Source organism: Prenolepis imparis, unplaced genomic scaffold, assembly GCF_030444845.1.
Source record: "Prenolepis imparis isolate NDT839.2.m4 unplaced genomic scaffold, iyPreImpa1.0 SCAF_7, whole genome shotgun sequence".
Lineage (NCBI taxonomy): Eukaryota > Metazoa > Arthropoda > Insecta > Hymenoptera > Formicidae > Prenolepis > Prenolepis imparis.
The window spans coordinates 5,456,156-5,704,706 of NW_028141165.1; the positions used below are offsets into that span (position 1 = coordinate 5,456,156).

The 248,551-nt window shown below is 35.6% G+C and overlaps 22 protein-coding genes across 58 annotated transcripts in view; 12 read left to right on the top strand and 10 right to left on the bottom strand.

The window, feature by feature from the left end:
- Hnrnp-k (Heterogeneous nuclear ribonucleoprotein K) overlaps positions 1 to 33,308 on the top strand; it is a 93,000-nt gene extending 59,692 nt beyond the window's left edge. For all 7 annotated transcript variants that reach the window (XM_083042335.1, XM_083042333.1, XM_083042339.1 and 4 more), the window contains 5 exons: positions 26,732 to 26,860; positions 27,171 to 27,693; positions 27,958 to 28,112; positions 28,287 to 28,456; positions 29,900 to 33,308. In XM_083042335.1, coding sequence (XP_082898461.1) covers positions 26,732 to 26,860; positions 27,171 to 27,693; positions 27,958 to 28,112; positions 28,287 to 28,456; positions 29,900 to 29,927 — 1,005 coding nt within the window. In that variant the 3' untranslated portion in view covers positions 29,928 to 33,308. The remainder of the gene's footprint in view (positions 1 to 26,731; positions 26,861 to 27,170; positions 27,694 to 27,957; positions 28,113 to 28,286; positions 28,457 to 29,899) is intronic.
- On the bottom strand, positions 15,509 to 18,658 carry LOC145938601 (cytochrome b5). Its single transcript, XM_083042352.1, has 2 exons — positions 17,677 to 18,658; positions 15,509 to 16,334 (listed from the first exon to the last, which is right to left on the bottom strand). The coding sequence occupies exon 2, from the start codon at positions 16,285 to 16,287 to the stop codon at positions 15,892 to 15,894; it is 396 nt and encodes a 131-aa protein (XP_082898478.1). The 5' UTR covers positions 16,288 to 16,334; positions 17,677 to 18,658; the 3' UTR covers positions 15,509 to 15,891.
- On the bottom strand, positions 19,846 to 21,778 carry LOC145938597 (cytochrome b5). Of its 3 annotated transcripts, none has more exons than XM_083042345.1 (3): positions 21,624 to 21,778; positions 20,364 to 20,660; positions 19,846 to 20,014 (listed from the first exon to the last, which is right to left on the bottom strand). In XM_083042345.1, exons 2-3 carry the CDS (start codon positions 20,644 to 20,646, stop codon positions 19,887 to 19,889), a joined length of 411 nt encoding a protein of 136 aa, XP_082898471.1. In that variant the 5' UTR covers positions 20,647 to 20,660; positions 21,624 to 21,778; the 3' UTR covers positions 19,846 to 19,886. The 3 variants fall into 3 exon arrangements, with proteins under 3 accessions (XP_082898471.1, XP_082898472.1, XP_082898473.1); XM_083042346.1 differs by having other exon boundaries at positions 19,846 to 20,011; positions 21,624 to 21,775; XM_083042347.1 differs by lacking the exon at positions 21,624 to 21,778 and adding an exon at positions 20,838 to 20,969.
- A 35,032-nt stretch (positions 33,309 to 68,340) lies between the features above and the next one.
- On the top strand, positions 68,341 to 71,426 carry LOC145938171 (sodium channel protein Nach). Its single transcript, XM_083041604.1, has 12 exons — positions 68,341 to 68,437; positions 68,518 to 68,660; positions 68,764 to 68,951; positions 69,095 to 69,245; positions 69,383 to 69,528; positions 69,635 to 69,719; positions 69,789 to 70,052; positions 70,196 to 70,301; positions 70,489 to 70,545; positions 70,638 to 70,764; positions 70,895 to 71,001; positions 71,113 to 71,426. The coding sequence occupies exons 1-12, from the start codon at positions 68,389 to 68,391 to the stop codon at positions 71,424 to 71,426; spliced, it is 1,737 nt and encodes a 578-aa protein (XP_082897730.1). The 5' UTR covers positions 68,341 to 68,388.
- A 100-nt stretch (positions 71,427 to 71,526) lies between these two features.
- Positions 71,527 to 76,718, bottom strand: LOC145939051 (sex peptide receptor-related protein 2). Its single transcript, XM_083043102.1, has 10 exons — positions 75,595 to 76,718; positions 75,151 to 75,178; positions 74,974 to 75,032; positions 74,648 to 74,838; positions 74,343 to 74,545; positions 73,902 to 74,094; positions 73,619 to 73,780; positions 73,293 to 73,458; positions 72,062 to 72,210; positions 71,527 to 71,857 (listed from the first exon to the last, which is right to left on the bottom strand). The coding sequence occupies exons 4-10, from the start codon at positions 74,758 to 74,760 to the stop codon at positions 71,650 to 71,652; spliced, it is 1,194 nt and encodes a 397-aa protein (XP_082899228.1). The 5' UTR covers positions 74,761 to 74,838; positions 74,974 to 75,032; positions 75,151 to 75,178; positions 75,595 to 76,718; the 3' UTR covers positions 71,527 to 71,649.
- A 6,986-nt stretch (positions 76,719 to 83,704) lies between these two features.
- On the top strand, positions 83,705 to 104,376 carry LOC145939050 (uncharacterized). Of its 2 annotated transcripts, none has more exons than XM_083043100.1 (8): positions 83,705 to 84,461; positions 85,522 to 85,737; positions 85,992 to 86,223; positions 93,656 to 93,870; positions 96,824 to 96,987; positions 99,599 to 99,690; positions 100,461 to 100,653; positions 101,656 to 104,376. In XM_083043100.1, exons 1-8 carry the CDS (start codon positions 84,244 to 84,246, stop codon positions 101,889 to 101,891), a joined length of 1,566 nt encoding a protein of 521 aa, XP_082899226.1. In that variant the 5' UTR covers positions 83,705 to 84,243; the 3' UTR covers positions 101,892 to 104,376. The 2 variants fall into 2 exon arrangements, with proteins under 2 accessions (XP_082899226.1, XP_082899227.1); XM_083043101.1 differs by having other exon boundaries at positions 101,228 to 101,784.
- LOC145939057 (non-selective voltage-gated ion channel VDAC2-like) lies at positions 86,063 to 93,668 on the bottom strand. The gene is made up of 4 exons (XM_083043110.1): positions 92,179 to 93,668; positions 91,274 to 91,496; positions 89,026 to 89,235; positions 86,063 to 87,729 (listed from the first exon to the last, which is right to left on the bottom strand). The coding sequence occupies exons 1-4, from the start codon at positions 92,338 to 92,340 to the stop codon at positions 87,464 to 87,466; spliced, it is 861 nt and encodes a 286-aa protein (XP_082899236.1). The 5' UTR covers positions 92,341 to 93,668; the 3' UTR covers positions 86,063 to 87,463.
- A 537-nt stretch (positions 104,377 to 104,913) lies between the features above and the next one.
- LOC145939058 (mitochondrial pyruvate carrier 2) lies at positions 104,914 to 105,774 on the top strand. The gene is made up of 3 exons (XM_083043111.1): positions 104,914 to 105,357; positions 105,444 to 105,585; positions 105,651 to 105,774. The coding sequence occupies exons 1-3, from the start codon at positions 105,258 to 105,260 to the stop codon at positions 105,772 to 105,774; spliced, it is 366 nt and encodes a 121-aa protein (XP_082899237.1). The 5' UTR covers positions 104,914 to 105,257.
- Positions 105,775 to 105,845: 71 nt separating this feature from the next.
- Positions 105,846 to 108,609, bottom strand: LOC145939048 (peptidylprolyl isomerase domain and WD repeat-containing protein 1). 2 transcript variants are annotated; one of them, XM_083043097.1, is made up of 8 exons: positions 108,391 to 108,609; positions 108,044 to 108,146; positions 107,760 to 107,956; positions 107,479 to 107,672; positions 107,067 to 107,404; positions 106,791 to 106,980; positions 106,134 to 106,709; positions 105,846 to 106,029 (listed from the first exon to the last, which is right to left on the bottom strand). In XM_083043097.1, exons 1-8 carry the CDS (start codon positions 108,482 to 108,484, stop codon positions 105,886 to 105,888), a joined length of 1,836 nt encoding a protein of 611 aa, XP_082899223.1. In that variant the 5' UTR covers positions 108,485 to 108,609; the 3' UTR covers positions 105,846 to 105,885. The 2 variants fall into 2 exon arrangements, with proteins under 2 accessions (XP_082899223.1, XP_082899224.1); XM_083043098.1 differs by having other exon boundaries at positions 105,969 to 106,058.
- Positions 108,610 to 108,706: 97 nt separating this feature from the next.
- On the top strand, positions 108,707 to 109,610 carry LOC145939055 (cytochrome c oxidase subunit 6A2, mitochondrial). The gene is made up of 3 exons (XM_083043108.1): positions 108,707 to 108,866; positions 109,162 to 109,316; positions 109,419 to 109,610. The coding sequence occupies exons 1-3, from the start codon at positions 108,788 to 108,790 to the stop codon at positions 109,497 to 109,499; spliced, it is 315 nt and encodes a 104-aa protein (XP_082899234.1). The 5' UTR covers positions 108,707 to 108,787; the 3' UTR covers positions 109,500 to 109,610.
- Positions 109,611 to 109,998: 388 nt separating this feature from the next.
- On the bottom strand, positions 109,999 to 139,435 carry LOC145939043 (uncharacterized). 8 transcript variants are annotated; one of them, XM_083043086.1, is made up of 7 exons: positions 139,060 to 139,154; positions 138,553 to 138,677; positions 129,452 to 129,708; positions 125,153 to 125,274; positions 123,940 to 124,026; positions 118,117 to 120,139; positions 109,999 to 117,939 (listed from the first exon to the last, which is right to left on the bottom strand). In XM_083043086.1, the coding sequence occupies exons 3-7, from the start codon at positions 129,620 to 129,622 to the stop codon at positions 111,136 to 111,138; spliced, it is 9,207 nt and encodes a 3,068-aa protein (XP_082899212.1). In that variant the 5' UTR covers positions 129,623 to 129,708; positions 138,553 to 138,677; positions 139,060 to 139,154; the 3' UTR covers positions 109,999 to 111,135. The 8 variants fall into 8 exon arrangements, with proteins under 8 accessions (XP_082899212.1, XP_082899205.1, XP_082899204.1 ...); XM_083043079.1 differs by lacking the exon at positions 139,060 to 139,154 and adding an exon at positions 139,309 to 139,435 and having other exon boundaries at positions 109,999 to 120,139; XM_083043078.1 differs by having other exon boundaries at positions 109,999 to 120,139.
- LOC145939054 (uncharacterized) lies at positions 133,257 to 134,506 on the bottom strand. Of its 2 annotated transcripts, XM_083043107.1 has the most exons (3): positions 134,096 to 134,506; positions 133,640 to 133,997; positions 133,257 to 133,547 (listed from the first exon to the last, which is right to left on the bottom strand). In XM_083043107.1, the coding sequence occupies exons 1-2, from the start codon at positions 134,257 to 134,259 to the stop codon at positions 133,649 to 133,651; spliced, it is 513 nt and encodes a 170-aa protein (XP_082899233.1). In that variant the 5' UTR covers positions 134,260 to 134,506; the 3' UTR covers positions 133,257 to 133,547; positions 133,640 to 133,648. The 2 variants fall into 2 exon arrangements, with proteins under 2 accessions (XP_082899233.1, XP_082899232.1); XM_083043106.1 differs by having other exon boundaries at positions 133,257 to 133,997.
- A 211-nt stretch (positions 139,436 to 139,646) lies between the features above and the next one.
- On the top strand, positions 139,647 to 141,037 carry LOC145939052 (SREBP regulating gene protein). The gene is made up of 4 exons (XM_083043103.1): positions 139,647 to 139,787; positions 139,905 to 140,132; positions 140,212 to 140,409; positions 140,587 to 141,037. The coding sequence occupies exons 1-4, from the start codon at positions 139,674 to 139,676 to the stop codon at positions 140,977 to 140,979; spliced, it is 933 nt and encodes a 310-aa protein (XP_082899229.1). The 5' UTR covers positions 139,647 to 139,673; the 3' UTR covers positions 140,980 to 141,037.
- LOC145939053 (phytanoyl-CoA dioxygenase, peroxisomal-like) lies at positions 140,890 to 179,070 on the bottom strand. Of its 2 annotated transcripts, none has more exons than XM_083043104.1 (6): positions 178,833 to 179,070; positions 142,802 to 143,025; positions 141,792 to 142,028; positions 141,484 to 141,688; positions 141,238 to 141,399; positions 140,890 to 141,163 (listed from the first exon to the last, which is right to left on the bottom strand). In XM_083043104.1, exons 2-6 carry the CDS (start codon positions 142,945 to 142,947, stop codon positions 141,026 to 141,028), a joined length of 888 nt encoding a protein of 295 aa, XP_082899230.1. In that variant the 5' UTR covers positions 142,948 to 143,025; positions 178,833 to 179,070; the 3' UTR covers positions 140,890 to 141,025. The 2 variants fall into 2 exon arrangements, with proteins under 2 accessions (XP_082899230.1, XP_082899231.1); XM_083043105.1 differs by lacking the exon at positions 178,833 to 179,070 and adding an exon at positions 175,106 to 175,402.
- Positions 142,955 to 171,108, top strand: LOC145939046 (uncharacterized). Of its 2 annotated transcripts, XM_083043091.1 has the most exons (10): positions 142,955 to 144,673; positions 162,212 to 162,451; positions 163,172 to 163,368; positions 165,246 to 165,383; positions 165,922 to 166,228; positions 166,765 to 167,016; positions 167,500 to 167,731; positions 168,030 to 168,272; positions 168,879 to 169,150; positions 169,248 to 171,108. In XM_083043091.1, the coding sequence occupies exons 2-10, from the start codon at positions 162,350 to 162,352 to the stop codon at positions 169,527 to 169,529; spliced, it is 2,025 nt and encodes a 674-aa protein (XP_082899217.1). In that variant the 5' UTR covers positions 142,955 to 144,673; positions 162,212 to 162,349; the 3' UTR covers positions 169,530 to 171,108. The 2 variants fall into 2 exon arrangements, with proteins under 2 accessions (XP_082899217.1, XP_082899218.1); XM_083043092.1 differs by lacking the exon at positions 168,030 to 168,272.
- Positions 176,779 to 183,012, top strand: LOC145939047 (scoloptoxin SSD14). Of its 4 annotated transcripts, none has more exons than XM_083043094.1 (10): positions 176,779 to 177,814; positions 177,875 to 178,124; positions 179,730 to 179,954; positions 180,076 to 180,299; positions 180,429 to 180,621; positions 180,760 to 180,960; positions 181,030 to 181,279; positions 181,380 to 181,573; positions 181,660 to 181,900; positions 182,017 to 183,012. In XM_083043094.1, the coding sequence occupies exons 2-10, from the start codon at positions 177,949 to 177,951 to the stop codon at positions 182,278 to 182,280; spliced, it is 1,968 nt and encodes a 655-aa protein (XP_082899220.1). In that variant the 5' UTR covers positions 176,779 to 177,814; positions 177,875 to 177,948; the 3' UTR covers positions 182,281 to 183,012. The 4 variants fall into 4 exon arrangements, with proteins under 4 accessions (XP_082899220.1, XP_082899219.1, XP_082899222.1 ...); XM_083043093.1 differs by having other exon boundaries at positions 177,940 to 178,124; XM_083043096.1 differs by lacking the exon at positions 177,875 to 178,124.
- Positions 178,875 to 200,543, bottom strand: Mu2 (mutator 2). Of its 5 annotated transcripts, XR_014425780.1 has the most exons (11): positions 200,246 to 200,542; positions 199,904 to 200,009; positions 199,620 to 199,673; positions 198,758 to 198,868; positions 198,308 to 198,406; positions 194,875 to 194,973; positions 193,476 to 193,649; positions 189,203 to 193,406; positions 188,821 to 189,132; positions 188,430 to 188,709; positions 178,875 to 179,003 (listed from the first exon to the last, which is right to left on the bottom strand). XR_014425780.1 is itself a non-coding variant. In XM_083043087.1 (10 exons), exons 4-10 carry the CDS (start codon positions 198,854 to 198,856, stop codon positions 188,498 to 188,500), a joined length of 5,199 nt encoding a protein of 1,732 aa, XP_082899213.1. In that variant the 5' UTR covers positions 198,857 to 198,868; positions 199,620 to 199,673; positions 199,904 to 200,009; positions 200,246 to 200,542; the 3' UTR covers positions 188,097 to 188,497. The 5 variants fall into 5 exon arrangements, 4 of the variants coding, with proteins under 4 accessions (XP_082899213.1, XP_082899216.1, XP_082899215.1 ...); XM_083043087.1 differs by lacking the exon at positions 178,875 to 179,003 and having other exon boundaries at positions 188,097 to 188,709; XM_083043090.1 differs by lacking the exons at positions 178,875 to 179,003; positions 194,875 to 194,973 and having other exon boundaries at positions 188,097 to 188,709; positions 200,246 to 200,543.
- Positions 186,016 to 188,051, top strand: LOC145939056 (nuclear protein 1). The gene is made up of 2 exons (XM_083043109.1): positions 186,016 to 186,374; positions 187,170 to 188,051. Exon 1 carries the CDS (start codon positions 186,155 to 186,157, stop codon positions 186,362 to 186,364), a length of 210 nt encoding a protein of 69 aa, XP_082899235.1. The 5' UTR covers positions 186,016 to 186,154; the 3' UTR covers positions 186,365 to 186,374; positions 187,170 to 188,051.
- Positions 195,469 to 198,448, top strand: LOC145939049 (carboxylic ester hydrolase-like). Its single transcript, XM_083043099.1, has 8 exons — positions 195,469 to 195,720; positions 195,960 to 196,257; positions 196,455 to 196,652; positions 196,759 to 196,937; positions 197,030 to 197,195; positions 197,276 to 197,611; positions 197,731 to 197,857; positions 197,923 to 198,448. The coding sequence occupies exons 1-8, from the start codon at positions 195,523 to 195,525 to the stop codon at positions 198,122 to 198,124; spliced, it is 1,704 nt and encodes a 567-aa protein (XP_082899225.1). The 5' UTR covers positions 195,469 to 195,522; the 3' UTR covers positions 198,125 to 198,448.
- A 1,132-nt stretch (positions 200,544 to 201,675) lies between the features above and the next one.
- Mrg15 (mortality factor 4-like) lies at positions 201,676 to 204,977 on the top strand. 6 transcript variants are annotated; one of them, XM_083042668.1, is made up of 7 exons: positions 201,676 to 201,806; positions 202,466 to 202,555; positions 202,696 to 202,813; positions 203,164 to 203,472; positions 203,557 to 203,766; positions 203,871 to 204,040; positions 204,124 to 204,494. In XM_083042668.1, exons 2-7 carry the CDS (start codon positions 202,528 to 202,530, stop codon positions 204,294 to 204,296), a joined length of 1,008 nt encoding a protein of 335 aa, XP_082898794.1. In that variant the 5' UTR covers positions 201,676 to 201,806; positions 202,466 to 202,527; the 3' UTR covers positions 204,297 to 204,494. The 6 variants fall into 6 exon arrangements, with proteins under 6 accessions (XP_082898794.1, XP_082898793.1, XP_082898791.1 ...); XM_083042667.1 differs by having other exon boundaries at positions 201,683 to 201,818; XM_083042665.1 differs by having other exon boundaries at positions 201,683 to 201,818; positions 202,321 to 202,555; positions 204,124 to 204,493.
- On the top strand, positions 204,854 to 215,074 carry LOC145938852 (serine/threonine-protein phosphatase PP1-beta catalytic subunit). Of its 2 annotated transcripts, XM_083042661.1 has the most exons (6): positions 204,854 to 204,995; positions 206,002 to 206,073; positions 210,442 to 210,929; positions 211,045 to 211,143; positions 211,239 to 211,478; positions 211,627 to 215,074. In XM_083042661.1, exons 1-6 carry the CDS (start codon positions 204,944 to 204,946, stop codon positions 211,732 to 211,734), a joined length of 1,059 nt encoding a protein of 352 aa, XP_082898787.1. In that variant the 5' UTR covers positions 204,854 to 204,943; the 3' UTR covers positions 211,735 to 215,074. The 2 variants fall into 2 exon arrangements, with proteins under 2 accessions (XP_082898787.1, XP_082898788.1); XM_083042662.1 differs by lacking the exon at positions 206,002 to 206,073.
- A 457-nt stretch (positions 215,075 to 215,531) lies between these two features.
- Mf (myofilin) lies at positions 215,532 to 238,505 on the bottom strand. Of its 4 annotated transcripts, none has more exons than XR_014425746.1 (8): positions 238,348 to 238,505; positions 230,860 to 230,996; positions 230,264 to 230,420; positions 229,707 to 229,795; positions 222,295 to 222,438; positions 220,029 to 220,283; positions 217,343 to 217,458; positions 215,532 to 215,818 (listed from the first exon to the last, which is right to left on the bottom strand). XR_014425746.1 is itself a non-coding variant. In XM_083042669.1 (8 exons), the coding sequence occupies exons 2-7, from the start codon at positions 230,957 to 230,959 to the stop codon at positions 217,929 to 217,931; spliced, it is 828 nt and encodes a 275-aa protein (XP_082898795.1). In that variant the 5' UTR covers positions 230,960 to 230,996; positions 238,348 to 238,505; the 3' UTR covers positions 215,532 to 215,818; positions 217,919 to 217,928. The 4 variants fall into 4 exon arrangements, 3 of the variants coding, with proteins under 3 accessions (XP_082898795.1, XP_082898796.1, XP_082898798.1); XM_083042669.1 differs by lacking the exon at positions 217,343 to 217,458 and adding an exon at positions 217,919 to 218,011; XM_083042670.1 differs by lacking the exons at positions 217,343 to 217,458; positions 238,348 to 238,505 and adding exons at positions 217,919 to 218,011; positions 237,969 to 238,299.
- Between the last annotated feature and the right edge of the window lie 10,046 nt (positions 238,506 to 248,551).

The following is a 248,551-nucleotide window of genomic DNA, read 5'->3' on the forward strand; positions in this document are numbered from 1 at the left end:
CGTTGAGAGCTTTTATTTTATTAACAATTCACCGGCGATCGCGCAAGTTTCCACCTCCCTGAACGCAAACACCGTGATCGGTTTATAAACTTTAAAGCGCATATTGACTTATTAACGAAGTGAAAGAGAGAGAAGAGAGCTCGAAACTTTGAAGCGAGTTTGTTTATAATATATTTATCGGGCTCGCGCTTAGGTTTAATTATAGGCGCAGGAAAATTTCACATCTCGAAGCAAACATTTTTGCGACAACTTTGAGACACTATATAGATTAGGCTGTATTATGTAGATCGCCGAAAAGATCTTTGTTCTGAGGACGAAAGCAAGAAAACGGCGTGGCCCGATGGAACGACAATTAAGTTCCCTTTAATTAGTGATCTTTCTCCGACATCGTGGCCCCGATTTTACATAACGAGCTCTATACTCTCGGGTCCTCCTCAGAATCTTCTAGCGAAGGGCGAAGGCCTACCTGGCTGGCTGACTAGTTGGCCCGTTTTGAAATATGCAACGTGGCCAAGTGGCTTGTTACGTTTTCGCGTTGACGAAAGAGAAACAAAACCGAATGGAGCGACCGAGCTTTTGTCCCGTCTCGAATCGGTGAACGCTCGAGCCCGCGTCAAAGTAGCTGTGGACTTTGTGCAGCCTCTTTCTCATCTCTGTGTGCCATCTCGTCTCTCGCTCTTTCCCTTCCTCTCCAAACGATTCCGTCCATCGTTGTTCTTTCGTCCCGTGTCCGACGAAAAACCTCGTCGTCGACGTTCGTGTACTCGAGAGATCGATATCTGAAAAACGGTCATTTGATGGCGGCGGTTCCTTTTGCGGGAGATGGTTGTTATTTTAACGATGAGACCAAAACGCATTATCGCACGTAGAAATGATGAGCAAAATTAAACGTAACGCGAGAGAATTAACACATTTTACAAATTGTCGTATTTTTCAACATTTTAATTGGCTATGTTTTTCTGCAGCGAAATGCGTGCTAATTAATTAATCAATTATGAGGACCCGCGAGAATTTTTGTTTACCGGGCCATATTTCTCCTTCGCTATATGCCGTCGTTACCCGCTTGCGAAGCAAATTTAGCAAATTCCATATGACGCTTGTGTACATACTCGCGCAGCACGGAATAATGTTGTTTGGCAATTTGCTGAAAACTTATTCATAATTTCGTCAGCCTTAACATCCCTCCGGTGAAGAGCAGTCGAGATAATTAGTCTATTAGAGTTTAGTTAACTGCTGCGTCAGGTAATACATTTAAACGTATTGCTCGAGGGGCGGAGGAGAAGAAGAGTCGGAACAAGCGAGTTTCGAGGTGGCGCGTATAAAATGATAAAAATAAATTATGAGCTTTAATCAATCAGAGTGAGCTTTAATCAATTCGAAAGAAATTTTTATTTTTATTTTACGCGTTTATAATATCCCAAGTGCATCGCACAATAAGCTTTAAACTTAAACCAAAGAGAGTCCTGTGCTCTCGGATAAATCTACTCCCTTTTCGTTCAGTGATACGCGATTAATACGCAATGAATACGCGATTCGCATTTTAAAAAAAGCTTTCGTTGAATTTTATTATTAAAAAAAAAATTATGCGTGTAGGTGTGATGTGGATATTGAAAGGAGCGAAATCAAACGGGCCCTGTATCTCTATCCCCCTCGAAGGGGCGGAAAAGGGGTCGCGAAAGACGCGGTACCACCACTCGGCGACATCGCCGAATCGTTTTATTTCGATTCGCGGGGGCTGGCGAGGGATAACTTTATTGATTTCGAACGGGATTCCGGCGCCCTCTTTTTTTCTCTTTTTTTTCTTTTTTTTCTTTTTTTTCTTTTTTTTCTTTTTTTTTCTTTTTTTTTTCTTTTTTTTCTTTTTTTATCGCAGCATCGGGGATTCCGTTCCGCCGCCAGAAAACTCGCGGCTTTCCGCCGATCGAGCGAGGAGATGAAGATTCGAAACGGGATGTTTATTATTCCGCGCAAGTGCGACGCGCGCAATTGTCTCGAATTCTATTTTCCTCGTCCTCTCCTCCGTTCGAGCGGGGGGCGAAATGTTTTTCCCCTTCGTCGTCGGCTGGCCTTTGAAACAAGGAGAGAGGGGTAAAGGTTGTCAAAACGCGCGCGCAATTCCCAATCGGCTCGCAATTTTCTTGGCAAATTTGCCGACTGACCGTGATTCGCTCTATTTACCGCGCGGATTATTTCGCGGTCGATACGATTTGCCATTTTCCGCGGACAATGCGCGAATGAGGATTAACGAACGATCGGGATTCATCGACTGTTTTGAAGCGCGCACGAGGTTATCATTCCTAATTAACCCCTCGAGCTCGACAACACAAACTGATTAATCGCGTAGCAGTTCGATTGACAGTGTAACTCTAGGAATATTTATACTACGCAACATTTACAGACTAAAAAGTGCTTTGATTTGTGCGACTAAATTTTTTTTTTCGAGTGCATTTAAAAAATTTGCCGCATTTTTCGACGACTCTGTTCTCTGTTGATATGACACTCTCCTCTGTATTATTATATCGCGGAATTTTTCCACAGTCCACGTAAATAGAATGACTGATAGGTCTAGATATACTCGTTGATAACAACGTCCGAAGAATGTGAAAAGAATAGGAGATGCGAAAGGGAGAAATATATGCACGACATAAGTCATGGCAGTGACGTGAGACGCGATGCACTCGCGCATCCGAGTATGATGCGAACACGACGATGCACTATGAATTTTCAACAAGATTCGAGAAATACGTCGTAGCCGACATATGAGCGAATCATCGATTTGATCTATAGCCTTTTATTTATAGCGCGAATTTTTTTCTTAAATCGTAATTATAAAGACTGCGAGAATAAAATTTGTAAAATATTTAAAGAGTATATTAATCTTTTTAAAGAGTATTATCCCTTTTATATAGAGATTTTGGGTCTATAAAATCTATATATGTTGTTGCAATTAAAAAATGCTGTAAAAAAGAGAACGTGCGACAGAAACGTTTTGCATTGCGAAAAATTCAACAATATTTATCGGTGGAGATAAATTTAAATTCAGATATGAAAATTATTTTTAAATTTCTCAATACTTATTTTTATATAACAAAAATAATGATACAAAATAATATTAAAAATAATTTTGTGGCTGGCTTTTACTAGTCCTTTTCACGCCTGAATTTATATTTATATATCAGAACCTTTTCGATTTACTATTTTAGATAAATTAAATTTTGCAAGGCTCGTTCGGTCTTTTCGAACTCGACGAACACACCGTAGAATTCTTCGCATCCGAAATGAACGCGGTTCGATCAGCTGACCAAAAATATCGACAGCCACCATCAATGCCTCGCTTCGATTCGCGTTCGGGTATCGACAAATTGGATGGCGTTACGCAACGCGAAATTAACACGCGCTTGCGTCACGAGAGATATACGCGAAACGTGTTCCTCTTTTTCCAGAAAAAGACACGCGTAGAGAATATAGAGGCGAAATACAGACGTTGCGCCGTATTAAGCACGAGAAAGCCATATGTCCACTCGGTAGCTAATCATTAAGCGCTCACAATGTAGCTCATATCGTCGCGTGCTAACCACACGTGCGTGTCGTGTCCGGAAGGCGCAGCCTATAACCGTATGTGTGTGATCTACATACATATGTAGTGCCGGGTGCTGGAAATTGCATAGCTGCGCAATTGCCGCGCCGTAACTCATCTTCGTCTCTTGTCGATGCGTCATTCGAATCGCATTAATTCAACGAGGAATCTCGTTGGCAAGGCTATATCGGTTCCATTCGAGAAAAATCGTTCGCAACAGGTAATGCATCGCTAACGTTTCTCTTCGCGCAAAATAAACGTCTTGCGTCTTTTACAATTTTTATTGCGCTACATTTTATTGTATTTGATATTTGGTCGACTGACTCTCTCTCTCTGTCGCCGATAAATCGAATCGCGAAGAAGAAGGTTTCGTGTTGTTAATTCAGGTAGCCCAGGCGAGTCTCGTGCATTTAACGGACGAACAGGAGAGGGCGATGTACCGAGCTAACGGACAGGGGCGAGTAAAAAAAAGCTCTTCGAGCGAAGCTCGAAATTAATTCCGGGAAGGTACACCAGATAATTATGCACACGCGATGCCTTTATTATCCGCTGACGCCGTTTAGTCTACGGCGACGTGTTGTACGAAACAACGGTGGTACGAGAGGAAAAGAGAACGAAATGTGTATGTCTGTGTGTGTGTATTACATCGTAACTATGAAATTACGTGGCTTTCTTACGCACCTGATGTTTACACGACCCTTTTTATCTCGTAACAAACCCATTGTTTTTTACAACTTTGTATCAAAGAGCGAGGGAAACAAAAAATTAGCTCATATATGTGTATATGGATTAAATGGATATATATATATATATATATATATATATATATTATATATATTTTATATACAATATTCAAATGCATATGTAATATATGTATAATATATAAAAATATCTATAAAATATATATACTTATATATATATATATTAAATGGAAAATTATGACATAGTGCGCATCTTCTCCCCTCGTGACTGAACCCTGTCACACGAGTAAAATGGATTGATTAATGAATTCACACGCGTATTATATTTGCGGATCAATTTCCATCGTGCAATTATAGATAGATGTTATTATTGCAAACGAATAAGATTGATATTCGACGTAGGCAAATATACACGAGCGAAATAAATTTGCTAGGGTTTCTCTATAACAAATATATTCAGCGGGATACGCGACACGCACAATCGTTGGTGCAATGTTCGATTCTCTATGGCAAGAACCACCCGGTTTGGTGTTCCCTGCAAAATATTTGTGATTCAAACTCTCGATTAAACTGTACGATTAATTAAAATATCAAAATGTCTGATCGCACGCGATGCGATGTATCGGATACACTTCGTGTCGGATTCCCGATGACGTGCGGCAACCAAATATATCGCTATCCTCGCGAGAGGAAACGCTTATTTTATTTATTCCCCACGAATATCCTAAAACGCGCATTCTCTCAAAATCACCCGTCTCTACGGAAATAGTATCGGAGCAAATCATACATGAATAATCAATTGCGGAATTTACACGTTAAATATTACTATTAACGATTAGACTCTTGAAAAAAAAAACCCGTTTTTCTTTCGAGGAAAATTACATGTTCTTGATCACGAAGATATGACTCATTGAAGGTTGCAAAGAGGAAAGGCGGTTTCTAGCTGAGCTTTCTCTCTCTTTCTCCTCTTTCTTTCTCTCAGTCTTCTATTCTCCCGATTGTCGTTCTACCGTGCTAGGGCAACATGTGTTGCTATGGGTCCTTCTGGAAGGCCCGCGCTGCACGCAATCCCCGAACAGGTGCTGTCGAACCAGGTAACGGACGGTTCCGAGCAGCTGCCACGCCAGGTGTAGAGCCGCAGTCCCTAAGCTCGTCGTCGGTGACGCGGCAAACTCAGCGACTCTCCTTAGCCTTCCGTTTCCTCTTCGTATGTATCTCGAAAATGTTGCTGCAGCACATTGCGGCTGATTCGATATTTCACTTTCGAAGAAGTGCGCTCTCAGTGTCGCACCTTATACGTTACACTTGTCGTCGCGAGTTTGTTGCAACGCCAGTGAATGCGATACGAAAAAACGTGACGGAAACGTGTTACGGAATTATTTCAGGAGAGGAGGGATACGCGTTTTTCAAATAGATATAAATAAAATATAAATAAAAAATTACAACTATTCAGGTATGAAAAGGGCTAAAAATTTAAAAAAGGTACAAATAATTATCTTTAAATTTCTATATACTTATTTTGCTCAAAATAAATAGAGGAATTTAAAAATAATTTTTTCGTATCTAATATCTCTCTTACTAGTCATATCATATCAGAGTCTTCTCGATTTATTAATTTAAAAAATCACAGATGATAAATTATAAAAGAGATACAAATTTTATTAAAAGTTAAAAAAAAGAAACAGAGTAAAGACGGCACGATTAAGTTTAAATCTTCGAAATCCCCATTTAACTACCAAATATTCTGACGATTTGTAATCTGGTCTCGAGCAAGGGGTAAGTCCCAAGGGCGACTTAACGGGGCAGCATCGTGCGGCGGAAACGAGTGAAACCTCTTTGTGGTTGAATAAAGTCCGGGGTGGAGTCGCGACAGCGACCGAAATCATTCCAGGAGCGCATGACGGATCCGCGAACCCCGCCGACTTTTCAGTAGTCGTTCGTTCGCACGTTCGTGCGGTTCTCTTTGCTTCGTCCGGTTCGGTTAATTCCGGTAGGGAAGCACATTCTCTTGGTGCCCACGCTCCGAAGGATTTCTCGCGGAGTTCTTCTCTTACCGGGAGTTTCGCCGATCATGGGTACGTTAATTTTAATTGACAACGCTCGCGTATCATCAAGCCTTGTATATTTTATAGTAGATACTTCAAGTTTAATTTGTGATCTCTTTTATTCATTAAACCGGTTTTTTACGTAAATATAAATTTTTGATGTAAAATTGTTATGTTATTGTTATTTTTCTGTTATGAAGCATTTGAAAAGATTTAATTTAAAACTTTTCCCGGCGTCGTTATATAATTTTATATATAAAAGAACTACCATAATATCGCGAAAGAAGCTACTAAACAAAACTTTCAAACGTTAACCAGAGATGGATGAGCAGATATGCTAGTGCGTACAGGAAGAAAGCACGTTCATCTGTTTGTTCGCGTCAAGAATAGGCTATGCGGAAGCGGGTTGAAAAAGTGGAGTTTGCGCTGATTTATAAACTGTTTATTAAAAGCAACGAGAGACAGAGCGGGGTTGGGACGTCGAAACAAAGCGGAGCGAAGGATGCGTAAAAAAATGAAAGAGTCGAGGAGAAGAAGAGCTCCCTGTATTTGATTTAATCGCGTTGAAAAATACTGTGCGCATTGTGTGTCAGATACGCGTTTCCATTTTCGCTCTTCCAGAATGTGAACCCGAAACAACGTTGAATAATCTTCAATCTTCTCTCTTATTCTAGCTTAGGACACACAATCGATTAAATCTACAAAATTCTTGCGCATAATCTATTTAGTCTTCGAATTTCAATCATTTCAGCAACAATCAGTGCTCTAAATATCTCATTCGATGCTTATTTTACCGTCGGTTTATCGTATTGTCTCTATTGCCACGTGGTTGGATGTAAAGTGGACACGTGTGTAAATACTAACCCTTGGTGTTCTCTCTCTTCCCCCCTTCCCCCTCTTTCTTTCTCTCGATAAAGCGTTAAGAAAATGGATGAAATTGTTCCTTTAACGGCCACTTTATCGGACATTTCGATTCTATCGTTTAGACTCGTAAGGAGAAACGCTGAATAGCAGCCTATTCCCGGGATACCTATATCGATTCCGAAAGGGCTTTGGGATTCGATTCGTTTTTGATTCTAAAGTTTAATCTCATATAAAAATATCTATATATTTTAGGTTTACCTTAGCAGAGTTTTTCTCATTTAATTATTAATTTTAAACCGTTCGAAAAATTCTAGGAATTATAAATTAGAATATAAATCGTTTTAGGAAATTTTTTTTTAGCGATCTTTAATTTTTCAGCTGCGGTATACCGGAAATCGTAATAGGAAATAAACGTCGATAGAATTTTCTATATAATCGGAAATAAGCACTCGTATTTTATCGAAATTTATATTTTATCAACGTCACCGTCTCTAGGAACTGCGTAATTTTATCGAATATATCGATTAGAGAATTATTAAAAATCTGAAAAAAGGCACAAGATATCTTCTATTATATTGGAATTGCCAATGAAAATTTCGTGATATTTTCACGGCTGCTATTTCGTCGACATTGAGTTTGATCGACAATATATATATTCATCGATTTTTTAACATCAATAATTGTCGATTTATTACGATTTGAAGGCATAACTTTAATTATAAATTTCTACAAAATGGATGGGATATTTTTCAAGGACAAATTTATTATTTGCTTTTATCAGACGTAAAATGATAAAATTAATAAAAAAGACAACTGTCTTGTATAATGAAAAGTAATATTTATACCGAATACGAAAATATTTGACGAAAATATACTGTACACAAAACTGTATCGATGAACATTTATATATCGGTGGATATATTATCGTCAGTCTCTGTCGATGATTTCAACGTGATTCCTCGTTTTCACGTTTTCTCCACTTGCAGTGGAAAGAAGAATGAAGAAAAGGACAAATTTTTGAGGCTCGTGAAAACGGAGAAAATTGATCCGGAAGCTTTTATTATGTACACTTTCCACGTCTGTCGAGTGAAGCAAATTTCGGTGCTCCCCTTTCACTCTTTCTCTCGACAGCACGTCAGATTTTAATTTTAAATCGCGCCCCCGTCGAAAGAGGAATTTTGCAATGATTTCTCTTTTCTTCTCGCTTCAATCTACATTGGTATTCGTCTTAGAAAGCGTATTAAATGTCGAGAATCTTTTTTACGTTTCGAGTTTTGTTTTTCATCATTTTGTGTTGGCCATTTCGATAAAAAAATTATTTCTTGCGTTTTAACACCAATTTGATTTCATAATACTATTCTTTCTTTCTTCTGAATAACGATGATTAAAACTGTATCGCTGTTTTTCGAGAGGTGCGACGCGCGATTATCGAGTTACTCCCTTAATAAGATTCTCGTGCCTGACTTGGCGAGAGGAAGTGGGGATGGAGAAAAATAAGCGAACAGAGTGCTTGCGTGTCATTGCACCGTACTTTTCTTGGGCGGAAATTTATGCTGTTCGTGGAAAACGCACGGCGAAATAAAGGGCGTACGAGCAAAGAAAAAAAGAGAAAGAAAACACGGCGAAGAAAGAAGAAGAGAAAGAGAGGGAAAAATCTGATGGTAGGGGTGTCAGGGGGTGAAGGAGAGGAGAGGGGGCCCGAAAATAGAACCCGGCCACTTTGTCAGGGACAATATCGTACGTCTTAGCTCTCCACTCCGTAAAATAAACAGCTCTCCCACCTTTCTTCGCCCACTTCCCCGAGAAAGAAAATGTCCTTTTTTCGCCCTTCTTTCTCTCTTTTTCTCTCTCTCCGCTATTCCCGAACTACATTTTCATATATCGCGTCTGCCGCGTTACGAAAGCCGAATATCCTTGCGATACTTCCTCGATCCCGCGCCACTTTATTCTCGCAGTTCTCTTTCCCTCGCTCTTTTCTTCCACCAAAAACGTGTACCAACCTTCTGCTCACCCCGGGAATCTCGTACAGAGGTGATTCGCCCCCCGCGTGTATAGGTATATGTATGCGACACGCACACGTATCTTCAATGCGCACTCGTCGCGGATCCTAAGACTGTTTAAAAAGCTTTTAGCGATATTAGACTGCCCGCGAGAGGAGCTTTTCCGAGATGAACGGACGAACGGACTCGCCACGTGGCCGCGTCCTCTTTGATCATCGTCATGAGTGCGAACTGGACTCATCGCGAGACATTCAAGATAAATATAACGGGCATAAAGTAATTTAGGAACATCTCAATGTTTCAGAAACTCTGAAACGGATACTTTAATTTGTATTTTTTTTTCTTTCATATAGAAAAGAGAGGAAAAGATTATGAAATGCTTAAAAATAAGTACGCTGTATATACTTGTGAAAGCAAACTGCTGCTCTCTTTTTAATTAAATTAAGAAAGGTCGAGATAATATTCGAGGAAATTCGGACGTTTTACATAGTGCTAGAGTAATATGATACTTTTCGAAAATATGTAAATCTTAAAATGAAATATGAAAATGCTATCATCATATGAATAGAGTTATTTAAACGCAATTTTTGCACGTAAAGTTTGTATACACGAATATTGTTACTCAAGTTTTGTAGAATCATTTTTGATATTTTTCTTTACATTTCATTTGATTTTATTCACACATTCGTTCTAATATAAACAACAATATTATTCGTTCTAATATAAACAACAATATTATTTCACAATATTATCAACGTTGCTAAATTATAAAATAATAAAAGTTTGCGACTTCTTACATCTGTTGAAATGTTTCTAAATTTCTTATCTTACGTCAAAGTATGGAAAGCGATAAATTCTTCTCGATCTACCTACAATACGACCTGGAGTAAATTAAATCATTTCTGTCTATATTGGTAGAATTTTTAAACATCGGAGAGAGAAAATCTTGGAGAGAGAGAAAGTGGAAAACGCATCGATATTCCGATCGATCCTCTCGACAAAGTCGGTCTCGCAACCGCAAATGCTCTCGAAACACTTCCGTTTCCCTTCGTTTCCCTCCGCGTCGTCCGCGACGACGTCTGCAGTTCGTTAAAACACCCTCGAGAAACTGCGTACACAGCCGTCGCGATTGCTGCACCCATTATTCGACCTCTCGCCGCCCTCTCTTCTCCCCCCTAGCCACCTCCCCTGTTTCTCATCTTACCCTTACTAGTTCTAGACGAAAACTTTAAGTACTCCACCGCTTCTAACGGTCGTGCCTTAATTTTGCGCGGATCGATGTTTCGCCCGCATCACCCCGAGCGCTGACGCACCCCCTACCCCTCTTCCACCCCTTTCCTCGTGGTTCCCTCGTACGTGCTATTTTTCACGTGGGTTTCGTACGTCCTTTCGCGCATGTCTCGCTGCAACGGATTACGCTTCTGTAATCGTCGGTTCGATCAGAATACACCGGATATCGTGCGGTTCTCCAACAAGAGTTCCTCGATCGATCTGTAGTTCGTTTTTTGACGAAGATCAATCTTTTCTCGAGAGAGAAGAGGGGGAGGGCTCTTAAATAATATATACGAAAAGAAAAAAAGCACATTTTTATATACATGTATACATTTTTTATAATTATATAAAAGTATTGATTTCTTGTAGAAAATAAAATATACGAACGAAAAATAATATATAAAAAATAATTCAACATATAACTGCTTATATATTCTCTTGCTTAATTTGCTCTTCTCTCTTAAGACATATTGCATTATTCTTTTTAGCAAAATAGAAAAAATAATGCCATATGGTCCGGAAATATGCATTTTATGTTCGATATCGGAGAGAAACCCGGGGATTCTTACTCGAAAACTCTTCCGCGGAAAGGTAGCAATCCTTAGCGAAGATAGAGTCTCTGTGTTAAAATAAAAATGAAGCTTGAACAACAATATACCTTCTAGGGGAATACTACTGTATTCCCACCACCATCATCACCCGCCCAAGAACAATATTGCTAATTTTACGAAACAGGGAATTTCTCCGCGCGGCAAGAAGGAAATTTCGGAAGTTTTGCCGACGTTATAATATATATATATATATACCCCGGGCGATGAGAGACGCCCGATCCCGCTGTTTTCCACGTGTATTGTCTCGCTGCAGAGTTCCTTCGCAAACACACGGTTCTCGTAATCTGCCTGCGCGCCGACAATTTCGCTCGCAGCGATCCCAGCTTCATCCGTAAAGTCGACTCACTCGACTCCGCGTACATCCACGATTATATCCTGAGAAGAAAACTCGCGTGGAGAGAAACGACGAAGAGAGCGGCTTCGATCGATCGCGAGCAAATTTTTCCGAGACGAGAGAGGCCCGCGGGGTCTCGGGATATATCGGTAAATTTTCCACCGCCTCATTAATCTCGCGATACCGCGAACGCACCGCGCGCGAACAAACGATAGGCTCCCCGGCGTTTCGCACCCCCTCGTCTTTATTATTTATTCCTCCCCGGGCAATTAAGTTTTTATCGTATTCATCTTCCTCGCTATCGCGGACCCAGCGGCGGGTTCTCGCGTGCTTTCTTACGCGCATGTGAGATGTATGTACACGTACCGTATGTTGAACCGCAAAACTCTTCGCAAACAAGAAGAGAAAGAGAGAGAGAGAGAAAGAGAAAAACAATTTCAGAGCGCGGGGGTGTGCGCGCATAAATTCGCATGAAATATCGTCGTCCTCGAGAGCTCAACGGGATGACTGTGGAATCGTACATACGCGTATGTGTGTATATGCACACAGGGTTACTAGAATATTTATTACATCCCCTGGATAACGTTTTAAGACGATTCCGAGCGCGGTTGAGTACTTTGTTTCTCCTTCTTCCTTCTCTCTCTTTCTCCGTCCCATATGTATGCGTACGTGTGCGTGTGTATGTATACATACATATATGCACCTGTACCACCGACATTTCCTCAGTTTATTTTTCTCTTCGTCACCAACGAGGAAAGTAGCATCTTGTTACGATGCTCCGTTAAAGCGCTTTATCAAAGGGGGATTGAAAAAATTGCTGCTTTTCGAACCATATCGGAAGAAAGGGAGAGGAGAAGAGCGAGTGCAAGGGTGAAACACAGGGGAGGAGAACCAGGAAAATACCGAGAACTCGTTACGTCCATTTGAGAATTTTCCTCATTCTCCCTTTTGTTTGCTTTTCTTTTAGCGTTTCTTACTCCTCATTTCTCTGTTCCTTCCGCTATTGGCGGAACGATCAGATGACTCTCCAACCTCCGGTGTGTTCTCGCTCCTTTCTTTTTCGTCCAGCGGAGAGCATTTCGCGGTGCTCATTTATTCGCATCGACTGTCGACTTCCTGTCAATCTGCGCGACGACTTAACGATATCTCACGGAAACGGAGAGAAAGAAGGGGATTTTTTTTACCTTCCAAATCGCGAAATTCAGTTAAGTCACGTTTTACCGCGGTTAGGTATAGTTTCTTAAAGTGGCAAACACATTGGGTCCTTTGAAAAATTTACGCTCGTCGGGACACGCATCGAGTGTTTTCTCAAAGTTACGTTCGGAAAATGGAACGGTTCGAGAGCGGCGGAATCATGAATCCCTCTTTCAAAGGCCTCGTATCGAGTTTCCGCTTTCTCGTACAGAGAAAGAGAGAGAGAGCGAGATAGGTCGAGCCGGCGTCGAGAGGTCGGCAAATACAAAAAAATCGCATTTCCGCATCGACTTCTAAATGTAAACGATCCTTTACCCCGTCCAGAAGGGTGGAGGAAAAGGCGTACGAGCTATTTCCAATTGCCTGGATACATGAGTAAAAAAAAGCTGCGCGATCTATCAGTGTTTGATACTTCGTCAAGGATAGATGGGATACTTTGATTATTTAAATCGAATGCGATCCTACCTCGAGTCGCTTAATTAGAGCAGGATTGTTCTCTCGTCAGTGGGTTGCGTTGCTTATCCTTACGCTCTCATATCCAAAGTGCCGCAACGTCACGACCGAGATAACAAGACAATGCCAACGTCGCGGTTTTCACGTGATGACGTAGTGTTTTCCACGCGCGCGAAGCTTTTATCATGCGAAAAAAGTGTCACCCTTTCCGCAGCGTCAAAGGGTTCGCGGAGACAGATAAAAGGGAAGAGAAAAGGGAGAGAGAGACAGCGCGCGACAGAGTTAGAAGAGTCGAAGAACTCTCCGTGACCCAGAGAAGCCGGGGGTTGGGTGCATTTCAAAGTTTCCACCGGCGCGGCGCCGGAAATTGGTATAGAAAGCAGATGGCCGACGGTTGACAGGAAGGATATGCGGTTTTCCACACATGTCATCGCGGTAACTTTCCCCTTCCCGTTCACGCCTTTTACTCCCATGCGAGTTTCAGCGCACGCGACAAGTCGAACGTGGCGCGATAATGCGTCTTTCTGTCATTTGTCCGAAAAGCGATGGACCCGGACGGTGGTAGACGAGGTGTAAATCGTGCTTGATACATTCAGGAACAAATAGTCCGTTCAGCCCACAATAGTCGTCCCACATTAAAGATTTTTATTTAAACAGTATCTCTTATGTTCATGGTCCTTATAAAAAGAATTCAAGTATGAAAAATTGTCTTTAAATTTTTTTAAAATTATTTTGATCGTTTTGGGCCTTTCTTTGGATCCTTGACATGTCGATGGTCCAAAGAAAGGATTAAAATGTTTAAAATAACACAATTTTGTTAATATCTATAAGCATAGCCAAGCGGCTCTCATTAGCTTTTTTCGTACCTAAATTTGTATTTATATCAGAGCTCTTTTCAATTTATTATTTTATCTTATAAATAAAATGAATATTTCTCGGATATAATCTACGTGTAGGTAAATATCAAAATTACATGTTTCATAATACTGCAATTCGATAGAATGATGTTTGTCCCAACTCGCGGGAGTATCATTTAGTCTCGAATAGGGGATTCTATCGATCGTCTCGCGTTTTCCGCATTTTCCTCATTTTCAAATGTTGTGTTGTTAAAATCTTACGCTCCAGTTAACGCTTAGCTAACTCATGGTTTCTCTCCATTAATAGTTTTAACTTTTCCAATTAATTACCTATCGTTGTGTACGTGCGCACGCAATTTATTCATTCGTATCTTTCCTCGCGGATAATCAAATCGAAAAGCACATGTGCACTGGATTATAAAGATTCTAAATTATTTTTTAGCTGTTATTACGTATGGTTTTGTAACAATAAACAGCGGTGAACATTCGACGTAGAACAGCATATTGTGCCGAAAATTTATATGCTCCTGTTTAAACAAGAAATAGTGCCTGAGGTCCTATTCTGTAACTCGTATAACGACGATGTCGCTATCGTTAACGTGTCGTTACGCATATATTTTCATATGTCAAAATAGATGTGCAACGACACATTAACGATAGCGACATCGTCGACACGTGTTACAAAATAGGGCCTCTGGAAATTAGTAATGTGAGCAATATTTATCGTTAACAAATAAATACTAGGATATAAATAATGCAACATACGTAACAATCGCTAAAATGTTAAGGATGTTTATCATTATCAAATAAAATGCGAGATACACAGTGCGATATAAATAAAGCAACATATGCGTAAACGCATCCTATTATTCTATCTTATTTTTTTTGTTATATATGAAGATAAGAAACAATGACGATACATTTTAAGACGAAAACGATAATCTTATCTCGAAATCGTAGATAAGAAATCTTTTAAAAATTTTGAATTTGATCTATATACTGTGATACGAGTTATTAAATATTCTTTCAACATTCATTAAATAATCTTTTAGCGCAATTGTAGTTTATTGCAATCATTAATTCGATAAATGTTAAGATTTTACATATAATATCTAATAAAAAATGTATATGCATTTTTTATTAAAATTGATTTTTTTTCTAATGCTTGAAAATATTGAATTTGTAGTTTTATGAAAAATTCAAAATTAGATAGACTATTTTTAATTTTTATAAAATTTTTCAAAACATTTTTTGTGCATATCCAAGTTTTCTGATATTTATAATTATATACTTTGCTTTTTCTCAAGTTTCGAGAGTCGAAAGTTTTCCATAGACTTTAAAATTGTCGATACTTATTCTGCTTATCTTTTTTTCTCTCTCTCCCTTTATCATCGGTTTGTGTCGATGCTGCGATAAAAGTTGTTATATAACGACTGTTTCTTTAATTTGTCCAATTCGCATGCAAAATAAACTGTTTTCACTTAAAGAAATTTAATTGTGCAGTAGAAATCAATCCGATAAGACATCAGATAAAACTTGTTATGACTTGCAATTCATGCGCAATAAAATGCTTGATTCGATGTGATTAAAGTTATTCCAATTAATTGGTGAATTTGCTTTAATTTTAATTTTAATCTTCGATTGATTTACAAAAATCGATACATTTTTAGTAATTTAATTGACAAAATACCTTCATGTATAAATATTGCATGTTGTTTACATGCAATGGTAAATTAAGGCTAACTAATTAACAAAATTTTAAACATTAATCGCCTTGAGAAATGCAAATCTGCAAAACAAAAAACCTCTTCCTTCGAAACAAAATTAATTACTTAGAGACTTAGAGATACGCTGTCGGAAACATACATGGCATTAGACTGATGTGAGAATGTTCTTGCATTCTGTGCACAATTCGATAGTTCGTCACACAAATTACAGTACTCTCGCGTCGCGTACAATTACCCAATGAAGTCGATTGTTTAATTAAAAAACATAAAATACGATGGCCGCTCCGAGCGCGATTCCGGCTATGATGAGCAGGTAGAAAGGTAGGCCGGATCGAACGTATTTCTTTGCCTCTTCCGAGTTGTATTTCGCCACCCAGCCCTCCTTCGGCATTTGATTCGACTTGTCCGACTCGACGAGCACGCCGACTCGGTGCTTCTTCATCAGCTCTATAGCATCGTTCGAATGCCCGACATCGTCAAAATCCTCGGAGGCGTCTATGCCTCTGTGATCCAGCAGGACCTCCTCGCCGCCCGGATGCTCGTTGAGGAAGCTGTGAACGTTGTACACTTTGTCGTGCAGGATGAACAGCATAGTGTCCTTATCGGTGTTCTTCGCGACTTCGCTCCTCGTAAATTGCCTCTCATTCGCCATGTCTCGTTGAGGTTTCGTTCAATTTTTTTTTTCTTCGTACAGTCAGCCTAAAATAAAGAGCATTGTTAGGACTAATGGTTACATTGACATAAAAGATTGAAATATATATATTATATTATTTCTACTACGATTCTTTATATAGCATTTTTATTGGATCGTTCGATACAAGCAGCAAATGTCATTGACAGTAAGTTAAAGCGCAAATGTATAAATGCGTATATACACACATATCGGCAATGTACAATTTCCAGAAAAAGAATTGTAATGTTGCGTCAGTAGATTTAAGACTTACGTCAAAGGAGAATATAGAAAGATCTTCGTACGTCGCATATTGTATACATACAGGAATGTCATGTACGCGCTTCAACGTGTTTGTGAAAAATGAGGCGTCTGTTATAATCAAGTCGAGGTCAGTGGAGACTGATTACGTAACGAGTGTTAGAGAGTCCAGTAGTTATTCTTCAGCGGACCACATGTAGTAAGATAGTTTGGACCGATCTCGTGGATCATAATTTATGCTAATTAGAAGTTATGTTAATCATAAGCCTTTCTAAGTGACTCGGCAAATTATTTCAAGAACCTGATAATAATAAGCGAATACTCGTATGACACGCAATCTACACATCTCGCGATATTAACCAGATGGTAAAAATTGAATTATTTTCATTTCATTTTTATTTATTATTATTCCGGAATATTTGTTTGATCGCTATTTTCTCGAGTATCTTACGTTAAATGGATTTGGATTTATTAGTTGATAGATTGATTCTCTGAAATTTGCATACTCGGACGCTTTGAATAATTTTTTAGCACGCGAAGAAGTACAGGAAGACATTGAACCGAGATTTCCTCGAGAGAAAACTTCGAAAATTATATTTTTATTTTTCACTCTTCAAAAAAAACGAGATTAACATATAATTAATGAAAAATGACAGATCAATCATAATCAAAGTCGTTCGCGTACAGTTGAAATAATATTTTCCTCTTTCTCCGCGATATAATCAAACTTCGTCCGAACCAGGCATGATTAGATAAGTTCGTTTACTTCGGAACTCCATGTTTTCGCGACGAAATACCGATTCGTAATTTCAAACACGTCTCAAACGCAAACACTCGCCCTGCGAGTGGAGAGATCATCATCGACGGGAGAGAGAGAGAGAGAGAGAGAGAGAGAGAGAGAGAGAGAGATCTCCACCGAACAAACAAGATACGAATTCGCAAGAAGTGGATTCGGATCGATAAGATGCCTTTACATTTTTCCTCGAAACAAACGAACCGGTCGAGTCGAATTCGTCCTCCCTAGGGGAGAAAGGAACAGCTCTGAACGAATTCGTTCGCGTGACAGATAATCCAAAATTCGCGAATGTACTTCCACGTCTTCGAACATACCTCCGCTTGCTTCGTTCTCGCGGATAGGTCTCGCGGATAGGGGTCTTTTTAGAAGAGGCCTTTTGTGGATCAGCTGTTATCAAGGCCGTTATTGAGGATAAGACGCGGCCAATCGTTGATTTCCGTCGACGATGACGTCGCACCGCGAGCCTCTTTGCGGAACCGCACTCGCGTAAGCACTGCAGAATGCTTGTTGACCGTGTAGCTTTATGGTCCCCCTCTTCGTATATACGCCATGTCGTGTGTTAGATTTAGCCCCACTGTTCGCTGTTATCCGGCAGCGTTGCCAACCGTGTAATCATCATTCGTAGTTAGATCTTCAATCACGGTCAATGTTCCATGGGTTCAAGTTTACTGCGTAAAAGCATGCGAAACCGGTTCGCGAGAGAGAATGGTGCCGGAGAAATTGCGTAAAAATTAGAAAAAAATTTGTCACGTGTTTTTCTATCGTTTTTTCTTTCTCCTTTCTTCGTGACGAGACCCGATAATGAAATTTTGAATTGTTGCGTTGTATCAGAATTCTATTTCAAGAGGTTTTCGATATCAGATGGCACCAGTGGGATGCTTGCTGATTGTCTATATATATAGTACATATGTGTGTGTGTGTGTACATTTATATAGAAATGGTATTATAAAGTGCCATTCGATAAAACGCATCAAGTATCTATCACAAAATGCCTTCATTCTTCATACCGTGAATCCATTCTCGTGTTTGTACAATTAAACAGATTATTCGTTGACAAAGCAACTCCACCAAATTAAATTTATCGAATTAACGTATTTAGAAATGGCAGTGAATGTACATTTTATTCGTGTTAGCTTCAAAAGAGTAATTATACTTTATCACGTGTAGAGCTCTCACAAAGTAGGTCGAGAAAGGTATTCTCTGTTTCATCAGAAATTTCGCAACAGCAATCGGATCAGATGAAATTAATGAATGAAAATACATTTCTATTGTGTTAACTTGATGGACCATATGGTTAGTACGAAGATTGATAAATAAATTATTTCTTATATAATTGTGTAATTATCTCTAGCTCTTAATCATCCGTGATGACACATGGTCGCGATTAGAGCGAGCGAAACCTTTTGAAACTTGCATTGTAACTTGAAAGCACGCGTAATATGTAAGAATAATAGATTATACTTTCTTGATATTTTTTTATCAGATAGCTTGTATCATTCCTGTTCTGTGGACTCGCGTATTATGTAGCATGACGTTCGATTCATATGCAAAAACGTCTAGTCACGGTGACGCCGCGTATTTATCTGCGTGCATGTCGCAGAGAGATAAGCGCGATAGTCGAGTTGGTCGATCGACGAAGTGTGCATTCACCAGAGAAACACAACTTGACAATATATGTGGAAATATATATAGCGATATACAAATATCAATATTTATTAAGATTTTTCGTAGCAAATATTTCGAATCGAATAGCAGTGATTACGTTTATTATAATTAACAAAAGTTTTTTTTTTCTTTCACGCACACACGTATACATATTCGATATTTCATAATTTTTTGTTATCCGACAAAATGGCAATTTTTTTGTAGTATACAACAAATACTTGTTAATTGATGCACGGTGCATTTCAACATATTTTATAGATATGCTAATATTTTTTTCTAAAAATATTAGCATATCTATAAACTATATCTGATTCACAAAAAGGCGTGTATAATTTTAACATAAATTTTGCATTCGTAAGCTTGTGTCAGAACTAGAGGCCAAAATGAGAGGAGTTACATAAAATGTACCGATGTTTTGTTGAATCATTTCTTTGAATATACTTTTTCAGCGGCCACTTCGTTACAGATTACATTACAACGTATTTTAGTTACAGAAATAATAAAAGAGCTTTTTACTTTTATCTGCAAAATTATTATAAGCAAGTATATTTAGCCGATTTATATATGTATATTTCCTTAATTATCTTTTATCAAAGTGTTACAAAAATATTTACTTAACTTCGCAATAGATGCATATCTCCTTCAGTGCAAAGTTGAAAACAATTTTATATCACTAAAAGTAATAAATTACTTGAGAAACTTAACAACACAAACACAAATAGAAGAGACAAAGCTTCAAAAGCTTAACAAACTTATTCTCGACAGAACGAATTTCGTATAGCATTGCAATACGTAGAATTTTGCTAAAATTAAATATCTGTATTGCGCACATATATATATTCACGTGAAACACTTTAAATTACACAGTCTGATAGTAGAATATTATAGCATAAATTGCGATAGCAACGTAGACTAACAGCATAAGCGACATTAACTTTCCTTTCGTCTGGCGATCATCTTGGCCGTATCCCGTTGATTTTTTATCTGCTTAAAGAAGAAAATATTTCTTAAAGCATATTGACACTGAGTGAGAGAAGAACGATTTATGTCTATTGTTTCCACTAGGGCAGGAATAAAATTATTATAATAATTATCTTTGTAAATGATTATGGTATATTCTTATTTATCTCACTTTATCGTTTATCGTAATCACGTTAAAGTGTTTTTAATTTGAGGGAAGATATATATATATATATATATATGAATTTAAAAATAAAATTGCCAATAATAATCATCAAAGAACAAGAAAATCTGATATATTTTATCTGTATAAAACGCTGATATGGAATCTGTGGATTTTTGCTGAGATTAAAATTGCAATAAAGTAGAAAAGAACCTGTTATCGCATCTGCACTAGTTGTCTCTGATTGAACCGCGCTCCTCTGATTCGTTACTTCTCCAATTTTAAACTTATTCCGAAGTAGTTTCGCCTCTTCAGAATGACCGATGCTCTCGAAATGATCCGTTGCATCTTGCCCCGCTAACTCCAGCAGTATGTCCTCGCCGCCAGGATGTTCCGACAGGAACGACGTGATGTTGTAAACATTCTCGTCTATTATTATCCACAGATCCTGAGCGTTATTGTGCAGGGCAACTTCCTCGATCGTGTATTTATTCATTGTGGTTCGCGATGCTGAGGAGAAAGATCGTAAAAAAAAAAAGGAAAAATTATTTACTCGAAAAAGCTCGACGGTGAAATGTCTCTTTTGCGTTCTACTTTTCACTGTGTGTAATTTTTGCGCGATCTATTTTTCTTTCCCGACACAACAGTGGAATATATTTGATATAAAAGTTCATTTTTTCTCTTCACCTTGGAACAAACGCACGCGAGATCTATTTTCGAGATGTCGATCGGATCGGGATGGCACTTTGAAAGGGAAAACAGGTCGCGTATATCGGACAGAGATGAGTTCCTCGACCAGACCAGGTCGCGTCTTCGTCTCCTCGCGCGTTCACGGAGTCACTGATCCGGCCAGTGGCTTCATTTCCTTTCGCCTGTCGCGGATGTGATGTGTCGATGGCGAAAGACGGGTTTCTCGTACACGTATTTGAACGTCGCGCACTTACATTTCACGCTCGGTTCCGGTACGAACGGTGACTCGCCCGCGGCGAGTTCTCAGCGCATGTTTTTTGGCCTAAATAAAACCGCCAACGAAAGGAAAAAAAAAAAAAAAAAAAAAACGCGGACTCAGGCGATATCGAGCGGTCGTCGTGCCTTATATTTACTTTACAACTCTTATACCATCGTCCGTATTTCTAGGCCGACGTAAAGCGATTCGTTGTGTAACATTCCCGCTTTTTTTAATTAATATTCAATCGATCGATGATATTCGTTCGTTTCAGTTCGTGTATAACCGTCAAAAGTCTCTATCGACTATCGATCGTACCTATCTAGTTCGCAATGTCGAGGAATGTAAATTTTAATCTACTAATCTGGACGTCGGGCACGAACCTCGGGATCTATATTTGTCGAAATTTCAGAAAGCTTGGAACTCCACAAATACTTTGGCGATACGTTTCATTTAACTCGAGACCCGGAGTCCAAGTTTTTTATATGTACAAAGATCACACACAAGGAATTTGTATCGGAGCTTACCTGAAATTCTGAAAAAGAAATTTTGAAGGAGATGATTGTGTTGCGATATAATACACGTCTTCGTACGTCGAAATATACTCGTATAATTCTCTGCAGGCACTGTAATAGTAATAGAGCTAACCGACTGGCTCTCTTTCCCGACAAACTCTGCGTTATCGATGCGTAGATTTACATACATAAATTTTACGATCTCATGAAAATGTATCAGGCGATACATTCGTATTCAGTTTCAATAATGATATTGCAGAATACAGGCTCGCGATAGGTGAAAATGTCACGGTGGTATAATAATAATAATTAATGAATCTTGTGGAAATATTATTTTTGACTTATTTTTGACTTTATAATTGATAATTACCAAATTTTCCAATTCAACTTCACGCGTAAGTAGAAATTATACTTGAATTTAAAGAATTTAGAAGAATCCTAATTCATAGATAATAAAATAAAATAGATATCGATATAATATTCGAGATGGTTAACTCTCGTGTATGCTGCATGTACAGGGTGTATCAGACCACCCGTCCACCCCTTTTATTTTGCAAACGGCTCAAAATTATGAAAAACCGCGAAATACGTGTTTGATTATTTCGAGAGTCTACTCTTTTAAGGGGGTTTTGATGGTTGTCCCCCCAAGAAGGTACCCCAGGGGGACCCCAACTCAAAAATTTTAAATGGAATTATTCATATTGTAGTATATCGTTTGAAAAGGCTTAAAAAAAGAAAATTTTTGGCGCAAACCGGAGATTGATACGTTGACCTATTTAGAAGTTATTTAGAATCAAAGTTCAAAATAGGTCAATTTCAAAAAATTATTACTACCATTTGGAAAATCTTAAAAAAAAACGTTTGAGGTGTGAACGTGTTCGTCTTTTTAAGGCCCCTGGTACCTTGCCGACTATGTCGGAATCGTGACGAGAAAACACACGCTAAAAATTTTTAGATGCCATTTCTAAATAAAAACATATTTGCATAAAATAACACTTAAGATCTCTTTAATACACTTCTAAAAAACGCTGAAAACTATCCTTTTCCCTTTATAATCAATCAACAGCTGTAAAATGTAATATTACGAGGCCCAGTCCGTCTGGTCTTTGCACATGCGCAGTCATTCCACATGTCAAAATCTGATATCTCGATCATTTTACGGTTGTTGATTGACTGTCAAAAGAAAAGAATAGTTTTGGTCGTTTTTTAGAAGTGTATTAAAGAGATCTTACGTGTTATTTTATGCAAATATGTTTTTATTTAGAAATGGCATCTAAAACATCTCAACGTGTTATTTCTCGCTTCTGACGTCACGATTCCAATATGGCCGCGGTGAGCACCCAGGAGCTTTAAGTCTTTTCCATAAAAAAATTCAGATTTGACCTTGACGTTTTTTCAGTTCAAAAAATAAATTCAAACAACTTGTTAAATTCATGTCTTGCTTGGATTTCTTTTTCAAATTGAAAAAAAACCTTCACGATCAAATCTCAATTTTTTATGGAAAGGACTTAAACAGACGAATACATTTACATCTTAAACGTTTTTTTAGGATTTTCCAAAATGGTAGTAATGATTTTTTGAAATTGGCTTTTGTTGAACTTTGATCCGAAATAACTTCTGAACGAGTCAACGTATCAACTTCCGATTTGCGCCAAAAATTTTCTTTTTTTATGCCTTTTCAAACGATATACTACAATATGAATGATTCCATTTAAAATTTTTGAGTTGGGGTCCCCCTGGGGTACCTTCTTGGGAGGACAACCATCAAAACCCCCTTAAAAGAGTAGTCTCTCGAAATAATCAAATACGTATGTCGCGATTTTTCATAATTTTGAGCCGTTTCCAAATCAAAAGGAGTGGACTGATACACCCTGTATATATAGTTGACACAAATGTTGAAATTAGTATCGAGCGAAATTGTCAACGGGTTTAGCGTTTACATAAGTGCAGTTGGCGGCGCGGAACTTGCCGCAGCGATGGAAGTTTGTCGCATTGAATTGAATAGAGCGATTCATGTTTAGATTAGTTCATCACGCCGCTCGTAATACCGTGGAAGTTTGCAAACTCCAGACTTCTGCCACGGATGCCACTGCGGCGGAGGACTGTTAGGCAAGTGCGAATTTGGGCGCAGTGCAGCTTATTCTCACAAAGCCGTGTTCCCCCGTATGGTTATGCCGCCACTTCGAGGACTTTGAAGTCCTTTGGATCTGTTCGCGTCGAATTGCCCACAAGCCTATTAAGGCTATCTTAGTCTTCATTTTTTCGTTTCTATATAATAAAATTTTCTTTGTGTAAATGTGGGTATTATTATATTATTTGTATTAAAAATATATATATATATATATATATATTTAATAAAACACATATTTATACAAAATGCGCGAAATAGGAAAACTTTTATTAAATAAAAATAAAAGATAGTTTTATTCTTAATTAATTAAACTTAATTAAAGAAAATACGAGATAAGATGATTAGAGATATATAATCAAAGTTTTACGTGGCTGGGGTAGCATATTATTTCAAGTTCGCGACCTTGAAACTTCGGGTAATCATTAATTATCTTCGGCTCTTGAATATTCAAGAAAATCAACTCGCGGAGAAAGTCCCGCTATATCGTGGGAAGTTTCGAAAGTCCTGAAACTTTTGGAAAATTGAAAATCTATAGTCACGACGCGATCTCAGAACGATCGAGAGATCGTATCACGAAGAATTTCTCATCATCAATATATTTCGTGTACAACGTATCGTTCCCGATTTAACGTTCGTCCGAAAAATAATCTCTTTTCTCGTTCATACGAGGAAAGCAATCGCACACTCTCTCTCCCCGATGATGCAGCCTATGCTGCTATTTACGGCATGTTGCCTCTTTCAAAGGACGATCGATCTACGTTGTTCGTTTCAAGTTTCCGATATCGAATGTCAGAGGATGGAAGTCCGGGCCATCAGGCGAAGCAGAAGTTTCTTTCGAGAATCCTTCGGGACGCCTTGTGTTCGCAGGAGAAACGCGAGTCAACAAGCACTACAACGAGAAGCTTTCATCTTCGCCTTTTATTTTTCCCTTCACCTCCCTCGGAGTTTCGTCGATTAATTATCAAAGTCGCACTGCCGGTTCCTCCGCGATAAATCTCGCTTTGGCATTACGGTACATAAATAAGACGCTTTAGCTCCCTGTTTAAGCTCGAGAGATACGTTTCCGGCTAGCTAATAAAAACTTAATATCAATCATGTACTCGCGAATGGAAATAATGCAGAAGGAAATGGAATGCAAAAGTGATACTGTAAAAAATCGTCGAAAAATAATATATAATATAATATGCCGCGAAAATACAATATTCGATCAATTTACCAATTTGTTGAACGATCCTGTCGCGCCTGTGTAAGAATCTCTCTGTTTATTTCCATTTCCATCCGAGATTAATCCGACAGTTTCGGACGCGCACAGATATCTGAATTAATTAATTTGATTAAAATCATATTTAGCTCTCGCCGGAGGCGCGTGTATCGTGTAAACACTGGTGCTGCTCGATGTCGTTTATCAATTTTTTCCCTTCGAATCTCGGCAGATTTCGGGACGGAAAATTACGCGTGACGCTTTTTTTTTAATTTTATTTCTCTTGCGAGCATTTGAATTTCATTGACCGATTATAAGCACGTCCGAGTGTTTTTATAGTCTTTATAGTGTTTTTAGAGTTTTATTATAGTCGACCTTTATTTTCATTGAAATGAAGCGGATATATTGTCTTGCCTCTCTCTCTCTCGAAAAAAAAAAGAAAAAAACATGCAATTTCTTGCCTCGTGAAACTGAGACGATTAAACTGCCAGAGGTATAAATTGCATTTATTTTTTCCGCCCTCTTTCTTCCTCTACTTTTTTATACTTTATACATATACATGTATCCCTCTCTCGAGTCTATCACTTCGGGATTAACGTTGCATCCAGCCTCCTCCCCCTTCCCTGTTACCGGACGTCTGCATCGGAAACGTTTGAATGGACCTGTACGAGATTGGTAGGAGGGATTCAGGTAAGGGGAGGGAGGGAGAGGGAATTGCTTTGATCTGCGTAATTAAACGGCGTGATTTCTCCGCACAATACCGATGGTTGCCGGACATATACACACTTTGTGTACATACATACATGCGCACGGATTAGATCGTTATCTGTTTTGGATATTTCGCGTATACAGCTGTCGATATTATCGGCAATTTTTCGCTCTTTGCGTTATTCGCATCAAAGCAATCTCCGGATGTCCATCCTGTATATACATATGTATACATCGTCACTGTCTGTCGGTTTTCATTGTCCCCGCACTCGTATAAATGTACTTTGGCGTAACGCAACGTTTCATCACGTGCCTGTTATCTTTGGAAGTTTCGATTATTATTCTTTTTTTTTCTTTTGCCTCTTTGTTTTCACGGCGCGGAGAGACGACAAGTCGAAAGCTAGCCGGAGAAGGATTTGGGGGACCAACCGACGTGCTGCACTTAGCCGTCTCGACGTAGCGTGATCACAAGATCCGAGAAAGTGGTCTACTACGTTGGGTAGACTATGTTAAGCGACTATCAGCACGCGATCTGACCATTGTCGTCTCGAGGTATTACTTAAAAGTCTTCGCGACAAAAAGAACGGGGTGTAGATTAGCGTAGCGACCTAACGAAAACATTCGAGCATCGTTAGGTCGTTAACTAGGGGTGAAAGTTGTGAGAGAGAAAGAGACTCGAGAAAGTCGACAAACTCATGTGGTACTGACGTGTAATTAAAAAGAAAGAGCTTTTATTAAGTTTATCAGCTGATATGGGCGACATCAGCCGAGATTGCACAATCGATCAATAGACGAAAGAATCGACGAAAGTATGAAATCAAGTATAATCGTATGTAAAAGAATTCTTTGGTATATGCAAAAAAACGCGTTATCCGGAATAAGTACAAAACTTTCTTGTTAGTTGAAGAACCGTTATCTACTCGAATCCTTTCAACTTTCCGACTATGATGGAAGTTTTGGGTATCAATCCCCTCGATGCAAATCGATGCGCGAAAAGTTCTCCAAATTCTACCTATCCCGATCCTCGAGTGGCTGTCGTACAACGTCGTCTAACGCGCTCGAATATCTTTTGTGTTCCAGAAAACCGGAGCCAGGATCAAGATCTACTCCAACACCTGCCCCCGCAGCACGGATCGTCTCATCAGCATCTGCGGGAAACCCTCGACGTGCATCGAATGCATACGCGAATTGATCGCCACCATTAAGACCGTAAGTAGTATATATACCGCGCGAGATCATGACTTTCCTATAAATCGCTCGGTTACATCCGCTACATCCTGCACGTACGAATGCGATCCTTTTTGTTAAGCGCGGATGATTTGTTTCGTATCCTCCTACCACAGAGTATCTCGATATTCCTATCTTCGATATTCATCTATAATCTCCCAGATGATGTCAAGTATGAGATATATATAAAAAAAAGATTCTTCCAATCGTTTATGCAAAGCTTTCGCTCTATTTACGATACACCAGGTGTATCACCAGGTCAGAAGAGTAATATCGCGCCTTTATTTTCCAGTCACCGCTGAAGGGTGTGAACAACCCTTACGATCCGCACAACTTCGACGATTTCTATGCCGACGATTATGGCGGCTACGGCAACGCCGATGGTAATCAGGGCAAGGTCGGCGGATTTGGCGGACCTGGTGGTCGCGGTGGTGGCGGCAGCGGTGGCGGAGGAGGCGGCGGCGGCGCCGGGGGCGGCGGCGGCGGCGGGATGCCGCCGAGACGCGACAATCGCAGCAGCGGCCCCGGTGACATGAACCGCGGCTTCCCGCCGCCACAGAGAGGCGGCCCGCGCGGCGGAGGTGGCGGCGGCGGCAGCGGCGGAATGTCCGGCGGCCCACCGGATCGCGGTTACGGGGGTAATTCGCGTGTAGGCGGCGGTGGCGGAGGCGGCTACGACGGCGGCCGCGGAGGCGGTGGATACGGCGGCGGCGGCGGCGGCGGCGGTGGTGGCGGTGGCGGTGGTGGCGGTGGCGGCGGCGGCGGCGGAAACCGAGGCGGACCGCCACCCTACGGCGGCGGAAATTACAACAACGGTAAGGAGGAATTCTTTTATCGATGATCCATAGAAGCTTTGGCGACCGGATCTTGATTCTTTAACATTTCAATCGAGGAAGAAAAATCGCGTTTCTTTAATCGCGAGATAGAAAATATTAAAATATATCATTGGAGATTGATATGCGTTGAGATACGGATGACGAACGTTCCGTTAAATCGTCGTATGTCGTCGAAATTTATATTCGAGGATCCGCATACCCAGCGTGAAACACGAGTCCATTAATTTTTTCTTTTTGTCGCAGGTGATGGATGGGGAATACAAGGAGGCGCGCCTAATGGCCTAGGTGGCGGCGGTAACTTGGGGATGGGTGGCCCACCTATGGGTGGAAACAATCAGGGCAACCAGGGCAACATGAGCGGAAACAAGACCAGTACACAAGTCACCATTCCCAAAGACGTAAGTCGATTAATATTATTAATCTAATGCTTATCGTATTTTTATTTCTGTATTCTTGATGAAGATACAATGTTTAACAATAATCGTCGTATCTTAGATATTGAATTTTACTTGCTCTTAGACTATATGTTGAAGTGTGAGAGAGGCCTGATTTACAGAATTTCTTGTTTGCAGTTGGCCGGAGCCATAATTGGCAAAGGCGGTGCGCGGATCAGAAAAATCAGGTCCGACAGTGGTGCTGGAATAACTATAGACGAGCCACTGCCCGGCAGTAATGATCGTATCATCACTATTACCGGGATTTCCAGTCAGATACAAATGGCCCAGTACCTGCTGCAGCAGAGGTAATTATATTACAACGTATATTCTTATTATATACTAATGCTATATAAACGTAGGTATTCGCTTTTCATTTCATGTAACATTAAACGCTACCCTTATATTACATAACTTGGTAAAACTTGGAATCAAACACATTTACTATTAAATAGCGTCGCTAAATAAAAATGGGAAAGCATATTACGAAGCATCGATATTTATATAGCGTAACATATTTAAACATGTACCATTCTTTTAATTACATGATAAAAATTGTGCGATATAAAAGCTTGTGATACATGATATTGTAATAAATATTGTTCTGTGCCGCTATTTTGCTATGATTTTGCGGAACTTTGCATAAAATCTTTGATAATGATATAAAGAAAATATTGTTAAAATAAAATCGAAGAAAGGAGAAAGAATCCACGAATACATAATATACATACCTTGAATCTCGAGAGATGTAAACACGTGTTATCAGATAAAGTCAATTTACATGTATTATAAATAATCAGCCTGTGAATGATACACATCGTGGTATTCATACTCTTCGATTTTATATGGCGTATCCGATTATCGGAGTCGATTCTCCTCCGCCGTTCTCGCACGATTCTTCGTACTTCATCCGCTTATAACCGGCATCGGGTCATCTCACCTCACCTCCAGGAACTAACACAATCCGACTAACCAAACAAACGGAGGCGAATGTAACAAACTCGCAATGGTGAAGGAGGAATCGAGACGGAGAGAGACGAACGAAGAAAGGAAAGAACGACGCGCTAGAGAGTCTCTAGTTCAGCGTGAAGGAAAAATGGAGCCCCGTTGTATGGAAGACTAGTGATTTTGTTGTTCTACTTTCGATGTAACAAGGAATCACTAATCATCCTACAAAGGCGCTCACGAACGTCGCCTCCCCCAAGACCTGCTTTCGGAACTAACATCATCCCCGCTACGCTCCGTTTGCTCATCGATGCGCCGACTAATTTCGTTCAACTAAAAGTAGCCTTTTATAACAAATGCTTATATAATCATTTAATAATGGAGCCGTGAAGAAGTGATGTAACATTTTATTCATAATCGAATAACACACATAATCCATTTTTATTCTTGACATATACTAATATAATTAAAGCTTCGAGCGCTATCACTGCGTCATTATTCGCTATATATTTATAGCATCGTTCAGATATCATTAAATTAAGGCTTTTCATATCAATTGTCGTTTAATCTCAACTTGCGTAACGTCAGATGCTTGCATTCTTGTCATTTTGCATTTTCCCGTAATTTTTTATGAAATTACTTTTGAAAATAGCTCCTAAAAATTCTAGAAATTAATATATATCAGGGAAAAGAAATATATGCTACATATATATCATTCTAATTCCTTCATCTTTCCTCTATTTCAAATTCTAATCTACTCGTCGATCTTCGATTGAATGAAAATTTCGTTATTTTTTCTGTTTCAGCGTGCACGAGAATGCAGATCATTACTAAGCCATGGTTGCATTCGGGGGAGGGGGAGCCAAAGATACGTTTTTGTATTTTTTTTTTTTTTTTTTTTTTTAGAAATATTTCTTGGGTAAATATGTAAACACTGAGAAAGAGTGGAAACTGAAACAAGTACACACGTTGACATGCATCCACGGAAACAACTTCCGGCAAAGCTGCTACGCGCAGAAGGATGTGATAGAATTTTACACGCACCACACGTGAATCAATCACCCTCTCCCAGGAAGAGAAACGCTTAAATGGTCTATGCTAACGCGACCTTGATGCAGCGAGATACTGTTCTCAAGGATGGTAGCCGCCCATCGCAGCCTGCAAAGTAAATTTGATCTATGAATCGAGTACCGCTAACATTTTCGATGTCGGCCTTTTTTTAGTATAGAACTCTCTTATTTGTATCGTGTTCGAGGCACATACACATACACTGTCGATGTGACAGCGGGGGGGTTTCAAACTGGCGAGCAATCGCACCGTGTTCCCCGATGTTAGCATTCCCGAGAAAACGTATTTATCGCTTGAAAGAAATCCAAAGAATGATCCCTTCTCTCTACCGTAATAGCGCGAGCTGTTTTACGGCGAGACATCGTATATATATATCTCCCTCTTTTTCTCTCTTTTTTTTTTTAATTATCGTTAGATCTTGTTCCCTTTCATCCGACGGAATTAACGTTTCAATTTCGAACTATATAATAGTGTGTTAACGAATGATCGAGACGCTGGCGCGAGACAGCCAATTTGAAACCGTTTACGCGCGTAAGCGACTCCTGAACATCGAGACCTGACAACGCACACTTTTTTCTCATTACGTTTTCTTTCCAGCTTTTTGATAAATTCTTTACAAATTTTAATCCTATTGAAGTGTAAGAGTAAATGCGAAATAGAGTGAATGCGAGGGCAACAGTGTCGGGAGCGAGGAGGTCGCAGCGACGAAGAACGAGAGAGAAAGAGAGAGAAAATAAGATTTCACAACTAGGCAAATATATTTGCAAGAGAAAAGAAGCAAACAAAAAATATATCGCGAAAAGAAACTGTACATAAGACCCACTAACCATCCTTTCCCCTTAATTGCCGCATACACCGTTTCTCTGCTGTTGCATTATTATATATTATTATTATATAGTTACTATATATTGATTATTATTACCATACACGATTTATATTGATAAGGATATCTTTTACGTTATTATATCCCACCCTAAATCTGTACTAATCATACCTTTATCTATAGGGAACGCATAAGCGGCGTTCTTAGTGTTATAATTAGTAAGAGTAATTAGGTTTAAGGAAGAGACAAGTAAGTAAGAGTATATGGGGGGGGGGGCACCATCGGCGAAGAGGGAACCAAACGGTTTAGGGAACGATAAAATCGATAATATTGAATCTGCAACGAAGTCTGTTATGTATTAGTAATATATCTCGGTAAAAATGTATCATGTCCGATTTATTTTTTGATTTTCTGATGAAGCGTGCTTCTTTTCAGTTTGTTTCTCATTCGCCTCTATAGTTATTTTTCTATTATATATTGTACAGAAAACACTCCTCTTGCGCGAGAGAAACGTGAGATGTAGATTACCGAGACGAGTTCACACGACGCTGTTGCCGCAGCTAAAATCCTTTATCACGATCACACCCTCGTCGATGTGTGAAATCTTCGATTCGAGAAAAAAAACTTCACACAAAGATACGACGACTGCAGCAGTTTCAAAAGTAACACATACGCCGAATTCGACGTATAACATAATCTGTAAATATATACTTGTACCGTAGAAATGGCACTACTATCTTGTGAAAACGCAACTCTGCGCTCGAGCGATTGTATTTTTTAACAAGTATAGGCGGCCGTATAGGTAATTTTTTCTAAGTGCAATTAATTAAAAACAATTGTACCGAAAAAGCGTTATCTAGTGCAGCCGTTCGAGCGATCGTGATTGAAAGAACCGCCCCGAGGAATAGCAAATTTAATTCTCGCGCTAACGTTGGAGGGTTACGCGATTGTCATTGACGCATATACCGGACTGTACAACCCTTGACCTTGATAAAAAAAAAAAAAGAAGAAGCTGTGGTCAATATAACACTTAACGATCGCCGTTTCCAGTTGTCCCCGCTACCGATGGTCGACCCCGCGTTAATTCGTAATATTACCCTTTCCTCTCTCTCTCCAAACCCTGAATACGTTTAGGTCAGTAGTCCAGTCACTACCCCTTTCCCGATCTCCCTCTTTCCCCCCTTGCTTCCCTTCTCACCGGGGTACTTACAAAGGGCATTTTTAAGCGTCTTGTCCGCGTGGCAGAGTGTTCATTACAGATGACACCGATGACCCCCTAGACTCGTCATATGCGGATTTATACATGTAGCGGTTCGATCAAAGAGATATACGTTCGGGATAAGATGCCGTATCATGTATGGAATTATTTCATCGATGCGCCCTACTTTGCGTAAATCTGCGTGTGCGATAAGTCTTATATAGATTTAAAAATGTCCCATATTCTTCACAGCAAGATTGCGATCGACTGTTCACAGAAGAACTACTGCGACTTTTTGCAATGAGAATTTTTCATTTTATATATACATAATATTATATATATATATATAATTTTTTTTATATATAATATAGTTATTTTTTAGTTCGCACACTGCATCATTGTTCAAATTCGTATCCAGAATACGAAGAGAGATTTGATTTTTTTTCTCCTGATCTAATACGTTGTGTTACATTATGTGTATTTATTTTGTATCTTTTAAAGAGAATTAGATCGACAAATATTATTGAATTATTTCAACGTTAGAAAACATAGAAGAAAAAAAACGTTGATCTGTGAACAGTTTTGCGGAATCGCCTCGGTTCGCCAAAGTTTATACGGGAATCTTTTTTTTTTTTTTTCATTGAATTTAAAATTCGAACAGGCGTGCGCGACCCCTGCAAACGAGAGAAACTGAATCAAAATTGATCCCGCGTGAAAAAGCTTCGTCCGCGTGTATGCATTTTTCGTTTAACACACTTGTTAACTATAATCCGTTTCACACTATACGACGAGAGGCACGTAAGCACGCGTGTGTGTGTTTGTGCGTGTATGAATGACAATAGTATGAGAGAATGCGTGTATAGATGCCTGTTCGAGTGCATATGGAGGAAATATATTGATGCCAGATATATATAAACCGATTATTACAGAGAGAAAGAGATTCGGGCTTTTGGAAGGTAAAGATAACGTGCGAGCATCATGATCATAAGTGAGGGAGAGAGAGCGAGAGAGAGAAAGAGAGCGCTATACACTCGTTCGTATCACGATGTGTGTACTGTATAAGATATACAGTTTACAATTATTTGTAACGGATACTTTTTATTTGTCAAATAAAAGTTAGTACAAATGCGCTTTTTTTCCTTTTCACCCGATCGACCATCAAGTTAAGTGCTGTTCTTTCTGCGACCTAATATTCGATATTATAATGAAAGTATCTCTTTTCATTAATAGTTATAAATAAAATGCGTAGAAAAAGTGCTCTGTCAGATATACACATATTCAGAGCTAAATGTACGATGAATTTATCAAACTAGAACAACACAAGCGCGCGCTACGCGCGCGCCATTCTTCGGTTTTATGTTTATTAAAAAATAATATAAAATTTGTTTAAACTCGATTAATATTTTTTCATAGAAATCAACTGATTAAAGCGTTAATTTGGTAATTAAATTTTAAAATAATATGTTAAAATATTAAAATAGTAAAATGTTGTAAAATTGTAAATAATATGTTATAATATCTTATTCTCGGTTAATATTTTTTGATGGAAATCAGCTGATAACTTTCAAAAATATTAATCCAGTTTAAAGTATTATAACATATTTAAAACTAATATTATTATTTTTTTAAATTTTATTTTGAACAAACTGTCAAACTGCTAATTCTCGCGATAACAGCATCTCGATGCTACGAATATAACATACAACGCGAATCTTGACAGCCAATAAGCATCGCAGAAAAGCGACAACAATAAGCTTTGATATATGCGAGTATCGATTTTACATATCTTTTTTAGAAAAGAAAATAATTCAACCTTTTTGTCACGCAATTACTCTGCCATGAGCATAAAATATTAAATTCGAGTCAAAAATAATAAAATAATAACTCGCACTTTATATATCGTAATTTTATTATGCGCAAAGTAAGAATGTAGAGAAATTAAGTAGTACGAGTCAACAATTTCTCAGTACGCCTTTTCGTCGCGCAATCATTTAATCATTAACATAAAATTATAAATGCATGAATAGTGTATTGTTTGCAGATTATTTTGGTACCATAAGCATACCAGCGTAGTACCTTTTTAGTCTAATATACGTAAAATGAATCCGCGGCGTATGGGATCCGCGGCTTAAAAATTTTAATTTTCAGTATTTTAAAACGCGCCAAAAATTATTCGTTTACATATTTCAACAGCACATTGCCTGCACATTATGATGGTACCATCACCATACCAGCCTACAAACTTTTTGGTATTATATACGTAATATAATTGTGCGCCGTATGGGATCCGCGGCTTAAAAATTTTAATTTTCAGTATTTCAAAACGCGCTAAAAATTATTCGTTTACATATTTCAACAGTACATTGCCTGCACATTATGATGGTACCATCACCATACCAGCCTACAAACTTTTTGGTATAATATACGTAACATAATTGTGCGCCGTATGGGATCCGCGGCTTAAAAATTTTAATTTTCAGTATTTTAAAACGAGCCAAAAATTAATCGTATATAAGTTTCAATAGTGTATTGTTTGCAGATTATTTTGGTACCATAAGCATATCAGCGTACTACCTTTTTGATCTAATAAACGTAAAATGAATCCGTGTCGATTGGGGTCCGCGGTAAAAAAATTTAAATTTTCAATATTTTTAAACAAACCAAAAATTAATTTTTCATAAATTTTAACTGTACATTGTCTGCACATTATGTTGATACCATTAACATACCAGCCAACAAACTTTTTGATTTAATATACGTAATATAATTGTGCGCCGTATGGGATCCGCGGCTTAAAAATTTTGGTTTTCTATATTTTAAAACGAGCCAAAAATTAATCGGATATAAGTTTCAATAGTGTATTGTTTGCAGATTATTTTGGTACCATCAGCACACCAGCGTACTACCTTTTTGGTCTAATATACGTAAAATGAATCCGCGCCGTATGGGGTTCGCGGGTAAAAAATTTTAATTTTCAATATTTTAAAGCGAGCCAAAAATTAATCTTTCATATATTTCAACAGTACATTGCCTGCACCTCAAAAATTCATCGATTATACATTTTAATAGTACATTGATTACAGAATTATTTGGTATCAAGCAGACACCAGCGTACAAATTTTTTAATACGATAAACATAAAATAAGGATGCGTCGCATAGGGTCAGCGGCATAAATGTATTAATTTCTAATATTTTAAGACGAGCCAAAAATTCATCGATTATACATTTTAATAGTTCATTGATTACAGAATCTATTGGTACCAAGCAGACAAGAGCGTACAAACTTTTTCATTAGCTATACATAAATTAAGGATGCGTCGCATAGGGTCAGCGGCATAAATGTATAAATTTCTAATATTTTAAGACGAGCCAAAAATTCATCGATTATACATTTTAATAGTACATTGATTACAGAATCTTTTGGTACTATGCAGACACCAGCGTACAAATTTTTTAATACGATAAACATAAAATAAGGATGCGTCGCACAGGGTCCGCGTCAAAAAAGTATCGATTTCTAATATTTTAAGACGAGCCAAAAATTCATCGATTATACATTTTAATAGTACATTGATTACAGAATCTTTTGGTACCAAGCAGACAACAGCGTACAAACTTTTTCATTTGCTATACATAAATTAAGGATGCGTCGCATAGGGTCAGCGGCATAAATGTATTAATTTCTAATATTTTAAGACGAGCCAAAAATTCATCGATTATACATTTTAATTGTACATTGATTACAGAATCTTTTGGTACCATGCAGACACCAGCGTACAATTTTTTTAATACGATAAACATAAAATAAGGATGCGTCGCACAGGGTCCGCGTCAAAAAAGTATCGATTTCTAATATTTTAAGACGAGCCAAAAATTCATCGATTATACATTTTAATAGTACATTGATTACAGAATCTTTTGGTACCAAGCAGACAACAGCGTACAAACTTTTTCATTTCCTATACATAAATTAAGGATGCGTCGCACAGGGTCCGCGTCAAAAAAGTATCGATTTATAATATTTTAAGACGAGCCAAAAATTCATCGATTATACATTTTAATAGTACATTGATTACAGAATCTTTTGGTACTATGCAGACACCAGCGTACAAATTTTTTAATACGATAAACATAAAATAAGGATGCGTCGCACAGGGTCAGCGGTAAAAAAGTATCAATTTCTAATATTTTAAGACGAGCCAAAAATTCATCGATTATACATTTTAATACTACATTGATTACAGAATCATTTGGTACCAAACAGACACCAGCGTACAAATTTTTTAACTTGATATACATAAAATAAGATTGCGTCGCATAGGGTCAGCGGCATAAATGTATTAATTTCTAATATTTTAAGACGAGCCAAAAATTCATCGATTATACATTTTAATAGTACATGGATTACAGAATCTTTTGGTACCATGCAGACACCAGCGTACAAATTTTTTAAACGATAAACATAAAATAAATATGCGTCGCATAGGGTCAGCGGCATAAATGTATTAATTTCTAATATTTTAAGACGAGCCAAAAATTCATCGATTATACATTTTAATTGTACATTGATTACAGAATCTTTTGGTACCATGCAGACACCAGCGTACAATTTTTTTAATACGATAAACATAAAATAAGGATGCGTCGCACAGGGTCCGCGTCAAAAAAGTATCGATTTCTAATATTTTAAGACGAGCCAAAAATTCATCGATTATACATTTTAATAGTACATTGATTACAGAATCTTTTGGTACCAAGCAGACAACAGCGTACAAACTTTTTCATTTGCTATACATAAATTAAGGATGCGTCGCACAGGGTCCGCGTCAAAAAAGTATCGATTTATAATATTTTAAGACGAGCCAAAAATTCATCGATTATACATTTTAATAGTACATTGATTACAGAATCTTTTGGTACTATGCAGACACCAGCGTACAAATTTTTTAATACGATAAACATAAAATAAGGATGCGTCGCACAGGGTTCGCGTCAAAAAAGTATCGATTTCTAATATTTTAAGACGAGCCAAAAATTCATCGATTATACATTTTAATAGTACATTGATTACAGAATCTTTTGGTACCAAACAGACACCAGCGTACAAATTTTTTAATACGATAAACATAAAATAAGGATGCGTCGCACAGGGTCCGCGTCAAAAAAGTATCGATTTCTAATATTTTAAGACGAGCCAAAAATTCATCGATTATACATTTTAATAGTACATGGATTACAGAATCTTTTGGTACCATGCAGACACCAGCGTACAAATTTTTTCATTTGTTATACATAAATTAAGGATGCGTCGCATAGGCTCAGCGGCATAAATGTATTAATTTCTAATATTTTAAGAAGAGCCAAAAATTCATCGATTATACACTTTAATTGTACATTGATTACAGAATCTTTTGGTACCATGCAGACACCAGCGTACAATTTTTTTAATACGATAAACATAAAATAAGGATGCGTCGCACAGGGTCCGCGTCAAAAAAGTATCGATTTCTAATATTTTAAGACGAGCCAAAAATTCATCGATTATACATTTTAATAGTACATTGATTACAGAATCTTTTGGTACCAAGCAGACAACAGCGTACAAACTTTTTCATTTGCTATACATAAATTAAGGATGCGTCGCATAGGGTCAGCGGCATAAATGTATTAATTTCTAATATTTTAAGACGAGCCAAAAATTCATCGATTATACATTTTAATTGTACATTGATTACAGAATCTTTTGGTACCATGCAGACACCAGCGTACAATTTTTTTAATACGATAAACATAAAATAAGGATGCGTCGCACAGGGTCCGCGTCAAAAAAGTATCGATTTCTAATATTTTAAGACGAGCCAAAAATTCATCGATTATACATTTTAATAGTACATTGATTACAGAATATTTTGGTACCAAGCAGACAACAGCGTACAAACTTTTTCATTTGCTATACATAAATTAAGGATGCGTCGCATAGGGTCAGCGGCATAAATGTATTAATTTCTAATATTTTAAGACGAGCCAAAAATTCATCGATTATACATTTTAATTGTACATTGATTACAGAATCTTTTGGTACCATGCAGACACCAGCGTACAATTTTTTTAATACGATAAACATAAAATAAGGATGCGTCGCACAGGGTCCGCGTCAAAAATGTATCGATTTCTAATATTTTAAGACGAGCCAAAAATTCATCGATTATACATTTTAATAGTACATTGATTACAGAATCTTTTGGTACCAAGCAGACAACAGCGTACAAACTTTTTCATTTGCTATACATAAATTAAGGATGCGTCGCATAGGGTCAGCGGCATAAATGTATTAATTTCTAATATTTTAAGACGAGCCAAAAATTCATCGATTATACATTTTAATTGTACATTGATTACAGAATCTTTTGGTACCATGCAGACACCAGCGTACAATTTTTTTAATACGATAAACATAAAATAAGGATGCGTCGCACAGGGTCCGCGTCAAAAAAGTATCGATTTCTAATATTTTAAGACGAGCCAAAAATTCATCGATTATACATTTTAATAGTACATTGATTACAGAATCTTTTGGTACCAAACAGACACCAGCGTACAAATTTTTTAATACGATAAACATAAAATAAGGATGCGTCGCACAGGGTCAGCGGTAAAAAAGTATCGATTTCTAATATTTTAAGCCGAGCCAAAAATTCATCGATTATACATTTTAATGGTACATTGATTACAGAATCTTTTGGTACCATGCAGACACCAGCGTACAAGTTTTTTAATACGACAAACATAAAATAAGGATGCGTCACACAGGGTCAGCGGTAAAAAAGTATCAATTTCTACTATTTTAAGACGAGCCAAAAATTCATTGATTATACATTTTATTAGTACATTGATTACAGAATTATTTGGTACCAAGCAGACACCAGCGTACAAATTTTTTAACTTGATATACATAAAATAAAGTTGAGTCGCATAGGGTCAGCGGTAAAATAGTATCAATTTCTAATATTTTAAGACGAGCCAAAAATTCACCGATTATACATTTTAATACTACATTGATTACAGAATCATTTGGTACCAAACAGACACCAGCGTACAAATTTTTTAACTTGATATACATAAAATAAGATTGCGTCGCATAGGGTCAGCGGCATAAATGTATTAATTTCTAATATTTTAATAAGAGCCAAAAATTCATCGATTATACACTTTAATTGTACATTGATTACAGAATCTTTTGGTACCATGCAGACACCAGCGTACAATTTTTTTAATACGATAAACATAAAATAAGGATGCGTCGCACAGGGTCCGCGTCAAAAAAGTATCGATTTCTAATATTTTAAGACGAGCCAAAAATTCATCGATTATACATTTTAATAGTACATGGATTACAGAATCTTTTGGTACCATGCAGACACCAGCGTACAAATTTTTTAAACGATAAACATAAAATAAATATGCGTCGCACAGTGTGCGCGTCAAAAAAGTATCGATTTCTAATATTTTAAGACGAGCCAAAAATTCATCGATTATACATTTTAATAGTACATGGATTACAGAATCTTTTGGTACCATGCAGACACCAGCGTACAAATTTTTTCATTTGTTATACATAAATTAAGGATGCGTCGCATAGGCTCAGCGGCATAAATGTATTAATTTCTAATATTTTAAGAAGAGCCAAAAATTCATCGATTATACACTTTAATTGTACATTGATTACAGAATCTTTTGGTACCAAGCAGACAACAGCGTACAAACTTTTTCATTTGCTATACATAAATTAAGGATGCGTCGCACAGGGTCCGCGTCAAAAAAGTATCGATTTATAATATTTTAAGACGAGCCAAAAATTCATCGATTATACATTTTAATAGTACATGGATTACAGAATCTTTTGGTACCATGCAGACACCAGCGTACAAATTTTTTCATTTGTTATACATAAATTAAGGATGCGTCGCATAGGCTCAGCGGCATAAATGTATTAATTTCTAATATTTTAAGAAGAGCCAAAAATTCATCGATTATACACTTTAATTGTACATTGATTACAGAATCTTTTGGTACCATGCAGACACCAGCGTACAATTTTTTTAATACGATAAACATAAAATAAGGATGCGTCGCACAGGGTCCGCGTCAAAAAAGTATCGATTTCTAATATTTTAAGACGAGCCAAAAATTCATCGATTATACATTTTAATAGTACATTGATTACAGAATCTTTTGGTACCAAGCAGACAACAGCGTACAAACTTTTTCATTTGCTATACATAAATTAAGGATGCGTCGCATAGGGTCAGCGGCATAAATGTATTAATTTCTAATATTTTAAGACGAGCCAAAAATTCATCGATTATACATTTTAATAGTACATTGATTACAGAATCTTTTGGTACTATGCAGACACCAGCGTACAAATTTTTTAATACGATAAACATAAAATAAGGATGCGTCGCACAGGGTCCGCGTCAAAAAAGTATCGATTTCTAATATTTTAAGACGAGCCAAAAATTCATCGATTATACATTTTAATAGTACATTGATTACAGAATCTTTTGGTACCAAACAGACACCAGCGTACAAATTTTTTAATACGATAAACATAAAATAAGGATGCGTCGCACAGGGTCCGCGTCAAAAAAGTATCGATTTCTAATATTTTAAGACGAGCCAAAAATTCATCGATTATACATTTTAATAGTACATGGATTACAGAATCTTTTGGTACCATGCAGACACCAGCGTACAAATTTTTTCATTTGTTATACATAAATTAAGGATGCGTCGCATAGGCTCAGCAGCATAAATGTATTAATTTCTAATATTTTAAGAAGAGCCAAAAATTCATCGATTATACACTTTAATTGTACATTGATTACAGAATCTTTTGGTACCATGCAGACACCAGCGTACAATTTTTTTAATACGATAAACATAAAATAAGGATGCGTCGCACAGGGTCCGCGTCAAAAAAGTATCGATTTCTAATATTTTAAGACGAGCCAAAAATTCATCGATTATACATTTTAATAGTACATTGATTACAGAATCTTTTGGTACCAAGCAGACAACAGCGTACAAACTTTTTCATTTGCTATACATAAATTAAGGATGCGTCGCACAGGGTCCGCGTCAAAAAAGTATCGATTTATAATATTTTAAGACGAGCCAAAAATTCATCGATTATACATTTTAATAGTACATTGATTACAGAATCTTTTGGTACTATGCAGACACCAGCGTACAAATTTTTTAATACGATAAACATAAAATAAGGATGCGTCGCACAGGGTTCGCGTCAAAAAAGTATCGATTTCTAATATTTTAAGACGAGCCAAAAATTCATCGATTATACATTTTAATAGTACATTGATTACAGAATCTTTTGGTACCAAACAGACACCAGCGTACAAATTTTTTAATACGATAAACATAAAATAAGGATGCGTCGCACAGGGTCCGCGTCAAAAAAGTATCGATTTCTAATATTTTAAGACGAGCCAAAAATTCATCGATTATACATTTTAATAGTACATGGATTACAGAATCTTTTGGTACCATGCAGACACCAGCGTACAAATTTTTTCATTTGTTATACATAAATTAAGGATGCGTCGCATAGGCTCAGCGGCATAAATGTATTAATTTCTAATATTTTAAGAAGAGCCAAAAATTCATCGATTATACACTTTAATTGTACATTGATTACAGAATCTTTTGGTACCATGCAGACACCAGCGTACAATTTTTTTAATACGATAAACATAAAATAAGGATGCGTCGCACAGGGTCCGCGTCAAAAAAGTATCGATTTCTAATATTTTAAGACGAGCCAAAAATTCATCGATTATACATTTTAATAGTACATTGATTACAGAATCTTTTGGTACCAAGCAGACAACAGCGTACAAACTTTTTCATTTGCTATACATAAATTAAGGATGCGTCGCATAGGGTCAGCGGCATAAATGTATTAATTTCTAATATTTTAAGACGAGCCAAAAATTCATCGATTATACATTTTAATTGTACATTGATTACAGAATCTTTTGGTACCATGCAGACACCAGCGTACAATTTTTTTAATACGATAAACATAAAATAAGGATGCGTCGCACAGGGTCCGCGTCAAAAAAGTATCGATTTCTAATATTTTAAGACGAGCCAAAAATTCATCGATTATACATTTTAATAGTACATTGATTACAGAATATTTTGGTACCAAGCAGACAACAGCGTACAAACTTTTTCATTTGCTATACATAAATTAAGGATGCGTCGCATAGGGTCAGCGGCATAAATGTATTAATTTCTAATATTTTAAGACGAGCCAAAAATTCATCGATTATACATTTTAATTGTACATTGATTACAGAATCTTTTGGTACCATGCAGACACCAGCGTACAATTTTTTTAATACGATAAACATAAAATAAGGATGCGTCGCACAGGGTCCGCGTCAAAAATGTATCGATTTCTAATATTTTAAGACGAGCCAAAAATTCATCGATTATACATTTTAATAGTACATTGATTACAGAATCTTTTGGTACCAAGCAGACAACAGCGTACAAACTTTTTCATTTGCTATACATAAATTAAGGATGCGTCGCATAGGGTCAGCGGCATAAATGTATTAATTTCTAATATTTTAAGACGAGCCAAAAATTCATCGATTATACATTTTAATTGTACATTGATTACAGAATCTTTTGGTACCATGCAGACACCAGCGTACAATTTTTTTAATACGATAAACATAAAATAAGGATGCGTCGCACAGGGTCCGCGTCAAAAAAGTATCGATTTCTAATATTTTAAGACGAGCCAAAAATTCATCGATTATACATTTTAATAGTACATTGATTACAGAATCTTTTGGTACCAAACAGACACCAGCGTACAAATTTTTTAATACGATAAACATAAAATAAGGATGCGTCGCACAGGGTCAGCGGTAAAAAAGTATCGATTTCTAATATTTTAAGCCGAGCCAAAAATTCATCGATTATACATTTTAATGGTACATTGATTACAGAATCTTTTGGTACCATGCAGACACCAGCGTACAAGTTTTTTAATACGACAAACATAAAATAAGGATGCGTCACACAGGGTCAGCGGTAAAAAAGTATCAATTTCTACTATTTTAAGACGAGCCAAAAATTCATTGATTATACATTTTATTAGTACATTGATTACAGAATTATTTGGTACCAAGCAGACACCAGCGTACAAATTTTTTAACTTGATATACATAAAATAAAGTTGAGTCGCATAGGGTCAGCGGTAAAATAGTATCAATTTCTAATATTTTAAGACGAGCCAAAAATTCACCGATTATACATTTTAATACTACATTGATTACAGAATCATTTGGTACCAAACAGACACCAGCGTACAAATTTTTTAACTTGATATACATAAAATAAGATTGCGTCGCATAGGGTCAGCGGCATAAATGTATTAATTTCTAATATTTTAATAAGAGCCAAAAATTCATCGATTATACACTTTAATTGTACATTGATTACAGAATCTTTTGGTACCATGCAGACACCAGCGTACAATTTTTTTAATACGATAAACATAAAATAAGGATGCGTCGCACAGGGTCCGCGTCAAAAAAGTATCGATTTCTAATATTTTAAGACGAGCCAAAAATTCATCGATTATACATTTTAATAGTACATGGATTACAGAATCTTTTGGTACCATGCAGACACCAGCGTACAAATTTTTTAAACGATAAACATAAAATAAATATGCGTCGCACAGTGTGCGCGTCAAAAAAGTATCGATTTCTAATATTTTAAGACGAGCCAAAAATTCATCGATTATACATTTTAATAGTACATGGATTACAGAATCTTTTGGTACCATGCAGACACCAGCGTACAAATTTTTTCATTTGTTATACATAAATTAAGGATGCGTCGCATAGGCTCAGCGGCATAAATGTATTAATTTCTAATATTTTAAGAAGAGCCAAAAATTCATCGATTATACACTTTAATTGTACATTGATTACAGAATCTTTTGGTACCAAGCAGACAACAGCGTACAAACTTTTTCATTTGCTATACATAAATTAAGGATGCGTCGCACAGGGTCCGCGTCAAAAAAGTATCGATTTATAATATTTTAAGACGAGCCAAAAATTCATCGATTATACATTTTAATAGTACATGGATTACAGAATCTTTTGGTACCATGCAGACACCAGCGTACAAATTTTTTCATTTGTTATACATAAATTAAGGATGCGTCGCATAGGCTCAGCGGCATAAATGTATTAATTTCTAATATTTTAAGAAGAGCCAAAAATTCATCGATTATACACTTTAATTGTACATTGATTACAGAATCTTTTGGTACCATGCAGACACCAGCGTACAATTTTTTTAATACGATAAACATAAAATAAGGATGCGTCGCACAGGGTCCGCGTCAAAAAAGTATCGATTTCTAATATTTTAAGACGAGCCAAAAATTCATCGATTATACATTTTAATAGTACATTGATTACAGAATCTTTTGGTACCAAGCAGACAACAGCGTACAAACTTTTTCATTTGCTATACATAAATTAAGGATGCGTCGCATAGGGTCAGCGGCATAAATGTATTAATTTCTAATATTTTAAGACGAGCCAAAAATTCATCGATTATACATTTTAATAGTACATTGATTACAGAATCTTTTGGTACTATGCAGACACCAGCGTACAAATTTTTTAATACGATAAACATAAAATAAGGATGCGTCGCACAGGGTCCGCGTCAAAAAAGTATCGATTTCTAATATTTTAAGACGAGCCAAAAATTCATCGATTATACATTTTAATAGTACATTGATTACAGAATCTTTTGGTACCAAACAGACACCAGCGTACAAATTTTTTAATACGATAAACATAAAATAAGGATGCGTCGCACAGGGTCCGCGTCAAAAAAGTATCGATTTCTAATATTTTAAGACGAGCCAAAAATTCATCGATTATACATTTTAATAGTACATGGATTACAGAATCTTTTGGTACCATGCAGACACCAGCGTACAAATTTTTTCATTTGTTATACATAAATTAAGGATGCGTCGCATAGGCTCAGCAGCATAAATGTATTAATTTCTAATATTTTAAGAAGAGCCAAAAATTCATCGATTATACACTTTAATTGTACATTGATTACAGAATCTTTTGGTACCATGCAGACACCAGCGTACAATTTTTTTAATACGATAAACATAAAATAAGGATGCGTCGCACAGGGTCCGCGTCAAAAAAGTATCGATTTCTAATATTTTAAGACGAGCCAAAAATTCATCGATTATACATTTTAATAGTACATTGATTACAGAATCTTTTGGTACCAAGCAGACAACAGCGTACAAACTTTTTCATTTGCTATACATAAATTAAGGTTGCGTCGCATAGGGTCAGCGGCATAAATGTATTAATTTCTAATATTTTAAGACGAGCCAAAAATTCATCGATTATACATTTTAATTGTACATTGATTACAGAATCTTTTGGTACCATGCAGACACCAGCGTACAATTTTTTTAATACGATAAACATAAAATAAGGATGCGTCGCACAGGGTCCGCGTCAAAAATGTATCGATTTCTAATATTTTAAGACGAGCCAAAAATTCATCGATTATACATTTTAATAGTACATTGATTACAGAATCTTTTGGTACCAAGCAGACAACAGCGTACAAACTTTTTCATTTGCTATACATAAATTAAGGATGCGTCGCACAGGGTCCGCGTCAAAAAAGTATCGATTTATAATATTTTAAGACGAGCCAAAAATTCATCGATTATACATTTTAATAGTACATGGATTACAGAATCTTTTGGTACCATGCAGACACCAGCGTACAAATTTTTTCATTTGTTATACATAAATTAAGGATGCGTCGCATAGGCTCAGCGGCATAAATGTATTAATTTCTAATATTTTAAGAAGAGCCAAAAATTCATCGATTATACACTTTAATTGTACATTGATTACAGAATCTTTTGGTACCAAGCAGACAACAGCGTACAAACTTTTTCATTTGCTATACATAAATTAAGGATGCGTCGCACAGGGTCCGCGTCAAAAAAGTATCGATTTATAATATTTTAAGACGAGCCAAAAATTCATCGATTATACATTTTAATAGTACATGGATTACAGAATCTTTTGGTACCATGCAGACACCAGCGTACAAATTTTTTAAACGATAAACATAAAATAAATATGCGTCGCACAGTGTGCGCGTCAAAAAAGTATCGATTTCTAATATTTTAAGACGAGCCAAAAATTCATCGATTATACATTTTAATAGTACATGGATTACAGAATCTTTTGGTACCATGCAGACACCAGCGTACAAATTTTTTCATTTGTTATACATAAATTAAGGATGCGTCGCATAGGCTCAGCGGCATAAATGTATTAATTTCTAATATTTTAAGAAGAGCCAAAAATTCATCGATTATACACTTTAATTGTACATTGATTACAGAATCTTTTGGTACCATGCAGACACCAGCGTACAATTTTTTTAATACGATAAACATAAAATAAGGATGCGTCGCACAGGGTCCGCGTCAAAAATGTATCGATTTCTAATATTTTAAGACGAGCCAAAAATTCATCGATTATACATTTTAATAGTACATTGATTACAGAATCTTTTGGTACCATGCAGACACCAGCGTACAAATTTTTTTGTACGATAAACATAAAATAAATATGCGTCGCACAGGGTCCGCGTCAAAAAAGCATGGATTTCTAATATTTTAAGACGAGCCAAAAATTCATCGATTATACATATTAATAGTACATTGATTACAGAATCTTTTGGTACCAAGCAGACAACAGCGTACAAACTTTTTCATTTGCTATACATAAATTAAGGATGCGTCGCATAGGGTCAGCGGCATAAATGTATTAATTTCTAATATTTTAAGACGAGCCAAAAATTCATCGATTATACATTTTAATTGTACATTGATTACAGAATCTTTTGGTATCATGCAGACACCAGCGTACAATTTTTTTAACTTGATATACATAAAATAAGGTTGCGTCGCATAGGGTCAGCGGTAAAAAATTATCGATTTCTAATATTTTAAGACGAGCCAAAAATTCATCGATTATACATTTTAATAGTACATTGATTACAGAATCTTTTGGTACTATGCAGACACCAGCGTACAAATTTTTTAATACGATAAACATAAAATAAGGATGCGTCGCACAGGGTCCGCGTCAAAAAAGTATCGATTTCTAATATTTTAAGACGAGCCAAAAATTCATCGATTATACATTTTAATAGTACATTGATTACAGAATCTTTTGGTACCAAACAGACACCAGCGTACAAATTTTTTAATACGATAAACATAAAATAAGGATGCGTCGCACAGGGTCAGCGGTAAAAAAGTATCAATTTCTAATATTTTAAGACGAGCCAAAAATTCATCGATTATACATTTTAATAGTACATTGATTACAGAATCTTTTGGTACCAAGCAGACAACAGCGTACAAACTTTTTCATTTGCTATTCATAAATTAAGGATGCGTCGCATAGGGTCAGCGGCATAAATGTATTAATTTCTAATATTTTAAGACGAGCCAAAAATTCATCGATTATACATTTTAATTGTACATTGATTACAGAATCTTTTGGTACCATGCAGACACCAGCGTACAATTTTTTTAATACGATAAACATAAAATAAGGATGCGTCGCACAGGGTCCGCGTCAAAAAAGTATCGATTTCTAATATTTCAAGACGAGCCAAAAATTCATCGATTATACATTTTAATAGTACATTGATTACAGAATCTTCTGGTACCAAGCAGACACCAGCGTACAAATTTTTTAACTTGATATACATAAAATAAGGTTGCGTCGTATAGGGTCAGCGGTAAAAAAGTATGGATTTCTAATAATTTAACACGAGCCAAAAATTCATCGATTATACATTTTAATGGTACATTGATTACAGAATCTTTTGGTACCATGCAGACACCAGCGTACAAGTTTTTTAATACGATAAACATAAAATAAGGATGCGTCGCACAGGGTCCGCGTCAAAAAAGTATCGATTTCTAATATTTTAAGACGAGCCAAAAATTCATCGATTATACATTTTAATAGTACATTGATTACAGAATCTTTTGGTACCAAGCAGACAACAGCGTACAAACTTTTTCATTTGCTATATATAAATTAAGGATGCGTCGCATAGGGTCAGCGGCATAAATGTATTAATTTCTAATATTTTAAGACGAGCCAAAAATTCACCGATTATACATTTTAATACTACATTGATTACAGAATCTTTTGGTACCAAGCAGACAACAGCGTACAAACTTTTTCATTTGCTATACGTAAATTAAGGATGCGTCGCATAGGGTCAGCGGCATAAATGTATTAATTTCTAATATTTTAATAAGAGCCAAAAATTCATCGATTATACACTTTAATTGTACATTGATTACAGAATCTTTTGGTACCATGCAGACACCAGCGTACAATTTTTTTAATACGATAAACATAAAATAAGGATGCGTCGCACAGGGTCCGCGTCAAAAAAGTATCGATTTCTAATATTTTAAGACGAGCCAAAAATTCATCGATTATACATTTTAATAGTACATTGATTACAGAATCTTTTGGTACCAAGCAGACAACAGCGTACAAACTTTTTCATTTGCTATACATAAATTAATGATGTGTCGCATAGGGTCAGCGGCATAAATGTATTAATTTCTAATATTTTAAGACGAGCCAAAAATTCATCGATTATACATTTTAATAGTACATTGATTACAGAATCTTTTGGTACCAAGCAGACAACAGCGTACAAACTTTTTCATTTGCTATACATAAATTAAGGATGCGTCGCACAGGGTCCGCGTCAAAAAAGTATCGATTTATAATATTTTAAGACGAGCCAAAAATTCATCGATTATACATTTTAATAGTACATTGATTACAGAATCTTTTGGTACTATGCAGACACCAGCGTACAAATTTTTTAATACGATAAACATAAAATAAGAATGCGTCGCACAGGGTCCGCGTCAAAAAAGTATCGATTTCTAATATTTTAAGACGAGCCAAAAATTCATCGATTATACATTTTAATAGTACATTGATTACAGAATCTTTTGGTACCAAACAGACACCAGCGTACAAATTTTTTAATACGATAAACATAAAATAAGGATGCGTCGCACAGGGTCCGCGTCAAAAAAGTATCGATTTCTAATATTTTAAGACGAGCCAAAAATTCATCGATTATACATTTTAATAGTACATGGATTACAGAATCTTTTGGTACCATGCAGACACCAGCGTACAAATTTTTTCATTTGTTATACATAAATTAAGGATGCGTCGCATAGGCTCAGCGGCATAAATGTATTAATTTCTAATATTTTAAGAAGAGCCAAAAATTCATCGATTATACACTTTAATTGTACATTGATTACAGAATCTTTTGGTACCATGCAGACACCAGCGTACAATTTTTTTAATACGATAAACATAAAATAAGGATGCGTCGCACAGGGTCCGCGTCAAAAAAGTATCGATTTCTAATATTTTAAGACGAGCCAAAAATTCATCGATTATACATTTTAATAGTACATTGATTACAGAATCTTTTGGTACCATGCAGACAACAGCGTACAAACTTTTTCATTTGCTATACATAAATTAAGGTTGCGTCGCATAGGGTCAGCGGCATAAATGTATTAATTTCTAATATTTTAAGACGAGCCAAAAATTCATCGATTATACATTTTAATTGTACATTGATTACAGAATCTTTTGGTACCATGCAGACACCAGCGTACAATTTTTTTAATACGATAAACATAAAATAAGGATGCGTCGCACAGGGTCCGCGTCAAAAATGTATCGATTTCTAATATTTTAAGACGAGCCAAAAATTCATCGATTATACATTTTAATAGTACATTGATTACAGAATCTTTTGGTACCAAGCAGACAACAGCGTACAAACTTTTTCATTTGCTATACATAAATTAAGGATGCGTCGCACTGGGTCCGCGTCAAAAAAGTAACGATTTATAATATTTTAAGACGAGCCAAAAATTCATCGATTATACATTTTAATAGTACATGGATTACAGAATCTTTTGGTACCATGCAGACACCAGCGTACAAATTTTTTAAACGATAAACATAAAATAAATATGCGTCGCACAGTGTGCGCGTCAAAAAAGTATCGATTTCTAATATTTTAAGACGAGCCAAAAATTCATCGATTATACATTTTAATAGTACATGGATTACAGAATCTTTTGGTACCATGCAGACACCAGCGTACAAATTTTTTCATTTGTTATACATAAATTAAGGATGCGTCGCATAGGCTCAGCGGCATAAATGTATTAATTTCTAATATTTTAAGAAGAGCCAAAAATTCATCGATTATACACTTTAATTGTACATTGATTACAGAATCTTTTGGTACCAAGCAGACAACAGCGTACAAACTTTTTCATTTGCTATACATAAATTAAGGATGCGTCGCACAGGGTCCGCGTCAAAAAAGTATCGATTTATAATATTTTAAGACGAGCCAAAAATTCATCGATTATACATTTTAATAGTACATGGATTACAGAATCTTTTGGTACCATGCAGACACCAGCGTACAAATTTTTTAAACGATAAACATAAAATAAATATGCGTCGCACAGTGTGCGCGTCAAAAAAGTATCGATTTCTAATATTTTAAGACGAGCCAAAAATTCATCGATTATATATTTTAATAGTACATGGATTACAGAATCTTTTGGTACCATGCAGACACCAGCGTACAAATTTTTTCATTTGTTATACATAAATTAAGGATGCGTCGCATAGGCTCAGCGGCATAAATGTATTAATTTCTAATATTTTAAGAAGAGCCAAAAATTCATCTATTATACACTTTAATTGTACATTGATTACAGAATCTTTTGGTACCATGCAGACACCAGCGTACAATTTTTTTAATACGATAAACATAAAATAAGGATGCGTCGCACAGGGTCCGCGTCAAAAAAGTATCGATTTCTAATATTTTAAGACGAGCCAAAAATTCATCGATTATACATTTTAATAGTACATTGATTACAGAATCTTTTGGTACCAAGCAGACAACAGCGTACAAACTTTTTCATTTGCTATACATAAATTAAGGATGCGTCGCATAGGGTCAGCGGCATAAATGTATTAATTTCTAATATTTTAAGACGAGCCAAAAATTCATCGATTATACATTTTAATTGTACATTGATTACAGAATCTTTTGGTACCATGCAGACACCAGCGTACAATTTTTTTAATACGATAAACATAAAATAAGAATGCGTCGCACAGGGTCCGCGTCAAAAATGTATCGATTTCTAATATTTTAAGACGAGCCAAAAATTCATCGATTATACATTTTAATAGTACATTGATTACAGAATCTTTTGGTACCAAGCAGACAACAGCGTACAAACTTTTTCATTTGCTATACATAAATTAAGGATGCGTCGCATAGGGTCAGCGGCATAAATGTATTAATTTCTAATATTTTAAGACGAGCCAAAAATTCATCGATTATACATTTTAATTGTACATTGATTACAGAATCTTTTGGTACCATGCAGACACCAGCGTACAATTTTTTTAATACGATAAACATAAAATAAGGATGCGTCGCACAGGGTCCGCGTCAAAAAAGTATCGATTTCTAATATTTTAAGACGAGCCAAAAATTCATCGATTATACATTTTAATAGTACATTGATTACAGAATCTTTTGGTACCAAGCAGACAACAGCGTACAAACTTTTTCATTTGCTATACATAAATTAAGGATGCGTCGCATAGGGTCAGCGGCATAAATGTATTAATTTCTAATATTTTAAGACGAGCCAAAAATTCATCGATTATACATTTTAATTGTACATTGATTACAGAATCTTTTGGTACCATGCAGACACCAGCGTACAATTTTTTTAATACGATAAACATAAAATAAGGATGCGTCGCACAGGGTCCGCGTCAAAAAAGTATCGATTTCTAATATTTTAAGACGAGCCAAAAATTCATCGATTATACATTTTAATAGTACATTGATTACAGAATCTTTTGGTACCAAGCAGACAACAGCGTACAAACTTTTTCATTTGCTATACATAAATTAAGGATGCGTCGCATAGGGTCAGCGGCATAAATGTATTAATTTCTAATATTTTAAGACGAGCCAAAAATTCATCGATTATACATTTTAATTGTACATTGATTACAGAATCTTTTGGTACCAAGCAGACAACAGCGTACAAACTTTTTCATTTGCTATACATAAATTAAGGATGCGTCGCATAGGGTCAGCGGCATAAATGTATTAATTTCTAATATTTTAAGACGAGCCAAAAATTCATCGATTATACATTTTAATTGTACATTGATTACAGAATCTTTTGGTACCAAGCAGACAACAGCGTACAAACTTTTTCATTTGCTATACATAAATTAAGGATGCGTCGCACAGGGTCCGCGTCAAAAAAGTATCGATTTCTAATATTTTAAGACGAGCCAAAAATTCATCGATTATACATTTTAATATTACATTGATTACAGAATCTTTTGGTACCAAGCAGACAACAGCGTACAAACTTTTTCATTTGCTATACATAAATTAAGGATGCGTCGCATAGGGTCAGCGGCATAAATGTATTAATTTCTAATATTTTAAGACGAGCCAAAAATTCATCGATTATACATTTTAATTGTACATTGATTACAGAATCTTTTGGTACCATGCAGACACCAGCGTACAATTTTTTTAATACGATAAACATAAAATAAGGATGCGTCGCACAGGGTCCGCGTCAAAAAAGTATCGATTTCTAATATTTTAAGACGAGCCAAAAATTCATCGATTATACATTTTAATAGTACATTGATTACAGAATCTTTTGGTACCAAGCAGACAACAGCGTACAAACTTTTTCATTTGCTATACATAAATTAAGGATGCGTCGCATAGGGTCAGCGGCATAAATGTATTAATTTCTAATATTTTAAGACGAGCCAAAAATTCATCGATTATACATTTTAATTGTACATTGATTACAGAATCTTTTGGTACCATGCAGACACCAGCGCACAATTTTTTTAATACGATAAACATAAAATAAGGATGCGTCGCACAGGGTCCGCGTCAAAAAAGTATCGATTTCTAATATTTTAAGACGAGCCAAAAATTCATCGATTATACATTTTAATAGTACATTGATTACAGAATCTTTTGGTACCAAGCAGACAACAGCGTACAAACTTTTTCATTTGCTATACATAAATTAAGGATGCGTCGCATAGGGTTAGCGGCATAAATGTATTAATTTCTAATATTTCAAGACGAGCCAAAAATTCATCGATTATACATTTTAATAGTACATTGATTACAGAATCTTCTGGTACCAAGCAGACACCAGCGTACAAATTTTTTAACTTGATATACATAAAATAAGGTTGCGTCGCATAGGGTCAGCGGTAAAAAAGTATGGATTTCTAATATTTTAAGACGAGCCAAAAATTCATCGATTATACATATTAATAGTACATTGATTACAGAATCTTTTGGTACCAAGCAGACAACAGCGTACAAACTTTTTCATTTGCTATACATAAATTAAGGATGCGTCGCATAGGGTCAGCGGCATAAATGTATTAATTTCTAATATTTTAAGACGAGCCAAAAATTCATCGATTATACATTTTAATTGTACATTGATTACAGAATCTTTTGGTACCAAGCAGACAACAGCGTACAAACTTTTTCATTTGCTATACATAAATTAAGGATGCGTCGCATAGGGTCAGCGGCATAAATGTATTAATTTCTAATATTTTAAGACGAGCCAAAAATTCATCGATTATACATTTTAATTGTACATTGATTACAGAATCTTTTGGTACCAAGCAGACAACAGCGTACAAACTTTTTCATTTGCTATACATAAATTAAGGATGCGTCGCACAGGGTCCGCGTCAAAAAAGTATCGATTTATAATATTTTAAGACGAGCCAAAAATTCATCGATTATACATTTTAATAGTACATTGATTACAGAATCTTTTGGTACTATGCAGACACCAGCGTACAAATTTTTTAATACGATAAACATAAAATAAGGATGCGTCGCACAGGGTCCGCGTCAAAAAAGTATCGATTTCTAATATTTTAAGACGAGCCAAAAATTCATCGATTATACATTTTAATAGTACATTGATTACAGAATCTTTTGGTACCAAACAGACACCAGCGTACAAATTTTTTAATACGATAAACATAAAATAAGGATGCGTCGCACAGGGTCAGCGGTAAAAAAGTATCAATTTCTAATATTTTAAGACGAGCCAAAAATTCATCGATTATACATTTTAATACTACATTGATTACAGAATCATTTGGTACCAAACAGACACCAGCGTACAAATTTTTTAACTTGATATACATAAAATAAGATTGCGTCGCATAGGGTCAGCGGCATAAATGTATTAATTTCTAATATTTTAAGACGAGCCAAAAATTCATCGATTATACATTTTAATAGTACATGGATTACAGAATCTTTTGGTACCATGCAGACACCAGCGTACAAATTTTTTAATCGATAAACATAAAATAAATATGCGTCGCACAGTGTGCGCGTCAAAAAAGTATCGATTTCTAATATTTTAAAACGAGCCAAAAATTCATCGATTATACATTTTAATAGTACATGGATTACAGAATCTTTTGGTACCATGCAGACACCAGCGTACAAATTTTTTCATTTGTTATACATAAATTAAGGATGCGTCGCATAGGCTCAGCGGCATAAATGTATTAATTTCTAATATTTTAAGAAGAGCCAAAAATTCATCGATTATACACTTTAATTGTACATTGATTACAGAATCTTTTGGTACCATGCAGACACCAGCGTACAATTTTTTTAATACGATAAACATAAAATAAGGATGCGTCGCACAGGGTCCGCGTCAAAAAAGTATCGATTTCTAATATTTTAAGACGAGCCAAAAATTCATCGATTATACATTTTAATATTACATTGATTACAGAATCTTTTGGTACCAAGCAGACAACAGCGTACAAACTTTTTCATTTGCTATACATAAATTAAGGATGCGTCGCATAGGGTCAGCGGCATAAATGTATTAATTTCTAATATTTTAAGACGAGCCAAAAATTCATCGATTATACATTTTAATTGTACATTGATTACAGAATCTTTTGGTACCATGCAGACACCAGCGTACAATTTTTTTAATACGATAAACATAAAATAAGGATGCGTCGCACAGGGTCCGCGTCAAAAAAGTATCGATTTCTAATATTTTAAGACGAGCCAAAAATTCATCGATTATACATTTTAATAGTACATTGATTACAGAATCTTTTGGTACCAAGCAGACAACAGCGTACAAACTTTTTCATTTGCTATACATAAATTAAGGATGCGTCGCATAGGGTCAGCGGCATAAATGTATTAATTTCTAATATTTCAAGACGAGCCAAAAATTCATCGATTATACATTTTAATAGTACATTGATTACAGAATCTTCTGGTACCAAGCAGACACCAGCGTACAAATTTTTTAACTTGATATACATAAAATAAGGTTGCGTCGCATAGGGTCAGCGGTAAAAAAGTATGGATTTCTAATATTTTAAGACGAGCCAAAAATTCATCGATTATACATATTAATAGTACATTGATTACAGAATCTTTTGGTACCAAGCAGACAACAGCGTACAAACTTTTTCATTTGCTATACATAAATTATGGATGCGTCGCATAGGGTCAGCGGCATAAATGTATTAATTTCTAATATTTTAAGACGAGCCAAAAATTCATCGATTATACATTTTAATAATACATTGATTACAGAATCTTTTGGTACCATGCAGACACCAGCGTACAAATTTTTTAGTACGATAAACATAAAATAAATATGCGTCGCACAGGGTCCGCGTCAAAAAAGTATGGATTTCTAATATTTTAAGACGAGCCAAAAATTCATCGATTATACATATTAATAGTACATTGATTACAGAATCTTTTGGTACCAAGCAGACAACAGCGTACAAACTTTTTCATTTGCTATACATAAATTATGGATGCGTCGCATAGGGTCAGCGGCATAAATGTATTAATTTCTAATATTTTAAGACGAGCCAAAAATTCATCGATTATACATTTTAATAGTACATTGATTACAGAATCTTTTGGTACCAAGCAGACAACAGCGTACAAACTTTTTCATTTGCTATACATAAATTAAGGATGCGTCGCATAGGGTCAGCGGCATAAATGTATTAATTTCTAATATTTCAAGACGAGCCAAAAATTCATCGATTATACATTTTAATAGTACATTGATTACAGAATCTTCTGGTACCAAGCAGACACCAGCGTACAAATTTTTTAACTTGATATACATAAAATAAGGTTGCGTCGCATAGGGTCAGCGGTAAAAAAGTATGGATTTCTAATATTTTAAGACGAGCCAAAAATTCATCGATTATACATTTTAATGGTACATTGATTACAGAATCTTTTGGTACCATGCAGACACCAGCGTACAAGTTTTTTAATACGATAAACATAAAATAAGGATGCGTCGCACAGGGTCCGCGTCAAAAAAGTATCGATTTCTATTATTTTAAGACGAGCCAAAAATTCATCGATTATACATTTTAATACTACATTGATTACAGAATCTTTTGGTACCAAGCAGACAACAGCGTACAAACTTTTTCATTTGCTATACGTAAATTAAGGATGCGTCGCATAGGGTCAGCGGCATTAATGTATTAATTTCTAATATTTTAAGAAGAGCCAAAAATTCATCGATTATACACTTTAATTGTACATTGATTACAGAATCTTTTGGTACCATGCAGACACAAGCGTACAAGTTTTTTAATACGACAAACATAAAATAAGGATGCGTCACACAGGTTCCGCGTCAAAAAAGTATCGATTTCTAATATTTTAAGACGAGCCAAAAATTCATCGATTATACATTTTATTAGTACATTGATTACAGAATTATTTGGTACCAAGCAGACACCAGCGTACAAATTGTTTAACTTGATATACATAAAATAAGGTTGCGTCGCATAGGGTCAGCGGTAAAAAAGTATCAATTTCTAATATTTTAAGACGAGCCAAAAATTCACCGATTATACATTTTAATACTACATTGATTACAGAATCTTTTGGTACCAAGCAGACAACAGCGTACAAACTTTTTCATTTGCTATACATAAATTAAGGATGCGTCGCATAGGGTCAGCGGCATAAATGTATTAATTTCTAATATTTTAAGAAGAGCCAAAAATTCATCGATTATACACTTTAATTGTACATTGATTACAGAATCTTTCGGTACCATGCAGGCACCAGCGTACAAATTTTTTAGTACGATAAACATAAAATAAATATGCGTCGCACAGGGTCCGCGTCAAAAAAGTATCGATTTCTAATATTTTAAGACGAGCCAAAAATTCATCGATTATACATTTTAATAGTACATGGATTACAGAATCTTTTGGTACCATGCAGACACCAGCGTACAAATTTTTTCATTTGCTATACATAAATTAAGGATGCGTCGCATAGGGTCAGCGGCATAAATGTATTAATTTCTAATATTTTAAGAAGAGCCAAAAATTCATCGATTATACACTTCAATTGTACATTGATTACAGAATCTTTTGGTACCATGCAGACACCAGCGTACAATTTTTTTAATACGATAAACATAAAATAAGGATGCGTCGCACAGGGTCCGCGTCAAAAAAGTATCGATTTCTAATATTTTAAGACGAGCCAAAAATTCATCGATTATACATTTTAATAGTACATTGATTACAGAATCTTTTGGTACCAAGCAGACAACAGCGTACAAACTTTTTCATTTGCTATACATAAATTAAGGATGCGTCGCATAGGGTCAGCGGCATAAATGTATTAATTTCTAATATTTTAAGACGAGCCAAAAATTCATCGATTATACATTTTAATTGTACATTGATTACAGAATCTTTTGGTACCAAGCAGACAACAGCGTACAAACTTTTTCATTTGCTATACATAAATTAAGGATGCGTCGCATAGGGTCAGCGGCATAAATGTATTAATTTCTAATATTTTAAGACGAGCCAAAAATTCATCGATTATACATTTTAATATTACATTGATTACAGAATCTTTTGGTACCAAGCAGACAACAGCGTACAAACTTTTTCATTTGCTATACATAAATTAAGGATGCGTCGCATAGGGTCAGCGGCATAAATGTATTAATTTCTAATATTTTAAGACGAGCCAAAAATTCATCGATTATACATTTTAATTGTACATTGATTACAAAATCTTTTGGTACCATGCAGACACCAGCGTACAATTTTTTTAATACGATAAACATAAAATAAGGATGCGTCGCACAGGGTCCGCGTCAAAAAAGTATCGATTTCTAATATTTTAAGACGAGCCAAAAATTCATCGATTATACATTTTAATAGTACATTGATTACAGAATCTTTTGGTACCAAGCAGACAACTGCGTACAAACTTTTTCATTTGCTATACATAAATTAAGGATGCGTCGCATAGGGTCAGCGGCATAAATGTATTAATTTCTAATATTTTAAGACGAGCCAAAAATTCATCGATTATACATTTTAATTGTACATTGATTACAGAATCTTTTGGTACCATGCAGACACCAGCGTACAATTTTTTTAATACGATAAACATAAAATAAGGATGCGTCGCACAGGGTCCGCGTCAAAAAAGTATCGATTTCTAATATTTTAAGACGAGCCAAAAATTCATCGATTATACATTTTAATAGTACATTGATTACAGAATCTTTTGGTACCAAGCAGACAACAGCGTACAAACTTTTTCATTTGCTATACATAAATTAAGGATGCGTCGCATAGGGTCAGCGGCATAAATGTATTAATTTCTAATATTTCAAGACGAGCCAAAAATTCATCGATTATACATTTTAATAGTACATTGATTACAGAATCTTCTGGTACCAAGCAGACACCAGCGTACAAATTTTTTAACTTGATATACATAAAATAAGGTTGCGTCGCATAGGGTCAGCGGTAAAAAAGTATGGATTTCTAATATTTTAAGACGAGCCAAAAATTCATCGATTATACATTTTAATAATACATTGATTACAGAATCTTTTGGTACCATGCAGACACCAGCGTACAAATTTTTTAGTACGATAAACATAAAATAAATATGCGTCGCACAGGGTCCGCGTCAAAAAAGTATGGATTTCTAATATTTTAAGACGAGCCAAAAATTCATCGATTATACATATTAATAGTACATTGATTACAGAATCTTTTGGTACCAAGCAGACAACAGCGTACAAACTTTTTCATTTGCTATACATAAATTATGGATGCGTCGCATAGGGTCAGCGGCATAAATGTATTAATTTCTAATATTTTAAGACGAGCCAAAAATTCATCGATTATACATTTTAATAGTACATTGATTACAGAATCTTTTGGTACCAAGCAGACAACAGCGTACAAACTTTTTCATTTGCTATACATAAATTAAGGATGCGTCGCACAGGGTCCGCGTCAAAAAAGTATCGATTTATAATATTTTAAGACGAGCCAAAAATTCATCGATTATACATTTTAATAGTACATTGATTACAGAATCTTTTGGTACTATGCAGACACCAGCGTACAAATTTTTTAATACGATAAACATAAAATAAGGATGCGTCGCACAGGGTCCGCGTCAAAAAAGTATCGATTTCTAATATTTTAAGACGAGCCAAAAATTCATCGATTATACATTTTAATAGTACATTGATTACAGAATCTTTTGGTACCAAACAGACACCAGCGTACAAATTTTTTAATACGATAAACATAAAATAAGGATGCGTCGCACAGGGTCAGCGGTAAAAAAGTATCAATTTCTAATATTTTAAGACGAGCCAAAAATTCATCGATTATACATTTTAATACTACATTGATTACAGAATCATTTGGTACCAAACAGACACCAGCGTACAAATTTTTTAACTTGATATACATAAAATAAGATTGCGTCGCATAGGGTCAGCGGCATAAATGTATTAATTTCTAATATTTTAAGACGAGCCAAAAATTCATCGATTATACATTTTAATAGTACATGGATTACAGAATCTTTTGGTACCATGCAGACACCAGCGTACAAATTTTTTAATCGATAAACATAAAATAAATATGCGTCGCACAGGGTCCGCGTCAAAAAAGTATGGATTTCTAATATTTTAAGACGAGCCAAAAATTCATCGATTATACATATTAATAGTACATTGATTACAGAATCTTTTGGTACCAAGCAGACAACAGCGTACAAACTTTTTCATTTGCTATACATAAATTATGGATGCGTCGCATAGGGTCAGCGGCATAAATGTATTAATTTCTAATATTTTAAGACGAGCCAAAAATTCATCGATTATACATTTTAATAGTACATTGATTACAGAATCTTTTGGTACCAAGCAGACAACAGCGTACAAACTTTTTCATTTGCTATACATAAATTAAGGATGCGTCGCACAGGGTCCGCGTCAAAAAAGTATCGATTTATAATATTTTAAGACGAGCCAAAAATTCATCGATTATACATTTTAATAGTACATTGATTACAGAATCTTTTGGTACTATGCAGACACCAGCGTACAAATTTTTTAATACGATAAACATAAAATAAGGATGCGTCGCACAGGGTCCGCGTCAAAAAAGTATCGATTTCTAATATTTTAAGACGAGCCAAAAATTCATCGATTATACATTTTAATAGTACATTGATTACAGAATCTTTTGGTACCAAACAGACACCAGCGTACAAATTTTTTAATACGATAAACATAAAATAAGGATGCGTCGCACAGGGTCAGCGGTAAAAAAGTATCAATTTCTAATATTTTAAGACGAGCCAAAAATTCATCGATTATACATTTTAATACTACATTGATTACAGAATCATTTGGTACCAAACAGACACCAGCGTACAAATTTTTTAACTTGATATACATAAAATAAGATTGCGTCGCATAGGGTCAGCGGCATAAATGTATTAATTTCTAATATTTTAAGACGAGCCAAAAATTCATCGATTATACATTTTAATAGTACATGGATTACAGAATCTTTTGGTACCATGCAGACACCAGCGTACAAATTTTTTAATCGATAAACATAAAATAAATATGCGTCGCACAGTGTGCGCGTCAAAAAAGTATCGATTTCTAATATTTTAAGACGAGCCAAAAATTCATCGATTATACATTTTAATAGTACATGGATTACAGAATCTTTTGGTACCATGCAGACACCAGCGTACAAATTTTTTCATTTGTTATACATAAATTAAGGATGCGTCGCATAGGCTCAGCGGCATAAATGTATTAATTTCTAATATTTTAAGAAGAGCCAAAAATTCATCGATTATACACTTTAATTGTACATTGATTACAGAATCTTTTGGTACCATGCAGACACCAGCGTACAATTTTTTTAATACGATAAACATAAAATTATGATGCGTCGCACAGGGTCCGCGTCAAAAAAGTATCGATTTCTAATATTTTAAGACGAGCCAAAAATTCATCGATTATACATTTTAATATTACATTGATTACAGAATCTTTTGGTACCAAGCAGACAACAGCGTACAAACTTTTTCATTTGCTATACATAAATTAAGGATGCGTCGCATAGGGTCAGCGGCATAAATGTATTAATTTCTAATATTTTAAGACGAGCCAAAAATTCATCGATTATACATTTTAATTGTACATTGATTACAGAATCTTTTGGTACCATGCAGACACCAGCGTACAATTTTTTTAATACGATAAACATAAAATAAGGATGCGTCGCACAGGGTCCGCGTCAAAAAAGTATCGATTTCTAATATTTTAAGACGAGCCAAAAATTCATCGATTATACATTTTAATAGTACATTGATTACAGAATCTTTTGGTACCAAGCAGACAACAGCGTACAAACTTTTTCATTTGCTATACATAAATTAAGGATGCGTCGCATAGGGTCAGCGGCATAAATGTATTAATTTCTAATATTTCAAGACGAGCCAAAAATTCATCGATTATACATTTTAATAGTACATTGATTACAGAATCTTCTGGTACCAAGCAGACACCAGCGTACAAATTTTTTAACTTGATATACATAAAATAAGGTTGCGTCGCATAGGGTCAGCGGTAAAAAAGTATGGATTTCTAATATTTTAAGACGAGCCAAAAATTCATCGATTATACATATTAATAGTACATTGATTACAGAATCTTTTGGTACCAAGCAGACAACAGCGTACAAACTTTTTCATTTGCTATACATAAATTATGGATGCGTCGCATAGGGTCAGCGGCATAAATGTATTAATTTCTAATATTTTAAGACGAGCCAAAAATTCATCGATTATACATTTTAATAATACATTGATTACAGAATCTTTTGGTACCATGCAGACACCAGCGTACAAATTTTTTAGTACGATAAACATAAAATAAATATGCGTCGCACAGGGTCCGCGTCAAAAAAGTATGGATTTCTAATATTTTAAGACGAGCCAAAAATTCATCGATTATACATATTAATAGTACATTGATTACAGAATCTTTTGGTACCAAGCAGACAACAGCGTACAAACTTTTTCATTTGCTATACATAAATTATGGATGCGTCGCATAGGGTCAGCGGCATAAATGTATTAATTTCTAATATTTTAAGACGAGCCAAAAATTCATCGATTATACATTTTAATAGTACATTGATTACAGAATCTTTTGGTACCAAGCAGACAACAGCGTACAAACTTTTTCATTTGCTATACATAAATTAAGGATGCGTCGCATAGGGTCAGCGGCATAAATGTATTAATTTCTAATATTTCAAGACGAGCCAAAAATTCATCGATTATACATTTTAATAGTACATTGATTACAGAATCTTCTGGTACCAAGCAGACACCAGCGTACAAATTTTTTAACTTGATATACATAAAATAAGGTTGCGTCGCATAGGGTCAGCGGTAAAAAAGTATGGATTTCTAATATTTTAAGACGAGCCAAAAATTCATCGATTATACATTTTAATGGTACATTGATTACAGAATCTTTTGGTACCATGCAGACACCAGCGTACAAGTTTTTTAATACGATAAACATAAAATAAGGATGCGTCGCACAGGGTCCGCGTCAAAAAAGTATCGATTTCTATTATTTTAAGACGAGCCAAAAATTCATCGATTATACATTTTAATAGTACATTGATTACAGAATCTTTTGGTACCAAGCAGACAACAGCGTACAAACTTTTTCATTTGCTATATATAAATTAAGGATGCGTCGCATAGGGTCAGCGGCATAAATGTATTAATTTCTAATATTTTAAGACGAGCCAAAAATTCACCGATTATACATTTTAATACTACATTGATTACAGAATCTTTTGGTACCAAGCAGACAACAGCGTACAAACTTTTTCATTTGCTATACGTAAATTAAGGATGCGTCGCATAGGGTCAGCGGCATTAATGTATTAATTTCTAATATTTTAAGAAGAGCCAAAAATTCATCCATTATACACTTTAATTGTACATTGATTACAGAATCTTTTGGTACCATGCAGACACAAGCGTACAAGTTTTTTAATACGACAAACATAAAATAAGGATGCGTCACACAGGTTCCGCGTCAAAAAAGTATCGATTTCTAATATTTTAAGACGAGCCAAAAATTCATCGATTATACATTTTATTAGTACATTGATTACAGAATTATTTGGTACCAAGCAGACACCAGCGTACAAATTGTTTAACTTGATATACATAAAATAAGGTTGCGTCGCATAGGGTCAGCGGTAAAAAAGTATCAATTTCTAATATTTTAAGACGAGCCAAAAATTCACCGATTATACATTTTAATACTACATTGATTACAGAATCTTTTGGTACCAAGCAGACAACAGCGTACAAACTTTTTCATTTGCTATACATAAATTAAGGATGCGTCGCATAGGGTCAGCGGCATAAATGTATTAATTTCTAATATTTTAAGAAGAGCCAAAAATTCATCGATTATACACTTTAATTGTACATTGATTACAGAATCTTTCGGTACCATGCAGGCACCAGCGTACAAATTTTTTAGTACGATAAACATAAAATAAATATGCGTCGCACAGGGTCCGCGTCAAAAAAGTATGGATTTCTAATATTTTAAGACGAGCCAAAAATTCATCGATTATACATATTAATAGTACATTGATTACAGAATCTTTTGGTACCAAGCAGACAACAGCGTACAAACTTTTTCATTTGCTATACATAAATTATGGATGCGTCGCATAGGGTCAGCGGCATAAATGTATTAATTTCTAATATTTTAAGACGAGCCAAAAATTCATCGATTATACATTTTAATAATACATTGATTACAGAATCTTTTGGTACCATGCAGACACCAGCGTACAAATTTTTTAGTACGATAAACATAAAATAAATATGCGTCGCACAGGGTCCGCGTCAAAAAAGTATGGATTTCTAATATTTTAAGACGAGCCAAAAATTCATCGATTATACATATTAATAGTACATTGATTACAGAATCTTTTGGTACCAAGCAGACAACAGCGTACAAACTTTTTCATTTGCTATACATAAATTATGGATGCGTCGCATAGGGTCAGCGGCATAAATGTATTAATTTCTAATATTTTAAGACGAGCCAAAAATTCATCGATTATACATTTTAATTGTACATTGATTACAGAATCTTTTGGTACTATGCAGACACCAGCGTACAAATTTTTTAATACGATAAACATAAAATAAATATGAGTCGCACAGGGTCCGCGTCAAAAAAGTATTGATTTCTAATATTTTAAGACGAGCCAAAAATTCATCGATTATACATTTTAATAGTACATTGATTACAGAATCTTTTGGTACCATGCAGACACCAGCGTACAAATTTTTTAATACGATAAACATAAAATAAAGATGCGTCGCACAGGGTCCGCGTCAAAAAAGTATCGATTTCTAATATTTTAAGACGAGCCAAAATTTCATCGATTATACATTTTAATAGTACATTGATTACAGAATCATTTGGTGCCAAACAGACACCAGCGTACAAATGTTTTAACTTTATATACATAGTATAAGATTGCGTCGTATAGGGTCAACTGTAAAATAGTATCGATTTCTAATATTTTAAGGCGAACCAAAAATTCATCGTATATATATTTCAATAGTGTATTGTTTGCAGATTATCTTTGTACCATAAGCATACCACCGTACTATCTTTTTGGTCTAATATACGTTATATAAATCTGCGCCGTATGGGATTTGCGGCTTAAATATTTTAATTTTCGATATTTCAAAACGTGCAAAAAATTAATCTTATATACATTTTAACAGTACATTGTCTGCACATTATTACGAATTATGAGTGACTGCATGCATATATCGCGGTAATATATGTCGAAACTCATTTCTACTGCGCATTCGGAATTCGAATTATATCAAGATTATCGAAAAGTGTCGGACGAAATATATTTGTGACTCTAATTAAGAAAATAATTTTTGTTTTAAAAATTATATCTACGAAACCTTAATTGTAAATTTGTATTCATGTCTCACTTCTATTCTTAACTTAATAAATATACTACTTCTTAATTAAATAAATATATTAGAAAATATTAATATAGTAAGGTAATTAAATTTTAAAATAGTAATATGTTATAAAAATTAAAATAGCAATATATTGTAAATAATATGTTGTAATATCTTATCCTCGATTAATATTTTTGTTACAGAAATCAGCTAATTAAAACGTTAATTTGCTAATTAATTTTTAAAATAAGAATATGTTATAACATTTAAAATAATATGTTTTAAATAATGTAATATATAATTCCTTAAACTCGATTAATATTTATAACAGCTATCAGCTGATTTCTGTCAAAAAATATTAATCTAATATTAATCTACTATTAATCTTTTTGGTCTAATATACTTAAAATGAATCCGCGCCGTATGGGGTTCGCGGGTAAAAAGTTTTAATTTTTAATATTCTGCGTAACTATATACATATATCGCGGTAATAGATGTCGATACTCATTTCTACTGCGCATTCGCAATTCGAATTATATTAAGATTATCGAGAAGTGTCGGACGAAATATATTTATGACTCTAATTTAGGAAATATTTGTCCTTAAAAATTGCTACGGAACCTTAATTGTTAATTTGGATTTATGTCTCACTTCTATTTTTAATTTAATAAATATATTACTTTATAATTAAATGAATAAATTAAAAAATATTAATATAGCGAGCAAATTAAATTTTAAAATAATAATATGTTATAATAATTAAAATATATATCAATATGTTGTGAATAATATGTTGTAATATTTTATCCTCGATTAATATTTTTGTTACAGAAATCAGCTGATTAAAACGTAAAATTGCTAATTAATTCTTAAAATAAGAATATGTTATAACATTTAAAATAATAATATGTTTTAAATAATGTATTATAATTCTTTAAATTCGATTAATATTTATAACAGCTATCAGTTGATTTCTGTCAAAAAATATTAATCGCACAGATAAGGCATTATAACATATTATTTATAACATTATTATATTAAATTTTATAACATATTTTTATGTTAAAATTGAATTAGCAATGTAATGCTTTAATCATCTGATTTCTATCAAAAAATATTAACCAAGTTTAAACAAACTTTATATAAAAATATTAATTTTTTATTTAAAATCGAGGAATGGCGTAACGCGCGCTTTTGTTATTCTAATCTTTTTCTAAAAAAGACATTAAGTCGATTCTCGCAAGTATTTTTGCCTTTTTTCCGCCAAAATATTAATCAAGTTTAAAGTATAATAACATATTATTTAAAACATTATTTTATTTTATTTTTTGGACTAACTGTCAAACTGCTAATTGCTAACCCTCGCGATGACAGCCTTTCGATGCTACGAATATAACACACAACGCGAATGTCAAAAATATTAATCAAGCTTAAAGTATTATCACATATTATTTAAAACATATTATTATTTTATTTAATTTTATTTTAGACTAACTGTCAAACTGCTAACTGCTAACCCTCGCGATGACAGCCTTTCGATGCTACGAATATAACACACAACGCGAATGTCAAAAATATTAATTAAGCTTAAAGTATTATCACATATTATTTAAAACATATTATTATTTTATTTAATTTTATTTTAGACGAACTGTCAAACTGCTAACTGCTAACCCTCGCGATGACAGCCTTTCGATGCTACGAATATAACACACAACGCGAATGTCAAAAATATTAATTAAGCTTAAAGTATTATCACATATTATTTAAAACATTATTATTTTATTTTATTTTATTTTAGTCAAACTGCTAACTGTTAACCCTCGCGATGACAGTTTTTCGATGCTACGAATATAACACACAACGCGAATCGACAGAAAACCAATCAGCATTGCGGAAAAGAGGCAACAATACTTCGAGACTTTCGAGAATCGATTTAACATGCACTTTTTAGAAATGGATGCGTCTCGTATTTTTGAAAAAAAAATATAAGGACAACTTCTTCCAATTACTTATCCGAAAATTAGCAGAACGTATATATAATGAATCTTAAATTATATAACTATATTATATAACAATTGTTGAATATATTACTTCAGTATGATAAATGTCCGATCTTTACGAGTAATTTGTTTGAGTGAATGCTAAGATATTAACCATCACATGGGAATTTTAATATCATTCTGAATTTACTTAGGGATATTGGATAAGGAAAATTGAATATGAATATGACACGTAGCGATCGAAACGAAAATAAAGAATAGTTGAACAAAGAAATTACAAGCTCGCGTTCTCCTGCAACACATTCAGTCATTCGATGGATCTCTCTAGCATATACTAGCTTTTTTCCAGTTGTATCGGTTTTTCGTAAGCTTTTTACGCGATAGCTTCAATTTTTATTAGCGACATGAAGACACACTGGGATAAGAAAGCTAAATCAAAAAGTTCGAAACGTGGTGAGAGACGTGGCTAATTATAATTTACAAAGTTTCATTATCCTTTTTCTAATATATCATCGAATCGCGATATATTGCAGGACATCGCAAATGTTTGACGCACGCTATAAAGGGATACGTGAACAGATGGTTTTGCGTTTATTGCAAGAACACAAGTCTGCACGGCTTTCGTTATATAACAATGGACAGATCGACGATGATCGAGAGTGTCCTTTGGTCTGTGGTGAGAAACTTATATTATCTCTTGTGATCTCTGAAAGTCTGAAGCGAACACTTAAGGAAAGCGATGAAGAATGACTTACGGAAACGCTTTTCACTCTCGATAGGTCTGCGCATCGTCCATCATATTCTGCGCTATACTCATGCTACGTTTATGGAATAATTATTCTAACAATCCTATAGTAACGGTCATCCATACGACGAATCCGATATGGGAAGTGTCCTTTCCCGGTGTCACGATATGTAATAACAATAAAGTTTATCGTCCGCACGCCGACATTATCGCCAAAAAGTTGTAAGATAGCAATAAGATGCAATTTTTTTTTGTCTTTCTACGAAATCACGGTCAATTAACTTTAGATTAGCGGAGCTAAAGAAATCCGGTATCTACTTCATTTTACATTTACGCGAAACAATATATGTTGCGCGATTTGACAGATATATGAATGGATTCAGCATAGAGGAGAGCGATAAATTTTTCTTTTCCCTGATGAAGCTAATAAGACCCGATAAAATTTCGATTGACAATATAACTGCACAGCAAGTCCTCGATAATCTTGACACGACGGTCGAAAAGCTCATGAACCAGGTGAGCTTCTCGCTGAATAAGAAAATGATTATTTTATTATTAATTATAATTTTAATGAATTCACGTTTAACACACGACAATCTGGATAATATTATAAAAACCTTCAGAAATTAATAATATTGCTCATACACATACAGTTAATGCAGCCTTGCAGCGCATTACTGGTGAGATGCGCCTGGATCGGAAAGATTTACGATTGCAACAAGATCTTTAAAACAGTCAAATCCAAAGACGGTTTTTGCTGCGCCTTCAATTCCCACTACAATTTGAACGTCATGCACAAGTAATTAAAATTACAAAAATTAAATAAAGGCACAATGCTCGCGAATACTTTACTTTGAGATCAGAATCAGCTGTCAAATAATTATCTGTTGGTTCGGAAATTTCAGCATACTCCATGAAAAGATGCGCGATTTTAATTCCACCGATTTCAACATCACCTCCGCGGATCTGCCGGGTGTGCATAAGATTCTGGTAATTTGTCGTATTAATTTCGGGAGGTATCTTTAGAGAGTACCGTATACAATCTTCTGGTCTTTGTAGAAAGCACCGGGGAGCGGTCGCGATGTGGGACTTACGGTTGCCTTAAATGTCGAGGGTCACACGTACAAGGCTACCTCACGTCCTTACATAGGGGCCTCTGTTATGATACACGATCCGATCGATTTCCCCGACATTGGTGCACACATGGCATCCGTGTTACCTGGACACGTCTTGGCGATATCCGTCGCCGGTACTTCCGTCAAAAGCATGGAAAATTTGCGATATCTCACTATAGAGAAACGTCAGTGTTATTTCGACGAAGAGGTAAATAAACCGAGATCCGATTTGGTCCTATATCAAATACAAAATACAGGTCCTATATCAAATACAAAATATGCGTGACCCGATATTTATTTAAAATTTCACACGTTTATAACGAATAGCTGTGTGTATATGTATGTGCACAGATACCAGGTGAAACTCGTTACAGCTATCAATCTTGCATATCGGAATGCATAGCGAAAAATATACAGCGATTATGCGGCTGCTTGCCGTTTTACTATCCGGAGATACGTGAGTCTTTACACGCAAGATTATAAATATTTAAATATTAGATATATATTTTTGTTATATTAGTTATATATATTTTTTAAATTTAAATTTTATTTTTTTAATGTTACATTAATTAGAACAAAGTATTTTGCATTCAGATTCTTTAATGTAATAATTTAGAATATTATAATCTTCGATATGTTGACAGACAAAGGAATAAGGACATGTTATCTGCCCGATCTTGATTGCATTTTAAGCATTCGAAGTATGTAAAATTTTTAATCATATACATTGTATTTTATATATCGTAGTCAAGCAGTACATAAGATCAGTAGATAATTACCAGATGGTTTTCAGGATCAACAGATTATTGGAAGATAGGAAATTGCAAGCATTGCCTACCTCAATGCTCCGATATGATGTATCATACCGATGTAGAAAACATTAAGATGGACAATAATGTGGAATTCGAATCCGATATAACGTGAGTCTATTTATTTTTCCAATGACAAGAATATTAACTTTCTCTCTCTCTCCCTTTCTCTCAATCGTGATAAACAATTATTTGTATTATTTTTATTAAACGAAAAAAAATTTATTTCTACATCTTATAGACGTGGCTTGAATATAAACAATGTGTCCTTCATGCATGTATTTTTCGGTGATCTGTCGTACGTCGAATATCGTAGAGAGAGTATCATCCACTGGGATTCGCTTCTCGGTGAGTTGTGAATCTCGTAACAAAAGAAGTGATTTTTTAATCTAATTTTGATATAATTTAATTGGCTAAAAAAAAATTTATTTAAAAAAACGCACGCGTGATTTATTTCAGCATCCTTCGGCGGGATTTTTGGTCTCTGCCTGGGCGGTTCCGTGATAAGCGTAATAGAATTGATTTACCTCTTAGTCAGACAATTCTTCCAGAGACAGCCTCGTGAAAGACAAGAGCGATCGTGTACTAGTTTGCCGCCAGCATCGGAAATGTTTCTATCGATTCCCGCGGAGAGAAGAGAGATTCAGAAGCCACGAAGCCATAAGAAGTCGAACGACAAGCGTGTCTTCGTCACGTGGTATCAACCAGCTCTTCATCCACAAACTGAAACGATGAACTTTGGCGACGTATATCGCGATCCCATCGAGTTTTAAAAATCTTCCCTAACATATTCAAGTCAATTATCACGATTAAGGGCTAATCAATATTTCTCGGATAGGATAAAGAATGAACGTATGTCTGCGTTTGTGTGAATACAATTATAATATTTATTATTATTATCGAGCAAAATAATTATTATTTATTATACTTCAAGTGTGACGAGATTTGTAGACACGATTAGGAGCTCTCACTGTGTATGGCACATTTTACAATATACTATAATACAAATATTTCACACTTAATTTTGTCTTTCGCTTGTTGATTGAAATAAACTCTCCGTCTCCTCGCACAGTTTCTCTTTATAACGCGTTGCGGAAGTAGCATATGCTTCAAACGCACGAGGAAGCAAGGGCTCAGCAAGCAATAAAGCACGAAATTCGTCGAGCTCGCCAGCGCGTTTAGAAGAGTCGCCCACATACGAAATCTGCGAAAATATAACGTACGGGATGTATAAGTAAACCGACCAGAAAAAACCGGGATTTCCGGGAATGTTTATCGGAATACGCGATCGACGAGAAAAACATTGCCTCCGGTGCATGCGATATTTTATTGTTTTAACGATAAACGATAAACAATCGTACGATCGTTTTGCACAATGATGATAAACCTTCGATTGAAACTCACTCACCTTTCCATGAAGATCTCCTGGACTTTGAAGGGATCACCGCCGTAAAAGAGGGACATTGCGCTGCGACGTGATGCCAAATGAGTTGGCAGCTCGCCCACCAGGAACAGGAAGACAATGCCGATCAGCATAATCGTCAGCCGCGCTTGATCCTGGCAAATCGATGAGGCAAGTAATGAAACACAATTTTTTTTCACGAGACAAAATTTTTTGATATTATTTTATTTAAATAAAATATTATTTTTCAGTAAATATTATTTTATTTAAATAAAACTACTTTTCACGTGATTATTTTCAGTATAATTGTCAGCCGCGCTTGAGCCTGACGCAAATGGCAAACCGTTGAAATAAGTTAATAATAAAACGTAATTTTTTTTTCTCACAAGAAAAAAATTAATACTATTTTATTTAAATAGAACTACTTTTCACGCGATTATTTTCAGCAATTGTCAGCCGCCCTTGATCCTGACGCAAATGGTAAATGAGACAAGATAATAAAACACAATTTTTTTCTCACAAGAGAAACAAATTTTAATATACTATTTTATTTGAATAAAATATTTTTAAAAATATTATTTAATTTAAATTAAACTACTTTCTACGCGATTATTTTCAGTAGTCTGCATTCGAAATGTATTCACCAAATGAAGTAGAATACAATTCACGCGATCTTCATTGATACTAATATTTTAAGCAAATAGTTAATTATCTTGGTAGCGTAAATAGATTGAATTCGTTTGCATATATGATATAATAAATTATAATAAAAACATTATCTGCACCAAATAACGAGAAAGTTTTAATAATTGCTCTCACAAAAACACGATTCTACCATGTTGTACGATTTTCGTACAAACTTTTCCAATTACGCGCGACAATAATGACTTGCACGGGACTCTGTTTCTGGATACCACTTGGTTCCCCAATGAGTTTCATGCAAATCGCATCCTGAGACACTGCTTTAAACTGGAGAAATACGGACGTTCGTTTAGGAAAGCAGGAAGTATACGCTCGGAAGTAGGATAGATTTTCAAGTAGTCTCGAGCGAAGTCTTGTGATTTCAATTTCTAAAGTTTGGAACCCCGAGACACTCCCTTCGGACGAAGACGCCTTCTTAGCATAGGTCAAAACTAATTACAAAATTATCTCTCCACAGGAGTTTTTTTACCGTTTCCCCACGTGCGGATATAGTAAATATTTTTGCGAATTTTCGCAAAATGTTGTGTTTACGCACCCGCAGACGATTTCCTTCGCGTATGTTTTTGCGTTTCAGCAACAGCTCTCTCTGTTTGAGGGCCTTCTTCACGAAGTAGCACATGATGCCGTTCGCGACGAACAGGAATACGGCCGGTATCAAGCCGAATATTATAAACTGTAGCCAATTGTGGAGATTGAACCATCTGAAAGGACCGGATGCAATTTTGTCGACCGAAATTGAATTCGTGCGAAAAAATATATCGTCGCGCGCTACTTTTGAGAAGTAAAGAGGAAATTTTCAAACAAATCCACTTTTTTTTTAGATATGAGAATATTTTTTTCATGATATGGTTCTTTACTTACCGCGAGTGGAAAAATCTGGTCGTTATCAAATCGCCGCGACTGTTATACGTGTACATGAAGCAATACGGTATGTTGATGAAAATGGCAAAGCAGCTGGCGAATGTCATCAACTTGCGTGCAACTTGCTGGCGGCAGAACTTTGGCGGTTTGCATCTCGGCATGCTACGCGAAACAAACTTCTCGTTAGAGATTTCGACATACATAATTGAAAATACAGCTTTCTTTCATGTATAAGAGTCGTATAGTGAAAAAAAATAATTTGTATATTTTTATGGGTTTTTACCAACAAACTGTTATCAATCTGTCCACGCTCACGCCTAATGCAGCCCAGACTGTGATATTCGATGTAACGGAGCCGATAGGAAAGTGAACGAATGCGTCGAATTCCAGCCATCCTTTGTAACATCGAAAAATGCCCCGGGCTAGACCGGAAAAAAGGAGCAGGATACAAGTGACTAGATCCGAAGTTGCCAGCACTACAATGTAAAATAAAAAAAAATTAAAAATAAAAGGAAGAGAGAGAATGATATAAAATATTGAAAATATAATTATACGAGCAGCAAAAAAATACAATAAACATTTCCTTAGCTTTCTCCTCTTTATCGAAGCACGCAATTATCATCACGATTACGATCATTCTCTCGGAACGTGTAATAATAACGAGACGAGGGTGAAATTTAGCGCCGATTCCATGCGCACAGCTGATTTTGACGTTTCCACCGACCTGCTAAATACGTGTACGTCGACGCTTTTAAGTACGTCTTCGCCTTCAAGTGGACCGCGAGAATCAGCGAGTTTCCGATTATCCCGAATGCGGCAACTACGGGAATGATCACGGTGTATCCGATAATGCCCCAGATGCTCGGTTCGACCGTCCACAGTCCTTGATGTTGCGTGTGCTTGCTGGGGTATCTCAGAGATTTTGATCTGGAATCAATGTTGTTAGTGTGTCTGGATGGAGCGCATCGCTGATCACGCTCTACATCATATATAGCATTCTCTTTCTCTAGATCTCTCGCTTTCTCTCACCGTATGCATAGTACGGTCATATTGTACATCTCGGTGATGTTAAAATATGTGGGTCTCATCGCACCATTCGCCTCGTATTGGTGCATTCGCGACGAGAAGTCTTCTCGACCCATTTCCTTCGCCCGGAAAACTTTCGCAAAGGAAGAAGAACTCTACTCCATTCTCGTGGGATATCCGAGTGTTCTGCTAGGCTGGCGAAAAGCATGGCATTAGGCTCGATTTTTAGCTCCCGTGAGTCATTAGCTGAATCGAAGCCTGATGAACGTCGGAACCGGGATTATGAAGGGGTGGCTGAATCAGACTTAGTGAACTTACGGGAAACTTACCGATTAGCCCTCCGTCGAACAGCGAGACGATTCTTTCGCAAAATGCTTCTTGGGTGTGTCTACTCTCCAGTAAGTAAAAATATATTTTTTAATAATTTTTAATTTTAATAAGTACATACAATTATATAATCAATTTTTCATTGAGAAACAAATAACAATTGCAATTTATTTACTTACCACTTTACTGTGAATTAATTGTAGTCTTCTAAAAAAAACCAGACTTTTAAAACGAATTCCGAAAAGCGAGATATTCGCGAATGCAATCGTCGTCTCAAAATGTTATCGATGCTCGTGAAGCGAGAAATGTGAATAAAAGGTCACGTACTTCTAAAAACTCTCGCGTACGTGCAAAAGCTTTTAAACGTTTCAACAAACTATGCCTGTTATTCAATATTTCGTATATTATCTTTATTTATGAATTAGATGTGTATCACGGAAAAAAATATTAATTACCATGCCTAAATGTTAGCTCTAGTAATATTTTTAAATTATAATTTAGTAGAAAATTTCCTGTTAAATAATGGTAAGTAAAAATTTCAGGTGTAATGTAGGATGTAATATAGGTATACCTAAAATGTAACTACGGTAGCTAATATTTTTTTTCGTGTATATTTGTTCTACCAATTTTTTGAAGTGGAAAGTCATTGGCTTCCTTTAATAATGACCACACGCAATATTATATAATTTACTCTTTATATACGAATAACTGTGAAACGTTTAATAAATTTTTTAAAATAAAATATTGCACCACGCTTGGAAAACAAATCGATTGGCTCGTTTTGGTTGGGTAAAATTGAATTTTAACGCGCGTCGATGAGAGAGATTCGATCCGTCCTATCGAAGGATGTTCAAGAACGCTACGAGCTACGCGCCATCGAATATATCTACTGGATATCAATGAAATTCTGTGGCAATAAAAGTTTCTCTATATTGGGAGAGGGGTTTGCGCCCCGATAATCCCGCGATAATGGATACGCAAATAGTGGGTAGGTACGTGGAACGTGGTACACACATCCGTCTCGCGATCGATTGAGCATTCGCTGATAAGGTCGACCCGAGCGAAAAAAATCTCGGATGTGTGTGAATCCCTTGGAGTTTACTGGCATCTCGGCATGCGTTTATTGGGGCGGAGGATTGGCGGAGGATATATTTTCGCTCTCGGGACGGAAAACGCGGGCGGGTCATCGCGTCTTGTTGTTACACGTGGCAACCCTTGGGATTATTTAGCGTTTACTGTACACGCGCCGCATTGCAAAAAGCCTACTTACGCTATATACGGCTACACAACGGTCGGCTTTGATGTATCCATGGAAACAACCGCGATAACCATTATCGATCGTATATCGGCCACGACCACTTTCAGTCAGCCCTCGCGACATTAAATTAATGTTATCGAAAATTTAGGCCAGCAACGCTTTGCAACGCCTCCAAGTGCCGGGACCTGATTTTCGATCGAAAAACCGAAAATCAATCTGTCGTCGACTTTGTAAATCTTCCTTCCCGGCGCTAAATAGACATTTAAATATTATTAATTTCCACGCACACACACCCTATGAGCGAGAAAATTTAATACATTGTCAAACAAGTTGAGAGGATATAATATCTGGATATAACAAGTTTATAATATTCGAAATCTTAGGGGAGATATTTTCCGATAATTTTAATGATACGAGATATGAGAGTGTTTTTTAAATCTATTGTAATCGTTGATAATGATGATAAAGAAATTGCTATTGTATTATTTAGAGTTATTGTATATAAAATAAAGCAGGATTTAATATCTCTCTAATATATATAGAAAGAGAAGAGCAAATAATAAAATTAATATTATTAAATTTGACATTATTATTTTATTTAATTTATCTATATTTCAAATGAGCTCAACACAAAATTATTTAATGATCACATAAACTATGTTTATATTGCCACTGACATATAGATATTGAATTTATTATTTTTAATGATGTACATTTGTATTGTGTTTATTATAAATTATTTTTTACTACATTTTTAAACCTCATCATATTCATCATTTTATAAAAAGTAAGATTAGTTTGTTCACGAGGGACCAATCGTAAAGCAAATCTCTTCATTTTCGAAACACAAACAATATTATTTCACGTACGAATCTCCGTTTTTATAGAATCCTCTTATCGCAAATTCGTATATTTTTTTCCATACGTACGTTTTACTATATAAAATTACCGTATAATATTTGAATAATATAAATAAATTGAAATATGAATTGTGTATTCTTTAGATCACTGGACTTTATATCAAAATGGTATATACTTGAAACAGCGTTGTTCCATGGAACGAGATCTGAAATCTCGTAAATGCGGAAATAAATTTTTATTTCAGAAAAAAATAAAATATTCCTGAAAAGAGATAGTCGCGTGGTTACCTAAATGTTTCGAAAGAGGGAATTTTATGGAAATACAGAAATTTGAAAAATCTGATAAACGCAAATGGTCTATGAATATCAGGACCGAAGAAATTCTGTTCTCGATAAGTGGATCGCGCGTCCTTGGGGTTTTTGTCTGGGATTTTTTTGGAATTTACGGATACATCGCAAAACATCGGAAAACAGTAGCATTCTTCTAGTATCCAAAGAAACGAGAGATCCGGAAGAGATAACTGTGATTTTAGCGTGCGAGGAAGTTGCGAGACACACGTAACGCAGGTCGCAATGCAGTTTGATGCACGTGCCTTTACTTATTAATGCATTTAATTAGAAGTTCATGTTTAGCTTTCCGCGGCTCGTTTGTGCGACGACAAGAGTCGCTTCTCCTGTTTTCCCCACGTGGCATCGTACGATGTTTAACTCCTCTGCTACTATACTATCATGGACACGGACGCACACAGGAATTCCACTTTCGCGACGGTTCGCAATTTCAATGGCCACTCGAGAGTCTACGTTCGCCTCGTCAATCACGCTTAATGATGTCTGGAATTTATTGCGAAGCAACGTTGGTGAAGCGCGCAAAGTCGGTTTCAAATTCGTGTATACGAAATTCTGATATACTGATATACTGAGTTGCGTCGTAAGTTGCATAAAATGACACGTATACGTGTTGTGCTTTTACAAAGAACGAAGGTAATTTTAATAGAGAGAATTATAAGAGTTTCTGTGTGTGTGGATATTAAAATCATTATTTTTTATTTGTAAAAGTAAATGTTTATTCTGTACGTTTTTCGATCCTAATACTTTCGGCCTTCAGCCTCTGTCAAATACAAACGAACGAATAATATGAGTCATGAATAATAATAATAACTTAGATTTCACATATGATAATACGTAATTAATCGGAAAGATGCATGATTTATATGATTAATCATACAATTAATGCATCTTTCCGAGGTAATTTTCCTCTGGAGAATACGTTGCACTTAGGAATTGATTTATTAATAAAATTGTTTCCGATTCGACGTATAGAATTATGTATTATGGAGAACAAGTTCCGCAAATGAAGACTTTAATTCCGCGGCTGTATTATTTATTTGTAAATCTTCGACACGAGGCGAGAATTATCCCAGATTGCGTATAAGAACGCGCATGTCAGCGGATATATATATATAACAATTTAGAATCCTATTCAAATCCTTTCACCACGCGTTTTAAATGTTGAATTCATTGAGGGAGGCCGAGGAGCGAACGTAGTGAATTTTTTATTGTTCGTTTACAAATAATGCGTGGGCGTGTAACAGCGTCATTTAGCTTCGCTGTGTGTTTTATCGCCTCTATATTTCTTCTTTTATCTTTTTTTTTACTATATTATCTTTTTTTTCACATTTTATACGTGGGCATCAGTTCAGCTTTCGTCGCGTCATCCGTGATGAAATATCTGAAAAACTTCCTCGGAATTTTCATATAATGAGAAATGTGAATATTTTTTTCGTCGAAATACTTTTCGCAAAGCCTTTTCCCTTCGGTAATCGATCGAAACTCAGTTTACGATCACGCAAAACCAGTCTCTAATAAATTATTTCAACGCTCGTCACCAAAACATTTTTTATTCGTCTATTATTTATGAAAATCTAATCGTGTGATGTATCTCAATATCGTAAATCTAATATATATAAAGTATCCAAAATTATCACGAAAGGCCATCCCGGAGACCCTTTTAATGATAGATCTCTTAGTCTCTTTGAAGTAAATTTTTCCTCGTGCGATAATATGGAGGATTAAGTATTTATAATATATTATTTAACTATTAATTTTACAATATATTATATAATTTATATTTAATAATTATTAATTGCAATTTTAAAAATTTTTGCATCACGTGTATATATCGTAATTAAAACTAAAGTTAAAATTTTGTAAAAGTAAACTTTGTCTATAAAATTAACTAAAGGACGTAACTTTGTCATTCCCCAAAGTTTAGTTCTTTAAAAGCTTTATAATTAAAAAATTATTAAGTTTCGAGAAAAAACTACGTGGCTAAAGAAGCTATCGTTAAAACCCACATCCCCAGCGATACTTTTGAAATATCATGCGAGGTCTGGATTAATTTTTGTCTCTATTATGTCTCGCAAATGCGTAGGCATTCTCTCCCTCTCTCATTACTTTACTCAATTCGCCCCAATTCACCTTTAATTCCTCACCGCCATAAATACAAGATCTTTTCTTCGTTTTGATCATTGTTTCTCTCAATGTGTATCCGACGTCCGAGGGTGTAACTATAAATATAGTACGACTTTCCGGTCGATTAGAGCGAACTGCGTTTCAATTAAATTTTGCGAATCAGTAGCAACAGCAGCTGATTGGTGCAATACGTCGTCTATCTATTCTCATTTATCTCTTCTTTGGATAAAGTTCCTGCGCAGTTTTACATGCTGAAGTCTCGCGGCTCTTAATTATTCGGCTCGAAACCTTGCCTCCTTCATACTTCAAAGCTGTCGAACGCGTTTTATCTGCATCGCAGCGATGCATCGCGCATTTCGCCTTTCTCTCTCTCTGGTCGCAAAAGAAGAGAAAAGAGAAAAAAAACGAGTAAGCGCGACGGTAACGGAGATAGGCTCGATGCATTGTCTTCACGGCCCAGAAAGTCTCTTCGCCTCGGCGAACTCTCGAGAGGGTCACCGATCTGTGAATAGGACCTCGCCACCCCCAACCTCTTATCCCTCACGCCACTTATCGCCGGTCCTTTATCTCGCCAGTTCTCTTTCTTTCTCTCTTTCATGCACATACACACACACACACACACACACACACACACTCTGTCTGCCTCTCTCTTAGAGCTGCTGATACGGAGAAGTGACCAGTCAGGCTCTATCGAGAGTCCGATCGATACGAATCACCGAGGTGAGTGTGCGACACCCTTGTCACCTGCTCAATCGTGCAGGTGTGCGTGTACATTATGCTGTCGAAATGTGCACTGACGTATAATTGTGCGTTCAGATAATTATTGTACATATATAGATATAGGTACGTCGCGGCTGAACTTCGAGATTGGCCGACGAATAAGGAGCGACGAGTGGAGGAAAAGCCTCTACGAAGGCTCGAGGATTAACTTCTTCATGTATTATCTTATATTCTATATTTCCTCTCCGTTAAATATAAATTCTCTTAAGGTTCGGATCCTATAAAAAGACGGAAGGAAAATTTTGCGGGATAATTGGCTCGAAAATAACCGTGAAACTTTATTGGACGTTGTATGTCGCACGTATTGCCAGCCCTCTTTCAGGCGCAATTAATCGAAAAGCGGATGGGAAGAAGAGAGGTCAAACTTTGTTGGGCGTTCAGAGGAAACTCCGCGAACCGAGCTTCAAAGGTTTCGACGATGAAGTTGACGAACAAAGGTCGTGTTGTGTTAAGAAGTCTCTCTCACACACACAGACACACACATACATATTATAATCCGTGATAAAATATAACACGTGTTGGTGCCAAACCTTAACACCTCGAAAGAGATACCCCGAAGGATTAAAAATCAATTTCCTGTAAGCCTTTGAGAATTCGCGAATAATGATTTACGAAAACAGGAAACGGTCGTCTCTTTCTCTCCCTCTCTCTCCTATCATCATCGACTTAACGCTAATTTAACAAATTCGAGAAGTATTGCGCAATCAGCAAAATTACGGAGACAGAAGGGAATAAAATGTTCTACAAGTTTGAAACAGTCACCTGTGAGTGAGACCTGGTTTAATTAATCAGTTTAATCAGTTTAATCAGTTTAATTGAAGCAAAATGCGTGCATGTATTTCCTTATCACCGTCAGCCGCGGCTTAAGGCAACGACGTGCCACGATTAACTGCAACCGAATGTTATCGATGTTCGCCGGAGGCTGTTGTTCTTATCAGAAGCTCTGTTTTGCCACCGTTTGCCCTCCACGTGTTCTATCGATCTCCTCATAGAACAGGAAGCCTCCCGAAACCACGAAGTCAAGTTACGCTCGAATATTGCCTCTCGACACATCCTTTTTTTTATTGTTATTCTCAGTACCGTGGAATTATAAAAAATTGCCTTTCCAGTGAATATATTTCATTAATTAATTAAAAGTACCGTACGTGCACAAATTTCCTGCATTTTCGAATATTAAAAATCTTCTCAATATAAAATATTTTTCTCACTTTTATCACCATCTCCGTTCGTGGAAAATTTCTCAAGTTCTTCTTATGAAGAAAAACTCTTCGATAAATCGAAGCGGCAAGTCTCGTTATTTAATAACTATACTAATTTCTTGGAAACGCGTAACAATAATGATTATTGTCTCGTAATCATTATTTTACCTGCAATTACGATTATTACTTTACCTAGCGTCTGATCGCAAACCGCAGTTTTGTTTGACTATCGGTTATTTTACATGTCTAACGTTGAAGTACCGAGAACGTGTACGAAACCTCGGCAACATTAAACATGTTTCGTAAGCTAATTAATTCCGTAACTCGGTCTCTCTCTCTTAGGGAATTTAGGAAACTATCGACATTGCATAATAGTTGTTTGTTCGTAGCCGCACTGATATTTAACTCGTCCGTTGCAGGTGCACGAAATACTTGTGGATTGTTGCACACATCGTCTTGGTGACATATCCCTGCATTTCTCTCCAGGATAGAGAATAGCCTTTTACCGTCATACCCGTGTAAGCGCATTACGCAAACAATCGATCTGGCGAATCCTCGAGATTACATGCCAAAGGCCATATGGCGAATTGTGTGCTCACGTAAAACATTCAAATTGAAATCTACTCGAATGTTAGAGACCGACTCTGGATTTTACTTCTAGAAACCGAAGAGACTGGAAGACATTAAAGTGAGACATTTTCATTAAAAGTATAATCCTGAGAGAAATGTGTAATTTGGCGAGGGAAAGAGATTTCGCGTCTATTTTAAAATATATTTCGTGAAAAAAAAAAGTTCTATATAAAGACGAGAGGAAAAGAGACGTTTCATCTCGCGAGGGAGATGAAACGTCTCTTTTCATGTTGACGAAGCCTCCGCGGAAGCCTAATTCCTATTTCGCGAAAATTTACATCGGGATCGTTTATCAACCCTTTACAAGCAACGCACGTACACGTCGAATCACGAAGAAGACAGATCTTAAAGAGACGAGCTCCTTGTTTCCCAGGACCTTCAATTACTCTTCAATTACTCTCAAGTCCTTGAACTAAATGAGTTTTTTAATAAATGCAAAGCAAGTAGAGTACTTACTCTAAGTCCTTTGCGAGACAAGAAAGGGATAGATACGGCGGATATTTTTCTTACAATCCGAGATTGGAGAATATCCTTATAGCGGATGAAAAACGCCATTCGTATAAAATTGAGCGGCGAATCTGCGTGAAAAAAAAAATAAAAAAGTCTCCCTCTGCGAATAGATATCTGATAAGTTCGTGCGATCGAGGGTGAGGAGGAACATTTTCTAATCGGGTTAAGATATATTCAAGAGATAGTTAAGATATTCAATCTCTCTCTCCATTTCTTTTCATTTCCTTTTATTTTCTTCCTCGTTCTTTATCATCATCGTTTACATCACGTCGGATCGTCTGTTAGTTTGAAAAAGAATTGCTTCTTTCTCTCTCTCGCCCTCCGTCTCCCTCTTGAATTTATCCAATGCATTCAATCTGGGCTTTCTTGGATTCTTGGATTTTTCTATCAGCACACGTTCCGCAAACGAGTTTTAGGTAGATGAAATTACTCCTCATGTCCTCTCTCATTCGCGTGACACAAACCCCAAGTAATTTCGCGCGACTCTAATCGAAAGGAAGATAATTCCAGCAATCTCGTTATCGCGTTCTCTTCAATTATGTTCGGAAAATTATCGTTCTGCGTATGCGTATCACAATTCCTCGTTTAAGATTTAAACATATAATTTTTTCAGACTCTTAAAATTAATATATTACGTTACAATTTACAATTAATGTAAATTAAACGTTCCCATCCGTTACGAGAAGGGAAACTTTGACAAATCACGATATTAAAACTTTTTCGTGGCAGCCTTATCTCTATTTTTCTCTTTATCTCTCTATCTCTCTTTCTCTCTCTATCGGGTTCTCAAATTACTGTAAAATGTCCTTTCACTTTGGCAAACCATGACGATTGCGGTGGATTTAGCGAACGAGAAGCGGGAGACCGATCACTTTTACGACATTACCGCGAATCCACCCGTTCTCGGGCGAGTTTTAGGGTGAATCACGCTTGCGCAAGTCCGACAAGAGGTGCCGGAGCCAGAACGACGTGCAACAACCATGCGAGCTTTAGTTTTCGCCAGGGGCTCGTCGCGAAAAAAGGATTGCGCCAGGTTCGGGTCGTGTTCTGTTCACAGTTCTCTCAGTTCTTACAGAAAACAAATATACGCCTCGTGGCGCGAATTGTTTCGTTTAACGAAGGGTTCGATGATTCACCTTGATCGTAGATCACGTCGCGAGGGTATCGACGCGATATCGAGCAATTAAACGAGCGTGAAAGCGGTGTTTGCATCGTTATTAGAAAAGAGCGGGCTTATTTGCATTTTACTCTCATCAGCTCTGAATTCGCTTCGTGCGTTAAATTCCTATAAATGGTGCGCGCGCTTTTATTCAACTCGCTGTCCGAATAAATTGAAAATTAAATTTCAGCCAGAAAATTATACTTTCCCTCCCCCTAAAACTTCTTCCGAGCTTCGAAAGAATCTTGGTGTGTTGGGTGAATTCATCGATGATCATTTATTAAACCTCTCTTAACCGAGCGACGCCGAGTTTTCGAAAGTTCACGAAAGAGACCACGTGAGAGGTGCACGAATGGAGGGAAAGACGTAGCGGATCTACGAGGGTGGATCGCCAGCGCGATTACATGACGACTTGCGAGGTTCCTGGTGACTGTATGGCAACGTCCACGGTGGCGGATCATCATGAGAGCGTCGAGAAGACTTCCCCTGACGTTTCCGAGCGCATTTCCATGAACGTTTGCCCGCCGAGCAGCTTCCCAGACAAGTTTCAAGATTTCTTCGCGACCCTCACCGAGGACGGCGACGACTTACCCAGCATGCTCGAGAATAAGCTAATACCGAGGTAATTAACAGCGGAATATAATATAATTGCGCGCGAAACTTAGTGTAGTAGTAACTTTTAAACTTCTTGATGAAAATTCTGGAAATTGTCCTGTGAAGAAAGATAATTTCGCGGAGCATTCTACATCGAAGTATTATTTCGAGGAAGAGCATTATTGAAGTGTATATTAATTTAAAAAAAATAAAAATAAAATAAATAAAAGAGACTTGATAAATCACGCAATAAAGAGTCTAGCTCTCCACAAATTTATTTTTAATTAATAATACAGCGGAAACGATATTAAAATATCTTTGTTGAACCGTGTGCGAGAGAGAGAGAAAAAAACGAGAGTTAATTAACTGCTAAACATAGAATCTCACGTTCTGTCGATTGTTTCAGTATAATTGAATACCTATAAATAGACATACACGCGGACACTGATCAGATCCAGGGTAATGCGATTAAATCGTAATCGATGCTGCGGATATAACTTTTGTAGAAACTTTTGTAGAAAATAATTTACAGCGTACACAGAGTTTACTTATTGTTAGTGCGGCTCTCCAGGTCTCGATGCAGGCATGTTATTGTAAAATTGCAATGTGATCAAAGGTGTAACGGCTTGTTTGAATAGACGTTTTGACGGATTCCGGCAAAGCGGAAAAAATTGCATAGCAATGCTATTCGCTGACGCGCGAATCGGGGTATGGAACTCGATCCGGCAACTTTCTCTCGAAATTACATTTCTCGATTCGAAGGATTATCGCATATTCGAGTTCGCGGCATGTGACGAACGCGCGTGGGAAGTCTTTGGCATTGGTTGAAGTCATTTGGGATTCTCGCAATCGGATTAGAGGTTGAATCGCGAACGCGATTCCAACGCTACCTCCGTGCTTGACGAAACAATCGACTCAAAGTTTAATAGGAAGTCGGAACAAAGCGGCAATGCACTCTCTCTTGGTACTCGAAACTCGGTAGAAATGCAATCAAAAAAAAAATCTAACAGTTCGTAAAAGAGAAGGAATTTATAATCAGCTGATCAGCGTATATATTATCATCTGGGAAAATTGGAAATTTTTCGCAGAAAGTTAGACGGCACGAGCGTCGACGGGAAAAATCGACGATGGAACAAGAGAACCGTCCAGAGGCGGAGCAGCGAGGTGGAGGTTCGTCTTCATCACGGTAACACGTTGTCCGGATCTCAGGGTCACAGCTGCGCGGACGGACTGAAATCACCGACCCCCTCGAGACGAAGAAGCTCAAGCATCGCGGTCGCCAGACCCACGCCGGATCTACACAGGTTTCCTCGTTATTTCCTCGTAAAAGTGATCGATTAATCGTGTCGATCATTATACGTAAACCCCTCCCTTGTATCATAAATCCGTATAAACGTCGTTGTCCGTTCGGTAAATCAATCTGTCAAAACCGACGCGTCGCTCGAAATGTAAATTGGATCGGAGAGAGAAATTTACGCGCACCCCCTTTCCGCGTTTTTTGTCACGTGTCACGCGATTATTCGAGATATATTTCTATTTTCGTCGCGTGGTCCATCAGGTTTCTGCAAGCGGAAGCCGGTCCCTGGGGTCATCTGTCACCCTCGCCCAGAAGTCCCACCAGAACGCCCACGATAAGTCCCGGGGCCCTGTCTTCCATGTCGCATCTGAGCGCGAACGCGAGTCCTAGCGGACCTAGTCCGACGAGTCCTTCCGGCCCGACTTCCGGGATTCGCGGACCCAAGCAGTATCGCAACAGAACGAGCAGCATGCCGGCGGTGCCCCGTCACAGGGTAAGTGTGAGAGAAAGAGATAATAAATAGAATAAATGGTATAAAGGGATAATATAAATATAAATGATGTAATAAAGGGGGTGGCTTTGAAAAATTTGCTTTCGGGAAAGATCCTCCTTTCCTTTCTGTCTTTTACATAATAGCTCTATCTTGCGGTAAAATTAATTTATGATCCGCGGAGAGAGATGAGTTTGGCAGAAGAGAAACGGTACGTGCACAATGAGCTTTAACGGTGAGGCGGATCGATATAGCGTCGGGTGTGAAACTGAATTAATTTCCTCGGTTATTGTTGACGCGAGATACCTGAAAATATGTTGCTACCCTCCCAAAAAGGCTTTCTCATCTACGACGACAGCGGTGCTTCGCGCGTGTATGGCGTATGCAAAAATCAAATCGAATGCGTCGGGTACGCGAAATGGTACGGCGAACACAATAGCGACAGAAATATCGCGATTGTCATTCTTCCTAAATTTCCCCGGTTCTCGCGCGAAACGTGAAATGGAAAATCGCGAGGCGACACGACAGGGGAATATACAGAGCCGCTATCGCGAGAAATTATCGCGAGTTTCGCGTCGCTAATTAAGCCCGAGTTTAAACCGGGATCTATAATTCACGCCGCGCAATTCGCGACGGAATTCGAATCACTAATTTTGTGTCGCGCGATATTGTATATACTAAATATTTTTGAAAAAATTAAATAAGCACATACACACATATATATATGTATATGCAGTAAACTCGGCATACCTTAAAATACGATATACAAAATGATAAATTACAAATGGAATTCTCTCTTGAATTTTGTCGCAAATTATAGATCATTTAAACGCGGGCTTTAATTATTTTTTTTTCATTGCTGTTGCTGCTGCGTTTCAACTGTCGGATTTGAAATTGAATATTGTGTCAACCCGTGAATTTGTAATTATCGCAGATTTCGTGGAAACGAAGTAACTTGATTTAAATTTTGAATTAAATTAAACAAAAAAGGAAATAATTATTTATTTGTTATACCCATGAGAGAAAGAGAGAGAGAGAGAAAACCTTGTTTCTATCAATTTTTATATATAACGTACAATTCTTATATAAAATAAAAGATACGCGATTATACAACCCTCAACATGTACATACATCTAGTCGATCTAGTCTTGGTTGAAATTTTACGGCGACGGATGTCACGTAGAGACAATACAAGGATGGTATAAATTTCTGCTGCGCAAAATCTGCCGAGGATTTTGCGAGCTTAAGCCTCCACGTTGAGCGCCAATCCGACTCTGTGACCACCCCTGGTAATATTCGCGCAATCGATGTTGAATGAAAGGATTAACGCCACTCCGTCGTTTAGCTTCTGCAGGAGACTCGTGGCCAATTGTAAATCGGTGTTGAATTTAAATCGCAAAGTCGACCTGTCGTCGATTTCACATTTCGCCGCGGCACCGACAGTCCATTTTTGCACGTCGCCTCGTCTCGCGTATATGCCATTTGCCGCGACATCCAAGTCAGAATTCACTGAGAGAAAAGAACAAAGAATCGCGATTGGTGGAACGAAGAGGATTCGCGAATATATATATATATAGATTTATAGACGTATTTTACGACGTGTCATATAATTTTCGCGGCGCTATCTAAACAGCTAGATCCCCTCAAACGATCTCTCTTAAATTGAATCAGTGATTGAAAAATGATCGAAGCGATGACACAGATTTCACTAAATATGTATTTCACTGATCTTCAGTAAAAATTCACATTTTGCTCTTGCTAGTTTTATATTTCATTTATTAGGGCAACAAAAACCAGCACAATCGTATCTGTTTACCAGATTAGCTTTTAAAACGTTTTCTATTTATTTTGGATTGCAATTATTATTTTCTTTTTTTTTTAGAGAAGCACCCGCAAATCTGAAATAAAATATGTATATAACTAGTATTTAAATTTAGAACTACATACATGTTATATACTTTTTTTATTACACTTTTAAAACTGTAATAAATTTATAAAAATTGAACGAGATTTTTGTGTGAAAAACTCAAATATTTTTTTAACACAATAGCTATAAATTGATCTCATAATATATAATATTATGACACATTTTCAAATATTTCTTAATTGAAACAATCACACTGTCACTAATTAATTCTTTCCATGAAATTTCATTGACTTGCGACGCTACACTTATTACCGAGTTCATTACTTTTGATAATACACTGATTTGATTTAAGAGAGATTAATTTGATTTTTTAATCCGTAATTTTTAATAAAATTGTTCTTGCGCAAAACTACGTGGTTTTGGCGCTAATATAATAATATCGGCTTACGTACCGAGCTTTGTTATCACATGGTACCGTCACAAACCCCTCCCTCCCTTTGTAGGGACATTAATGCCACTAATTATCGCCCTTACTCGACCGAGGAAATTGATAACGCCGACGCGATACACGCCGATATATGCGCTAAACGATTTGTATTACACGTCCATATTCCACTTATCTGGATGCGGAACGACAGAATCTCATTACAGTGCTCGCTTGAACGAGGCACGTTTAACCCCCATTACTTAACACGCGAGAGGTAAACTAACGATGCTCGTCGACGAGGCGCGAGTGCACGTAAAATAAGAAGCGGTTTCGTAAAAGAGAGCATTATTATTAAAGTAGGGTGAAATTGCTTCGTATCCTCTCTTCCTTTCTTTCGAAAGGATATTATTTTTCATCGGCGACCCAACAGAGAGTATAGCCGTTTTACGCACAACAGAGAGTTCGCAGAGTCGCGTAAGGATAAATATTGTTTTACGGATCCCTCGTTTACCTTTGTACCACACGGAGAGCCCGTACTCATGTGGTACACAAGTACATCGAAAATGCAAGTCAGCATCGGGGCAACCGTAAACCAGACCGACGTCGTTCTTCGTCACCTTGTTCAAGGCTGTGTCGTATCCGGCCCGATAACCCAAGAGAAGATCCCTGCATTTCACCACCATTGTCCCGAGCAAACTGGTACCCGAATTTAGATCGTTGGCTGGAAATTCGGTAATTCGCACGATTTGACACTTGATATATTAACGCGATTACTCGGATAATTGACAAGCAAACGTCCCCAACTCATTGTCAGGGAAATTCACAATGTTGTGGAAATACATAGAGAGCAGTCTCGATAAGTAATTTGCGCTATTTCTGTTTGCTGTCTTTCATTCACTTTGACGTGACGAAATAAATCACGTAAAATTACCGGATTTTTTGTTTTTTATTTTACTATTATTATTCGCAAACATTTATTTCTTTTAAAGTTACTTTCTTTAATAAGACTTTGCGTTTTTAATATAGCTGTCAATTGCTTAAAATTATTGATACATTGTTTTTTGGACAATCGATAATTATATTAAAAGTACAAGTCTATAATTAAGATAAGTAATTTTCTCCTAAAATCTTTTTATATCTCTTTTCATTGGAAAACAACAAAATAAAAATATAAGATATCCTAGTTATCGAGAATTTATTTTATCCTCTTGAAGTAAATTCGGATATAAACCAAAATAGTAGATATATATTTATCAAGATGCTCTCTATGTGTTTTCAAAATGTTATAATTAATAATTAATTAACTTATGTTATAATTAATAATATAATTTTTTGAATCGTCGACTTTTTCTTGTCAGATATTTTTTAGATGTAATATAAAATTATTTTTTTCACCCCGCGAATTGCATAAATAAAAAAAAACCGATTTTACGTCAATAGTTGCTCTATTTTATTAAATTATTTCATTCAAACTGTTTGTAAAAACCTGTCTTATTTGAATGACTAAAATTTTTGATTCCTTCCTTTGTAGGTACCGAGAGAGATTTATTCTATTTCTATTTTATCTCTTTGAAATTCGACGCGAAAGTTTTTGTATCGTATCGATGAAATGCAATCTCGCCCCGTTGCTAAATCAAAGCTCCCAAAAATGTCTGCATCGGTGGTTCATGAAAACTCATGTTGCTGGAAATCCGCGATTTGTTAGTAAACATTCAGTATACTGAGATATATATGTATATTATACTGCTCTGCGTTTCCGCAATATTAGTTAGAAAGAAGTTTACCGACGCATGCATTTAGAATTGTGCACATGCGTTTAGAATTGTTTATTGAATTTTCTCTCTCAAATATGCAATCGCGAAAATATGCGGTATAAAGAGAAAGAAAAGAGAGAGAAAGTGAAATTAATTACCCGAGGACAAAAGCTAGCGAAACGATGTTCCGATCGATATGTGTATGTGTGCGCGATCCCTTTTATACATTACATTTCCATATATTCATCGTTGCGGAAAATGTCAGAGGAAAATCATCGAATGCGAGTGCATGTGCATGTTGAGATAATGAACCAAATGCGGGGGTAAAAGGAGGGAAATGATGGGAATACTCGATGTTACAGTAATTTTTATACTCTCGATATTAAATGTTTGACCAACCGGATATTAATTACGAAAATGCTTTTCATACTTTGCAAAATTAGAGATTAATATAGGTTCATAATGATGCACGTGTTATTTTATATATAATATATGTAATGTAATGTCAATATATATTTTACGATATTATCTCACAATATTATAATGTATTAAAAATATGCGGGCACACAAAAGATTCTTTTTTAAAAATGATGACATGGTACATTGCGTTACTTTTTTCTTTTTCTTTTTTTAAAGAGGTCGGTTTGGCTACCACGATATATCAGTCTTCTTTATCCCTTATAGATGAGAGAATATAAATGTAATATGTGAAGCCCTTTACTCATCGTTCAAACAGCGACCTAACCGTATATGTTATCCCGCAAACCTTATAAATAGAGAATTAATTTGTTCCGCGAATTTTTTGCCGCCTATGCTTGATAGAAAAAAAAAAATCTGGAAAATTCTACGAGTATTCCCAGTGAAACAATTAATTTTTCAATCCTTCCCGGAAGAAAGTGACGACATTTACCTCCGAGAAAAGCGAAAGAAATCTCTGTCGCGAATATTTCGACGAACGTAAAATTAATTATATAAATTGAATTGGAATTATGTATATAAACTGACAGATCTCGCAGCGTGCGTTGATTCTCTCGTTGGCGAATTTCGAGCCGACCTTCACGCTTTTCGCGCACGTTTGCGGATTGTAAGCGCACTCGGAGAGTAAATCAACACCCTTCATTAGCAGCCCGTTAAACTCGTATCCCAGAAAAAGCACACCCTCGGTCGTCCATTTCAGCAGCAGAGCTCCGGCGTCCGCCTTGTACCTCGTCTCCATTAAACCGCTTAACTATGTCATCAATTCATTGAATAAATTATCTAATTTTCTCTTTCCGCAGCGCTTATATTATATCTCTCATACCCGAGCGATATCTGTTTTCAAGATTACTCGGGTGTTCGATTAATGGCATTTCGAATAAACTATTTTTAATTCGATTTTTAATCGCGCGCGATTTGAGAGGAAAACAAAAATATATATATTTATTGAAGGCTGAGATACAAAATAGCTATTTTATGAATATTAGAAAAAAATTGCTGTATGCATATAAATTATAAACATAATAAAGAACCACCGCTTTTTTTCCGCTTTTAAAAGAACACGATTCGCCACGTGTTCGAACTCACTCATGCATTATATGCATAATATTACTCGCATAATCCGATGTATAATTAAAAGCAAATATTGCCGCATATGAAATAGTTGATTCAGCTACATTTTCTCGTAAAATTTTTTAGGAGATACGCGCACATCATTTCCATGAACAATCGATGAAATAATAAGTAAATATATGAGAGAAAATACTATACGTATATATTATCACACAGTAATATATGGATCTGTTTTTCTTTTGCTTTCCGGCAAGAAATTCATTGCCCCGTAAAATTTAATTTAAAAATTGGACGACGAAGAAAATGCGCTATCTTCTTCGATAACATTTTTTTTTATACGAAATGACACACAAGAACTTTACCTTTGACGCTTCGAAATTCAATGTTGTGTCACTCGTCATCTCAAGTCTCTTGTCGGATTTCGTCTTGACATTAAGCTTGATAAGGCCCTTGCCTTGATGATAGGCCGTCTTAAAGACATCCCTCGCGTTTTTCCCGAGATCAGCGAAACTTGGTACCTCCATCACGAATTCAGGAATGTCGTAAAATAAATTATCTTTTTGCTTCTATAGAACTTTCTCTCTCTCCCTCCTTCTGGCATTAATAGAATATGTTATTACATAATGTCTAATTATGAAAGTTTTTTTCTCCCTGTCTTTCTCTCTCAACACAGCGCGATTATAATCGTTCAAACTTTTAAGTTTCCAATCTGTCTTTAAAATTGTTCTACATTCTCCATTATTTACCCTCAATTTATTAATAGCTGAAAATTATAATGCAGACCATATATTTTACTCCGTAATTCCCTTTTAAATTTGCTATTCCATCTATATAAATCGGGATAACCAATTTGGGTCATCTCGGAGTTTTTTTTCTTATCGTAACGTACGTTTTCGTCCTGTTGGATGATCTGAGACTCAGCAGATTGGAGCGCCGATGTAATTCGAACTGACGACGCACGCGAGAATTCCTCGACATGACGAAAACATGATCAATGTCAATTGCTCGAAAGGGACTCGAGTAGACCAATTAATCTCGCGACTTTTATAGGGAGATACGATACAAGGGCGATGCTTTATTCACGCTTCATTGCGAGAGTCGTCAGAATAACGAAGTGAACTTGATTGAGGAAGGAAGTGAGGCACATTATCGGTTTCGAACTATCGACGAATGCGGATCGAGGATCGAGGGTAATACGGTGCGTTCGTATACATACGTATAGATGAGCTGAACCCTGAATGATGCGACGAACGATGTCACCGGGCAACGTTTGCATCGATCAACGAACGCGTTAGGATTCGTTTTGACCCTAATACAAAGAGTCGAACGCGCGACTTTTGCCACCTTTCTGCTTCTCGCTTCGCAAAAACGAGAAATAATCGGTGTATGCCGATGGCGCAAGATCGTTCAATTGCAATTTGTAATTTACAGAGCTTTATACTTTGAATATTGATTTAATTTAATTTCATCAAATGCGAGAAACAGAGAATCGCGTGTTACAATATCATATGTAACACAGCCGATTATTTATCAATGACGTTTAGTAGAATTATTTATTTCCTGTGCAAATATAAAATTATCCTACAAAATCATCCCTTAATTGATAATAGTATTAACAATATATTATTACAAGGAATAAATGTCTGAAATTAATAAGTACTGCCAAGGAATGTGCAAAGAGCGATAATTTTCTTCCAATTTAAAGTAATTTTTTAATCTTTCAAGAGTTTGTGCGTGCCTGTGTATGTGTGTGTCTCCGGGAATCGATATGAAGTAGATGTCTGTACACGCTGGAAAGAATTAAGTAAATTGATCCCGCGTAATTGTTGCTTGTTACAGCCAATGCTGGCCGATACGAAGCGCGGTGGCGCCGCGGGAGGCGAAGAGGGCGAGATCGAAGACGGGGTGGAATATTATAGGCTACGATCGTTCTCCATAACGGCGAACGGAGTCTTCAACTTGGGCGATTCGTTAAAGACACGACGTAGCAAGAGCATTAACAGCGTCACTTCATCGACAAGTTGTAGCAGTACTCGAGAGAGCAGATTGCTCAGGTGAGAAATACTGAACATTGTTATACAAGCTGCAATGGGGAGAAGAGAGATGAGGGGTAATTTTCGTTCATAACGTTCAGTCCGTTTCCTGCCATATTTCAACTTCTGTCGAAATTGTTTGAGTTATATTTCGAAAATACTAAAGCCGCAATGAGAAATAATGATTAATATAACTTCACGAAAGTTTCACATATAAAAACAATGCACATTCTCTCTGTTTTTCTCTCCCTTTCTCTGTCTTAATTAAGGTGGAGTTGCAATAAAAATATTTATGCAGCTTATTCGCGTGATGATTGCATTCTCGATGCTTACAACTCGCTGTTGAAAGGAAAGCGAGATTGTGTGTACGAGCAAAAATAATTGTATATTTTTTTTATAATATTGCTTGAATAATAATAACGAAGATTATAACATGCAGTACCTGTTAGACTAAGCTTCAATGACTGAATTATAATTGGATACTTTCGTGTCTCTATGGTTACCGCATATAAATATAATATGCAAAAGTATAATGCATGCGACCGCGGAAGAGGGACGTGCTGGAAAATAATCTTCCATGTGATACATGTGCAAACGTGTATTTCCTCCTCCGCGTTTTCATCTCTTCCTCGGCTCGGCTCGGCTGTTTATTTTTCTCTTCGAGAGCTCCGAGCAACGACGTTGTCGATTTAGGAAACAAAGAAAAATACGTCCGCGATTTGTTTTCCTTCGCATGACTTTACGTAAAACGATACGTTTTTATAAGACGATATGTGATATATATAAACAATTTTTAATCGATTTTAATAAATTATGTTCTTGAAAAAATATGCGTGCGCGCGCGCGACCACATCAAAGGAATATAAAACTAATATTTTTTATAAACAGTTAAATAAATTTTGCGTAAAGATAGCAAATATGTACGTATATATGCTGTTTTCATTTACACAAAAAATTTTAACACATACATACGTAAATTAAATTTTTTGAAAACATTATTATTATTATTATTATTATTAATTATATTATATGCGCTTGTCGTTCACGAGCTAAACTTAATCTTAAACTTATAAGCTGCAGAGAGAATGTTGATTGTGTAAATCAGAAACTACGTAGAGTCACGGTTTCCCTTTGATAGAGAATATGTACTTAGGTATATATTTTACTTTTATTTGCAGAAAAAAAATGTGAACTCGTACATACGTAAATTAATTTTTTTAACACATGTATATTATTATTATTATTATTATATGCTATATTATTATTATATGTCATTCATGGGACAAACTTAGACTCAAACTTATTCGATAAGCCGGAACGCGGATGTTGATTGTGTAAATCAGAAACTATGTAAAATCACGACTTTCCTTTGACACGCTAGAATCTAAATTTATCGCCGGAAACTACATCGGAGAGAGAAAGTCTCGTCGATCTAATTTTCTCGAACAGCTATTTACGCTTCCATGCGCATCCGCGGAATAGATCATATTCGGCCCGTATCGTCTCTCTCTCCTCTCAGCAGTTTATTAGCAACTGCTCGATTCACTCCCATCAACTGTTCCAGTGCGGAGAGTAAACTCCGAGTAATCGCGAACACCTAATTACCCCACCGGGTAATTACACGCCCGGGCGTGTAAGAGAGTGGATTGGCGGATTACCGTCGTAAAGAAAAGTCACCCTCGACACCGCGGTAATCATCGAGAGCGCAGTTTTAAAGATAATTAAAGACCCGGCCGCGCTTAACGCTCCGGCTGACTCTACTCGCGTTTCCTCTCCTTTTTTTCTTTTTTTTTACGCGCGTAATTCACCGACACGATTTTCCATGTCGTCGAATCCCGAAAGATCGTTCTCTTTTTCATTTTTTTTTTCGTACGACGATCGTGATGCAATGTGTAATCTTGGAAAGTGCTTCTTCAAACGAGAAAAAAAAACCCGGCTTCGGAGAGAGAAGAGAGACTGGAGAGGATGCGGTACGCATATACGCATCCTCGCAGCTGATTGTGAAAAATTTCGATCGCGAAGCTGTCTCGTAAATTTTTCCGTTCTGCGGAAAAATCGACGATTTAAAGAGATAGAAAATTTCTCCAACTCTTGTTATCGCGCGGCTTTGCGATCGCGTTTCATGTAGCTTTATTTTCTCGTCTTGCTGTACCAAAAAAGCAAAATCCTCATTTTACAGATCATTTTAATCACGTCTCTTTTTTTTTGTTTCACTTGTCTCTCTCTTTCAAATCCGTTCTCCATTTCAAAACCACGCATATATCACAGCACGTACGTTTGTTCAATTTTAAATATAAAGTGTTAAGTATGTATATAGATATAGATATATGTAAAATAAGCTGGAAAAATACTTTAATAATGATAAGAATAACGAGGGAAGATTATTATTAAACTTCTGAAAATAAAGCAGAGTTGATGGGTGCAGAGAAGTTTACTTTAACTTTGTAAGGTGATGTGTAATCTTTCTCTCCGGCGCGTTTCCCTCCCTGAAGTAAAACTACCACGACACATTTTCACGGCGCAGTCACATCTTCATAGGATCGCTCGACATTCGCGACATCATAGCGGTAATAACCGGAGATCGAGCTTAATAAAAATTGTCGGAATTATATGTATATATATATACATATACGCGTTTCCTGAATATAAGCTAAATTATATATATATATATATATATATATATATATATATATATATATATACGTGTATATAAGAATAAAATTATCGTCATTTGCTTTAACGAAGGGGCTGTTTGAGCCGCGCTTTTATTTCCCGGATAATGACGAGAAATAGCGCGATTGGATCGCGTAATTGCGCATGTGATTAGAAGTATAAGATATAAATAAAATTGCAACTTGTTCAAGAGCGCGATTCTCTCTCTCCCTCTCCCTCTCTCTTTGAATATATTAATTCCGTGTATTAATTCACCTATGTTAAATTTTATTCTCCTCTTTTTCCTTTTCATTCTTTCCAGTTCGGCCTCGCAGCTTTCGGACATGGAAGCGGGGGAGGAAGGTGGCAGCGAGAGGGTGGTGACATACAAAGTAGGTATGTTGGGCGCGTCGGAAGTCGGAAAAACCGCCCTCACTGCACAATTCACTACAAGCGAGTACATTTGCGCCTACGACGCTTCTCTCGGTAAGAAACAAATATTTTATTTCTTTCTTTTCCTCTGTCTGAAGATCCAGTTTCGAAATGATTAATTCGGAGAGAGATCGGGCCTTCTCGATATAAAACGAATCTCTCGAAGTCATTTGCGCGAATCAAAATCCACGGATTTGCGTCAGGAGAAATAGCAATTATAAACGTTCATTTCGTTCAAGGGTTCTCTTTTCAATCGCAAACTGCGTGTTAGACGAGTCTCTCTCTCTCTTTCTCGTCGCGGTGGAGGAAATTAATGTCGTCTCTGCGTTTCTTCCTTCGGAAAAAGAGCTCGACTATTCTCTCTTCCCGGATAGAACTCTTCTCTTTCCGGAATCTCTGCGTCCGGCAGATCATTGCGACGGCTATTTTGCGTTTAATATAATTGTAAGATATCTCTCTCCTTCCTCTCTCTCTCTTTTTCTCTCGCGAGAAAGAACGCGATTTTATTCAGGAAATTGTGGGCGCTTTTGTACGAGATTTGATGAGAGTTAATTAATATGATGAAAAATATGTCAACCATACGATATATTTACGCGAAACATTATTTCCCTTTAAATATTTTGATCGCATCAAAATACAATTACTGGATTATATTGTCGACAAATTATTTTCTTAAACGGCTTTATACCGCTCCGCTGAAATTACTTTGATACGTCAAATCGCATCTCGTTAATCTATTCTATATCCGCGCAATTTCCAGACTGTTGCGTGTGCAATAAACGGCCTCGTACAATATTCCTTTTGTCGATCGACAATCGCTAGTAAACGTATATTGCACGACCCGACATTTATCCGAGAGAGAGAGAGAGAAAGAGAACGAAAATTCGATTCAATACCCTTATTCGTGCGAGAGAGAGAGAGAGAGAGAGAGAGAAAGCACGCGCGACTTTCATTACATAACAATAAGCGATAATGCCGAGTTTAGCAAAGTCCGGCCGGGCTAATTAATTTGCCTGAACTATTCGTTTGGAAACAATTTCGCTTGTAATAAATCGTTCATTGGCGCATTGGCGCGTTATGCCTTCTCTCATCCTCCGTTCGCGAACTCGAGAGATTCACGACGCAAAACTTGCTCATCCGTTAAACAAACACTCATCCTCCAATGTCTTAATTAAAATTCACCTCGTTTGCGATTCGCGTCGCGACACGCCATTTTCGCGTTCGTCTTCAATGAGATCTCCAACGATAAGCTCCCCCTTTCCTATCCCGTCAGCCTAAAAAAGGGATATATCCCTTTTTTACGCCTCGTCAGGCAGAGAAGAGCAACATTTTGCAGACACGATCTTTCGACATCGATCTGAGACACGATGGTCGATATCGACATGCAGCTTGAACTTTAATGCTCGAGCTTGATAGCGGTTTGTAACGCGTTGTACTTTGAGTTGGAAACGGGGGGATAAGCGGTTCGTTATCGACCCGGGAAGAAAATGGCATGACCGTCTTCCTTCGAGAGCCTCGAAGTATACGTGCACCTTATTTTCCATTGGTATTTTCGATGGCCAGCGAGGTCATTCCCATGGCGGCTTTCAACGCTGATTTTATTGAAACTGTACACGCTTATGGGCCCGCGTTACGAGCCGGCGGCGATCCGCGAGAGCTTTCAAAGTTAACCCCTCTCGTCGTATCGATTTTGCTTCCGAAGCTATCGAGCTTTTTTGCCAAGGGGGAAACGTGTAATCGATATTTCGTATATTACGAATGAGATGCATCTCTCTTTCCTCTCGATAATTCTCTTTGACCGTAGGGACTCGAATTGTAATTACTCACCGGAGAAAGAACGATTAAACCTAACAAGTTCTCGAATTAGAACAGGGTGTCTATTCGAATCTTGTAAAAAAAATTCCATGAGAATTCTCTTTCAGGTGTTTTCAATTAAAATTTCAAGTAAAATAAGAAAATTTATAGATATGTGCAAAAACAAAAAATCATTTATTATAAACGTTCTTAAGAAATACTAATTTATTTAAAAAATTGAATAATTTTCTATGAAACTTATTAAAGGCATAAGACCTTGATACTGAAAAGAGATCATCAATAAAATTACATGAAATTTTAATAAAAACTTAAATATTTAAAAGATATGTTAGACATATGTTTCTTGAGTGAATAAGAGTAAAATTATCAGAGATACAATTTTTGAAAAAAAAAAATCCCTGAGTCTCAATAAAATTCCTTGAGAATTTCCGGATTTTTCAAAGTAAAAAAACAACCCCGATTTTTTCAAGAGGGAATAGACACCCTGTAGAATTTTATCGCCATTTTTAGGCGCAATTAGATTAACGTCTCATCAGATAAACATCCGCGCATAACGCGTGTACATTTTTCAGCCATCTCGTGATTATGAAGAGCAATGAAGGATTAAGCCTAATTTGCATATGAATGCCGTACGAGAGATAAATGAAACACGATCTAAGAGACGTTATTAATTGTCGGAGAAATATATTAATCGTGTTCTATCAAAATTGCCCTCCAATTTAATTGTCGGAGAGATATATTAATCGTGTTCTATCTGTAAATAATGTTTATTCACCTGTGGGAATTATCAGCGACTCGTTCGCAATTAATAATCGAGATGTATCGCGAATTTTAATTACGCGATTTACAGACGAGGAATACGGACAAAAGAACGTTTCTGTGATGCTCGACGGCCAAGAAACGGAATTGGAGATCATCGATCATCCCGCCGCGGAGATGTCAGTGAGTATAACAGATGTGCAATGTTTTCCCTGCATATGTAGAGAGAGAAAATTCTGTCGTTAAAAATAACGGCAATTGTTATCGGGCGAACGGAGTTATATACGTAATAAATTGCATTGGCTGAAATTTATCTGACGTTTTAACAGCTCGTAAGTAGAGTTATAACACGATATCATCCCCCGTCTAGAGTTTCTTTTATCGTCGCTGATTAAATGTCAACATGAAAAAAACCCCGGGATACGCGAGTCCCGATATAAAACTGCACGATATAACGCGAGATAATAAGCGTAGATGAAAGAAAAAGATCAGAGAAACATATAAATATATAGATGTTATTCTTTATCCGTTTGAGGATGAATAGACTTGAGAAAAGGGCCAATAACACGGAAGAGGAAATAAATGAATTATTTGGATTTATCAAGATGAATCGGGGGAAAAAAGTTTTGCGTGGGTGACAGAATGTGATATAAAATGTATAAGCCATAAAACAAAAAGCGTGTAAACGATACACGGCCCATTAAAGAATCAGTCAGAAACAAATGCGCGAATTTTATTGGAAAATAAGCTTTTTTTATTATTACAATATATATATATATATTTCTATACCATTTTATGGTGCAATATTGTGTCCGCGTCATCATTCGCAACAGCAGAATTTATTTGTGAGTAAAAAATAAGAAAAAGCTATTCGCCAAATCTGTTCTTGTCGCCCGATAACTAATTGACGTTTTCCGCCGAGTTTTTCCATTTTTTCCCATCATCTTTCTGAGGTCGAGACTTTTTGTTCGACGTACAATCCGGATGTGTACGTGGTGGTGTACTCGGTGGTGGACAGAAGGAGCTTTAAAGCCGCCGAGGAGATGTTGCTCTATTTGTGGAAGAGCGATTACATGGCTACTCACGGTGTCATTTTGGTCGGTAATAAAGTCGACCTCGAAAGAAAGCGGGAAGTTCCGTCAGTGGGTGAGTATGGATGAATTTTCGTGCAAATTTTCCAACGTAATTACAATTCGCGAACTGTTTCAATAAAATCCTGAGAGAGATGCGAGTCAATCAAATTTTCAGACTTGCCAGTTCGGTTAAGGGAAAAACTTTATTACAGCACGTCGAGAAAAGAAGAATAATTTTAGTATTTTTTTTTTGACAAGGTGATGTTGGTAAAATTATTTTCTTATAAAATTTTTTTATATTGTTTGGTGAAAATATGCTTTACATAAAATCTCGTTAAAACATAATACAATAACTGTTCTACTGTTGTCGGCCTGTTGTTCTAAAAATAATTTCGATTGGAATATATGATCTGAATACAAAATAACTGTACTCTTTTAGAACCTATATGAATATATAGTTATTGTTATGTATGAAAATTTAAAAAAATATTAATGTAGTGCAAAATAGCAAATTTATGATAATGATTTGTCAGAAAGAATGGGCAGATTTTGGCAAAAAATATGTTCTCAAATAATAGTAGACAAAAATTCGAAAAATATATAAACGATAGCTGTCAAAAAATACATATATACCCTTTCTATTTCAGATTATACCAAAATAATCCCTTAGAGAATCCGATAATGATGTGTCATATTGCAAAACTATATAATTTCTATCTACATTATTATCTTTTAACGAAATTTTATGTAAAGCATTCTCAAAACATGTAGAATCAATATATCAATAAGATATTTTTATTAGAAGTATTTCGTTAAAAAAGATATCTTTTCTTTCCGTGGCCACGTTACAGAAGCGTTTCACTTTAATCAAGTTTTTTAAAATCCGGATTTGTATAATACTATCGCGTAAGAAGTTGACAGAGAGAAAGCAATATTTAACTCGAATCTTGGCGGTAAAAAAAATTGTGCAAGAAATAAAATATAACGGGAAGAAAAAAAATACATAGTACATAGAAGAATCTGTGTGAAAATTTCAATCGCATGCCCACTCGAGCCCTTCGATTCCTGCCGACAGTCGGTCGCCGTCTGGCGAACAACTGCGGCTGTAAATTCATCGAGACCTCGTCCGGGCTGGCCCATCACGTGGACGAACTCCTGGTCGGGATTCTGGCCCAGATTAAGCTGAATCCGCAGCGTAGCCGGGACCAAGCGACCAGGCGTCGTCGGAGCAAGCACCGCAGGCGGATCCTCAAGCACCTACTTGGCTTCAAGAGGAAAACCAAGAGCTGCGAGAACCTCTTCGTTCTCTAACGTACCTCGTTCCTTCGCTCACGGCGAAGATGATGATTTCGCCGGATATCGCCTCGAGAACGATTGTCGTCTTCACAATCGGCCCGAAAAGAAAAAAAAAAATACGTGCGCTATCTACGGCAAGTCTTGTCGATCGCGCTCACGTAAACGAGAAACGAGAATCTGATAAAAGAGGCCACGCCGAATCGGCAAGGAATATCGAGCAGGCACTTTCTTCCCCTGGCACCGATTGGTGCCCAGAAAGAGAAGTTCGCGCGAGATATATGTATATGTACGTGAAAATCGTCACGGATTTTTGCACAGGAAAATAAGATACGTATCGCTTTATCATATGATTTCAAAGAGAGATCTTTTTTTTTTTTATAACGTCGAAACGTGATACCGCGGATTATTGAATCAAAGAGGATTAATGCGCAATTCTCTGTGCTGCGAAACGCGCATTTGCATGCGTAAATAATTTTATGAAAGAGTATCACTGTGTATGTGTATTGCGTCATACCTTTCTCTCTCTGTCTCTTTCTTTCACTGTATAGAGTTATAGAGGATAATTATTATTGTATATTTCATCAAGGGCGATTTTGATGTTTATGCCATGATTAATCTCGCGCTTTATGCGACGCTGCAATTCATTACGAAGACAATGCGACGCGGAATAAGGATAAGCAGCGCGAGGAATCAATCATCGATGAATAAATACGGAATATACGATAAAAATTATATGCGCGAGATATATACAAATTCTGGCGACTAAGCTATCGCAAAGTCACGAGAGGAAATTTGATTTATCAGTAGTATACGTGGCATTTGACAAGTGGAGGCTACGCGCTGCTCATCATCGATTTTCTATTGAAATTTGCAGAAATGTGGCACGAGATATTATACTAGCGATATATGTAAAACCATTCTTTCGAACGACCTTCAGAAGCAGAGTTATAAGGAATTAAAATGGTTTATAATAACGCTTATATGGCTGCAGAAATTAAACGAGTAAGCGTGGTTTAGCAGCCTTAAAAATTATGTTATGTTTTAAGTGCTTTATTTAATTACTGTCCACAGGATCAATGAAACTGTCATCGAAAAATATAATTATGTACTCTCTCATGCATTTTTCTTTCTTCTCTTTTTTTTATTTTTTTATTATCGCGAAAAAAAACACGGACAAAAAAATTTAATTTCCAGCTTTACTCGAATTTGCATAATACAGCGTAGTGCTTTTATTGCCAAAGTTGTATGTACTTACTCGTTCAATATCACCTCTGAAACAGATATATAAATATATGCGTTAAAAAATCTACCTTTGTTCCTTTATAACTCGACTTCTAAAGCTCATTCGAAGGAATACAAATATTGATAATATATCTTTTACCATTTCTGTTTACCAATTCTGTTCACAAAATTTATTAGAATTCCTGTAAATTTAATAAAAATCCGTGAAAACAGCCCGTAGTCTTCTACACTACATTATAAAATGGCAAAATTCTGCAAAGATCTTCTGACACTTTGCGTTTGTATTTGCGCTGTACTAACGGTCTACTTGGAAGATTACCGTAAGCTCGTCATTTTCTCTTCCAGATGTATATATACATATATATAAGCTACATATATATCCAATATAATCTAGATTAATGTTTGTAATAATACGATCGTATATAATAGTGATAATAATAATTCTAATAATTATTGTGGTGAGAACAGGAGAATCGATCGCTTTGCCACTTGGAGTTGCGTGAGAGGATTAATTGTAGAAACACCAATTTATACATACACTTTTGACGGCTCTCTGTCTCGCGATGGAGTATATCGAATTTATTCGATTAAAAAAATCGAGACATCATAAATAACGGGGATTCGTATCGGTGTTTTTTTTTTTTAAAGCGATCTGTCTTCACAGATTCATTATTTCATTGGCAATTTTATGTACGAATCCTTCGATCGCGAATAACTTACTCGGGCATAAAAGAACTTATCTGAAGGCTTACCTGTTTAAGTGTAATTAAAGGATATTCTTGCGTGCGCGCTAATATTTTTACGTATAATGAATGTACGGGTGGGATCAACAAACAAAATCGACCAAGCAAGTGATGTCTTTAAACAAAGATATAGCTTTGCCGAGATGCGCGATAGAGCGTCGTCGTATATATATATATAATAAAACTTCAGCTACGGGATTCGCGTTTGAAAAATATAAACAATCTACCTGCTATCTCTGCGTTAAACTGATATCTGTTTAATATCGATATCACGCATGTGGAGAACATATCATGTAACTATGAGAGATGTAATTTATCGGCAATATTATTGTGCTGGAAAATCTCAAAATTAAATTATTCTTACGAACGAACGACGCGTGGCTGCTTGTTCTTGAGAAAATTCAATATTTTCAGTACAATTTATCGGTTTTGTAAGCGCGGAGCTTCTGTTAAAATCGACGAAAAAGAAAATGAATGTTTTATATGGATTTTTAATAAATTTTTTCTTTCCCACAGATTTGCTCTCGAAAGAGAGACGGTTCTCTTCCTTCATCTATTATTATCCAAGCTAAAATGACAAATGACCTCAACAAATGGAAAGTCAGATAGATATATTACTTTCATGTGTCTTCTCTCTTACATTCCTCGAATTGTTTAATTTTTTTTATTCGCATAAATAATGCGGTATACAAGAATGACAGACTGGATTTGGTAACGTTGCTGGTAGAACCGGGGGTGGCAAAGGCCGGGGGCAACACGGTCCAGATGTTATCGGGCAACATCGAGGTGGCGGGACACAGGGGGGTCGCCGAGGCGGAGTTTCGCAAGGAATCTCTTCGATCCTCGGGGGCAAAATTACGGTGCGCGATACTGGTGGTGGAACGCTCGGGCATTTGCTACGAAATGTTGCAAACGAGATGAGACTAGTTATACAGAGAGCAATTGTCCGTTTTCCTTCTCCGCGCGCGCAAAGAACGCAATAATTTTGTGCGCTCCATCGTTTCGCATTTTAATTAAATGTTTCGCGCATACCAAGAGTCTATCATGCGTATCAGATACTTGAGTTCTTCTATGTCGCTCCGACACGCCTCCGATTTCTTTTTTTGGCAAGACATGTCTCTTATTTCTATCGACATTTCTAACTCGTTTTAATTGTAAAATCACTTTTAATTAATTACGTCGCATACTAAGTCTTGTGTATTTTCTGACAGAGAATTTTTCCGATAAGAAGAAAATCGTCGTGTGATGTGAAATTGCAGTTTAAGAATAGAGAATATAGTCAAATGTGTCAATTTTAGTTCCAAACTTTTTTTAATAACTTTTAGCGAAGCATTTTATACGAAGTATTTACGTCGTAAAACGTATCCTTTTTCTCGGAAGATTATCGCACAGAATTATGACGATGACCGGAAAAATTAGCGCTTATCAAAGATTAATGTTGAGGATCGCTTCGATCCTGCCTGAAAGATTCCGCGCTACGTTTTTGCATCCCGCAGGTACGACATCTAAAAGTTTAAATTTCCTCAAGAAGAAGATTACGCCTCCGAGTTCAGAATATATTTCGTAAAAAAAATTATTTTAGGCCCGACTACTATATTCTTCTGGGCACCGACATTTAAATGGGGCCTGGTGGTAGCAGGCATAGGGGATATTAATCGACCTGCGGATATGATCTCTCTCAGTCAAACCGCGAGTCTTATGGTTACGAGCGCTGTATGGTCTAGGTATGTATTTTATCAATTTTATCACAATACCCTCAATCAACTCGTCCCTATCTGCGCAATTCCAGGTATTCGTTGGTAATAATACCCAAGAATTACAATCTGTTCAGCGTCAACATATTTGTTTGCTGCACGGGAGCGTATAATTTCGTCAAAGGATTGTTATATCAAATGGAGAAAAAGGGACAGTGAGATGCCGATAGAGGAGATGGAAATCGTGAAATTATCATATCGATATATATATTTTATACAAAAAAAAATATATATATATGTATCTATATATACGATTTTTATTTTATAAAACTATTTTACAGTTACGCTAACTATTCGTATATCGTCGTAAGGCTTATCAGTCTTAGGATTTGTCTTCACCTGACTGATATTTTGCACGACTTCCATTCCTTTGTGAACTCGGCCGAATACGGTATGTTTATTATCTAGCCAGGGCTATAAAAAACGAGCGAAAAATATCCGCGCTATAAAGCATCTTTTATAGAACCCATATCTCGGATTCACGTTCGAAAAATTTTATTCAAAAAATTTGTACTCACCGTCGGTGTCAGCGTGATGAAGAACTGGCTTCCGTTCGTATTCGGTCCCGCGTTGGCCATACTTAAAGTGTACGGTCTGTCGTGCTTCAAGTTCGGTTTAAATTCGTCCTCGAATTCGCCTCCCCATATACTTTCACCACCAGTGCCGGTCCCAGTAGGGTCGCCCGTTTGTATCATGAAACCCTTGATAACTCTATGGAATATATGACCGTTGAAATAGCCGTTCTTCGCGTGCACACAAAAATTCTCCACCGTCTTGGGAACGTCCTTGCCAAAGAGATTCACATGAACGTCACCGAGCGCCGTATGAATGATCGCCGTATCATATATTTTCTGCATATTTGTAGCTTCCGTCGAAGATATGATGTCTTCCTTGGAAGGCTTTTCGTTAAAAACGTCTCGGTCGCATTCCTGGCTCTTTGTGTCCTCCGGCTCTCGTCTCGTGAACATATAGAATCGATTTTTCTTGTGAGCCGTGCAAAACAACGTTGGATCGGGACGATTCAACTCCATCGTGGGGTTCTCGGACGCCTCCATTTCGACGGTTAACGCAGCGGTTGTCTTTCGCGCTTTTCCCTGCACATGATATATTGTGTATTAAGAATCTTATATCGATTGTCGCTTCTTCGCGTTTCAATTATATGACTTATTAAATACCTGGAATAATGTTAGCTGCATTGGTCGTATGTTCTCCGGCTTTCCCATGATTTTGATACAGCGATTTGTGTAAAGATTTACTACTTTGACACCCAACATGGTAGGATACAAAATAATATAACCAGATTCGTCAAAAATGATATTTCCCAGATTCGTCTCGGTTTTATCCAATTCTCTTTCGACTGCCATTCTGCAATGCGTAATAGTGGAAATTAATGTAACTAGCTGAAGAAAACAATTTAGAAAATGTTGAAAACTATAGAAAGCGCATTCTACCTGCGTCCAAATTCCATGTTCGGAAGTTGCTGCACGGTTTGTTGCAATTCGCTGAATCGTTGAAGTGTCTCGTCAAATATCCTGTACAGTTTGCCAGTCCGAAAATTGAAGACCCTAACTTTCCTATCTCCACTGAGAGATGCAAATCGTTTGCCGTCAGGCGATATCGCTAAGCCGCACGGGTAAGTCTTATTTTTAGCAAACTCAAACAGATCGGTGTCCAACTTCGATTCAAACGATATGCATTTGGGAAACTTGTACTCCATCTTCGGACCCGTCCAGTACTCCAATATTCCTGCTTTATCAATGGAGATGCATGTCTCGTACACAGGATTATACTGTAAAAAAGATATATTAATAAACTTATCCTCTTATTTCAAGAAATATTTGTGCGTCTTGCACTCTGACTTACTTTCATAATGACGACAGGTTTAGTGTGTAGCTTTTCAAATACATGTAAAGGTGTATTTGTTCCCTGACCATCATAGATGTATATTTTATTTGATTCTTGCGAAGACACTGCGACAGCAGATATGGCATCACCAGCCGAATACACCCATTCAGCGCAGAGTGGCACAAAGTCCAATTTTATCATATTTATCATGTCTTAAATCAAAGATATAATGTGTGTGAGATAAATATTTTCTACAAACATCTTAAATATAAATATAATAAATAGATTTCTATACTTACCAAAATTGATGACATCAAATATTTTTATAGTTTTATCAATGCTTACTGAGCATACATAAACACCATTGCAACTAGCAGACATTGATTGTATTGCCATTAAATGTGCCCGAAAGTGCTTTACAAATTCTATCAATTCCTCCTGCTTTTTCCAAAATTTTACATGTCCATCGCAACTAGCGGTTATCACAAAGTTTGACCTGTATCAATACATTCCAATATAATAACAGATTTTTTTAAAAACCAAAACTATATATATCATTTTATTATCTATATAAAATACAAACTTTGTTACTAAAATGTGAGTGATGACATCTCTGTGCATGTAAGACTTCTCGTAGCATTCGCAACACGGCAAGTTGTCTATGTACACCTGTTCGTACTCCAAAACTGTAAAAAGATTAGAAATATATGAAAAAGATATACATAAGAACAAGATTTTTTTACTTATTAAATGTTGAATAAAAAAATAAAATTTAATCTTGAAATAGGGAAATCTTAGGGAGCCTAACCATTATTTATAATAGAGAAATATTTATTTTCATTCGTCAAATGTCACGCGCGATAAATGGAAATAATCGCCCGTAAATATCAATCGATTTGAATGATAAAAAAAAATGGTTTCGGTTGTAACCTCGTTGCTTCTTTTGCGGCGCAGCTTCCGAAGGTAAGGGTCCGATCCAGCCATCTTCCGTGTCACATTCTTCGTGTTCACGTTTCTCACTCATGATTCACCGCAAATATAACGTACAATACTTCTAATTTTATTAATAAATAGAGATACAATCACAAATAACCATACTTTCACGAATGTTTACGCCGCGGTTGCCAAGTTTTCGTGTGACGTTTCATGTCCGTTGAGTATTTTGAAAAATATTCTGTTCGTCCAATGAGCGAATCGATCGCAAGAGCTCTTCACCAGACAGCCAATTGCTGGATTGGACAAGTACGACAGTCGTCCGATATAATGTCGGCCTTTAATGTCGCGCTTATCGCCCATATGATCGGAGTAGTTCAGCAGAAGAGCAAACATGGCTGCTTGGATGAGAGCCATTCGTACCTTTTCCAGAAAATATGCGACGTCCTCCACTCACGAACATGCGAGTTCAGGTAAATACAAGCGAATAAATTGTTATACTAATAATTTTTTAAATATTTTATTCGCGCGCCTTTGGGAAACGAGATTCATACTTGCACCGAGTATGACGTACTGTCGACGATACTGTCTTTTACAGCAGGGTATTTTTGCTAAATATTGTTAATTAAGGTCTAGATATGACGCTCTGTATTTGAATAATATTATGATGATGCATCGCGATTTTCTGCGAACGAGAAGATGTAGGATATCTTCAGATAAGTTATCGATGAATATTACATAACAGTAACACTTGTGTGTATCTTACAGTGCAGAGCCAAGTGTTGTGGAAGAGGATTTCCTTCTTCGTAGGCTTTCCAGCGATAGGTCTGGCTATGGTGAATTGCTACTTGAATCATCAGGCTCATCATGATGACGAACGTCCGGAATTTATTCCATACGACCATTTGAGGATAAGAACTAAGGTATACATATCAATATATTATTATATAAATATAAAAAATAAATATATAATAAAAGATTATATACTGGTTAATCTTTAATTTTATATTATTCTTTTATTCTAGAAATTCCCATGGGGTGATGGTAATCATACACTTTTCCATAATCCCAAAACAAATCCTCTACCCGAAGGTTATGAAGAATAGAGGATGATTCTGGTTAGTTTTTTAATATTACATTAATATTATTAGTATTCTCTGTAATATGTATCCTACATTATATTTGCCTTATAAACGATTAAAGATTAAATCAATAAATCGGTAGGGATACAATATTTTTTCCACACATTATATAACATTTTCCTATACAATTAGTACAATTAACTTCATATACTTATTGCAATAATAATAATAATAAAATAATCAATAATAATTATTATTATTGTATATAAAATATTTAACTTTAAAAATAATATTTCATCTTTATAAAAAAATTATTTATCAATATAATTTGCTATAATTTTAAATTAATTTTAAAGAAGAAAACCTATAAGTAAGGAAAAATAAATCTAGAAGAGACAGTATTTTTATTAGCATTATATATATATATATATATATATATATATATATATATATATATTTACGAGTAGATTGTTCTTTATGCTTTAAATATAAAAGTTGAAAAATAATAAGCATTAAATATATAAATATATATTTTACCTTTTATGTATGAAAGTATAAAAATTATCTTACATCTCACGAAGTCTTATAGATAATGAATGCAGTTCTTAAAACAAAACGATAAGATTGTATGTACTTAAAAGTATGTCAAATTTCATATCACGAAATCAAAAATTGAAACAAATACAATAGACCAAAATTAAAAAAAAAAAAACATCAAATATAATTAATATTAGCTTTCGAAGCTACTTTATGTGCTATTCATATAACAAATGTTATTACATATATATACACTGTCACATATTACTCTTTTTATCTCTTAACTAGAGAGATTTGTGTGTATAGGTATTTCGAACAAGTATATTCGCGCGGTCGACGATAAAAAAATAGAAGGAGAAAGACGCAATAATGTCTAATTTTTCCTATAATATGTGATTTCTTTCACAGACGTTTTATATATATACACTTTCTTAAAAATAAAATCATATATTTCTTATTGCATTCAATCGATTTCTCTCGTCATTTTGCATATCATTGCAGGAAATCCTTAAATCAAGTTATATTAAAAAATTTCAATATAGCAGGAACTCTGCCTCTCCTAATATGTGCCTTGCCCTTATAGAAATTTATTACTAGTGCATTACTGTATATCAATAATTTAAGTACTCGAAATAAGTAATTAACCACTAATGATAAATTTCCATAAGGGTGGAAGCTTTAAAAGTATTCATCAAAATTCATTATAATCTTACTTTAATATTTTTATACATTGAATGTGAAACAACTTATTTAAAAAAAATCGCACATTTCTCCTTTTCTCTCTCTCTCTTTCTCATGTATGTGCAAACGTAAAAGAAATTGCATTCTCGGAAAAAATAACATAATAGTTAAATAAGTAGTTACGTCTTTCAACATTCTTTCGTGCATTATATTTTTTTATCGTCAATCGCGTAAGAGAGGAAGATACTTTATTCTATCACATATAATTTATAGAAAATTTTGATTTTAAATACTTTTGTCAAACAATTATTATATATTTAGAGCACAAGTGACAACAATAAATTTAGTCAAGCTCGAACAAATATCGTTTGATATATTAAGAAAAGCTTAAGATTTCTGACAGAATTTCGTGTTGAAGACTAGCAAGAATCTTCGAAAATTATCAATCGATACAAATGATTGATCTGTAAGTATCCCTACAGTGTTTGTGATGACTTGCCTTCCAATGCAAATCTGAGCAACGTTTAGAGCAATAAGAAGCCTCCATACAAGCTTCACAAAATACCGTACTCTTGCGTTTGCAACGTAAACACGGTTTGTCCTCATCCATATCATCCAAGTTGTCGTTCACGTTCGATGATTTTCCTTCTTCCATCTCACTCAATGACGACGAGGTAGGGACTTCCGGATTATCGTTCACCACCGATGATATTTCTTCATTCGTCTCATTCATGGAGCTAAAGATATTCGAATTATCGTCCATAATCGATAATATTTCTTTCTTGATCTCATACGACATTGAGCCAAAGATTTCCGGATTAGAATTCACGTCCGACTTTTCTTCCTTCATCTCATTCAACGACGCGGAGTTAGGAACTTCCGGGTTGTCATTTATGTCCGATGATGATGATTTTTCTTCCTTTGTGTCATTCAAAGACATGGAGTTAAAGACATTCGAATTATCATCGATGACCGATAACATTTCTACCTTTATCTCATTTAACAACATAGAGTCAGAGACTTCCGGATTGTCATTCACGTTCAATGACTTTTCTTCCTTCATCTCATTCAACGACGCGGAGTTAGGAACTTCCGGATTGTCATTCACGTCCAATGACTTTTCTTCCTTCATCTCATTCAACGACGCGGAGTTAGGAACTTCCGGATTGTCATTCACGTTCAATGACTTTTCTTCCTTCATCTCATTCAACGACGCGGAGTTAGGAACTTCCGGATTGTCATTCACGTCCAATGACTTTTCTTCCTTCATCTCATTCAACGACGCGGAGTTAGGAACTTCCGGATTGTCATTCACATCCAACGCCTTTTCTTCCTTCATCTCATTCAACGACGCGGAGTTAGGAACTTTCGAATTGTCATTCAAGTCTGACGACTTTTCTTCTTTCGTCTCATTCAACGACGCGGAATTAGGAACTTCCGGATTGTCATTCACGTCCGAGGACTTTTCTTCCTTCGTCTCATTCAACGACGCGGAGTTAGGAACTTCCGGATTGTCATTCACGTCCGAGGACTTTTCTTCCTTCGTCTCATTCAACGACGCGGAATTAGGAACTTCCGGATTGTCATTCACGTCCGAGGACTTTTCTTCCTTCGTCTCATTCAATGACATAAGATCATCTTGAGAGAGCGCATCGATATTATTTATTTTTTCAAACAAGGACGGCGATATGCTTCTGACATTCAAGATATTCATGATGATGTCGGAATCATCTTCACTATCTTTACTTTTCTCGAGACTGTCAACGTCGGCGTCCGAAATATCATTTTTCTCGACAACATTTGCATTTACATTTATGGTATTGCCTTCCATCGTAGCCTTACACGAAGAGGTTCTCGGTTTTCCGTAATACTTCTGCTCGGACACGCATTTGAGCAGTTTATTGATCGCTTTAACACCGCTATGAGTATCCATTTGTACTTGGTTCTCCTCCACGTCAGGTTGCTTCAGGGTGTCGATCGACGCGTTTGAGGCTATCGATGGTTCCTCAGCTTGCATCTTCTCTTGATCTAATGACTGCTCGTCAAGTTTCTCATCGTTTTGTTCTATCATCTCTAGTAATCTGTAACCTTCCGCGAAAAGTGACGATGATGTATCTTCGATAGGTTTGCACCTCGTCTCATCAGAGCGTAAATTCTGCGACTTGTTCGGTTGATCCTTTTCGAAAGACGATACCTTATCATTCTGCTCTTCTTGACAATCTGAACTCGATTTTCCCGCATTTTCATCGATATGTAGACATTCTGAACTTTCGGAGTTCTCGTCGCACGTTTTTCCAGAGTTATCGATCTGTTCGTTCGCAGGATCTGGAAATTTTGAAAATGTTTCAAAGGTGTAGCTTTTACATGCGAGATATGCTTGCGTTGATTTTACGGATTCGTTCGTCGGAAATAATAACTCATCTAATGAAAACGGAGTAGAAGCTCGTGGTATACATATCGCATCAGCTTCTGCAAAATTCGATCTGAATTCTTCGATATTTTCTTCGATATTTTCTTCGATATTTTCTTCGATATTTTTACGCGTATTTTCCTGCAAATTTGCGCCAGATATTTCGTTGTTGTGATTATACGCTTCATTGTGATACAGTCCTTTATCTCTTCTATTTCTTATCTCTTCTTCAGCTTCTGTATTACATGGAACTTGCGAGGCTGGTTTTTCGTTTCCTTCACTGCTATTTAATACTGCAACGTTAGAAATTTTGCCTGCATTTGTCGTTTCCACGTTTTCAGATCGTTCGATGTTTTCCTCTTTCGTCTCTTTGTCTTGTGATAGGCTCAACGTATTTTGCGCAAGAGAGGAACACGATTCTGTCAGCTGCTTGTCATGTAGATCTTCTTCTGGAATTTCCTTATCTTTCGCATTATCTTGGATTTCTGTATTAAATGAGGATTGTGATATCGCTTCATCGTTTCTTTTAATATTATTTAATATTGCATCATTTGAAATTTTGCATCCGCTTCCCGTCTTTACGTCATCAGCTACTTCTTTAGCATTATCTTTTGCAGTCTTTGAACAGATTTCTGTTTCATCGATTAATGCAACTTGTAATGAACTCGACGTGTCTTGTATGAGAGAGGAACACGATTCTGATACCTGTTGATCGTGCGAGTCTTTCACCGGAGATCTTGAAGTTTCGTTAATTTTTGCGTTATCTTGCGCTTCCGTTTTCGCGACTTTGCGCGACGTTTCCTCGATCGGATTTTCTTTCGGAATGTTTGAATGTCCTGCTAACGATGTTTCTACATTTTCCGTTTTTTTCCCCATAACGAGAGAGAAGTTTTTCTTGCATCGTATCTTTGGCGTATCTTTAATCTGCTTTTGCAAATTTACAATTTCCGGAAGTGGTTCCTCGATTATCGCGGATCTTGGCGTAGAATTGAGAGGTATCTTCCTATTTTGCGCTTCCATCGATAAATCTCCGCTTTTTATCGTCATGGATGTCGTGCTTATTGATGCGTTCGAATCAGTATTTTTTTCTGAAGGTTGTTTCTCTTGTACTTTATCACAGATTGAACTTTGATTATTTTGACTAGATTGAGTCGTGTTCCGAGGTGATTCAATTTCTGATTGTTGATTTGGTATTATCGACGCTCTTCTTGATGTATCGTTTTGCAGCTCTTCCTCGGTATGACTTTTACTGACGTTTTCATTTTTCTTCAGCATCTTGGTTAAATCATGCTGTAAAGAATCGTAGAAGGAAGCTAACATCTTCCTTTCGAGGCGAATTTTTTCAGAGTCCTGCTGTTGAAATGAAAATCGCTCGAAGTACAATTGTAACTGACATTTCAATATAATTTTCTGAATGTCTGTCAGAATGCTCGGATCAAACTGATGGCGCATAATTTCGTTCGGTGGCGATGGCACAGGTTTTGGCGAAAATAATATCGTTTTATTTCTTTGCAAAGTCGCGTTAGATGTCACATTTTGCGAGGCACTCGGTTCCTGCGATATGACAGCTCTCGGAGAGCTGCCGGGCGGATTTTGCGATACGTTATATACGCATGAGCTTCCTTGACTTGCATTTTGTTGCGGATTTGAGAATGGTATTCTATTTGGCACGTTGTTTCTAGTTTGTACCTCGAGGATCCCCGTTTTCTTGTTGAATATTTGTGCATTCTGCGAGATGACGTTGTTACTTGACGAATAAGTGAAACGTACGGATGCATCTCTGGGTAGATGCAGATTCTGCTGTAAATTTTGTTGCTGCAGACCCGGATTCGGCAAGATATTCTGAACGTGCGTAGATTGTGACGAACAAATATTCGACACGTTCTGTGGAATCGCGTTGTACTGTGAGACATTTCTTTCCGCAAGCACTGGCGGGTTCTGTGGATTTACAGACGGATTTCCGGGTCCAACGTTTCCTGTTACATTAACTCTACTTTTCGGAGCGTTAGCATTCGTTATAGAAAAATTGAGCTGAGTGACATTGTATATAGTCTGATGAGTTCCATTAATGGTTCGGTTTACCGTGTACGGCATATGCGATGGAAGTTGCGATGCTCCTGAGTTTACGTGCATCTGGGAAGTTTGGTACAGAGTTTGATTCTGTTGATGTACGTTGGTCGTAGATGTTGGAATTGTACTACTGGTGGTCGTAGTTTTCGTCTTTCGGATATGCGAATCCTTATTAGTTGTAGAAAAGACGTTTGTATTCCCTGAATATGCAGATGGTGGATGCGCTTGGTGGATACGTGTGTTGACATTCGATGCTGATGCTGTTGACGAAGACGAACCGTTACCCGGATTTATGAAAAACTGTTGATTGTTGACATTCGATATATCCGGCATACGTTGAGTTTGTGCGTAACTCGCGTTTCCAATAGATTGTTGTTGATAAATCGGTGGATTCGGAATTGGATTTGACATCGATATGCCTGTGGATGAAACCTTTGGATGAGAATTCGATAATAAAAATTGCTTCAATTGCGAAGGATTACTCCTCGAAGATTGTGATGGATTAATATTTGGTCCCGGGTATGGCATTGTCGAAGATTGCGCTGTAGGATACTGCATTCTGGAACTTGGCACATTTCTTGGAGCATTTCCTAAAAATGGCGATTGTGCGTGAACGTTCGGTACCGATGCATCCGGAACTGAACTGTTATTAATATTTGAAGGTTGCGGCATATTGCGATATCTCATATCGCAAAACGGCGCGGCGCATGCGATTGACACATAGTCTTCAAAGATGTTCGTATAGGATTTCAATTCGTTAGCTGATATTGGCGGATTTATTAGATTTTGTTGCCGATTGATGTAATTTATAACGTGATTATAATTTCTCGCGGACAACGACAGCTTCAAGACATTGAGATCTTGGTATATATGAATCAGACTGATCCTTAACTCGTACATTTTATTTTCAGTGAATATACCTTTCTGAATAATCATGCGGCACAATTCAAAGTTCAGGCAGATGTTTACCATTGCGTTTTGCAAGGGGAAATTCGTGAACCGGTCGCCAAAGTTCAAAGGAACATTCTCGGTCGATACACTCGGTTGATTCATTCTGGGTGAATAATTCGTAGATCCGATAGCGGTGCTGTACATTGACGGTGGTACGCGTACCGATGATGCAGAAGGCAATGAATGTGTATTGGTCGATCCGATCGATGTATTGGAATTCTGAGACAAATTCATAGGAATAGAATTCCACGAAGATCCAAGCTCTGCACTCGTTCGAATCCTTACTCCACCGATGCGCTTCGTGTCCGAAGTTTTCGAGGGAGTCTTCGGTAATTTGAGTTCTCCCGAATCAGGTCGCGTGTCACACGTAGATGGTTCAACACTGCTTTCAGCTGCCGTTTGCATTCTTTTCTGATTGGCAGACTGTACGGATTTATTCATTTCTTCCTGATTACGCTCCGTCGTATCTCTATTCTCGTACAATATTATTATATCGTCTTGAGGATTTTTTTGTTTCTTGTCTGCTATATTTATTTCGTCGTTCGAGGAAGTATTTGACAATTGTTTTTCCAAATCAGACGCATTATCCGCTGATTTGGTTGATTCGGAAGCATTATTTTCATTTGTCACCAGCATGTTTTCCTCTTCGGCAGACTGTACGCCTTTATTCTTTTCTTCTTGATGATGCTGCGTCGTATTTTTATCTCTATCAGAAATTGTATCATCTTGAGAACTTTGTTCTTGCTGCTGTTTTGAAGAATGATTTGTATTATCTTTGGGAGTATGACTAGAATCACATGTAACTTCTTTAGTATTCGATGCTGTTTCAACGGTAACATCTTGATTAACGTTCGATTTTTCCGACGTATTTTTCGCTTCGTTTCCTTCGCTCCTGACTGTGTTTTCGTGTCTAAAGTTTTCGGAAAAATTTTCGAAATTCATCTGAAAGAATTCAAGAATGTCTGGACTGTTTTTAAATGTATTTAGATTCTTGATACACGTGTTCACCGTGGACAGAGGTGCTTTCAGCGAAAATGTTTTCGATATTCGAGATTTCGACTTGGGTTTTATTTTTATTTCTACTTCAATGTCGCTAATATTATCTTCATCTACTAATAAATGATCACTGGTGTTTGATTCTAATCTTGAAGATACGTTTGACGTTGAGGAGGTTTCGTTAAGGGCATCTTCTTTATTTGAAGAACCTTCTTTTGATTTTGGCGACGTTGTCGAAGCTTGAGCAATTATCGTAGTTGTTATATTTTCCGCAATATTTTCATTATTCCTTAATAAAATATTGTCGACATTTTGCGGTTTATCACAGTCATCTTTCTCTTTAATATTGGTTATTAACTCTTGCGCGGACATTGATAATAATTGATAATTAAACAAGTTTGGTCTTATATCTCTTTGTATTTGCATATTGTCAGTTAAATTGACATTTTCGATATTTTCTCGATTTTCTTGCTTGTTCTGCCCACTTACTTCTTTCGTTTCCGCATAAGCATCTTTCAAATTTTCGATATTTTTTTTATCTTCTTGCATATTTACCTCTTTCGTTTTCGTATAAGCAGCATCTTTCAAATTAGCATTTTCCATATTTTTTTTATCTTCTGGCACAGATGCTTCTTCCGTTTTCGCATAAGTGGCATCTTCCAAATTATCATTTTCGATATTTTTTTTATCTTCTTGCACAGTTACTTCTTCCGTTTTCGCGTAAGCAGCATCTTTCAAATTAGCATTTTCCATATTGTTTTTATCTTCTTGTATAGTTACTTCTTCCTTTTTTTCATAAGCGGCATCTTCCAAATTAATATTTTCGATATTTTTTTGATCTTCCAAATTAGCATTTTCGATATCTTTTTTATGTTCTTGTGTAGTTACTTCTTTTTTTTCATAAGCGGCATCTTTCAAAGTAGCATTTTCAAGATTGCTTTTATCTTTTCTAGTTACTTCTTCCTTTTTTTCATGAGCGGCATCTTCCAAATTAACATTTTCGATATTTTCTTGATTTTCTTGCATACTTACTTCTTTCATTTTGATATCTTCGAAATTAACATCCTCGATAATTTTTTGGTCTTCTTGCGTGTTCTGTATACTTGTTTCTTTCGTTTGCACATAAACCGCATCTTCGCTACGTTCTGCGTCACTTTCGCTAATAATGTTTTCTGCATCGGCAATTAATACAGAATTTTCTATGCACGCTATCTTTGCCGGAATTGCACTCTCTATATCCTCTTGCGAAATATCAACTAAATTACGTTTACGTGTCGAATTTTTATCTCTGTTAGAATTTGTTTCTTCATCCATCTCTTCGTCCGTTATACATTCGTACAATGTGTCGTTTTCGATACATATGGTGGAATCAATCGAGTTGACGGATTCTGCTTTCGTCGAGGTCATGTTCTCTGTTTCTTCTTGCGAATTATTAATCAACATATCACGTCTATATTTATATTTCGATATTCCATCTCTGTCATGAATATCTTCCGTCTCTTCCTCTGTTGTAATATCGTTGAGTGTGTCGTATATTTCCGAATTACTTGAGATAAATTGCCGCTTTTTTTTCTTTAGACATTTCGATATAATTTCACGTTCCTCTTCACTCTCACTTTTGCTAGGAATACAACAATCTCGGAACAAGGAGCTAAATTTTTTTCGTATCTTTCTAATCCTCTTACTCTGTCTTTTCTTTTGTAATTTTCTTCTTTGTCTTAGATACCAATGTGTTTCTCTTTTCTTTGTTATATATTCATATACTGTAATCTTCTTATAATACATTTGATTTTCAATCTCATTATTATCATAAATTCCTTCATCCTCGAAAACTGCCTCACGATCAAATATCTCGGTATTATCTTCTATCAAATTTTTATCGAGTGACCTATCAGGAGACGCTTCTTTCTCTTGTTGTATTTTTTTCTTCAATACACTTTCATCCAAAGATTCGGAATGCATTCTTTTTTTATCTGCTGTTTTAGAATCTGTTTCGACAGATAGACTATTTTTCCGCTGATCTATAAGCTTCGTTTTTATATTTTCGTCTCGATTTGTGTTTATTTTTACAGGTACTTTAGTTGCAGACATGTGTGCTTGCTCAGCTAACAATTCCGAATCGACACGTGAAGTCTGTGTATTCCAGATAGATGCATCTTGAGTCTCGTCCGCGACATTGTTAGTTTCCGCCTCTAAACAAGTTCTTAAGTTCGAAATTATTGTATCGGGTGATACATTAACGTTACTTTTACACGAGATATTATTTTTATTTTTAGATTTACGGTCGCGTTCTTGTAATCGCGTGTCTAACGATTCAATCTTTGATGAAGAGGACTCTTGATTTACCTCTGTATCTCTTTTTTGTTCTTTTTGAAAAATCGCATCATTTTTCGTAGTGTTACTTTTAGAATGATGCTTCTTCAATCGAATCGGCACACTTCCCTCGAATAATTTATTTCCCAACGAATGTTCCTTATTAAAGGATCTATCTATCGAAGAGACAGTGTCATTTTTAGATTGGGAACTTTTATTTTCAGACTCGCGGATAGAATTATATGCAGATTTGCTTGGCGATTCATTTTTCGCAGGAGAATCTAGCCTTACATTAGTGCTCGATTTTTCTGAAGAAATATCTTTGTCGTTCGTTGAAGTAATATTACTATTAATGTAAGAGCTTTTTTCTTCCGCTTCTTGAACATAATCCTGTACAGTGCTGTCCGACGATTTTTTTGCAAGCGAACTACGCTCTTGAATTTTAGTTTGATAAACTTTATCTGTTATAATGCCTGATGATGCCGTTTCAGTAGAAGAGCTCGCGTTTAATTTTACGCTGTCGTCTGCAATTTGTTCGTCATTCTTCTGCGAATTATGTTTCGAGCTTCTCAATGGCAATTTTTTTTTATCATCCTTTTGATGTTTACTTTGCCATCTTTCTTTCTGGAATGGAACAAAATTTCGAGAACTACTATCGTGTGGAGATTGCAACAGATCCTTTTCTTGAGGCGATAATTGCGTCTTTCTGAAACGTAAGAGAATATGTTACACAATTGCATATACATCATAAATGCAAAAGAAAAAATATGACAATTTGTGTTTATGTAAAAATATACATATATAAATGCGAAATATGTTGAAATAATTTTTAACGAACATTTAATGATGATCAATTCTGCTGCGCAATATGTGCTAATACTATTAAGCCCACAGGATGATTCATGATTCATTTGCAAAAGAAAAAATATAAAGAATTTTAAATTATTTATATATAATAAAAATTATTTAAAATGAAATCTGTTTCAGACTTCAGTGCGTAATATGTAATACTAGTATACATATACATATATATATATATATAAACCTCTATGTTAAATCTTTAAAATATATATTCGTAATAGAATTCTATTTCTAATAAAAAGAATACACAGAATACACAAAAATATATTAATACATAAACTGATAAATAGAATTTAATCCTAAACTCTGTGTCGCGAATTATATAGACCATCTAAAAAATAAACTTTAAATAAAAAAGATTTCTTTCATCTCTCTCAGGATTAATCTATCCCCCACAAAAATTATTTATTTTATATTTATTTGACATATTTTTCCATTTTATTAATTTTTTTTGTTAAATTTTATATATTAATAAAATACATTAATTGATGTTTCTCAGAAGTTTAAGCCATTACGTTCACGCACCGATTATTTTGTCATATCACGCTGTACTCGGTCATGCAAATCGACGAAACGGAGCAAGATTTTGCAGATCACCTGTTTGCAATCTTGTCCGAGATACTCATAGAGGCAACGATGTCCGGATTCGGTGATTCGAATAATTCTGTCCTCTTTTTGACATCATTATCGTACTCCGATGATTGCTGAGCGCGAATCGCGGACTCCTCGGGATAGTGGCGATTTATAATCGCTCCGAAGGGCGCATTCGTGAGATCCGATTCCCGTGGTGAGTACTCGATGCCGCGTCGCCGTTCCTTCTTGAGACGTCGAAGACGTCGCGGGTCCTGCGGATGCGGAATGTCTACACTGCGCACCGGCCGATTCTTTGGTAGTGTTATCCGTTGGCAGCGGTACTCTCTCGTCCGGTCAACATCTTTGACGGCCTCTTTTCGCTGGTCCTTTTCGCTCATATGTGTTTCCGGTATAAGTAACGAATGGTCATCGAACGCGCGAACGGTGATTGAGGCAGATGACCGTCGTCAGTCGATCAAATGCAGCTGAGAGAAAGACGAAATTGTTGCCGCACGCACGCCTTATACGATTTCGCTGCTCGCAGTGGTACATCAGTGAAATCAAATATTGCTGAAACGACGAGATTTGTATATCGCGGTGAGTTTGACATTTGTCGAGACTCGAAAGGGGCAAAGTTAAAAAAAAAATTAAAATCTTCACACAATCTTGGAATTTTTCTTAATCTCCTCTCTCTCTTTTATTAAATAGATTTAATTTTTTTAATTTCTTAATTTAATTATTTATATTTTAAATTTTTTTTATTATAATCTCATATATTCATTTTCTAAAAAAGTAAAAATAAACAATTTTTACGCATAATCTCGGGATTTTTCTTAATCTTATCCTCTCTCCTTTATTAATTTACATTTAAATTTTTTAGTTTCTTAAATTTAATTATTTATTTTAAATTTTGTTTATTATATTCTTGTATATTTATTTTATATACAACGATAACAAGTTTAAAGCTATCATAATCGTTATATTTTGTAATGAAGGAAAAATTTAATGATATTAATGAAGAAACATTTATGCAAGCATGCACTATGCACATGTTTGTATCAAAGGCATATATCACCGTTTTATTTCATTAAACATTCGATAGATTCGAGGCGTTTGCAAAATGCACTTAAGAATCAAAATCCATATTATACAGGGTGTCCGGTGGTTCGCGTTTCATCAGTCGTGGGCAGATTCCTGAGATCATTTGGAGACAATTTTTCCTCGGCGAAAATGTCGAGGCACCAATAATTTTCGAGTTATAAACGATTGAAAATAAATCGTCTCTAAATAATCCCAGGAATCTGCCTACGACAAGTGAAACGCGAACCACCGGACACCCTGTATATGTATGATCAATTAGGCTATTAATTTAGAAGATTAATTTCCCTGAATAAATCACTAAAAAGATTTATTAACTAATATTGTTATACAATATATTGTTGTCGACTATTAGTTCGAAAGAGCAATACATAATTTGTGATAAGTAAAAACTATGTCGCACGAGACTGAATTTGTAAGAAGATAATTTGCAAGATAATGAAGGAACGGCGAAGAAAAAAGACCAGACATTTATTGCATTGTATAAACATTATGCGAAACGGAAAGACGCACAAACACGACGATTCATTTTTTTCCTTGTTCGCACAGATCGCGAAATATCGACTACGTAGATCGCATAGTGACTCATACATACCATATATATGCGCTGCAGCACGTGGACGCATTGAAGGAGCGCAACAGGTGGTTGTAGATCAAGCGCATTGTGTTTCTCTCGCCACTTCGCATGATCTGCTAGTTCAATCTTTCTATTTCAATTAATCACCATCCGTATGTGTGTGTGCTTCCGTTTCCATATTTCCAGATAACGCGATAAGTACGTATTTTTCCTTTTTTTTTTCATCGTAAAAAATTTATTAATTCTGAATTACTATGCACTGCTCTTCTGAACTATGTGCGTGTATAATGATTGATTATAAAGATATTAGTTTGAACGATTGCGATGTTTAGTCATTTTGCGGCTCACATTTATGACTATTATATTATGACCTATTTTATAAAAAGGTAATTTATGTTAATTTATAATTTTTTTAATGATGTTATTTAGAGGAATTAATTTTCCTAATTAATTGATCATACATATAATATTGAGCGTAATGGCTATAATAATCAAATAATGGGTCCAATAATCCGAAAAATATTAGATTTATAATGTAATGGATATATAAAATTATTGTGTGTAATATATCCTTCAATGTATCTTTTTATCTTTAAGCATACGATTTATCATGTTTCATTGGATTTGAAAGATATTATAAATGTAGCGCATGCAGTTGCTATAAATAAAACTAGTACAGCAATATTTATATTATACGCGATTTATCTAAATGACGGGTCGAGCGACAAGAGATCGGCATCTTTGCGACTCTGTGAATCAATTTGCTGGATAAACACTTTCTATTATAGAACTTTGATATATAAACGGTTTTTTTTATAAAGGACTTACAAATGTTACAAGTTAATTTTATACAGAAAAGGATCACCGCATATCATCTCCCGCAATATATGATTGCGCAAATTAGAAATGAAATCTGTATATATATACATACGAATAACTGCGGGCGTGTTGTTATTATAAACCTTGGAGATGTTTATTTTGGCAAGGGTACTCGTGTCGGAAAACAAATAAATAATTCAGATTTTAGCGAAGCAAATCGTATATGCGCAAATGCGTGCCACGAATGTCTCATCGATTTATCGATGCTTTCGAGAGATCTTATATGTCGCATGGCATTTTTTAATTCATTATACGTAAAGAAAATTTAATCATCAATCGGCTCGCAGTTATTCCTTCGAGAATAATTTCATATATATAAAATCAACGAGTAATAATGCCGCGACAGACAGATGCAAGATTTTTACCGAAGATCTTTCGTAATATTTCATCATTTCAATTATTGTTAAAAAATATTTTCACGCGACAAATATTTTCGTACTATCTTTATCGAGCAAGTATCCATTGACACACACACACACACAACATATATTTCACTCAAAAAGTGTTTATTTACTCACGAATTTCTGACGAAGCGTAGCGAACGTCTAGCTGGTACAAGAGGTACGTCGAAACTGTCGATGTTTCTTCCGCAACCCTCAAGACGGCTTATATTAAGAGGAACGAACACATAAATATCTTAAGAGGGGAGAAGGGAGAAGGGTCGAAAAAGCGAAAAAAAGAACCATAAAATCGAGGAAAGTGAGTAGTTTCTTTGTTCTCGAGAGAAACTTTTTCATCTCAGAAAAAATGAAATATCTTATCAGAAATATTTGATTTATCAATAAATTAAATTTCTCTGAAAGGAGACCCCGCACATTTTATAGGAAAAAAGCGAGCTTGATCAAATTGGCTGAAATAGAAATATGTTGTAGTTTAGGTTTTAGGTGATGCTGATCAAAAGTCAACACACGCGCGCGCACACAAATAAACACATTTATATACATATATATATATTTTTTAAATATTTATATATAAACTTAATATACGTGTTCAAAAACGCAATTTTTAAAACTCTTACATAAACTATTACATATTTCAATTTCAGCCAATTTAACCGAGTCAGCTTTTTTCCTATAAAATGTGCGGGGTCCTTTCTAAGCGTCACGATATTTTAATAATCCCATATATGATCTCATAATGATCTTAGATATATCCCATGTATATTCGAGAAAATAATATATATGAAAATAATATATATCCCCATTTTTAAGTCTTTGTAAATTCTCAAAGCGATTGGAAATGAAATGAAGAACAGAAAGCGAAAATGCGTACATCATGACCTAGCGATATATACTGTGTTATTGTCAATATATTGTTAAGGTCATATGTTTTTCAAATTAACAAAAAAGATTTTCAAACAAGTTTGTTGCATCTAATTTCTGTGTCTGACTCTTATTAACCCATTTCCTATCTAAAAAATTTATACTCGTGTGTATCAATTGATTAATAATAACGTAATAATTAACTTACATAATTGGGATCGATATGATAGATAGCATTTATATCTTTATTCTATTTGACGCAATTTTTTTGTTTATTATTGGTGTCTCGCAAAAAAATTAGCGCATATCTCGCAGCAGAAAGACTTCTCATTTTTAATTATTTGTTCGAATTAATGTTTATCACTTAACGAATATCGTTTAATCAGCCGTGAAATCGTGCTGACAAAAATATTTACTGGCGTGAACGATATCATCTTCGAGTCTCACAAATCTAACAAAGTAAACTTACTTGTGACAAGATTGTGTCAGTCTCAATCTATTAAGAACCACGTATGGCTTTCTTGCCAGTTGCATCAGCCCGCGATGTACTGCCCGCCTTGACAGTTGGAGCCTTGTCAAGTCATCTTTCAACTGAAACAATCGCCATTATACTTTACAATTATCTTTCAGTTTCATCGAGTTGATCTGGCAGTATAAAATTTTTTTTTTTTTGTTAGAGGATGGATCTCCTTTTTACTTTATCGTTTTCATCAATTTATTAATCATTTTATTGTGTTGCATATATTACTATATTAATTAGTAAAGCTGAAAAACGATAAACATTTTTATTGCAAAAGTACGTAATGGATTACGGATTATATCCAGCTGCAAAAAAAAAAAGATCACTACAATCCATTACACATCTCGAAATTTAAACAACAACGAAAACTAATAAGAAATCAATCCCCCAACGCGGCGGAAAAAATTCGCACTTTGATCAGCTTAGAGCGGCGATTCTCGTTTCCGGTGCGACGAAGCCACCACTTCAATTCAAAGTTGTCAAAGGTACGAGAAACACTAGTTTCCTCCTTCCACTCTGTCATTTTTTGCGAAAGATGACTCGTTCTTTGTTGGCGGTATAATTACTCTTTTGAATAAGCGATGAGTTTTTCTTTATTCAAACTCAAAAAACGATCGATCTTTTCGCCCTCGATCGTGGCGTACAACAATCGATACTCCGTATACGATAATATCGTATAATTTTGAAACTTGTGTTAATTTGCACGTGTTTATATAACTGGTTTAATACTTATAACAAAATTGATCACACAATAATGATAAAGGATCGCGCGAAAAATTCGTTTTTCGTTTATTGCACAAACTTTATTTTTCCTGGCGTTCCTTTCTCATTGTCAGTCTTATTGTCCGTCCTTCCTCTACGTGAACACGTTTCTCACTATGCTGATTATCTATCGAATTCCGTCCACGGGGAATCGATAGACATGCCATCTCTTGGAAAATTTTAAAAACTTATTTAGTTATAACAACTTCATATATATACATTTGTCATATATATACATGAAAATTGACTCTTTCTATGTGTACACCATATCTCTCTTTTCGGAAATTTTATATTATTTTATTGCGCTAGAAAAACAAACAGCGAATAAAATTCAATTTTTTCTGTCTTTCTTTTTTTCTAATTTCTTGTTTTTTGTGAAATTTTTTTATTTCTTAACATCTTTCTTCCAATCTCTAATTTGTCAGATAAGTGCTTCTTCGATTTTTTTTTCTTCCAATACGTAAAAATATCAAAAAGATTTTCAACATATTAAATTGTCTGTATTTTTCTCAGTAAAATTTGTTTAAAAAGTTTTTTTTATATCAAATTTTGTTTTGTCTTGTTAATAAAACTGTCAAATACATACATACATATACATATGTACGTATAGACCTAATATCTTTTTTTGATTGATAGAGATTTTTTTCAAAATGCTTTGTGTAGTATTAAATTTTTGCAAGAACGATGTAACTTGAGATTATTGCGGTTGATCTATTTAAAAAAATGCAAGCCCATTCATAATAATAATGAAATTTTTTGCATTGCTCTTGTCTATATATCTCGTATTTCTCTTTTCCATCGTGAAATCTGAGAGCGATTTTTTTTTAAGCCTTTGATACATTCATACATATGCAATATTATATATACTTATTATATTAAATTACATTTTTGTAATTTTCGTCGCCTTTTCTTCTTTTTTTTATCATTCATCATCAATTAATATATGTCATATAAAAACGAATTAAGGTAGCACAAGTTTTCTTTCAAAAATAGAATATGAACAACTAGATTACATCATTTAATCAGTAAAGTTAAAGAATGCACTATTATTTTTTAATATTATATATATATTTTTTATTAAAATACACTACATATATAATATAGTGGAAATATGTACATATAAAAAAAACGAACGAAGAATTTCGGAAGAATCACTCGAAGAGCTCCCAGAGAAACATTCTCTTCATATTTGTTGGAGGCTCTCTGCCATACTGAATAACGGACACTTCGTCGCGCTATTTGTACTAAATCAAGATGTGCTATAGTTAACTACTAAGAAAAGCTTGACCAAAAGGTTGTTGTTTATGAGTTATTTCGGTAAAACCTAATGCGCAGACTTTGATAAAACCGTCATATTTCCACATTCATTTCCTCATCATTTCTCGTCGGTTTAATGAGAACAGAAACTCTGGGAAATCATAAAAACTTTATATCTCGTAGATAAGATAATATGCTTCTCTTAAAAGAAAAAAAAAGCAGAAATAATGGACGAGTCATCGCATAGAAGTCGTATAAGCGGTTATAATTTCCATAAAAAAAAAAAAATAAATTTTATGTGACGCATTGCGCCATTGATATTCTTTGCGCGCTTTGTTGCATATGTGTATACATACACGTGTCTTTCGCGCATATGTTCTTTAAAACGAGAATGCGTCAGCTACAAGATCGCATTTGTCATTGCGATTGGCGGTGCAGCTGGTTCCGCCTCGATTGATTTCAATGACTGAATAATTAAAAGAAAAATAATTTTATTTGTAGTGTATATATATATATATATATATATATATATACACACACACATTTGCGTATATATAATATTCTTATATAAGATAGTTTGCTCCTTATTATATATGCGAAATGAGAGATATTGTCTTATCGAAACACAAAATCGTCAACAAATTTGATCGAACGAAAATTCCGCTGAACGTTATTTATGAGCCAAGTGATCGATCATTGACATCGTGGTAGTTTAGAAGGTAAGATTAGCAGAGAAGATACGCTTTTTATATTCGATCCATTGTAACGCAAATCGTTCTTCGAAGTCGTCTATGAAGAAACGATTCGTGAAAGTTGACGCCTACAACGATCCTCAGATTTTTTAGCTGTGATAAAGTGACTTGAGTCGTGTTACACGTGGAGTGTTAAAAGACGGTATCAAAGTGAGATTTATATGCAACAAATTTATGCGCAACTAATCGTATAGATACAAATGTTGTAATGAATGAAATATTTGTAAATCAGAAATATTTAACAATTTAAACATTTAATATTTTGTATTTGCTCTTCTTTGTAAAAAAATATTTTTATTTGATTTTAAAATTCTCATATAGTATAATGTTAAGAACATTTTAATTTGCTTTTCGTGAAAAATCGATTCGTCTGAGAAAAAAAAAAATAATAAGAACGTGTGCGTCCGATATAGTAAAAAAAACATTTTCAAATGAAATTATAAGATATTAATTTGGAAACTTTTTATATAGTCAGAATGTTTAATTTTTACATAAAAATTAATAACCGTTATTAAAAAAACAAATTAAAATATAATTAATTATATGTTCTGTTTTTATTGTACTTTTTATTTTAGCCAAGTTTAAAAAAATATATCAAATATAACAATATTTAATACAGGGCGACCTCTATACCATTTTCTTTTGTACATTTATCTATAATTGTAATGATTTTTCATTTCTCTGTTTAAAAATTACTTATTGTTAGACGATGTATTCGTCAAATATGCAAATAAGGAATACGTTCTCGTCAGTAGCGAAAGAAAATGCACATAATTAAGGAAAAGCACATAAGAAAAGAAACACGTACGTAACTGGAGGCTCATTTAAAATATGTAAATTATCATCATAATAGATTTTTTCCCATATAATATGTAAAGCAGATATGCACCTATCTAACTAAAAATAAAATATTGAAGTTGTATTATTGTGTGTAATTCTCCTTTTTAAAGGCAAACTCATGACTGTCAAAAAGATCTTTTAAAATCTCATAAATAAATTCTTTACATATTTATGAAACTTTTTGACATTTTGTCGTAACATTCGTATAAACGCGAGTGAATAAGATAAAAATTCTAAAAGACTAACTTCAAAATGATGCTAAACGAATAAGGGACAATAGATAAACATTCACCACGTGAATCTAAACATTTGTCAAATATCTGTCAGAAACATAAAGCACGAAAGATACGTGGCCCGCGATAGAAAATCCTTTCTACAAGATTTCCATATCACAAATTGACGACACTATTTTATTTAATTAAGAGATATCGAGAGAAAATATATATATTAACTAATTTAGAGATTAACTATAGAGAATATTATTGTATAGATAAAAATCGCGTAAGCTATTCTCTCACCTTATGGCGGAGTTTCCTCAAAGTGCGAAATTGCTTCATCGTTGGTCAACGCGTCGAATTAAAGAAGCGCACACGTGATTTTGTACGTACACACATTTCGATGTGTGAATATTTAATACCTTAAATAACATGCGACGACATCCTCGACAGATGTAGCCGTTGATCGGCAATGCTGGCAGTTTCTTCTTCGCGATCCATAGCAACGTCAGCTTCAGCCGTTCGTTGTCTTTATGTACCGCACGTTGTTGCACGTTAAAAAGCCCATAGCAACGACGTTTGTTCCTCGCCATCCTTTTGTTTTTATCGCAATCCGCGTCTCGTCTCGCGTTTGCTGACACCGCAAAACGACGAAGATGAAGATGAAGATGAGAAGCATCTACACAATTGTTATACTCATACAGTGAGTGTAAAAAGTATTTGTACAGTAAAAATTTGTACAAAAAACTTATTTAAAGTTTATTTCATGTGATAATAAATAATAAACAAATATTTGTTTATATTATAAACTCTTTTTTTCTTAATAACATTTGAAAAACACAAATCTTATAAATTATAACATTTTATACTTCAAAACAATAAAATAGCAAAAAATAATTTTGAAGGCACACAAAATATTCATACACCCTGATTTTTTTATTAACAAATTTATTATTATAAACATAAAATTAATATTTTGTACTTGGGGTATGGAGTTTGGAGTCGATCATTGCCTGTAATTTTCATCGTGGCATCGAATCAACAAGATTTTTCGTAACGATAGGTGAAATTTCATGATGATTCCTCAATCAAATGTAATTTTTCCCTCCATCACCGATCCAAAAATATTATATTATAATATTTCTTTAGTATAGATCGGATGGAAGATGCACAAGCAAAAAAAAATTGTGAATTGAATTCTAATCTGATATCCACTGTGAAATATGCTGGTTCAGTGATGATATGAGACCTATCGAAAAATCTCGTTGATTCGATGCCATGAAGACTACGCAGGCAATGATCGATTTCAAGGAATATCTGACAAAATATTAAATATTTTGTTTTTAATATTAAAAAATTACGATGTATACGAATATTTTGTGCACCTTCGAAAATCATTATTTTTTGTTATTTTATTGTTTTGAAGTATAAAATGTTATAATTTATGTATAAGTTTTGTTTTTAAGATATTATTAAGAAAGAATTTATAATTTTATTATCACACAGAAATAAACTATTTTTTGTGAATTATTGTAGGAGTTCTACTGTAGGAGTACTTTTTACACTGTACTTTATATAGTTTATATAATATGCACCCACGAATTTATTACGTCAACGTTGGGCGGAGTCGCTCATTCGGAGGGGGCTTCTGGGCCCTTAACAATTGCATTATTTACAAAAATGGACCAATAAGGATCGTTATTTGTGCAACGCGCGTGATTATATAAACGTTAAATAGTAAGACGATGCCGATGACGAACGTGATATAAGTCGCGACAAGTCATGGCCGTGTTTAGACTACGTTTCTAGTTCCTATACACACACGCAGATTTGTAGGCAGAGATTTACATATAACACATTCTTAACCGCGCCGGTACTTCGTATAACTCGTATAACTGAACGTCTTGTATGTCTGTTTTCATCTCACATTCGTATTCTAAATATTTGAGCTTCAAAAAGAGAGCTCTGTGTGACACTCTTATTTCAACCGAAAAGTCAATAAAGTGCATTTTGCGGCAGGGCCGCTTTTGAAGAGAAATCTGAACCGTCGTAAATCTGATACGCACAGAAAAGAAAAAAAATCCGATCCTTGATCGTAAAAAAAAGAAAAAAGAATCCGATCGGCGCCTGTAATAAAAATTAATGGTCTCTCAACATTTTTTTCCATCGAGATGCGTGAGATAAGATTCTTTTGGAATGTGTATATTTAAGAAAAAAAAATATATATATATATTATTAATATATTATTTTGTAGGTCTTACTTATAAATAAATAATTGAAAATATTTAAAAATATTTTAATTTTAGTGTATCAATTTTTTCCCTACTTGTTTTCTAATGTTTCCAAATACATTTCGAATATATATAATCAATAAAAATTATTAATATTATGTTTAAAAGTCATACCCTGTCCTTCCAAAAAAGAATATAAAACAAAAAGTTAAAAATATCTCTGATAGATTTCACATTTTATCTAACGTAACGATTATTTTTATCTTTTGTTATATTTTTTTTACCTTTTATACAAAAAGATTTTCAAGTATAAAATTTTTGGCGGTTTTATTAGATCATTGGTGATATCTTCTAGTCGTAATACGAATGTACGAAATTCTGTCTACCTGTTGACTACCTGCTGGTACGTATCCTGTTTTATTATTAGTAAACACTATTGATCCCGAAAATTTGAAGAGAAAGAAGAAACATTCCGACGTTTTATTATGATGATATTGTTGCAATATTTTGAATTTTTGCATAAAACTTTGCTGCTCATTTTTTGAGTTTTGTACTTTTTGAATTTTTCGAATGGATTTATATATGTTACGGTTGTGAAAGTCGAGAATGTTATAAACAAATAACATTTATTCGAATAATGAAGCATGGAATTAATGGCACATCAATATAGCAATAGCAATATACACACTATATATATATTGAGCGTAACAATATACACTATATATATGATACATTTACTCAAATTTATTGATATTATGTGTATATGGAATAAAATAAATAATTGAAAATATTTAAAAATATTTTAATTTTAGTGTAATAATTTTTTCCCTATTTGTTTTCTAATGTTTCCAAATACATTTCGAAATCAATAAAAATTATTAATATTATGTTTAAAAGATCATGCTCTGTCCTTCTAACAAAAAGTTAAAAATATCTCTAATAGATTTCACATTTTATCTAACGTAACAATTATTTTTATCTTTTGTTATACGTTTTTTTACCTTTTGTATTGTACAAAAGGATTTTCAAATATAAAATTTTTGCCGACGTTTTACTAGATCATTGGCGATATCCTCTAGTCGTACGAATGTACGAAATTCTATCTACCTGTTGACTACCTGCTGGTACGTATCCTGTTTTATTGTTAGTAAACACTATCGATCCCGAAAATTTGAAGAGAAAGAAGAAACATTCCGACGTTTTATTATGATGATACTGTTGCAATATTTTCAATTTTTTCATAAAACTGTGCCGTTCATTTTTTGAGTCTTGTCCATGAATTTTTCGAATGGATTTATATATGTTACGGTTGTAAAAGTCGAGAATGTTATAATTAAGTAACATTTATTCGAATAATGAAGCATGGAATCAATGGCACATCAATGTAGCAATAGTAATGTACACTATATATATGATACATTTACTATCGATATTATGTATAGTGGAATATATGAACTTGATAAAAAAGAAATTATAGAATTGAATTTTATATTCTTTAAATTTTAAATTAAATTTTTGTTCTATGGTTTATTTTAAAGCAATAATTAATACGTTTATTTAAAGAAACCGCAATTTTCAGCAAATTGAGAGACCAAAGTTATCGTAATCGTCCCAAATTATAATTATTAATAATTAATGTGCGTGGAGCATTAACTTGCAAAACTCTTATAATTGATTTTTTTCCTTTTGAAAGATTGAAAAATGTATGTGCTATAAAATTCTATTAAAAATTAAACCGATATTATATGTAAGTTTTATGATACTAGATATAAAGGTTTTTATTATTATTTTATTGTTATATTATAGACGTTTTATTATCTCGAAGAAAATTTTAAAACGTTCATAAATACTATATTCCAATTTATTATACCTATAATTAAACTTATTCTCAATGAATTCACAAACAAAAAGCAAAAATAGTAAAACATAATTAAACAATGCGTAATAATAATAATCAATAAAATATTGCTTTCTGTTCTAATAACAAATGAGGGATTCCAATAACAAGTAATATAGGAAAAGAGAATGAAGAGAATTTTTAAAAAGTACTCATTTTTTAATCAGAATTTTTGTCTGTTGCATATTCGATTCCATTTTTATGTTAGAAAATATTCGTACGAACGAAAAAGCTATAAACACATTCGATATTACGCTCCTTTCCGTCTTGAAGAAAATCAGAAAATTTCACTGCGATAGACGAATCGGATTTCCGTAAACTATCCATGTCAAAAAACTTTGTTTCGCACATTAATATCGCGGCTTTATTATTTGCGAAATATGATGTAATCTGTGAAAGAATTTATTTTAAAAAATTTTTGCAGATACGATGATATATATTTTTTTTGTGTGTGTTATGTGTGAATAAAATAAGATTCTCACTTTAAAATATTATACTGTCTCGCTAATGTTCTGATAATTATTAAAAAATAAGGAAGGCTTATTAGACGCGTCATATACTGTAATCGTATCTTCGTTTTTCCACGTTGTGTCATTACTGATAACAGAAGGTGTAAATATCGTTATTGTAACATCGCTCCACGTTGTGTCATTATTGATGACAGACGGTGTAAATGTCGTCGTTGCAGTATCATTTCCCGTACTATTAGCAATGTTATTCTTATTTAAAAAAGTTTTCACTATATAATTATAAAATTCTGCGCTATCTGGTATTTCAGAGCCTTGATCATCCGCGAATAATTCCGAGCCATTGGTACTTTCTATCACTCGCGACGTTGAGCTACGTACATTCAAGGAAGAAAACGACTTATTGAAAAAGCAACGGATACATAAATAAAATATTTTTTTACGAAGGAAGATTTATTTTTTTATACGTACTTCTCTCTTCGTATCGAGTAATTGTCCACATTGAGAAGTCTAGGACTAGCATCTGTGAAGTTTTGATTTTTCCTGCCCAGATGCACAGAGGACCAGGTAATAATTAATAATACGATTAAAAATATTATTAACGATATAAACCACTGAGTCAACCCAAAAACCATAATAAAATTTTAATTTATATTTTTAAAAGTGACTTTTAAAACCTCGTCAATTCTTTTCTGTTTTTGTTACGGTTTTACACACGTTTGCGCAGAAAAAAAGGATTCGGCCATTATGAAATAACAAAATAATCGTATCGATATATCTACGTGTTTGATTGTTTTATCAAATCAGCAAATGATTTGATGAAACATATGATTAAGAAATTTATATCGTATCCAGCGATAGATCTATATTTCCAAATTAATATTTCTGCGAGAATCTCCTTGTCTTGCAAATATATAAATAACATGCATTATTTATCATTATTAACAAAATTAAAAGAAAAGATATTCATGCCAAAATGTATTTAAAATTATTGAAAACATCGTAGTTTTAAAAAGATTGGCATCCATCTGTGTTCTCACAGTACATATAGCTTCAAATTTAAATATGTCATTCATAATAAAACGTAAAATAAATATTGTGATCTATTGTTTTATTGTATCATATCAATAACATTATATAGGCAATTAATTATTATATTTCATCCGCTATCACATGTAAAGATAATACAGAATGTTTTAAAAGTTTCCAGTCTGTTTATTTTGAATGACTAATTTTTGGGAAAAATGCTAGAAGAGGAGGAAGGGTAATTTTGTTTTCGAGGGGGAAGTATAAGTAGAATAAATGCAACGATATTGCTTCATTCCCCTTGTAGGGGTAGTTATCCCTTCAAAAAACTGTATATCAATACCATGTATTTGTATATCAACACAAATAAATTAAAATATTTTTTTACTGCATTTACTTGAAATTAAAAATTTTATTTTTTTAAATATAATGACATCTGGCATGACGCTTCAGAATTATTTATTATATTTGTATGCTTATAGGAATCTTGGTGTCGGTAAATTTTGCATATCTGTATATCGCTAATATCTCATTTTGATTATATTTTAAATGTGATAAAAATAATAAATTAATATAATAATGTAATATAATAAAAATAATACATATCCCTAACAGCACAAATGTTCGAAAGACGATGTTTAACATCCTCTGGATATCCTCTGAATGTCTTTCGAACATTTGGCTTGTTAGGGATATAATATAAATTATATGATGATATAATTATACAGAATGTCCCATGACTCGAGGTCCATATATTAAGGGCGTATTATTGAAGTCATTTAGAGTTGAAATTGTTTAATAAACATATATCCGAAAATGCTTCCTAACAAAACTACAACCATTGAAAGTTAATGTGAATATTTGAAAAAGTAAAGGAAAAAGACATTTAATTTAACTTGTTTATTTACAAATGTATTAAAAATTCTGTTCCAAATTAGCTTCAGCAGATGCAAAATCTTGCTTTACGTAACAGTGATGAAATGAAACAGCTCCAGCATGCCACGAGAATTTCTTATTTGCGTTGCCGCATCTATAATTCTATTCACAAGTTCATCCCTATCGCGAGATTGTTCTGTATAAAATATTTACTGGCAGAAAATGTGACCAATATAGCAGACTAAGAATAGAAAATATTTCAAACTTTCACATTAACTTTCAATAGTTGTAATTCTGTTAGGAAACATATTTTCGGACATATGTTTATTAAACAATTTCATCTCTAAATAACTTCAATAACACGCCCTAATGTATGGACCTCGAGTCATGGGACCCTGTATATTATATGTATAATTATATAAAATATAAATTAAATTATATATAAAAATATATATAATAATATAATATATAAAATAAAATAAAATGTAATAAACTGCAACTAAACAAAACACCCGTATAAGAGAGAGAATTTTTTGAATCCGTGTATGATTGAAGGACAAGTGAAGAGGGTCGTCTTTTGAGTGACAAAACCGATCATTATCCCTATTTTTTATTGATGCCACAAGGGCTGATTAAGCGAGCGAGAGAGAGAGAGAGAGAAAGAGAAAGGGGGGGGAAGAGCGAAATAGAGAGAGAAAAGGGGCTCGAGAGTAATCACGGCACGTTGGGAAAATATTATCACTTATAATGTGATTTTATTTCTGGATTTTCATCGAAGTAAAATGGCAAATATTGAGCGAGACACGTTTCGTCGAGTCGAGACTGTTATTTAAATTGCATAATAATTTTTATTGCGTCCGGATGCGAGATCAATTCAATCGGTCTGTCTTAAATTTTTGAGAGCGATTTTGCGAGAGAATTTTATTAACGTTAACGTATATTTTATGTGACACCGTAAACTTTCGCTAAAAATACGTTCTCTAGACGTGTAGAAGTGGTTCTCGTGTGCACAAAGTGTATTAATATATAAGTGTATTGTTACTATTTACATTAGACTTTTATGAGGTAAACTATCGAGAGTTAAAATAAATGTAGATTAAACAAAAATTTTCATTTTTCAAGGCCGTTATTTAAATTGTTCATCTTCAATTTATTTTCAAAGTTGTGTAGCATGTTTGATATACGATATACCTATCAATTTATTGTGATTTTTGAAATTAAACTACATTTTTAGAATAAATGTGTTAGGATTAGAAGTTTATTATAAGGTGCAATTAGAAGTTTATTACGAGGACAAATTGAAAAATTTGCGACCTGGCCAATAGAGATTAGTATTGCATTTATTGTCAGATGGTGAAGTCACATTTGTCTTATGAACAGCTCTACAGTTTCAAGACAATTTCTCAAACAATATTTTTTAAACAGCTGTTTAAATAAAATTATTTCAGTGTATTTTTAAAAATGGATAAAATTGGATTTTGTGCGATTAAAGTTTTTTGTTAAAAAAGGTTAACATTAACGAAAATTTTTAATGAGACGAAAAATGTATTGAGTGATACCATTTATTGACAACAATAAAAAATTTGCCGCAGAATTTAAACGTGATATAAAAAATGATCCCGTAGTGAACGTCCAAAAAAAAACAAAATTTTGTCTGCAAAAAAATTATGGTTTCGATAACGAAACTACTATGCTAATCTTTTAAAGCAGCTAAAAAAATTCTTGAAAAAAGATTAGAGAGAGAAAAGGAGAGAGATTAAGCAAAGAAAAAAATCATTATTGATCAGCATAATGCCCGTGCTCGTAAATGTCGTTTCTATAGCAAAAAATCCCCCAATTAAAGTAAGATTTGCTCCCTCATCCGCATTAATCGCCTGATTTGACTCTTTCGGATATCTATCTATAATATCTATTTCCAAAGCTTAAAAAATTTTTTTTGTGGCAATCGATTTTCCACAAATGGTTGGAAGTGATAGTATAAAGACAGATGATTTGAGGACCTTGAGGAATCGGACTTTCGGAATGGGGATAAAGACACTGGGGGGAGGGGGGGGGGAGCATAGACAAAATTATAAATATTGAAGCTCAAGGAAATTATATTAAAATATTTTCAAAAAGAAAAAAAACAGTCTCTTATTAACAGACCACGAACTTGTTCTCGTAGTATATTGCATAATTTTGCAAAATTTATTATTTATTCCTCTTAAAATTAATATAAAAAAAATTGATATAAAGAAGTTATAAAATAATAAGTTAAAATTTAAAAAGAATTCTGTGTTAATTTTCAATAATATAGACGAAGCTTACCTAGCTGTATCCATTTGAAAAAGGCTTTAAAGCCAAACTTAATAACCATTGATCTTCGTATTTATCCTGCCGAAAGTTCGAGAATCACTTCGAATTTAGCAAACAATAGATCTCACACATTCACCCTCAAATAAATTATTCGATATCGCACGGTAAAATATTTACTTGCGACGACGATGTCGCGGAGAGAAAAATCTTGAATCCACGTTCGCGTTTGAACGCCAAGGGACAAGGGTCGTCGTCGTTTGAATAGGAAAACCCATCATCCCTATATTTTATGACGCCACGTGCTGATCGAACGAGCGATATAGAGAAAAGGGAGGTAGAGGGAGAAAAAGGGAGAGAAAAGGAGAGAGAAAAAGAGTTCGAGCATAACCGCGTCGGCGCTTTGGGATTTTAGGGCGGGTGTTCATCGACGCGCGCAATCGTCACTTCCGTTGATGCCAAGCGAGAATCGTGATCATTTTTAAATCGGTCCAGTTCTTTCGAAAAATTAATATCTCATTCCGCGAACTTGGAAAAATAAACTCTTTCTTTTTCTCTTTTCTATCACGTGTGTAATATGCTTTGCTTTGAACGATGAGAATTATAAATTATTTCGAGATACTTTAATATAATCATAATTAATAATTAATCATAATAAAATTAATCACAAATATTATGAAGAAGAGCTCTTTCTTAAAATTAATAACAGTATCATAATTTACTTCGTTCCCTACCTTTTGCATGTTGAAGTTCTCAAGGAATCCAAAAGTTATTTGTTGTCATTCGTGACGCTCCTCTTGTAAGGGCACAGTAAATCCACCGAGATTACTAGCTGTACGTCGCTCATAGCAACACGTATCTGAAAAACGCCAGGGGTAAATCAATAGCGAGATATTAAAGGGTTTTTAATTAAATGAAATTTCGCATATTTTCTCGTATACAGAAAATATGCTTTCAAAATATACACAGGGATGTGCAAAATGAGTGTTCAAATCCATTTAAAAAAGAAAATGCAATGGCGTCGCAATGTCCAAATAGTACATATTATGCAAGCCAATCACGAATAGCTGGTCACGTGACCAGTTGTCGCTTCTCTCTCCTTGAAGTTCTCTATATCAGACAATATAACTATGCTTGTAGCTTATTTGTGTATTAATTTGTTTTAATTGATTCCGACGAATAATTATTGTAATATAATTACTTCAATGTGTGCAGAGAGTTAAAATTGAGCAACTTTATACCTATTAAAGCGATGTTCCGTCTAATTAGACATAATTGGTAAAAGCAAATATACCGATGCCGTCCGAAGTCTGTCGAAACCGCGCGAACTGCAAACTGCGACTATAGACTATATGTAATATCGATATATCTGTCGTTTGATGTAGATTCCCCCACCCCTCACCCTCTGACAGCTGACAGTTCTGCTTTCTGCACTGAAGTGCACGGCAGTGCAAAAAGTGTAAATGAAAACAGAACAGATTTATACTTACTTTGTTGTTGTGCGTTGTTTGATTAACAAAACACGTTGAATTTTACGGCGATCGAAGCCGTTTCCATGCGGTTCTTGTTGGAAAAATAATGAAACGTCGATAGCGTGCAAACACTCGACAAGATAATATGTGTGTGTGCTCGTGATATCCAAGTATCGACAACATAACCTCTCTCTTCCACGCCGAATTTGCAAACTTGAGATTGCATTTCTCCATGTTCTCTTCGCGGTTGCTGATCCTTTTCAACAATCATACGCTGCATTTTTTATACGGTACGATGATCGCGCAAGTATTACGTTCGACGATCGCACGTATGGAGAATTCGAAGCTGTTTTGATGAGCTGTTCAGATAAAGGTCAGGAAGGATGCCTGGAAGCTGCGCGAGTCTGATTAGATTAATCAGACGACGTGTCGTTCTTGGACTCATCTTCGCTCTGTCACTGACGTATTGTGCCCTTTCGTTACTTCGAAGTGAAAAGGTAAGTACATTTATATTTTTCAGACTGGATTATCAGCTGATAATCGAGTCAAGTGACAGCCGGTGTTTGCTCCATACGATTTTTGTTACAAAAAAATATGTCATATCTTTGTTACAGAAAGATTCATTGAGTCTAGACAATGATTTTGATGATATGGATCCTATGATGCTTAATGATAACAATGAAGATCTGATGCCGGATGATAATATGCTTCCAGAAGAGCTAAGAATATCCAATAAACCTTCCTGGCAAGTGGAAATACCTGATCGGGCAGAAAATACAGGAAATATGGATATGATAAATTTTTTAAATGAGAACAATGCTTCTTGTCGCAATTCTGTTCAAGTGAGTGTTTGCCTCAAATGAGTTCTTTTTGTTTATTTTACTATGACAATTTTATGTAATATATATTGTTTGATTTTAGGGAAAAGGTTTAATAGTAGATGAACGCGGCATAGTATGTTCAAGACACGAAGTTCTGTCAAATGGATGTTGTGCAGCAGAACAGAAAGAGATTTCATCTACGGTTAAAAAGGAGCGATACAGCTGTAAAACGTGCAATTCTCGAGGATGCTGTACTATTTATGAATATTGCGTCTCTTGTTGCCTGCATCCTGATAGGGTAAATATTTATCTATTTTATAAATTTGTGTGTGTTTTTCTTAACTGCAGCTTGCAGTTATATATTTAAAATATAAAAAACTATGGAAGAAGGTGTAGATTTAATGCTCAGGATAGGAAGCTTACAATATCGATAAGTTTAAATTTGTAAAATTAAAATAAGTATAAATTTTTTCAGCAAATCTTACAAATGAGAGGTCGGAAATCAGGCTCTGTAAGAATGCAAAAAAACGGTGGGAGATTGCGTATACGTAATTCGGATCGTTTTAAGATTTGCTTGGCCGTTTGTCGCACATCGAGCTCGAGCGTGCAACACGAGAATACTTATAAAGATCCTCTCGCGAAACATTGTTACGTCCCACAACCGTTGAATTCTCAGCGGCAGCGACACAGTTTTAATTCATTAAATAATAACGGCGATAGTCCCGCCGTTGTCGTTACTTCTTCTTCTGTACTAATGTTACTTACCCATCTTTCTCCCGAATGTTACACCTCATATTGTTTATTAAATGAATCCCATGTTGACCTCTCTTCTTACATTAACATTATTATATATATCGAAACTTATTAACTTTATTACCTCCGATTATTATTCCCATTTTAAAATAGTTTGACGTTCAAAAAGAAGATCGAAGACCGCGCACGAGCGAAGACTTGAAGCGCCATATATCCGCGTACGTTAAATATACTCCGGGATATTTTTTCCTCGCCAATTCCAAGATCTCATTTCTGATGGTGTCCTGAATTGGATCGTCCTGTTGCAAAAATATTGTTAAAACTTTTCGCTACTCGCAATGACGGACTTGTACATCCTGCCTATTTTACGTACATCGATCACATCGCAATCCGTTGTCGAATAGTGGCAGGAAATGGCCCGTCTCATATTTTTGGTTGTGTTGACGCCGGATCCGTGAATGAGCAACGGATGGAAAAATACTGTATCGCCGACTTGCATTTCGAGATTTACCCATTGGTCGATCGAAGGCAAGTCCTTCATAACAGAGAAGAAAGAAATAACATCACGATTAATAAAACGATAAAGTTAATATATAGGAAAATGGATAAAAAGATATACCTGTATTCCGTGATAAAATTTGTTTGTCGTGCCCTCCGAATTTGAAGGATAACTGTGCGGATATATGCGGCCCGCCTTGTGTGTTCCAGGTGCTACGTAGAGACATCCGTTTTCGCTATTACACGGTTCCATGGCTGTCCAGGCTGCTACTATACGATCAGCAGGACGTATCGGAAAGTAATACAGATCTTGATGCGGCGGATGTCTGCAGGAGCGCATTGCGTTATTTATTTTATCAGCTTTTACATTTACGAGAGAGATGAGTATGTTGCTATTAATATTAACTTCAAGGCTTTTCGTACGATCACCTTGAACTACCGAATCCAATGTCGGGCGGCTTCGCGATGAGCATACTGTGTATCGCTAATATGTTTGGTCCCGTGAAGCACTCGACTATGTTGAGGATTTCCTTGTGCTCCAAGTATTTACGGAATATCGGGTCCAGATGTATGTCCTGTATTTTGTTTACCGACTTCTTGTCTTTTATATCGCGCATCACTGTGATTCCGTCTCGTGAAACTCTGCCTTCGACAATATCGTCATATCTGAGAAGAGCAAGCGAAAGAGATAGAATTTTAGCACACAATTTCTGTATGTAGAGAGAGAGAGAGAGAGAGAGAGAGAGAGAGAGAGAGAGAGAGAGAGAGCCTTTAAAATGAATCTTACGAACTCTTTTTTCGACAAACTAAAATATCGAGATACGCATATTGCTCGCCAAGTCAACGTCGAGGAGATCGATATCAAAGGAAGTTCATATTTGCAATTACTGTACACCGGCATTTCAGAGATATCCGGTTTGAATATTCAGATATCAGTCTACTGTGATATCATAGTCGGTTTGCGGTATTTGCGCGAGCGTTCATATATGTATCGTAAGTAAATTTACCGAAACATCGAGAATATTTCAGTAACATTGGATTATATCAAGCTATGCAATCGTCGACAAAAACTATTTTGAATTAATATTTCGATAGCACAATCGCTATATACATATTTTCGTTTAAAACATTTTTTAAATACTTTTTTTTTAAATCCATCTACACATCTAGATATATATTGAATAAAATATTTTAGATATTTTTTTTTAAAAGTTAGAATGGTCAAAGAAAAAAAATAACACACGCAGTGCTTCAAAAGCTAATTGCTGGAAATTAAATTTACGAAGAATTTATATACTATAAAGAAAATATTTATAACATATATGAAAGATTTTCTTTATGTATAAAATTTTCGTACACATTTAATTTCTAACAATTAGCTTTTGGAGCACTCAGAAAGGTAAAAAATCATGTTGTGATGATAAAAGATAAATATATACCTCTTGTGGCATTCATCGATCACATCTTGCGGTATAAGGCCAGGAAATATTAAATATCCATTTTTTTCGTAGAACAACCTTTGATTTAACCTTAGACGATTGTGACTTCTTGTGTAGCGCAAAGGCAAAAAGGGCAGAGTGTTCATTATTCAGTTTTCTTATATTCAATAAAATTGACTGAATAATTTTTCTGACCTCTCTCTCTTCTCTTCACTGCTATACTTCTGAAACATGAAAAATTTTTGTTTTGTATAACAAAAATCGTTTTTTCTTTTTATATAGGAGAGATACAAATTGTTAAAAACTATTCAAGAAAGTATTTAATAATTGTCACTAAATAATGCGAGAAAAAGAAAGTAATTTTTTCTGGTAAATCTAGTTTAAAAAAAAGAATATTTGCGCTTTCCTATCGTTCGTTCACGGTTATATCATCATCGAAGATTGATCGATTCAGACCAGAACTACATAAGCTGTTTACGAAGTTATCATTTCAAACTTGTTCTGCGTGTGACATATATTTCCAAGATAATATAAATTTATAAGTCTAAAGATTGGTCATAAAAATTAATCTTAATTTTTTTAATAACGAGATCTTTTGTTACGCATCTTTCGCTCCAATTGAAAAAAATATTGAAGATCATGAAACCAAGTATATTGGTGCTCGTCAGTTTACACAAAAACTGAAATTTCAATAAACGCGATAAATTCTAAAGAATATTATTTATTTACAACAATGCACACAATTTTATCTCTCTCTCTTGAAGGAATATAGCGAATTTTACTGTCGATATCTCCGCTGTCGACTTTGTTCGAAAAAGCGATCAGTATCTATGAGATACTGGTACCGCGCTCGTAAAATTGGCCATGTTGCTTAAGGGTGGATTTATATGGATGATGGTATAGGGTGTGGGCGAGAGATCGCGAGAGCGTGACCCTCTCTGATACGGATTTTGCAGCGTGTCGATTTCGCACTCGACTCTATCACGCATCCCGCACTTATATCTGTCGAAACAGATTACGCGCTGTCGATTCCCTTGATGTTTCCAGACGCGTGTTGATACGAGACAGTAATCCAATAACCCGGTGGATTAACCCTTTACATAGAGCGTCGCAAATGACGACGAATAATTGGATTCCTCGAAATTTCCACGCGCAAAAGATGGGAATCGGAATAAATTATGACGTTGTGATTAATTAAGAAAGGGCTGTTATCTTGTATTAGAATACCTTGAAATGATAATACTAATTGTCATCATTCGAAGGGGAGAATATCACATCACGTATAAAGAGGAGAGAAAAAGAGAGGGTTGATTTTTTTTTTCCAGGTTTAAATTCGCGGGATGAAATGTCAATTGTTCCCATTTCGAAAGGGTTGAGCCGGCGATTCAAGAACGACCACGATTCTCTCGCTTGGCATCCCGGAAGCGCCGATTGCGCGCGTCGACGGACGCGTCGCGACGCGCCGACGTGGTCGCTCGCGCCCGCTTCCTCTCTCTCCCTTTTACCCGCTCGATCAGCACGTGGCATCAAAGAGAAGGATATACATCGGGGTGGTCGGTCTTCCCGGCCAAACGACGACGACCCTCGTCCGTTGTCGTTTATTCGCGCGCGCGGATTCAAGAATTCTCTCTCTCTCCCTCTCCGCGAACGACATCATCGTCGGTCACGAGGGAGAATCGAAAGTATTTTGTATGAATAATCTCTGAGTGCGCGAGATCTATTAATTAACTATCGCTAAATTCGAAGTGAGAAGAGATCCGCATCGATCTCTTCTCCGGATTCTCGATCTTCTTCGGTGGAGGGTAAATATGAAGATCGGTGGTTCTTAAGTTGATCTCCATCAGCGCGATCTTGAGATGGATATGTTGTTGGGTAAGCTTGAAGAATTTCTCTATCTTGTTGATAATTAAAGATTCTTCTTCGATTCTTTAACTTCTCATTATTGTAATTTATTTATATTAATTTTGTGGGGAGAAAAATAATTAATTACGCGAAATTACGCGACGTTCTGACACTGCAAGTTTCATTTTCTAATTGCGTAACACATCATTTATCCCGAAAGTGTAATCCAATTTCGAAAATTGTGGTAAATTGACCGTACATCAGACATGATATATAGCTTCGAAAATAAATGAGATGAATGATTTATACGACGGCCTTGAAGAAATGAAGATTCTTCTTGCCGAATGTACACATCCGTTTTAACTCTCTCGATAGTTTACCTCGTAAAAGTCTAATGTGTTATAGTAAGAGAAAATATATATTAATACATTTTGTACGCGCGAGAACCGCTTCAACACGCGCTCGTCTTGGGGACGTATTTTTAGCAGAAGCTTAAGTAGCGTCTCACGCAAATTTATTCACGTTCACCTTGCGGATAATAAAAATTCTCCCGCAAAATCGCTCAAGAACAGAGATTCAAGAGAGACCAATCGCGCATCTGTTCGCAATAAAAATTATTATGCAATTTGACATTTCTCCACGAAGAAACGTGTCCCGCGCGATGGCGACATTTGGCATTTTACTTGGAATGCAAATTTTCCGCATTCGTCGAGAGAGGAAGTTCCTTTTTTGCGGAAATAAAAGCTTTCTTCCTCGGCTCGTTCGTCATGACGAAATGATTAATTCTCGAATCGCCGTTCGACGGAAGTTCCTCGAGTGATCGGCGATGAATCCTCCTTCTCTTCCCCCCTTCCGTCTCTCATTCCGCAACCGCGAGAATAGAAACGAGTTTACGGAGGCAGGCAGACAAAATCGATATACATCGCGTTAATAATGAAACGGCAAGGTCTATAACCTTCCGCGAGCGAATCGACCTTTCGCGGGGTGATACGAAAACACTCGCGTTTCTTCTTCACCCTCTCTTCTGTCACCCTCTTTACGCGTGATATTTTCCTCCCTCTGTTGAGAAATTCTAAACCTTATTCTGGTTCTCGGTCGTGCACAAAATCAAATTCGAGGCAAGTTGAGATTCTCCGCGCGAGATAAGCTTCTGTCCGAAATCACTGATTTTAGTTTATACGATAGAGTCGTCAATCACTAAATTGTAGGACGAAATTACAGCCCGTGTTAGCACTTGACCCGCGAGAACATCCTTTCCCGAGTAGAACTCGTCTCGCGATCGATAGCGATAGCAAATTAATGTTCTCTTGAGTCGTACTGATTTAAACGAACAACGTTCGGATATGATTTCGCACAATCACTTCAAGTCGATCGCTTACAAGCTTACTTGAGAGCGGCGATCGAAGAACCGAGATTCGGAAGCTCGATATCGATGTAGGAATAATACCGCAAAAACTCGGGTCGTAAATACCGGATAACGCACCGTGATTGGATAATTCAAGGCCGCGAACCAGAGAGCGCAATAAACGAGAGCGAGAGAATCCGAGAGGTATAGCGTGAGTGAGACGGGTTAAGATTGTTTTGCAAAGAGAGACCGAGAAGATTTTCAACACCCTCTTTCCCCAATTTTTGCGACTTCTTCTTTATATTTCACACGAAATTCCGACAGAGCTGCGTGCGAATATTTTAATCTCCGCGAGTCACGTCAATTCTCATCTGACATTTGGTGAGAAATGTCACATTTGGATCGAGGCGTACATATATACGTGTAGCAACATGGGGGGAAGAATCGTAACATATTGCAAGCCTATATTATCACAACTTTTATTACGCAACGGATATACATACGGAAGGATTAATGCCTTGCACGCGACGCGCGATTAATTGCGAGATGTAATTATACACGAGATCCCTCGATACCGCGCGTGATATGTTCGATTCCCATTACACATGTATAAAATTACAGTGTATAAAATGTTGTTACACGTATTATGCAATTTATCAACGAGATTCGCATTTCATATCCGCGTTTTTCATTAACTATTACAACACGCGTTTATTCGTTTACGCGCCAATATATGTATGTACATCTCTTCCTCGTCACATATTAAATCCGCATGTGATTCAGAAGCGAGTATTTGTCATTTAATTTATTCGCAATGTGCGAGATTTGCAAGTCAGTTTGCTTATTTATGCTTATTTGTTTCGCGCTTTTTACATTGAGTGCGATAACGTACTATATTACTTATAATTGCGTGAATTAATTACCGCGAAATTATCACATACGAAGATACACGATTATATAAATTAAATAAAATATAAATTTATATGTCTCAGAAAATTTTGCATTATTTTTTTTTATATTTTCCTATGATTTTTCCTCTTTCTTGTTAGAATTTTAAGTTTATCATACTTATATCTCTCATATTAGTCTGATTAGATTTTGTTAGTTTTCCTTTGACAACGGTATTGTTAATGATGAAACACAATATAGGAAACTCACGTTTTGAGAAGGACGGGACGAAAAGAGGAAGAGATGCGTTTATTCCGCCGTTTATTCTGAATTCACCGAGGTCTGTTGAGATTTCGACCCATTAAATCGCCGTGCTTGATTAGCGATGCTTTGTTAAGCAATCCCTGGTAACATTTATCCGACAGGAAGGAAACACAGTATATTCAAACGATATACAAACGAGACGTTTTGTATCTTTTTTTTTTCTTTTTTAGAAAATGTAGATCGTGCTCCGAGATCTCGAGATCCCAGCGTGAAGTAAATTAAAATGGGTACAATTAAGAACGATCAAAAACTATTTTACAAAGCTCTGTAATTATAATGCAACTGCAATTAAGCTCGAGTAAAAACTTAAATGTTACACTCATGGAATATTATTTTGTGCACGCGCGTGCTTTGCAATTATATTACGTCGAATAATTAAATTTCGAGAATAACGAACTCGTTACGAACAAATTTCCTATGATCCCATATCATTTATATTAATGCTAAAGTGTATTCACATGCGACCTACAGCTGCGCGTGACTTTAGAAAGGATTTAATTAGTTTGGAAAGAGCTCGGTAGTGTTTTCGCTTAGGAAAACCAACGTGGTGCAGTTGAAAGAACAGGGAAAGAGAAAGAGAAAGAGGGAGGAAGGAGAGCATAGAATTTCACTTGGCCGACATGCAGGTTCACTTGGCTAGACTTTCGGGCACCCTTGCTCGATAAAGGAAATGACGCACCATCTCCGCCAAAAAGCAGTGAGAAAGATCTAGCCGTCTGTTTTCTAGCCGGAGGGACGACATCCTTCTCTCCTTCGTACGGTATTACGCCGATTGTTACGATAACAAGGGGAAGTCGTTAACTTAGAAAAAAAATGCAGATCATAGTTAGTCCCGGAGATGGTTTCTTTCTATCCAAAACGGATAGATAAATTTCGATTTGTATGCAAAAATGCGATTCCCCGCGTCTCCCTTCGCTCTCTTGCCGCGACATTTTATATTTTGAACAGGCTTTTGTGCGTGTATATATGTGTTTGTATAAACGCTCGAGGATATGTTCCTGCAATATCTATTTGTTGTTAGAATATATTGTACAAAATGACATGCATTCTTTCGCTCTTCGGATTGCATTTTTGATTACGTTTTGAGGCAGCATTGTGGATTATTCTTTGTCACACGCTCCAAAGAGAGGAAAGGACACAGTCTTATAATATATTTCTTTCTCTCGCAAAAAAATGCGTGGATATGTGCGCACGAGTGCACTTAATAAGTGCATATTATAATATATATATATATATATATATATATATATATGTAAAAGCGCATTGCTCTTAACAGTCGTATCTTGAATTGCGCTACTTTCCCATTACGCTGGCAAAAGTTGTTAGCATGAATCCTTGTCATATTGACTTTACGCTTGGAATACCTCAGCCGATATAAATTCTTCCCTTTGAATCATCTCGCAATTGCTGGCAAAATGGAAATACCGCAAATGAAACTTTACATTAAATTTCTCTCGCTAAATGCGCTTAAATACACCTTTACAGAGTTTATATTCTGAGATTATGCGATATATCCTTGGCCGCACATTGAATCTCGCAAAATTACATCATTTTAAAATATGCGTTGTGCAAGTATCCATCTTCCAGGTCTCTGCCTCTCTCTTCAATCTTACATTTAATGCATCTCAGCTGATTTCTATTTCTAAACATTTAATGTTTTTTAAATTTGCGGCTCTATCAAATCGAAAGTGTACTAAAGAGAAGAGTTGTGCAGATGTATATATATATATATATATATATATATATATATATATCAAATCTCTAAAATGCTGAACGCAGTAAGTCGCGACGATAACTTTGTTGACAGATATACAGAGAGAGCATATCGCTAATTCAATATTAAGTAAATGGAAATTGTATGAATGTGTTTGTACGCCCATATAATACATTTCTCTTATTTCCCCAAAACACGGAATACAATATATACGGGTAACGAATATAATAATTGTACACCGCTATCGAGATTAATAAGCGAATAAGATTTTATCCACCGCGATATACAACGCACTTAGGAGTGATTGAAATATTAATAGCGTGGAAAGAGATTGCGTGTCAAGGTGTCGTATCGGGCCGTCTTGTGCCGTCCTGGGCCAAGGTCTCCCGTGTATTTTTCCCCGGATGACCGACGTTTTCGAAGCAGTTTCCTCTGTGTATTTCACCGTAGAGCACATGCGAAAGAGAGAGAGTTTGTGTTCACAAACATTCGCGAACGGTCCGATAAATAACTCGCGAACGGTCCGACTCACGTCATTCTCGACCGGATCTCGACCCGTGCTTTAAAATCCGGTGTTACGTATATATTACGAATTTATTCACGCGAGATTTCATTTCGTTGGCCGCACGAATCGCAAAGATCTTATACGCGAGATGCGCATGCTGTGACGAACTTTTGCAAAAATGTTGCGGAACGCGACATCGTTTCGGGCCGAAGCTTCTCTTACGGATAGCATATTCCCATCTTAATATGTCTTCATTGCGAATTACTGCAACCATTCGCTTCTTGGCATGCATTAATTGCTTGAATTACGTATACTCCGTATACCGTGAAAAATATTAAATATTTATATAAACGCATATAGCGCGAGTATATCCACAATATCATAATATTATAAAATATTTAGGTAGTGTTATTATTGTGCTTATTAATATACTTAATGCCTGCAAAATATTATTTGTATTGAAAATAGATCCTCTCGAGAAAATCTCGCGTTATTGTTATCGAGACGAAGCGAAGAAATCATATCGGCGATACGTCGATGTGCACCTTGGGAGAACCGTGCCAAGGTCACCGTGGTCGACGGAGAACGCTTTCCGGAGCCGTGTCGTCTGGTCTTTCCACCGGATCAATCTTTGATCCTCTCGATTGGATTGTTTCCTAACGCGGAATTTCTTCCTTCTCCATCCGGGCCGGAAACCGGCGAGTAGATTGCGCGACCAATGTGGGGACAAGCGAGATAAAGGCGGGTCGAAAGGAGCACGGTGTATCCTTCTTTATGGCAGACTTGACGAAACTAGGACACGCCGTGGAATCGATATGTCAGTCGTCCCGTCCAGTTTCAATTCGGTATTCCAGATCAATATCGGCGGTCGTTAGGTCGTGCAAACCGAAGCTAATATCGTTATTTAAGTGACAGAACGAGGAGGAAAGGGACAAGGAATGCGCGGATCCTCGAAAATTCCGGTCTCGTAACATCTCGGGAAATCCAGACGTAATTCTATACATAAATGCAATTGTCCATTGGCGGACTCTTGTGACAAAAATCGATAACAAGAAACGTGTTCGTATATTCGCCAAGATTTCAACTTCGACTCAGCAATGTACTTCACGTCGCGAACTTGTAAAGTGGAAATTACAAATGAACGAGGAAGTGACTTTCAATTAAATTTTCCCTAAGAATTCACCCCGGTGGTTTTCGTTCGTCTATTTCAATACGCTCTGTATGCTCAGTGGATTGGCTGACCGAAGTTAAATTGCCACCACTAAGTCTATATAAAGACCGCTGGAGAGCTATCAGAAGCCGCGGGAAAAGTCGAAGCATTTCCCATTGTTTATTTCACTTAAGGCGAAAATATTTCTCGAATAGGACGGAGACAGACTAATAATGCCTTTGCGCGACACCTTCGAGTTCATTTAATTTGTTCGATTATACTGCGATGCGTGACCGCGATCTCATCAGAATTCTCTTCAATGTTCTCCTTCCCACGCGTTTCGTTCTTTTTCGCGTCCCCTATACCACGCGAAAGAGAGTCAAAATAATGCTAATTTAACTTCGTTAGTCTGATGCCCCGGGTCAAGCACAATTATTCACGAGATGGACGAGCGTAAACTGAGAATAGCGACCCCGAAAAGGTGATCTTTGTGAGCGCGGTTACGATCTTAGAGATCGTCCAGGATATCTGTGCAAACGCGCGAGAGGAGAGATAGAAAAGAAATATATGCGGAGCACATTTTATATACTGGCGATATATATACCAACTTTGTATAACAGAGCGATATTCCTCCGACCTCCTCTTACGTTACAAGCACGAATACCGTGAAACGAAATATACATTATCGATCGGTGTGTAATACCCGGTGGCAACGTGAATACATTAGAATGTTCATATATTGACATGACGAGCAAACTTTTATTATTCAACGAAACATTTAATTTCCTTGCAAGAATCGCCGGCGCGATTTAATACACGCGGTTGCCCTTTATAACTCACTCGGAAAGGGACCGACATGTCAGCCTGGGGTTATTCAAAAAATAATCTCATGACGACGATTACGATCGCGAAGCAGTCACGTGAACTCGATAGAAAATAATTCTCCACTCCAGGACGTCGCGATCATCAGATCAAATATTACATAGTCTTTGCCTTTTTTTCTCGAAAAAGCTTCTTTTCTCCACCTACGAGATCATTTATGAGAAATTCTAGGAAATTATGGAAAAATAACACATGGCTGGAAAACTTTCCTCTACCGTTAATCTCTTTAAAACCTGAGCTTGTCGAGGACACGATGGCACTCGATAGTTCGCGAGAAGAGAAACTCTTCCAATATCTCTGTGTGTATCTGGTTTATCTCACAATCGTCTCATTTCTATTCCTCTCGCTCGTTCAAATAATGCGAGACTCGCCCACGATATCGGTTAGAAGTGTATCACGTGTATTACATTGCATAATATTATATAAACCAAACAGTGTTATGCGAACGAGACAGCGAGTTGGCACGAAGCCGTCGTCGAGAATGCGATAAAAATCTGTCTCCTCCGTTTCGTGAAAGTGCGAAATCTCGGGATGATAATTCTTTGTTTTCAATCTTTTCAATCTTCTCTCTCTTTCACCTTCTTTTTCATTTGTTCCCGCAGATTTGCCAGTGAAATCCTTTGAAGAGTCTCTCTCAATTGTCATTTTACATATCATAAATGGCAAATGACGATATTTCTTTCATTGAAATCTATCAAATACAAATATATTTGTACATAAATTATTTATCCCATAATCACACCACAAATGTCCTTTTCACGACACGCTCTTGGACTGTAATTTGTAATCGATTTTCCTTAGCGAAAATGTCGAGACATTAATAGATTTGGAGTTATAAGCGAGAGCATGGCTTCTCACAAATAGACTTTAGAAAATCAAACTGCATACTTCAGATAATTTCGCGAGTGGAATTTACTTTAATAAAATTATAGATTTGAAGTTTAATTTAAAAAATATATAATGCCAAAAACTGCAATAAGTAATGATCCTTTATTTTTGTTAAAAAAAAATCGACTTTAAAAATCACCAAAGAATCTGTCATTAAAAGAATATTTGATGATTCTGCAATATCCTAGATATTTTTTTCTCTTTCCCTTTTTTAACGCACCCTATTCTAAAAACGCGTCAATTAAAATGGAAACACGTGTGAGAGACTATTCCATGCATCAATAAGCGAGAAAACACTTTGAGCAGATAACAGTTTGCAATAACGAGTGATTCCGATCAAATCCGAAACCACCGACATGAATCAGACATCGTAACTTTACGTGTAACCTTCTTCTTTTTCTGGTCCATGTTGGCGAATCACACTGTCTGCACGATACCCTGTTCCGACTGCGAACGTTTTATCGACGCACGTCGAACTTGTTAAAATAGACACATGAGCGGAGAGAGAACAGGAACTCTCTTCTTCTTCCTAGAAGAAAAAAAAATATTCCCTGACACTTCGTTCTCTCACTCTTCGTCTCTGTCACAGCCTCGTTAAGAAACGATCGATCTGTCATTTTCAGATCGATCCAGCTGATAAATAAAAAGAGCACGAGGCGAGAGAACGAGAGAGAGAAATCGGGTGCGGAACGACAGGGTGTGTAATTTTGCTCAAGTTTCCTACGCCGCTGCTGGGTCTCTCTTCGATTTTCTCATTATCGCAACCGAGGAAGAGAATCGTACATGTTGTTCGCATCCGTTGAAAATCGAACGAAAATTGAACAGGGAATTAAAAAAAAAATAACGTATAAGTCGACGATAAATTACATCGCGCACATTATGTCTTGGAAATATTAATAATTACTACTTACGACAAATATAATAACTATAATCCGCTTCCAGCGATTGTGCAATAAAAATCTGTTTTCTTTTCTCTTTTGCGAAGAAATTAGAGTTATCTTTCTCAGTCGTCTCTTTGGACAAAGAAAAGTAATTAATTAAGCGAGAGACAATCGTATGCAAAATACGTCATTAAACGTACGACCGCTGATTGGGACATGTTAATTTAGGCTTAATTGTTTGGGGAATCGCGACGGTGGAAATTGATTGTCGGCAATCTCGTCTCACGCATAGCACAAGAAAGAGATTTCAATATCTTGTTATTTTGCAACAGCGATGCTTTTTTTTATCGCCATTGCGAAATTTAATTTGACGAATCAACTTCTTATCGGGACCAAGCAACAGATAATAAAATATAATTTGCCAAGAAGATAATTTATCATCAAAATTAAAATTGCGATCGATTAAGCTGCTCCAGCTGACAAACTCGATAAAGTTGGCACAAAGAGCGGCAAAGTGGCATATTAAATACCCTGAAGAGTTTAGAAGTTATCAGTGAGAGAGAAAGATGGCGAAAAGCATGAAGCTTTTTTGCGACATTTGTCGAAAACAGCGAGCCAATCGGCAGCAAAAATGATAAAGAATCCAGTTTCTTATTATGTTTGTCGAACCACGATCTTCGAAGCTTTTAAAAGCTTCTTTTATATGCAATAATGCCATCGAGCGATACAAAAGAAAGGAATCGAAGAGCAGAGCTATCTTTAACTAGACTATTATTCTTTCCGTGATTTAAAACCTGTTACTCCCCCTCGAACTTTCCGGGGTCGGGAAGATCATTTTTAATGGGACGAAAGTTATCCGAACGTTATTTCTTATTTCTCTATTTGCATGACCTCTGAATTTATGACACACGCCCCGCATATCGATATCTCCGGTTCGTTATTGAAGCGAGGACTCGGAATATCATCATCGTCGTCGTCGTCGTTTTTTTTTCTTTTTTTTTTTTTTTTTTGAATAACGACAAGTCAATCGAACTCTTCGTAACAAAGCGGAAAATATCGAGTGTCGTAAATCCAAGTATGAGTATAGTGACAATTTTCGTATAATTAACAATTATCACGCAGAAACATTATCCACCGCGAATATTGACATTTACGATCTTCCGAACTAGAATTTACGATTTCTCCAGATCAGCACGTGCCGGTAAAAAAAAAAAAAAGAAAAAAATGCACTCGAGCAAATCTCCTGAAAATTTCAACAAATTTGAGGATCATTCATAATCCTCCTACCATCATTTATCATGGTCAGGAAGATGGTTGAGAGAACTTATATAAGATAAAGCTCGTTGCGGTGCAATTCTTAAAATCTCCGACGCGGCTTTAAGCTCCGAAGAAATCCCGCGTTCAAATTTGTAATCTGGCTTAGGTGCAAGTTTTAACGAGGTATTACGGGTAATTTGATACGTAAGACTCGTATAATGGGCGCGCTGATGCTAACAAGCCGCGAACGACGACTCCGATCCGCGAGATCTTATCTCTTTATCTCTTATCAAACCCCGAATTTGCATAATTTCAAAGTTAATCTCCCTCTGCGGTGAGGCGAGCACAGCCGTTGGGATATAATGGTCCCGCATCGGAATCTTCCATTCAAATCAGTTATCCTTCTCTCTGAACATGTGTGTTGGGAAGCAAGTGCGTACGCGAAGCTGACGAGCCCTGATAAGGCACCCTCTTTGCCAAGAGAATACTGATGTTTTCAGCAATCTTCGCCTATCTTTTCCTCGCAAGGGTGTCTGAATTTACTTAGGATTTATCCTATGGTCTTTTCTCGGCCAGAATATCTAGAAGACGATTTCGGAAACTGCTTATTTCTTTTAAAAGCGAAGAACGCTCTTCATCTTCAATTTCGGGAGATTTTCGTCTCGCACTCTTCTGAATCTCTTCCATTCTTCGAGTAGCTTTCTATAGGCTTTTCTACAAAAATTGGATAAGTAAATTTGTCTGTCTGTCTCGCTCGATTGATCGAAGATTCCTCGTATTATTTCTTCTGTCTTTCGCCTTCCCCTCGCGAAACCGCTTATCGCCGAGTTATCCCGAAGGACCGATCGATCGCGACATCCACAGCTCCCCCTTCGACTGACAAGAGAAGTTTTTCTCAAGGTCACGACAAATGCGTGACCCCTATTCAAGGACGAGTGTATGCTTCGCTCGAAGTTCGCGGAACGAAACTTTCGCAAGTTATTTCGAACATAAATGTCGGATAACCGCAATCAGAAAAGTTCACGTCAGGCACGAGATTAAAATTTCAATTTCTTTTAAAAAAGAAAAAAAGTCGTGCTTTAATCAATCTAACTTTCAATCACTTTAACAAGAAATCTCTCGACTTAAGAAGATTCTTCTCTTTTTTCTTCATCGAATTTTCCGCTCGTTTTACCCATTATTCCTTCGAATAATATACTACCTGATAAAAGTATAAATAATAAAAGATGCGCGGCCAATGATCGAATCGTAACAAAGATTTATATTTGTATCGCACGCCTTCCTGAATAATTTCCGAAGGTCGGTCGTCGATCGGACGGGTCCAAGGACTCGTTTCATTATTTACACCCAGACACCCCCATAGGGCAGGACCGGCAGGAGCCCCTCATGATTAGGCGCAGGATAGAGAGAAGATAGTTGTGCGCAAGCAGCTATTGCTTACCGCGGCAAACGATATTAATTAAAATCCATTAACGAAGCCGACTGACGCTAACTGACATTAATGTCGCTCCCGAGATATATGGCGAAACCGGAGAAGACGGTCCTGTTCTCTAATTTATTCTGTAAAAGAAAGGGACGAGATGACTCTCGAGTCGTGTTTGCTCTCTTCCTCTTTGTCTTTCTCTCTTTTTTTTTATTTTCAGCGCGCTCTTCTTTCACGATCTAAAATTGGCGAAGTACACGATAGATCATACCAATGATTGCGAAGAAGATTGCCGTGCTTATAGGATATTTATTTCAAAAGTATCACGGTATCGTTCGGTTACTTTTTAGGGATGTCCGCTACCTCCAGGGAATGATAAAGGTATAAATAAAAAGCAAACCCCGTTGAAATAATCATCGTAGGTAGATCGAGGGTGAATTTCCGATCTCTCTAATTTATTCTCATATCTAAGAATAATGCAACGATATTTATATATTAGGATCTTAAAATATGAATACGAGCACGTTTTGGGACACGATAATTTCGGAATAAGAATATCGCGCGCTCCAATTACATATTTTTTTTATTGATCGACATGATGAAAAGTAACACTCATGGTAACTACTTGAGTTTATCGAATACTTTCGATTTCTTCATTTTCATTCTTTTTGCGTTTTTTTTCCTCCGAAACAAAGCTTCATTTCAGTGAAATAATAACCTGCTATAAAGATCAGAAAGAAGAGCACTTTTAAGAGAAAATAGGGAGGGAAGGATATATAACAGATCGATGAACAACAAACGGTGAACGCCTATTTGCAGTAGGATAATACCAGTCACGGAAGAATATATCTTATTCTTTATTTCCGTTACGTCACCATTCTCGGCGTTCACTTTGTAATATTCGACTCTTATCGGAACTTACTTTTGTTGCCACGTTTCAAGTGACTCTTACGTAAGTCCACGATACAAAGAGGGCAATAAAATATTTACTCGTACACTAGAGTGTTCGCTATGATTAATTAATTGCGCGAGCGTCATCTAAAGCGACCAGTTATCTAACTTCTGGTTATGATAAAAAAAGTTGTTATGCGCGACAAAAGTTTTGCTTACGCTAGTGTAAAGAGGATCAAGCTTCTTCTCAAGTCATGCCAATATAGCGTCGAGAATAAATTGCACGACGTCTCATCCTCGTCGTCAACGAACGTAGAAAAGATATGACCACTCTGGTCAAAATGAAATATGAAGCAGCAGTTGCTCCTCCGGAAGAAGATACAATTTTATTCCAAAAAAAAAAAAAAAAAAATATTACACATTGCTCTACAACGCGTATATATGTATATATGTATAAAAATAAATATAAATACATATATTAATAAAAAATTAATATATAATAGAATGTATAATAAATTTTGGATTCAGGACGCGAATAAGAATCTCCGCGTTGAAATGATGAGTGACACGTATTTTATACAAAAGAGAGCTTTGCATCTGCAATCTTTTTTTTTTCTTTCGAACGCATTTGATTGTGGAAGATAATCGACGTATCTCGAAAACGGAACGACTTGCCGCGCTTTGCGATAAAACCGCCTCTATATGGTTGACGAGAAACGTGCTCTTTCTACCTGTAATAAGTTTGGAAGAAAATTTAGGGTTTTTTTTTACGCGATTTATTTACGCGATACGTGACGAATTATTTAACGTGGCACGTTATCGTGGCCCAAGTTGCCGTGGAACCAGCGAGAGTGCGGAGGCGGTTTTAACCGTTAAAGCGGTTAATTATACCTTTGCTCCCGGAAATTTTGTTCGCGCAGCGAAAACGTGCGAAGGAGATACGCGGATTTTCGCGCACGTTGCACGTTTTGCACAGTGAAATTTTTTTTCCCCATATGCGGTCTGTTGCCTATTATACTATTTTTGGAGAGGGAGAACGTTGGTTGATTTAGGGGAATTATAGTTGATCAGCGTAACAAGCTTGCGAATTGGGAAGGAAAAAAAGGAGGACGTCCTCTCTCGCGCGTAGGCAGCCTTTGTCCTTTTCGACTTTCACGTGTACGTTCCTTGATTGATCAATTTAGCGATAACGTGATAACGGGAATATTATACGCGATATTTTTGCAAAGAAACATACGTATTACTTCTTTAAAGAAATAATATTCTTTATCTTTCTTTGCGTTAATTTTTTTACTTGAAAATTCTATTTCTATTTAGAAATTTTAAGAAAGAGCTATTTGCAATATCATGAATATTCATCGAGAGATATCGTTATCTCTTGACATAAAAATACATAAATCAAATACATGAATAAAATTGTTATATCGCAACCCTATAAAGAAAAACAAGAGACTCTAATAACGAGAACTTTGTCACTTAAGAGCACGTGTAAACTTGAGTGTAAATTTATTTATATAATAAGATTATGTAATAGGATTTCTAGCTAGGACGCGTCTCGTGTCAAAATATCAGATCAGCTGTTCGACGCTTTCAACATTCTATCGAAACTCTCGACCGCAACAAAAGTTTCTTCCCTCGTTAATAGAGTACAACGCAGTTTGTCCATGATGTATCAAACTGTCCACGCATAATTTAATTTAATTTCCTCATAGATAAAATATAAATAAAAATCATATCGTCGAGAAAACAGTTTTTTCTTTTATTTTCCCTTTACTTTACAAAGTTCAAAGAATCATAAACGGTTATAATTTGCCTTGCGTCTTCATCGTCAAAGTGAAGGACCATGAACGTCGACTTTAAGGCCACTGCACGTACAAAAATTTTAGTCGTAATCGTAAGGCCGTAAGCAAATCGTCCAATCATAGAGAAGAATTATCATAACGTAATAAGAATGCTTGACTGTGATTGGACGATTTGCTTACGGCCTTGCAATTACTACTAAAATTTTTGTACGTGCAATGGCCTTTAGGGATTGCGCGAGCGCTTTCGAGTTATCGATCCGCGGGATCCTTTCGGGAGGACCTCGGCGCCGACGTTTTGCGAGATTTTTCCGCGCAACAAGTAACCTGAACGATCCTCTCCCCCGGAGACAACGATTCGGATCTTTGCAATAAATGGTCTCCCGAGAGCTATCTTTCGTGTCTCATGTGCGCAACAAGTTACCCAGAGCCATCGCTATATGTAATAGTTAACTTTTCCACTTGGCGAACAAATTCGGGACAAAAGACCGAGAGATTTTCAGATAGTTTAGGAAAGTTTCGCATGACCCGTCGAGCGAAAAATCAACTTTTCGACTTTTAAAAAATTGCCAGCTAATCGCTCGACATGCAAATGAAGGCAAAAATGCTACTGTCATCGTCGTTGCATAAATGCGACGAGACGCGAAGTTAATTTATCACGAAACGACAGGTCAGAATTAATGGCGAACCTACGGCAGCGAGCGCGAGCCTCGCGTGCGCATGAATTATATGGGATTCTCGTACAAAATTCGCGGTCAGTGGAGCACGAAAAAAAAAGAAAAATAAAGAAAGAAAGAATAGGAGGAAGGTCGCGCGCAAATAATGTCGATGCACGTGTAACCACGGCTCGCGTGATAGCGCGATACAGGTGTTTTCACAGGGGTAGATTGAACGAAAAAGAAAAAGGGTAGAGGAATATAAGGGAAGAGAATCGATATCAAACGTCCTTCGACATGCTCGCGTCTCTCTCTCTCTCTCTCTCTCTCTCTCTCTCTCTATTGTGTGTCGAAAGAGCTTTATAAAAAAATCCTTATACTATTCTTACATTTACACGCGCCCTTTACAAATTTTCCATGAAACGTGATCATGATAGCCGTTCCGCCGTTTTCTTTTTCAAGGCGTTACTCACCACCACTGGTGGTTACCCTGTCGCGAATTCCATTCCGTAAAGTACCATCGTATATATACGGTATAAACTATACATAACGTAAACGCGTGCGTGGATTTATATAATGGCCGCAGATGAGCAAGTGTATATCGCGTCAATAATAAAATTGCGGAGGACTAGCAGGATACGCTAAATGACACGCAACGGAGATTCATTATTCCGCTGCGATACGAGCCACGTGCACTCATTAATCATAAGCGAGAAAAAATTTCTGGATCTTCTTCCCCCTCAACCGGCTGTCAAATTGACGGTCAAATTCCTCGACCGCGTAATTTAACGATACGCGTCAAATATGCGAATCTATTAATAAGCTGTTAACGACATTCCCGAATTTTTAATTGACGCAAATTAAGAAGTGGAAGAAATTATATAGAAATTTTTAAAATACATTGCAGATTAGAATAACAAAAATATTTTATTTTATTTTATAATTATAATTTTCTAGAAATGACACTTTGACTTTAAGATTATTATCCCTAAACTCAAATTATATTGGTAACGCGGAAAAAAAGGACTTACGGATAAAAAATCAACATAGATTTTTTATAGAATCTGCAATTCCAACTTGGTAATTTATCAGAAAATCGATGCAGGATTTCTAAAGGGAGAAGTCCTATAATCTCGTCTCTTGATTCGGTGTAATCTATTAAAAAGCCGTGTCTACCGGGAAAAATGCTTCCCTTCACCGTCGCTTTTTTTCAATGAAATTATCGATACGATATCTGTGGCTCATCCAACCGATTGCCTCTGATTTTATGAGGGCTCATCATTATATTTCTATATCAGTCGCGAGGATTTGTGACTTATATATTAGCGCAGAACTCGATGTATATAATAACGTAAAAACCATCGATAAAGAGAGAAGAAGTTAATCTTGGATAAATTCTTGTAAATATCTAATGCAACACATATAATTATGTAATATAATATAGGAATAACGAATAAGGAATTCCGAATGAGAAATTCCTCGTTCACCATATTTACAGGCTTAATATATAGATGTTGTATACGAAGGCATGACTGTTTATGAAGATGAGATTTTATCGGAATTTAGAATTTTAATGAAATTAGTCAGCGGGTATTTCATTAGGTTGCAATGCAGTAATCAAATGTGAGTTATTCGATTTCAAAACGAATCGAATTTTATTAACAAGTCAAAAAAGATGACGCACGTGTAAATGTTAATTAGCTTAAATATATGGAGAGTAATACGATACTGACGCACAAAGGCTTATTGATTGAACTTACGTCAGTCGTAATGTTAATTTGGAAATTATTTAAGGAAAAGTTCAATTCGGTTCACGCATATACAGCCTGGATATTTTTAACACGCGTACATATCTCATGATGCTTTTTAGTCCGGATCCACCTTCAATTGTGGGTCTAACAACTATTAATAGTTGGACACTGTAAAATTCAACGACGGCGAACGAGGTCGTCGTTTCTCTCCTAGTCTTCTCGTCTAGGTCTAGACAGCTAGCCGACGATCGCAGCAGCCGTATCTCGCAAGTCGTATCGACGTAGTCGACTGTCGCTAGGAGATACGCTAATGGTCGATAATGGAACTGCCGCGGCACGGTCGAAATTGAATTATGTCACCCGGTAGCTGCACTCGTGATCCACAAAACAATGTGTCGCGGGAAGTATGCGTTTTCCTGCGTGAGGGATCGGCAAGAGAGGAAAGGATAGGCAGTCTTCCTTGTTTGCTCGCTCAAAAGCGAACGAAACAAAATTACATGAATGTCGAATAATTTTGGCTTTTATATAATTCCCATTTCATAAGGCTTCATTTTCTCCATCTTGCGTTGAAAATTTTCTCGTAATTTTCTGGCGACGAAATTATATTTGAATTCGCCTCACAAATGAAGAGATCTTTTATTTATTTATTTATTATTGCGTCCTACTATCATGAATATGGAGGTCTCAATTTGCGATGAGTTTCTCGAAATATATGTATATAAAAATCATTAGATTGTCCACAGACATTTTCAGTCTCCATTTGTTTCTTCGAGAAATTGTAATCACTGTCAGCCTACATCATCGGCCAACATCCGAGCTAAAATATATGACCTTTCGCATGTTCGCCGATGTCCTTGACTATCTAATTTAACTTGTGTCACACGTCGATATGTATATATAATATGCTATTATAATGTTAATGCTAATGACAGCTGAAGCGTACCGCTAAAGATAATATCGCATTATACGGCCGGTGTAAATATGCAATTTGCTTCGTAACTTTGATCTGTACCACAAGTCATGTTTTAAAAAAAACTGTATAATAAAATGTCCAAGACAAAATGATCGATGCGATCAACTGCGCACTTTAATGGCTTTTAAAGAAGGCAGATATATGTGTATTTAAAAAGATGAGTTGAATAAAATCATTTATACATTGAGAGCGTTATTTTAATTAGAAAATCTATACATATGTCCTTTAAATTTTTTTTCAGACGTTATTATGACAACGCAGACAAGGATCCGGAGAGGCAACGTGATCGATAGATTCACTTGAATAGTCATCGAGACTTTTCTCATCTTCTTCAGAAAAAATATCCGGAAAAAAACTAAAACACGCGGGAAAAGAAGGAATGGGCCCTTGGGCCTTCGGCGTACCTCTCATCCTCGTGTCAACTCTGGGTCTTCTCCTGAATGGCTACGTTCTCCTTGTCGTTCTTGGTCTTGGTAAACAGGTGAACAGTAACGAACAGATATCTATAAAATGTTCGCGTTTGCCCGTGAAATTCCTTCATCCTTCTTTTTCCCCATTTTATTACATTTCGTGAATTTTTATCGAAATCGTGCCTCTTGCAGCGTTTGATTCTTCGGGATAATTTTTCAGAGCATGATATCTCTCTCGTAACTGTAACGCCGCGAAAGTCACCGCAAACGTGTGATTTTAATGATTTTTGCAATCGCTCGTGTCAAAAGCGAAAATAAATTCGAGAGATACGTGTGTTACAGAATGCTCTCTCGGGCGTAAATTAACGTGAGTTTTCCCGGTATTCCGGTCAAAGAGTTCACGAAATTACTGTATATGTAATGTATGATATTAAAGCTTGTGCAAGCTGCAATTATTGCGGCAGAGGTTAGGGTAGGAAGAAAAAATAGAACAAAAAAAATAAATTTCTAAAAAAAAAAATATTCTCACTTCCTTTGATCGCTAGTTCAAGTTTCGACTATATCGTTGAACGATTTAATCGCGATAAAGCTCGAATAAACTTATACTGCGGATTTTAAAGCTAAAATGATCAGCCGGCGGTCCGTCGACAGTTTTAATTACTTTACAAAAAATTTCGAGAATCTCGTCGCAATCAGGGAAGAAAAAAATCTCGGGGACGGGCGGGTTACACAATAGAGAGTCGAAGACGATCGGCAGCAAATCGACGAATCGCGCCGCAAAATGTCCGCAGACGCAGCAACAGCAGACGGCGAACACTTTATTGCTGATTCATTTGGGCGCCGTGGAAACGGCCGTGTGCCTGATATTGCTGATTTTTACGACCGGTTCGTGGCCGGTCGCCGGAACGTGGTGCGTTTTCCACGGATTCCTCTTGGCCCTGCTACATCCGGTCGCTCTCTGGACCGTGACCGGATTAAATTGCGACAGGTGAGTCTTTCTCTCAGCCTTTTCTCCTTTTATTTTTTTTTTTATATTATAATTATATGATATTATAAATTATATCAATATTAAAAAATTATAATCGATAAAATATATGATCTTATATCGATATTATAAAATTATATTCGATATTCGAAGACATTCCATTATGCAAATTGGAGACTTGGAGATGAATGAAGATCGCCATATATCAGTTCTCCCACGTAAATCGTTGCTCGCGGAAGCGAAGTCGACGGTAATCGATGCATATCGACGACAATCGAGGTTCATAAAAGGGATGTGTAGCGGTTGTTAATCACATTGTTCCCGCGTCGATCATGCGTGAAACCGCGTTTTACGCGACGCGCGTTTAAAGCACACGTTTTACGCGGAGATTCGAGTATCCCTTGTGTGTATACGAGGTGAATGTATGCGAATTGTCGGCTTCTCGCGCATTTTCGATCGGATTATTTCCAGAATAATTCGACAAAATTATCCTCGTATTGTCTATTGCTCGAAAAATTTTACTTTTATATCGACCGTGTTATAGATGCTTTAGTTGCAACGAAATTTTATGCCGGATAAAGGCAAAAACGTCATTGTCGTTCGAGTAAATCGAGGACGAGAGAGGATGAAAATCGAAAGTTCAATCTCGATATATACGGCGCAATCTCGAGCAACACGTGAACGAGGTTGCCTAGGATGTCAATAATGATTCCACAGACTCAGAACAATATCGCGACTGTCAGATGATACAAGACATTTGTTCGATACAGTCTGCGTATAATCCAGAGAATCATGAAATCCGTCATTCCACTTCTATATACTTGTTGCTTATCATCTCGCTGCGTTCTCTCATCAATAGTTGAGACATGCGTTTCGACATACAGGAGGAATTTTGATTATCCCGGCTGAATTGTAATTCTCGTTCCACGCTTTACATATATATTGCATTATATTGCATTATATTGCATTATACGCGAGTACACAATAGACTTTTAGGAGTGGCGAGGGATATATTGCGCATTATACGATACTCGTAGATTGAGTACTTGTATGAAATTCGAAAATATATTGATTATTTTACAAAAAAGAAAAAAAGAAAATATATTTTTCACAAAATTTATCTGTCGTGTCGTAGAAGTAGCACGTTGTACTTTGAGCTTTACTATAAATTATTTTGTGAACGATTTACACACATACACCCTTTGAAAATCTTGCATTTCTTCCATCGTCTGTGAATTCCCACGACAAACGTTTCTGTATCGTTTCGCGCGACCCTTTAAGGAAACACGGAAAACCCCCCGTGAGAATATAGAAAATTCGCTCCTCTCTTTTCCTCGACAAAGGCCACTTTCGGGCCCGACCGCACTGGCTCGATCCACCACGGAATATTTTATTCAACAGCTTAACAGATTTAAGCCACCGCACCGGGGTGTCTTTGGGTTTCTTCATTGGGGGCGCATATTTCGTTGCATATTTCTCCGAGAAAGAGCGCGTTGATCGTCAGAAAAAGATTATGTCATTCTCCCTCGTTTATGATATTCCGAGATATATTTTATTTAATTTTATTTAATCACAATTTTTATTCATCAACAAGTTCCTCTAATTTTATAAATTACCACCAATCTTTTTATTTTTAATGGTCTATATGTTTACTCTTTAATCAATTTTTATTCGTCTCAACGAGTTCCTCTAATTTTATAAAATATTCCGAGATATGTTTTAATCCCGTTAAATGATAAAGGGGTGGCGGGGGGTCGGGTAGGAGGAAAAACGTTAGAATTAGATATTCGACCGAGTGTGAAAACGGAAGCTCGCGCGATATCCAATTAGTAGTTCTTGCGGAGAGCCGTGTGCTACACGCAATTACTCTATACATGCAGGTATTACGCGATCGCTGCACCCTTGCATTACGCCGCTTTGGTCTCCCCGCGTCGCGTGGCCGTAGGATTGGCTGCTTCTTGGACGGGCGCCCTGCTTTTGTGCTTGCCGCCGTTCTCCGGTCTGGTACCGCCTTATAGGTTTGTATATATACACATACACACGTATATATATGTATGTACATGTCACACCATTAACCATCACTATCTTCACCACGACTACTACCGTCATTGCATTCCGTGGCGTTGCTTCTCTACAATATTGCAGCGCGATTGCTGCATTTTCTCGCATGATGAACGAGATTCGATTTACTTTGTGTACTCCGTTTCTCAACTCGAGCAAGTTGTTTTGCATTGTATAAAGGTGCGTTGCGAGACTATTCTCGCGCTAGCTCTCTCGGAGAGGACACGAAAGAATTCAATCTCATTCGAGATTTCGTCGACGCCGGTGGAGTTGGATAAATTAATTAAAACGGAATGCAGCGACAATGTTCAACAAACTATTTTAAACGAGCGCTTTGATTCTCGATTTTATTTTTAACGCGCATATATATATGAAAATACGATTAAAAAAAAGAAAGACAGAAAACCTGTATAATATAATTTCGCATCGAAGTCGCGCGAAATATATCCATTCGAGAGACACGTTATCTCTTAATATCTCCTGTCTATCGATCAGGTATAGCCCAGGGTTGGGCTGCTGCGCCCCGGATTTCGGAAACGGCACTTGGGGATCCGCCGCGGCGCTCTACGGCGCCGTTTACGTCATTCTGGGCCTGGGTCTGCCAGCTGTCCTCGTGACGGTCTGCAATTTACGGGTGCTGGGTATAGCGCGGTACCATCGGCATCGTATCGCCAGCGCGATCTACGAGGTCACCCTAAGCGCCCAGGTGACCATTACCCATCAGCGAAATCCGTTTTTTGTGCCAACTGTCACCGCGCCCTCCGCGGGAGGACCGCCGCGTTTTCACAGCGCCGCCAGCACGGTTCGTACAGATGTCCTTTTTTTGTCTCCTTCGAGATTTTAAGGTGCTCGTGTGATATACATGTGTATTTAAAATTTAAAGAATTATTTTTTTTTTATTATTATGGTAACGACGGTATCTTCGATCAATCGGCGCGAGAGAGCGATTTTTTTCTTCGACAGACTTCATCCGGCCAATTTAGCTCTTGTCAAGTCATTCGATTTAAGTTAATCGGGCTAATTAATGGTGCTTCGTAGTTAAAGCCTAATCTGTAATTTAATTTTCTCCGGAGTTAGCAAGTCAAATCGATAGACACCACGCTGGGAGGCATCGGTGAAATACATACTGAAACTTTCCCTCTCTGCGAAGCATCACGTTGCGAAACCGTCCGGTTTGACTTCTATTCTAGGAAATCGTGACTCGGGACCTTTCGAATATATCAAGTCTCGATATCATCGTGCTTAACGGAAGGATAAATAATTGCGCGCTTCGCGATCGAAGGCGCGGTCGCCAATAAACTTCCGATCCGACCTTCATCGAACGTGATGACGTTCCAGGTGATGCAACTGGTCGGTTCCCTGTACCTGCTCTACTTTCCTTACTGCGGATTTATTCTCTGGGAAGCTTGCAATGCCGGTAATCAGCACCGTCTACACACATATCCTAGACTCGCGTCCTCTTTGGCGTCTCTCCTTCTAGCGTGTTCGCCGCCCGTCAACGGCCTTCTCTACGGCTTAAAGTCGCAGACTCTGCGACGTTCCGTGCAAAACTACTGGCGGAAGAAGGCGAACAAATCCGAGTTGCAACAGGTAATCCGATCAGGAAAAGCTAAATCAATTGAACACCCTCGAGCGACGCAAAGGACACTATTTTTCGAAGCTTAACCCTTCTGTCAATGAACTCGGGTACTTAAAGCAATTTTAAATTTTAAATAATTAAATAATTAAAGAGGAATTTAAAACCAATTTTATTGCACTTGATATCTGTGTCTGGCCCTTTTCGTACCTGAAATTGTACATATTTATATATCAGAGCCTTTTCAGTTTATTATGTTAGCTTTAAATAAAAATGTGTCGGAACTTTTCTCCCCTCCTAAACAAACAAAATACAAAGGGTCTTTCGGAAATCTCTTAAAATGATAGGAAAGAATGTTCGAAAAAATTGTTATATAAAAAACAGCTGTTATAAAAAAATTGCCGCATGTAGTACAAGGTGTCGAAAACACTCGACTGATTCATTGATGATGAAAAATTATGACAGAAGGGTTAATATCGCACTTATACTTATTCCAGGAGATACAGGCAAGAACGCCAAGTGTAGCGGGTTCCAGGCGACCTTCCGGCAGCGGGAACGTTTCCTTTTTCCCGTTTCCGCCCTTACAACGTAGGCTCAGCGAGGCGTTGCTGGCCCTCGGCTCGTGCAGAGCCGGCAACAGTTTCGAAAGCAATAATCTCGGGTTTCAACGAGGCAGGCTGCAGCCCGCCGTCTCATGCAATACTCTCAGAGTGCCAACCGCCGAATCAGGTACGCAAATTTACGCGATTTACACTGCTGATATTGTTTTAATGATATTCTCTCTCTCTCTACATATACATTATATATATCCGTACTTCCGGTATATATTCAGAAATAATGTTCGTAACCCGAGAGAGCCCATAGTTAAGTAAGATCTTAACACGAATGTCTTTCTCTCTCTTTCTTTATATATATATAAAGATTTGTAGTGAAATAAACCAAACTTTTGAAAGATATCTCTTGATCGTTGATGGGTAAACATTTCGACACTGATATGAGCATCATCCTTTCATCATGGCGCGCTAAGATGAGCCGAGCAAATTGGTGAGGGCGAGCGCGAGTGCCGCCAGTCTGATGGGTCCCCACTATCGGAGCGACTTTATCGGGATGGACTTGGGTGCGGGATGCTCCATAGCAATATGCGAGACCCCGAGGAAGAGTCCGAGGATCCTCATAACGCGCGCGTACAGCGAGGAGAGCCAGGACGGGAGCAGTCCGCTTCTGATGAGAAAATCCCCCAATTCCAATACTAACCCACCGCCGTGCGAAAGTACGTCATACATTAACATCTGTGGTGTCGTACATTTAGCTCGATCACATTTGCAATTTCGAAATAATTGCGACTCGAAAAAAAAATATTACCGCATTCTTGATTTATCTTTCACGCGACTCCTGTCTCATGTTATATATGTATGTGTCATATAGAGTGACTCATATTAAAAATGATTATCCTCGAAAAAAATTTTAAACTATGAATTTTATAAAAAAAAATATTTCAGATAAGAATTCGGTTTCTCGAAAGCAACTATGATCTACGATCAGTATAATATAATCAACTTATCTGAAATATATAATTTCTATAAAACGCATAGGGTTTGGTGTGCTCGATAATTTTTAGTAACTCATCTCTGTGTACATTCATTTTTCCTTCCTAATAAAATTCTGTCGTCACATAATATATTATCTTCTCCATCCATCAAAGACGAATAAGATTAGATAAGTTTTTAATAACATCGGTGAACATCGGAAGTTTCGTGACAACGTAAGTTCTATTTTGTACGGGAATTCATAAATGGATAGACCGAAGTAGATCAGTGTACTTGTCCGTATAATTCGAGAAAAAAATTCTCTCATTTGACAAATCGCGCGTGCATAGAGCACCGATGGCGAGACTGCAGCACCGGAAGCGAGAGCAGTACAGGAAGCAGCGACGCGAGCATCTGGACCACCAACGTGACCCCAAAGTCCGTCAAGGGTAGCGCGAGGAATTCGACCGATGGCTGGTCGTCTCGACGATATACACGTGGGAAGAATTTGGAGGAAAACCCGCCAGCGATCAGGGCGAACAACAATAGCGAGAGCAGCGATACCACGGATACGACCACAGCCACGACAACAACCACCACCCTGCTCAAGTCTCTCGCCATTGTAAGTGTCATAAAATAAATCTGCGCATTATTAATAATAAAAATAAAATAATAAAAAAAATAATTACTGACATTGCCTGAAACTGAATTTGCTGCAGGAAAATAGCGGGAAGGAAAAGGAGAAGATGAACGGTAACATTAAGAAGAGAGAATTCAGCGAGAGTGAAAGCAGTTGGAGCAGCGTCGAGGAGATCGAGACTAAGGCGACGACTGAGAGAAACGACAAGGACGACAGTCTCGAAAGGTCCAGGGAGGAGCTGCAGACGGGACTCCCGCGGCGAAAGTCAAGGGGTGACAACCGTAGCGAGGTTGCCGAAGTTTCCGAGGACCGAGGCGAGGAGGCTGCGCAGCTCAGGCCCCTCTTGACTCCCTCCTCCTAAGCTTATCTTCTTAAGTCTAAATGTATTTTCCTTTCGGGTAATCCGTTCGTGTCCCAGACAAAATGAGATTCTACCGCGTGTACTTAAGCGACACCGCTATACAAACCGAAGTTTCGTAATAAGGATGAGAGAGAGAGAGAGAGCATCCAATCATGACTTATTTCGCTAATTTGCAAAAATGAAAAGTTAACCGGTCAATATTGCGACGCAGCAAATATTTTAATAACTTGTATTTATCGACATAAAAGCGAAGAGAGGTGATATTTGAGGAATATAACTCGTCCAAGCCGTACAATTTGTACCGCGAAAGGTATGATCTCGATCGATTTCTTACACGTTCTAATGAGAAATGTAGAAAGTTTTTGAAGTACGTAGACGGAAGGATTTGGCGCAGCCTTTACACTCGACATTAATATATCATATATAATATATATATCGACATATCCTGAAATTATATTTTTGTACTTTCACTCTGCAACATTACGTAACGCAACGACGTGAAACCATCCTTTACAACAAAGAGAAGAAGAATGATTAATATATCACCGGCAAACTTGATTTCGGAAAATTTTCGTTCGCTCGCTTGACGCACCAGAACGAAGAAAAGAATTAATTATCGATCGTTCTCGACCATTATCGATGAAAGTTTTGCGCCAGGGACGTATTCGCGCGAGAATTTCGTCATTCACGAAACTTTCGGTCCAATTTATCTTTAATTTGCCGAAGCAAGAGTCATAGAAACTCGAGCAGGAACGAAGGAAGGAACAAGGACGGAAGAGTCGGACACCCGAGAAAGTTCTTTTGACAGAAAGCGGTAACAATAAAGGTCGAATCAAAGGGGCGAGCTCCTAAGGAATCTTCAACGTTCGCGTTAAATTCGGATAGATCGGGTGCAAAGTCAAATTCTATTGTAGAAAATAAATCTCACTTTTGTAAATGTCAAATTTCGCTCGGCATGTAGTTACGCTAGTTCGCAAAATTCCATGGCCCTCTTACGACTCTCTGACATCTACGCGAGATATATAAATGATATTTAGTAATTTAGATAAGTCAAATTTAGTCGATACCGATAATAGTAGCCGCGTTGGAATTGACACTCCAAAAAAATTGCGTAGAAGCATATATGTGCGTACAAACATCCATGTAAACAAAATATCTCGACGTTCTGTGGGCGTTTGATTGCGGTGTTATTTATATATGATATACGGCAGGAACGTTTACGTTTCGATTTGTTAGGAACGCGCGAGAATCGATCCGTATTCGCGTATTTTATTTATTGATACCGACTAGTCATTCCGATTGTATATAGGATGAAAAGAAGATGAGTCTTTGTGCAAAAATAAGGTTGAAGCTATAGAATAAATCTTGTTCGTACGAGCTTTCTTATTCGAGAAAATTAAAAATTAGAAAATTGATAGCATATTTATGCTTTTCAAGCTTGAATCTCTGACGATCTTGTGTCATACATCATGGAATTTATCTCGACAGCAGCTATTAAGATGTGTATAAAAAGGTGTGTATAAAAAGATACATTATCTTTATTGAAAAAATAAAATTTATCTTGATGTTTTATATAATAACTCATATAACTCTCATATAACTCTCTTCAATAATTTATTTTGAACTTTTATCAAATGGAATATATTGTACTTTTATAACATATTATATTATAATTATATAATTATATTATATTAATTTTTTTTATAATTTCTCTCAAAAATTAATTTTTGCATGAAGAATTGCTTCTTTTTCGATTATATTATATTTCTCGCGATTTATCTTGTATATATTTATATATAATTCTACCGTCCGATATAATATATATATATATATATATTTAGAGAAATAATATTAATATATATTATTTCTCTTATATATAGTTGATAGCTCTGTAATGAAGAATTTATATAATGCAAGTCGAATTATTATCGTCGACTTGTTTGATTATTGACTGCTTAATACAGCGTAAATACGGATCATTCTCTCTCGGCATTTTAATTTATACAATATTGTTGTTAAATAAATATACATCGTTATAGTCGAGGCAGCACCTTATTATCGTACGCATGAGACTTGATAGTCTCCGGCGTATGTCACGACGTCCATGTAACTTCGAATTTGCTATAGAATCGCTTATCTACGAGCTGTCTCTGTTGATCTAAACTTGTCAGATAGAACTGTACGCGTGCAGCTTGTGAGGACACACAATTGCGAATCCGTTGATCTCAATAAAAAACCGTGATCACCGAGACCAATGATAAAAAATTCGAGGAACTTTGTCGGGTGCGAGCATGTTGTATCGATGTTAACATTACAAAGAGTTGCGGCATAAACAATGTCTGAGTGTATAAAGTTAGTTCAAATAAAAAGAAATAAAAAAAATATATCTAGAAACTATTGAATTTGTAGTTTCCTGCAATTTATTGTAAAACGTCTGCACTTACATTTATTATTTATTATACTAGAACAACACAAGCGCTATGAGCGCACCATTCTTTAATTTTATATTAAAAAGAATGATATTTAAAAAAAAATAATATAAAGTTTGTTTGAACTCGATTAATATTTTTTGGCAGAAATCACCTGATTAAAACGTTAATTTATTAATTAAATTTTTAAATAATGGTATATAATAAAATTATAAAATAATAACGTTTTAAATAAAATGTTATAGTACATTAAACTCAATTAATATTTTTTGACAGTTTTCAGCTAATATCTGTCAAAAAATATTATATCGAGTTTAAAGTATTATAACATGTTATTTATAACATTATTATTTTAATTTTTATAATATATTTTTATTTTAAAATTTAATTAGCAAATTAATGCTTTAATCAGCTGATTTCTGTCAAAAAATATTAATCAAGTTTAAACAAACTTTATATAAATATATCATTCTTTTTTGCATAAAATCAAATGGCGCGCGCTTGTGTTGTTCTAATTTTTCTAAAAAAGGCATATTAAGTCGATTCTCGCAAGTATTGTTTTGTTGCCTCTTTTCCGCGATGTTGATTAACTGTCTCGATACGCGTTGTGCGTTGTCATAGCGAGGGTTAGCAGTTTGATAGTTTGTCTAAAATAAAATAAAATAAAAAATAATGTGTTTTAATATATGTTTTAAATAATATATGTTATAATATTTCAATGCTATGAATATAATACACAACCGTACAACGCGTATTGAGACAGTTAATTAGCATCGCAGAAAAGAGGCAACAATACTTCGAGACTTTCGAGAATCGACTTAACATGCCTCTTTTTAGAAAGGGAAAGAGATTTATTATTTAATATATTATATAATATATACACTGAGAGAATTTTCTCTTAGAATTTATCCTGAAAATCATGGTAATCGTAAGACAATATGGTACGAAAAGAATTTTATGAGAATTTCTCTGATTAATATTTATTACAATAAAAATAATAATATCTATCACAATAAAATATAAAATATGTTTGATTAATTTTACTAAACTGCATAGTAAAATTTATCAAACATATTTTATATTTTATTGTGATAGATATTATTTTTATTGTGATAAATATTAATCAGAGAAATTCTCATAAAATTCTTTTTATACCATATTGTCCCACGATTACCATGATTTTCAAGGTAAATTCTAAGAGAAAATTCTGTGTATGTAGCTTGTTAAAAAGTCTCCCCCACCCCCCTCATTCGTTTCATAAAATGTATTAATAACGCATGCTGCGTTTTATGCATGATCTATATGTATGTATATTTATATGCTTCGTAAAGATTATTACGAAAGCGAATACTATTGCGAAAGTGATTAAGAACAAAACTTCTTGTGCGCTAAAATACTAAAAAAAAAAAAGAGAAAATGGAGAGCAAAGCAAGGATCAATTCGGCAAATTTTAGACCATATAAAACAAATTCAATTAATATGTTATTAGAAACTAATGTAAACCTCAAGAGATACTTAACCATTAGAAAGATTGATTGCAAATTAGTCACTGAATAATTATGTAAGACTTCATATTAAATTTTTTATCAAATATCGGAAAGTGTTATGCAAACATTATTGATTTTCTTTTTTAACTAAAAAAGGAGAAAACAGTGTATATGTTTTTAATTCAAAGATGTCTTCTAAATCGCTCGCGTTTCTTTTTATTTTTAATATATTTTGTTGAGCGCAAAAAAGAACTATTATATAATACATAGAGTAAAAAATATTTTATTGTATATATATTAAACTATAAATATAGTGATAATAACAATAACTATAATAATAATTGGGCAAAATACAAGTTTTTAGATATCAAAGCAATTATAATTTCAATCAGATTGAGCGAATATTATAATTGCTTTGATATGTAAAAACTTTGTTTTACCCAATTATTATTATAGTTATTGTTATTATCACTATATTTATAGTTTAATATATATACAATAAAATATTTTTTACTCTATGTATTATGTAATAGTTCCTTTTTGCGCTCAACAAAATATATTAAAAATAAAAAGAAACGCGAGCGATTTAGAAGACATCTTTGAATTAAAAACATATACACTGTTTTCTCCTTTTTTAGTTAAAAAAGAAAATCAATAATGTTTGCATAACACTTTCCGATATTTGATAAAAAATTTAGTTATTGTTATTATCACTATTATCACTAATTCTTATTAATTATCATTATAGCCATTGTTATTAATATCTAATTAAATTTAACTTATTTTAATAAGTTCATAAAATTAATTTAAGCATTATTCCTTTGTGCGCTTGTCATTCTTATAAACAACGAGAGGTCTAAGATACATTTTTCGTTATGTCCACTTAGAATCAACGTATCAATATATCAATATATCAAATATAATACCCGTATGCTGAAAAATCAAATAATTGTTTCGTATATTTTCGACATTGTCGATGGATTATATTTCCTATTCTAAACGAAACGTAGCGAATGCATAAATTTAAATATAAAAAAATTAAGAGCAATTTAAAAGTTTTATAAAATAATTACTTTGATAGTTATACATATAAAACTAAATTTATTCAGAGATTTTGTGTTTTCATATATATAATTATTTAAAATAAATCATTTAAAAGGAAAATATTTAAGAAGAGTATTTATCTATATATTGCAAAAAAAGTATTCGCAACGCGTTCGTCGAAAAATAAATAAAGTTGTAAATAGACAACTTTCTGCTTTCATTTCTACAATCAACAAAATTACAGCGAAACCATTCGACGCTGAGAAAGCTTGGACCGACCATCTGAATCGGTTGGCGGACATCGACAGGCTTTATCCGAGCAAATCACCGCTTTTGGCTCGTCATTTAAGCTCAGTATCAAACGATTGTTCGACATTCATGGTGAGTAGAAAGCACAAATATGCAATATTCATTGTCCAATGCAAATTCAAACATAAGCTACTTACCGCTTATTTATGCATTATTTGTTAAATATATTAAAAATATAATCTTGTTAAGGCGTTGCGTACGCAAAAAGTATATTAAATCTCAGAAATATTTTATATCTTGGATATAAACGCGCGAGATTAATTTTGCGTACGAATAACAAATGAAATACAAATAATTAATTACTCACTCATGCTGCTGTGTCGCACGAATCTATCTAGCCTTTCTTTCCTTCTTCCTTTCTCTCGCCTTCCTTGTTGCTCGTTCGCGGTGTTTTCCGCACTTTTCCGCCAAAGCAAGGTTAGTTACGACGCGTATCAATCATTGAAATACCGACGATTCCGCGACATTCTTCATCACACTTTCGGTCTTAAATTACGCGGTGCGCACTTTATTACGTTTTTAGGGTAAAAATAACGCGAAAAAGGAGAGAATACAATCGAACAAAGCTTTGGTTCTCTTGAGCTTCGGTTCCCACAACGTCTCGCGTCTAGTGCAGTGGCGATGAATGGCGGGCGGCAGAGAGAGAATTCGAAAATGCGCCAACTTCACGGTGACGCTACACCTTGTCACTCCGTGCTGCACTTTTCGCTTTTTCAATGGTAAATAATATGCGTTGGCATTTGAAGACAATTACTGTTACTCTTATTGTAACGTAAATGAATTAAATAAAAATACGAATTAAAATTGATAATAATTATATGTCGAGATATATATCGAAATTTATAGACGACTTTATATCGACTGTTCGCGATAAATATCGATTATCGAAATCGCGCGAGATACGCGAGATATTTTAAAAATTATCCGTATAAAATACGGATAATAATAATGAATATTTTGATAATAATAAATATTAAAATATTAAAATACATAACGTGTTAAAACGCATATTTCGCGAGGTTTATGTATCCCGTTTCGTGTCTGCCTCTCTTAAACTGAATCAGTGAAGATGTCATCTATTAAAACAGACACAAGATTTATGTAATGAGTTTCATTCATATTTGTTTTCATTGAATATTAATGAAACTCATTACATAAAGCTATTTTATATTTCATTGAGTATGAATATGATTTCACTGAAAAATCAGTAATAATCATATTTTCAAGTAGCTTTTAAAGCTTTTTCTATTTATTTATTTCTATTTTTTGAGAGAAAAACTACTACTTCAGAATTATGTACATATTATTTTTTTTTTATTCTTAATGTGATAAATCTATAAAAAATAAACAAGATTCTTGGTCAAACTCAGATATTTTTTAACAAAATATATTGCTATAAATCTATCTGCTTATATACAATATGATGAGATGTATTTTAAAATATTACTGTGATTGAAACGACTACTAACTAATTTGTTTAAGTGAAATTTCATTAATTTGCAGTGCTTATACTTAGAATTGAAAATGTAACTATTTAACTGTTTTTCAGTAATAATACACTGATTCTATTTAAAAGAGTGCATTCCGTTAATGACCAAACAAAATTTCGAAGATATATGGGCATTCTAATATCACGCGATACGATGTGATTAAGCAAATCGAATTAATAAATAATTAAGATAAGTCATCATTAAAAATATATAATTTGAAATTGCCCTATATAACATTTATTAATTTTCACTCAGCATTTTTTATCAAGACTATTTTGTATTTATAATGCGTTCAAATATCATCCTTCGAAACAAATCTCGTAAATGAAGAAAGTACCTCATTCTAGCAGCTTCAGCATCTCGAAAGAAATGTCTCAAGGCCACCTCGTTGTTTGACATTCAAACGAAGCTGGACGCGATCCCACCTTCGACATTCCTGTTCTCGAAACGTGTTTCCAGGTACGTTCTTACTACGAGATCGGTCGATTACGTTATATTATGTTCGAATCCTGTTGAACAAGTTTATGACCTCGCAACGGGCGCAGTCTCTGACCGTGACCCTTCTTCATTCACTCTTTATGGTTGAGTCGCCGCGTCTACCGGTTTCTCGCGTGACTTAGCGTATATAAATTTCCTCGTGCTTGAACGGAAGATCACCGAAAAATTTACGATGCGTTCGTCCGAGAGAGTATAAGATATAGTCCATTGATTCACGATTATATCTACGCGAAGCGAGTGAAAATTCGCTCGAAAACGCATTCGTGCTCGTCAATTCGGAAAGTGTATGCAGTCGAGCATAGAATAATCGTCTTTTGGAGCATCGTGAAGAGTTTCTACCCGGTGGAAGGTGAAGAGTTTCTACTCGGTGGAAGGAGAAGAGTATGGCGGAGAAGAGCAGTCTGACGTGTACATTCGAATCGCAAGAGGAAGGGAGGTATGAATTACTTATGTTACCATATGTCTAAGAACTTTCCAAGTGTCTCGCACGCGGATATCCGTCAACATTTGCCAAAGAAGTCTCGTCTTGCAATTCATCTTTCGAAATTCGAGCCGCGCACGAGCATTCATTGAATATACCTGACGCGCAGACTCGCATCGATTTTGCTTGCTCAGCTGATACAATCTTCGCCGCCTGGAGTGTTCACAGATCTCTGCTCCGTTTGAGAAACGTGTTGGAAGTACAGTTTAACAGGCATGTTTTCCGACGATCTATCATCGAGTGTGTAACATTTCCATATATAGGATTTAATGAGTTTATTATCGCTCGTTGCGCGAACTAAGTTCATCGATGCGTTTGCGGTAGTCGAACGAATCGCAGTGAGCATACGTGTAAATATACGTGTGTGCATCGGGAAATTCAACATGCTATCATTTATTATGCTAAAACCGGTGTTATGCATTTCCGGAATGTAACTGACACCGCCGAATATGGCGCGGAATTTCTCTCCCACGCGTGCCAGAAATCGAGAGAATCGCCAGAAGAAGTACGGTCGTAGATGGTGAGAAACGGAGGGCATGTCTTCCAAGTGAGTGTGATCAAATGTTGAATTAATCGCGAGCGGAGATATATAGATGTAAATATATAGGGGCAAGGAGAGAGGAGAGCGCGCGGCTCTTCACTTATCCTATTAATAAATGGAGCTTTCCCCAGAGAAGAATCATGAGAGCTTCCTCGCCCTCCTCGTCCAGCACGAGTTCCGGTTCCGACGATGGGCGCCGGTGCACCGGAAGCAACCGGTCCCTCGATTCGGAGGACGTCGGAACCGCCTGGCTCCTCGGTTCGACCCGTCTCTCGCGCGACAGCTCGAGAATTCTCGGGAGATTCAAGATAGACAAGTGAGTCATCCCGTGACCTTTGATACGAAATAAAAAATTATGCGTATCATGCATTTCCCCCCACCGCGCGATTAATAGAAAAAAATTTCCTCTTATTTTTAGTGTGCAAATTATGCAATTTAGAAGTATTTTATCTTTGCGGAAAAGTATGATTTCGTTTAAAAAAATTAAGTCTTTAAAGTTCATATCAATTCTTAAGTTAGAACTATTTGTCAACATATTATCCATGACAGAGGTCTCTGCTGCACTGTCATGACATTGCGCAACTCTGTTGTGATTATTTCGTCAAACGTCAACTGCTATATCTACTTTTATTATTGCGTATATATCTTTACGATATAAGCGTTGAATATTTTATTGAAGCATTAAATTACATATATGCATCTCGGAATAATTTAAAATTCAGCTTTTTTTAAATAAAAATTAATTTTTTGATAGCAATGCAACCCGTTTGTGAAATTAATCGATCAGTACAATCGAATGATTTAACATTATAATTCAATCAATTTTTACATTTGTTAAATTTTAACGAAAAACACACATAACAAGAGATCTTATATTTTTTTACAATTTCTCTTTTAATTCTTCGTATCAAATATAGTCTACAGAATTATGATAGAATATACTTTCTGTTTATAATATTATAATTATTCCGAGTTTATCCGAATAATATTTAATTCTTCAATATATAAAATTATAAGAATTTACCTAGAATACGATGTGATTTCTTTGAGCAGATAAGGTAGAGAACGCAGATTAATCGGTAGAATGTATAGAAAATGTTTTCTCTTTCTTCAGCTTTCTTGAGTTCTAGTCTTGTGATAGAAATCCAACGAAGTCTATACTCTCGAGCTTGCAAATGCGAACTGACTCGATACACTGAAATCACAATAGATGACGAAAAATTAATACATGTATACTGCGCACTTTGTACACGCATTAGTCGCTGACAATGAACGGTCCGCCGTATATATAGCGCTTTTCCACATACACATACACATATACACATATTTTCTTCCTCTTTCTCTTTCTCTTTTCCTCTGATAACTTATTATTAGATACAAATTAATGCAAAATATTATAACGCATTTTTTTTAGATTGCATTATTCATATCACGATTATCGCATACTTTCATATAATTGATAAAATTTTATTAAAAATTATCGGCAAAATTTTATTAAATTTTATATATTAAGTACATAGTTTAAATATGCTCTAATATTAAATCTGATGATAGAAAAATTTAAAGCATTGAGGAATATTTTTTAAATGCAACATTGATTTAAATGTACTTTAAAAAAATAGTTGGAAAATATATATCTTTATCATTGTTTTAAATAACAGTGATAAAGATTTGTCCAGTTTATATAACGAGTTCTATTCGTTACGTTCGATTATACGAGATAAAGATAGAATATTATTTTGACTAAAGTCGTATACGTTGAATTAAAATAACAAGTCAACGTAACATCATCAAGAGTGTTCGAACAAAGATAAATCAATTTGTTTACGTCGAAACAAACATTAACATTCTGTGATAAAAAAGTTCATCTTTGATCGAGGCAACCGATTAATTACTCTGACAGCGATATTTTAATTTTCAGATCGCGACGTTGCGTGCGATCGTACACGATCGTAATAATCGGCATAATCGTAGCTGTATTTGTGGTCGTCGTAATCGGTGTCGGAATTTACGGCACCTCGCAAAAAAACGAATCTCTCATACCGCCTGATCCGGAAAGTGTACAGCCACCGTCTTGGAGCAGATTGCGGAGTTTTAAACGCGGCGCCGTCTGCGCGGATGGAGCACCATGTGCAGTTATTGGCAAGTGAGTTGAATGCGCGCGAATTTTCAAATGCAATGATACATGCGTGACATCCAACAGATATCTTTTTTACTTAATTAGTCCGTCTCTCTTAACAGAGATAAAAGGAAAGGATCTCTTTCAGATCGATCTTAGAGCGGAATGGATCGGCGGTGGATGCTGCGCTTTCGGCGCTGATATGCAACGGGCTCGTAAACATGCAAAGTCTAGGATTCGGCGGTGGATTTATGATGACCATCTATCAAAGAACCACACGTCGAGCCTTCGTTCTCAATGCCAGGGATCGCGCACCCTTGGCAGCGAATTCTACGATGTACAACGACAAGCCCATGAATGCGTCTTTTCGCGGTAAATTTAGATACAACAATTTTTGTACACATCCCAAAAAAGTGTCCGAATTATATTCTCGTCTGATTAGCTATTTAGTAATGCTAATGAATTTTTTTGCCATTAAATCTTTTTTTTTTATTTTGACAGGCGCGCTAGCGATTTCTGTTCCCGGTGAATTAGCTGGTTATTGGGAGGCTCATCAACGATTCGGTAAATTGCCATGGGCGGATTTGTTCAAGCCGAGTATCGAACTCTGCGAGAAGGGCTATACTTTAACACAAGTGCAATACGACAGTCTTGTGTATAATAAGATAAGCATTTATAACGATCCAACTCTGAGGTATGTATCTGTCAAATATAAATTATATATAGAAAATAAAAATTATATATAGAAAATAAAAATTATATATAAAGTATTTATTTCATATAACAAGTATTGTGCGTGTATGGAATGAAATATCTCTTGAATCTTTTGTAGAGAATTGTTTATCGATCCTGCAACTGACAAATTCCGTAAAGTAGGATCTATCATTAAACCTCGCGCACTTTGCGAAACGCTGCGAATCATCGCCGAGAAAAATGCGACCGAATTTTATAACGGCACGATTGGACGATATCTCGTCGACGATCTGCGCGAACAAGGAGGAATCATAACGATGAAGGACCTTAACGAATACAGGTAGACCGAAGAATTATTGTTAACGAATTCGTCTTAAAAAAAATAATGTATTTTTTTACTCCTACGCAGAGTTTTATGGGATCAACCAATCCAGACGAATCTCTCAGGCGGTATAAAACTTTTTACCACAGGACTACCCGGTAGCGGAGCTGTTCTCTCGTTTATCCTCAACGTCCTCGACGACTACGGCTTCACGCCGGCCAGCATAGCCGATTTTAATTCGACGATCCTTACATATCACAGAATGATAGAGACCTTCAAGTACGCGTACGCGCTAAGGACGGATCTGGGCGACGGAGCTTTCGTCGATATGAGCGAAGTAATAATTATAGACACGATTTTATTTCTCTCTCGCAATCTCTCTCTCTCTTAATGTCTGTTTGGATTAATATTTGTCCCGTAATTTGATTCTTTTCAAGATAACCAGAAACCTGACGTCGATCAGTTTTGCACGCGCGATACGAAAGAGAATAAATGACGAGAAAACATGGCAGGATCCGCGACACTATGGTTCTTCCATGTATGCCGGTGCCGAGGATCATGGTACCGCGCACGTGTCGGTGCTGGGACCAGATGGTGATGCTGTGTCGGTTACCAGCACCATTAACTATTAGTAAATAAATTTCTACCTCTCGAGTCGTGCGTTTCTTTGCCAGAGATTTTCCTTGTACGCTTTTGTATCCGATAATAATCTTGCAGTTTTGGAAGCGGAATGGTCAGTAGGAGAACCGGTATTGTGCTGAATAACGCCATGGACGACTTCGGCATTCCGTCGAAAATCAATTACTTCGGTATACCGCCTAGTCCCAATAATTATATCGCACCTAAGAAGCAGCCGTTGTCCTCGATGGTGCCTTCTGTTCTCGTCGATCGAAATGGTGATGTGAAGATGGTCGTGGGCGCAGCTGGTGGTACAAGAATCACTACCGCGGTGTCTCAAGTTAATATTTTGGCTCACTTCTCTCTTTGTCTTCTATCGTCTTTCTCCGGCATCTCTACTTAGCACTGTGGTTAACGAAACAACGGATGATCGTCATCGTGTTTTCTTCTTTTCAGGTAACTGCGAAAATCCTTTGGATGAAACAGACGGTCAAGGAGGCCGTGGATTCGGCGAGGATACATCATCAGCTGTATCCATCAAAGATAGCTTACGAGTACGGGATTCCCAAGCAGGTGATCGACGGCCTGAAGCGTCTAGGACATGCCACGAAACGCTACAGGGACCGCGGCAGCGTAGTTTGCGTCATATTGTACGAAAATTCCACAATCTTCGCGAACGCTGATTATCGCAAAGGCGGTGATGTTTACGGAGTCGATTGATATTCACGTGTCATCTTCATCAGTGTCTAGTTGCGTTCTCTCACGGCGCGAAATTCCTCGCAAACCGGCTTGTTTCGACGATCGTCTCCTTGTTATCATTGTGATCGATCATGTTATCGTCACGTTCGTGTAAAAGATCGCCGGTATTTGCTCATTAAATATAATCTTCATACCTTCCTCGCTCATTATTTGTGTCGATTATCGATCGCGTTCTTCCTTCTAAGTCAGTATCCGTACTTTCTCGAATGTATCTTACTCCTTTGAACTATTTTGTGATATTTAGATGTGCAAAACGCGGGCGTGACAATGTAAATGCACAGAGATTGACGAGTTTTATTAAATTTTGGCATCGTACGCCATATATATATATATATATATATATATATATATACATTTTTTTTAAATATATACATATAAATATTTTAATTTTTTGTACAATTTGTATTTTTAGCATATAGCACGGCTATACAATCCGCTCCGCGAGACGTGATGCTTATTGAACACTTCTAGGGCTTTTTATAGATGTAAAGTCTTGACGTCAAAGCACTGCCGCGATTTACTTCCTATTTTAAATTATTCCGTATCATCCGCACACGAGGTGTTTCACCTTCACGATTGCACGTCTTAAGCTATTCTCTCATTCCATGAAATTTTCCAATAAATTTTTCTATAATCTTATCGATTATTTTTTTGAAAAGTGTATTTTAATAATATATGATTAAAAAAAAGAAATGACTATATGGTACCACCATTACTGCGCTCTGCGAGGAGGAAACTATCTTCCACATCCTCTTGTATCCTCCTATATTTAAAATTTCCTCTCCTCTTTCTCTGCTCTTCTCTACTCTTCAGAGTATAAAGCTTTCTACATCGTCGAAACGTAGGCTTTAGAAGCATCACGCAAATACAAAACATTGCATTAGCTAGTCCCCTACTATTATCTGGAGAAACCTGTTTCTGAAGTCGCATAGGAGACTTCTCAGCTAATCGTCATTCGAGAGTATAGCCGGTTTGATACGAACATCCTATCAGGAGATTGGGTCGCGATCAACGGTACCTTTTTGCATTCGCACTCGATATCCTTTCGCAATGTCATCGTCATCATCCTTCGGATTTGATGAGTGACTTTCTTCGCGCAATGATTTTTTCATAAACGAAAAGAGAGAAAGAAAGAGAAAAAGAGACATGGACACTTTGTCTTTCGCTGACTCCGCAGAGATACAGCGTGTTCTCTATAAGCTATAATTAAACAAGTCGTCCCACGGAGAGAAACTATACGAACGCGCATTTTGCGTCTAGTCGGAATATAATCCGTTGTCAATGCCCGACCTTGAAAATTATATTGCGTCGTTATCGAAAAAAAAAAATTCGCTATTTCGAATATAAATATTATAACGTCAGATTCAGGCATTCGCGCGGGTGCGGCACTTAATTATAACACCTGATGAATAACGTTAATAAGAAAATATCGGATGAGAAATCGAATAAATATTCAATATTCAATATTTTTATTTATTACTGCAACGTTTATCAAAATAATCCGCGATAATTACCATCATCGAAGATAATGTATATCTGATATGCGCGAATAAATATCGCGTTTAATATTTATATTCGCCGGAAAAACACACGCAGCTGTAAAAAGTGGCTGGAAATGCTTCCAATCTTTGCAAATGGCAATATTCAAATACGAGATACGAAAAAAAATAAGTTTATTAATTTTATTGTTTTTTCGGCGTTATCTCACAACGATTCGATTCTGTATTAACTCGAGGATGAAACTTTGTAAGGGATACTTCTCTTGCCGAGTAAAATTCGCATGCGTAAAGAAGTAAAGTTATCGGACTTCGTCGTCGACTGAGAATGAGAAGGGTGATTCAAGGCTACATTGTTATTTTCAAGGCTTCGAGAAATTATTTAATTTAGAAATTTCGTCGGTGGCGTGACGTGTCTTTTACGCTTCGATAATTTCGCTCCGCGTCGAGATATATCGTATATATACGACGTAGAAACGTGTGTTATAGACTGATACAGGCTTTCCCCTTCGCGATATACATTCACACATTCTGCCTGTTTCTAGTAGTATGTACACGAATGAATCGGTGAATGTAACAACACAAAATATTCCCCGACACATTTACATTCCTCTTTACGAGCGTTTTGCTGCATCTCTACGAGGACATTGCAAGTCTCGCACTTTGTTTACGAACGACCGGCGTGACACGGCTTGACACGCGCTCTCGCTATCAACAGTATAAATGTTATTTTTTTTTATTATATATATATACAGCTGATTTGTTTTTATTTCCTTGATTTTTTCGAAAATTGATTTTAATTTAATTTAAGAATTTAAAAATAATAAATTAATCGCGGTGCATGATTGCAGTTTACTCTTTTAAAAGTACTTTCTTGAATTTTAAAATAAATAAAATATTATTTTGTATAGAAAAATTTCGTTCGGAAATCAGGCATGCTTTACTAAGAATAACTTTATAGCTATATCAGCTGTACAAGGGAATGCACCTGGACGTTAGATGAACGTGTTGGAATTTTCTAGGTCGCGAGTGTCTCGATAGATAGATTAGCCACGTGAGTAAATGATTGGATACTTGAAGAGGAGTGTCTTGTCTTATCATCGCGGTAAAATCGCGTGCACGTCAGAGAAACAAGAACTGCTTTGAATATTAAATATACTGTTAACAACATTGAAAGAGTATTTCTAGATATTTCCTGATTATATGTCTCAGATATCGTTGCTTACGATGATATGTAATGCGTTATGTTATTTTAATTTTGACAGTTTGACAGTTCTCTTTCTCTTTCTTTTCTCTCTCTCTCTCTCGAATATAAGTTTTCCCCCTTCTTTCTATCTCCGAAAATTCATTTTCTTATCCAAATTTACAGATATTGTTTGGAAACTTTAATATATCTCTATGTAAAAAATATTGATACAACTATCTTAAATAAGACATCGGCGAAAGGTAAAGGCTGAAGCTTTCGTGAAGGCATGTGGAATTACATCTGACAATGATGAATACACAGCTGTCGGGGACACGTCTAACTGAATGTGCACAACATAACGTGCGTGTTTTTGCTTCCTACGCATTTATAATATGATCCACTTGATTACATTTGACTTTCGTCCCATTCATTCTTAATGTTTTGCTCGGAAAATATTCCTAAATATATACGAAACGTATGATTGATTCGTCAAAATATTACGCAACAAACTTTTTATTTGTTCAACTGAGATACTGATAATCGAAATCTATGACAGTTATATAATTTGGCGAAAAGAAGTCGAGAAAGACTACTTTTCGATATGTTATCGAAGCTATATTGGGAAATTTGACGTATCGATGATATGTATATATACTTCGCGCTTACTACGCAGTTGTGCAAAATTGCGTAAGAAAGCCGGATTTTTTTTACGTTCCGAATTATCTAAAAATATTGTATCAAAATTCGCAAAAGTCACGAAGACATTTCATTCAATCTTGGGATAAACTCACTTTAGGAAGGAGCGCGCGAAAACTACGAGAATTATAAAAAGTAAAAGATCTTGACAAGAAGAGGAAATATAAATTCTTCATAAATCTAATAGATAAAAATATTTTCAGACAAATGTGTCAGAGTTGAATCGTTCAAGAGTCGGCGGCGAGACCGGCTTCTCCGGCTGATTGTCGACTTGGCGCACGCGCAATTTCAGCGACGTATATAAACCCGGTGCGGCGAGCGCGACGTAATCAGTATCGAGTCGATCCCCTTCGGTGGAAGGTGATAAACTAACGTCGATCGTTTCTTTTGCTTTGCGTTGTCGCGCGGCGACCTGTTTTCCACGAGCGTCCGATCCGAGGATCCAACCGCGAGAGCTATGTCCGAGGCGCATTTCGACGAGTACGAGCACTTCAACTACGATCACGACAAGCACATCTTCACCGCGCACGGCGGTAAACAGAGAAGCAAACGCGAGGCCGTCACCCATACCAATCACTTCGACCCGAGCGGCCATTCCAGAAAGATCCTCACCAAGCTGATGAATACCGAGCACAACAAACGGCAGACCGGCAAGAGCAAGGTCTAAATCCGCGAAGGTGAGGCACTTTGACGTTACGTGTGTTCTACTTTTCAAGCTTTACATATATCGCGTCGTCGGCCTCGTCCGCATATTTTTTCCTCGCATTTGCTCCGACAATAGAGTCAATATGATTACTTTGTTCTCGAGCAAGATGAGTGACGCAATTCTCGTTATCTCATATACAAAGAAAGAAATTGAATGAATAATCCAAAACACATTAATCTCTTCGATCAAGGTCGATAAACTGAATGGAAAAATTTATCTTTTATTGAACCTTTTCTTTTCTCTTGACAGGTGAAAGTTATTCTTGATCAAGTCGCAATAATACTCTGTTTATCCGGTTTAAATTCACGTATTGTCGAAGGAAAAATAATGGAAAATAATCGAAATAATTCAATCTCTTAGTCATATTCGATTGTGTTTACCTCTTTTTTTTGTCTCGTACGACGTTCGATTTTTTTCAGCGGCTTCTAAAAAACTTTGCAAGTTAAATTTCGGCCAACGTGACGACTTTGTTTTTCCATTGCAGATTATCAAACGTGCCGATTCGCGGTATTGCGTCTTATTTTTCGTTATCGCTACCCACTATCTCGCATGCAATGACTCACACGACATACACACACGCACACACATACACTTGTATTATTTATTTTTTTTTCCCTCGGATTTACACATTGCGTAATACGAGTTTCGCGATAGTCCGCGATTATTTTTGGAAATCTTTTTCGAAACACAAATGATTAAATTAATCATTATTTTTCCCCGATATTTTTTACATTATTTCTTAATCCAATTTTTGCTTCGATTTCAGATAACACGTTCCTTCGCGACAGACATTGTCAAGTTGGATCTCATCTCACAGGACTTACCTACCGCCTAAGACGACCGGCATAAGAAAGGAATATGTAATATGCATTATACTGTCGAGAAATTGCATTTAGCAGTAGATTCTTACTCAAAACGTAAGATCGGAGTACGGTAGCTCGTGCTTCGTTTATATCATATTCATTTATATGGAAGCACGGATTCCCACGTTATTTATAAGAGTACAAAATAACATATATCGTACTTCAATTACTGCTTATTTCGTGTGAATCTAAAGTTGACTTTTTTTTGTCTTTATATATATATATATATATATATATATATATATTATATAAATAGAGCATAGTACGATGATATTATTGTATCAATTTTTGCGTGTGCTATTGTACGACTTAATTCTTAATTAATAAGCTATGATTGATTAAACTTGCTTTTTTCTATTCCTACAATCATTAGATTTAATCGCATAAATGATCGGTAAATCGTTAACTAGAGCCTTCTTTATGTGCGCGTTTTCGTATACATCACGTACGAGCAAATACCCCTGATCGAACGAGATAAACGTTCTATTGTTATCATCTGTTCTTATAACAAGGGGCATTGACGTATCGAAACGTGTTGCAGAAAACACACACATAAAGAGGGCAGAGTTGATAAGTTTCAATCAACTCGTAAGAATATATTATGATATTTTATGTTTAATCAGAACGCAACTCGTGTATTGTGATTGATTATATACATCAATAGAATTGCCAAGATATATATATCTCAAGTTTTTCGCACGAGAAAATCGTGTGTTGATACAAGCAAAATATAATTGTATTGAAAAATAAAACTATGAAATAAAGATTTCTATAGTTAATGAAAATGCGTTTTTTATTCATTGCGTAGAAAAAAGAATATTTTATATCATGTATTTTTGTTTCTTATTATATGTAAATCAATTTCTTCTTTCCTCATCTCACTTTTCTTATATTAATTATTATATAACTATAATTAAGAATCAAAAGTTCAGCAATTAATAAACAGATTTTGAATTTTTTTTTTATAAAATTTAAGCAATTACAATTGCACTAATTTCTATTTACAAAAAAAAAAAATTTTTTTAAATTTAATAAATAAAAACACAATTGCAATTGTAATTTTTGTTCACTGGGAATATAACAATATGTAACGCTGCTTGTATATAGACTATAGTATAACTTTTAAACATTTAATATAATTAGTAATAAAAATATTTAGATACCTGAGTACTGACAGCGTTAATAGTAGTAGAGATGTTATCAAAGGAGGTTAGGAGGGATTCACCGGTGATCATGTTATTCTGTATTTCTCGAAATCCGTTTCCTGCTTTAAAATACCAGTCAGAATAAATTCCGTAGATTGTATAGTAGCAGTCTGCGGTGCCTTCACAAACAATTTTTTTGCATTTAGCAAATCTTCTTCGCAGGATATAATTACTGTTTTCTCAGGCCATTTATTTGGTGGACGTAATAAAGCTTTTCCTCCACAAGACGTTATCATATCTGCAATACAATATGTCTCATTACAAATCTGCTAAATGTGTTTTGTATATAATAAAATGGGATAATAATATTAAAATTATATTGTATTAATTAAATATAATTTCAACTTGCCTTTTAATTCTTTTATAGGTGGTTGCACAATATTTGGTGTCAATACAATGGTATATCCATCTAGTAATTTTTTTTCCTTAGCTTTATCAAGACTCTTTCTTAACCTGAAGCCAAATTTGGCTTCGGCTGCAGGATCTTTTAGTATGTAACTCTCCCAATCCAAAAATCGTGCTGCCGATTCACTATCTGTTAACCAATTTATCGCCACTATAGGTACACCTTTCGCTAGCGCGCATAAGAATTTATATGTCCTGCGAACTTTGTCAGTAACTAGAATGCTGCACTTTGCTGGGTCTTCCACTTTGTTTCCACCTGTAAAAATAAAGATAATTATCAATAATAAATTTACAAATTTCCTAAGATTTTTGAGTTTATTACTTACCTAATGTTTTAACAATTTTGCTGTAATCTTCCGTTATACCCGTAAACAAAATTTTATGTTTCTCAGCGGATGGTGTGGAATTACTTAAAACAGACATACTCCTACTCATCCTGGTGGAAGGCGTTGATGGAAGAGAAGTGTTTCCTATACTTGTATTTATGCTTAAGACACTGTCGTTAACCATTCTACGTGTACTTCGAGTCACAATCTTTTCCTTCTTACTGACAGCTGCTACCTTTGATCTTAAAGATCTAGAACTTGACAAAATATCACTTTCTATACTATTTTGGCTACTTTCACTGGTTGAATTTTCCGTGGAAGAATCAAAGACTAAACTTGTAGAATTGTGATTGACACGAGTAGGTTTCTTGAATGTTTCCTCCTTTTCTGGAACTTGTGTTTTTGCGGAATTTTTAGTGAATCTTCTGCGCTTATTAGCTGTCGATGTAGAATCATCAGATTGAGTGTTATTAGAATCACTTACAGATGACATACTGCTATCAGTTGAAGTTGAATCTATCTTGATATCTGCATTGAGTTGTCTCTTGCTTTTGATTCTTGATCTCCTTTGAAACATCTTCGCAGTATTAGTTTCTCTAACCGATAAATTCTTGTCTTGCACATTACTAAGATTCCTTCCTATAATCATCTCAACTTCTGATTCATCTTCTTGCGATTCTTCTGTAGGATTTATTATATGGCTCTTTAAGGGGCTAAGTACAACTTTTAAAATCTTGTCTTGTGGTAGATTTATTTCAGTCTTACTTTCTTGCGCTTGGACTTGTTTGTTGCTATTACTACTTTTATTCACAGTTACATCATCAACATGCATTATAACAGCTTGATCATCATTAATTTTACGTTTGCTTCGTCTAATATACGATGTTTCAGAATCGACATTTTCATCTATTTCTAAATTTAAAGCTTTTTGAGTTTCTCCTAATGCAGTTTCAGGTATTTTATTACTTCGGGAAGATCTCGTACTTCCAATTATCGGGGAATTTGAGCGTGAGCTAGTAAAAGAATCGAGAATATTTGGAGATTGCCTATCGATAGTTGTTTTCACCGTGTTTCTTTGAGCTCGCGTAAGAATCGGACGTTCCTCGACTTCATATGCTTTACGTTTACTAGAATTCGGCTGCTCGACATCTTTTTCGATTGTGTGCACAGTTCTCTTTCTTCCAGCGACAATAGATTTTGCTTCTGACTTCGTAGATTTATCGTGGGTCTCATTTTCCATGCGGGCTTCTTTGCAAGATACATCCGAACTCTTGTTATTTTGTCTACTGGAGTGTCGCGTTACTCTTGAATTTGTTTGCAAAGAACTCGATTCATCGTCAGTATCTCGTTTCGGATCGTTCGATAAATTAGATGAGGACTTTTTGTTTTTTTTATCGCGTCGTTTCACATAATCGAGTTCATTATGTAACATTCTGTCTGCCATTTGCTTGAATCGATTAAAATTCGTTTCGCTGTCAGAATCCTCAGAAGTGTCTACATCGTGTCTTGTCATTTCATTGGTCTCAAGAGCATCAAAACTGGACGTATGATTATCAAACACCGATGATTTATCGTGTATTCGATTTGGACTTTCGTCCTTTTCAGAGTCCTCAACAGCTTGCTCGCGTAATTTATTTCGTAAGGATACAGTCTCTTTATTTTTACTCTTAACGATGCCTCGCTTAGATCTTGGAGTAAGCACAGTCGACGTCGATGATGCAGAAGGACTCACTGGATTTGAAAGCGTCCCTGATATTCTAACAGCTGGGAAACGTGTTAGAATGTCATCGTCGCTCTCATCCATGTCCGATGTTCGTGTACGCTCTGTATATTCCGATGGACAAGGTGCATAAACATTGGACACGCTCACCAAATCCTTTTCAACATCATCGACGTTGACTTTGCCCGAATTACTTCTCAAAACTCGTTTGTTTGTTTCACCTTTTCTTTTCCTCGAACGTCGAAGATTTCTTTTGTTGTTCCCGTTGTTTGAAGTAGTTTCAGTTATGTTATCGTCGTTTAAAGTGTCTGTTATTGCTTCAGATTTATTTCTTGAGATCTTCTTTTCTCTTTTATTAAATTCCGTAGCTGTATCATCATCGATCTTTTCGTTATCTGTTTTAGCTATTTGTGAAGTATTAGAAGCTTGACGAGAAGAAATTATAGTCTGCATAGAATTTACAAGTTCTTGTGTATCTTTTAGAATATTTCTTTTTCGTCTTGTAGTAAGAGTAGTAAAATAAGTATCTGAATTTTGCGAATCGATCTCTACATTATTTGCTTCGGTATCTACTGGATCACGCGATTGATCGCAAGGCGCGCGACTTTTCTTCCTTAACTGCGTTTGTGGTACGTCATCTGTATGCGAGCTTTCATTTACAGTAGATTTATTAAAAGATAAGTCGTTATTACACGACGATGATTCCAGAATATCTTCAAGAGTCTGACTCGATATAGGTGGTGGCTCATGAATGCTGTTGCTATTTACATTATCAAACATTTTATTAAGTTTTTCTTCCAGACTATCTTCTTCGTCTGCTTGAATCACTTGAGTAGATTCTTCGGTTTTCTTGCGATCAACATGTTTCTTTTGTCCATTTTCGATTGCGTTATCATTGCTATTAATATCTGCTAAACGTTTGTTTGTCAGATTGCCTTGTTTACCTGTGTTTTCGTCATTGTTTATAATCTGTGTCGGCGCCATAGTGTCAACAACAGCGTCAGTTTCATTGATTTTCGATAATCGATCGACCGATGAGTTTGATGTATCCTTAACCGCAGAATTATTCGATTGTTGCGTTAGTGCATCGAATATATCTTCAGATTCAACACTTGTGGCTACATCATTTCTATTATCTATATTGTCGTTGCAAGACTTATTCGAAATTTCTAAAGATTTGCATTGCTTTTTAGCGAGTTTTTTGGAGTGTTCTTCTGTGTCCACTTCCGAATCATCATCGACGTTTTCCTTCGATTCGTACTTCTTCTTCGGAAGTTTGCGTATTGGAGACGCATCTTTTTCGTTGATTTCATCCGACTTCTCTTCAAATTTGTGACTGCTGCGTTGAGTGGGAGCGTCAAAAATATTGTCTTCGTCATTGTTCGATATGCTCGACACGTTTTCGGCATTTTTATTATTATCTCTTTTTGATAAAACTTTCGTATGCGATTTCGGTGTGGACGTGTTAGACGCTCGTATTTCTTCCCGTTCATCGAGGCCCTCGCCAAAATATTCCAATAAATTTGACGATTCAAGCAAATGATCGCTATGCTGTAATGGGGAAAAGCAGTCTTCGTCGACTCCCGGTGATGATAAATTCAAAGATCCAGGAGTACTAGATCTGGAATTGGATGATTTAGTAACGTTATCATTAGTTTCATTTTTAATAGTTTTTGTTGTGATATCTTTATCCGTATAATCTCGATCATTATTGACATCATTTAGAATGTCATTTTCAAGTTGAGTTTCCATATCAAATATATTTCTGGTTGTTTTTCTAATGCCGTTTAACTCAAGTTGAGTTTCTACATTGGATATATCTTCCGCAATATTATCTAATTTTTGCGTCTCTAAATCATTAATATTGCATTCGACTTGATCTAAACCTTTCTTTTGATTCTCATTTTTATCGATTTCGGAATTTTTCGTATTGTTGCCATCTTTGTCAGTATCATCAAGATAATTTTGCGTTTGCGCATTATGAATATCTATTGTAAGTTTCTTCGGTGTTACATTCCGAATATTCTCTTCGTTTTTTTGAGTCTCTGATTCGTTCGTATAATGTTGCGTTTCCATATCGTAAATATTTGTCGCAGAAGTACTAGCTACTTCATCTTGACCATTTAGCTTTGATTGTAGTTGCTTGTTAATCTGAGTATTCGCTTGTATGGAGGTATCTGTGGGAAATATTTGCGTCTCTATATCATGAATAGAGTTTGATGCCACCGTTTCATGTCCTTCGAATTTCTGCGTTTCCATATCAAATATAGTACTAATAGCTTCTCGGTTTTCGCTAATATTGGACGCATGCGATACGGTGGCAGTTTGTTCCTCGCTCTCATTGAGGGATGTGCGAGAGATATTCTTTTTATCGATACTTGTTGACTGACGTTGTTGTGGAACCAGCGGCCGCCGAAAAATGCTGTTTTGTTCGTCTTTCTGTGTCCCGTAGATAACGGATCCATCATCGCCGGACGAAGTATTCTACACAAACAGACGCTTTAATATATGACGAATGTCATATCAGATGCTAATCGTATGCAAAATACTTACGAGAGATGAATCCGGAGTGCTCGGGATTATTGTACCCGTGTCTCTTCGTCGTGATGGCGCGGGTGTTTCTGGTATCACCGTCGAACGATATGTGTGATAAGTCGCAACCATTCTACCGAATTGAATGATACTTCCATCCTTGATTTCATAGAAACGAGTAGGTATCAATGGTTCCTATATAAAAAAGAAAAGGAAAAAATGCAGCTAACTAAAGTCATCAAAATTCTTAATTTTTTAATCGATTTTGAATCCTAATTTGAAAATAGTTCTTTATAATTTATTTTCTAGTTTTAGTTTAAAGAAAAGCACATATGCCATTTGATGAGATAATTTATATAATAAAAAAATATTTTCTAAATATAAAGATAACATAAAGCATAATAAAAATACAAATATTTATACAATTTGACTTTCGATCTCAAAAATTGTCATGATATAAGATTTGCGTTGTCATGATATAAAATTTGCATTGATATTTTAATCGACTTTAAATTAAAAACATTTGATTTCTTCAGTTTACTGTGCAAATATTACGCAGCAAATGTGTATATATGTATAGCAAATATGTATATACACATTGCATTAGAATTAACTATTTTATTAAATCAGAAATTAAAAATTTATAATTAATCATCCTCTTATATCAGAACATGATGAGAAACATGCAGTAAAAAGATACAATTAAGAAAAAAATTTATATTTAAGATGATTAAGATAATTCAAGAATAATCTACAACTGTCAGTCAAATTAAAAATTTTAGCGTAGACATTATAAATGTGATAAAAATAGAAAAATTCATAAGTAATTGAATGCATATTCGATATGCGCAAATGCAGTACGAAAACAAGAAAATCACATTATGTCTATCATGCAAGCTGCATTTATCATAACATGCATTATCTCTGAAACACAGTCGCATTATTTTCTGATATATCACGCGATGAAAATTACACATTATAAAACTTCCACTTGATTGCCCATATCATCTTCTTGTTGTTTATGTAATAATATTTACTTCATATTAGAAAAAGCTATCATTCTGGAAAATAGCTGATCTATATATATTTAAAATATATCGTTCATTACAAAAGTAAATGACGTTATTATACAACATAATTTCTAAATAAAACTTTAAAAACTGCATGAATAAACGTAATTATAAAAATTTTTCTCATATTTACTCTGTAATATACTTGATAACAAACAAGGACAAACGTTAAGATACACACTTGCGTGCTTCACGAGCGATTTATTTCAAGCACGATTTTATTAATTGGTCATCTTTCAATACGTAGAATTACATAACGGCAAACTGTGCTTAAATATAACGTAAGCAGTTCAAAGATACTAGGCGATAAAAACTGGGTGTAAATAATAAATACGTATAGTGTTTATTACATCATCAAGCTTCGTCTTGTTGAAAGAGTTTAGATCGCAGATCCAAATTCTCGATCCTTTCTTCATAGCTTCGATCTCTGCGTGCATTGCGGATACGGTCTTAAAAACAAAAAAAAATCAAATTCGACATTAGATTTAATGAAGATTTATAATTTATCTTGTCTGACAAATACAAAATTATATATACAGAATATTAAAAGATTATGTCATATTTTTTTGTTCTTCTTTATTGCTTTTAAATTTAAATTCAACATTTATTTGTCCATGTTCTATTTATTTAAAAAACTTATTTAACAAAAAAGTTCAGCAGAAAGTATATTTTGTGATGGGGACTTTCTTTCAGAAAGCAAATTGTTAAATTTTTATCATCTATTTTTTTTCGAAGATAAATGTTAATTATTATAATTGAAATATACGCGATATTAAGAGCACGAGATAAAGTAATTCTCATATGTACAATTCATGCATCAGACTTTGGTTTCTTATTATGTAATGCGTATCTAATTTCTGTGTATGTTCCGAATATGAGTGTATGTATACACATATATGATATATGAAGGATAAGAATTGTTTACTGAATATAATCACTGCCAGAGAAGTGCCAGTTCACAGTAATTTGCGCGAGTGACAACATACTAACTGAATACCATGCTGATAAGATCACCGATCGTCTTACTTTGTTTAGGCTTAGCCGTATTAAGTAATGCAGATGAAGCGGCTCCAAGTGTTAAGACACCCTTGGGAGGATTGAAAGGCTACTATAAAACATCTCAGAATAGCAGAAAATACGAGGCGTACGAAGGGATTCCCTATGCGTTGCCACCTATTGGGAAATTAAGATTCAAGGTACACATATATAATCTCAGATTAATCCTTGACTCTAGTATTTTTGTAGCTGTATTTCTTGAAGTGACATTCCTTATCAAATAAAACAGAATTGTATCGTAAAATAAATAATAGATATAAGATGTTTATATGAATTTTACATGAATATTCCGTCAATCATCTTTCGATAATTTTTCTAAAATTTTTCTTACATTATATATTCGTCAAATATGTTCCAATTAAGAATTTTTTTCTCGCAGCCTCCTCGACAAATACCGGCATGGATCGGTGAACTATCGGCTACGAAGTTCGGTTCTCCATGTATTCAATACTCCCAAATGCCATTAGAGTTTACGGAAAAGGTTGAGGGTGCCGAAGATTGCTTGTACTTAAATATTTACGTGCCAGTACGAGAGAAGGCGGAAAATAAAATGCCGGTATTGTTTTGGATCCATGGTGGTGGTTTCCAATTTGGTAGCGGTATGTTATACGGAGCTAAATATCTGATGGATAGCGACGTCATACTTGTCACGATTAACTATCGGCTAGGACCGATGGGTACGTAATATCATCATACAACACATATAGAATTATCTCAACATCTTATTAAAAAAATGTACAATATTTCCAGTATTAAAATCTACATATCTGTTCAAATGTTGCAATGCAGATGATAGAAAATTGTTATTTATATGACTTAAAAACTCGTCTCATGTTTCTAAGTTTTTGTCTTAAATTATAAAAAAAAATTATAGGTTTCCTCAGCACGGAAGACGAAGTGGTCCCTGGCAACATGGGTCTAAAGGATCAAAATATGGCGCTACGCTGGGTATCTGAGAATATCGAGTCATTCGGTGGTGATCCGAATAAAGTGACCTTAGTTGGTCTGAGCGCCGGTGGTGCAAGTGTGCATTATCATTACTTATCGCAAATGAGCGCGGGACTCTTCCGAGGTATTTTTTACAAGATAACACGCGTAAACGCAAAATAATTATAGTAATTAAACCAATTATGACTATTATGATTTATTATTATCGTACTTTTAATTTTATTATATAGGCGGAATATCGTTCAGCGGTACAGCGTTCAATTGTTGGACACAAACCGAGAATTCTCTGGAGAAGACTAAAAAACTGAGTGCTTTGATGGGATGTCCTACAACTATCTCTAGAGATATGATAAGCTGCTTGAGATATCGTCCAGCTCGAACGATCGTGCAGGCTACAAGCGAATTTATGGTGATTCTCATTTCATAATTTTGAGGGAAATAAAATGCGATCTCCTTGAACGCAGAAAGAAGAAAGTTTTGACATCTGCCCTACACTTTTAGTCGTTCTTCTACAATCCCTTCACTCCTTTCGGGCCAGTACCCGAAAAAGTCGGGGATACGCCTTTCATCGACAGGACACCGGTTGAAATCGTGAATAGCGGTGACGTGCAGGACGTACCTTGGATTAAGGGAGTAACGAGCGAAGAGGGCCTCTATCCTGTGGCTGGTAAAGATAACATAAGATAATTAGAAAAATGTTTTCAAATGTTTCATGTATAGGCTTTTATCGATATTAATTTATTGTAGAATTCATCGCTAAAGATCAAAATCTGAAACAACTGAACGATAACTGGGATCTTATCGGCCCGCTTTTCCTGGATTTTAATTACACCATCCCCAAAGAGAAGCAAGTCGAGACTGCTCGTCTGATCAAGAAGCATTACTTTGGTACGAAATCAATAGACCGATCGACTACGAAACAACTGATACAAATGGCGAGTGATCGTTTCTTCGTGGTCGATAGTGAGAAGGCTGCGCGACTGCAAGCCAAAGTAAATAAGAATCCAGTCTGGTATTATTATTTCACGTACAGAGGAAAGCAAAGTTTAAGCGATGCCATGAGCGGTACTACTGAAAATTACGGTGAGTCTATCATGAAAATTAATGTTTTAGAAATTCACATATAAAAGAGAAGACGTATTTATATTTTTCAAAAAGAAAAATTTTATAAATGTTATTCTATATATTTATTTTTTTGTTAGGTGTCTCCCATGGCGATGACGTAATATATGTATTAGACACTCCCTGGATGGATCCGACAAAAACACAACAAGATCTCGATATGCAGAAACTTTTGATCGACTTTTGGGTATCTTTTGCCACAGATGGGTAAGCGCCAAATTTATCCACATATTATATACAGATATCAATTCTTATTCTTTAAATTTTTTCAGAATCGCAAAACTAGCCAATGTAGAATGGTCAAAACTAGATCCTTCAACCAAGGAACTTCATTATTTGCATATCGCTAACCCTACTAAGATTAATATGGACAACAATGCTAACTTTGGAGAGAAAAATCTCTGGAACTCAATTAAGTTCAAAGAGAACATATTGACAAAAAATCGAAGAGAAGATCGAAAAGAAGAACTTTGAATAATTTTACGATAAAACTTGATTTTTTGATTAAAATATGCAATTAATTTTTATTAAAAAATGTTACTTAACTTTATATATAAATCCAAAATTTTTTTCAAAATAGATGATTTCTTTATATTTACTTAAAAAATAACATTCAACTGACATAAATGAAATAAAAGATATAATTTTAAGACTTACCGTATCACTTAGAACAATGCCACAGCTAGCAAGTCTACCGATTGTTGTGGTCCCTTTTTTGATGTTGTATTCCTTGGAATTGATGGTTAACGTTCCAACCTTAATAATCGTTTAATAAAATGTAAAATGATTATTATATAAGTAATGTATTGTTATTGAAAAATGTTAAGTATTAATAATTCAACGTATTAAAAAAGAGTTAACAAGAGAACTTAACAAGTAGAATTTACAATTAATAATCTATTTAAATTATAAATGTATTTTAATATGGGTTTAATGAAAGTATTTATTATAATTCTTTATTTAAATACGTCATAGTTTTAAAAAATTAATTAATGTTTAATCAACACAATTTCTTTTTATTCTTTTTTATGTCATTACATCATTAAAGTCTGTAACTAAAATAAAAATACAATTTAACAACAAGTATACAAATGTATGCTTTCTAACCTGAACCGGCTCCTCCTCTTCATTGTCAGAAGTTTGTGAAATTCTCTGAGTAGGCGGAAGATCGTCATCCTCATAGACTTGTGTGGCCGGGAACTCCATCGTTATTAGAATCTATTTATTCCAATAAAATAAACATTTAATCAGCACCGATCAGAAAAAAGGAGTCTATCGTTGAAACTACATTAACATAACATAACCTCTTCCGAAAACTAATTCTAACATTCACATAAATATACATATGAATGTGAAAGTCTTAAATATAAATCTTTTAATAATAATATATACTAACACAAAATAATGTTAACACAAAACGTAACGCATTTTACTAAACTGATGTTTACTAAACAATCGACTAACACATCATACAATCCAGTAACTTTCCGCTTTCCGCCAACCGCCATATATCACATACTATATAGTACTGGAAAAAATTATAATATATATAACTGCAGATTTCCGGTACTATATATCGCAGTTTGAATTTTTTGAAACGCAGCTCAAATAAAATCGATATTTCATTTGTCATGCAAGATATTTTGATTGGCAATTATATATACAATATTAATATAATAAATTAATATTTTCCCATTTTCACAATTTATATTACACACATTAGTAATTATTTAATATGAAATATGAAATATATATTATATATTAGAATAGTAAAATGTTTCCTGTCCCTTTTTTAAGCCAAAATATTCATCCTAATCTGTTGTTCATTTATTTTAATGAAATTATCTATAAAACCTCCTTTTCCCTGCAATTTACAATCTAGGTCTATATATATACAAAACTATCTCTACAATCTAATATTTACAAAACCGTTATCTTATAATAAAGTGAAACAATATTTATCACTCACCAGTGATAACGAAAGGTTAAAAGTTGAAATTGCATCAAAGCTACATATATTGACCTGTAATACAAAAATAGAAATTGTAGTAATGCGTGGAAGAATTAATTTAAGAAAATTATTATTGTAAGCATTTAATTTTATATTCAATGCGTACAACAAATATATATATATATATATATATATAATTAAATTTAAAAAATTTTTATTTAACACAATTAATAAATTTTGATTCAATATATCACTATAATAAACAAATAATAAATAATTAAAATAAAATAATAAATACTCACCGCAGCTGCTCTGCTATCAATTATTGATGCCGCCCCAAAAGCTTCCTCTTTATTCTTCTTTTTTTATTTCTTTCTTCTTTCTATTGTCCTTCTTTCGTGACAGTCACTAAAGAAAACAATTACAATTAAACACGCATTCACAAAAACAATTAATTACGATTAGGCGCGCACTAATCACATTCGAATACAATTATAATAAGCGCGCGACATTTTGCACGAAATAATTTTCGACTTCAATCCAATACGTGACCACGCGTAAACAATGATACGTCGCACAAAGACTGCATATATGCTGCTTCCATAATCGAAAATTATTAAAATATAATTCCAATTATAACTTACTCATTAATTGAACGACGTCAGTATTCATGGTCTCGTCGATTATGGCGGGAAAATGCTGGAAAAGCGCGCGAAGCGCGATACTCAGATATCCGATTTCCAGAGACTAACTTCATGGAGAAGGAGAAGTATAATAAATGTATTTCACAAATATAATAGATATCTTTTGAAACTCATTTTTAATAAAGTCTTCATTTAATTATTAGCGCCATACATCACTTTACACTACACATATAATTATAAGGCAAAAGATAATAGACATAATAAATTAAGAACGAGATAAACGAGAAAAAGATGCGACAAAACATTGAAGCGACATCACAATGGAGAGTGAGAACAAGCATTAACTACATCATACATATATTAAGAAGGGTGCACTCGACGCTACAAATGGCTCGAGAAAGCGCTCATTCAAAAGTTTCCTAGGATTTCTCTAGATTTACATATGCATAACCATGGAGGTAAGAAATAACAGGAGGGAGAATATACCCCCCTTGCCGGGCAAGCAGACGTAAGGGGGGAACACGCCATATTGGTGTGGCTTATCGAAGCGCAACATTTGAAATAGTGATGAAAGCACACACAAAAAAAGGAAAAATTCATAAATAATATTTATAAATATGATATATATATATATATATATATATTGTATATACAATAGTAATATATATATTGTGCTATACCATATAAGGGTGCATTTTCACTTGATGCTGTGACGCTGGATTTCAGCGTCAAGCATCAATATAAAGGTGCCTTTTCATGCTGACGCTCGACACTCGACACTCATTTTTAGCGTCAAAAGACGTCACGTGACCAAAAATAAAGATACCAATTCGTCAATTTTGGTCACGTCACGTCTTTTGACGCTAAAAATGAGCGTCGAGCGTCAGCATGAAAAAGCACCTTTTTATATTAAAATTAAATCAAACAGTAACTGGTTAACTTCACTTCGCTCACCGGTATATACAAAGTGCAACTAACGCATTTGATATACAACTGACAAGGAGATTAAATTAAATTAACGCTTAAACTGACGCAACAAATATTTGATCGATATATCGGGATGGAGAAATCCTTATCTCTTTCGCTCTGATCAATCAAATGATTCAAATGATAGAAATGATTGAAAAATTCACGTGCCATAACAGTAGGAAGGAGGAATAAAAACACGGCCCACAGACGTAATAAAATACGTAGATGGAACATCAGCCACCGAGAGAGCGCGTGTCGATATACGCGCGCGTTCGACTTTAACCTTCAAGTGGCGCTGCGTTACGTGGTCGCGCGGCGGTCGGAATTCGGCGGCGCGGAGTGGGGGAGAGTGGTGGGGGGTGCGCCGTGCGGCCGCGCGCGCATCCCCCCACCACTCACCCCCACTCCGCGCCGCCGAATTCCGACCGCCGCGCGACCACGTGACGCAGCGCCACTTGAAGGTTAAAGTCGAACGCGCGCGCATATCGACGAACTGTGCACACTGGTGCAATAAGTTAGAGTGAGACAAAATATACTTTATTGTCTCATTCTAACTTATTGCATCAGTTTAGGAATAGAAAACAAGCCTATTGTAAGCGAATCTGTATGTATTTAGTAGCATGGGCATTTTGTTTTATAATATTTTATAACTTTTATATCTTTTTAAAACAAAATTAATGTGAGATCCGATTTATTCGCCAAACATGTTTCTCACTTACTTGGTTCAGTTAGGTTAGATAAGATAAAAAAAAAAATACAAAACGCCATATTACTGTGGCCAACCAATCACATTTGGTGTTGTTACCCCCCCCCTACTTAAAAGGTTTTACACTCCCTTCTATTATTTCTTACCTCCATGTGCATAACGATTGGCTATTGGATAGAGATTTTTCTAGAACCTATATATCTCTCTCTCTCTCTCTCTCTCTCTCTCTCATCTCTTTCTTTCTCTCTCTCTCTCCAACGTCAATCGGCGTTTTTTGTATGCTTATTAATTCTTATTTAATTTAATGTCATTCTATATCCATTTTAGAGAGAGAGAATTATGTAGCAAAATCAATTTTTCAATAATACACTGATGAAGATGTTATTTGTGCTTTTACAAGTGTAATTGAGTGAGATTGTCGACTTAACCTGACAAAACCTACATCATAGTCCTATACATCGAAGTGAAAATCGGAGGCGAATGTTGTTGTGGAAGTGGTCGTAAAAGGATTTAATAATTTTCTGTCGTTGCTAACTCATTGTCAGATTTATTGTACAATTGTCAAGGACGCAGGATAGCGTAATAAGAATAAGCTTGAGATACGAAAATGCCGCCGAAATGTAAATTTCAAGAAGGTATATTTTCAATCCTTTTTACAGTGACTCTTGTAGCGTTTAGTAAATTGATTTAAAGGATCAAGTGTTAAATTTTTTTCTTTTATATTCCCTTTGATGAATCGCTAATTTTACACACATCATGATTTATGTATCCTTAGGAGAAAAGGTTCTGTGCTTTCATGGACCGTTGATCTATGAAGCAAAATGCTTGAAGTCCTCCATTACTAAGGAGAAGCAAATTAAATATTTCATTCATTATGCAGGCTGGAATAAAAAGTAAGTAAGCTTTTTGTAAATAGATAAACCACATTATCTGCTGATACATATATTTTTATTTATAAGTTAAGAATGTATATCTCTATTACCATAAACAAGCATTATGAATCTGTAAGAATAAAGATATCGCAAAACTGTATAGTATGAGAAATTTTGTTTTTAAATCTATATTTTTGCATAAATTTTTACAAGTTTCAAAGCATAGATTTATGTTAAGATATTTGTACAAGAAGAAATTTAAATATATACATGTACAGTTGATTGATTACACTTTTATTAAGTTACACTTTTATTAAATAAATTTAAGTTAGTAAATTATGTGTGTGCTAAATTATGTTCTTGTAAAATAGCTGGGACGAGTGGGTTCCGGAGAGCAGAGTGCTTAAATACAACGAAGCAAATGTGCAAAGACAAAGAGAAGTTCAGAGAGCACATTCGACTCAACAATCTGCTCAAAAGAACAAAAAGGGAAATGCAACAACTAAAGCACAGGGGAGAAGAAGCGAAGGTGGTAGAGAGAAAGATACGGACAGTAGAGCGAGCACTCCTGTTTCGACAGCTGACAAAAGTATAAGTCGTTTTAGCAAGGGTACAAGTAGTACAGTGACAGCTTCATCCTCTCACGAGTCTACATCAGAACCTACTCGTAAAAAACGGAGGTTTGTTACATAACCTAATGTCCTTGTATCTGTCAATCATATAAATATAAAATGGTTGATTGTAAGAAACTGATTTTTTTTCAGTCGACTGGAACCATCTAGCGAAACTGAAGAATATCTCACCAAGGTGGAGGTTAAGATAAAATTACCAGAAGAATTGAAGTTTGTGCTAATAGATGAATCTGAAGTAATATTGAAACATCATAAGCTACCTGCATTACCCGTACAAAATACAGTTGACAAAATTTTAGATGATTATGTAGAAACGAAATCAGCTGGAAAAACAAACAATAGGTACGCTCCAACTGAGAATTATTTAAACAATATCATTATATGCTGCTATAACTAACAACGCATATATAAATACATGATTAATAAATGAATATTTTTTGTTTTAGAGAAAGTACATTGGAAATAACAAAAGGTATTCGCGAATATTTTAATATCACGTTAGGACTTCAATTGCTATATAAATGGGAACGTCCGCAATTTATACAGATAACGAATGACAATCCAGAAACTTTGCCGAGTCAGTTGTATGGAGCGTTTCATTTACTTAGACTATTCGGTAAAATGTTTTTTTTTACGAAATCTACAATTTTTTTCCTTTTTTTAATTGTTGATGACACAATTTTATGTTTTCATTTACAGTGAGACTCGGCGGTATGCTGTCGTACACGCCTTTAGATGAAAGGAGTATACAATTATTACTGTCGCATTTCCATGATTTCCTGCAATATTTGCAAAAGAATAATGCCGAACTCTTTAATCTTCAACAAGATTATACAGATCCACCACCAGATTATCATCGAAAGTATGGTTAAATCATCAAAGTGCGTAAAATTATTTCACAAATTTATTTATACTCTTGAAGACATTAATCTTATGTAGAATATTTTATATAGAAATCATGCACATAAGTAACAATATTGATTGATTCTATTTATTGTGCAATCGTATATAACTGCCATTTTAAATGCCCTGACATAATTTTTACTACACATTAGCAAAAATATATATTAAACAATCATTGTTCAATAATATATCGCATTTCTCATGGAAAAAAAAATGTCATCTCTTCCAGATAAATTTTTACAGGTCTTTAAAAGTTTGCTATTGGATAATTTTTTCCTAGAAAAATTTCGAATGTCGAACGTTCATCTATAAGTACGTTCTGTTTAACGTCGTCTCGGGACGAGAGTACCGAGCTCGATCGACCAATCGGAATGAAGTGGACAAAAATTTCTTCGCACCGTTTGGCGAATCGCGCATGCGTCGCGATACGTCATCGTCACGTCCCCCTCCACCATTCGTCGTCGCGCGACCTCGTCAAACCGGCAGTCGATAACAGCACGTACACTCGGACACATCTCTCCCGTTCGCGACGATGTCGCGAGGCAAATGCGCGCGCTAGGCTCGGAGTACGAGCCAGTCCGCGAACATCGGGCCAGTCGGTCAGTGGCAGGAAAAAATGGCGGATGTCGACTTGAATATCGACAACTTGATACAGAGATTATTGGAAGGTACGTGATTTGCGACGAAATGGCGCTTACGCGTCCTCCCGCGTGTTTACCCGCCGCGATTATCGCCGTCCCCGCGCGTGCACTCGCGAGAGCGACGAGGAGGATCTGCGCCGGATTTCAGAGTCGACGGGTACACACAAGTTTTCCTCGAACGCGACGCGCTCACGTTTTGCGCGTGTGTGTGTGCGTGCGTGCGCGTGTATATTATATATGTATATATAGATACACGTTTGTTATACCTTGCTCCGGTTTGTCCCCGTCGACGGCCTTCGTCGGCCGATTTGAGACGAACGATTTCTCTCTACGCAGGAGAGAGAGGCTCTCTATCGCGACGCGGAGAGCCTCAACTGCGTCGCTGCGCGACTTCCCTCGGTCGATCGGATTAAAAGAAAAATAATAATAAAATAAACGTATAAGGTGAGATATCGATCTCGACCCGTTGCGCGACCCCGTCGTGTATACTGTATACCTCCTGTTGTCGCGGTCATCGCCGTCGTGATACGCGTGAATCGTGTGAGAAGTTCAAGGGACCGTTCATCGCGTATCTCTCTTTCCGCTCCGACTTCCGCTACGTTTATTTTTCTATCTTTTTTCATCTCTTTCTTTCTCTCTCTCTCTCTCTCTCTCTCTCTCTCTCTCTCTCTCTCTCTATCTATCTCTCTCTATCTATCTGTTTCACTCTCTGTCTTTCTATCTCGCTGTCTCGCTCACATTCGTCCTCTCACTTTACCTCTCAATATACCTATCAGTATATCTCCGTCTCTCTCTCACGATTTAAAGAGCCCTCTCCCCCTTTCCACCCCCCTTATTCCTCCTTCGTGACAATTTGCCATCGCATCACCCTCGCTTTACGCCACCGCCGATTCATCGCGCGCGATATTTTTCACGATCTTTTTATATATCCTCGTTCTCTTTAGATCGCAGAAAAAGAAAAAACAAATCTCTTTTTTGTTTGTTTCTCTCTCTCATGCTAACGCGAATGCGGATACCCCCTTGTGCGGTAAAGTATACCACACGCAGAAAGACCAGGTTCAGAAGAAAGCCAAGCTAAAAGATATTTTCTCGTCGGACTTCGTCGGTACGCAATTACTAATAACAACAATAACCGTCATCACCACCACCACACGTCACCACAGCAAAACAACAGGAAACCTCTCCCCCCCCCCCTTCCGCCCCCGCCCCTACGTAGAGCTATATATTCTGCGTTTGTTTAGTTTTTGCTTTAGGATTCTTGCCGATTCCTTTTTTTTTGTATAATTCTCCGTTTAGCATATCAGTCCGCGACTGCGTTTGTCTTGACGTTTCGAAGTGTCAAGACGAATGCGACGCAACTTAAGTGGTGCAACATTTCTAAACGTGGTCGTCCAAAATGTAACAATCGCGCATTTGGGCGACTAAAACGCGTTTTATCGATTTGTCTTCTCTTTTGGTCTATATTTACGTTTCTGTTGTAAGACGTCACGTTTAAAGGACGATAGCGTCGTTAAATGCGACGCGGGTCTCTCTCTTTCTCTCCTTCTTTCTTTCTCTCTCTCTTTCTGCATCATTCCAAAAAAGTTATTAATCTGAAAGAGAAACATGAACTAAGTCAAGTTTTTAGTGCTAAATGAATACGATATATTACGAGCCATCATTGTTGATGAAACGCGCGCGTTTATTTGTCGACTCTTTTTTTTTCTTTTTTTTTTTTATTGCTCTTTGAACGAAACATCGTCGATTCTGCACTATTTTTTTTTTAATTTTTTTTTAAACAATATAATTGTCTTCTTGATTGTCGATCCTGTTAATCTTCTCTTACTAAACTTAAAAATACGATAATTACACATTTCAACTCTCATCTCTATCTATTATTCGAAATAAGAATATCTCCACAGATTTTTTCTTCCTCTCTCTTTTTGGACGATTTCATAAATTATTTCTGAATTTCTGTCGATGCACTTTACGTCGACGTTTTAGGATTTATCGTTTTCCTTTTTTCCTTTTCCTCTCGCACGTAACCCTCTCGAAATGCTTTAGCTACGTAAAACTCGAGCAGTGTTGGCTGGAATTGTTAGTCTAAATGTTAGTTTAAAGCACGCTTTAGTATAATAGATGTGTATTTATATACAACGTAATTTGCGGCGTAATTCGTACATATGCTTTGATGTGATATTATTACACATATATATCTCCATCCACATTGTTATTCAAGTATGAAACTTTCTCTTCTATTTCATGAAAAAATAATGTCACTTTCAAGTCAAGAAATTTTACTAAATCGATTGTTTCGAATTATCATGATTCGTGGACGTGGATTTAATTAGCTTAATCATTAAGTATCTTTAATTGAAACCGCGATGTCTCTTATCAACACACATGATTCATCGTTATCTATAAAATGCATCTACAAATTACTTTATAAGCGATATAAAGCAATTATATCGCTTAGTTAGATTAAAATATAATTTAACAAATGTCCATTATATCAAATAGTTTTAATGTTAAAATATTGAATTAATGCATTCGTAATTTTGAAAAAAATACAATATTTATATTTAAAATAATACTTTACAAAAGAATAAATATTTAATGAATATATCGTATTTATTATGAAATTATCTATCATTATAAAATAAAAGAAAGCAATACAAATTTATTTCACGAAAAAAAAACAGCAATTATTAATTTACAACATGGTACAATTTTGAGAAAAGGGATCTATTCTTTTATTAGTCTTACTAATAAAAATTAAATGTCCGCGTAGCGATAATAACGAATTATTTTTATCACTTCAGGAACAAATTATTTTAGATTCTTATAGCCTTCTCTATCAACACAAAGAAGTTTATCTTTGACGCCTACGCGATATATATAAAAGTGTCTAAATAAAGTGATATATGATATAGGAAAATGATACTGATAACGAGAATTTTCCTCAGTGAGTTTCCTGACGTTTATTGTATCATTAAGTTTCTTAAATATATATCATCACGTGGCAATACATGTTTAATACTGAAAATTACGCTAATAACCATGTTCGTCGCGTGTCCTTGAAGCGATACAAAGTTCGCACTCCAGAGTCATCCGCTAACGAGACCTTACAATTATTTTTAACCTCTTCAGGGACAGGTTATTTCTAATTTATCATTTTCTTTCCATCACTTTGCAAGTACGCGGTAGTTTATACGACAGGCCGGATTTATCTATCGGATATCGTATACGTATATTGATATATTGGATCAAAACATTGGATCGTCTTGAAATTTTATAAATTAAATTAAAATTAAATTACTCACCCACGAATATTCTCGAAATCTTTTGTTAAGGAAAAAATTATCGCTATAAAAACAATCTTTTTATCGAATTTTATTGATTAATTTGAAAAATCAATTATCTATAATTCTCTGCTCATAATTAATTAACTTAATATAAATTTTCACACAATCGAATCATATATTGTTAGAGTTGTTATAATGTACGCGACGAGAAATGCTTATGCATGTTTATGCATCGCTATCGAGCGGGTTTCAGATTTCTAAAGATATTTGTTTTTATTTTCCGTGCGCTTATTTTAAGCACTTGATGACTCCGCACCGTTGCAGAATGCAGAGTGACATTTCCAGCGTTTCGTCTGCAATATATCCATATGTGTGTATATGTTGCAGCATAGTCTGACAATAGCTTCTCCTTCCTCTCCGCGGATAGTGGAATCTGCATCTCTGCTCTATAGTCGCCGTGACCTTGCTAATATGCAGTTTTTCAATAACCAGTATCGGCCCAGTTCAGCCGCAGCACCGTGAATTCCCCTTTACGTCTATAAATAAACAGTCCGACGACATATCCATAGCGTCATAAAGAGGGATGATCTTCACTGGATGTCGGTTAAATCACCTCTCTGTGCCTTCGTGCACCGCTTATTAATGCTTTAGAGCTATAGTCGAACGACGTCATCCATAGATATTTGACACGTTTAGAATAGAGATTAAATGCACTAGTGAATTTTTACTCTGCGAAAACAAGTTCTATATATAAATCACCTTTTCTCATTGAACGAAAAAATCGTATTATTATTCACATTTAAAGTGTAAAACTTTACTTTTTAATATATCGATAAGTTTAAAACAAAAAAGAATTATTTAAAATTAATTATTTTCAGAAGAGATTAAATTTATTGCTTTAATTTATAACTAAACTGACAAATAATTTCGTAAACAAGTAATTACGTTATTTCGTTGTGATCACAGAAATGTGCATAGATTTGTTCACTGTTGCATTTACCATACACGTGGCGTCGTGATTATGCGAAATTTGATGTATAGAGTTTTAGGAAACCCAGAAACCCAGACAAAGCTTGAAGCGCGTTGTAGAATGTTGCACCACTACCCAGAATTTATAGTCGAGTAATATTCTAGGTTTCCATTACATTCGTGTAACAACCCGTCAGAGATTCTCTCTTCCCGAGACATTATCCCCCGTTGCCTATAACGAGCTTATCAGTAATTTCACGCCTTTGACGCTATTATAGCCGATGCGATATCACCGTAGATCACGCCGGAAGTATCGCGTGGACTCATGTGCAAAGTGCTCGAGAATAGGCAAGGATGATCCGGCCTCACCGTAATCTTGTAATACCGTAATCGTGTATCTCTCACCTCTGTTTATTGAGACGGCCGATATCGGCAGAATTTGATTCATCTTCCACGCCCCAAAGTAGAGTTATGCTCGGTGTATCTGTAAAAAAAAAAAAAAAAAAAAAAAAACGAAAAATAGAGTACCTCGACGTCCCTCTCTCTCTTAATGCGATGGACACAAAATGCGTCGTTTAGGCGTCATTATCGATTTCACGACATTTGCAAGTCAGTGCGAGTGACTTGACAAGAATGGTATGTCGATATATATAGTCTCTCGGTCGTATTCTTTTCTTTCCTATTGTTTTTCGTGCGATATATACATATACATATACGAACCAAGGAATTGCATAAGCGCGCGTAATAATGGCGCGTCTACTCGGAGACGGTATAATACACAATTCAATAGAGACGTATGAAGAAAATTGACGGGAGATAATGATATTATTGGCGTACCACGCTCGAGTAATTCCAGAAGGACTAATACGCTCATAACGGTATAAGTAATGCGGTTTAAGTAGCGACACTAATTATACATGTAACAATGGCATTATCGATTTTTTTCCGGAGATAGACCGCCTGTTCTTACATGTTAAAGATAGACTTTTATCTTGACATAAAGGCGTTCAAGAGAAGAGATTGAAATTAGCCGTAAAATCATGTCCGCGGATAAATTCGCCGTATATATTTGCGTTTTTATTTAGTAATTTTTTTAAATATACGCGCATATATATGAAGAAATTCTGATGCATTGCACTAATGAAGAGAGAGCGGTCGTCCCGGTATCTCGTCTCAAAAAGTTAACGCGATTAACCAATCAAACATTTCTGGGCACACAGTCAGAGGATGTCGACCGGGCAAGACGGTCATCATGACGGAGGCCGAGGTTCGCGGCCTCTGTCTCAAGTCCCGGGAGATTTTCCTGCAGCAGCCGATCCTCCTGGAGCTGGAAGCGCCGCTTAAAATCTGCGGCGACATACACGGCCAGTACACCGATCTTTTGCGACTGTTCGAGTACGGTGGTTTTCCGCCCGAGGCGAACTACTTGTTTCTGGGCGACTACGTGGACCGAGGGAAGCAGTCCCTGGAGACGATATGTCTGCTGCTGGCGTACAAGATCAAGTACCCGGAGAACTTCTTCCTGCTACGCGGTAATCATGAGTGCGCGAGCATAAACAGGATATACGGCTTTTACGACGAATGCAAACGACGGTACAACATCAAGCTCTGGAAGACCTTCACGGATTGCTTCAACTGTTTGCCGATCGCCGCGATCATCGACGAGAAAATCTTCTGCTGCCATGGTGGACTCAGTCCTGATCTGCAGGTGATTAATAAGTCTACGGATAATTAATAAGTCCATCGATTTGAACGTGAAGAGCGTAATTAGATATACACAGTGTGTATATATATATATATACATTTTTTTTTGCTTGTTTCAGGGAATGGAGCAAATCAGAAGAATTATGCGTCCGACTGATGTACCTGATACCGGTCTCCTCTGTGATCTTTTATGGTCCGATCCTGATAAAGATGTTCAGGTGAAATGCAATGGACATTATGGAAGAGTGGCCAATTGTTAAATTAACTGTATTTTATAATGAAGCGACTATTATATAATGGCTTGTTGTTTCAGGGTTGGGGCGAAAACGACAGAGGTGTCTCGTTTACATTCGGTCCAGATGTCGTGTCAAAGTTCCTGAATCGTCACGACATGGATCTTATATGCAGAGCGCATCAGGTGGTTGAAGACGGTTACGAATTCTTCGCGAAGCGACAACTTGTCACGCTATTTTCCGCACCAAACTATTGTGGCGAATTCGATAATGCCGGTGGAATGATGAGCGTCGACGAAACCTTGATGTGCAGTTTTCAAGTAATCTATATACATTTATATATATATATATATATATATGTGTGTGTGTGTGTGTGTGTGTGTGTGTGTGTGTATATATATATTCTTTCTTCGTCAATCGTTAATACAACATTAGATTCATCGTAACATATCTCGGATTGTTTCGCAGATCTTGAAACCATCAGAAAAGAAAGCAAAATACCAATATGGAGGAATGAACACAGGTCAAACAGGTAGACCATCTACACCACAAAGAAATCCAGCAAAAAAGAAATGACAGCCTTCAACCGATCCTGCACAGCAACAAACGCGATTATCCTTAATGGAGGCTATCATGCTAGGTAAATCTGCTTTATGCTTATCGAAGCTTACTTAATCTCTCTAGCCGACCACTTATGTGCATTAGTATGAATCTATTTCCCACGATTATCGGGTTAAAAAAAGAAATTGAGAAAAAAGAAAAAAAAAGTGAAAGGAAAGATTGAGAGAGAGAGAAAGAGAGCGGAAGGAAGTGAAATTTAGAACATTACTCGATGTATTTAAGTTCGCGCAATGATTCGCCGATGATTTAGGTGTTATATTTAGCACGCGACGTTGCCAACACGTATACATGTATGACGCACTCCGGAGCGAATACGATTTAAATACGATGATTTATGGGGCAAAGATACATTAATTTGATTTACGACACGTCACATACGGACACACAGGCTTGCAAAAATGGCTAATGTTTTATGCCTGTCAAAAACACCGAGCACCTCGTCTCGGATGCCAGATTTGATCTCGTCTTTGGTTTTTATGTGTTTCAATGCAAAGACGTTAAAATTTATAACTAACTTAATCAGATAAAAACATAAAGTAAAAAAATGGAAAATTTACCTCTTCTTCAATTAAAACGAAATAAGAATCCGCGGCAGAAACGAACTTTGATTATTATCGTATTTAACGAAGGGTTGCTCTCAAATTTTCGCGGCGATTACATTATTCGGTGACATCTTCCATAAACGGAGTGATTCTTTGTAAAGATAGCGCTCTTTAAAAAGCATTTCGTCATTCTCATTTGTATTTATTGCTTCCACTGTTGATGTTGAGTGTAATTATGAGACTTGCTGTTATATTATTATTAATATTAATATTATTTTTATTTTTTTAAATATTATTTCTATCACTGCTTAACGCAGTTAATTTAAATGTCATCATTTCACACGAGATGCTGCGCGCGTGTATATAGATAGATATATATACATATACATATATATTTTTTTGACCATTTATCCTTTTTCTTTTAAATCATCACCCATTATAAATTTAATTATATCATGTGCAGTATTCCGAGCGTGGTAATGACTGCACGTTCCAGAGATATGTCGTAGATGAATTAGGTTGTTTATCGTCGGGCGATCAATTCGGAGAGATAAACAAGCTATATACAGGGAATCAGTATTTTTAAAACGACGCTTCTCTACGCTCTCTCTGACGATTATACTTTTTATTCGAGAGATAAAAAAAGAGGGAATCGCGAAAAAAAAGAGAAACAAGAACGCGACACGTCATATACAGAAAAAAAACGAATTTAGTGACAGAATCTCATAGTCGCGAGCTTCTTCTCACGCTCGTGAGGAAAGCGAATATTTGTTATCTGATTCGTAAAGATTTGTCGCATATCGTTAAAGTGATTGCTTTGGATCGCGCAAACAGTTTCAGTGATGGTGTTTCAATCAGGCGGATCATTACTTTCTATTTCGATGAGTTGAAATTTCCATTTGATACGAGATATGTCTATGTGTTTATGGTTATCTAGACGTAGGATACTCATGTGTTAGGTTAAAGCTCATGTATTCTTAACAGAGAGACGTACGATGGCAAATCGCATTTAGGCAAGTTGGTGCATTTATTTAAACATTTATGATACATTCATTTATGTATGGCGCTTTTCGTTTTTTTTGTTCATGTTTTTCGATCGTTCACGTGTTCCACGTAAATCTGGATTCGTTGTAGAAATCGTCGTAAGCTGTTGTTTCGCAAATTGTTAATAATTAGCTTGTTAACATTAACATCTCCGCTGTATTCTCGTTCTATATTCTCGACGTTGTATTATCGCTTGCAATTGTTTGCGCGACAAAAGTCGCATCTGGAGAAAGAAACGTGTGTTTTGACAAGAATCGCCGAACATTATGACAAATTGTACCGCAATATGTACAAAGGAATATTATAAATTGTGTGTGTACGCAACATTGTTCCAGAAAAGAAATTTACAATACTCTACGGAAGCAGCGATCGATTAAATAGATAATAGAGATGTGCGAGGTTGTATCCATATCGGGGATATTTTTCTTAATAATGTGCGCAATTGTGTCTTCTAGAGATTTAATATTTAATATTTATTATCAGAGCACACAGGAAAAAAAGATTCATGAATACAAAAGATGAGTTTGCTGTCAAAATTAACGACAAAGCATCGATAGAGCGCATTTATCGACAACCCAAATAGAGACTGACGATTAACGATCGTGTTGTGCGAACTGTTATACGCTCGAGAGAAGGACGATCTGGAAATATGAAAACCCAGAGCTTACCCCGATCTGAAAGATCAATCAAACGTAATGAGCCTTTCCGTTGAAGCGACGACGCTACGATTGGCATTCATATCGTTACTAATTATTTGATTGTTATTTAGCGTTATCGAATTGATAGCGATCGAGACAAAGATAACATTTTATTGTTCAATATACGAAAGAGAGAGAAAGAAAGAGATGCGATGTGTGCAAATTTGTTACATTCTGGAACCGACGACGAAATGTCCTTGCCACCTCCTTCTTCCTGCGTTTCTCCCCACAAAAAAAAGATAGAATGGGAGATATTAATTATTGTCAAAAGAGCGGTTGTGATCCCTCTCGATATGCGTTTTGTCTGAGATTCATATATTATATACAGATATTATATTTGTAAAGAGTTGGCCGATTGCGTGATTCGACGATGCTTTAAGGCTCCTGGCTCCTTGCCGACCATGTCGAAATCGTGACGTCGGAGGCGAGAAAACACACGCAAAAATTTCTTAGATGCCATTTCGAAATGAAAAAATATTTCGATGAAACAGCACTTCAATGATCGAGATATCAGACTTTGACATTTGGAATGACTGCGCATGTGCAAAGACCAGACGGACTGGGCTTTATAATATTACATTTTACAGCTGTTGATTGATTATAAAGGGGAAAGGATAGTTTTCGGGGTTTTTTTAAGAGTGTGCTAAAGCCATCTGAAGTGCTGTTTAATCGAAATATCTTTTCATTAAAAAATGGCATCTAAGAATTTTCAGCGTGTGCTTTCTCGCCTCTGACGTCACAATCCAATATGACCGCGGTGAGCACCCAGGAGCCTTAAATTAAATAAAAAAGAGGGAGAGAAAGAAAGAGAGACACAGAGAGAGAGAGAGAGAGAGAGAGAGAGAGAGAGAGAGAGAGAGAGAGAGAGAGCCACGCTTTCTCATAACAGGAGTTTGCGACTATCATGAGGGTTGTTACATCGTTCGAATTGTCGACGACGGAACGCGCCATGCAATGGCATCCTAGAGATATAAAACTTTCAGATAATAAACATGCATATTGTTGTACAAATCTTTCGTTTAGGTTAATTTCTCTATCCAGGTTAATCCATCTCTTCTATTCTTTCCTAATTCTCCGAAAAGAAGGTAATACACGAGTTTATTGATGAATCTATCGTGTAAAAAGAATATTAATTTTTTCAGTATCAAAGTGTAAAATTCGATTAAAATTCCACTGATTCATTCGCATATATTTAAATTTTACGTTATTAACTTGAATAATAATCGCACGAGATATTTACATCTCAGTAAGTCGCATACTTCGATTATGTTATTTTATCTTATCGGAATTATTAAAGAATTTTGTTTTTTAATTAAAGATGATCAAATTATATGAAATGGACAGTTTCGTTTCACAATGAAAATAATAAGGAAATGTAATTAAAATTATAATCATACGAGATATTAATTAAATAATTAAAATTATTAATTATTAAAATTATTATCTGGGGATGAAAAACAAAACTAAATGAATTGATGCCGTATAATAAAATTTTGGCAGTGTTTATTTTATTTCGTAGACAGATCACGGATGAACGATACAATAAATCATATGACAGGAAATGTTAATAAATAAAATTCCGTGGAAACGGTAATGTGTACTGTGATTTAGAGACGCCAAAATTCTTTCGGGATGTGATGCAAGTTTTCTTCTTTTTTTTTGGTTGATTGTTTTCGAGCATTATTTTTTTTTCGTCGTTTTATTTTGTTTCACGCTTTCTCTGTATGGCACCGTACAGTCATCAGTAGACGTGAGCTGCAAAAAGAAAAACGTGTTGATCAAATAACGAAGCGACAATCTTTCACGCTCTTATGGAAAAATATTTAAAATGAAAGAGATAATATTTGAGAAATGATAAAATTCGAATGACAGCGAGATTAATCGCGCTTATCAATGCGACGTCGAGATAAGACGTTGAAAAATTTTTGATTGATTATTTTTCCATAAGAACCTAATTCCGAGATTCCTACTGGAGAAAGTATTATAAACGTGAAGCAATATTTTTAGAAATAAAAAATTTTTGACGTCACACTTACAATCAATCTAACATTTTTTACAATTGTGGAGTTTACGTCCTCCTGTAGGAACCTTGACAAAATTCAACAGAACAACGAAATTGTCATATTATATGTACAGTTAAATATTAGAAAACTCATAGGTCTTTACGCGACCTCGTATACGGTGTAATGTTTCGATTCTAACACAATAATTAATTATTTTTGCTTTGATACATAAGATAGCGATGATAACGAATATATAAATACGATATGTTATATGGGGCATTAATATCAGTCTCGCTAGATATGAGCTTAGTTTTAACACAGCAAGCTGCAGCTGGCGAACTATAAATATGTAAACTATTCTCTACGCAATAATAAATATATTTATATTAGCCGAGCATAGCATATCACATGGAGAACATTAGAAAAATAGAAATATTACACCGTGACCCGAGGTTTCCTCCAGCACTCGTCTGAAGGTATTGGACATATTCAATACACAAGTATTTTTCACTCGGAGAATCCAAAATATGATGTTGAACATACATTAGTTGAAGGAAAAGTGAAGAAGGAATAAATAAGAAAATATATGAAGATGTATTCGTAAAATCTATAGGCTCCTAAATCGTATACAAGTCGTTGTGATGAAATTAGGATGATGTTTCGTTAACGAAACCCTTTGGCTACGACGCTTCTGACTGGACTGTCACTTCTGTCTTCGAGGACAGCCTCCGAAAACGGCTCGCGTCTTTATGCTAAACATCGATCTCATAAGCAATGAATATACTATGAGGCTTGCTAATAATCGCGATATGCTGACTTTAACACTAGAAGATATGGTATAATTTATACCATTTTGAAAGAGAGTGCTATCACTTTTTTATGTATATTTCTTATATAATCACAAAATATTGAATTTTATAAATTAGTATAATTGAATTTTATGAATTAGTAAAATTTTATAAATTAACATAATAATTGAATTTTATAAATTAGTAAAACAGAGATAAACACGCAAAGTACGCTCTTATATCTTTTATTATTGATAGCAGATAGAATTTAAATTTTATTAGAAAAAGATAAGATAGCTTTCCAGCTATTTGAAAAATTTGTGCAATGTATCTCTTTAATTTAATAAAATTGGAGCCTTCTAGTGTTAACCAGTAAATGGCGAATGTGTATATCAAGCAGCGATTGTAATTTGCGGAATGGAGTTTTTAATCACTATTGCAAACAATTATTCCACGATTAGGATAGACAAATGTTGTCGGGCACGTACCGCGTATTCGAGAGAGATTGTGTCAGCGGCTTCTCGGCAGAGAACGGAGAGTAAACAACTCGGTAATTAATAATTACCGCGAGGATTAAGGAACATTCTTGTAGCGATAATGCAATCTGGGGAAAACATTTAAAGAAAAAAAACAGTCGAGTTAATACACGAGTACGTATGATTGGGGGAAGAAAGACGGATTTCCGGTTGTGTGTAAGAAAGTATCGATGTAAATTACACTTTTGAAACATCGGGAAAACACGTGGTAGCCCAAGGGTTAAGAGACACCCAGTGTCTCTCTCATTTAAACAGCCGTCGAAGACATAGATGTATGTATATACACGTTTTATGATCACTCATCTATTATAATATCTACTTGCATGTTAATTGGCGAGTATAATATGGCTTTAATATGGCGCAAACGGAGGATCGGTTTTCTTTTTTTCGTGAATGAATCGTGATGCGCCATCACGGCTCTCCTTGCCAACTGATTGTGTGATTACTGAACTGGTTTGACTTATTAAACGAGTAAATAGGGTGCGAGGGACTGAACACTTCGGCCACTTTAATCTCTTTATCGCTCACTTTTTTTCGCTTAATGCGTGGTACGTTTATTATACCACGGGCTGGTAAAGTGAAATCGTGGAACTGGCTGCGAATAATAGTAGTATAACTCTCCTGAAAAATGATAGACATTTGTTTGCTGTAGCAACGATCTTATTATATTACATCTGCATCGAGCACTTTCAATTTCAAGTCGATAGAATCGAGTCTGTCGTAAATTGACATCACTTGTCTTTGGTAAGATTTCAAATAGATACAGAAATCGAAAAGGCGTCTAAAGAGGTGTGTCTGAAAGATATCTGCAACGTTAAAAACGCCTTTTGGATGTCTTTTTCTAATGTATGTGTTATTCAATCTGTAAGAGATAATTGTGTAATGCTTGTGTATAGTGTGTGTAATGCTTCTCAGTGCAAAACAAAAAACAAGTATTTGCTGACTGAGACAGCAGCACGAATAGAATTTCCGTAATCTGTCAAAAAATGTGGAACGTGCTCAAAAAGTTAAGCTGACCCAAAATGTCGATTTCGCCAGCTTGGCACCAGGTGTTCTCTCAATTTCGCAGCTCGGCGAATCTGACGACACGGCGTTGCATCTATGCCAAAATCAGCAAGCAACAACGCCGAGGTGCCAAATATCTTTGTACATCCGCGACGATTTATATTTTCGATCGAGGTGACAAACGAAAAGGATATTCCGACCCGTTTTTGACGTCGCGACTGGCGATCATGTTTATCGCTTAATTAGCGCCCGAATCAACCAAACAATTTTCGAGAAAATTCTTTAAATGACAATTATGCGATGCAATTGTCACAATTATTCTCTTTAATCTCTTTAATTGCATTAATCTCTCATACACTGGAAAAAAATTTATTAACTTGACTAAACTAAATATTATTTTGTTAATTGAACATATAGAAATATTTAAATTAAATATAACATATTAAATCTAACAAAACGTATATTTGATTTAAATACTAATATATGTTCAATTAACAAAATAGTAATTTAGTTGAAAGATTTAGTCAAGTTAACAAATTTTTTTTTCAATGTACGATTACGCATGTCATATTTTAACTTTTGGAAAAAAAAATTTCCGATCGATTCTTTTTCTTCAATCGAGTAAAAAGTTTTCGCCAGTAGAGACATATATCCCTGAATACTTCATGGGGCGTTGATAAGGGTGAAAAATTACCAAAATCCGTACCGAGAGACTGGAACTATTCTATTGGTAAAAAAGTAGACGGCTGTATGATTTCCAAAAGCTCATGTTTCGAAAATGAACGGAAACGAAAAATATTTCTCGTGCGAAAAATATCTTATCTTTCGTAAGATTCAACCTGTATTTAAATAATGTATGTTAAGTGCGTGTTATAAGAAAAGCGCATTATATTCTAGACTACTATATCTCATCATTTTGTCTATTCTTTATAATAGAATATACATATAAAATTTATAAAATGAAAAAAAATTTATAATTTTCAAGGAATTATAAAATTGCAGAATTGGCTCTCTTATTTACATCTTGCAGCATGAAATATTTAAAATAATAGCCATAATTTAGAGTTTTTTTTGCATAACATTCATATGTGATTTCGGCTTTTTAAATCTTCCAATAGTAGTCTAGATTTTTAAATTTGCGATTACGAATATTTAATTAAAAAAATAAAACAATAATATAATCGCAAATGTATCACAATTACTGACTATAGATTTCATTAAGAAATTTATTATTACAAACAGATATTTCAAGATATTGTCTCATCTATCAACTTTTTAATATTCAGTTATTTGCAATTGCAAGATTTAACACGTAATATGTAATATATTAACTATGATGCAAAACAGAAGTTAATATGTCGATATTTCTCTTAATAACATCTATAGTCAGTATTCGTCAGTGACCAATGCCATCGAACGTCACATAAATTTTCGTAATCGCTTGCCGCGCGAATATAAATTTTCACGATTGACATAAAACTGTCATCATCATTGAATATAATTTGTCAAATAAATTACTATTTTTATTTTATTATATCTGTCTAGCAATCCAGAAAATTGTGCGTTGGCATCGATCTCTGTTCGCGCCGTGGAAAAGAAGAATGGGCCGAAAGGCCATGGTTCATGCACATACCGAAGGGCCTGATGGGATGTCGGCTCCACAAGTAATTACGTTTAACTGGACTGAGGTAGCTGTCCCTCAGATAGAACGGTGTGCGGTACTGAGCGTAGCTCGGAATATAGGGCGCGTAACTCGGGTACCACCATGGGTCCCGGGTGAATGCACTGATGGGTGCCATCGGTGACGGTTCCAGGAGATCGAAGAACGGCTTCTTGCGCAGCAGGACAGACGGACGAGGCAATAAGTAGTCGTCGTCCACGAGATTACCTGCGCACGAGACGATTTTAATTCGGATCGATCGAGAACTGGTTCGCGGATGATCGTCGAGAGCTGCTGCGAGGTGAAGGTAGGGGGTGTATATTGTTTATAAATATATACTACGTTATGTAAGGCCGTTTACACGGGCAGCTGTAAATTGGCCTTGAGACATTTCTTGTGTGAGCTAGGACGAAATATTATTAGTATAGCGATTGTTTAGTAGATGCTATTTTTACGAGATGCTGAAGCTGCTATAGAATGAGGTAATTTCTTCATTTACGAGATTTGTTTCGAAGGATGATATTTGAACGCATTATAAATGCAAAATAGTCTTGATAAAAAATGCTATAGTGAAAATTAATAAATGTTATATAGAGCAATTTTAAATTATATATTTTTAACGATGATTTATCTTAATTATTTATTAATTCGATTTGCTTAATCACATCGTATCGCGTGATATTAGAACGCAGTAGTCGATATATCTTTCAAATTTTTTTTATTAGCGAAATGTTGCACTCTTTTAAATAGAATCAGTGTATTATTACTGAAAAACAGTTAAATAGTTACATTTTCAATTCTAACAATAAGTGTAAGCACTGCAAATTAATGAAATTTCACTTAAAAAATTAGTTAGTGGTCGTTTCAATCACAGTAATATTTTAAAATACATCTCATCATATTGTATGTATTGTATGCAGATGGATTTATAGCAATATATTTTGTTAAAAAATATCTGAGTTTGACCAAGAATTTTGTTTATTTTTTATAGATTTATCACATTAAGAATAAAAAAAAATATAATATGTACATAATTCTGAAGTAGTAGTTTCTCAAAAAATAGAAATAAATAAATAGAAAAAGCTTTAAAAACTACTTGAAAATATATATGATTATTATATACTGATTTTTCAGTGAAATCATATTCATACTCAATGAAACATAAAATAGAAACTTTATGTAATGAGTTTCATTAATATTCAATGAAAACATACAAGTATGAATGAAACTCATTACATAAATCTTGTGTCTGTTTTAATAGATGACATTTTCACTGATTCAGTTTAAAAGAGGCAGATACGAACGAAATATGCGTTCTAACACATTATGTATTTTAATATTTTAATATTTATTATTATCAAAATATTTATTATTATCCGTATAAAATACGGATAATTGTTAAAATATGTATCTCGCGCGATTTCGATAATCGATATCTATCGCGAACAGTCGATATAAAGTCGTCTATAAATTTCGATATATATCTCGACATATAATTATTATCAATTTTAATTCGTATTCTTATTTAATTCACTTACGTTACAATAAGAGTAACAGTAATTGTCTTCAAACGCCAACGCATATTATTTACCATTGAAAAAGCAAAAAGTGCAGCGCGGAGTGACAAGGTGTAGCGTCACCGTGAAGTTGGCGCATTTTCGAATTCTCTCTCTGCCGCCCGCCATTCATCGCCACCGCACTAGACGCGAGACGTTGCAGGAACCGAAGCTCAAGAGAACCGAAGCTTCGTTCGATTATACTCTCTCCTTTTTCGCGTTATTTTTACCATAAAAACGTAATAAAGTGCGCGCCGCGTAATTTAAGACCGAAAGTGTGATGAAGAACGTCGCGGAATCGTCGGTATTTCAATGATTGATACGCGTCGTAACTAACCTTGCTTTGGCGGAGAAGTGCGGGAACGCCGCGAACGAGCAACAAGGAAGGCGCGAGAAAGGAAGAAGGAAAGAAAGGCTAGGTAGACTCGTGCGACACAGCAGCATGAGTGAGTAATTAATTATTTGTATTTCATTTGTTATTCGTACGCAAAATTAATCTCGCGCGTTTATATCCAAGATATAAAATATTTCTGAGATTTAATATACTTTTTGCGTACGCAACGCCTTAACAAGATTATATTTTTAATATATTTAACAAATAATGCATAAATAAGCGGTAAGTAGCTTTTATGTTTGAATTTGCATTGGACAATGAATATTGCATATTTGTGCTTTCTACTCACCATGAATGTCGAACAATCGTTTGATACTGAGCGGTGAGCTTAAATGACGAGCCAAAAGCGGTGATTTGCTCGGATAAAGCTTGTCGATGTCCGCCAACCGATTCAGATGGTCGGTCCAAGCTTTCTCAGCGTCGAATGGTTTCGCTGTAATTTTGTTGATTGTAGAAATGAAAGCAGAAAGTTGTCTATTTACAACTTTATTTATTTTTCGACGAACGCGTTGCGAATACTTTTTTTGCAATATATAGATAAATACTCTTCTTAAATATTTTCCTTTTAAATGATTTATTTTAAATAATTATATATATGAAAACACAAAATCTCTGAATAATTTTAGTTTTATATGTATAACTATCAAAGTAATTATTTTATAAAACTTTTAAATTGCTCTTAATTTTTTTATATTTAAATTTATGCATTCGCTACGTTTCGTCCAGAATAGGAAATATAATCCATCGACAATGTCGAAAATGCACGAAACAATTATTTGATTTTCTAGCATACGAGTATTATACATTTGATATATTGATATATTGATACATTGATTCTAAGTGGACACACATAACGAAAAATGTATCTTAGACCTCTCGTTGTTTATAAGAATGACAAGCGCACAAAGGAATAAATGCTTAAATTAATTTTATGAACTTATTAAAATAAGTTAAATTTAATTAGATATTAATAACAATAGCTATAATAATAATTAATAAGAATTAGTGATAATAGTGATAATAACAATAACTATAATAATAATTGGGTAAAACAAAGTTTTTACATATCAAAGCAATTATAATATTCGCTCAATCTAATTGGATTGAGCGAATATATTATAATTGCTTTGATATGTAAAAACTTTGTTTTACCCAATTATTATTATAGTTATTGTTATTATCACTATATTTATAGTTTAATATATACAATAAAATATTTTTTATATACTCTATGTATTATGTAATAGTTCCTTTTTGCGCTCACAACAAAATATATTAAAAATAAAAAGAGCTAGCGATTTAGAAGATATCTTTGAATAAAAACATATACACTATTCTCTCTTTTTTTAAGTTAAAAAAGAAAACCACTAACATTTGCATAACACTTTCCGATATTTGATAAAAAATTTAATATGAAGTCTTACATAATTATTCAGTGACTAATTTGCAATCAATCTTTCTGATGGATAAGTAACTCTTGAGGTTTACATCAGTTTCTAATAACACATTAATTGAATATGTTTTATATGGCCCAAAATTTGTCGAATTGATCTTTGCTTTGCGCTCCATTTTCTCTTTCTTTTAGTATTTTAGCGCACAAGCAGTTTTGTTCTTAATCACTTTCGCAATATTCGCTTTCGTAATAATCTTTATACGAAGCATACAAATATACATACATAGATCATGCACGAAACACAGCATGCGTTATTAATACATTTTATGAAATGAATGAGGGGGGGAGACTTTTTAACAAGCTATACATACACAGAGAGAATTTCTCTTATAGAATTTACCTTGCAAATCATGGTAATTGTGGGACAATATGGTATAGAAAGAATTTTATGTGAATTTCTCTGATTAATATTTATCACAATAAAAAATAAAATATCTATCACAATAAAATATAAAATATGTTTGATTAATTTTACTATACTTTTAGTAAATTTTACTATACTTTTAGTAAAATTAATCAAACATATTTTATATTTTATTGTGATAGATATTATTATTTTTTATTGTGATAGATATTGTGATAAATATTAATCAGAGAAATTCTCAAAAAATTATTTTCATATCTTTCATATTGTTCCACGATTACCATGATTTTCAGGGTGAATTCTAAGAGAAAATTCTCTCTGTGTATATATTATTTACAAATATTATAAATATGTTATTTAATTTATGAGAATTTAGCAAAAATTATGCAAGTTATACTGCGCGCGATTCTTGTTAATTCCGCGTTTAATTAGCGAATGACGGCTCTTTAAAATATAATTAGGGAGGTTCGTCGAAACTTTGACTTGCAGTACATCAACTAGACGAGCTATTTTAAACTCTCGCTTAAAGTTACAACTCGGTTTGTTCATGGCAAGTACGAGAAGTTAAAAAGTGCTATAAAGGGTTCTGTCCCTGTGTTTCATATCCTTGTAAGCCGTGCGCGTTTACTAAATATCAAATATTCTTTTTTATATCATATTATAACAATTATCTAGACAAAAGCTGGCATAAACTGACGTCACACACGAGTTTGTGTGTAAAAAATAAAAGAAAAATCAGCGCTTTCACAAAAAATAGCATGACGTTACGTAAAGTGAAAAAAAGCATACTAACCTGGTAGAAAAAAGCTGCTTCAAAAAATCGGTGACGAAAAAAAGCTGCGACGGTTCGTGTTGTCAAAAAACGGCTTGGTTATCAAAATTTGTAACGAAAAAATTAGAGAGATAGTGATCTGACTACCAGAATGCGGATTTATGTATATGATAGCTATGATTGCTTAGACTACGGCTTATCAAACTATCTTCCTATTAATTGTGTGCTAGGCACTATTATTGAAACTAGTGAAAGCTTGGCTCTCTAGCATGAATTATCAATTTTATAAAGCTAAATCTATTTTATTGTACATGTTTTATACTGTGCGCTATCACTAAATATTAGCTTTATTTTGTTGCATATGCGCGTTATTCAATTCTTAATTTAAATTAAATATTTGTCGATTACTTAATATTTTTGTTTAAAATCTTTCTTCGTCAAAAAGATGACTGTATTTGATCTGCAAATATTTTTTATTTCAAGATTTGCGGCTATTGCAGCTATGATAATTTACTTAAGTTTCGTTATCAATTTGATATTATTATTCACTAACTTTCTACTTTTTATCAGAAGTCGCGCGGTTAATTGATCACACTATTTTAAACATCTTAAGCTTGAATAAATAATTATGTAAAATTTTTCATTAAAAATCGGTACCTACTGAAATCCAATGCGTAATCCGATGTGAACTATATATATAGTAATTGTGGCGATCCTAATATATATATACGTTGCGACGATCCGTGTACGTCCGTATAATCATCATAAATTAGCAGTCGTTAATTATTATGCAGTTCCAGTCGGAAGAATTACATTTACAGGCGGATCGTTTAAAAGCTAGAAACAGGTTTCTAGGAAGGGAAGGGTTCAAATTAACGAAAAAAAGTACATGCCATATCCTGAAAAAGATAGAAATTTCTGGATCTGGTTGTAATTAATTGCACATTAATCTGTCCATTGTTAGTAAATACGCGTGCATGTATTATTGCCGATTAGAGCGTATTACGAAAAGAGAACTTTCGATTTTTCTCGGTATCGCCTTGAATTATTCATATTTATAATTTCACTTCATTTGAGTCATAAAAGAAAATCTGTTGTTTATAATTTACTGTAGAAATATATATAATATACATATATATATTTCTAAAGAATGTTTTTGTGTTTGTGAATTGTATTACAATTGTGTAAATGTATTTTGTGTGTATATATTTACACTATTATTGTTCTACTTGTATGATATATATGTGTACGGCATAAATATATATTTAAATTTTAAAAAAACTGTGTATGAGGAGACAGGCGATATTGTTGTGTCTGAAAAATCGGAAGCACGAATTAGAACGCGCAAGCATCGAGAGAAAATTTCCAGCTTTTTCAAGTTTTGGCGGCCATGTTTTATCTCAATTTATTACTCTTCTTTTAAGATTTTTGAAAAGGAGAAATTTTTTCCGCACAATCCTTTTTCGCCAGCTTTGCTCACATACGTCTGATCCACACATGTCCTATTCCCTTTCAGTAGTACTACCATACGTTCATATCATACATTCTGTGCCAATACATGCAGATCCCTTTTGTTTCCATAATTATTTTCTAATATGCTTGAGCGTACAATCGTTGCCTAAAGTAGAGTGTATGACGATTGAAAAAACCAGTCTTGCTATTGTTCTATCTCATTTTCGAGTCGCTTTTTTATATCTCCCTTTCGGCTCATTGACTTTTCGCAATCAAGCTGTGACCTCCACCTCAGCTGCAAGAGTTAAGGATTTCTAAATAGTACGTGCCCGCATTCTGTCCCTGTGATTGTTACAAATAGAAAAATAGAATACAAAGTACTTAAAAAAAAAGTTATTAAATATTTTCATAATTTCCTTGATCGGTTTTCACAACTGTTGTCTTTATAAAAAAAATATAAGAAGAAATATAATATACTCTTATTTTATATATATTATACTTAAAATAAACTGCTTTTATATAAATAGAATCAGATATATTTTTTCGATCTTATTAATATAATTTATTAATAATTCAGCAAATATTAAATATGTTCAAGATAGTATATAAATTTATTTTTCTAAATTTATTCTGCACATTGTATGAGATATTATTTCATACATTTTATTAGACTGGAAAAGATGAAAAGTATACAATATGAAACATAATTGTGGTCAAAAATTGTTTAACAAAAACTTAAGTTATGATGTATCTCATTAGAATTTGTTTCTATAAATTTTTTTGATATAAAAGCTGATAGCTCTCCCTGTCGCGCACTCAGAAATCGAATTTTCGAGTTCGATTTTCGATCGCAATAGCTGGTGTCAAAATGGTCTTGTAAAGTTTTTCTTTTCACGACGATTCGCGGGTTTTTCTCGATGATTGTTATATCAAAAAGAAGGAAGGATCGTTCTTTGTGTTCTTTTGTTCAGGATTGCGAGATGTATCGTGGGTCTCTGTTTAAAAATTAAAAAAATTAAAAAGCGGGTAACATTTCGTAAGTAATAAGTTACGATGTGTTGTATAGGTGTAAACTGAAACTGATGTGTGTATAACTTTATTATATTGCTATGCGCAAAATCTTCTGTACAAAGTTGTGTTATTCTGTACAATTTTATGATTTTTTATGATTTAAAAGTCCATATTCTTTAAATGTGTGATTCAATGTGTTCACTAATATTTAATTTGCTAATATTAATAATATTTAACTTAAATATTAAATTCTTAATATCCAAATTATATCGTGTAAAAATATAAACACTCAATGATGAAAAAATGTACAAAAATACGATTATAATAATGAGAAAAGTCGCCCATCCTTGAACGTCAATTTCTTTCTCTAGAATATTCCAGATTAATAATTATATTGATCTGTTCGATGTTCAATAATTATATTTAATTATAAATCGTAGAAAAAAAATTGCCGAAAAATCGCGACATCGTATTTTTAAAAAAGCACTACATTAGCGATGCAAAAATATGATATGCGAAACGATCTGTTAGGCGAATCTGTTAAAACGCTAAGCGATCACGTGCTTGTCACACGTAGGGGTTAAGGAACGCCTATGTGTATGTACGGTGTAATAATATATTATAATAAGTGTGGGGATATTCTAAAAGCGGGATTATATTTTTGAGGGGAGATTTTCGTGCATAAGACATTAGTCGATCGTCTTTCGTAAGCAATGACGTCGTGCTCGGGAGGTGAGCGCGATTCGCTCTTTGGTCTCCCATTTTCGGGAGATCTGTTGGCGTCTAAGGTCACTCAAATCGATGATGCGATTCAGTATGAGCCACTTGTTGGGTCTAGCGCCTGGAAATCAGAAATCAGAAACCTCTGCTCAACGGCGTGCGAGATCGCGTATAGTTGAACGAATCGACAATGATACCCCATTTCGATGACTGAAACTTTACTGGACGTATACTGGCGAGCTAGGAAATACTTTCTCTCTAGAGACGAGATCACAGGGCGACACCTCGGGTACGACACGTATGATCCACGTGTGATCCATGAACGACGGAACGACGGTGAACGATGATCCGTGACGCCTCAATTTAACGATAGAGATGATATTCGAATCACAAGTTACTCGTTAAAATTAGATGGTTGATTAGATTAGAAATATGCGAAATGTAGAAATGAAAAAACTATATTATAATAAAAAAATATTTTCCAAGTTTATTTTTGAGCATGATCAATAATCAAAATTCTCTAGAAGAATCTAAAAACGAATTATTTCAATGGTTTTTATTTTTAATGTGAAAGCAGATTATATATTTATGAATTGTGATTTTTGAAATTTATTGAATTATTAAAATGATAATGAAAGGCAGTGTTAATTCAACGTAGGCGAATTTGAGGTTTTGTAATATTTGTCTTAATTATTATCAAATATCGTATTCGTGATATAATTTTGATATATGTAAAGAGGAGAAATACTCCCAAATTAGATTTTTTTTAAATTATTGCAATCCACCCCAGGCTGCTCTAATTATATGATATGACGGATTAGATTTTATATCATAAATGACTATGTTATGTCAACGTCGATCTTGAGTCCGGTCTCGATTAGTCAGTTAGGATCTAAAAACAGGGAAATTTATGACTCTAACTAAGTAAGTGGAACATCGCGAGACAGAAAAGCCTTCAGAGATATTGAAATATATTATACATATATTTATACGTACGTATAGATATGTTCTCATATATATATATAATCATGATATAGTATGTATATAAGTCTAATAACTTATAGATACAAAGAGATGCGTAAAATAATTAGTATTACACATGGTATGTGACTTATGAAGGTATATATAGACATGATTATTTTGATTATTATTATTGTGATTTACAATGAAACTAAACAAACGAACCGATTGACACGTACGTTCAAGAAGTGCATACGCATTTTACACGTCGGGGGGAGCGGCATTTTGTGGTGTAAAATCGGGGCCGAGAACGAGGGTGGATAGGGGATGACAAGTCCCTTCTTTATAGTTATCTCGTTCTATTTGTCTCTTCGGTTAAGTGTGCAGGCAAGGTGAAGGGTAAATATGTATAGGTGTATGGTACCTCTCCGGAAAGGCGTTTCTGGCTTCTGAGAAAGGCCCGGAGGGTCGCGTGCTTGCGCGCGTAAGATGCGACAATGTCTTTCTTTCAAGAATGATGATCGTTCGTTTGTTTCTTACCCTTAGCTTAGAAAGAAGCCGGCCAGAAGCCAAAAGCACCGGGTTGTTATACATCGAAAACTTAATCTAGGAAGGTCCACGAGAACAAGTGTAGTTATCTGTTAACAGGTTTCGATATGATCGTACGGTACGATACGGTTTTGGTAATTTCCGTGATACATTCTGCGCGTTCATGCGTTTCTCTTTTATTCCCGTCTCACCCGGTTCTATTCTCGTCTATTCCGCTCACTCTGTTTTTTTTTTCTTGTCGCGTACTCCTTCTTTCCCATTTTTTCTCGCTTCCTCTCGCACTCTCACACTCTCTCTCGCTCTCGTTCGATATCGAGGTATTATAAGAGTTTTCGTTTCGTTTCGGGCTTTCGATTTCTTTCTCTAAGACGCCGTTCACTCTCTTTTCGATTCTTTCGCTCACAGTTCTTTAGTACGTACCGGGGGTGAAGCGTTCTACGGGTTTGTACTGGTGGGGATACAGCTGCCTCGGCGAATATCCGTAAATCTCACGGTGCACGGGTAGATACCTGAAAAAAGAAAGAAGGAAACGTAATCGTGCTAATATTATATTTCACAGAATAGCGGCTAAAAATATCAGTGCTTAATTTAATTCAATATTTCTAATAGATATTTTTTGAATATTTCTCTAATATTTTTTATTTAAATATTAGAAATTATATGTGTAAAATTAAATATTTTGCTATGACATAATGAATATTATAACTGAAAAATAAGAGTGAAATTTTACTAAGTAGGCCGGCGTAAATTTATATTTAGATCTTCGTTTATTTTGAATCTCTGCCAAGAGAACCGATATGTCAGAGATATGTCAAGAATACATTTATTATGTACAATATGATTGTTTAAAAAATGCGACACAGTACGGTTCTTTTTCTGATATCTTATGATTCTGCTCTATAACTTTATGTATATATATCCTATTTTAAACGCGACTATTCTAATAATGAAAGAAAAAAAAAAATACGCGTACATACCTGTATCCGGGAACATTAATACGGTCGGCTGCGTGAATCGGGCTTTCGTAGATTGATTTTCCAAACGGCCACGAAGTGGAGTGCAGCTCAGGAAAATCCGAGCGGAAAATGCCTCGGGGCCTGTGAGTGTGCTCGGGAGCTTTGATGTCGTCAGTGCCTGTTTTCATTTCATTTTATTAAAAAAAATACCAAGAGACTTTCTCTCTGACGTTATTTCTAAATTGATTAACGTAAACAAAGTACAAAAAAATTTTGTCAAAATATAATAAAATATTTGAAAAAATTTTAACAAGTTGCTAAAAAGTGCATATGCAGTTTAAAATTGTCCGACAAAAATAAAAAAGTATATTCGTGTATTTTTCAAGATTTTTACTTAGAAAAAATCAGAGCTTTGTTTGAAATTAAGTATTCATGATTTATAAACATATACAATAATTTTTCAGACAAAAATATATTTAAAACAAATATATATTAGCTCACCAATGCGGAAATATTTAGATAGTTCGTTTCATGCGGATCGTTTTGTACAATTAACATAAATGCAGGACGTACAGAAATTCAAAGATGATATTACGCAGACAATGTGCGTGTCTCACCTTTCAGGGCTCGTACATAACTCTGCCAAAATTTCGCTTTCCTTGTGATGGGCTCGTTACGCCCGATCATATCGAGATTGCTTCTGAATCGCGCGTCCATTTTGCCACTCTACTGAACTGCTAACCACACTCGTTCGCTGTAGCAAGGAAGAAAAAAAGAAATAAACAGATAGTTAAATAAGCATATCATCTTTTTTCTCCATCTAAATTCATAAATCGTGAGAGAATGTAACAGAAACAAATTTATCGAGTTTCTAATCATTTGACGTTTTGTAGAAAATGCTCTTCCTCTCATGAAAGATTGCCGTACACGTGGAAGAAGATTGACAGAAAATAATGTTAAAAAACATATAATTTATCTTAGAATTATCACGCTTTTTATATTGTAGATTCTTTTAGCAGTATTTAATATTTAAAATATTTAATATTAAAAAAATTGGTTTAATATTTCAAATAGATTTAATTAAATTTTTGTTGAAAAATTATAACTTAAAAAACTTAAAGATAAAATTTAAAATAGAACATGTAAATATATTTTTTGTTTAACATTTTATAACGCTATAATTTTCTACAATCTTTTATGTATGTGTACGGCACTTTTAATTAGTAATTTACATGTTAAGGGAATAGAAAATACCATTAGACACAGGACACAGAAGAATATTAGAAAATGAAAAAAACTAAGTTACAAAAGAAAGTTCTGTGTTAAAAGAGCTTTGACTCTTTCACTTTTTCGACTAGAAGAGAAATAATATATATAATTTCTCTGCAAATGCAATTGAATGCAGAACTTTTACGAGAAAATCTCGTAATAAGCGCTACATAAAATTTCAGTAGTTTGAGGTGATTGCATAAGCCACCTTAAATTTAACGATTTACGTAGGTGCGGCTGTGCTTTTTTAACCTTGCTGCGATAAACTATGCGCCATTTCTGCAATCCATTATCATGAGGCAGTCATTTTCTTTATTTATGCACGATACGAACCAATCCTGATGAATGAAATCGGAATGAAATCGGAAATCTAATTTAATAATTTGTTGATTCCATAGAAATCACCATTCTTCGTATTTTTTTGCAAATAATTACACACGATTTGCTAAATATTAAAAATAAAATAAAAATAAAAGCGCGTAATATAGAATATTATATACGTAATCATTAAAAGATCCTTAATGATATTAAATGAAGATATAAAATAAATTAAAGATACAGTGAAAACTTAGATCTAAATATCTTGGTTTTTTATATGAGATATTCTAAGATTTTTTTTAAATTACTGTAATGTGTGCTCTTATTTTTAAATCAGATTGACGCTATTAAAGTCAGATGTTATAATTCGAAAATTATTGTCACATAACGGTGTCCCGTTTACGATCGCGTGCAAAAGCAGAATTGGTTCGTGTAGCGTCCCTTACATCGGCCAATCGTAGTCTGTAGCGCAAAATGGGAACGACGTTTTTCTTTTTGTTGACGCAACGGATGCCGCTAATTTTAGCGTCACGCATACTTCATAGTCGCCCTGGATCGCCCGAGCGTTTTCGTAGATATTCCCGTTTCATTCTCGACGAGAAGACTGAAGGTCGTGAAAATGAAGTGAAAATGAGATTGCTTCGCGTTGGTCTTATTTAAAAAAAAATATATTTGAATATTAAATGTATATATACGATATGGCACATTATATTTAATGCAAACATCTTAAGTTTGCGTTGATTTTTTTTTTATGATACATTATTACAAAATATAATATTAAAATTACAAAATCCTATTTTACATTTGACGTTATTTTCAGAATCTATGCTTATTGCAAACAAGAAGCAATCTCATTTTAAATAATGCTTTTCGAAGCAATAATAATCCAAGCAGAATAATTTTTCTAAGCATAGAAATATTAAAGTTATAATAGTTAGATTGAAATTAGCTTTTTCAAATTCTTTAGAAAAAGCAAGAAATTTGAAGTTGTTAACTAAATTCTGACTCGATTTTCAAACTTTAGAAACGAGAGGAAAAATAGCTAGAAAAATAACCCCCCTAAAGTTTTTTGTAATTTGTTCTCCAGTCTACACACAAAATTCTCGAGCGGACGAAAAGGAAGGCGTCGCGACGCGTCGTGACGCAAGAGTCCCGGATTCGCGGTCGTTATATTTAGACTGCCCGGGCCCCGGTCCGTTTTTAGTTGGTAACAGGTGGAAATGTCGAGAAAGAGAGAGAGAGGAGCCCTGTGCTCAGAGACAGCCGAGTCTTCGTGTGTGACTTTGACCGATTTTCGCGAATCCCCATTGGAGATTCATGGTACCTTCGACGATAATGACCTTCTAAACCCTGTACTATGGCGATTTTAGCACCGAATCTTTAGGCCGATGCATATAACTCAAATTTATGCTTTTATGATCTCATTGTCTCAATTGTGGAATCTCACGTTTTTTTGTTGATTAAGAGAGTTGCATGTATCATAAACGTATGTATTGTATATATTTAAAAATTAATTTTTTTTATTTTGAACCTCTGAAAAATTATATTGTATATAAAAAAATTTCGATAGAAAAGTTCATAAATGATTTAATAATATTCCATTGATTTGAAATTTCGAGATATATTGATAACATGATTCACTATATACATATATAAAAAATTAATTGGAGAACCGCACGTGTTCGGAATCTTGATTCGTCGGAACTATTTCCACTAGATCGCATCACGATTCTGCGAGTATATTCGTCCGAGAATATCTTGACCTTAAAATTCACGTGAAAATGGGTTGAGTCGCGAGTGAATCTTGACATATTAACCAATTTGCGCGGATTTCTATGGGACATTATGTTGACGTACAGATTAAAAGAGATTTATCGAATTATATTATCTCTGCGAAAACAATATGCTACATATGTAATGACAAGTAAATAAAATATATAATGCGAGTAAAAAAATTGTGCGATTGAGGAGAGAATTGGAGCGAAGAATCGCATTTTTGTCGCGTGCGTAATACAGTTTGGGCCGACGTTATACAGGAGCGCCGGAAGAAAGATGAAGGGGAAGGATGTGGGCGCGCATGGTAGAAGGGGTGGGTTACATCCCCATCCGGACGCGCGTGGTAATCTAGATGGCTTCTAAAAATATATATGGCACGGTCAAGCAAATGATCTGGGACATGAGTCCAAAAACTGAAATACATACATTCTGCCGCCTGCACAGCTGATATTTCGCGATGACTCGAAAGTTGGATTAATCGTTGAAATATTTTAATTGAAAGGCTAGCGCTCTTTATGATACTCTTATAAATGAAAGAAAATTGATTTTTAATCGCATAACTTTAACACTAATATCTAATATTATAACACACGAAGCTTTCACTTAAAAAAATAAAAAAATCAAACCCATCAGGAATATTAAAATATTATAAACGTTATTATGTGAAAATAAAGTTTAGATATTTTTTTCTTATTATCGTATTTTTCTTTTATTGTACGGGAGACGGAAATTCGTTTACAGACATATACGTCATTGCGTTACACGCGCTATGAAAGACACGTAACGCGAGGAATTAAATAATCAGAAGATTTGGCACTCCCTCGCTAACACGTGCGGAGCTTTAATGTACCCTTGCAATGTGCGTTGCAACGGGATTACGGGTTTACGACTGCTACGGCACTTCCACCTGTCGTCCTAGCATTCTTGGCTGAAAATCGCGCAGCACCCGCGCCACGCGACCTCGTAAGACAGCCAAGCTTGACATAATACAGCCGGATTAAATGACGTTACATTACATATTCATTGTCAAAATTCACATTAGTTCAAGAATAAGCCTACAAAGGCATTGATAATTTGAGAAACTATCGTTATAAAAATAATGACTCTGATTACAAGCATTTTACGTAATGAAGCGTCGTAATGATTATTTTGAATGAAAGCGTACGCTTGTGTACATTGGTAGAGCCACTGACAGTGTTAGAAAGGGATGTTGAAGACTCGGATCAAGCGATCGAACGCGAGATTCCTTAAAGCACACACTTCTTTAGATTCCAGGCATCGCGTGGCTCGTCCGCTAAAAGCTCGGGGATTTGCGTGGAACCGCGCGAAGGAAAACTTTCGCGATATTAATGTCGAAAAACTTGATCGCCACCGAGGAGACCCGGCACGTTAACCCCGCGATGAAACGCGAGAAGCGCGCGGGAAAGTAGTAAACGTCCGCTCGAGTCAGACGGCGCCGTTTAAAACAGGGACACCGTGAATTGCGTTTATCGCACGTTTCATTACTCTGGCCTTCGGTCCCATGCACTGTTTACGCTTGTTTCTTTCGAGAATAGCGATTAGGATTTAAACACGCGAGGTGATTTCTAGTCAAAAGCCCTTTTATTCCATTACATCATTTTACATAGCATCGGAATTAATAAATATTATCCACGATTTTTTATCATATCATGTATATTCGAGAATTTTAATAAAAAAAAATGTATAAAGACTATGATTACATTCCTTATATTTTAATTATAAATTTAATAAGTGAAAAAACAGATAGTAGATTTTTTATACTTTTTTAATATATTATACTTTTACAAATAAGATAATAAGATAGAGTTCACAAGTAAAAATCGATTTATATTATTAAATTTTTAAAGAAATTACAATATATAAATTATATATTTATAATAAAATAATATAATTCTTCGCAGAATCGAAATTATTTTATCGTGGCAGAAAGTTTATTTTTATTTTAAACAAAGACTAAGGTCGCGTTTTGTCAGGATATTTAAATAAATTTAGAGACCATTGGTCCCACTTGTTGTGACAGGTTTAGATTTAGGATTGGATATGATTGTTTACGATAACGTTAAATTTGATCTCGAGGCGGACAGAAAGTAGTGTCCCAATTTGGTCGGACTTGTCGTTTAACTCGCCGAGACGTTGGCTAGCATTTGCGATGACGTATTCCATAATATTAGCAAGCCCATCAATCTGGAACGCATTTAGTTGCGAGAGTTAGATTTCGTAAAATCCTCCAGTCAGATTTTCCAGTCAAAACAATAGGCATTGCACAAGATCAAACGCAAACATGTGCATGACGATGCACAAATAATATTGGATTAATAATAGACAAGTAATAAATTAGAAATTAATGTCTTTTCCCGAATATATTGCAAATTAATTATTTATTAAATCGACTTTTTTTTATCGGTGATGATTATAAGAGTATTTAATATTTGGTTTAAAATTTATTTAAAAAATTGAAATATTTGTTCTCGATCTATAAATGAGTTTATTTTAATGAATTACATTTATTTAAAACAATATCAAGATTGCCCAAACTCTTCTAGCGATACAAACAAAAAAAAACATGACAAAATAGAATTTTAATCGCGACAATTCTTTTTAATAGGTATTAAAAATTTTCTTTTTAAATTATATAGATATATAATATAAAAATATATATATATATATATATAAATGTATTAATCAGTAGAAAGAGAACGGTTGTAACAGACACGTCGGTCTTGGCGGATCGCGCAGATCCGGCTATTCTCGGTCGACGGTATAAATACGCGATCGCGCGCGCGTGCGCTTTACGTAAGCTTTAAACAAAAATCTCTGCCAATTATTATAAACAATTTGCCATTCCGTGAACGATTGGCATAAGCTCGACAATCGTCAGACACGGTGCGCTCAAATGCAGCGCGAGCCTCAAATTGGTATTGCAATAAAAAGGAAACCGAGAGACGGCATACGCGTGCCGGCCATTGCCAAGTCGCTTCCACAAAATTAGAATGCACCGGAGGCGTGATTACGACGATAGGAAGAGCGAGGTCGATAAATTTCCGACGTTAACAAGAACCGCTTTATAGACGTCGTATTCGTTTTGCGATGCAAGAGATCTTAACCCTCTTAAGAGAGCTCCAAATAGTTTTGCAGCAGATTACATTATTTATTAGAGCGATATTCATAAATTCTTGAAGATCCTCGCTTCTCAATAATTTTTTTCAAAAAATTATCCATGTTTATTGCTTGTAATTGACACCTTTTATTGGACCCTTTTCACTAGATCATTATCGAGCATTTGTGTTAAGGATACTAAGTATTTTTTTATTGTTATTAATAAAGATTTATTCATTTTGAAATTTTAATTATTAAAATCCCAAGAGTTTTGAAGAAATATAATTATTCAATTCAATCAATAATATTGTTAAATATGCGTTAGAATATTCAATTATTGCGTGCATTCGTAATTGTATAAAGTCTTTTAAAAAATATCAGTACTAAAAAATTAAACAATATATGTTTGAAAAAATATAGATATAAAAAAATAAATATATAAAATTAAAATAAAGTTTTTCTCTAATAAAGAGGAATAATCTATTGAATAATTGAATAATCTTTTACATTGAAATCACAGAGAGTAACTTTATTTAGAATGTAAAAAAGTTTGACAAAAAAATCAGCAAAGCGAACATTTAAATGACATAGACATTACGCAATGACAAATTCGCGTTATTTATTCTCTCTTACTGAAAGACGCCTTCTTTTATATATGAGATTGTACTCAATTTTAAACATACAGCTGTCAGAGGGAAATGTCATTGTTTTAAACGACAACGAATAGCAATTCGGTCACGCAAAGCAAAGATACCGTGTTAGACGTGAAAGGGGTCGCAATTACTAACGGCACAAATAAAATTGACATAGATTAAAATGACATTAAACATTTATTGATCGATGAAATAAGACTAATATTTTGAATTTTAAGATTATAACTTGTAATCATTATCAATATATAATTTACTGTTTATTATCTCTTGCATCAAACTGTGACAGATCTGACATAATTACAGAATTAATACTCCACAATTTTTTTACGTTGTTTATCATATATCAAATATAAGAAGTTTCAGCATCAATATAATTACAAACACTAGGAGTACTAATTGAAAAAATTATCGATCGATCTTCATCGATCCGCAAGTATATGTTAGTGACATTAATTACACACGTCCTTTTACATACACATACACACGCACACAACAGAATGAAATAAGAGACAAAGAGTATCATTAAGTCATTAGTTAACGTGTGGTTAACACGCGTTCTCGCGTGGATGGTTAGTGGAAGAGCGATTTCCTACTAAATGAATGTGTCGCAGCAGAGGAGGACCACGTCCGACTAGGCGTTTATTTCTTCACTGCCGCACAGTAGATCGAGGACACCCTCGTTTTAAGGCGCGTCGGAAAATCGCGACGATTTTTCCCTCGGGAGATCCCCTCGTTTCCTCCCTTCGATGCACTCGCGATGGCGCTCACGTCGCTACCCTTTCGCTACCCCGTATTTTCATCCCTTACGTTTGCAGCTAAAACTTCTCCCCGCGGTTCTTTTCTTCTCTTTCTCTTTCTCTCGAAAAAAGAGAGATCTTGCGATTTTTGATCGATCGACTTTCGATCGGAAAGAAAGAGAGAGAGAGAGAGAGAGAGGGAGAGAAAAAGAAAAAGAGAGATGCAGGTCTTTACCTAAGTATTTCGGGCGACCGTTTGGTTCGGGGATTGGACCTTAGACTGGACGGCTGCCGCCAAAAATGTAGACTAGTATACCACGGTGCTATACACGGTGGCGCCGATCTGGCGACGGGTTTCGACGATAAGCCACGCGACATTTATGGCACAACCCCCGCCAACGAGATGCGATTGGTGAAAACGGAGCCCCTCGTCATAAGACGAGGGAAGAGAGCAGAGTGCGCGTGGCAGCTTTCACCTTGGAGCTGCAGCTCGATCGTGACTGCACTCGTGACTGCGCACTTGCTATGCGGAATTTACGACACGGTATAATGCACAAACGATGGGCTTTGGATATATACCTCGATATTTGAAAATCGAGATCGCATGAACGAATACGATTCCTGAGTACGATGCGCAGAAACGTGTTACGTAACGTTAATGTAAATCGCGTCTTCTTGACGCGAACACTTGAGAGAGAATAGCCTCTCGTACGGATTTATGAGATTTATATTTTTGAACTATTACGCGCGCGTGTGTATGCTCTCTTTTACTCTTATCTAAAAAAAATATTGTTTTTACAGATAAAATATAGAAAGCCCTGCTTTCCGTCAATACATATTATAGGACAGTTATTTTATAATTTTAGATATTTTATCTCAAATAATCTCTAATAGTGTGTAAATATACACTTTAAAGATCAAATACACATATTTGTACTTTTGCTTATTTTTGATATAACAGATATCGATCGACAATAGAATTTTTTCTCCTCTTTATTGCTCATTCAACTCAACTTGCTTCATCAGTTTTGATATTCATCGCCCGCGCGTATTTTATCCGTGATATAAATCAATGCTTATTTCTGTTCCGCTAAGCAATGAGTCAGTCTATAATGCGAGAGAAGAGTTACAGCACCGTAATGCAGATGCATCGTTATACTATGCACGTGTTCTATTTATGAACGTATTGCGTGAAATACACAAAAGAGCGGGGGCGTCGTTTCTTAATTTCCGTAGTGGCGAAGCCGCGATCGTAAATCAACCCCTAATGCACTTTAAATTATATTTTTCCGCGAAATAACGAGAACTGTCGATACTCGCCAGAGTCGTGAAAGTCAGTGCCATCGATTTACGAAAGTGAATCACGCACTGCATTGCCCGCAATTCACGCTAACTCTAAATATACGCGGTCATATATCTTTTCTTGTTTTTCCTTTTTTTTAAATATATACGCGTGATTCAACGCGAGACGCGCGCGTGGATACGATTCTAAAAAAGGTGTTGGCTTGCTCAATCCCGTTCTCGTGACGCAAAACGTTTACGTTTCCCTGTCAATGAGCGCCCTTGATATATTTTTGCTCCCCTTGAACCTTGAAGCCTACGAGAGACAGAGAGAGAAAGAGAGAGAAAGAGAAAGAGTTTCGTAATACTATATAGTTTATATAGTATAGTAATACTACATGTTTTATTAAAAATAAATTTTAACTTTTGACCGGATGTTAACATATGTAATAATTGTGATTTGCGTACGACGAATGACGTAAGCACTAAACATCATGCGGTACCTGGCTGGTGACGAAAGATAATGTTAGGCCAAATTGACATTGGCAGTAGGTACGTGACGTGTAGATCTTTGAGTGAAGGCTACTCTCTTGTCAGGTATAATATCGCAAAACTTAACATAATTTATTATTTATGAATATCTTGAAAGCTGTCGATTTTAGAAAAGTAATTTTAATAAGTAAATATAAAAAATACATAAAATGACGGTATTTACACATAAATTTAGAGGTTATTAGTGCGAATTCAGGAAATCTTATTCTTTCATGAAGATAAAAACAATTTTTACAAATAAATCAGAAACACATTTAATTCAATTCTATTTTACATTGTAAAACTGTATTAAAAAAATTACATGCATAACTAATGAAAATTAATGATAGTTAAGACACATGTGAACAAAATCAGTTGTATTTGTCGGTCACTGAGGATTTATCGGGCCTTCAAGCTGAGAAAGTGAATAATTGATTCCCACTCGACTCGGCGTAAATATCTGTGTTTACAACGGAGCCACATGACGTCAATTGATCTTTAAAACCTACGTCATTCAAAGAAAATACCTCCGTCGAACACGTGTAAAAATTCAAAGAAGACAATATTAAAAATCATAAAGCTTGATCTTTCCAAACATATAAACTATATAAATAATATAAATATACATTTGCGTGACATATGTGTATAAACTTTTCGAGTCATTACGAAATACGTATATACAAATAAAGAAAATTGCTTATTATGCCAACAAACTCTGATAATCGAAATAAAAACAAGGTATACATTATGTTGATTTATTTCTTAAAATTGATATTTTACGATAACTATATTAAAGCGAGCACTGATACAGAAATTAAAATAAGAACATGTTATTATCAGTAAAAATGTGCATAAATAACATAAAGATTATAAAATAAAATTAAAAAATAAAATTATAGAATAAATTAAAACTTATTGCAGGAAAACATATTTATTTTAACGTAGCACACATTATGATAAAAATATTAAAGAGAAACGTGTACGCGCTTATTGTATTTATATACACTATTCTTGATCCGACTTCAGCTATGCAACCGTGACATTCCAGAAGTGCAATCGCACTTCCTTGTGCTTTAATTTTAAGTTTTAATTTATTCTCTAATTTTATTCTTTAATTTTATTTTCTAATCTTTATGTTATTTATGCATATTTTTACTGACAATAACATGTTCTTATTTTAATTTCTGTATCAGTGCTCGCTTTAATATAGTTATCGTAGAATATAAATTTTAAGAAATAAATCAACATAATATATTTTGTTTTTACTTCGATTATCAAAGAAAGGCTTAAGGGAATTTGTTCGCGAATGTACTAACAAGGACGGAAGAAAGGTGATCTTTACGTTTTTGGCACCTCGTCGGTCATTCGCGTGTGGCCTCCTAGCACACATGTACCGGGTGCGCTAAATGCAGCGCTATTTTCGTTACCGTGTTCATGTCGGCCCGGCGATACGCAGGGCACCGACGGACGAGGAGGAGAACCGTATTTATTTTCAATTCGGCCACGGCCAGAGCGATGAGCGCGATGCCGGCACCCAGGATGCGATTTTCACGGTGACACATGTGTCGGCTATGCGTTGCTCCGAGTTGCTTGGATGCACCCAGAGGTTAAGACCCGTTCGATTGATGCACGCAGGTGGTTATCCCCAGAAATATTCACGACGAGACGCAATCGTCGAGCGCGTCAGACAGTTAATTAATTGTTCATTAATTAATTATTTTTTCTTTTTCTTTTGAATGTCGAATGCGACTCTATTACGCAAGACATTTTTAAATTCTCGGATGATATTTAGAGACAGATTCTTAGGTGAATTTAAAGCGAATATTTTTCGATATTTTTATCTTTCTCTCTCTCTACATTAAAGTTACGTCGATTTTATTTATTTTAAACAGAAATATGCAAGTTACAGAATATAGATTATTACATTTAATAATAATTAATATAATATCCGTATTGGATAATATTGAAATGCGGAATAAGCGACTATGTTTTGCGCGTATCTTCTCTATTTACGTCGGGCAGTTATCACGTTTAGATAGTCAAAAGCATTATTACACTGAAAGCTCAATTACGACTGCATCGTACAGTAGTTTCGAAAAGCTCGTTTCGTCAAGAGCTAAAATTAGAATTCCACTTGCATTTATTTTCTGATTCGACGATGATGGTTTGGCGCAATTTTCTCGAGCATATTGCGCGCAGGAATGTGCTCAAAAATGTGCAACATCTGGTTTCGTTGTACTCCAAGCAATTATTAGGCGTGTAAAATTTTTGTGAGAGGCCGTTTACTCGACTTTTTCCGTTTTTACGGTAGATTTAATCTTCGTCGCGTGACTGCAGGAAATCTCGTTGAAACAGCGAGCGGAAAAACGAAGCGAGCGAGACGACTTGAAAAGAGAGAGACCTTAAAATCAGATGTACGATAATTTAAAAAGCAATACGAGGCAAGACTTTTTTTAGTCCTGGAAGTCAGAAAATTTAAAATATGTGAATGTTAATTATTTTTCTAAAATTCTAAATTTATTTAAATATTTATTCACTATTTAAATACGATTAATATAACAATTTATACGCATATGTCATAAAGAATAAATTTAATATTGCAAAATATATTTCAACCATTAAAACGCGTAACTATAGACTTTACATACATTATTTTTATCTGTTATTCTGATAAAAACGCAACGCGTTATAAAAATTATTATGATGTTCGACATAATTAATGACTGGAGACTTTCATATTTTCTTATCTATAATAAAAAAAAAGATTAAATGCTGTTTGACTCGCGTGTTCAACATCTCCTCGGCCTCTTTCACATGTAAATAATAGCCGGCACACATATTAAGGTTACAACTTACAATCCCAACGCTTGACCTAATTCCCAGCTATTCGTTTCAGTCCCGCTTCAAATTTAGATATCCATGTTTCACAGCACCCACATTTCGCTTTATTGTGTATGGGGGTGATGTGAAATAAAATATTCTCCTTGTGTAATTATTGATGCAGAAAAAAACTGCGTTATCTTTAGAAATGTCATTGTTAAAAGATTTCCATTCTTTTTATAATTTTATATTTTAAAACTGTTCTGAAATTTTAAAAATATATAATGGAAATAATACATATATTATTAATAAATATATAAATGTTATTAATAAATTATCTCTTTCTCTTTTTAGAAATTTTATTATAAAATAAATTACAGAATATCTTAGCAGAGATTCCCTAATCGAGGCAAAAGCGTCACGCTTGTAGTGAATGAGACGCATAGTTAAAATTATAACCATGACGAACAACTCGTAGAATTGCGGAATCTCTCTCTTGCAATAATAAAACAAACGTATGTGCGCAATACGCGGTGATCGTCGATTTCTAAATCCGTACTATTACGAAGACATTCGCAATGTAAGCAAAACTACGTATCCGTGCAATGATCGTATTAGAAATATTGGAAGAAAGGATTATGTGGAAACGCAAGGCTAGATAGATATCGATATATCTCCTTATATATTTGTACGAAGACGATCATCGCGAAATTTAGACGCGAGGTGAATAGGATTTTAATGCATGCAACGCGTCATCGCACTTTTGTCGGAAGGAGGAGACGAAAAGACCGGAAGAAGGATTTAGACGAGTAGAGAGAGAGAGGGATTTCTCGATGTTTGTTTCTTGGTCTCGGCCGGATACACTGGATGTTGAAATGCACGAAAATCAATATAAGGCGCGCAAGTCGGAGGACGGACGCTGATCCCCGGGCTAAATTGAAACTTATGAGTTTTCCAGTCCGACGGGAGGGCACCCTCTCTCGGGGTGCTTCCTCTTACGCTCGCGCGTCCGCCATTCTTCTTCGCCTTTAAGGAGACCTCGTCTCCTTGGTAACTGATACGCCTTATTAGCTGCTCTCCTCACCTTACGAGGCTCACGAGGATCATGCGCTCACCGGTCCTGAATTCCTCTCTTGCGCAGTAACCTACCTCTCGTCCTGCGTCTCCTTCCGTGCCCTTCTTCAGGAACGAAACGCCCTGTCCTTTCCGCGCGATTCGCTCTTATCCTTGCTACGACAGTGATATGAAAAGCTTATTGTTAGTGAAAGATAGCCACTGGAAAGTTTATTATATTAGTCAATATACAATGTCTTATAATTGGCAATACAACTAAGAGAAAAAGGACATAAAAAATAAATTGAAAATGTAATTAACATTTTTTTCGTACGTGGCTTGAATGATTTTTAATGATCTTGTGTTGTACATTTTTGACTTTATTTCACGTGACAGTATCTAATTAAAATATGTATAAAAGGATACATTTTCTCTTTTGAAAAAATAAAAAATTCATATATTCTCTTTATACATAACTTCTGCAATTTTAATTATTTTAAATTGTTTTATTAAATGAATTGTACTACTATATTTATATATTAATAATCGCTATCGATATAAATTTATATATTAATGATCGCTACCGATATGTGATACCTACAAGATTATTACAGATTATTTAAGCTTAAAAAAACATAAATTATTTTCAACGTTTCAAAGACAGTTCCCTTGAAAATTTATTAAATAATATTTCTTCGACTTTTAAAAACGACAATTTATAAAATGTGTATTTTGAATGATTGCAAATTATCCCATATCACGCTCAATACCATCGAGCGATTAATTGTCGTTTGTTGATACATCTCAGCATGAGATTCGCCAACGGATCTATCGCATCGCCCATTGAAAGATATTTAGGCGATTTGGGTGGGCTACCGTTGAACCATCAAATTCATTCATGAGAATTCCGTGGCCACAGGCCATTCTGCGACTATATCCCATGACCACATGGGCCAACAACAATGCCGCGCGGGGTCGGCACAATGCACAGAAAATACAAATATTTTGGACAGGCGCGATTTCACGCGGCAACGCCTCCCTTTGCGCTGCCACCGCATACGCAGACGAGAGACGCAAAGGATAGTCTCGCAGTCATCGTCTTCCTCTCGAATACGTGTAAACGACAGCTGAGAAAGCATGTATCTTCGAACTTGTCGTTTTTCTTGCGGATCGTACGATATTATCGTGGAATTACGAGACTCTCATTCTTGAGAAACTCTTTTCATATCTATTCGATCATGCCATGTTTCTAAACTTGAAAGTATAAGATGTCTGTATTGTATCTCGAGCGAAAGGAAAAATCGATTCTTTAGGATATATAAAAATATTATCTATATAAAATATTCTCTGATATTTTAGATTCAAGTATATATCTAAAATTATTCCTTTAAAAATTATTTAAAAAAAATTTTTTTGTGCTTTCTTTATCATTTATATATAATATTTTTTATTCAACTTTATCTTTCGCGAGGCGAACGTTCGCTAACCACGAACCGCTTACCGAGTTTATTTCATAAACCATCCGTTGCTTCGTGCGATTTTCGAGCCACCTGGTGCGGTCTCGAGCCCCATAAAACAGAATTTGTCAGCAGTTCCCTCGTCGTTACTCTCTGCGGAGTGCATCCTGACTTCGGAGGTGACAGAGATTTTCGAAATTTCACGCCCATTACCATTGTCAATGGGCAGATGCCGCGTAACAAAAGGGCGCGAGTCTTTTCCACGCGTATTTCTAGGTTGCTCTTAATACGGACGAAAGTGGCTTTTGAAAAATACTATTTATTATTCTTTGTCAGAGCTTCAGAGAGTTTTATTTTTACCAAAGCTTATATTATCTGATTTAATGTTTCTAAATCTGACAATTATATTTCCGAGATTGAAATTATTTAATAAAATTTATTTTAGTAGACGATTTCAGAATTTTGTTATAAATATAGAATTTTGTTGTGAATTATATAGATCGTCCAAAGTAAGCTTTAACATTTTTTATTCTTCAACATATTTCACATTTAATTTTTTATTCTTGTTAGAAAAAAAGAAATTAATATTATAGTAAGAGAAAAAAAATAATTCGTGAATACAAAAGATTCACATTTCCAAGGATGCGAATAAAATTACAAGGATATATGTGGAAAGAGAGTAGGCCTACCCACGTTATGACAGCGGTCAATTTTAAACCTCTCCTCGTCGTTGGATGCCATCTTCGTGTCCTTAAACGGCAGGCACATTCGCCGTTTTTATCACGCGCTTGATTAAATCTCATCAATCTTTATTAGACGACGAGGCTTCATATCGACAGCGGTGATTTCACGATGACGTTAGCCGGGACCCCCGTGGAAAACTCCGTCGGGGGGTGCCATGAATACGTTTATGGTGGCCGGAGGGTGAACCCTCCTGCGCTCGAAAACTCTCTTTCTCGCTAAGACAATATCCGCCTTTATCCCGTGCTCGCTACAGTGTACATGTCTCTCGGGGATTATCCTGTCGACTGTCGCCGTTCACAATTATTTGACGACTACATTAGGTCGGTTTGCCGCGGTGTAATTGACGGCTGACTTGAACCGCGTTGACTCGATCCTATTTACATTTTAATATCGAGGGAACGTGTGCCGCGTCGATAGAAAATTTAAGATTATTGAAGCAACATAATGGAGATATGATGCTATTACAACTAGGATCTTGTACAGCTTCTGTAGTTATTAAACGAAACTAAGTATTTATGAAGGTTAATTTTAAAAAAGTGTATGTTTCATCTTTTAAAACAAATGTGTACAAATGTTTAAAGAAATTTTTAAAATCAATTTTTATCCTTTTTGCTTTTTGTTAGTTTTTGAAAATAATCAGGGAAATCGGATATAAATAAAATTGCTGTAGCTCACTAATGGATGTTTCATTTATCGAAGAGCCTTATTGCTTATAATGAGCTTTACGACGAAACCAAGGCGCGTAAAACAGTCGTATAAAGATCCTTGTTACAGCAACACACTGTAATGATCCTTCGCACCGCCGCGTTACGTCTTATCCAGCTTTATTGAATGTTCTTGTAAATAGGGTCTAAGTGTTGGCGATATATCTGGTTTAATGCCGCCGTGCCCCTTTCCAATCTTCCATCTCTCTATGACCTTTCGTTTCCTCGTGTATCCACATTATCTTAAACGATCTCGCACGCAGTCACGTAATAAACGAAAAAATGCATAAAACGATGCAACTGCGAAATGTAGAACGCGGGCAATGCTTTATCTCATAATAATCTCGTTGTTAATATTAATAAAATTGCGAACAAAAATTATTAGCGCATATATTTTTATCTTTAAATATCGAAATACACATAACACTTTTCTTTACACTGACAAAGTTAAAAATGAAAGAAAGAGAAAGAGATGAATGTTGGATAATTGAAATTCGTTTGAAATATGAATCGATGCAAGATTTTTAGTTTAAGCCTTTAGAGCAAAATTATCTTGGGAAAAAAAGAGATCATTGTCTTTTGCAAAATATATACTTTCTTAAAATATTATTTCGATATGATGTAACAAAGTTCATTTATTTCGAAATTATTCAAGTACCGCTGTTACTAATAATGAAACTTTAGACGATGAAACTTTCCTATATAAGAATCATTAAAGAGTATCTAACTAAGAGATACTAGTTAGATACTCTAAAGAGTTTACTACTACTCTTTAGAGTATCTAACTAGTATCTTCTTTTTTCACCTGCAGTATGATCGTTTACTGCACGCACTTGGTGCGTGTATCATCGACCAAACTTCACGTGATAAACCACCTCTGGGTTGCCAATGAGAAATCAATCCTTGTTTTCTAAGCATGTCTACTTTTGTCGGCGACCCGTTGGTCGACCATAAGCTTTTCATATGTTAATAACGATCGTCAGACATCAGACCGCCGAATCTAATATCGACTAACGTAATCCAGGCTTAAGGCTTACAAACCCCCGTGTACATACATATAATACATACGAGTACATATATATATATTTCCCTTTTCTCTCTCTTTGCTCCTCCCTCTCTCTTTCTCGTTCTCTCTCACTCCAAGGTTCACTCTTGTTCACTCGGATGATGGTGTAGCTCGGGTTTCGCCTATATGACAAGTATATTACGTTCGTGCGTTTATATCAATTAGCCTCTGACGTTTCGGGGGTGTGCTCGCTCGTGAGGCAGACGCTAAAAGGGTGATGGCGAAGAGGGTGCTCTCCGTCGAACACACCCCTGGGAAACATACCCGCTTCCCCATTATCAGAGGTGGAAATTCGTGTGCGCGCATCGCCGATTTCTCTCTCGGTCGATTCGTTAACAAAAATTAATCTTACAATTTTTGCAAGAGATTACGCATGAGGTATATTTCTTTTTTCACATTCAATTTATCGCATCTTCTGCAAATCTATCTCTTTTCCTATAAATAATCTCTTTGGATATTGATTTCACACGACGACTTCTCGGTGATATCTGAATTAAATTTCTTTCGCAATCAATTTTGTTATTTTGTTTTATTTATTTATTTATTTTTTTCATCATCCATTGTGAGACTGTCTATATGAGATTGATTTATGAGGATTAAACAGTCACCGTCACTAATTAATCACGTTTATATACCGATACCTTGATTTCGACGCAAGAATTGAAGCATTTCCGCCGCTCTTTAGCAGAACACATTTTAGTAGGGATTCCCCGATTTAGATTCGGGATCGTTCGACGATCGACACACATCGGTCGCCCCTTCGGGAGTGTATTGTGTCCATTA

Coding starts and splice junctions, on each gene's coding strand:
- LOC145938601 (XM_083042352.1), bottom strand. CDS start 16,287: ATGGCGAATGAGAGGCAATTTACGAGGAGCGAAGTCGCGAAGAACACC.
- LOC145938597 (XM_083042345.1), bottom strand. CDS start 20,646: ATGAATAAATACACGATCGAGGAAGTTGCCCTGCACAATAACGCTCAG. Junction 20,015..20,363: donor TAGTGCAGATGCGATAACAG/GTTCTTTTCTAC, acceptor TTCTTCTTTAAG/CAGATAAAAAATCAACGGGA.
- LOC145938171 (XM_083041604.1), top strand. CDS start 68,389: ATGAAGACACACTGGGATAAGAAAGCTAAATCAAAAAGTTCGAAACGT. Junction 70,053..70,195: donor AGTGTTATTTCGACGAAGAG/GTAAATAAACCG, acceptor GTATGTGCACAG/ATACCAGGTGAAACTCGTTA. Junction 70,302..70,488: donor GTTTTACTATCCGGAGATAC/GTGAGTCTTTAC, acceptor ATATGTTGACAG/ACAAAGGAATAAGGACATGT.
- LOC145939051 (XM_083043102.1), bottom strand. CDS start 74,760: ATGGGTCGAGAAGACTTCTCGTCGCGAATGCACCAATACGAGGCGAAT. Junction 74,095..74,342: donor GACGTACACGTATTTAGCAG/GTCGGTGGAAAC, acceptor TTTACATTGTAG/TGCTGGCAACTTCGGATCTA. Junction 73,781..73,901: donor AGATTGATAACAGTTTGTTG/GTAAAAACCCAT, acceptor TGTTTCGCGTAG/CATGCCGAGATGCAAACCGC.
- LOC145939050 (XM_083043100.1), top strand. CDS start 84,244: ATGACGACTTGCGAGGTTCCTGGTGACTGTATGGCAACGTCCACGGTG. Junction 85,738..85,991: donor CCCACGCCGGATCTACACAG/GTTTCCTCGTTA, acceptor GTGGTCCATCAG/GTTTCTGCAAGCGGAAGCCG. Junction 86,224..93,655: donor CGGCGGTGCCCCGTCACAGG/GTAAGTGTGAGA, acceptor TGCTTGTTACAG/CCAATGCTGGCCGATACGAA.
- LOC145939057 (XM_083043110.1), bottom strand. CDS start 92,340: ATGGAGGTACCAAGTTTCGCTGATCTCGGGAAAAACGCGAGGGATGTC. Junction 91,497..92,178: donor TGAATTTCGAAGCGTCAAAG/GTAAAGTTCTTG, acceptor TTGATGACATAG/TTAAGCGGTTTAATGGAGAC. Junction 87,730..89,025: donor GCTCTCCGTGTGGTACAAAG/GTAAACGAGGGA, acceptor CTTTTCTCTCAG/TGAATTCTGACTTGGATGTC.
- LOC145939058 (XM_083043111.1), top strand. CDS start 105,258: ATGACGATGACCGGAAAAATTAGCGCTTATCAAAGATTAATGTTGAGG. Junction 105,358..105,443: donor TACGTTTTTGCATCCCGCAG/GTACGACATCTA, acceptor AAATTATTTTAG/GCCCGACTACTATATTCTTC. Junction 105,586..105,650: donor ACGAGCGCTGTATGGTCTAG/GTATGTATTTTA, acceptor GCGCAATTCCAG/GTATTCGTTGGTAATAATAC.
- LOC145939048 (XM_083043097.1), bottom strand. CDS start 108,484: ATGAGTGAGAAACGTGAACACGAAGAATGTGACACGGAAGATGGCTGG. Junction 108,147..108,390: donor GCCGCAAAAGAAGCAACGAG/GTTACAACCGAA, acceptor ATCTTTTTACAG/TTTTGGAGTACGAACAGGTG. Junction 107,957..108,043: donor ACTCACATTTTAGTAACAAA/GTTTGTATTTTA, acceptor GTATTGATACAG/GTCAAACTTTGTGATAACCG.
- LOC145939055 (XM_083043108.1), top strand. CDS start 108,788: ATGGCTGCTTGGATGAGAGCCATTCGTACCTTTTCCAGAAAATATGCG. Junction 108,867..109,161: donor TCACGAACATGCGAGTTCAG/GTAAATACAAGC, acceptor TGTATCTTACAG/TGCAGAGCCAAGTGTTGTGG. Junction 109,317..109,418: donor ATTTGAGGATAAGAACTAAG/GTATACATATCA, acceptor CTTTTATTCTAG/AAATTCCCATGGGGTGATGG.
- LOC145939043 (XM_083043079.1), bottom strand. CDS start 129,622: ATGGCGAGGAACAAACGTCGTTGCTATGGGCTTTTTAACGTGCAACAA. Junction 124,027..125,152: donor CTGACACAATCTTGTCACAA/GTAAGTTTACTT, acceptor TCTTAATATAAG/CCGTCTTGAGGGTTGCGGAA. Junction 120,140..123,939: donor CTACGCTTCGTCAGAAATTC/GTGAGTAAATAA, acceptor CTTACGTTTCAG/AAAGACGCAATTATCGCCTC.
- LOC145939054 (XM_083043107.1), bottom strand. CDS start 134,259: ATGGTTTTTGGGTTGACTCAGTGGTTTATATCGTTAATAATATTTTTA. Junction 133,998..134,095: donor TACTCGATACGAAGAGAGAA/GTACGTATAAAA, acceptor GAATGTACGTAG/CTCAACGTCGCGAGTGATAG.
- LOC145939052 (XM_083043103.1), top strand. CDS start 139,674: ATGCCTGGAAGCTGCGCGAGTCTGATTAGATTAATCAGACGACGTGTC. Junction 139,788..139,904: donor CGTTACTTCGAAGTGAAAAG/GTAAGTACATTT, acceptor TCTTTGTTACAG/AAAGATTCATTGAGTCTAGA. Junction 140,410..140,586: donor GTTGCCTGCATCCTGATAGG/GTAAATATTTAT, acceptor AAATTTTTTCAG/CAAATCTTACAAATGAGAGG.
- LOC145939053 (XM_083043104.1), bottom strand. CDS start 142,947: ATGAACACTCTGCCCTTTTTGCCTTTGCGCTACACAAGAAGTCACAAT. Junction 142,029..142,801: donor ATCGATGAATGCCACAAGAG/GTATATATTTAT, acceptor TGCTCTTCTCAG/ATATGACGATATTGTCGAAG. Junction 141,164..141,237: donor CGGATTGCGATGTGATCGAT/GTACGTAAAATA, acceptor TTTTTGCAACAG/GACGATCCAATTCAGGACAC.
- LOC145939046 (XM_083043091.1), top strand. CDS start 162,350: ATGGGCCCTTGGGCCTTCGGCGTACCTCTCATCCTCGTGTCAACTCTG. Junction 163,369..165,245: donor ACCGGATTAAATTGCGACAG/GTGAGTCTTTCT, acceptor CTATACATGCAG/GTATTACGCGATCGCTGCAC. Junction 167,017..167,499: donor ACAAATCCGAGTTGCAACAG/GTAATCCGATCA, acceptor TACTTATTCCAG/GAGATACAGGCAAGAACGCC.
- LOC145939047 (XM_083043093.1), top strand. CDS start 177,785: ATGGTGAGAAACGGAGGGCATGTCTTCCAA. Junction 180,300..180,428: donor CATGAATGCGTCTTTTCGCG/GTAAATTTAGAT, acceptor TTATTTTGACAG/GCGCGCTAGCGATTTCTGTT. Junction 181,901..182,016: donor TCACTACCGCGGTGTCTCAA/GTTAATATTTTG, acceptor TCTTCTTTTCAG/GTAACTGCGAAAATCCTTTG.
- LOC145939056 (XM_083043109.1), top strand. CDS start 186,155: ATGTCCGAGGCGCATTTCGACGAGTACGAGCACTTCAACTACGATCAC.
- LOC145939049 (XM_083043099.1), top strand. CDS start 195,523: ATGCTGATAAGATCACCGATCGTCTTACTTTGTTTAGGCTTAGCCGTA. Junction 195,721..195,959: donor TTGGGAAATTAAGATTCAAG/GTACACATATAT, acceptor TTTTTCTCGCAG/CCTCCTCGACAAATACCGGC. Junction 197,196..197,275: donor GGGCCTCTATCCTGTGGCTG/GTAAAGATAACA, acceptor AATTTATTGTAG/AATTCATCGCTAAAGATCAA.
- Mu2 (XM_083043087.1), bottom strand. CDS start 198,856: ATGGAGTTCCCGGCCACACAAGTCTATGAGGATGACGATCTTCCGCCT. Junction 198,407..198,757: donor AAGAGGAGGAGCCGGTTCAG/GTTAGAAAGCAT, acceptor ACGATTATTAAG/GTTGGAACGTTAACCATCAA. Junction 188,710..188,820: donor ACCTATAAAAGAATTAAAAG/GCAAGTTGAAAT, acceptor ATTGTATTGCAG/ATATGATAACGTCTTGTGGA.
- Mrg15 (XM_083042668.1), top strand. CDS start 202,528: ATGCCGCCGAAATGTAAATTTCAAGAAG. Junction 203,473..203,556: donor CCTACTCGTAAAAAACGGAG/GTTTGTTACATA, acceptor ATTTTTTTTCAG/TCGACTGGAACCATCTAGCG. Junction 204,041..204,123: donor TCATTTACTTAGACTATTCG/GTAAAATGTTTT, acceptor TTTCATTTACAG/TGAGACTCGGCGGTATGCTG.
- LOC145938852 (XM_083042661.1), top strand. CDS start 204,944: ATGGCGGATGTCGACTTGAATATCGACAACTTGATACAGAGATTATTG. Junction 210,930..211,044: donor GACTCAGTCCTGATCTGCAG/GTGATTAATAAG, acceptor TGCTTGTTTCAG/GGAATGGAGCAAATCAGAAG. Junction 211,479..211,626: donor CCTTGATGTGCAGTTTTCAA/GTAATCTATATA, acceptor ATTGTTTCGCAG/ATCTTGAAACCATCAGAAAA.
- Mf (XM_083042669.1), bottom strand. CDS start 230,959: ATGGACGCGCGATTCAGAAGCAATCTCGATATGATCGGGCGTAACGAG. Junction 220,284..222,294: donor ACGATTGTTCGACATTCATG/GTGAGTAGAAAG, acceptor TCTCGTGCGCAG/GTAATCTCGTGGACGACGAC. Junction 218,012..220,028: donor ACATCCCATCAGGCCCTTCG/GTATGTGCATGA, acceptor ATCATTTTTCAG/GAGAGTTATACTACTATTAT.